The sequence below is a fragment of the Haliotis rufescens genome, unplaced genomic scaffold, assembly GCF_023055435.1.
Source record: "Haliotis rufescens isolate VD_foot unplaced genomic scaffold, xgHalRufe1.0.p SCAF_9, whole genome shotgun sequence".
NCBI classification, from domain to species: Eukaryota; Metazoa; Mollusca; class Gastropoda; order Lepetellida; family Haliotidae; genus Haliotis; species Haliotis rufescens.
The window spans coordinates 8,854,958-9,143,315 of record NW_025964383.1 but is presented as its reverse complement, the minus strand read 5'-3'; the positions used below and the strand labels follow the sequence as shown (position 1 = coordinate 9,143,315).

At 39.9% G+C, this 288,358-nt stretch overlaps 2 protein-coding genes across 4 annotated transcripts; both read left to right on the top strand.

Annotated features, from left to right (window-relative positions):
• Nucleotides 1-44,165: 44,165 nt before the first annotated feature.
• LOC125377487 (prisilkin-39-like) lies at nucleotides 44,166-46,408 on the top strand. Its single transcript, XM_048391072.1, has 2 exons — nucleotides 44,166-44,188; nucleotides 44,929-46,408. The coding sequence occupies exons 1-2, from the start codon at nucleotides 44,166-44,168 to the stop codon at nucleotides 46,406-46,408; spliced, it is 1,503 nt and encodes a 500-aa protein (XP_048247029.1).
• Nucleotides 46,409-134,662: 88,254 nt separating this feature from the next.
• Nucleotides 134,663-274,125, top strand: LOC124148577 (neuroligin-4, X-linked-like). Of its 3 annotated transcripts, none has more exons than XM_046519729.2 (6): nucleotides 134,663-135,504; nucleotides 234,515-234,664; nucleotides 239,672-239,857; nucleotides 244,884-245,685; nucleotides 265,932-266,047; nucleotides 268,668-274,125. In XM_046519729.2, the coding sequence occupies exons 1-6, from the start codon at nucleotides 135,060-135,062 to the stop codon at nucleotides 269,618-269,620; spliced, it is 2,652 nt and encodes an 883-aa protein (XP_046375685.1). In that variant the 5' UTR covers nucleotides 134,663-135,059; the 3' UTR covers nucleotides 269,621-274,125. The 3 variants fall into 3 exon arrangements, with proteins under 3 accessions (XP_046375685.1, XP_046375684.1, XP_048246692.1); XM_046519728.2 differs by having other exon boundaries at nucleotides 265,932-266,080; XM_048390735.1 differs by lacking the exon at nucleotides 134,663-135,504 and adding an exon at nucleotides 142,091-142,833 and having other exon boundaries at nucleotides 265,932-266,080.
• The last annotated feature ends 14,233 nt before the right edge of the window (nucleotides 274,126-288,358 follow it).

Genomic DNA, 288,358 nt, shown 5'->3' with positions numbered 1-288,358 from the left:
CTTCCGAAGAAGCCTACCAAGACATCGACGTTTTGCCAAACATGAGATGCTTCGCCAAACAATTAAAGGTACAGAATCCACTAGAAACACCCACGCAAATTAAAAAGCTATCTGTTCTTATGAAGTATTCTATCTATCTCCATGCAATTCATAAGCCATTAACAAATAGCAAAATCGCTCTTCGAGTCCAATTGAAAGACAATATCCGGAAGCCAACAGTAATCAAATTACCTCCTTTCATCATGAACACATAATTATTACAAGCTATTACAAGAATAAACACTCAAGTTTTTAAAGAAATAGAAACAACTCAAGGGCGAATGATTACACCGACCCATCCCGGAAGCATTAATTCCTTAACCCTAGGGAAAACAGCCGATTTGCATAAAGTGCCTGTGATAAACATCTGATGTTGTGCAGTCACGTCTTTGAAAGTCTTCAACAGCATGCTGCTTACAGACCAAAGGCAACATGCAGCGTCAAACATGTCAACGTTGTGCTATCACGTGACATGTTACCCAATTCTGCCACTAGCAGGCCCTAATTTTCCAAAAAAGAGATAGTGGGTGTAGAAGTGGTTTTTGATGGGCCAGCATTGATGTGGGATATTTGTAGGAGATCAGGTAATGTGTATAGTACTGACCTACCTTGGACCGAATGAGAAAGGAGTATCCTGTAATTCAACGTTGCAAAAAAAATACCTAGGTTGTATTGGGTGGCGTTTGATTACAATATTCGGAACTGATGATTCGACCATAGACTTTGGCCATACACCAGTGCCACCTGGCTATAAAGTGCACATCTTTCTCCGAGATCGATAACAAGAAAAACTGAGATGTATATTCTAAGCTTATGTTCGTAAACACAACATCACTGGTTAGAAGCATCTGCATTCAAGAGAAACGTCCAGCTTATCAAGCTCAGCTCAGGAGGACTGTCCACTTGATCCTTGCAAAGCGATGTTTAAAATCCTAAGTAAATATACCTAACAATAACAATTAGTTTCTTCCCCTAAAAAACATAGCTAAAATATTTAGATGTCATGTTTTATACACCACGGGCGCCCTTTGTCAAATACCATGTCCTGTTTTCAGTGTGTTGTAAATATTAACAGACTTAATACCAGTGGTAAAATATATATTTCCATTACAAAATACAGTATCTACTGCTATTTTACTAATTTTTCATTTGATATGCTTCGATCTTCTTATATTGTGAATTATATACTTTGACAATGTGTACTCTACTGTGAAGATTGAGATACGTTATGCAAATTAAAAGATATAATATATAAAAAAATTATAACATATTTTTGTGGTAATAATGTTACAGGTGCCCTTGTGGATATACTGTGTGGGTATGCAGTCTGTGGAACATAATGTAGATGTGCTGTCTAGACGTCGCTCTCATCAGGGAGAAGCTTGTTGACACATCAACGTCTGTCCTCTTCGGCTGCATCAGCACTCGCCCTGGCCTCCATGAGTCTCTCTCAACAAATACAATATGGCGGCATACGTGTTCGTTGACACTAGTGGTCCCGTAGGAGATGGTGAACAAGTACACCAGTATTATACGCGAACATGCTCTAAATCCTTGAATTAATTCTGTGCTTTATGAATATAACGCCGGCGGTTCCAAACGAAATTTCAGGGCATTGAATACTCCAAAACAAATTCCCGCAAATTTGAAAACACATTATACAGTTGTTCCTTCAGAAACCATCTTGAAGAAGGTCTTTCCAGAGAAATTTGGTTATGCTATCAAAGCCGTCATCTACCAAAATTTCATTCAAACACATCTATGAAATATCCAATTAAACATTTTATAGAAAACACTTCAAAGACATTTTAGAAACAAAAGATACATGATATATTCGTTTGTTTATTCTTGACTGTGAGTCAGCAATGATTTTCAAATTTATCATGCATTTGAAGATCGTGTAAAACAAACAATTCAAATAAACCACCAATACGATTAATTTACAGGACAAGTTAATGTAAACCAATACAACTTGTGAGATTATTTGATAATATCTATATGAAGTAAAGTGATGTCAGTAAGGTTACGCAACGAACGTTAAGTGTATTGATTCAACTTGCCACAATCAAAAGAAAATCAAGTAAAAATTTGTTACATTTATTTGTACTGCCTAAACCCTCCACCTTTGATAAATTTGAGGACGAAAAAGATAAATCTACGCCAAATATACAAACCGTAACGTTTGAGAAAATTATTGATCAAACACATTGCAGTTATTTCTTTAGCAACTACAGAACATTTTTGAAAGAGAAAGAGACAATTGTTACGTGGAAATGGAAATGGAAATGATTCAGCGTTGGGCATTTATTTTTGTAGAGCAAACTTCACTGACCTACCCAAACAATTTCGTCATTCATATATGAACATATATTGAGCTACAGAAATCCAGTATAGATTCTATTTCGACTTACCCAAGCTGACTGGTTAGCAAAATAACGTAAACTATAAAACTGAAAAAGCGGGACTTACATGTTAGAGCAACACCTGGCACCCTATGTCAGGCATATAGATTTGTTTTTTTCTCTCTCTTACAGCTGGAACAATGTAGCTTCTCTGGGTATTTTGGAATGTTGATTTGCTTATGATGCACATGTTGACAATTAAATAGCCCCTCAGAGCCTTTGCCGGGTGAAGGGTTACAAAAGTAAAAACATGGCTTAATTGTCCTGTGGCAGTTGTGTTTTTCATTGGCTGTCTTGGTGTCTTAGGTGCTGAAGCTGCACAGTCCCACAACAAACCACACAGATTATAAAGTGTGACTCTGCAAGAAATTAAACATAATTTGAACACGTGAAAAGTGAAAGTAAATTGGAAAGCAAATTTCTTGTCTTCCATATGATCATTGAGGGACCTGAAAATAAGAATTAATTATAATAGTCAATGATCACGTACGTATACACTGACTAACGTAATTGTACATTTTTAGATGCATGTGCTTAAATAATTTGAATTATTTCAGCATATAACACATGTCAAATAAACAGGAAAATCCATTTATTCATTCAATACATGCTCTTTCTGGGAATGAGATTCCTCGAACTTGACTTGAAAGTGGACGGAAGTCATCACCACTGTCACTGCCTTCATCAGCCGTGTAAGGAACATCAATCGTGTTGTCAGCCTAACTTGGTGCCTCTTTACAAATGTCACTAGTTTACAATCTACTCATAGTATTTGTTGTAAAGGTAGATATATTATTCACATGGTCACATGTTTCTGGTATACAATGGACAACGACTGTACTCTGTGAAGTACTTGGGCTCTTCGAGCAACCTTTTGACCCGACTAAAAGGATCAGGCTGCTATGACCTGCTTCAACACTATACATTTCAAAAAAGCAATAGTAACAATTTCGTCACTTACATCATTCACTGAAACACACAAAAAATCATTACATTATCAACTAAATATACAAATGAATTGCATGTTATGAACTGCGTCAAACATGAACTATAAGAATAGTCAGGTTAATCGTCAATGAGTCTACAAAGAATAGTAGTCGTTGTCAATGCAAAAGCGTCATGTATTCACGAGCAAAAATTTATTACCGAAGTGAGATGGTTTGTGTCAGAGTCCACTTCCCCTGTCATGCTACCTGTAGCTGGACGTGTGTGTGTAATGTGTGAGCTTCATAGTTCTGTTTCTAGGACGGGCCCACCCCACACTGACGGCCAACGGGCATTGAAGGGTAGCGATACTCGTTGGTATTCTTCCCATTGTAAATAAAACAAACCAATGAAATTATTAACTTGAAAATTACTTACTACACAATTTTCTCCATCAAAATTACAAAAAGGAACAGTACTCTAAAATGATCAGCTCATCACATTCGATATAACCAGGAAGTGAACAGGTGAACGAATCAAACACACATGTCGTGCTGATAGTTATTATCATCTAGGGAAACTGTGAACAAATATGACCTCGCTCCTAGTAAAACACATATAATTAACAGAGACGTCATCTGATTATCGAAAGGGGTGTTGTCGCCTTTATTTATATTGTACTAGATTTTATCTGTTGATTAATATAAATCAAACGTACCTGAGTCACTTCAATGTTAGTACGTTTGTTTACAAAAAACAGTCAAGTCAGAGTCTTGATGAGAGTTCTGTCCCTTTAGCACTTTTCCACATAAGGATGTTAGAGCAATCGGACGTAGTTGTTTCAAATCAGTTGTACAGCTATTATAATAATAACATTAATGACGGTACAGAAATGAGTGTCCACCAAGCGAAGTGTCACATCAGAGCGGCCCAGATAGGAAAGGCTATCTGAAAGACCACTGCATCGAGTCAGTGTGCAGTGTGTTTAGAAGTCAAGCAAAGCAGCAGAGTTGTTCGCTTGGATAAAGTCGACTTGACTGAAATGTGAAACAGATGGCTTTCCTTTTGCTGCTCAGGTCCAGTCATATCCCACTCGAAACCGTCAATGTGTGATTTTGTATCAAAATGGAAATATGAACTGTAGATTATGAAATGTGTCTAATGAGATTGTCCAACACATTGTCACTGGATGCCCAACTTCAGCACAAAGACAGACTCGATCCTTTTATTACCCTCTTCGCCATGCTTGTGGTTTTGACACAGAGGTCAATCCATTGTTCGATCCAGAATATGTAGAGGGCGTCATGGAAAATGATAAACACAAAATTCTTTGGAACAGGCCTGTATACAGTCTTAGACGGATCAAGGGCAACAAACCTGATCTTGTCCTTTTTGATAAATCCAAGGAAATCATTTATATTATTGAATGTTTTGTCCCCTTTGGCATTAATCTGATTGACAAGATTGAGGAAAAAACATGGCAAACATGCGGACCACGTTTTAGAAATGTCACGCTTACATCCCCAGTACCAAGTTGTCCGACTCCCCATTGTTCTTGATGCCTTAGGTTTGGTACCTCCCAATCTGTTGACTGATATTGGGTGAGCACACAGGTTTGCTACCAGGGACACAGCCCTTCTTACAATCTGGTTAATGCATAAGGCTGCAGTGTTGGGGAGCCTTCGCTGTCTGGTGCGTATAGAGGGGGGGGGGGGGGGGGGGGGGGGCTTGAGCCGATGATGAGCTTAACCAGCCTGACTCTGCCCGGGTCACCCAAACCCTCTTTGCTGCATTTATCTGTATATAATAAATAATGATAATATTTTAGTTTCGAGCCAGCTGAACATCACTATAGCACGTGAAGGTATCGCTAAGTCATTCCGTAGCACTTCCTATCTGGTCCCTTTACACACAATATATTTCAGAGAAAAGCATGGTATGTTCACCATGAAGACCCATGTAACATGCAGATGATATAAAGCTGAACTGAACATGAAACATGACACGCTCCATATTGAGAAGTCAGTACGTTTATGTCCTTTCTACCATGGGAACACCAAGCACCTCTTTGGTACTACGAAGATAATGAGTAATCAAGTACTGGCTGAGGACTATCATGAGAATGTTGCCCAATATAAATACGGAAACACTGATACTTGCCTTTAAACAAGGTATGCTGCTGTATTTATCAAATAAAAAGCAACAAAACTTTTTCCAAAAGCTCTTCTAATTAGGAAACATGAATGCTAGTGAATAACCAATCTCGATTATCCGACGAAACAGATTCCATTTGTCATTAAAGGCAAAATAGCAATGAAAATTATCTGAACATTTCTATTGTACGATTTCGAGTATATCATAAGCAGGTCACACCTTAGATTGATACACTTTACAATAACATTATGTAATGTAAGAAATGTATTGAAAGTCTGCAGCACAGCTACTTCGTAAGAAAGTGCACTTCCTTTAAGGAAATAAGGCAAACCGTGCACATTGTATTCTAAACTGCACCACCGCGTCCTTCGAACGCCCTGTAACATTGTAATATACGCTCTCGTTGATTTCCATCATGATTCCCGCCATTAATCCGTACACAAAATACGAATATTAGATGGAACAAAAACAACCACAAGTAGTTAATATCACTGAAAGTACCTTCCGGTCAAGATGATATTTTCCAACTAAACAAAAGCTGCCGCAGTGAATGTTACAATGAGTGGTGATTTGAAATCTCTGACTTACAACTAAGAATGGAATACATACCACATTCATGGTGGACATTTACTCGGTTCTTCCAATCCACTTGATATATCACTACAATGCAATACATAGAAAGTTGTAATATGAGTGCAATGATACCATATCTCAAAATTGTGGTTATTAATAACTACAATTTTTTCTCGAAAATCATTTATCCTTATCTAATAGACAATGGACAACGGAATTCTGAATTAAATAATTAACTGACACAAATAAAGTCACGAACGAATTATGGAAATATAAATAAAATATACACTCAATTCACCATCGATAAACTGGGCATTTAGTGGGTTTCATGAGCTAATTAATACATAGATGCGTAGATATGTGATCATTTTCAAACTTTTAACCAAAATATTTATGGAATTAATTCACACATACAAGATACAAATGGAATAGATTCATACTATTACGTCAACAATCACTATACACATTCAAATGCTTAACATCAACGTTCATTCGCAAGCTGATATCATTATTGGGTTTATTTGCGACCGTCGTAGACCTATGCAGACGAGGGGGCGGTCGGGTAGCCTAGTGGTTAAAGCGTTCGCTCGTAACGCCGAAGACCCGGGTTCGATTCCCGACATGGGTACAATGTGTGAAGCTCATTTCTGGTGTCCCCCGCCGTGATATTGCTGGAATAGTGCTAAAAGCGGCGTAAAACCAAACTCACTCACTCACTCACTATGCAGACGAGAACTATGCTGTTCCTCCCAAAATATATTAGTTGACACTCGGCTAGATCCATTTACATACCTCTGCCTCCGTAGAATTCTCCTTATTTACCACCTTTAAACAGACAGATACATCTTCATATCACCGGATATGTTCGGGCACCTGCTACAGAAAAGTAACATCAATGCCACCGAGGGCCATATATTAAGTGAAACTATTCAATTACTAGGTGGATGATGCATTGTAAATCCTGAAGTAGAATGCTTGAATTAATGGCATTCCGTATCTTATCTAAAGAATAATTGAATTTGATGGATCCAACAGCTGTTGAGTATACCGCCGCTTGTATGTTTGTGAAACATCATACAATACACCGGTATGTGTACAGATGAAACCTTCACAATTATCCGTTTCACAAAGGTAGGCATTGGTTGTAGGCGCAAATATTGATGAATATGCCATTAGGCAAATACGTGATGTCTCGTTTAATATGTAGAATATGTTTGAAAATATATAGGTGACAATTTGAATAATTAATAGATAGCGATGAAAGAGCCAGAGACCCATCGTATCGTGTTTTTATGACTTTGTAACTTACCTCCGAAACTTATCATTGGGCAATGTCACCAGTGGTTTTAATATCTACTACTAAACTGTGTGGCATTTCCTTCTTTACTTCTTGTCATGATTTGATACAAAATACAAATTAGTTTACACGTGCGGTTAGCAGTTTTTAAAACGAATAACACTGCCTCAGTGGTCAATTCATGTCCGTTTGTAATTACTTAATTTATATATGTGCATACAACATGTTTCGTCAAGTTCAAGCAAGATTTTGAGATTTGTGTTTTCACATGTCAATATTTATTTATAAAATAAAAGACAAAATGACCTTTCGTTACGGATGCTTCACAACAATGTTATACAAACATCTTGAAGAATGTAACACATTTGAGTGCATTGAAAGTGTTTCTGTACTGAATGTAATTTATAGGTATTACGACTTGTAGAAGCATTATTTGTGCTTAGTATATGCTATGCTGTGTAACTATTAATATATATTTGCTTATGGTTTATGACACTGTGATGCAAAAGGAAATTAAGCTGATGTAAATAGTTCAACTAATTGACTTTATATTGATATGGTCAGTCAACGTAGTTTGGAAATGCCTGCAGTCCTCGAAATCTTTCATAAGTTATTGTGACTCAAAGTGTTAAACCATGTCGCGAAAGGATATATATTTTCCAATATGACATAGATACACATCTTAATTTATAGTCTGAAAACAGGAGGAGAACAGCTGAAACATAACGCAAGGCAGCCTGTATTATGTTGATATGTTTGTTGTTAAATTCCACACGAGGATGGTCTCAAAGAGAACATTTGACAACAACAACAAAAAATACTGTGAGTGTACGTTTTGAAGAAACGTGAGGAGGACACATATTGGCATAAAAATGAAAATATGATACAAGCTTTCCCGTCTTCTATGATATTTAGGTTGAAGGTTGTATTGTCTAAAATTATTGTTGCTATTCCTGTACATATAATCAGGCGAACTCGTGATATAAGACTCTGAAGGAGTTATGGCTCAGATGTGCAACAATTAATGAGATATAAACAACAAAAAAGCGTTGTTATTTACAGTGATACCATCCCCCTGGCAGATGTTTCCGGTCATTTTTCTCCCGTAGGTGTAAACTACCAAAACAGTTTTGTTTAACGTTTGTCATAATCTGCACAGCGAATTGCTGGGTATTTATACATTCGGGCAATCGTATCTCACAGAGCAATGGAAATACACTGAAACGCCAACTATCCTTATGCCATTAAAATGAGTGCATCGAGAAACAGTGTGGGGCGTCGTTATGCACTTTATTATTTTTAATTTACACTTAGAAAAGTAAATAAATACATGCATCTCTGCATAATGTTTTGCAAATTTCTTTTTTAATGCAATATTCTATTCACATCGATAATTGTATAGATAATAAACCTTTTAACGTACGAATTATAAATTCATTATGCATGATACAAGTATGATGACAAAATAAATGCTTATTCATCGCATCGACAGAACAATTAGGCCTACATGTTTGTATGGACATTATGACTTTGCGATGTTACGTAGCCTTTGACTTAACACAGTATCCTCTGCTACACGCATGGCAGTCACGCAGCCATCCCCTCTGTATCCAAAAATGGAAACTAAAACGCTCTTGGGGTCACTTCCAATAGAATAACAAGATTCGAATTACACCAGTAATCCAATTACCGCTTAGTTTTAACGCACAAACTTTTCAGGCCACCGAGAATCTCCGACGAAAGTTTTAAAACGAAATCGAAACACCTAAAGGAAGAATAATTATACCGACACTTCACCGAAGCATTAATTCCTTAACCCCAGGTAAAACAGCCTATTTGATTAGCTGCACAAAGTGCCTATTATGTAAAGCCTGGATTCAGCCCATCAATGTTGATGCTGTGTTGCAGCCCTCCAGTCTTTGAAACTCTTCAACAGCAAAAATAGGGATGCCGGTTACAGGCCAACGGCAACCTGTAGTCTCACTTACGTTTTTATCTATCACATGACAGGTCCGGGTATCGAATTACTCAAAGAGGGACACCTTTTGCTATTGAATTAACTTTTCAGCTGAAAGAAATATTGGGTGTAAACGTAAGCTTTGATGGGATGCCATTGATGTGAAGCACGTTGTAGAGGGTCACGTTTCCTTTGACATGCAAGAATGTAAACCAAAATGCACCTATCTGCATAAATGTTATTTGTGCAACCAAATGCACTTTGGGAAATAATAACGCCTTTTGAGATCAAATATTGGGATCTGCGGAGTCAATCTATATGATTAAGAAGTAAAGTTTGATCCTCCCCCACGTGAAGTGCAATACAGTGTAGTAAATGATAGTTCAGGGGAAAACTATGCTTTATTACACTACACACGGTGGTAAACTTTATATTTGTAAGATGACGAATTTATTACTAACCTGTGTTTAATTAGAGATGGGTTTAAAGAGAAAGCTATAATAAGTGGTGCTTAGAATTGAAAAAAACCTCGAACAGGGCTAACAGATTGGCTGTTGAATACCCGTTGTACCGAGTTTGTTGCACTATACACATGATGCCGTGATCGAAGGCCTGTGGCGTGACATTGCGTCGACGTAAGACGAACATGGTGGCGAAAGAGCAAAAGGGTTCGTTTTGTTTGACTGCAGTCTGTTGTTTAATACCCTACACTAGGCAAGAGGTGTACACGTGGTTATGAAGTCTCTTCAAGGATTGCTCAAGCCTGTCTCAAGAGACAGCCATAGTTCCTAGAGCACCAACTCTCGCCTTGGACAACTTTGTGACTGCTGGGACATTCATTCAAACATTCAAATATTCGACAAGTTTAAAGAAACAACTCTACCGATCAATAATTGATGTGGAGGCGCCATCTTGCTTGAAAGTCATGAAAGAATGATGTTTCCAAGTTGACGGGGAGATACTTTGAACCGCATGCAATTTCCAATACAGAACCTGTTATACATTTCAAACAGAACTATCGATGTTATAAACTATCAACACCAGGGTCACGTTAAAACATACGAAAACAACAGTAATGTTGTGGGATAAAGGTGTAAGGCACCAACCTAGACCAGTTGCATAATTTCTGTCGCATATCTTTACCATGCATTTCAGTGCCCAATCAATGTAATTTCGTACTAAAGGACAGAAAACATACTAAAGTGACAATTGGTTCTGGCCTGTCCAACGTCAAAAATACACCACTCGACACACTAACAGAACATACAACACATATTACTTTGTGTATATAACTTTATGTATTGCATTAAAACAGATTTGCTACTTCAGTTGACACTGAGTCAAAGGGGTGTCCTGACATACCTGTGCGTGTTCTGCTGGAATGATAACACTATACCATCCTCTGTGTTCCGTGAGCATATACTATAACAGTACAGTAAAGTATATACGTGAAAACATTCGCCGTAAGTACAGAATCTATACTTTAAGAACAGTCCCGTGACATTGTAATAAAACATACTGGACTACACACACCAGATAATGCAATGACGTGTGTGTAGCTGCTTGAACTATTCTGAACTAATGCCGATTTTATAATCTTTGCCCACTGAGACACCATCCCGCAGTTGAACATGAATACCCCACTCAGACACAGTTTTTTGACACCGAGCCGACCAGTCCTTTAAGCCCGTGAATACAGAGCGCAAGGCATGGTAACATCAAGTACCATCTTTAAGCGTCTTTTGGTATGACGCGACAGGGGATCAAATCCCCGACGTCGACCTTCCACTCTCCGAGCAGACGCTCTATCCACTAGACCATGGAAGCGTTCCCTTGGTTTGTAAATGTGCATCATTATTGTATGTATTAATGACATGTACATGTGTTCAAACGAAATTTGACAATACTTAATCTATAATCAATGGACGGCGATGATGGATGTATCCCCAAAGTGTTTCAAGACCGAGGCCGATAGTATGATGGACCGTCGTTATCGCCTGTAATTAAGCACATGTATTATGTATATTTGTTTCGTAGTTTATGACATATATGTACAAAATGTGACTTGATTATCCATTTAGTATGCTACCACTAACATGTTTTGATTGTCTTTCTGATTGATTAACAAAATTACGGATCCTTGAAAATACGAATTTGTGTAAACTTGCCTTAAACCGCAATGAACCCATTAAATTCCCTTGTCTATCGAATCAATATTTTTGTGTGATTCTAGTTTTGTTGCTAATAAATCAAACACGATTTGGGGATATGTATAACATGTAGAAATCCTTAAGACAAAATTCATTTTCATTATAATTACCGACACTTCACAACGAACATTTACACAACATGTATAGTTTCGCGTGTATCATATTTGAGAGTGTTGAAAGTTTTGTTACACTTAATATAACCTATTGATATCAGGGGGCACGGGTGGCCCAGTTGTCTAAGGCGCCGCGATTCGCTGTGCAGAGTTGCGTCCTTTGGGCACGCCAGACAACCTATGATAGTGGATTCGAATCCCGATTCGCCCCAATTATGTTTCTAAATTTGTCAGCACCATGCCCGTGCTCGTTGGTTTTACCGAAGTGGTAAACGTCTGAGACCTGCATCACTTCGGGCTTTCCTCCCACATTAAGCTGACACGCCGTGATGTAACTGGAATACCTCTTAAAAGCGGCGTTAAACCCAACTCACTCTCTATTTGTATCAAGAGGGAAAATGCTTCGAGCCTAAAAAGTCTCATTTATTTGTGAAACTATACATGTGTAAAAGTCGCGTAAGACATCGTCATGAAGGATAGAAAATATCTCTGAATGCGCCCATGAATAATATATCTTGAATGTTTCATTTCGTTTAATTATGTATCATATTCACTGAACGTAATTTTTCATTCAACGTTTGTACGTTTTGTCTTGAGTTACACTTTTAAGTATATCAGTTTGTTTAAAACCGATGTTATGTTTCATAACCATTTACATAATCCTAATATTATCCTAAGGTTATAACATGGGATTACAAAAGAGCAACGATATCACATTATCGAAGTTAAACATTTACTTGCTTGTTTGTTGTTAACGCCCTGCGAGTCTGGGCCAGATATTCCAGTGACTGACATCATGAGCATCGTGCTACACAACTGTGATACGATGACATGCAATCAACCAAGTCGCCGAGCCTTCCGCCTCGACCCATTGCGTTGCCTCTTGCGACAAGCATACTTTTCTGGGGACTTACATGCACATTCTTACCCTGAATCCCAACGAGTGAATTAAACAATCAAAACTGACCGTTTCATTTAAATAAATGCTGAATTAGAGGCGGTATCTAGAAACATGACATCTGTCTTTCATTTCATGGTGACCCTCCGTCTCCTGCAAACCATCTCCCCGTCTCCATTTTCAGTCTGATGTTAACATACCCGCGAATTTCTCTTTCTCGTCCTAATTTAAAAATATATTTTGAAATTAGTTTAAATCATCTGTTCTTGCACATTATACATCTGGATAGATGTGGGGAGTTTAAATTGATTCATCAGCCTCAGATTTGTAGACAATTAAACCTACAACAATAAAGTGACATTTTTTCACCCCACTGGGCAATTGTTCAATCAGCACAACATGATTTGGGAATTTCCAGTGCAGTAATGTAATTTACTAATACAATTTTCTGTGACTCAGCAAAGGAAAAGAAATTGTTTGTGTGCAGTGTGTGCGTTTCTTAATTAATTAACCTCACTGAACAGCAGAGTTAACACATTATTGAAATTTTATTCAAGTTCAAAATACAATGCGATTTCAACATATTCGTAGTGACTACCACATACATATTAATGGTGACATAGTTATCGTTATGACAATTATCTTGTACCAGTGATATATAGAAAAGAAGACATATGCTGTTTTTTGAAGATCGAGAAGCAGCATTAGCCTGCCTAGCTTTATATTCGTATTGGAAAAGAATCTACGTCAGAAATTCGATTCCTTCACATGCATTCTTCATTGAAACTTATTACCAGTAGAAGTGGATTTAATATACTTCGTTTGTTATATGAATTGTCTGATTACACAGAATTAACTGTATTTGTATGGAGGCTCACGTTTATTTGTGTTCATAACTCAACCTTGTACCGTTCATAAAAGTGGAAACCCAGTTAAGTAGAATGTGTGTTAGATACAATTGAAGAAATCGCATGCTCAGATCTTTATATTCCTCAAACCAATTACTGAATTCTTTGTAGTTACGACCTGATTTTTATACAGTCAAACACCATTGAGAAGAACTTTAATGTGTCGAACTGACGGTCATCTCAATTTATAAAGTTGGTCTTGCATATTCCTTCTCTATTCATCATTTTCGGTTGTGCCGAACAGAGGATAACTCGAATTATTTACGTAGGTCCCTTCAACTTTGACACAACGGTATGACTGTTGTTTGAATTTATGTACATATGGACATTGTACAATATTAGGAGTGTCTTAGATTGTGATTGGTTGTATTCTCAAAGAGGGTTGAAGTAGCCTAAAATGATTGTGAGTATTGTGAGACTACATCAATCAACGTACCCGTATTTCCTCTATTGGAGGTTCATCTTCTAACAGAGAAAACCCTCCAGTGTGCAGTGGTAGGAGTATATTTTATGACATCAGGACATAAATTGTCACAGCGGAGTGGAAAAATTGAGATAAGAATTTGTATCATTTCACGTCGAAATGAAAAGTCCGGACTGACGGAAGATGGGACACATAGAAACTAATACCGAGAGCTTTAGAATTGTTGTGAATCAGTTAACGTCACTATATCCCCTCAATGTCGAGGACAACAACAAGTAGCATTTTTAGCGCCTTTAGAAATGCGAACAGGGATTAGAACGATCGCCCACCCGCTCTCCAGGCAGATATAAGACTCATAAGGCCATTACAAGAAAGATATGGCTTATCACAGCAAAAAAAATGCAGTTTCCGGTATCCGGATACCTGCCGGATACCACCGGACACTTACCCAAAACGCGTCCGGGTATCCGGTGGCAGATACCTTGCCGGATACCAGATCCGTGGTATCCGGCATGGACACCTCACCTGAAAGTATGCCACCTGGAATCCGGGTATCCGGCACCGGATACCTCACCGGATACCTCAATCTGGGTGTCCAAGGATCCGCACCGGATACCAAGAATCCGGCACCGGATACCTCATCCTGAGTTTCCAAAAACATGTCACAATTTGGGGGTGCATTTTGTTCAATTAAGTGTGAAACACCTAAATATATATTGGAAACTAACCATGAAAATTGAACATTGCTGAAGGTATCCGGCAGGTATCCGGCAGGTATCCGGATGCAATTTTTCGAGATGTCTTATTTCTGGTAAATAATGTTAGCCTGGGCATATCAGATAGCTGTAGTAATATTCTGTGTCATTTTAGTTGTAAATATCCCCTTAAAGTTGAGATCTATGGGCATGTACTTTTGGAGAAGACAATTTTTTTCAATTTCATCTATGATTCTTTTTAGATGTTAAGCTGTTTAATGAACAAACATCAGTTCTAATACATGTATGATGATATCCTTAAATTTCATGTTCAGACTTCCAGATTATTCTGAGTGAAAGTATAAACTCATCGACTGTGTGCTCACTTGGGCCTTTGGTCCTAGTGAGATGATAATATGATTATCTGTAAAGGTACAAGTACTTGTTATGAGCATACCAGCTTCATTTAAGTTTGAAACACAATATGCCTCACTCTGAGGGTGACATGTACCAGATTTCATCACACTACAGAGAGCTGTTCCTCAGTTACTGTGAACATTTTTACTGAAAGACATTGAAAGCTAATTTGACCTTCAATATCAGTTGCGACTATTTCAAAAACAATTGTAAAGTGCTTCATTCAGTGTAATATTGACAAACATATGACAATGATATACAACTATGTGTATAAGAGTTATTTAGACTTCTGCGGGAAAAGGCACATTAGAGAACAAGAGTCATCAGAAAGATGACATATCCCCCCGGCAGCTGTCTGTAAAGTAACCACTAGTGCATTTCTGTATGTAATGAGTCAACAGTTGAATGTTCTTTAAGAAGCATACATTGTTTACCCACAAAAGATCCACCATGGTCGCATCCATATGAATGCCAAGTTTCGATCAAATACATTGAATGTTTTTCGAATTCTGCCCCAGAAATGAACCTCATCCCCAATTGAGTCTATGTCCAACTTGATTCCATTAAAAAAAGATAAAATAAAAATTAGAAAAATCCCAAAATTTGAAAGGCACCACTTCAGTATGTGCATGATAGCTTTGCCAAGTTTCGATCAAATACACTGAATGGTTTTCGAATTCTGCCCCGGAAACGAACACAATCCCCAATTGAGTCTATGTCCAACGTCATTCCATAAAAATTTAAAAAAATAAAAATTAGAAAAATCCCAAAATATCAAAAGGCACCACTTCAGTATGTGCCTGATAAGAGTTGCCAAGTTTCGATCAAATACACTGAATGGTTTTCGAATTCTGCCCCGGAAACGAACCCCATCCCCAATTGAGTCCATGTCCAACTTCATTCCATAAAAATTTTAAAAAATAAAAATTAGAAAAATCCCAAAATATCAAAAGGCACCACTTCAGTATGTGCCTGATAAGAGTTGCCAAGTTTCGATCAAATACACTGAATGGTTTGGGAATCCTGCCCCGGAAAAGGAAATGATTACGGACGGACAGACGGACAGACAGGCTGATCACTATATCCCCCGTATTATATGCCGGGGGATAAAAAGTAAGTGTATGACCTGTTGCCAACTTCTATCCCTGCCCTAAGGAAGAGTTTGGCCATTAACAATTTTTTTGTCTGGCTGTGACATTGACCTTTGACATAGCAGATCAATGTGTTATTCCAAAGATGTCCAAGCAATGCATGGTTTTATACGATAACTGTGGCTATCAAACTGAGGCAAAATATTGGAAAATCCCCATTTACACAGCGGGCTAAAGAAACAAACAACAAACAAATTATCAATTTCTTTTATTTATATGCATATATCACACATTGAACAGTGTTCATGTAATGGTTCCTGATGCAGTATGCACTTTCCTCCTATTCTTCAATACTCATAACAGAGCGGGATAACTGTTCGCTTGAAAGCATCAGCAGACCATGCTCACCAGTTCAGAGTTACTTGCCCTCAAACATCCTTTTCCTTCTATATTGCCATGGAAAAACAGGAACCAGGATGAGGGGAGGCCAGATGGGCTCTATCCCTGTTGCATTGTGTTAGTAGAATTGTGAACATTCTATTTGGTGTTTGGGTCCACATTTATAGACAAGTAGTCGCAAACATCATTCCTTTCAAGTGATTACCACATGGCCTTGAAGGATCCCACTCTGACTTGGCATTGGTTGGTCTTCTCACATTTGCCTGACCACCCTTTGTGAGTGTGTCCCAGTGTCAATTGGCATATAACTTCTCGGTAGGCTCCCATTGAAATAACAGGACTCTCCTCATCGCTGTCTGCCAATCACTTCGGATATCTGGAAGGGTCCTTCCAGACCGTCAACCTGTCATCCGGGTATCTCAAGCTGGACTTCAGTTTCTGCAAAATTATGTATAAAGATTGTAGCAAAAGAAAAGAATTGTTGCAACATGTACTTACAGATAAAAGGCAGCAAAATCACTTAATTTATCATCTTTGAGTTTTGTTATATACCAAACATTTGAGATATATATTGTTCCATGCTGATGAGTTGAAACAATCATTAACTGACATCTCTTAAAAATGTTCCTAGCAACCTATGCTTGCCATACAAGCCAAAGTAATAGATGAGGTAGCAAGTGGGCTCATTGAAAGCTCGTAATCGTACCCAATAACATGGGATGTTGTCCATAACAGTCATCATCGGTGCGTCTGGATCGAGCTCATAACATTAATCTCTGGTTTGTCTAGTTGAGATTTGAGATTTGATTAATTTATAATCCTTGTCATTTAGCCGAACTATTGCTGGATGTGGTGTTAAATGAGTGAATTGGGTTTAACGCCTCTTTGAACAGTTTTCCAGTTATATCACGGCATGTAAGCTTGATGTGGGAAGAAAGCCCGAAGTGATGCAGGTCTTACATGTTTACCACTTTGATGAAACCCACAAGCAAGTGTATGATGCTACCCTCGATTCAAACCCACGACCATCGGTTTCTGTCAAGCCCAAGAGATGAAACTATGCACAGCAAGTTGTAGTGCCTTTGATAATTAGGCCATCCATGCCAACAGGTGATAAAGAACAAGCAAACTGAAGAAATATTTGCAGAATAGCTACATGAACATGATGAACCAAACAGAATAATTTCAAATATTTACCACTCACTGCTACTCTTCTCTTGTTCCTCATTGCTTCCCTTTTTCCATTGATGCTGTGCAGATGACTGACTCATTCATTCATCCAGACATTCTGCAAACATAAGTAGCATTCACATTAGAGAAATGTCCAAACTGTACATGCTGTACATTGAATTCAATTGAAAAGGCCCCAGTTGAGTTTCCAACTTAGAACTGTCCTTATTAAAATATTTCATCCCAAACATTCAGAGATAAAACATAACCCCATATTTAACAACTGTCAAACAATTATTTGACAACAAAGCCAGGGTCATTCAACATACACTTTACATAAGGAATCACTTGTTGCAAAAAAGATCCTCGCCAAGGTCAGAGTCATTCCATGAAATATTGAATGATTAAGTTATGAAGCTTATACAAAACAAGGACATAACAGTGTAATTATAACAATATCCTAAGCGTAAAAAATATAAAGTCTTTGGTGGCCATTATTGTAAATCATAATCTGTATTAGCATCCCACGAAAGTTAAGAGTTAATAATCGTTCCTAGATTTTGGTACTTTCTTCATTATCTATAAAAAAGCGGATCTAATTTGGATCATCTTGTTTTGACCACAAATCCATTACGCCTCTTATGCTAACAAACAGTTGACCATAATACTAAAAAAAGGATCCTTGGCGTTTACGGTAAAGTATGTAGAGCAGGAAAATATCTACATCAATCCGTTCCATAAGATCTCTGCACAGAAATCATAAGGCCTCGAAGCCCTGCTACGTACCTGGCAATGCCAATCGCCTTTCCAAATACTGTTGACTTCCGCGTTGTGGATGGCTGAGAGGAACTTCGGCCGGCATTTCCGTGGTGGAGGTGAATGAGAACAATGTATCGATACACGAGGTAAGCTTATCGTAATCAAGAATCACAGTGTATATCGAGACACGAGGTTTGTTTACATCCATGTTCTAAAATGGCGCCCTGGACCGTAGGGGAATATGGGTAAAATGGCTTGTTCCGGGTTAACACTAAGCTGGGCCCCGTCTCTAACATCACATTATTGTTTGGCGCAAGTTGACGACGCGCATAGGGAGCCGGGAACCAGGTTAACACGATATAAGCTGGTTCCCGGCTCTCTATGCGCGTCGTCAACTTGCGCCAAGTTATATTAGAGACGAGGCCCAGCTTATACACTGAACACGATCGGTCATTTCGTCAAAACTGGCCAAATATTGAGATTGCAGCTGAGGTCATGCTGGCAGCTGAAGTGACACATTAAGGTAAGGAATATGTGAATATTACAATGATCACGTATTAAAGTAATTTACCACATGTAAGCCTGTCACATGTGACACATTAACTTTTATAGCCAACATGTAAGTAAATGTATAATTATATTTTTATATGACAAGTAGCCTGTCTATCATATGTTAGTATTTGCTTATGTATATAATGTAGAAATATGTTTACTTTAACTGGATTATTTGTATGCTAATGTGACTCAATGTCTTATTTCATATACTCCCTGTACTCTGTGAGAATGATTAATAGCCTCAACTTATTTTTCCAGATGTGAAGAATCAAGAACAGCTTTAATAACAGGGAAGTTTTGCATCAGAGATCATCGTGAAGTGGAAGAAAAGACATTTTAAGGGTATGAACATTTTCACTTGAACTAGTTGAACAATAACCATGATGACAACTTTATCATGGGGGAATTTTTGGTGGTGGGGTAGCCTAGCGGTTGAAGCATTCACTCTTCGTGCTGAAGACCCAGGTTTGATTCCTGCCACATAGCTGCGATATTGCTGAGTGTGGCGTTAAACATCAAACAGAGCTAACAGCCGCATACTTACTCACGTGGGGATTCCAGGTTGAAGTTAGTCCCCATCAACATGATCAACCTATGCTAGTTGTGAGAGATAACTTAATGGATCGGGTGATCAGGCTCCCTGACTTGGTTGATCCATGTCATTGTATCCCAATTGTGTGGATCGATGCTCATGATGTCAATCACTGGATAGACTGGTCCAGACTTGATTATTTACAGACCGCCGTCATATAGCTGGAATATGGCTGAGTGCAGAGTTAAACAACAAACACCAACATGATTCTACAACCTGCTCTTGTGGATACCATTTTGAAGATCCTACACATAACTTCTTTTCGGGTCTTAACTATTGCAATATGTTCTACTACATGTGTTTTAAACATATATTTTTTTTATAGTGAACTGGATTTGCAAACAAGCCGATGGCTTATCTAAATGATGCTGAAATACAAAATAAGTATTAATAAAATACTAATTCTTTACTATTGCAAACTATCAGTTGAGCAATAATGTAATCATCTGATTATAAGTAGATAATGAAGGAGAAGTCCATATTGATTAAATCTACCAGATTCTGAGATAAATGCACGTATTGATTGATTTATTTCAATGTTTTCCTGTACATAATTTTCAACAATTCCATATAAAGCTTTCTTATATCATATCCATGCTGTATAATAATACCTATTATTTCTAATAATAGCATAATTTGGACACACAAATAAGTAATGAATGGTATTTTTATAACAGGTCCCACACATGCGGGATAGGTCATTTGACATGAATCAGTTTTATGTGAATTTAAATCACTGCAAGCTGATCTGAGTCATGAAAGGATATGCCTTCGATTCTGGGAAAATGGAAATGCTAAAACATCTCCCAATATTAACCATGCTATTACAGAATCTGTTCACTTGTTTTTGTATGTAAAATATTTTTGAAGGATTACATCCATCTAATGATTGTTTGTATGTGTGATATGCCAGTAGAGGTATATGTGTACAAGCATGTGCATACACATAAAAAAAATTATGTTTGTTTGGCTAGGTACCAGTATATGAATAGGTTGTTTAATGCGACTTGTATATTAGCATCATCATAGTTTCAACAGACAGTTTATGTATATCAAATGTTAAATGTCTTTGTAGGGAGAATTGCATATCAAAACTGTCATTATTTTATTACTTATGAGTAGAACTTTTTAAGTATCTGGCATGATACATTTCCTTGGTCCACAGACACATGTTACCAGTAAACTGACTTAATAAGTAGCATAACAGTCAGTGTGGTTGGAAACTAATTAAGCCGTCACTACTCAATTAAGTAATTAACAGACAATTGCAAGTGATAATACCCACCTGACACTAATTGCCCTGTTAATCCCTAATCCACCATGAGTTGACATTGAGCTCATCTTGCTAATGAGCTGTTGTGAGCGTAATGAGATGATAAACATCAAAGGTGGGGCAGGCTTTGATCAAGTGTTCTGTTGAAGAGATTATGTCACTTGTTTAATGTTTATTTAGGATTAGCTACATCCCTTGATGCGACCAAGACCATACTTGAGGTTATCAGACAGTTTGTCTGGATACAGCCTGATGTCTCAACTGTACTTATTGGATTCTGCCTTGTAGCAAACTATGTGTGTGACAAGGACTTTGACCACTCTGTGCAGATGCATAACAATGCATAATGAACTTGGGGTATGATTCAATTATGTCACACAAGTCAAAGATAGGTTCCACTGTATTTAGAAACAGACGATAGATGCAATACTGTGTAACTTTATAACAATCAAATGATTTACAATTACCCTTGAAAAGTTCCAAAACCAAATAGAACTACTTAAATTATGATTACACTTGACCAATATATTTGGCAGTTTTTGCCGTTATTGTTAATCTGAATTAAAGATAGGATAAATGATAAAAATATGATAATGCATATCACACACAAGTGTGTATTATACGCAAATAAATAAGTCTTGTATACATTGATTAATTGGAAAGGGTCCTAATTGGGATTGTTCACTAGCCAATATATTAGCAAATATTCCCATGGGCGCTTATTAGAGCGAGGCGCTTATTACGTCAAATACTTTAGTTCTGTCTTTATGTATAAGAACCTATTTTATGCAAGTTGCATTGCCTTGTTTACCTTTCCTTATGTTTTGATGTAATGCAAACATTTGAGAAAAATTCAGGTGAGCCTGCCTTATGGCACTACAGGAATTGTTTTCAGAAGATCAATTACAATTTTGTATTTTCTGTAAATTTACTGTTTGCTATGGCTTTTTTACATTGGTTAACATGGTTTGGTTAACAGTTGCTTGATAAATTGTCATTACCTTACTCATTGAGAAACCAAATTTTTACCCTTTGTCAATATATGTGTGTTTCTTATATTTTTAATAACAAGCTTTTAAAGATGTTATAAATTGTTTCAGGCACCTGGATTTCACAATGACACCAGATCAGACAAGTCATACAAAGGACTCTCCGGATGATGAATAATCCTCCCCAGAACAACTAACAGGTTCACCTCAGAAAGTGATGATTCTGAATGAATAATGCCACATCAGTGTGATTCTGTAGGTTGTTTTATTACGACATTAATCAAGTCTAAAGGAATCAATACCACAGCAGTGAGACTGTTTATGTGGTGTACACTGACGCTGACTATACAAATCTGAATGACTTTTGTGGTTTACTGCACAAACATAATTGACTTTAGATATTCTTCTACCTTGAAATTCTTCTGAGATTTGACTAATTTGTTTATTTAGAAAATGGCATTGAAGCATCTGTTTCTGTTTTTGAATGTTCTTGCAAACACCTCTGGTTACTGAACCAATGAAATGTCATAAAATCAATAAATATGATTTTTTATCTTAACAATTTTTTTGTTTTGCTTCTTTAAAGAAATATGATATTGATCATTCATAACATAGGTGCTAACATATATCAAATATACTAATGCCCTGAATGTTTTCCTACAATTAATACAGCTCACTGATCGAAGTTTTTAGTTCCATGTCAGTAGAAAAGTTACATTGATATTTTTATGTACCAGTACTTTATTAGGTGTTTTCTGTGGATGCCATTAGTCTTATGCACCCATTTGGGTTAATGATATTCTGTTTCGAACTTCAATGAAACTCGTCTGTCAAGATGTAACAAGTATTGATACAGTTCCAAAATAAACTTTTAATCTCACCAGGAACAAAGGCCCAAGTGAGCACATAGCCAATGACTTTCATTTTTTTGTCAGAGTGAGTATGGTGTTATGCCACTTTATGAGCAAAATTCAAACAATATTATGATGGGTGACACCAAGCAATGTCCTGATGTGGTGAATCGAATGCCTCAACCACTAGGCTAAAACAAACTGGGAATATGAAGATGATATGTAAGGATACCATCATACCAGGACAATGCTTTTCATTTAATACGCTGAACATCTAAATTGAAATATATATGAACTTGAAAAATGTTTTCACCAAAAGTACATGCCCATAGATCTCAACTTCAAGGGGATATTTACAACTAAAATAGCACAGAATATTACTACAGCTATCTGCTATGCCCAGGCTAACATTATTTACTAGGAGAAAGACATCTCGAAAAATTGCATCCGGATACCTGCCGGATACCTGCCGGATACCTTCAGCAATGTTCAATTTTCATGGTTAGTTTCCAATATATTTTTAGGTGTTTCACACTTAATTGAACAAAATGCACCCCCCAAATTGTGACATGTTTTTGGAAACTCAGAATGAGGTATCCGGTGCCGGATCCCTGGACACCCAGATTGAGGTATCTGGTGAGGTATCCGGTGCCGGATACCCGGATTCCAGGTGACATACTTTCCGGTGAGGTGTCCATGCCGGATACCACAGATCTGGTATCCGGCAAGGTATCTGCCACCGGATACCCGGACGCGTTTTGGGTAAGTGTCCGGTGGTATCCGGCAGGTATCCGGATACCGGAAACTGCATTTTTTTTGCTGTGTATATATGCCAAATATACACCTTTACGAACATCGGCTCTGTTGTTTACTATGGTAACAATATTCTAGCAGATGCTTCAGGTTCATTTTTCTAATAGAGGTGAACAAAATTACCTCGGATATGAAAGGTTTAGTGCATTATATGAGCCGTTGAACAGCTTGTCCGGTCATGCCATCTTACCCGAACGAGCAAATTGCACGTAACGCTTAAACGATAGCTGGAACTACAAACTAACGTATCGTTGAACAACGAGATAAGTAAGTCGAAGCAGCCTGGCGGTTGAATTACACTTGAATTTGAATTTTCTACAACAAATCTATGCAAACTGAAACACTGTAAATGCATATTTCTTTTTAATTCTTTACGTCTCAGAACAAACCAAACGCGCTTTTATACAGTAAAGAAACAAAAAGGTCGCGGTTTGCCTTTACACATGTATACTGATATCATGACAATATCCGCATTGGTATCAGGAATAGTATAGGCATTTTGATTTGACGACAGTACAAATGGTGAAATAGTCAAGTCAATTATTCCCTTCCACCGATTTACCCACATCAACGAGAAATAAAGACACCGCATCTGTTTACATTTAGATCTCTGTATGACGATTCACGGTGACCATCAAGACTGTATGACAAGAGGGATGACGTCAACTTTCCAAAAGTTAACCAAACATGTCGAACAAATATTCCAGCAGGACCAGCGTTTGGTGTTCGATCGATGGGACAGGATACGAACACATATTTCGCGATTCATAAACCTATGCTTATAATACATATGCCTATTGATTTCTTAGGATTATGGCAATGATTTTGACTCTTTTTTTATGTAGTCAACACAAATTTAGTGAGTGAGTGAGTATGGTTTTACGCCACTTTTAGAAATATTCTAGCAATATCCCGGCGGGGGAAATCAGCCTCACACAAATCAGCTTTACACAATTAATCTATGTGGGGAATCGAACCCTGGTCCTCGGCGTGACGATCGAACGCTTTAACCACTAGGCTATCCCACTACCCTCAACACACAATAATATCTACATATACATATTTTAGTCACGAAGCTATCCGTTTGTCGTTCCAAAATGCAAAATAGCCCTTCGATCGTGTGACTGCAAATAGATTAACAAGATCTGAATGCCACCGGTAATCCAATTACCGCTTCGCTTCATGTGCATACACTGCAAGCCACCGAGAAACCACAACGAAAGTTTTTAAATGAATAGAAACGTTCAAGGACGAATAATTATACCGACACTTCACCGAAGCATCAATTCCTTAACCCCAGGTATATCAGCCTATTTGATTAGCTGCACAAAGTGCCTATTATGTAAAGCTTGGATTCAGCCCATCAATGTTGATGTTGTGCTGCAGCCCTCCAGTCTTTGAAACTCTTCAACAGCAAAAGTAGGTATGCTGGTTACAGGCCAACGGCAACGTGTGTCTCACTAACGTCCACGTTTTTTTTTATCACGTGACAGGTCCGGGTATCGAATTACCCAAATCTGCTGCAAGAAAGTCTCATTTTTCTATTGAATTGATTTTTCAGCTGAAAGAAATACTATGTCTTGAAGTGAATTTTTGTTGGGATGGCACTGACGTGAGAAACATTGTAGAGGATCATGTTTCCTTTGACATGTAATGTGTATGGAGTAGAACAAATGAGACGGAGTCTTCTGTAATTAGTGTAGTTCTTCAAGACCTTGCCTGCCGTGTTGTATGTGAGAAATTATCCAAAATAGTCCAATACGCACTTATCTACATAAATGTCATTTCGGAAACCAAATGTACATTGGAAAATGCTTAGGTGTACAGAGATCAAAGGTGTAGATTTGGGAAGTCGTTCTCGATAACGTATATTATAATGACACAGTAGCGTGCAGATAACGATCACCTCTACTTGTTACCCATTTATAACCACGTCATAGAGGATGGTACTTTAGATGTGAAATGTACTTGGCATAACTTTTTGATAGTGAGTTTCCAGGACATTTGATGTATTAACACAATTTTGTAATTCCATGGAAACGGGTGACTTTGGATTGATAATATTGGGACAGGTGCAATGTAATAGTAAAACTAGTAATAGTTCGTTTTGCAATACGTGTAATTGTTTTTAAACTAGTGGGAACAGCGCTAGGATCCTGACATCAGTGGTAATTGATGTTAAGCAAGGCAGACATCTCGTCTATGTGGCACGTTCTGATGCAGGAACTACCGAAATAAACCCCCTAATTGATACGATAAATAGGTCCGCATCCATGAGAAGACACGAAACACTGGCATCCATGCTGTGAGTCGGAATGATGTATCCTTGTTGAATAGTACGTTACACTTACATGCAGTTTAAGATGCAATGATGTAAGTTATCTCTGGTTAACGTGGACAGAGAGGGTATAACATTTCTCACCTATATAGACTCGGCCATACATGGAGGATAAGGGTGTATCAAACCAATAGACTAAGTACGAGTACAATAATGTATTGTAACAGTCAGCATTTTAAACGGACAAATCATAAATCTATTGCCGAAGGAGATCTCACTTGTGATAATCATTTTTAGGTGGCAACAACTAGACTAAAAACAGTTGACACATGGTCTCCGGTATAACGACCACACGAGTTCTTGTTCTCGGCTATCCCCGCCTCAGTTCTTCTTGACATGCTCACCTGCCTCGACAGTCTAAGAAGATATCGGAATAGACAAACCAACCTATCGTTTATAATGGCCTTACGTCTTTAATTCAATCTCATGATCAAGATACCCCGGCGTCTAGAGTCCGTCTGCTTTACAGAAGCCAGCCATCTTCCAGCGTCTGGTGCAGAACCAGCTTTTTAATTACATTACCAGCACCACCAAACGCAGGGATTATTCGCTGGATATTAACTATCTAAATAAGCCTTGGTATCGAATTCGTGGTCCAGAAACATGGAACGTCACGAATAAAACACGTCGACAAGATATATATTGTACACTCACGAAACTCGCTGGTTTGCTAGGAAGGCCCACAAATCTCCTGACTGGCGTTCTAATCGCATGTTTTGTGGGGAGAAGGCATGGCGCGTGGACGCCTCTGTAATGGGATGAAACATTAAGATGGATGGATTTTAGCATTGGGGTTATAAGATATCTAACAGATTCGACAATTGGGAATATTGTTTTTAACAAGTTCCCCTACACCAGACATCTTGGCCGTGTTATGAGGTGAATGAATTGGCTGAATCAACTCATAGGGAACATAAATACATTCATTCTGATGAAATGTCTTGTCATAACGAGCTGGAGGCCTATGCTTGCAACTATATATCTTACAGTCCGACAATTTAAACTTATAACGTTTACAAAGAAGAGGATTTTAGTCTTCACTGGAGACGGAGATTCTTGGTAATTCAGCTTGAATTTGTTTGGTTCGAAATTGAAATGATCAGAAATATGGCAGGTTGAACTGGTTCCGCGTCAGGTCGGGTATTTTATGATATTGACTTGAGGTAACAAAACAAGCAAAGGTGTCACCTGAACTGGGATTCTCTCGTCCACGGCACATCATACTTATCACATCATTAAACCACAAGGCCTTTCAAGGTGATAGGGTGATTTGTCTGTTTCAAGTCGTTCGATTTATTCATATCTTCTGAAAACATAATGAACATCTCGTCTCCAGATTAAGTTAATATGGTTCTCGTATATTTTGTTTATACATAAAGTTGGTGTTTGAGGTTACTTTGCAATTGTGACTCTACATGAAGTTGCTTCAAGGCCACAGCAAAACTTTCAAAAAGTTTTAGAATCGACATGTGGGGGAGATTTCGAAATATGACGTCAAAATGATGTCAAAAGTAATTCCCGATTTTGTTTTGTACCATATGTTTCCGTGTCAGAACCATGTCAGAAATGTGTTTGTGACGGGTGTCATCGGTGGGCGTGAATATTGATAGTGATAGTGACTTCAGAAGTTAAGGGTCTATCGCAGTAACAGATATATTTTCATTGTCAGCTTTTTCTTGTATTAGGGAAAGACTAAGAGTCACACAGCAACAGCACGTTTATGAACAAAACACTTTTTAAACCTCGTCGGGAAAAGAACCTGCGACCTCTTCCTTCATTCGCGCTACCATCTGTGCTACGGATACTGTTATCGTCACAAGTGTCAATTTCTCTGGTCGCCATTAACCTAGCTTGGTTTATATGTGCATATTTCTGTTGATATTGTACCAAGTTCGTTGCATGTCCTGGTGGTACGAGTGTTATGCAAGTGCCTGTGAATCTGATTTGCACATCAAATTTATATCATACATCTTATCCACAACTGACTTTTATCCTTATCATATGCACTTAGTGTTTACACGTGCATAAATTATAACAAACTTAAACGTGTTTAATTACAACTTTAACCATTTTAAAATGCTGAACATGAAACGTGATGAGATTCTAAACATGTTTACATCTTTATAAATTCTAAACATATCTAAGCGTGTTTGAATTACATGTTATATGTTTAGACTTTGGGGATGTGGTGTTTAGGTGGTGATGAAGCTGTGAGAAGATAACTCAAATCAGGTGTTTAGACCCAAAACGTGTCCAGATAGAACACATCAAATGTGTATTCCGTCTAGGATTGAAACACGTTCCTAAACATGTCTTGTATGTGTTCACATTCTAAACACATGTTTTCAGTGTGGTTATTCTCTGGCTTTATATTAACAAAACTATGAAAATTAGTCGTTCTGTAGGAAAAGAAATGGTATCGTGCCTTCAGTGCTATTTACTCAAGTGTATCATTCTAGTTCAATCTATCAATAACATGTTTACTAATTACAGCGGCTTGACCTTGACTTAAAGCGGGCGCCAAGTCGTGGAGCGTAGCTTCACTTCAGCGCCGGAAACCCGTTAATCCAGCTCAATTTGATGTGAAGCGTCGGGATTAACGAGGCACCACTTTGTCATGTTTATCAACTTATCGTTTATTGCGGCTGCTCTCGGCTACTTTCCCTCTGACATTGATGAGTCGTGTCACTGCAGACAAATCACTCTGCTATCCCCGTCAAGGGAAAACGTTTCATCTTCGATCATGAATAAGATCGTTCGCCTGTATCCTCCTAAGGGAGTTCAGAATGTCTAAGGGGATTAAACGTGTCGTATTACAGGAGAAATGATGTTATAAAACCATGACTGAAATTCCGAAATGGATCTTGAAAAATGTACGTGACAACAAAGGTATGGTTTTACTTGCTTCCATAGCTGTGCAGGTTCACCCAACCAAAATGTAAATATTTCAAAATGTAAGAGGTTCATGTTTATCTTGCCAGTACAATTGATGCAGGTTTACCTTACTTAGTGGTTTAGGCCTTTATCTCGCTCACTGGTGAATGGTTACATATGAGTGGGGCTGAGATTATTAAGTAAACGGGTGCAAAGAGACATTGCGAGTAGCTTCATATGTGCTTTGAAACGGTGTAGGTTGACAACTCTAGCTTCGAGTCCCAGGTTGGGCTTGATGTTGTTTCCAGAGATGTATGTGACAGCACCAAACATGTTCTTGGATTTCTCCAAAGATGTATATACCAAAACCTTCATGATTTCTTTAAGCCGATACTGTCACAGCGGCGACTCAATCACTAAGATAACTAACAGGTACAGGTTCATCCAGACAACAGGTTACCCTGTCTGGCGCTCGGCATTAAGGGGTTAAAGCAAGGACTGGTCGGCTCGGAGTCAGTATACTGTGTCTGAGTGGACTATTCATGTGAAACTGCGGCATGGTATCTCAGTGGGCTAGCACTATAAATCGGCATCAGTCCGGTCTAGTACAAGCAGCCATACATACACATACACGTGCATGCACGTAGCTATATAAGTGCAATAATCTTGGACGCGACGTTAAACCCAATTTCACCTCACCTCACCTCCAGATAACAGGTCAATATTTATCAGCAAGCGGACGAAGGTATACATAGCAGTCAGGCATAGATTTAACCAGCAAGATTGTTCAACAGGTCTACATTACAAGTATTCTTAAATCGTCTCTATGTGATAACACATCTAAGCACTTCTCCAGTACTCTTAACACTCCCTAGAAGGTGGTAGTATAAAAGGTTTGCCCAACACAAACAATGCCCTTCCTTCACACTTTATTCAGATTGTATTAGGTTCGTTAAGAGTTGATGTCCGTATAATTGGGAACAATATTATTATCAGGAATATAATACCTTTGTCTCATAGAAATACGTTTGATAGCTTATCTCCTTACATTTATTTTTATATTTATGCAAATATTGCTATGTTGACAGATAAGACCAGAAGGACAAGGGGTTCACGTTAGAAGCGATGTGACACTGGACATTCGAGATGGCTGGATGAGACAGAGCGAATCTCGCTTCTAATAAACAAAGTCTGTCTGGCAATTCCCAGAACAATCCAAGCTTGATTCCACATCTTCCAGTGGTTGCCTGGATTAACATATTGAGAGCAGGGTCCGTGATTCGCTCTCGATTTCGGAAGTAAGAGCAAACATTCTTCGATCCGTCGTTAGTTTAAAAGAACAACGGTACGCATACGGAAATTGTCCCTCGAGTTGATTACAAAGACCATCCACGGAAGAACGACCAGATGAGCACTGACTGACAATGTGTCGTGTTCTATGCATTAAGAGAGGGATCCCTGTCGGTGAATATTACAGGCTACAAATTGAGGGCTCCGTCTCTCGGAAGAACGTCCGTAGTCTCGTTACGGGAATTGACTTTTATTATCGGCCGGGAAAGGCGACGTATTGGGACGATGGTGGTCACGTGACAAGCGGGGAGGAGGCGAGGAATGGTTTAAATGATTACATGATTCTAAATGGAATTTGAATGTCGAGTACGGTTATACATTTTATTTTAGTGTTCTTGAGGAATCGTACACATTTTCCCTTTTCAACGCCTGTGTGCGTTAAGACGCATCTATTAGTTGGGGAATTAAAGAGACATTCCAGCCAAATTTCTTCTGCTGCTTGGAAACGTAAAAAACGATAATGATTGAAGACAGTGATCACAATGAATGTCTCAGGAAAAAAAACACAGTGGTCTCTCCACATTATCTATGTCAAATGAAAATAGGCTTTTAAGCAAATGATTTTTCAATTATAAAGCATGATAAGTTAAGTTAAAGGGTTTCCTATTAGTCGAATTTATGTTATGGGGAGGAAGGGGTGATGATTACATACTTATTAAATTAAGACGACAATATATTTGTTGTTTATTTTATTTCAATTCTTATTTTATTTATATTTATATATTTTTTTTATTTGAGGGGTGGGGCGGCGGGATGTAAATTATTCCAGCACAGTTACCTCAGATAAAATGTGGACATAGAAATCGTGTTAAGGCTCAGTGAAACGAGACCCAAAGCAAGGTTGTTTACAACAACTAAAGTTTAAAATGGTTTGACTTGGATTGATGTAGCTTGATGGGAGATATCAGGAGTACATGAGAAAGGGAATATTTATTTCGCCACTTTTAGCAACGTTCATGCAACATTGCGTCGAGAAACAAAGAACAGATTCACATTCTACCCATGTCAGGAATAGAACCAGGTTTTCGGCATTACGAGAAAACACATTAACTTCTTGGCAACACATGTACTCCATCCACGTTTAGGAACTAGGGGAGGATACATGTTAGACTTGGCGAAGAGTGTCATCATTTCCCTTTGAAAACAAAATTAGAGTGATGTCCCCTCTTCGGATTCACATCCTCCGAGTCAACCTTCAAAAATGGCGGCACATAACGATACTGACGTTGATGACGAATTCCATCAAATGCATGTTAAAGAATTTCGTTATTATCCTCTTGAACGAAATAAAAAGGTGAATTGGGTTAGAACACAACTTTTGGCGCGAGCTGGAGGGGCGAATACACTTCGTTTGGATGCAGCTACCTCAGTCAAACCCAGTAATGACACGGAAACTCATCACACCCAGCGGATATCGTATGCCAGGCCAAACTACATTAACGTTTGGCTGGAACGATTCTGTTGAAACCTTACCAGAATACTCAGAAAAAGAATTCTACAGTTACATGGTACTTAGCAAACATAGGACTTCAGACACGAAACCCATGATGGCAAAACGACGGCAGTGGTATTTTATCAAGATAGACATGTTCACAGCGTAGCCGTACACACCATCGACGATGACTGTGGCCATATGTTTTTGCGACACCGTGTCATATCATCGCTACCAACAGCGGACCCGAGAAAAGCCCTGATCACAAAGTTTTGACATGTTTCACAAAAGTAACAGGTCGTGTTCAAATTGCACTTGTACAGCTGGGTAGGTAGACTTTGCACATATACAAGTAAAGCCGTGCCATCTATGTCTAGATCACGTTTTTTTCACAAACGAAACGTTGATAACGATTTCAAAGACAATACATTCCAAATATTAAGCTTGATCACAACACCATTGTTTATTCCGCTAAGAAAATAAACCAAAAGAAACCAGCAAAACAATGTATTTTATTTAAAACTCTCTCTCTCTCTCTCTCTCTTTGAAGGACCTCTCATTCAGTATTTTAAATTTAACTAAATATACAAATTATTGATATTTTGCGTCTTCATTGATTGGCGACATCTTTTTCACAAATCAATTTAGCTGTCAGCTTACATTAACAAATTGAAATTTGTGTGCGTGTGTGCGTGCGTGCGTGCGTGTGTGTGTGTGTGTGTGCGTGTGTGTGTGTAATAAAGGACAAATGGCTGTGCCAATGTGCCGGGTGGCCTGACAATCATACATCACATCAGAAGAAAATGGTTGGTTTGCTTTCAGGTTCATCAGTTGAGTACACGTGGAAAAGTCCCAGAAAATGAAAGTTGGATCCAATGAATTTAACCTGATGTCAAGTGGCAGGAAGAGTCAACAAAAAAGTACAACTACACAAGGTACAGCTGGAATACAGAAAAGGAACAATCAACAATAGATCAATGTGTCCCAACAGCAAAATGCAACACACAACAATTACTCTCACTGAATTTAATAATAAGTTAATCACTCATGAAACAAAAAGTTAATGTGGATAATTATGTTGACAACACAACTTCTGTTATTCAAGCTCCTGAGTCTATCCCAGAACTTCCAAATCTACCACGACGTGTTCGTTGTTTTCCTGACCATGTTGATATTAAACGCCAACCTGCTAAACTACCATCATAAGTATATTGATTCAATGAACGTATCAGAACAGGATGCGTGGTCAATAGAGAGAATGACAAGGGGACGACATAAACAACGTTTTGGAAGGAAGCCAGATTTGAAAGGATCACAGTTTGGTAAAGTATTTACCAGACAGGCTTCTTCGGCCACAGATAGACTTGAATGTGACCTAATGGGTTATCGGGGTGAAACAGACATACCAGATGGTGACTTTCACATGAATTGGCAGCAAGGAGGCAGTGTATCAACAAAATGGCAGGTCTTCATCCACAGTTGAAAGTGTCTGAGTGAGGAGTAGTTGTGACTACAGACTACCCTTCCCTTGCAACTAGCCATGGTGGACGTGTGCCGTGTACGGATTGTGGTACGTGTTATAATCAACATGGCTTAGTAGAGATTAATTTTCCATTTGTTTTCAGAGACCTGACACCAGAAGGGGCTGCATCACATGACCCTTAATGAAAATCATTCCTACTTCTTTCAAGTACAAGGGCAGATGGGTTTGACCCAAAGAACGTGGTGTGATTTAGTGGTGTGGACTCTTTAAGGGATATCTGTTGAAAGGATTACAATTGACGAGAACGTGTGGCTTTAGATGGTTACGAAACTTCACATTTTCTATCAGTCGGCATCTTAACAGTTGTTGTACCCTGTCATCTGACCCAGTCAGATCAGTGTTTCACTCAATACCATTCATATCTTTCTTCCATAGTTATCGACAATTATCATTCAGTGAGTGAGTGAGAGAGTGGCTTCCTTGTATATGTCTTAAGCGTAGACATAGAACATCTGCTTCTCCTCGAACCTTCTTAAACGTTCTATATAGGCCATAGCATATCATGACATAGTTTCTGTTCATATTCTTGAAATGACAAAATGAATATCGAAAATCATAAACCCTTTATTTATTTGCCAACAAATTATTATTATAGGACTTTGATCCTGTTGGCACAACTAAAACATGAAGTTGTTTGTTCATTTACTTCAAGTGAAACGATTTGTCTATATTACTTCTTAGATACAATAAATACAGAATTGGACTAGTGGTCATGTCAATAATCATATTGTTTAAAGTACAACTTTTTAAAAGACATATGTTGGCTTAGTATAGACATGATAGAGAGGTTCTTTAGACTTTTAAGATAAAAAAATTAAAATGATTTTTTTTTTTGACATTTAAAGTTTTAATCCTTACATGTTTTCATAATCACAAATGATAAAACACATGAAATACACCATCAATATAGCAAAAATCCTATACGCATCAACATAACTCACTGTGCAAGTATTGAAGTTTATTCTTGGGAAATATCCACGGAACTTCATGGCCTGTGCCTGAATCGTTGCCACTCCCGAAATATGCTGAGTGTGTCGAAAGTCCTTTTCTCACTTAGCGAAGTCTCCTTATCCACGCTTGTTGGAGGGACGTGCTTACTGGGGTGACGTGCAGGATACTACCCTTCCCTTAAATATGTGGGGGCACGGGTGGCCCTGTCGTCTTAGGCGCCGCGATTCGCTGTGCAGAGTTGCGTCCCTTGGGCACGCCAGACACCTATGATTGTGGGTTCGAATCCCGGTTCGCCCCAATTATGTTTCTAGGTTTGTCAGCACCATACCCGTGCTCGTGGGTTTCACCGAAGTGGTAAACGTCTGAGACCTGCATCACTTCGGGCTTTCCTCCCACATTAAGCTGACACGCCGTGATATAACTGGAATACTGTTAAAAGCGGCGTTAAACCCAACTCACTCACTCACTCCTTAACTATGTTACCAATACAGGAGCATTGCTCCCATCTTCGAAGCGGTGCGTTGTTTTCGGCCGGAGGTTCTTCCTCCCAGTTGAAGAGTTCCAACTCAAGACGGATAACTCTAATTGAACCCAGAAGTCGAATAGAATTATGATCATAATGATTGGGCCAAATGACAAACTGTTTGAATGACCTAAGTAACTGCACACAACATCGAAGCTACACATATTCAGGTTACATTTAAAAGTACAAAAACATAAAAAATGATGCTTTGAGGATCACAGAAGGTATTATAAAAAAGGATTAGTTTCGAAGATACGAGATAAATATTAAAAGAACAAAACACAAGAAAAAATATCTCGTAACATTGCTAAAATGGTACATCTGTGTCTACCCAAGTAGATGCCGCATGAGCACATTGAGCTTTTATCACCGAGGATGTCAGCTTGTAACTGGCTTTTGTCCCTTGTGTCTGAAAAGAGGAAGAATTTCAGGAAAAAGGGAAGCATCGATTCCGTGAAAGTAATGGATTTGTTGTCGCATCAATTGTATTTTTGTTGAATTAACTGCACAAACATGTTTAGCAACGACTATTCCGACACGGGAACTATTACGGTAGACAAAAAACTACATCAGTGAACAGACATATGGAACATATTATCAATTTTTTTTCTTGATAAAATATGTACATATATGAAAACACCCAACGTTTTACATATTAAGTTGTGAAATATTATTCATATCTATTTTAGGGGGATGTAGCTGTGCAAACGCTTCTTGAAACACTTTTTACAGTTACATCAGGCATATTTTGGAGGGAATCGACTGTCACACGTTTACGGCTAGAGTGATCGCGGGTTATACTCAGAACCAAAATGAGATTAGATTCCACTCCGGAGCACATTGCATTTCATTACTTGCCTAATCGCCGCACCTCTTCCAATATCGGTGGTTTGACGATTTGGTCAACCATCCCCTCATTTATTATAGGGAAGAGTTATTATTAAACGCGTGTCGTACATAGCTCGGTTGCTCTTATAAATGCAAGGTGCATTTTGTTGACTGAAAATATACCTTTAGCATAGGTCTAGATTCATTTGATTTGCTAATACTCAGTTTTATAAATCACACAAGTTAGTCATCCAGACCTCAGCAAGTCAGGTCTTTTGGATTCTATTGTACACTTATTTTTAGCCGGGTACCCAGTTACCTCTGGACTATAAGGACAATCATTATAGACGTTACAGGAACACGTGTTTAGTCAGGACCCTGTTAGCCACAAATGACATTTGCTGGCTCATTTCACATATACAGGGGGGACGAGTGTCCCAGTTGTCTGAGGCGACGCAATGTGCTGTGCATGTTCTAAATCTATGATCGTGGGTATGAATTCCGGTTCGCCCCGATTTTGATTCTGGGTTACTCAGCACTCTATCCGTGCACCAGGGTTTCAACAAATTTGGTAATTTTGATAAATGTGAGACATGTATCACTTCGGGCTTTCCTCCCATATTAAGCTAACACGCCGTGTTATAACTGTACTTCATGCTTCATTAATCCAGCCAAATGTACAGCATGCAGTTTCACTTGTAACGCAACCGACCGGATAAACGGGGATTTTCATATTATTTTAAAGAAATGACTTTGATAAAATCTATAAACAACAGCAACCTTTTGCTTTGGAGGCTGCTAATGCCAAATTGTAGTGCATCAATATCAATATCAATATCAATATCAATTCTCGCAGAAAAGTTGAAATATCATATCGGAATATAAATTCACTTCATGCGTGATATTGTCACCTTTAAAACACAGCAAACAAGATTACATCGATCCTAATGGCACAACGGTGTACCTTGTTTAGCCAACAAAAACATCGCCTGATTACGGTGCCTCATAGCAAAGCGCTTATCGCCGCTATACGTCTGCAGCTATCGTTAATGTCAGAGATTAGAAGTCAAATATCAGAGAAATTTATCACACATTTCACAAAAATGACAAGGAGCTCGCACGAACCCACTCGAGATCCAGTATAAGTGTTCAGGCCATCTATCTTTCAAATCACCCAACAGAGGGCGCTATCGGAATTGACCTGTGCTCCGTGGGGGTCACGCCATCAGAACGAGATTCACATTCAGACATCGGCTTTGCATGTTCAATCGCGTTTATTGTAGCTTTAGTTTTAGAAGCTTTCGTGAGTAGAGTGGATTTCCATATAGCGTTTTGTGTATAACTCACAGTTATTGGTTCGTGATGTACCTAGATATTCTTTTTGTCGGCATTATGTGTTAATTCTCCCCATGTTTTTGCGTTCAGGGGGGCATTATTGGTACTTTGTGATTTCTTTTGTATCGCACTATTGTCCCTGTAGTTTCCTTGTATTGATTTCTCCACGCCGACAAAACCACTGAAGCATTTCAAATACAAATATTGCCGAGAAGGAAATGTGACGGTAAAGGCTGTAATAGTTCTTGTTTTCTATTCATCCACCGTGATAATCTATAGCTTGTCTGATTGAAGGATTGCTATTGGTTGCCATCTCTCCAGACTAGGAAAAGTAAGTTCAGCGGAAATAAAAATGAATTGTGACTTCGTGTTTCAAAGTATTTGGATCGAATGTATCCATCAACCGCAAAGTTATCAGATAAAATATTTTAAAAAAAATAGCTAAGATAACCGATTAAATCAGTTAGAGAATCGTAATACACGTATTCCGCGTATGATGAAATTGATTGAAGTACCAGTCCTAAACCATACGCAGGAATAGAAACGAGACGGCGATATACAGCCTGGCTGACAGTTGGGAGACAGACGCTATGAGACTGCATGAAAGGGCTAATGCTTCAACGTGTCCTATGCCACGTTAGTCGCCGTTACCATCGATTGCATTGGCGGAGACTTTGGTTTTCCGAGACGTAATCTGACAACCTGATTGTCGTACATCTTGGTTTTCTGAGTCCCGAACATACACATAAATCACATGATAAACACAGACGCGCGCAGATGTACACAGGTTGAGGGTTACGTTAATTTAACAAAGACAACCACAGATGATGGGTATGTCCGGTCCGGTGTGGGCATGGTTAGGGTGAGGTGTGTAGATGAACGTGTGGAGGTTAGGGTGAGGTGTGTAGATGAACGTGTGGAGGTTAGGGTGAGGTGTGTAGATGAACGTGTGGAGGTTGGGATGAGGTGTGTAGATGAACGTGTGGAGGTTAGGGTGAGGTGTGTAGATGAACGTGTGGAGGTTAGGGTGAGGTGTGTAGATGAACGTGTGGAGGTTAGGGTGAGGTGTGTAGATGAACGTGTGGAGGTTGGGGTGAGGTGTGTAGATGAACGTGTGGAGGTTAGGGTGAGGTGTGTAGATGAACGTGTGGAGGTTGGGATGAGGTGTGTAGATGAACGTGTGGAGGTTGGGGTGAGGTGTGTAGATGAACGTGTGGAGGTTGGGGTGAGGTGTGTAGATGAACGTGTGGAGGTTGGGGTGAGGTGTGTAGATGAAAGTGTGGAGGTTAGGGTGAGGTGTGTAGATGAACGTGTGGAGGTTAGGGTGAGGTGTGTAGATGAACGTGTGGAGGTTAGGGTGAGGCGTGTAGATGAACGTGTGGAGGTTAGGGTGAGGTGTGTAGATGAACGTGTGGAGGTTAGGGTGAGGTGTGTAGATGAACGTGTGGAGGTTGGGATGAGGTGTGTAGATGAACGTGTGGAGGTTGGGGTGAGGTGTGTAGATGAACGTGTGGAGGTTAGGGTGAGGTGTGTAGATGCACGTGTGGAGGTTGGGGTGAGGTGTGTAGATGAACGAGTGGAGGTTGGGGTGGGGTGTGTAGATGAACGTGTGGAGGTTGGGGTAAGGTGTGTAGATGAACGAGTGGAGGTTGGGGTGAGGTGTGTAGATGAACGTGTGGAGGTTGGGGTGAGGTGTGTAGATGAAAGTGTGGAGGTTGGGGTGAGGTGTGTAGATGAACGTGTGGAGGTTGGGATGAGGTGTGTAGATGAACGTGTTGAGGTTGGGGTGAGGTGTGTAGATGAACGTGTGGAGGTTGGGGTGAGGTGTGTAGATGAACGAGTGGAGGTTGGGGTGAGGTGTGTAGATGAAAGTGTGGAGGTTGGGGTGAGGTGTGTAGATGAACGTGTGGAGGTTGGGGTGAGGTTTGTAGATGAACGTGTGGAGGTTGGGGTGAGGTGTGTAGATGAACGTGTGGAGGTTGGGGTGAGGTGTGTAGATGAACGAGTGAAGGTTGGGGTGAGGTTTGTAGATGAACGTGTGGAGGTAGGGGTGAGGTGTGTAGATGAAAGTGTGAAGGTTGGGGTGAGGTGTGTAGATGAAAGTGTGAAGGTAGGGGTGAGGTGTGTAGATAAACGTGTGGAGGTTGGGGTGAGGTGTGTAGATGAACGTGTGAAGGTAGGGGTGAGGTGTGTAGATGAACGTGTGGAGGTAGGGGTGAGGTGTGTAGATGAAAGTGTGAAGGTTGGGGTGAGGTGTGTAGATGAAAGTGTGAAGGTAGGGGTGAGGTGTGTAGATAAACGTGTGGAGGTTGGGGTGAGGTGTGTAGATGAACGTGTGAAGGTAGGGGTGAGGTGTGTAGATGAACGTGTGGAGGTTGGAGGTGTCGATGTGAATGTGGTGCTGGTTGTGTAGATGAACGTGTGGTGGTTGGGGTGTGGATGGGGGTGTGGTGCTGGTTGTGTAGATGAACGTGTGGTGGTTGAGGTGTGGATATGAATGTGGTGCTGGTTGTGTAGATGAACGTGTGGTGGTTGAGGTGTGGATATGAATGTGGTGCAGGTTGTGTAGATGAACGTGTGGTGGTTGAGGTGTGGATATGAATGTGGTGCTGGTTGTGTTGATGAACGTGTGGTGGTTGGGGTGTGGATGTGAGTGTGGTGCTGGTTGTGTAGATGAACGTGTGGTGGTTGAGGTGTGGATATGAATGTGGTGCTGGTTGTGTAGATGAACGTGTGGTGGTTGGGGTGTGGATGGGGGTGTGGTGCTGGTTTTCCAGATGAACGTGTAGTAGTTGGGGTGTGGATGCGAGTGTGTTGCTGGTGTGATTAGAGGCTATATAGCTCAACGTGAGGTGCTTGGCTGTGCGGGTGTGAGTCTGATGAATAGTTTTGTAGATGGACGTGTCGAGCTTGTCTGTGTGGATGAGGGCGTTATGGATTGTTGTATAGATGGATGCCTGTGGCTGGGCTGTGTGGATGTGAGTGTGGTGGATAGCTGTGTAGTTGGACATGTGGGTTTGTGAGTGTGGGTTCGGGGTTTGGATGTAAGTGTGATTAGTGGTTGTTTAGTTGGACGTGTGGGGCTTGGCTGTTTGGATGTTAGTGTATTGGTTGTGTGCGTGTGTGTGTGTGCGTGTGCGTGTGTGTGTGTGTGTGTGTGTGTGCGTGTGTGTGTGTGTGTGTGTGTGTGTGTGTGTGTGTGTGTGTGTGTGTGTGTGTGTGTGTGTGTGTGTGTGTGTGTGTGTGTGTGTGTGTGTGTGTGTGAGTGTGTTTTTGGTTGTGGGTGCTGTTGCTGTATATACGTGGGTATAGACTGGGATGGGGACGAAGACGTGAGTGTTGACGACGACATGGATGTGGATGTATTTTTGGATATGTGTGTGTGTTGATGTGTACGACTGTGTGCGTGTGGCTTTGGGCGTGTGCTTGGATGTAAACAGGTTGAGGGTTACGTTAATTTAACAAAGACAACCACAGATGTTGGGTATGTCCGGTCCGGTAGTTAGGGTGAGGTGTGTAGATGAACGTGTGTAGGTTGGGGTGAGGTGTGTAGATGAACGTGTGGAGGTTAGGGTGAGGTGTGTAGATGAACGAGTGGAGGTTGGGGTTGGGTGTGTAGATGAACGAGTGGAGGTTGGGGTTGGGTGTGTAGATGAACGTGTGGAGGTTGGGGTGAGGTGTGTAGATGAACGTGTGGAGGTTGGGGTGAGGTGTGTAGATGAACGATTGGAGGTTGGGGTGAGGTGTATAGATGAACGGGTGGAGGTTGGGGTGAGGTGTGTAGATGAACGTGTGGAGGTAGGGGTAAGGTGTGTAGATGAACGATTGGAGGTTGGGGTGAGGTGTATAGATGAACGGGTGGAGGTTGGGGTGAGGTGTGTAGATGAACGTGTGGAGGTAGGGATGAGGTTTGTAGATGAAAGTGTGAAGGTTGGGGTGAGGTGTGTAGATGAACGTGTGGAGGTAGGGGTGAGGTGTGTAGATGAACGTGTGGTGGTTGGGGTGTGGATGAGTGTGATTAGAGGTTATTTAGCTGGACGTGTGGTGCTGGTTGTACACTTGTACAGGTGTAAGTGTGTGAATGTGGTGCTGGTTGTGTAGATGAACGTGTGGTGGTTTGGGTGTGGATGTGAATGTGGTGCTGGTTGTGTAGATGAACGTGTGGTTGTTGGGTAGTGGATATGAGTGTGGTGCTGGTTGTGTAGATGAACATGTGGTGGTTTGGGTGTGGATGAGTATGATTAGAGGTTATTTAGCTGGACGTGTGGTGCTGGTTGTACAGATGAAAGTGTGGTTGTTGGGGTGTGGATGTGAGTGTGGTGCAGGTTGTGTTGATGAACGTGTGGTGGTTTGGGTGTGGATGTGAGTGTGGTGCTGTTTGTGTAGATGAACGTGTGGTGGTTTGGGTGTGGATGTGAGTGTGGTGCTGGTTGTGTAGATGAACGTGTGGTGGTTTGGCAGTGGATATGAGTGTGGTGCTGGTTGTGTTGATGAACGTGTGGTGGTTGGGGTGTGGATGTGAGTGTGGTGCAGGTTGTGTTGATGAACGTGTGGTGGTTTTAGTGTGGATGTGAATGTGGTGCTGGATGTGTAGATGAACGTGTGGTGGTTGGGGTGTGGATGTGAGTGTGGTGCTGGTTGTGTAGATGCAAGTGTGGTGCTTGGGTTGTGGATATGAATGTGGTGCTGGTTGTGTAGATGAACATGTGGTGGTTGAGGTGTGGATGAGTGTGATTAGAGGTTATTTAGCTGGACGTGTGGTGCTGGTTGTACAGATGAAAGTGTGGTGGTTGGGGTGTGGATGTGAGTGTGTTGCTGGTTGTGTAGATGGACGTGTGGTGGTTGAGGTGTGGATATGAATGTGGTGCAGGGTGTGTAGATGCACGTGTGGTGGTTGAGGTGTGGATATGAATGTGGTGCTGGTTGTGTAGATGAACGTGTGGTGGTTGAGGTGTGGATATGAATGTGGTGCTGGTTGTGTAGATGAACGTGTGGTGGTTGGGGTGTGGATGGGGGTGTGGTGCTGGTTGTCTAGATGAACGTGTAGTAGTTGGGGTGTGGATGTGAATGTGTTGCTGGTGTGATTAGAGGTTATATAGCTGGACGTGAGGTGCTTGGCTGTGCGGGTGTGAGTCGGATGAATAGTTTTGTAGATGGACGTGTCGAGCTTGTCTGTGTTGATGAGAGCGTTATGGATTGTTGCATAGATGGATGCCTGTGGCTGGGCTGTGTGGATGTGAGTGTGGTGGATAGCTGTGTAGTTGGACATGTGGGTTTGTGAGTGTGGGTTCGGGGTGTGGATGTAAGTGTGATTAGTGGTTGTTTAGTTGGACGTGTGGGTTTGTGAGTGTGGGTTCGGGGTGTGGATGTAAGTGTGATTAGTGGTTGTTTAGTTGGACGTGTGGGGCTTGGCTGTTTGGATGTGAGTGTATTGTTTGTGTGCGTGTGTGGATGTGTACGGCTGTGTGCGTGTGTGGATGTGTACGGCTGTGTGCGTGTGTGGATGTGTACGGCTGTGTGCGTGTGTGGATGTGTACGGCTGTGTGCGTGTGTGGATGTGTACGGCTGTGTGCGTGTGTGGATGTGTACGACTGTGTGCGTGAGTGGATGTGTACGGCTGTGTGCGTGTGTGGATGTGTACGGCTGTGTGCGTGAGTGGATGTGTACGGCTGTGTGCGTGAGTGGATGTGTACGGCTGTGTGCGTGTGTGGATGTGTACGGCTGTGTGCGTGTGTGGATGTGTACGACTGTGTGTGTGTGTGTGTGTGCGTGTGTGGATGTGTACGGCTGTGTGCCTGTGTGGATGTGTACGGCTGTGTGTGTGTGTGTGTGCGTGTGTGGATGTGTACGGCTGTGTGCGTGTGTGGATGTGTACGGCTGTGTGCATGTGTGGATGTGTACGACTGTGTGCGTGTGTGGATGTGTACGGCCGTGTGCGTGTGTGGATGTGTACGGCTGTGTGCGTGTGTGGATGTGTACGACTGTGTGCGTGTGTGGATGTGTACGACTGTGTGCGTGTGTGGATGTGTACGGCTGTGTGCGTGTGTGGATGTGTACGGCTGTGTGCGTGTGTGGATGTGTACGACTGTGTGCGTGTGTGGATGTGTACGACTGTGTGCGTGTGTGGATGTGTACGGCTGTGTGCGTGTGTGGATGTGTACGGCTGTGTGCGTGTGTGGATGTGTACGACTGTGTGCGTGTGTGGATGTGTACGGCTGTGTGCGTGTGGCTTTGGGCGTGTGTGGATGTGTACGACTGTGTGCGTGTGTGGATGTGTACGACTGTGTTCGTGTGTGGATGTGAACGACTGTGTGCGTGTGTGGATGTGTACGACTGTGTGCGTGTGTGGATGTGTACGGCTGTGTGCGTGTGGCTTTGGGCGTGTGCTCGGATGCGAGAGAGGGTGCAACTCTGGAGCAGGTGTGGGTGCAGACTCTGATACGGGGGTGCTGATGTTTATTGATAGATATCTACGTATTCAGACCGCAGACATCTTTGTGAAAACTACCGATGGTGTTGCTTACTTTTTAAGCATCCATTAGGAATGAAGCGCAAGGAAAAAGGAAAATATATACATGTAATCAATCTTGAGCGCATATTTTTTTTTTCTTCTTCATATTCACCTTTATGCATGCTTGTCCTCGTCGCGTATTTGGAAGTACGTTACAAAACCTCTACACGCATATCACATCAAGTATGGAACCCACATATCCAATATGAAACAACATTAGTTTTCAGTTGCGGAACGTCTGAAGGACAGGAAAAAACAAGAACCTTTAGCATATTTATGAAACAGCAGGATGTCACTTAACAAACAATGACACTTACAACAGAATGTTTACCAACCAAAACATAGCTTGCTTTCCCACAAAAAAAACCTCCACTCATCTGTCAAACACGTCTCCGACCTATTCAGCTGTGACATTCTCTGTTTTATGTGATCTCCCGGGAGTGTCAGGCAATCGCTTGCACATTGTGTACTCCTCATACACATACATATTTGATCTGCTTCAGGTTTCAATCAAACTTTTTATAGCGTCAGGATAATACAACTATAGTGTGTAGGGGGAATGAGGGAAATGATATTTCCCTTGTGATCAACTCGAAACATCGCTGCAGTTTTATTTAATAATAAAACATGTCTTTGTATATCTTTAGAGGTGCACACAACACATCTCTGGTTAACGCAGGCTGAGTTCTGTGTGTCCACATTGTTCAACGTATTGGTGGGTGTTGCTGTGATTCACATTGCTTCACGGTTGAACGAAGAATCGTATGAACGTTCACAGAAGAACTTTATTGATTTTTGTTATCGATTGGATAGACATTTACTCGTCATGACGAAGCTCCGGTTTCAGTTCCTTATAAATGTGTGAGGTAGTATGCCTAAAGTCCATTTCAGGTGTCCCCCACCGAGATATTATCTGGAATATTGCAAAAAGCGGCGAAAAACCAACTCACTCACTCACTCATGATTACGTTGAAGCTATGGGCAGACTTGGCTGCAAAAGGTCAGATAGAACCTGAAAATATAGTCTTTGGCCTGAAGGTGACCGGTTCTAGCATAATGCATATACTCTTCCGTGAAATTACGAAAGAACCCACTGACGACATAAACGGTCACCAATACATCAGTTGAAAAATTGATGAATTTCCTAAGACAACATTTTGTGTTTTTGCTTTACGTGGCAATGCGTAGTATCAAATTGGACATAAGGATTCTCTCGCTCGTTCATAACGTGGTCGAGCACTACGTCATTTATTCGTTTCTGAAAATACAATACTCAAAGTCAGCAGCAGAAGAAACAACAGCAACATCATACACTGGTTACACTAACAACACTGGTTACACTAACAACACTGGTTACACTAACTACACTGGTTACACTAACTACACTGGTTACACTAACTACACTGGCTACACAACCTGCACTGGTTACACTAATTACACTGGCTACACAACCTGCACAAGTTACACTAACTACACTGGTTACACGAACAACACTGGTTACACTAACTACACTGGCTACAAAACCTGCACTGGTTTCACTAACTACACTGGCTACACAACCTGCACAGGTTACACTAACTACACTGGCTAAACAACCTGCACTGGTTACACTAACAACACTGGTTACACTAACTCCTCTGGCTACACTAACTACACTGGCTACACCAACTACACTGGTTACACTAACTACACTTGTTACACTAACTACACTGGTTACACCAACTACACTGGTTACACCAGTTACACTGGTTACACCAACTACACTGGTTACACCACCTACACTGGTCACACCACCTACACTAGCTACATCAACTACACTGGTTACACCAACTACACTGGTTACACTAACAACACTCGCTACACCAACTACACTGCTTACGCCAACTACACTGGTTACACTAACTTCACTGGTTACACCACCTACACTCGTCGCACCACCTACACTCGCTACACCAACTACACTGCTTACACCTACTACACTGCTTACACTAACTACACTAACTACACTGGTTACTCCAACTACACTGGTTACACCACCTACACTGGTCACACCACCTACACTGGCTACACCAACTACACTGGTTACACCAACTGCACTGGTTACACTAACTACTCTGGTTACACTACCAACACTGGTTACACCAACTACACTGGCTACACCAACTACACTGGCTACACCAACCACACTGGCTACACCAACTACACTGGCTACACAACCTGCACTGGTTACACTAACTACACTTGTTACACTAACTACTCTGGTTACACTACCAACACTGGTTACACCAACTACACTGGCTACACCAACTACACTGGTTACACCAACCACACTGGCTACACTAACTCCTCTGGCTACACTAACTACACTGGCTACACCAACTACACTGGTTACACTAACTACACTTGTTACACCAACTACACTGGCTACACAACCTGCACTGGTTACACTAACTACACTTGTTACACTAACAACACCTGCTACACCAACTACACTGGTTACACTAAATATTCTGGTTACACTAACTACACTGGCTACACCAACTACACTGGTTTTACTAACTACACTGGCTACACAACCTGCACTGGTTACACCATCTACACTGGTTACACTAACTACACTGGCTACACCAACTACACTGGTTACACTAAATATTCTGGTTACACTAACTACACTGGCTTCACCAACTACACTGGTTATACTAACTACACTGGCTACACAACCTGCACTGGTTACACCAACTACACTGGTTACACTAACTCCTCTGGCTACACTAACTCCTCTGGATACACCAGCTACACTGGTTACACTAACTACACTGGCTACACCAACTACACTGGCTACACCAACTACACTGACTACACCAACTATACTGGTTACACCAACTACACTGGTTACACTTACTACACTGTTTACACTAACTACACTGGCTACACAACCTGCACTGGTTACACCATCTACACTGGTTACACTAACTACACTGGCTACACCAACTACACAGGTTACACTAAATATTCTGGTTACACTAACTACACTGGCTTCACCAACTACACTGGTTATACTAACTACAATGGCTACACAACCTGCACTGGTTACACCAACTACACTGGCTACACCAACTACATTGGTTACACCAACTACACTGGTTACACTAACTCCTCTGGATACACCAGCTACACTGGTTACACTCACTACACTGGCTACACCAACTACACAGGTTAAACCAACTACACTGGCTACACCAACTACACTCGCTGCACCAACTACACTGGCTACACGAACTAAACTGGCTACACCAACTACACTGGTTACACCAACTACACTGGTTACACTTACTACACTGGTTACACCAACAACACTGGCTAGACCAACTTCACTGGTTACACCACCTACACTGGCTACACCAACTACACTGGTTACACCAAATACACTGGTTACACCAACTACACTGGTTACACTAACTACACTGGTTACACTAACTACACTGGTTACACCAACTAAATTGGCTACACCAACTCCACTGGTTACACCAACTACACTGGTTACACTAACTCCAATGGTTACACTAACTACACTGGTTACACTAACTCCAATGGTTCCACTAACTACACTGGTTACACCAACTACATTGGCTACACCAACTACACAGGTTACACCAACTACACTGGCTACACCAACTACACTGGCTACACCAACTACACTGGCTACACCAACTACACTGGTTACACCAACTACACTGACTACACCAACTACACTGGTTACACTAACTACAATGGTTACACCAACTACGCTGACTACACTAACTACACTGGTTCACCAACTACACTGGTTACACCACCTACACTGGCTACACCGACAACACTGGCTACACCAACTACACTGGCTACACCAACTACACTGGCTACACAACCTGCACTGGTTACACTAACTACACTGGATACACCAACTACACTGGTTACAATAACTCCTCTGGCTACTCTAACTACACTGGTTACACTAACTACATTGGTTACAGTAACTCCTCTGGCTACACTTACTACACTGGTTACACTAACAACACTGGTTACACCAACTACACTGGTTACACCAACTACACTGGCTACACCAACTACACTGGTTACACCAACCACACTGGCTTCACCAACTACACTGGTTACACCAACTACACTCGTTACACCAACTACACTCGTTACACCAACTACACTGGTTACACCAACTACACTGGCTACACCAACTACACTGGTTACACTAACTACACTTACTACGCTGGTTACTAATTTTTTCACTGGTTACACTAACTAAACTGGTTACACTAACTACACTGGCTACACCAACTTCACTGGCTACACCAACTACACTGGTTACACTATCTACACTGGTTACACCAACTACACTGGTTACACTAACTACACTGGCTACACAACCTGCACTGGTTACACTACCTACAACCGCCAACCGTCAAACCGCCAATACGATCGTCATTGTCTACATTGCCTTCGTGGTTTGAAGGGCCATCGTTACACATGCTACAAACACTGCCTACAAACACTCTTACTATTTTTAACTATTTAACTTATGCAGCGTCATGAGCAGCTTAACCTAATTGTTCACCTTATCCAGGAATGGGAATCTTTCCAGCACGGTCTGAATATCAATCAATACCCCTCTCAGTGGCCATGTACACACATATATCATTTTCGGAGCTGATGTTCCACTATGTTGATAACCTTGCTGACTTGCTTGAACTTAGCGTTGGTTCTTTACTGACCGACTTACGCTTTATCCACGCTGTATCTGTAGTTTTGTTAGAGATCTGAATACGAATATTTTCTTCCACTTATTTATTCAAATTCAAGTTCATTAATCCCATACGGGATCAAAAACACATTAATGTGGCTCTTGTTTAAGATATGTATTTATTTTTACATATGTACTTAGACGTACGGTCAAAGGGTCAAGTGCATAAAAAATCACTTTCTTCATTTTTAGCATGAACGAATATGGCTTGAGGGCTACCATTCACAGTTCGAAAGAAGAATAAAACCAATCACCTGGAAGGAACCGTTTATGTACTAGTGTACAGTGGGACAGCAACTATACCGTTTTCCAACACTCACAACCGCGTTCCTTAGGAACCGATTCCGGGGTAGCAACCCATTCTTGCTGTAAAAGGTGACTATGCTTGTCGTAAAAGGCGACTAACGGGATCGGGTGGTCAAGCTCGCTGACTTGGTTAATGCATGTCATCGATCCCAATTGCGTGGATCGATGCTCATGATATTAATCACTGGATTGCCTGTCCAGACTCGATTATTTACAGACCGCCGTCATATAGCTGGAATATTGCTGAGTGCGGCGTTAAACAACAAACCAACCAAACAAACCTTAGGAACTCACTAGCACAAAGGGTACCTGCGGACAGATGAGGTATACAAGTTATAGAAAATCTTGGATTTGAACCCAGGACTAGCGAGGCCTTGTTGGTTGCTATGGTTTACAACTCTAATATGTGAACGTCGACAAAGGCGCCACAGTGTCCTGAAAACGTTGTTTTTTATCTTTGAAACTTCGATTTTAGCAAAAAGACAATTGACAATTTACTCGACAAAACTTTACATTCTACAGCATCTCTATTCATGGTGAATTAAAGTTGTATGCAGCTGCTATCTATTCATAAAGCTGACGTTGTAAATACGGTTTTAAAACCAATTGCCTAAAAGACATTATTCCAGCGTCAGATAAAAACTTTGTCAAACTACAATCAGCTACGTCTGTTATGCTTCCTTGAAAAAACATATGCCCCCAAAGACCGGATTATTGTATATGACGGGAACCTCGCACAGACAGCAAAAATATGCTCGGATACGGGAAGAATCATTATAGCAAAATTATCTGAAAATGATAGTTTTTAGGAGAATATCATTTTTCATGCCCTTCCGCAGGGCAGGGAATGTTGGATGTGAGTTTTATATGACACTCGGGGGGAATTCAGAATTTCCGCTAGAGCTTTTTGCTGATTTTTATGGGTGATCACTCATCGATGCGAGTTAACTCCCTTGGGGCATGAATAAATGCAATGCTATGCTATTTTTGTTTCACTAGATTAAGCATGTACAATTTCGTTTTGATTTTTGTGATTATCTCATCCCCAGATAAGAACCGCTTGTTTCAGGAAGCGCTTGCAAGATTATCCTGTTGTCACAGTTTTTCGGCTGTCTCCGTTGCTATTAATTCATTAATTAAATAAAAATTAAACCAGAATTAACGCGTTACGTCATAATCGACTACGGATAACCTGATCGTGCTAATGGTAACTTTTTGACAAAATGAACTTTCTCTAAGTAATTCAAATTATTATTTGTAATTTCGGACTTAAAATACCTCTCGCGGATCGCGTCGATTGATTGACGTCAAGACTGCGTTTTCCTAACATTAATCATTAAGATTGGAGATCAACGCGAAACATCCATTGGCTGGATGCAATAACCAACTCTATAAAATTTACTCTTGTGAACGTAAAGGATGAAAAGAATCTAGTTCTGTTAATGTTTTACGTCACATACTATTAATATACAACGTCATTTTTGTTAAGACGTCAGCGGCGTCCTTAGAGTATATCGAGTTGGTACAACACCGACAGGGATAACTCAAGAACATGCAGGAGCATCACTTGAATTAGTGACTGGCAGTCAAACGTGAACTTTGAAGTAATTTTCTTTGATGATTTACAGCGCAGATGTAATGCAATGATATTCCCCTCAATTCCCATCTCGATAATAAATATGTATTCGTATACCAGTTGGCAAATTGGGTTTAGATTCTGATCTGCCAAAACTCCATAGAACCGCAAACAATTGATGGATTAATTTCGCCAATAAACTTTCATTCATCGTGCCTTGCCTAACATTATCTCAGCAAGACACAAATACGATACCTTTTAGATAAATGAGGTAGCGGCTGTTCAACAATCTCTCCTGGCCCGTGTCCGCAATATATAGATGATCTTATGTGTTGTCTACACTGCAATGATGACCTACATACCAACGTAAGTCCATATTAAATACGATGTCACATTAACTTGACCAGGAACATCGACCTTTAGAAATGTGTTGCATCTGGCTGGTGTGTTCCTTGGCACTCGCTTGTTATCAGAATTAATATCTACCATCCACGTGGTTACATAGGCAAATAGCAGAACAGATGAACATAACTTAATTTGCGTTCAGGCTTCATATATTTCATGTTGAAAGTATGCTTCACATGACATCAACACGGGTTTTATTTTAATTAAAAGCTAATCATTATTGTACATGGGAGCTGGTTGTCTTATCAATATTAAAATTATGATGTGATGTGTGAAAACAGATGAGTCAACGATGGCTGTACGGCTGGTGTATTCATAAAGCCTCTTGCATAGCTTGAAACCAAGCATGTGTAATACACCTTGATTCCTTGAACTATCCTTGGTCATGATTATAAGTATTATCAGAAACTGTATATATTTTTTTATTTATAAACATATACCGCAGGTATCCAGGTACTAGTATCTGCTCAGTTGCGGTTTTTATTTGTTTCCCGACCAGTGGATTCGTTCGCTTTCCAATTATCATTCTCAACTCCCTGGGGAATATACAACCCAAGCTGCCTGGGGACGCTAGGAGGTTTTTACATCCACCTCACTCATAAACGTGTCGCCCTAACAAAAAACACTCTCTTAACTGACGTGAGAGGTCACGGGTACTTGTGCGTTCGACTGGAACTTGTAACGTTAGTTTGCGTCTGTGTCTGTTTATTTATTCTTTTACGCTATATCTATCAATATTTACGCCTTATTACGTTAACCTGTAAACAGAAGAGGCTAGACAAGACACATCAATGTGTGGGCAACCATCCACACCATCGGGGTTATACTTGATCTCCATCAACCAATACAGCATTACACATTCAGCCATGAGCTCACATGTCAAAATGTACCGCTACTATCACATTGAAATGACAACAATTCGCCTTGCAAACTGTTACATTATTATTTCAAATCATTGTAGATGATTGTATTCTGCTAAAGGTTAAGAACGGATCCGTAATAACAGTGGCATGTCATTTAAGTACTCAATGATAGGGTGGCCCAGTCGTGTCAGGCGCCTCAATTGGCAAAGTTGCGTCCCGTGGGTATGGTAGAAACCTATGATCCTGGGTTCGAATCCAGTTTCGCCCTGATTATGTCTCTAAGTGCTCGTGTGTTTGACGAATGTGATAAAAGTTTGGGACTTGCATTACTTCGGGCTTTCCTCCCACATTTAGCTGACACGCTGTGATAAAACTGGGACACTGTCCGGCGCGGCGTTAAAACCAACTCTCTCACGTAAAGAAGGTTGGAATGTATTGTTAATATGTCATTACGACGTAAAGTCATTGACTCGTACAACTATTATAAATATGTTTCATTCGCTTGAGTTTACACACTGAATGTACCACTAAATACTATTCGCTATAAATACCGGAAGTTCTTTATTGTATGTTATATTCATTGTTTTATGTGCCAGTCTGTCTGTCTGTAGTTCACGTACCTACCGGTATAACCACAATAACTCGCTGATGTTTCTGTGTGATCATCACGCTATTTCCTTGGAGAACAAACTGGCCTTATTACAGACACACAGTGTTGATATTGACGTTACAGTCGTGAACGACTAGCAACACCTCCTAAAAACTTTAATTTAAGTTATTGATTATCAGTTGAAATTGTTAACTCTATGTAATTATGGAAAACATTTCATTCATAAGCTAGTAAATATAGTAAATTCTTATTTTTGTACATTCAGATGTTAACACAGATTATGACATATCAACATCACGTGATTGGTCTGCTAGTTTGATTTTTTAAATGTTGACAGTGACGTGTGAATCACCCTTGGTTCTCGATGCAACAAGATTTTTTTACATGTCACAATCACATGCTCTTTTATATATACAGGAATACAACATCAAACTGACTTAAAGTTCTTTTTTGAAAGTACAGTTACAGTCAGATTGTCATGTTTATAGGTGCACAAGTAAATACGTACACATATGCATCGAGATACAAGCACACAGAGCATGACTATAAAATGCACTTTAAAATGATTAGTTCAAAGGCTACATGTTATCGTCAACCATTAAATTTCGCCATATATTATTTTGCCTGGTAATATATCAATCATGTTTCAAATAGAACTGTGGTTGAATTTCAGCAGTACTGAATTATAATCCAGATCTATAAAATGTGTTACAGTGTACGATCAACAGGGAACATAATACTTTTCATAAAATTGCCATTAAGATGCCGACAGAAAACAACACGTTGATAATAATTCTAATGTATCAGTAATTCATCAATTGAGCATTTTATATTTATTTATCATAGTTTTCCACAAATTTGAAGAAAAATAAATGTTTTTTTCCACATCGATAACCAGCATAATGTGAACATAATGTGAACAATGAATGAACATGAACTTGTGACGAGCTGCCTGTTTCTACGTCATAACCCCATCAAGCCGTAACAGAGACGTGCAAACATAAAACACAGATGTGACAAGACCTAACATATTTGCGCGACAGGAACATCTCGAGGAAGGCGTTACAGTGATGTCACATGACCCAGCATTGCATCGAAAGATAATACTAAAATACAACACATAACGCTGACGCTTTGTTTAGTTATATTAAGATGGCAATTCGTAACAATGACGTGGCAATACGTAACACTGAATTGCCCAAACGTATAACTACCGTGACAGGACATGTCCTGAATCAGATGTGCGGAACGCAGATCTGACAATATGTCAATTTGAAGGTCCAATTTGAAACGTTGACTTGACAATACCAAAGTGTGGAATGCCGATACGTAACCCTGACGTGCAAATACATAAACATTAAACGCCGAGACGTAGTGCTTGCCTGACAATACGTCAGTTGAATGTCGAGACGTCACATAATAGCGTCTATACGCAACACTGGGGTCTAATACGTAGAAGGACGAATGATACGTCAAGATGGGCAAATATGACGTGTCAGGAGGTACCACAGACGTAACATGACTTTCACTTACATGTAACAAAAATCCTACTGACACATCACATAGTGCCCTTGTAATATGCGTCGATATTGGCACGAGATATTACCAGTACGACGTTTTAGTCACTCACGCACTCTTTTCGTCATAGAATAATCTGATCAATCGCTTAGCACGAAATTCCAATAATGACTATATTCTACAAGGTAGTCAATAAGGCATCCAAGCATATAGTTCCACCCATTACTACATCCCGATACTCTACTCTCCCACCTAGAATTCAAAGCACCAAGAAACCTTCAGTGATTTCCAATGACTGCCCTTTCTATGATTGGAAAACACCACCATTAAATGAATTTCAACAGTCGGTTAATTTAACTCCCAGCAATCGGCACTCCTATATGAAATGGATACGCTACTTCTTTCACAAAACATTAATGATTACCAATACATTCATCTATTTCAATCAGCTATTACGAACTACCGGATAAATCTTGGAAAGAATTTATTTGAAAGTTGTTGGTTTGTCTTTATGCCTGATTACATGAAGGGTTCTCCCAACCTGCCCGTCGTTAAATCCATATCTCAGTTGTTTAAGAAAATGTGTCAACTGGTTTCCCTGATCAATGACTTGAGGGCTCCAATGTGTAGTTGCTGTTCATTCTTGTGCATCAAAATTGATTTTTTCTTTATCCATTATCGAAAAAGATGAAGAAACATTTTCTTAGGGAACTCTTTTGCGCCGCAGAACGCGACTGTTTAAAAAGCATGTCATTGAATTTTCATTTGAAAGTAGAATTTTAAAGTTGTAGGGAAAAGTAAATTTCCGCGGCAAATATTGCATTGAGTTAAGCAGCGAAATTCATGAAACTGGGAATCATATTTGTCTCATAAAGATTGTGATATATTGAAGTAGACTTCAAACATGTCAAACACAGGATTGGGATTTTGAAAAAAACATATCGAATTGTAAAAACAATTTGTTTCATATCGAAAGTAAAGAAATTTCATATTCTATTGCACAAATTGTGCCATAAGCGCAGCTACTCAAACTATCAGATTTGCAATAATTGATTTCTCAAACATGGTAGTACATTTTAAAGAGCATTCGGCGAATTGGATTGCAGAGCATTTCAAAAGAAAAATTCACAATTGTTATGATTTGTCCTGATATTTTGCAGTTAACCCATTAGTAAAATTATTTTAGAAATGAGGCTGACACAAATATGTTACATGTATGTTATTATTGTTCGTAAGGGGCGGTCGGGTAGCCTAGTGGTTAAAGCGTTCTCTTCTCACGCCGAAGACCCGGGTTCGATTCCCGACATGGGTACAATGTGTGAAGCCCATTTCTGGTGCCCCCCCCGCCTTGAAATTGCTGGATATTGCTAAAAGTGGCGTAAAACTACACTCACTCACTCACTGTTATTGTTCGTGGTTAGTTACTTTTCTCCTTGACATTAGAAAATTTCAAATACAAAAATATGTATACTGAGCAAAATAAGTTAGGGATCATGATGATTTATGGGATATGATATTGTTTGCTCAGTCTTCAATACAAAATTATAGCCACAAAAATATTCAGATCCCTAACTTTTTTGTTCAGTTTATATGTAACTTTAGTTCATGAGATTGATATGCACGTGGGGAAAGCAAGTAGTGTTATGATGTGTATCGTGCTGGATAAGGGGTAGCCCTGTGTTCGGAGTCCCCCCCCCCCAACCCCCCCCCCCCCCCCCATCTCCCCCCCCCACACACACACACCCCACCCCCCCCACCCCCACCCCGTCGTGTTGGAGCAGCAGGAGCAGCATGTGCCAAGCCCATTGTTGGTGTGATCCGCAGGGTGTACACAAATGATGCAAACATAGGTTGATTGGTTGGTTGGTTGTTTAACGCGGCACTCAGCAATATTCCAGCTATATGACGGCGGTCTGTAAATAATCGAGTCTGGACCACACAATCCAGATACTGGTATCATGAGCATCAATCCACGCCCTTGGGATCGATGACATGTATCAACCAAGTCAGCGAGCCTGACCACCCGATCCCGTTAGTCGCCTTTTACGACAAGCGTAGTCGCCTTTTACAGCAAGCATGGGTTGCTGAAGACCTATTCTACCCCGGATCTTCATGTAGGATTATACACGTTCACTCACCAGTTTGCACAACTATCATTGCATCCGTCATGCACGATGCATTAAGTCCGATTTATTACCCACGTGGGGAAGATACAGGCCGTAAGATACTAAATCCGTACGTCACACGTGTGTCGTACAAGGTTGACCTCGCTTTATTCGTTTTGATTGTATAACCGTGACCTCTGTCACACCGGAAGTAGTTTTTTCAGTCATCAAAAAAATCACGAGACGTCATTCACTTTTACAACTACAAGGCAGAACTGAAGGAATCTCATGGAAACGAGAGACATTTACACACTCTTTATTAAACTAAACAAGATCGTCACACGCATCAAATTCGATTTGCATTCTATATTAGCTATGCATAGAGCTACTACAGACATTATATAATCGAGGTGTATCCATGTGCATTGACATGTAGGATGCGACTTTCAAGTTGATTTAACGTGAAAGGGTAAGTGTTGTGAAATGAAGTCAGTTTAAACTATCTTGACAGATATCTAGACTTACGTTGGATGCTCCGGTTAGGCCATTAGTGTCCCCATTCGAAGCAGATTCTCTGACATTGCTTTGTTCATGAATAAACATACAATACTGCACGACCAGATCACTCAAAGTGAACAGTTTCGATACAAATCATTCGAAATCTCCGTAGAAGTGTGCCTGACTGTTTGTTGTGGCCCCAAACATCCCAAGTGTGACCAATAACATTCCCTATTGATCTCTAGCGTAAAACAGTGAGTAGATCACGGTTGTCCCTTCTTATTTCGATGGCGACCTTGTCGTTCGTTCAAAGCTGTCACTGACAGATTTGAACCGGTTTCAGTTTGGTTTGTTAACGAAAGAAATTTGTTTTCTATTTACACTTAAATACATATTTAATGTGTGTAATAAATAAAATACCACACTCATTCTCGTTAGATACCATTTGTACGAAACTCCTGAACTTTCTGTGGTATCTAACGAGAATGAGTGTAGTATTCTCTATATATCGTATGCAGATATTGTTTAAATCCATTCACAAATAATAATTTCTTTACATGATACAATATGTATCGCAGTCCCACCTTATTGTTTTATAAATACAGATACATAGGTGCAGATAAGTCTACCATTACACTCAAAACAATGTCTGATTCTGATTGGTCAACATAAGATTAATTCAGTACCTCATTTCATGAGATACATCTATAGAGCTATATTGATGCATATAAATAATGGCTGCCGATACCGATTAGAAAAGTATATGTTCGGTATCGGAACAACTACTTATCAAATATCATGAACTATGTTTCAGGACACGCATAAGTCAGTTAAACACAGGCCAACCATCGTGGTAGGGCCACACGATCGCCGGTCACAAAGATAAGCAGTCTCTCGTGTGATACATTGCCAATTACAGCTACAAACGGCGGTATTCAGCTATACTTCATGATCAGGCTGGTGCTGTTGGCAATTAGGTTGTCCGAGCAGGTTCATGCCCCTGTTAAATCATTGATGCTGATCATGCGTGTAGTTCCGGGTTGTCCTCATCGTGTAATTTGTAAATAGCGCTATTACCTCGAACAGCTATTTTGGAAATATATAAAAAGTAACTCATAGAGTCAGTTATTCTTAATATGTACTGATATTTAATACTTGTTTTCACAAAAAATAGTTCAGCGGTTTTTGCCACTGTTTCTATAGCGTGCCCTAGATATGCAATAGATGCACAAGGTCCTTTATCTCAGGAAGGTTATTTGACAACTTCTTTTTTTTATAAACTATGGTTTTAAACCATTTTCTTTAAACAGTCCAGAATATATGTAAATATGTTTTTAATTTGAAGTAAAAAAATATTTATAAAAAAAACCCACAACAGTCACCAACAACACGAAATCATCAATCCTCAACACTCATCATAAATAATAATCCAATTCACCTCCAGAAATACAAAGGTTATATTCAAACAAACCTATTTTTTAACACATTCTATTCATCTCCACCATGTCATCACAGTTACAACTCCTTCGACTTCCAGATCTTAGTACCACATGCTTTTCCTAAGATACACTTATGATATGGATGACTTATAATCATCGTGCTGCTAACATATATCATTACCCTTGATGGAAAACACTTAATCGCTCCCAACACCTGATATCCAAAGCATTACCAATATGTAATTATGTAACCCATCACATTGATGTACATTGTAAGCAGACGTATTTTGGCGTTGTTGTGTATGAATTGAAATCAGAAACATGTAATTCAATGAGCACGAACAGTAAGTGTTTTGTTTAAACATTGGCTGTACTAGCATATGTATATGAATGAGCATGCATAGTTTTGCAAGGAGGGGGACAACTATCATTTAATAGTTTATCAAGTTTGTCTGTCTTAAAATAACTTCTTGCTATAAATGATAATGTTGTGTATTGACAATCCGCAATGATGTCAATCGAAGGGACATTTTATTCTAAATAGTGGATAAGTCTGATAAATAATCTCATCAGGACACTTTATTAAGGGCAGGGGTGACCAGATTATCGCCATTCGCTGTACAGAGCTGTGCCCCTTTTGTCTTGGCAGGGTCAGCTGTTCAAAATGTTAAATCCCAGATTGTCCCTCGATCCCTCGGCACCATACCCTAGGTCATGATCGGATGGTGTTGTGGCGAAACAATGCACACAATTCGTTTTCTTGTCTCCAAGACAGAACAATGGGGAAACATTTTCACAGTCTGTCATTGTGATAGTTTTGTCACATACCTTCAATATCTGCAAGCACACATGAGAATGCACACATGAGAATATACAGCCGATGCAAATACGTACATGGCATGAATGTTGTTTCAGTAGAGAAGATGGGCAAGACAAACATGATGGTGGTTAATCCTACCTCATCTTTGTTTATCTTCGTATAACCAAACAGATTTTTCGCCAAGTAAACGCGAATGTTAAACACAACGTGTGCAGACCTTAACAATAAAAGAAAAGACTTCGGAAACTTCATCGTCATGGCTCAGCCTTTCTTCCACAAACATTGGTAGTTTTCAATGTTGATACCTTGAGTACAAACAGGCAGTGTGTTGCCAAACGTAAAAGAAGAAGGTGTTGATTGTAGTTAAAGTTGACTCGGTGTCCAATACTATTATTCTTGGAAAGCCTATGGTTTTATAATGTGAAGATGCATCTGTTTTGTAACTTGATAGACATGTATGCTGGGATCTGATACGTGTATGTTTGCAACAGGACCAATACGAGTTCGTCATGATGACTGGTTGAGATTTGCATGCTCTATTTCTAAACATACAGAAGTCTTTTCCTGTGTCAGTTTTTTGTAGAACGGGACTTTTAACAACTGTTGCAACTCTATCCATCTCTCTGGTTCAGTAACCCAAATAGCCAACATATTTCAGACGTGATGTTTCTATTCCAGTACAAAGATTGTAATTTAGTGGCTGTTGGCTGCTGTGTGCGGCTGACCATGAGACGACACCGTCCTAATTTCAGAAAATTAGCTCCTGGGCGAAGTTCCCCGAATGAAGGACAACATGGATATCATTGGCTTAAGTGTGGTTTAAGTGTCGCACTGTGACAAGAGCAAGTATCAACGGTCTCTCAGTTTTATCTGCTTTAAATTCCAATGGTTTATATAAGCCACCTGAAAAAAATGAATACATAATTCTAAGTGTAAGCTAAATATACCATTTTTCTACAACACTCTTACTTCCACATGTTTAGTTCAGGGTCTAATTTCATCAGGAAGGTATATAAAGTAAGCTTTATACTGACATTGAAAATGTCATAACGTCTACCGTTGATGTGATCTTCTTATAAAGATGTACACAGGGGGAATGTGTCCCTTAGGCTGCTTGATTGGTGTGTATAAAATGTAAGTTTTCCCCTGACATGGAAATTTCATAAAGTCTGGCGTTTATGATATCTTGTTATAAAGATGTACACAAGGGGAATAACCCCAAGGCTGCATGATTGGTATCAGCGTCGCCTACATGCCCCAAGAGGTAAACAGATATTGAGACATTAGGTGAATGCTTCAGGTCTGAGATCTAATATGCCTTCCTTATACATAACTCTGTATCAACAGAACGTGGACGCTTGTAGTAAGGTCGATCCAAGCTAACCTGAAATACCCGAAGCAGCTGTAAATTATGTTTTCGAAAGAAATGATCTGTACATACAGGCGGGTTTTTAAGAACAAAAACCTTCCGCTTTGACCTTTATCGTCCAATGGCGCGAGTGAGTGAGTGGGTGGGTATTTCAGTTTTATTATGTTGTGACCACTCTGAGGAATACCCAAAGGGTTTCAAGTAGCAGACGTTAAACGAATTTGGTGAAAACCACGAAACATAATCAGTGTGTATCCGGGATTCGAATCCCGCAATCACGAAAAAACAGCATCTCTTGGCAGCAAATTGCTCCGTTTTATTTCCCGGAGCTGATTCGAGCTGAAACAGAAATGTGTTGATTTGGACAGTTAGTAAGGCTAACATAATTTCATAAAATCAATGTATATATCGCACGAAACCTTGCTCCGTATGGACCATTGCAGGCTTAAAATACCATTTGCCCTAAACGCTCACATTCGTAAATAAGGAACACTCCAAGAAACTGTACATGTAGTTGGGAAGATATCTCTATTCGTATGCAAAAAACTATCATTGAAATCAAACAAAAGAGACAAGTATTCGGGAGGGCGGGAATTGTTTTTCTTCCGAGTGACCTTATGTAGAATGTCATAGTATGTTTTTCTTTTGCAATTTCCAAATGTAGTCTTATAAGTCCGCCCATGTTTTATCTACAAAAATACTAAGGGTTCCAATTCTTGACATTTGCCGAGACACAATCCCTCTCTAATGATTACATCGCAACTGAGTTTGCTCTCCCAAGTCGATGAAGTGTATTTACCACGTTACGGTGTAAGAAAGAAAAACAGCTCGACAATATTTGATTAAAATAGATATTTACAGGAGTGTAAAGATAACATCTGACATTTAAAGGTAAACAATTTCAACTTTTTACTTTGTATAGGTTTATATGAAACAGTGTCTGCATGCTTAGAGTATGTACGTACAGTGTTTTTAATGAACCGTTTTATGTAAATAATCTCATGTTTGAATTTGACAAATTAGAATTATTGCCCCTAAAAACCAATAGAAACTTCGTTTAACACTTTTGGACGATTGTTTTCTGCAGTTAATATGGATACAGTGTCCGTTCTGTTAAATACTGTAGCTTAATACTAAAGTGATATTGATGAGGTCGACATGAATTGTAATGATCGCGACGACACATGTGCTTAAACGGACATATTTCGTGGACAGGAATTCCATGACTTCGACACTGTATTGTCACTGCTGACCGCATGACTCATACTACCAATAATTGAATCATTTCAATAGTCACGATGGCTTCGAGTTTACCCGTATATATACCAATTCCGAATATACACATTCATTGAAGTCATTTCATGTCAATGGACAGTAAAATCTGTTCGGTCTATGTATCTATATGGAGAGACATACATTAACATGTTTGCAGGAGGCTACGGTAAACATGTCTTTCAGGTTATTGACAACTGGATGAGATTATTTACCCTACGTGTACGTCAGGATATTAACACGTAAAAGCAAACACACGCTGAGAGATTTAAATGATCTCAATAGTACGTGACTACCGAGTGCTGTATATTTTAACAATTTGAGCAACCTTCTCAAACTGAGCCATTATTCCAGGTTATTGTACCTACTTTGTCCGAGCAAACTTCAGACGTTGTCATTACTCTACACTAAATTGAACTTTCTTAAACATATTTACATTATGAAAATTTGGTTAACATATCCGACACATCAAATCAGCGATTATCGATAAAGAATGTACACAGTTCAAGACAAAATACACATTCTGACGGTGTCAGAAAACCTTACATACCACTTGTTCTGAAACAGCAAATATAGTGTGTAAATATACCACCGACAAAAAATATTGGCTTTAACGATCTGAATGTAGGTATCGTGGAGGTGAACATTAACAGTACAGTGGCATTGCATCTGAACACCACATCTAATCACAACGAAATTTCGCATCGTGCATAAATATCGCACGATGCACGTGCATACAGAAGCCAAAGCGTGTGTGCCCTTAGAGGAATCCACAATCACTAAAGCAATTGAGTTGACTACGCGCTAAAACCTCCGAGACAGTATCTCAATGAACAGACAAAATTGCGAAATGTGGGTACGATAGAGGGTGTGGTAGAGGGACGTCAATATCTCAAGTTTCTGAAACGTCTGGCAAATCAAACAGTGTATTTTCCCGACTGTGGGACAAGTACCGTCAAACCGGTTGGAATGCAGTAGGACCTGGGCGTGGCAGGCCTACACAAACGACGCAAATTGTCTCATTGCATCAACTCAAATCGGCTCCTGTGATCAATAGTGAATTCCGTACAATAACAGGAAGGTGACTTTCAACACCTACCGTTACAATTCGGCTGAAAGCAGGGCGCCCTGTGAAGTGTGACCCTAACAGCCTACCATAGGCGGCAAATACTAGGCTGATTTAGGCAACACCAGGTGCGGTTACACTATGTTTACAGACGAATCAAGGTTTGGCATCCCATTCACAGATGGCAGAAAACGGTTTTGGCGACGTAGCTGAAAGGCGGGCAATAACAGGCCAGGGGCAACCATACCCAAGTTAATCAACAGTATGCCCTCAAGGTGTTGTGCATGTATCGTCCAACATGGTTGGCATACCAGATATTGATCTAAACTGACGGCCAAAAGAAACGTTACCAGCGATATTTCTAGGATAAAATATGACCAACACAATTTGAAGCAGCAATAACAATTGTATTGTAGAAATTCATCATTCAGAACAGTAAAATGCGAATTTACTAATTCAACAACAAAGTCATTGACCTCCAACAGGGACATTTCTTGACAAAGGGTCATTCGTCCAGCATTCGATCAACAGCATTGGTTACAACTTTAAGGTGACGACGGCCCAGATCGTTCAATACGTGATATGACCTCCATGAGCGGCAATGCATCTTCGAATGCGGCGTCGAACTGAGTAGACATGCGTCCTCACATCGACTGCAGGCATCCGATTCCATTCCTCACGTAGGGCAACGATCAACGCTTGTCTCGTGAAGGGAGGATGTTGACGTTTCCGAAGACGACGCCCCAGCTGGTCCCAGAGATGTTCTATGGATGACAGATCTGATGATCGAGCTGGCCACGACAGGACAGTCACGTTGTTGGCGTTGAGGACGTTTCTAGTAATACGGGCTTCATGGGGTGTGGCGTTATCTTGTTGGAACACCGTCCGTTGTTGACGGTGGGTGAAAGGAAGAACCACTGGCCGTAAGATATTGTCAATGTAGCGTTGTGCTGTCAGATTGCCTTCGATGATGACAAGTTACGTCTTCTCGTCCCCGCAAATGCCGCCCCGGAACATCACACTTCCGCCCCCGTAAGGTTCCACCTCCTGGACACAACAAGGAGCCGTACGTTCACCACGTCGTCGATAAACTCGCATCCGCCCATCAGGTTTGAAGAGTTCGAACCTGCTCTCGTCACTAAACAGCACTCGCCGCCATTCCCTTTGTCGTCATTCTGGCACGTCGATGTTGACGGGTCAAGGTCATGCCATTGCAAGGGCGATAAGCCCGGAGACCATAATGTCGTAGTCGCCTGGTCACTGTTTGACTGCTGACCGGATGTCCTAAGCTGTTGGCAGCTGATGACCTCACAGTACGAAATCTGTTCCTCAGATGAAGTACCCGTAAAAAGCGGTCTTCCTGCGGGGTCGTGACCTTTGGTCTGCCACTCCGTGGTCTGTCTGCGGTTCTGCCAGTCTGTCGGAGACGTGCGACCAGTCTGGTAATGGTCATCTTGGAGCAGTTCATGTTAATGGCAACCGCTCTCTGTGTCGCTCCCATCTGCAGCATACCTATGGCTCTCTCCCTCTGGACAGCGGTCAGTCTTGGCATGTTCGTTGGTGTTAATCATCGCAACCAATGATAGGGAACAGATCCGTGCGTAATTTATTCCCGGAAATTGCACGATAATTTGGGAAAGAATGTTTCCAAAAATTGCTGAAAAACACCAATATCTCCCAAAATCCGCAAAGCAAGTGCAAAGAACGACAGAGAACATGAAGGCTGTATTCGTGAGATGTGTTCTTTACTGTTTTTGAACAGGTTGGCATCTTTGTTTCAAAGTGGCAATTCAGTTAATGTTGGTAACGTTTCTTTTGGCCCTCAGTTTACATTCCCGAAATAAATTTTACAGACATTTACCGTCATTACGCCTTCGCTATCATTTTAATCTGTTCCCTTATGTTTAGTCGGTGGTAAAAAGCACATCTATCAACTAATAGAACTAGATTCGGGAGGTCATCAATCGTGCACCATGATAGTATTACCATAAATTATGGTAGTATCAATTTATATTTTAATATATGCACATTGACAGTATATATGCATCTGGCTGTGGGTGCACCACTTGTACATGTAGTTGTTTATGGTTATATACCATGCATTCTGACATTCAATCATAACAAACAAGTCATAAATGTATGTTTTAATCCGACAAATGTTCTTTGTGAAAGTGTTCTTCAAAACTAAGTGAAAATGTAGCATATATACTTATGCTTACACTGATAGAAATATAGGCGATGTTTGTCAAAACTCGATACATCGTTTACGACGGTACTGCTCTGTGGTTAAAGCAGAATCATATCCGTATAATATACACATGCACAAAAGTTAAGCGCCACCATATTCATAGTCTCTTGATTTCACGTATGGGAATCAGAAATACTAAATATGATGATGTATGACTCAATTAGGCTTCCATAGTTTCATGAACCCAAATTGGTCCAGATATCACAAGGAAAGCGTGCTTTACGTGTTGCTGCAGTTCTCCTACCCTATAAATAGTGAAATTCAAGTTTCAGACACGTGGTTGCAGATATCTAGGTTAGTGAGTGAGTGAGTTGGGTTTAACGCCGCTTCTAACAATATTCCAGTTATATCGCGGCGTGTCAGCTTAACGTGGGAGGAAAGCCCGACGTGATGCAGGTCACAGACGTTTACTACTTCGGTGAAACCCACGAGCACGGGTATGGTGATGACAAACCTAGAAACATAAAATGGGCGAACCGGGATTCGAACTCATCTCGGATAGAAGAAAATGTAACGTGGAACAAAAGTATTCCATACTCCATGAAATATCACAAAACATTGCAACAACGACCAGCAGAAACACATGAAACACAGCACAAATCAATAAACACGAGATTATCTTGAATTCGAGCGGTCTTGGTATAACTTGCAGGAACCAAATTATCATAAAACAGAAGTTTGAAAGTCAATCTTTGTCTTAATAATAATAATAATAATAATAATAATAATAATTGATTTGTAAAGCGCCTAATATCCATCGACAGTTGCCCACTGGCGCTGTGACAAAGTTAAAATGTAATGTCTATGTACATATGCCAACAATCAGGAGATCTATTGAAAAGCTGAGGTGAAGAAGTGGGTTTTGAGGAGAGACTTAAACGTTTCCTTAGAAGGAGACTTTCTCAGATTCATAGGCAAAGAGTTCCATAACTGTGGACTGCAAAAGGAGGAGGCACGGTCAGACATAGCAGAAGTGGACAGAGGCTGATACAGTAGAGTTCCACCAGAGGATCGGAGAGCACGCTCTGGAGAGTACAGGGATATAAGATCTTTGAGATAGTCTGGATAGTCGCTATTGTTGAGGCAGGCTTCAGTCCCTTTCCCGTCTCTGTTATAAGCGTCCTCGAGGACAGATAGACATATACCAGTATGTTAACCACAGGTCGTGTTAAACACCGTGCCACTTGATAGTGTTACTGACAACTTGACTGTCTCCATTCTCAGGAAGCCGGGAGCACTAAGATGAGAACAGGCGCTCAGTTGCCAGGCAGGTATGCCGGAATACTAGAATGATTTAAATAGAGACATGATGGTTACATGGCTCTCAAAGTCTCACTTTACATGTCAGTTTCCATATACACTCTTCAAAAAAAGAAACGCACAGGTAGATTTTTAGTAAGTTTATTGTAACTTATGAAGACGAAATATTTTATTTAATATCATAGATACAAATATGAAATTTTGGAGCTCGATAGTCACATGTTGTCGTTGTACAAAGGTATTGAAAACTGTTCACTGTCATGTCACGTAAGGCCACAAGGTTCCGCTGAACTTAGTATCACGTGTGACCGCCCCGGACAGCAATCACGGCTCTGCATCTCCTCGGCACTGACTGGCCATGGGTAAGTACGAATTCTGTCCTGTGGAATTCTGCGCCATTCTGCTTGTAACGCGCTGGCCAGTTTAGGGAGTGTCTGCGGCGTGTTCTGACGTTGACGTACACGTCGATCGAATTCATCCCAGAGGTGTTCTATTGGGTTGAGATCTGAGTATCTCGACGGCCAAGTCCTTGATGTTGGCATTATGAAGGTAGTCTACCGTGACACGAGCTGTGTGCGTTGGAGCGTTGTCTGCTGAAACAGCTCCCTCTGGCGGTCAATGATTGGAAGAAGGTAAGGTTGAAGACTTAGATTCGCTGTCAAGTTTCCCTGAACCACAATCAAGTCAAATCTCGTGATGAAGGATAACGAGGACATGCGCGAGGAAGTATTCACGCTGTTTATCATTACATTGATATTACCTTTTTTCATGTTGAGTTTAGTTGCTGATGATTAAGAAGGGAAAACAGTCCGAATCCATCCATTTATGTATTTATGTATGTTGTATGGAGTCACATGCTGCCTTTTCTCTGATTAAAAATCAATTGTTATGGCTAAATTCACGAAGCACTAACGTTGTAGACATGCTTGTCAGAAAAGTGTATATGTATTGTTTTTAAGGACTTGTATTTATCTATTGGACTAAAATTCGAAGATCCCTGCCGAAAATAATTAACATCCCAATTGTTATGATTTTACAATGAGCCAGAATATAATAGCACGAGGATCTGGAATAATGCACCAGGATTACTATATCCCGGAATAAATGCATGGAATCACGAAGCTAACGGTATCAAACGTTTTAACCCGTTCACTTACTCTAACTGACTCTGATTAACAAAGTTACTCTAAGTCAACACGTATAATTCGTAACTGACAGTATTATAACTTCTTTTTTATATAAATATTTCATGCAAGAAAAAATGAAATAAAATCTAAAAAGGTGAGATTTAGCATTGAAACTCTGATCTCACCAAATGTCATAACAATCCCGCTTATCGGATTAGTTAAAGGAAGGACGACTGTTATCCTATGATGTAGAACATCCTCTGATACGTGCATCATTTTGTTGCAAGCTGACATTTCCTGACAAAGAAAGATAAGACAGCCTACATTGAAAATGATATTACAGCTGGGGTCAACATCCATCCTTGCTCTTTTCGCACTGGTTAGGTTAAACTGAAATATCTAAATGTGAGGTTGTAGGTACAATACTTACATGCACAATCACCTGATAGAGTGACGTATCTATTTGAAGATACTCAGATATGTAAAGGTACATGTATATGTCAGTCACATGTATGATACCAGATATTGATAAAAGAATGGTAAAAATTGGATTGTATTTGACAGTCATGATGAGGGGTATAATTCTACTAGTCTGGTTACACATGTAATATATCTCCATCGAATCCCTATAGTGCGTCACTGCACTTTGGTATTTCAATATTAAGGCGTTCATTGAGTATTCTTGGCACTCACTCCAATTCCAACGTGGAACTACATTTGAGAAAGGGATGAAAATGAACTCAATAAGAATGTTAAAGGTTGAACAGTATTTGACAGTCTTCTGTTTTTGATATGATGTGGGTTATAATTCAGACTGACTTTTACGCCATAAAATCAATGCCTATATCACACTAAGACGTTGTTCAGTATGGATCATTGCACGTTTATAATATCGTTTACCCTAAATCGCTCACATTTGTAATTAAAGTACACATTTGGAAACTGCGATTGAAATGATTTGTTTAGTCGAGTGCAAAACTCAGCATTGGAAACGAACAAATGAGACAAGAATTCGCAGGGCATGAATTAGTTTTCTTCTGAGTCAGTTCGAACTGAATGTGATAGTGTATTTTAATGCAGTCTCATAATTCAACCCACGTTTTTCCTTAAAAGAGCAACCTCTCTTGACATTCAACCAGACACAATTCCTTCCCAATGATTACAACGCATTGTTTGCTCGGACAAAGTTGGTAGTGTGGATATCAGAAAATAATTATAAGATGTGAAAACAGCTTTATTAGACTTTTATTGGATTAACTGTTAACTTGCATGGCTTAGATTATCCAGCGTGAGCTCTTAACACTGGAAGAATAGTGTATGGCAGTGGTATAGAAAGGATTAATTCACGAAACCACAACAAAATCTGAGACATGTTCATTATTTGAGATAAATAACATAAATCGTTAGTAATACTTTTTATGTGATATACTTAAGTTTTGTAAGTTACAGTATTTGATTAATAACATGCCTTGTCCTGTCAACAACTGGTCCCTTTTGCTAATGTTCCCATGTGTACGTCTATGTATTTGCATTAATGTTCACAAAACTATACACCTTATTGATACGAAGAAATAATGATTCATGAATTGGGATATTTGTTTGTTCTATTACGCCCCAGTCGGCAATATTCCTCATATATATTAACCTGTAAATAATCTGTCCTGATTATAACCTTTGATAAACATTATGTTGCCGTTAATAGGCACACAATCAACAAAGGCACCGAGCCTTATATCTCGAGTAGATTTCGCACGACACGGAACAAAGTGGTGGGGACGCATTATAACGCAAGTCATCATATATGAGTGAGTTTGGTTTAACACCGCTTTTAACAGTATTCCAGTTATATCACGGCGTGTCAACTTAATGATGGAGGAAAGCCCGTGATGCAGGGCTCAGATGCTTACCACTGTGGTTAAACCAAAGATCATGGATATGGTGCTGACAAACCTAGAAACATAATCGGTGACCGTGATTCGAACCTACGAGCATAGATTCTGGCGTGCCCAAGGGACGCTACTCTAAACAGCTACTAGAGGCGCCTTATCGACTGTGCCATCCATGCCCCGATGTCCTCATGGGAGATAATCAGACACGTATACAGCATATTATCTGAAAGCTCACTGATTTTTTATGTACTCATTGTTTCGAAAATATGTTATACAGAGCCTTTCAGTTGTTACGTTCAACAACAAGAGTTGACTATAGCAATAAGAAAAAAGAGTAAAATATCAACAACGTCGCCATGTTTCGATTCTGGATTCTCGTCTTCTTGAGCATCGGTATGTTCCATTGTTGTATGTTTGAAATATTTTAGAACAAGCAGGTTCATACCTGTACGTGCATGTGTATGTGTGTTAATAATAACGTAGACTAATGTTATTCTTTGGAAAGACTGTTGTTATGAAATACTCAGCCACTTTTTAGCAAACATGAGCCTTAAGCTATATGTACGAATCTTACTTTCTTTTTCTCAGCTGAGATCTGTAAATATATTCAAGTTTCACACAGACAGGCCACCGTTCAATGAACATGCTTGTCAAGATGAATCTTCATTGAGAATACATCTACCTATATGTTATGATCTGTGTATTTACTGTGACATGATGCGGCAATGTGGCAATTGGAACAGGCCAATTGACCCGTGTATTCTCAGAATACACTGTCAAGATCATATTGTATGTATGTTTTATAAGTTGATTTGACTGTTTGTATTAGTGTGTTGTTGGACTGTATGAAAGCTGTGAGCTCTTAGTGAGTGAGTTTGGTTTAACGCCGCTTTTAACAGTATTCCAGTGATGCAGGTCTCAGACGTTAACTACTTCGGTGAAACCCACGAGCACGGGTATGGTGCTGACAAACCTAGAAACATAATTGGGGCGAACCGGGATTCGAACCCACAATCATAGGTTTCTGGCGTGCCCAAGGGACGCAACTCTGCACAGCGAATCGCGGCGCCTTAGACGACTGGGCCACCCGTGCACCCTGTGAGCTCTTAAGATGTTATGTCAGATTTCTTGGATCTAGAGTGGACGTGTTTTGTTGCACATGTGTGTATCTCGTGGCGTATGTTGCATTTCATTTTAATATTGTTTTTATTAGAACATTAGACCATGTGAGTATAATCTGTATAGTTATGTGTATATTTGTTTAGTAATAGACTAGTATACGGATGTAGAAATGTATGTGTTTTAGTGTATATTCACGGTGAATGAAGTTATGTCAATCTTGAATGTCTCACACAAACAATGTGACAGTCCTCGTTGTATTTAAAACAACCACCATCATACCATTATGCACACCTACTTTTGATACTGAAATCGGTTATTCAAATAAGTACTTGCTTAATGTTCTTTGAATAGCTGTTTGCTTAAATAGTTATTCTGAGTATAGTATATTCTTAATATATGTTGAATAACCTTGTGTTGTGATTCTGAGCATGTTTCCAAGGTCATCTGCATGTTGGATAACTAAAAGTGTGCAGATCTGAGTATAAAATGTCCGATGTAAGCTGAATGTTTACTGGTATTTGTTAGATAGTATCACTGGACCCAGAGGTACAAAATAGATGTTATAAAGCCCAAGCCCAGGACGAAAGTAAACAGTGTACAGTGATGGATAGAGACATTGTATAGTGAAAGTGACTTGGTGTACATAACATTGTGTATATGTGAGAAACATACATCATAATGTGTATTTGATGTATTGATGTATTCATGTTTTGATGTTTAGATGTGTTGATGCATTGACGTATTAATGTCATAGTAGTAGGTTCTTGTAATAAGAGTATCACTATAGTATTTATGCATTAGACAGTACCTTAAGTATTTTTGATTGTTTGTTTGTTGTTTAACGCCGCACCCAGCAATATTCCAGCTATTTGACGGCGGTCTGTAAATAATCGAGTCTGGACCAGACAATCCAGTGATTGACACCACGCTATTGGGATCGATGACATGCATAAACCAAGTCAGCGAGCCTGACCACCCGATCCCGTGAGTCGCCTCTTACGACAATCATAGTGGCATTTTACGGCAAGCATGGGTTGCTGAAGAGCTATTCTGCTCCGGCTCTTCACGGGTCTTAAGTATTTTTAAAAGTGTATATTAGAGTGACAGAGTAAGTGTGAAGTGTGATTGTGGGCGCAAGTGGAATGAGTGTATGCTAGCTGTTAAGTTATTTATTAGTATTTATTTATATTTCACAGCTTTATCTTTTCAATAAATTCTTAATCCATATTTGGGTTGTGTTATTACTCTTTGTTGTAACACCACACATTCTGACATTGACTGCTTATCACAAAAGACCATGTTTAATGCAATCAAATTATGGTCTACCAATAATGCAAGTCTCCAGTCCTATGAGATATGTTAAAAGAAAAAACACAAATTGACGTTTCAAAATAAGTCTTCTAAGTGGAATATAACCAGTACTGAAATTGAAAGTCGCATGATCTCATGCGATTTAATCCTTTAATTCCATAAAACATGCATGAGAAGTACTTTAGCGACGTTATCAATCACTATGACATATGAAGCCTAAGTCAATGTTGTCTCGCCAAACAAGAATCAATCTTCCCTGTGCTGCGTTTGTTGGCAAAGGCCTTTGAACTGAACGGTCTGTGCTGTAACACTTCACTTGGGACTGCTCGCTTTTTGGGGTATTCCGCACAATTAATGTTATTATTGAACCAAGATTTACGTCTTGACAATCGAAACGATCTTATTTTAAATTAAATCCAGCTAAGTTCGTCTCAGAGTCCGCAAATAGAAACCTGCAGCATGTGCCATATCAAAACTGGTTTTGCGAGGCAATGTATTTTCTGAATTTAACAAAGCTTCTCTTTCAACTTTTTCTTTACACACATTTACAAATTCTAATTTGAGCCCTCATCTTTTTGACACAAAGATTGACGGTTGGATGTACTTTGAAAACAGACATGGTTTGCTTTCATCTACGACTACAAATTTGTTACTGTTGGTTTATGTTTCAAAACTAAATTCAAACATTAGTTTTCAGATACTACTGGCGGTGTTGGTGCTAAAGTAATTGTGCTGCAGTGTAGAAATACATATGCATATAAAGTGTGTTTTGTTGTAGGATGCTGCAGTCAGAATTATTCCAGCAATATCAAGGTGGCGTTGGAATTATCGAGTTTGGGCCATGCAAACCCAGTGGTTGATTAATATGAGCGTGTCCCACGCAGACTATAATGACACAATATTTGCCACGTTTGTCGATATTATGACAAGTGTGAGGTGTTGAGGAATGTTCTGACCCGGGATCCTTAAAGGATCCATTGACAGTAGTTCACACATTATTTGAATAATCGGAGGAGAGTATCAGAACTGGTATTGCCAGAAATACAGACATAGTCAAACAAAGATTGCTAACAGTTTGGTAACCTAGTGTCTACATGGTTCAATTAGTTCTCTATCCTTCATAGTGCAATACATGAATACATGAAGCCCTTTCTTTACTCTCTCTGTGATATTACAAAAATGTAGTAGAGGGGGCAAGGGCACTGAGCTGATGATAAGCCTAACCAGTCTGACTGTGCCAGGATCACCCAAACTCTTTGCTGCATTTTTTATTGAATCTGTACATAATACACTGCGCTTTAGACGACTGGGCGACCCATGTCCCAGCAGTTAATTCAGGCTGAAATTGAAATGTGTATGGTCTGTCAGTCTAACTCTTTAATTCCATGAAACATGCATGAGAAACACCTTAGTGGCATTATCCGTCAGAGTGACACATGAAGCCTAAGTCAGTGCCGAAAAACAATCCATTCTCCCTGTGCAACGCTGAACGACCTGTGATGCAACCAAGGGACAGGGCACGTTTTAGATGTACGTCTTAAGAAATCGAACAAGATATCCTTTGAAGGAATTCCCTTCGTAACCGATAGCATGTGTCATATCACATTGCTTCTGTAGAGCAATGCATTCGTTGTAAATGAGTAGAATGTTCTATCAAATATTTTAATATGAGCTAACAAAATTAATATGCCATTTATCTTTGAACTATTGCTCCTTAAAATGGCAAAAGTAATAACCAAAGACAAAGTCAATACAGTAGGTCAGTTTCACATTTTGGCATGCATCTACAACAACAGGTCCCGGATTTCCGTTTGGTATTATCGTTTGACACATTAGTTTCAGGACTGCCATGGGGTTTTATTGCATTAAAATATGAAATATATGCTGAACTAAATGATGCAGGAAGAACGTTTTAAGATGTTTTAAGTCATGTCATCTGGATGTACGTCTTAACAATCGCGCAAGACATTCTTGGGCTGAACTCGCTTCTCAACCGATAGCATGTGTCATATGATAATGCATTTGCTGAAAATGAGTGGACTTCTCTCGCTAACAAATAGTTCTAAAATGAAATCAAATGTGCCTTTTATCTTTGATTTATTGTTCTTAATAATCGTGAAATGCTTTAAGGGGATATAGTTTTTCATTTTCACTTGCATCTACAACAACTGTTCGTGGATTCACGCTTTATACATTGTATTGCGTTTTTTGTTATACATTAGTTTTGAGGACTGTTATCGGGGTTTATTGCAGCAATATATCAAACATATGCTACACTAATGACACACTGGGATCAGAACAACTTCATTCTTTACATTCTCCCACAATACTGTGTAAATAAATGTACCATAGAGGATTATTCAGCGGCATGGTTTCTCATCAGGTCCATAAAAAAGGTAGGAGTATTAATCACGAAAACGTTGTCTTCTGGTGTGATTTCCTTTACAAATTGGTTAAGAAAGTGACAAACTTTACAAACAACATTACTTTACTCCCACGCTGATTTTATCAAGTATCAGTTGGATAGGTTTTCATCTACATATATCTGAATTTACTACGGTCATATAGCCATTGTTTGAAGTTGATTTGGTTTTGGTCGATCTTTAGCATGACGCAATGTTGAGATGACATTAGTGTCTCAAAACTAAGTAATACATAACTGAAGTCACTTTCACATCGATCTGCTAGCATTCAACGTTTCGGAATCATGAAGAAAAATTGTAGAGCTCAGTTATTCTTCGTTTTGAAGAGAAGGTTCAACACAACGAGAAAATCAGAGCTGAGACGTAAGGGAAAGCCTCTTTATGTTCAATTCGAATTTAACTTGACTATGTGACATATATTTTTCAATAACTAGGGTATATATATAAAATAACTGATATCGAGCTATCTAAACAAAAAGGACATTAGTTTTGTTTGTCGGTAGTAGGAAAACAAAACTGATAGCGGGGAATGCCGGGGTTTGACGACCCGATTGGTGCATATACTACTGATTTTAAAGCCTTCATTTGTCTACATATATGGAGCTTTCTTCTCCTTACTCACACGTTGTCCTAACTTAGGCCCTATCACGGGGTGGCCCCAGTCAGAAACCTACTATCGTGGGATCGAATCCCAGAATCACAATATTTTTTTATTCTAGGTTGTCAGACCTAAAATCAATTCGGGCATTCATTCCACATGAAGTTGATACGCCGTCATATACCTGAAGTATAGTACAAAGCCGAGTTAATGTTTATACATGTATCAAACTATTTATGTAGAAGTATACTCTTTGGAAAATATTTAATAATTGAACATGATGTGGATTGTAACAGTGGCTGACATTATGTAATAAAATCGATGAATTTATCACTTGAGAAGCTTGTTCAGTGTGAACCATTGCATGCTTAAAATATCGTTTCCACCAAAACGTTCACATTCGTAATTAAAGTAAAGAAACTGCATTTTGGGTGATGTGTTTATTCGATCATTGAAAGCAAACAAAAAAGACAAGTATTCGTGGGGCATGGATTGGTTTTCTTCTGAGTGACGTCTTGCTGAATGTGATAGCATGTTGTTTTGCAACTTCTAAATGTAATCTTAGAATTCAGCCAACTTTGTTAAAATTACCAAGAGTTTCAACTTTTGACATTTGCACAGACGTATTTTTTTCCAATGATTTCACCGCAATAGGATTTACTCTCAACAAGCCGCCCGAGTGTATCTCAGAACAGTGAAAACCAGCTCGACAATATTACAGTTTGTAGTGTATTTACATGCAGCGAGGACAAATTTATAGTGTAACAGCTAAACAAGTTTTCTGTTCAACAGATTTATGATAGATTTCTCTTTTCTCTGTTTGCATACATAGAATAGTTACATACAACAGTTTGTTATAAATAGTTGGATGTTACGTAAGGTAAATGGCTGGGCAAATGAAAGAACACATCCATGTTTAGGGTTTACTATAAAGAAAACAAAGAAAAAATGGTTATACCCTAGTCATGTATCATATCAATGAGTATCGCACAACAGGCATTTCAAGGAGCACGGAGGTCGCAGTTTCACAGTACACAGTAACAAGTGCAACAGGTATTGTCATATCTGTGTTATTAGCGAATGTGACCACAACGAGCACCAGTACACGTCCAGACTCGCTGTCATCGTCCGCTCGATGATGTCATTGGGGATGACTCCCTTAGTTCGGTTTCCCGGTGTTTTGTGGTGGATGAGGACACCTCCTGGCGATCCAGATGATCGCACAAGTGTTCAGTAGGGTTTAAGTCTGTTTAGGGAGCTGGCCAAGCAATAGCGTCGACGTTGTGTGCTGCCAAGAGAATTCCCTGTTGCTGTTAGACAAGAAATGGTAACACCATGGGTTGACGAATGTCATCCCTATTGGCCTTGCCACAAATTCCTACCCAAACCATCACCCCACCGTCACAATAAACTCGGGCAATACCATCATAATGGATTAGGCAGAAAATGTTTTCTTCAGTGAAAAGCACGCTCTGTCAGTCTCGGGTCTGCTCGCATTGTTCTGTCTTTGCCCAGTGCCATCTTCGACGTTGATCTTCATAGGACAATGGAAAAGTAGGTTTGAATACCTGCGACGTGGAGACATCGTAGTACAGGGCGTCGGCTTTTGCGGCGTCATGATGCTGTTGCTGCCGTTTCCGTCGCTGTGATGACCCTGTTGCGCAAAGACAAAGTACCGTTCCTGTGTACTGCCAGTCAGTTTGCAACGTTAAGACAGTCTGACGATGATTGCACGTGTACTAGTTAAATGTTCTTGTAATATGAGTTGGCACCGATTTGCCTCACTCTCTCTCTGTTGTAAAGTTAAACATGACACATATTCTGTGCTTGTATTCTTTCCTTTCCGGTGGATTTTGTGGCAACGATCCATTGCATTTTGTATTATTTTTGCACATTAACATTTACGAATTGCTGAAGATGGTGTTTACCGCGCATCTTCCAAACTAACGGGTTGTTTCATCAACCTAAAGTTTGTATTGTTTCGAGGGCTGATTTCATCCTTGAAACGTTTGTAATTTTTTTTATCTAATCTTATGTTCAAGTGTATACTTTCTTTTGCCCGGCAGTTTATATGTAGATTTAAATGAAATAGTGTAATAACTCATAAAGTCAAAGTATTATAGTGTTCACGACGATATGTTTGCATTAATGAAAACTTTCGGTAATACGAACTGTCCCAAATATCTGATGTGCCACTACTTTCCTGCAAATATCGAGTGGTTTCGATGGCTATATAACAATTCCGATTATACATATTCAGTGAACAGGTAGAGTTGTGATTTGGCATGTTTTCACCACTTAACTCATTTGCAGACATTTCGATGGACAGTACAAACTTACTCGGTCTATGTATCTTTATGAAGGACATGCATTAACATGTTTACAGGAGGGTAAGGTAAACATGTCTTTTTATATAAGTGATAACTTTATGAGATTATTTACCCTACATGTATGTCAGAATATTAACTTAAAGCAAATGTGACGGAAAGATTCAATTGTGCCTAAGTCAATAGTGCCTGACGACCAAGTGCTGTATGTTTTAACAATTTGAGTACCCATCTCAAACTGAGCCATCTGACACGTCAGACGTTGCCATGACTCCACTCTTAGATGAACTTTGTTAAACATATTTACATTATGTTTTTGCTTGGTAAATGATTCGGTTAACAAATCCGACACCTTAAATCACTGATTTTCGATTGACAATGTTCATTGTTCGGGATCGGGTGGTCAGGCTCGCTGACTTGGTTGATGCATGTCATCGATCCCAATTGCGTGGATCGATGCTCATGATGTGAATCACTGGATTGTCTGGTCCAGACTCGATTATTTCACAGACCGCCGTCATATAGCTGGAATATGCCTGAGTGCGGCGTAAAACAACAAATCAACCAACCAACCAATTGTTCAAGACAGTATAAGCAGATTCTCGTACTTTTGGGGTTGAGTCCCGTCCCGGTTAGATCGCTGCCTTTGTGTGCTGGCGATTAGGTGCCTCACTCTGGCAGTATGGGTTCGAATCCCGGACGGGACTCAACCCCAAAAAGTACGAGAATCTGTACTTTACTAAGAAAGTGTTTTCCCAAATATAACATTTGTTACATTTGACCACTTTCTAAATGGCATTGTGTGTTCATAGCTTTCGGCCGAAAGTATTTTAAATTCGCGTAGTCCTGTTATATCCTTTCAGCAGCCTAATAAATATAAGACAAAAAATCTGAACTTCAACCGATGTCTTGAGTCCTCTCCCTGTCTCCCATAACATTGGTGGGTTACTAAGTGTCTTTGAGAACAAACAGACATATACGTTAAACATTATTGTGTTTACCATCGTGCAACTTAACTTGGTTAGTGACAACTAGACTGCCTCCATTCTTCAGAAGCTGGTATCAGTAAAATGGGAACAGGCTTCGTTTGTCATGTTGACAGACCAGTTTGTAGGTGTAGTGGAATGTTTGTAATAGATACATTAAGTGAACGTGTCTGTCGAAGCAGTCTCTCTCTATATATTTTAACGTTTATATCACATATTTCATCTTATGTCAAAGGCTGCCATGGGTGTGAAATCGATGCTGCTGTGAGGCCCATGTCCTTGAAACACTTGCGTATGAATTGATGTGTTCATTTGAAAAGTGTAGTGTATTGTTTCTCTGTTGATCCCAAATGGACTGACATTTTAATCGGCTATTTCACGAAAAAATATGTTTTAAAGACGCGCAACAATCAGGACCATATATGTAAAATAGAAATTGCTTGTTTCAGACTGAATTGGCTCTAGTTCGGAGGAAAGGTCTAGATCTGTGAGGTGAAGGTGAGGTCAAATTGGGATTAACGTCGCGTCCAAGATTATTGCACTTATATAGCGACGTGCATGCACGTGTGTGTGTGGATGCTTGTACTAGTCCGGACTCATGCCGATTTATAGTGCTAGCCCTCTGAGATACCATGCCGCAGTTTAACATAAATACCTCACTCAGACACAGTATACTGACTCCGAGCCGACTAGTCCTTGTTTTAGCCCCTTAATGCCGAGCACCAGACAGGGAACAACAAGTACCATCTTTTAACGTCTGTTGGTATGACGCGGCCGGGGATCGAACCCCGGACCTTTCGCTCTCCGGGCGGAGTCTAGATCTGTATGGTACGAATAAAGCTGTAAACATCTGTTTTCGCTCTTGTTATCCCCCAGGCAAAATGCATGGAATATGGTCCTAGCGGTATCAAACATTTTCGCCCAGGCACTCGCAAATTTGTTATTGTTGATACTATGTAAATGAAACTATTACAGTTATGTTTTTTGAATAATCAATACAATCGTAAAAGAATGTATCCATTAAAGATTGGTGCTTGTACTCTTCTATGTTGTAGAACATCCTTCATTACATGAAATGAACTGAGGGCAAAGGAAAATACACCGAGTTTTATTCATGTAATTGAAAACTGAAAGAACTGTTTTTAGATGGTCTATTTAACCATAACTCATTCCTGCAACAGTTTGAAAAAGGTAATCTGTGGCTTGGTTATTTCGCGTCAAAATAAATTGATTCAAAGAAGACTGGTTTAAAAAGATGTCTAGAATCAACAGTTGTTTTTGTTCAATTTAAGCAGCTTGATATGAAATTATATTTTAAAAAATTAAAAACTATATAGACGTTTTCTCTGAATGTTGAACGAGATACACTAGAGTTCACGTTTTTGGATGTCTTATATCGCTTAAGATATTTTCAGTTGAAACTCAAACATATGAACTTATAAAATAATCTGAGGGTATAGTTTCGTTTGCCCCTCAGTCTAGTTTCAACAACTGGCTTTTCCTGACCAAGAAAGGGACGACAGACTGCACTAAAATCGAAATTAGCAGTGTCAGCATTTTAATTTCAATATAATTTATTGGTTATTGGCTATCGTTAAGTCTGAGATTGAAGGAACAATATATACAGGTAGAATCAACTGATCTAAAGGCATATTCACTTGTATATCCTCACAGTATGTAGTCATACATATGTCAATTACATGTTAGGCATCGTCATCAAATCAACATTGTGCGCCACTGTACTTTGGCAAATATCATCAGGGAGTTTATTGGATAATCTTGGCACTCACACCAATCCCAACTCCAACGTGGAATTACATTTGAGAAAAGGATGGAAATGAACTGTTAAAGATTGAATTGTATTTGAAAGACTTCTGTTTTTGTAATTATAATTCTGGCTCACATTTACGGCATAAAGTCAACGGATATATCGCACTAGGACGTTGCTCAGTATGGATCATTGCAGGCTCATAATATCGTTTGCCCTAAAACGCTCACATTTGTAATTAAAGTCCACGTTGAAACACTGCCTTTGAGATGATTTGTTTAGTCGAGTGCAAAAATCGTCATTGGAAACAAACAAATGAGACAAGTATTCGCAGGGCATGAATTAGTTTTCCTCTGCGTCAATTCGAACTGAATGTGATAGTGTATTTTTTATGTTCTAAATGCAGTTTCATAATTCAGCCAACGTTTTTTTTTCTAAAAAGAGCAACTTCTCTTGACATTGAACCAGACGCAATTTCTTCTCAATGATTAAGCTGCAAGTCTGTTTTCTCTGACAAAGTTGGTTGTGTGGATATCGAAAAAAGATGCAAAAAAACAGCTTAGTCAAATGTCAAAGTTTGTGCTTATGAACAGGAAACAAATGAATTGCATATACTTAAGAATACAGTTTTTGGATAGCTTTGATGGCCTTTTCACAATTTGGATTTATCAATGCATCTTTGAAAGTAAAAACAATAATTATCTATTTTTTCCAAGTTAAATTCGCGTATTAAATAAATGTTTCAATTAACTCAATCTCCGAGGAGCATACGCTTATCACAGTGAACCGAAAAGTAGGTAATTAATGTTTCGTAGACACTTTGTTTCTTGATGTTTCGTACAATGTGCATTATACCCTCCATCAAGGTTTTAGCTTCGATGAAGGAGAAGTATAATCTATTCTTTGTGGTCTAAAACCATGCACCTGACAAACAGGTGAAAAAAACAATCTCCATTCCAATTTTCCATTAATCTAGATTTGTTTACTGATAAAAACTAAGACAAAACGTTTTCACCATATTTTGTGTTTATCTAATGCATGTCCATTTTCGTGTGGAGTTAATAAATCTGTGAATCCTTATGCTGGCAAAAAGAGGCCACACAAAGTTTAGTTCAACCAGTGAAGGTGAATGCCCCCAATGAAATTCACGGGTTGATGTATAAGCATTTAGGCATGATTACTAATTGTAGTTGAAATCATTATGCACCGACCGATCACAGAGAGAATCATTGATTGCCTTAAACGCCCGTTTAATCTTCATGAAATCATCAGCAATAAATCCGTTTTGATACCCCTTACCTACACGGAAGACATCGTCACAATTGATTCATGTATCTGTCCTCAGATGACCACACGTCCTGCCATTGACTGCTGATCACAAACCACCATGTTTCATATGATCTTTGTTTTCAAATTATGGCCAATCAACAATGCAAGTTTCCAGTCTCATGAGGTGTATTTAAATAAAAGGAAACACAATGGCGTTTTCAAAATAAGAACCAAATACCCCTTCCACCACGTCAGTCATCTAAGTGGAAAATAACTCGATCTAAAATTGAAATTCATATGATCTCAGCCGATTTAGATTCAATACCTTAATTCCATAAAACATGCATGAGAAGTACTTCAGCGACGTTATCAATCACTATGACATATAAAGCCTTAGTCAATGTTGTCTCGCCAAACAAGAATCAATCTTCCCTGTGCAGCGTTTTGTTGGCAAAGGCCTTTGAACTGAACGGTCTGTTCTGTAAACTTTCGCATGCGACTGCTCGCCTTTTAGGTTATATCGCATCGTATATGTTATTATTGAACCAAGATATGCGTCTTGAAAATGAAAAAGATCTTATTTTAAATTAAATCCACCTCCGTCTGAGGGTTCGTAAATAGAAAAATAAAACATGTGCCATATCAAGCCTGATTTTGTGAGGCAGTGTGTTTTCAGACAAAGTTTCACTCCTACTTTTACTTTACAAATATTATGATCCTTTTTCTCTTGGACCCCCAAAATCGTAGTTGGATGTACAGTAAACTACGTTTATAACGAACATGCTTATAACGAACCGACAGATATAACGATCTTATCTTAATCCCGGTCATTTGCTGTATATAAGCTTATAACGAACTACGGTAATATATAGAGGATATTTCATGTGTCGAGTGAAATATCATGTTTCTCTCACCGAGTGACGGGGGGGGGGGGAGATATTTTCACGAGTGAAAATATCTCCTTTCCCCCCGTCACGAGATGAGAGAAACATGATATTTCACTCGACACATGAAATATCCTATTTATTATATACTTTTGGTGTAGTTGTCTGCAGGAAGATTAAATTATTTCATTACAAATGTAAAACCTTCAAGCGTAAATTCTCCCTACATAACCCCTGTAAGTACGACTAAAAATGTAGTTCCGTCTTTGATAAATCTTAAAATATATAAACAAAAGTAACCAAAAATATTTGATGTCACTAAAATTCTTTAGTATACATTTGGATATGATTATATACAAAATCAACTTCATCAAAAAATAAATTTCAAATCAATGAGACAGTTGTTCGAAGCGAAAGAATACACGCAATTCAAGTAACAAAATGGCGCTTTGCGAAACGTAAAGTATCGACTGACAAATCAGAAGAGAAATTCACAGTTTAATACAAAACATTTTCAACAAAATAACAAACGGTAAGAATCGGTATTAACTACATAAATGACCATCTGTCATTATATAACTTGTCAACGTTGAACTGACGTAAATCAACAGTTTGTGTACGAAATAGTTCCGTCAACGTGTTATGTTCACTGCAGTGAAATATCAGGTGTTATGTTCACTGCAGTGAAATATCAAGTGTAATGTTCACTGCAATGAAAATATCACTTTTCTCAACTTCAGAAAAGTCAGTCTTTCAAACTGAAGTATTTAATAAAAACTAAAATTAGTTCGTTATAACCGTAGTTAACTGTACTTTACAGACATTGTTTGCATTCTTTTCCATCTACGCATTTTCTTAAACATTTTTTTGCTGTTATAAGTTTCAATACTCAGCACAAACATTAGTGTTCAGATACTACCGACAGTAATGGTACCATTGTATTTGGACTACAAATGCGCGCATATAAAATGTGTTTGTTGTTGGAAGCTGCAGTCAGAATTATTCCAATTATATCAAGTTGGGAATTCCCACATTTGGCCTGTTGCTGTCAGACAACATTTGGTCCTTCGTCCGCGCACATCACTTCCCTTTGGGGCGACGATGAGTTTGAAGATATGTGTGTGACAGTTGTGCTGAACGCATCATGTTTCCGGATGTGAAGAGTTGCCTCCCCTGGACACTATATAATGGCGAAACATCTGTGCAAACGACAGTGTGAGAGAAGCTTGCCAAGGGGAGTCACACACAGTGCGATAGGGGTCAACAGGCCCATTTGTAGGGACCTGAAAGAAAACCACGATGTCAGTCAGTCTTACTGGAGCTATTTTCTATTTCTAATTGTAGATCAAATTTAGAAGATGTCTTGTAGTTTGACTTTGTTTTTGTCATGTTCCGGGTCCACGTCATTTTCACCAAGGCCATGACATGTTAAACATATCGGAATGCATCCGTGCTAATTGGAAAGGTTATTCATTTTCTGTCCATGAAATCTAAATGCTATAAGGTGGAGTTGCTCTGGCCAAAGCCTTTGTGAAAAACATACCTACGACATACAAGTGTACGTTTTTGATTATGGAAATGGATCAATAACTGTTGTGTGATCACTTTCGTGTTCATTTACTCCGGTGTAGAAGATGCGAGTTCAGAACAGTTTGGACCCTGATAACATTATTTTGAGTTCGAAAATTGAACAGGTAGAAAGACGGTTCTCTATGTCAAATTTAAGCACAATTTCATAACGTGGCGTACTGACCCAGTAATTAAGTGGCTTTATGATTATTAAACGTAAGACAGAATAGCAAAACTGCAAGAATGGGATGTCAGAATGACATGCACTATCATATTACTATTCTTGGTAATAACGTTTTTAATTCCATGGTAAAACGAAGAGAAAATAATGAAAATGAACCCTAAATTGAATCTCTCTTGACAGTCTCCTGCTTTTGACACGGTGCGAGTCATAATTCTGGCTCAATGTTATGTTATTAAATCAATTGGAATATTGTCGCACTAGGATGTAGACGTAGTGTATAGATCATGCGTTAAACCTAGCCTGTTTTGTGCAAAATGTAAATGTAATCTGATTCTACTCATTGTTTTGTTGACGATTTCTAATACAAGTTTTGACCTTTGTTGCCCAGAGACAATTCACGTTTAATTACCACTTAACTGGGGGAGTGTGGCTCTAAAGAACAGAAACAAAGACATTACCTTACAGCCTTGAAATATGCTGACTGTTTTGTTTCAGCCGAGCATTATCTATCTCCAACAACTGACAGCCATACAAGTATAATTCACAAAAGTTCTATTTCTATCTTAACCACCTGCTTTATCAGAAAGATAATGAAGACGTTAAGATCATCTATTTCACATTTTCCTTGATTAGAAAATATTATTTACATCATTCGATAATGTTACCTATAATAATAATAATAATAATAATAATAATAATAATAATAATTAACCAGCCTGACTGTGCCAGGATCACCCAAACCATCTTTGCATCATTTTTAATAATAATAATAATAATAATAATAATAATAATAATAATAATGCGTCAATTGCCGACGGCCTATAGGACCTAACATTACATTTTATGTACTTTGTTATGCAAATCAGGAAATCCTTATCACATGTGTTGTGACGAGTATTCCTTAAAAAAAAATGGGGGCACGTGTGGCCCGGACGTCTAAGGCGCCGCGATTCGCTGTGCAGAGTTGCGTCCTTGGACACGCCAGAAACCTATGATTGTGGGTTCGAATCCCGGTTCGCCCCGATTATGTTTCTAGGTTTGTCAGCACCATACCCGTGCTCGTGGGTTTTACTAAAGTGGTAAAGACCTAAGACCTGTATCACTTTCCTCCCGCATTAAGCTGACACGCCGTGATATAACCGGAATACTGTTTAAAGCGGTGTTAAACCTAGCTCACTCGCTCACCCTTAAAAATATTAAATACAAATTTAGATACATATTCAGTTGGACATCTGGTATTCATAACATTTGCAAAACATTTCAGGGATGTTTATTATACAATCGATGGTGAATAAATCTTTTCCATATTTTTTTTCTTAAATGACATTAAAGACATACACACGTACAAGTAGGAAAACTTATTATTTTTTGTTTGTTCAGGAGTAAAATGCCATTTCCACAGGAAACATAGTTTATTAGTATATCATGGATGCCAAACAGATTCTAAAATTCTAAATTAATTCAAGTCTTACGAAAACCACTATCCGTTCTTCTAATACTAGTATATTAATAGATGTAACCTAATTGTGTGCTGGTTAAGCACACATAGGCTATATCCTAACGTCATCAAAAACACTTTTGTAATAGCCGGGCACGGCGAAACCTCGTTAATACGTACGGTATCGGACCAAATGGAATCGTTCTGTGCATTTGTGGTGGCAACATCGGATTTGCCGATATAACGAGACTGCAGTGTGTATGTACATGAAATCGTGTGGTTGTTGTTTTAACCATGGTTATGTTAAATAACAGTACATGTACATTCATACCATCGCATCGGGCATCTTCCTCCACACCATTACGGAAGTAAACATGGCTGCGATCATTCCACTCAAAAACTGTTTGCAGTCTCATGTAACTGACCAATTAGACGAACATGACGTCCATAATCACTCACGGTCCATAAAGGCTTGCTACTTATCATTCAATATATGTGCGTTTGCTTATACAACGCTTTTGTCAACATTCAGGTTATATCACTAACAGGGGACACCATTCATGGACTTCACACATAGTACCTATGTTAGGAATTGAACCCTGGTCTTTGGCGTGAAGGATCGGTCATTGATTTGCATCATCATCATCTCATATCATGTCGCTAATATTCGAAAATGCATTAAAATCCTTAACCCATCCTTAGTAATCCAACTATAAAATGTGTCGCGTTGATGCTATCTCGTACTTGGCATAAGTTATAACTTCCAACTAGTCAGTGTTATTGACCGTTATTGACGAATACTGTACAATCTCTATTGATATTATCACGAAGGCTTTTGGGAAGGCAAATATATGGAGTTATTGTAATACACGTTTTATTTACCCTGCCTTGGCAAGCAAAATACATTGTGTTTATTCCCAATGGAGAACATTTACCATACCAAAACACACAAACGTGACAACATCTTTATCATATAGTGCCATTCGTAAATCTACCGTCGAAAAATTGTTCTCCTCTCTAACAAACGGTACCTAAGCTATTATTTTGATACGGACAACAAATTCATGGTCTGACGTAACAATATGTTTCAATGAACGTTTGAATTACACATACTAATTGAACAAATTTTAAGGTTTGTATGGGTCAATATTTCTGTACGTGAGCAGTCTATCACGGAGCCATTGTGGACGGAGTATTGGCAACTGCATCTACACAGAGCCGTTCCAATTAATGGAAGCGACACAAACCTTTACATGTTCAGTGGAAAGATTCGATTGGACGATTCCTACATTATCAAATAGTGATGATAACGGCTGTCGCAAAAAGGTGAGCGGATCCTGCCCCGCTTTAAAATCTTGCTAGAAAGAGCGTTCTCGATTGTATCTCAAAAGTTGTGAAATGTACCCCTTAAGGCTGTAGCTGCTGAAATATTGCTCAGTATGAAGGGAAAGTTGACTATTGGAAAGTTGAAGTCATCACTCTTATCGTACAGTCACGTGGAGAGTGTTTTGTCACTTTTAATTTTTATGCATGGATCCAAATGAAATATATGAGGCTGTCTCTCTGGTCTCCTTTATTTTTAGTTCAGGTGGGTAAATCAGTGGAAGGGAATTGGTTAATTGATGGTTATGGAACGATATCATATCATCGCTATGCCTGAAGCTTAATTTAAACTTCTTGGCCAAATTACCTTGTTTCGACTTTGTCAATCTGAGCAGAAATTCCGATTCATATGCAAAACAGTTCCGCAAGAAGGGGAGCACAATTGGTGTCCTTGGGGAAGCCTGCTTCTTGCCTAAATGTCTTACACCCCCATTTTACGTAGATGTTATCAATGAGGAAATCCAGCATTTACCATATTCTTTTCTGAGTAAACTTTAGATGGCATTTGCTTTCATTTTTAACATATTGTCCTGAACCTCTGAATGTAGATACGTAACTGTATCACTGTGTGGTCACCACGTCCTGTAACAAAAGCCCCATGGATCATGGAATGACTTTTCCCCCTGAAGTTTGTCATGTAGGATAGTGGTGTACAAAGTTGTAGAATCAAATGTTTTGATAGAATGGAAATTGATTCTGTTCTGAGATTGCAAAAGGTAAGGCAATCCTTTGAGTTATTGCGAATCCACATGGTATTAATTCCATATAGCTCTCATTGTACGGATTTTTAAGGAAATTTGGAATGCAGTATAAAATATAAATGGACATGACTTCAGGTTTTAGAGTCCAAAGTTGATAGTACTTATGCATGGTTTGGGCGGATTTCTTCCTCAGTTTACACACTTGCCATATATGTGGCAATATTTGATGTGTCATTTATACCAAAGTCTTTGATCAAACAATTAATGTAGTGATGCTTATATATTATGGTTATGTTATCTGAGGTCTTGTCAATGGGAACAACTTCACACTTTTCATGTTGAGCAGCCATCCTGAATGGGTTTACTCCAATTCATTTTTCCTCTTTTTAAATTTTGCATTCTACCAATGAAAACACCACGCACTGACTCAACCCAATCTGAAAGACATTCAACAGGTTCCTCTCCTCTTTTGGTCCATTTCTTGGCACATAATTCGACAGCATCCATAATGATTTTAAAATTGTCATCCCAATTGGAAGAAGGTTGCTCAAGATATACTGGTCCATATATGAGTTAGTGACGAAGATTGTTATTGCCAACAACAGAGAAGTCACCTGTGATTATATGACCTACGGGTTGATAGGAGTATGATGAATCTTGGCAGCCTCAAGTTGTGGAATTTACATCATGAGCTGTCAAGTCCACGTTCTCCAACACGTTCCAATAAGTGAACAATTTTGATGAAATGGTATAGGAAAATGAAATTGTTGGTGATTCCTGAAATTTGAAATATTGCGGAACACATTGGAAACATATTTCTATCTGAGAATGTTACTGAAACTTACGGCATCAATTCACTTGTTTGCAAATTTTAAATCAAGAACATGCGAACTTTGATTTAGTGGAGTATGTTTCTGGTTTGGCCAACAGTTTCAAAGGGACTTCAAGAACTACATGTATACTCTCTGGTCGATACTGTAGACTCTAACTTTTTGTTGACCGAAGCATCAGCAAGCGTTGCTGGAGTTGTTTCATTTCTTTCAAGGACACAGAATATGGTCTTGTTCTTACTTTGTGCAGTCCATGTAGTTCACGAAGGAGAGGCAACAACTCTTCCATGTGAATGGTATTATTTGGCCTTCGTCCTTTCTTTCATGTGACCATGGCTGCGTTGACGTCTTTGGGTTGCCAGAAACATTCCCTTTGATCTGAACCAAGAATGACTTATGAATTTATTTGTGATGTATGATCCCAGTAATTTGTCCAGGTCTTGAATGGTCAATTCTGACTTGATCGCCTATAGACAAGGGCGACGCTATGGTTATTTGTAAACAGTGAATGTAGTACGTACCTGAGCTTTTGTACTTCATATTTATCCGTACATGACTCCATTTAAAACTCCAAAATTGATTTTAATCATGTATCCGTTGGATAGGTTTCCATAAACATACAAGGAATTAACAACGGTCATATTACCAAAGTTGATTGGCCAAAGGCAATCTGTGGTATAACTTAATGTCGAGATGACATTTGTATCTAAAACAAATGATAACACAAGCCGTTAGTCTCCTAGCTTTAATTGTTTGGTAAATAATGGCAGTGCTTTAGGGTGCACTTGGCGTCCTTTTAAAGAGATAATCAGGAAAACAGAATTTAGCTGAGGGAGGAGCATCTTCATGTTAAATTGAATTCCCCTTGACTAAGTGACTAATATTTTAGATGACTGGAGTATGTATATAACTCCTATCGGTCGTGCGATCTGAAGAAAGCAGATATAAGTTTTGTTGACTCTCACAATATATAGACGATAGTAGGAAAGCAAAAATGATGAACAGTGATGTCAGCTTTTGCAGTCCCTATTGTTATCTAATATACTATTGGTATTAATTATACCCTTAATTTGTCTGTACATATATTGAATAACATTCTTATCATTGATGTCAGAAACCTATTATCATGAAAACAAATCTCAGAATTCCGCTGATTATGTTTCCAGGTTGTCAGACCTTCATAATGGCCTTCATCCAGCGGGAAGCTCATACGCCGTGATATATATGAAACACTGTTCAAAGTTTAAAAACTCACTCACGCACTCACTTACTCTAAAATAATGTATAATCATTCCCGTCTTTAATGTGACAATACGTATCAAACTGATACGATTAGAGTACACTCTTTGAAAAAAATGCACACATTTTATATTGAACATGATGTGAATTGTAACTGTGGCTGGCATTATGACATAAAATCGATGAATCTATTGCTCGAGGAGCTTGTTCAGCGTGGGCCACTGCATGCTTAAAATGTCGTTAAAACCCAAACGTTCACATTCGTAAATGAAGAAAAGAAAGGTGATTTGTTTATTCAGACACAAAAAAAATCATTCGGAGACAAGTATTCGGGGGTATGGATTGAGTTTTTTCAGAGTGACTTCTTTGCAAAATGTCATAGCGTGTTGTTTTGCAACTTGTAAATGTAATCAGCCAATTTTGTTTATTATAATTTACCAAGAGTTTCAACTTTAGACATTTGCCTAGAGGCAATTGCTCACCAATGATTACACCGCAATAGGATTTACTGTTAAAAGGTCGATCGAGTGTGTTTAAGACAGTACAGTGGAAAGAACAAAACCACCTCGATAATATTACAGTTTTCTTGTGTGTTCTTTACATGAAGGCAAAATTATTATTGTAGTGTAACAGCAAAATAATTTCGATTTTTTTCAGTTCAACTGATTTAGGATAAATTTCATTTGATATACTTAGAATATCTACTTGCAGTAAGTTGTTATAAGTAGTCTGATGTTTGGGTGAGACGATTGTTTTCTTTAGTATACGACCAGGCAAATAAAAATACACATCCATGTTTGATTGTGGTTAAAATGGAAACAAACCAAAAATAATTATAAGGTGGTGATGTATCTGATAATGTATCATAGGCGACATTACATGCATCGCATCAGTGAGTATCTCACAACAGGTGACGTGTATATGAACACGGAAAGTCCCAGTTTCACAGTAAACTGTCATGAGTGAAGCAGGTATGGTCTTGTGGAAGACTGTGGCATGGTATCTCAGTGGGCTAGCACTATAAAATCTGGAACTACTAGCCCGGACTAGTACATTCAGCAAACACACACACACACACACACACACACACACACACAAACACACACACACACACACACACACACACACACACACACACACACACACACATTTGAATTGTTTGCCAGATATCAGACATTATCAATAGTGAATATGAGATGATGCCTTTTGGAATGTGTTGCCACTCGCCCTTTAGTGTGGCTTCCAGGTTTTGACAGTTCTGTTGTGGATGAGGATCCCTCCTGATCTGACGATCCAGATGAATCCACACGTGATCAAAGTTTAAGTCTGGTGATCGAGATGGCAAAAGAAGAATGGAGACGTTGTACCTAGCTGAGAAATCCTGGACGATCCGTGCAGTTTGTGCGGCCCTAGCTTGGTCGAGTTGTAAGAGTGTTCCCTTTCTTTGTGGTGTTGTAAGACTGTTCCCTAGCTTGTTGGTGTTGTAAGACTGTTCCCTAGCTTTGTGTTGTTGTAAGACTGTTCCCTAGCTTTTTTGTGTTGTAAGACTGTTCCCTAGCTTTGTGGTGTTGTAAGACTGTTCCCTAACTTTTTGATGTTGTAAGACTGTTCCCTAGCTTTGTGGTGTTGTAAGACTGTTCCCTAGCTTTTTGATGTTGTAAGACTGTTCTAGCTTTGTGGTGTTGTAAGACTGTTCCCTAGCTTTTTGGTGTTGTAAGACTGTTCTCTAGCTTTGTGGTGTTGTAAGACTGTTCCCAAGCTTTGAGGTGTTGAAAGAGTGTTCCCCAGCTTTGTAGTGTTGTAAGAGTGTTCCTTATGTTGTAGATTGAGGTTCCCATGGATGATGACACATCACGTCCGTTTCTTGCTTGACATAAATTTCTCCAGAAACTGTTACCCCACCGCCACTATACGGATGCAGTTCCAAAATGTAGCCTGGTGTCAATCGTTACCCCCTGCGACGATTGAAACGAGCACGACCATCATTATGGAATAAGCAGACTCTACTTTCTGCAGTCACGGGTCTCCTCGCGATGTACTGTCCTTGCCCATGTGCCGTCGTCGACGTTGATATTCATAGGTCAAGGCCATTCTATGAAAGAGTCGGAAGGATTGAATACCTGCTACGCGGAGCCGTAGCACAGTGCGTCGACTTATGCGGCGTCCTAACGCTTTTGCTGCCGTTTCCGTCGCGGTGACGAAACATGTTGTTATGATACGTGGTCTGTCTGATCTTTCCATTCCCTGAGCATTGTTCAAACAGTCTGACGATAGATGCACGTGTACAGTTAATGTTTCATGCAATATAGGTGTCCATGGCACCCTTTTGCCTCATTCCGTATGACTTTAATTTATGAAGTTAAACGTGGCATATAGTTTGAGCGTTTGCCCTACACGTGGATGATTTGGCAACGATCCTTTGCATTTGGTACTTACTATTCATAACAATTCTCAATATGCATATTCAGCAAATATGCATTATGATACATTTATTTGCGATTGGGCATGTACGATAGAGAGTTTACACCACAAATTTGCAGGCATTTCATGTCTGTGGACAGTACAAACCGACTCAATATCTTGTATCTATATGAACCCACGTACATGTATGCATGAGGATACGGTTAATTTCTACAACGCCGCATTGAACGCTATTTATCATGGTCTGTCGGCCCGAATGGGGATATGGGGGAAAAACCTGAAATGATGTCTGTCTTAGATGTTTTTATTGACAATTCGACAAGTATGTTTAACATACGTAATTTTCTTAAACCTTAAATGCACATAAACGCCGAGAGATCCATTGATGTCCATAATGCATGACTACCGAGTGATGTATGTTTAGACAATTTGCCTTCAAGAAACCTTCTCAGACTGAGCAATTATTCCGGGTTATTGTACCTACAGTGTTTCAACTCTTCAGACGCCGTCATTACTCAACACTAACATGAACTTTCTTAAACGTATATACATTATGATTTTGCTTGTCAAGTGATTTGGTTTACAGGTCAGACACATTAAATCGCCGATTATCGATAAAGAATATACTCTGTTCAAGACAATATAGACACCAGAACACTGCCAGAGAACCTTTCACACTACTTGTTCTAAATGAGCAAATGCATTGTGTAAATAGTACAATATCTATCAACTAATGTAAATAGGTTTTGGATTGTGTACCATGATTATATTACCATTTGGAAATATGACTTAATATGTTCATGTATTTGGGCGTCTAATACAAAATGGGAAGAGTGTCGATGGTTTGTTATGATTCGTTAATGGCACATACATATTAACGGGACTATACTGATCGTTGTTTGGTTGTCTAAGGAAAACCTTTTAGCAGATAATCATTACAAAACATGCATCTTATATATAGTCTTTATTCATTATGTATTGTAGGCCACAGGCCCGTTATACATTACAGAGTATACAGTGAGAGAGAAACATTATAATACCATATTTTAGGTGATTTACACAAGACGTAGTTTCATTGCTTTGTAAATGAATACGGATAGATTTTGAATGATTATTACATTTTTTGATGCCATTAAGATATTAAACGTAGGTATGGAGGGGTACAGGTAAAACTTGTTGGGTATATATTTTCGTCTAAGATGTACATATCGATTACAAATTATTATAAATTGAAATTCATCTTCAATTTGATTTTGATTGCAAGCAAGACACAACCTTTCGGATTTTAACTCTTTTTTATACCTCCTAGTCTCAATTCGGAGCTGGTGAGAACAGCATCTAAATTGCGCAAGGGCAAGCCTATATTTGATAATTGATAATTCTTTTAAATATGTCTCTGAGCCGAAATTTGTTTTAAATAAACTGTTAAGAGTTTATTTTGAGCTTGATGAAAGAGCTGCGTGCCAATTTTGTTCATAAAATAATTTCAGACGGAGTATAAATTCCGACAGAAAGCTGAAGATATTACTTATAAATTGTAACCAAAACCAGTAGAAAATAGGATGCATCTTGACATCATTCATGATGACATAATTACTTTGTGTATTTCGACAAACGATCTTTATCAAAACAACTAAAATGTTTAGCTTTGAAATGTAGTTCATACCACAGGGGTTACTAATGCCTTCTATGAAGGAAGTAAACGGGAACCTCGTTAACTCGATACATTGTTTAAGACGATGCTGGTGTCAACAGAACCCCATCCATATGTAACACCTCCGTGCACTTAGAACGACAAGCCGTGGTGGTGGCAAAGAATAGTTTCTTTATTAACACAGTAGAACTACAGAACCAGGCGATCAGTAGTTACAGAGTCGAACATAGGAAGACGACGAAGTCACGTTGACACTTGGGCAGCTGAGGGCTGGACTGGCTGGTCAGTGCTCGTCTCTCCTTGTCCCTGGTTTTCCTCTCTGCTACTGTGACTGCGCTCCTGCGATGGTTTGCAGGTTCTCCCTTGTTAACACAACCTGCCTGCTTTTAAAGGCAGCTGACCGATCATTATTCTGCAGAGCTAGTCAGTTCGGATTAGCTTGACAGTCGCAATGTCAGCAATTATGCTGTTTACATAAGTTCTTGACATTTAGTGTGTCAGCAATTAGGCGGCTTATATAAATACGTCAGCTGACCAATTACTTTTCGGTTTAGTTGGTCAATTATACAGTGCAGTTGCACGACCATACAGTGCAGTTGTTAGGGCCCACATGCCCATGGCAAATAGTGTTACACATATTATACCGGCACACCGCTCGTCACGGGCGTAGTGGTGCAGCCGGTGGTTAATGCGTTCGCCCGTCATGCCGAACGCCCGATTTCGATTCCCAACATGTGTACAAAGTGTGAAGCCCATTTCTGCTGATATTGCTGGATTGTTTCTAAAAGCGGCGTAATACCGTACTCACATATAAGGAATGAAGAGCAGCACTTCTCGGTCTGCAAATCGAACACGTTCTTATGTATCCTAATTCAGTTACTTGGATGTGAACGTCCTGTACATGTGACTTGTCATTTATGAAAGGATAGCAAACAGCAGTATTTAGTGGTACGGCAGAAAAAAGCAACTCACTCACTAAGCGATCTTGATATGCACACAAAAATGCGATTGTCCTCATGGAGGATTGACTTCATATAATCATTTTCTCTCAAAATAAATAAGAATGGCAACTGTTGACATAACACCAGGTGCATGTATATGTGTATGTCCATGTCAGTACACATCATTCACAAACTGTATGCCATCATTGAAAGTCGAACATTTATTAACTATTAGCACGTCTTAAACTTTACGATATATCATCAAGGGGAAACATGACATGTCGTCTTGAGTAGGTCAGGGTCATCCCGTATAGAAGAAAGTGTGACAAGGGCCAGAAGTACTACATACTACATGACATACGACAAAACATTACAAGAACGACCAGCAGAAAATATGACACAATCAAGTCCTCAAGAGAATTCAGTAAACGAAATTATTTTAAATTCTTACATTCAAGATATTTCCTTGCAGAAGCTACATTGTAATAAAACAGTTGAAATTCAAACCGAAAGTGATGCACAAAGACGATAAGAAAGAAATTGGGACAAGGTATTACTACCAGACCAGAACATGACAACGATGACAAACACAAGGCACCACTCAATATCATGACGACCAGAACATCCCATCCGTGACAAGCAGGAAACGCGACACAAAGCAGCAACCAAGAACACAAAAGTTATAACCAAAGAAAGTATGTTAAATTCGTGTGGTCTTGGTATATCCTTGCAGCAGCCAAATTTTATAAGACAGATATTTGAAATCCAGCCCATGTCTCTAGGGCCCTTCTCGTCTTCTAAGTGTCCTTGAGAACAAAGAGACCTACGTTACACCAGATTGTGTGACCACTGCGTGACACTTTATAGAATAACTGACAACGAGACGAGAAGCAGGTAGCACTAGGATATGAACAGGCTTCATTTTTCACGTTGATAGACAGGTTTTGCAGGAAAATTAAAGTGTCTTTGGAAAAGAAACATGTTCGCGATATGTCTTTCAAAACCTCGCTTTACGTGACAGTTTCCACATATATCTTTCGTCTGTTCGTGTTGATCGGGAATCTAGGCTTCTGAAATGATTCTAATATTATGCCGCAGTTCCGTGAATGCTTTCGTTTCATACCTGATTAAAATATTGTTTGATTTGGAGTATTTCCAATATAAACGTGTCTTATAACATTTGATAGTTCATATTAAACCATTAGTCTTTACATGCACATAATGTATGGAGTTGTAGTTGCAAGTTTGTCAGCGTGAGATAAATGTAACTATTTTTGAGCGGTTTATGTGCACTGACATTTTGTTTCTTAAGTCACACACGGGCTATCATGATGTACACGGGCATTACGAAGACATGAACCAGGAAGTATTCACACCATCATCATAAACCACATATTTCATGTTGACATTTGATGCTGATAGTTAACAGGATAAACTTGTCCGATCAGATTCATTTATATATTTGAATGTTTATGTAATATATTTCGTGTTGCCAAATATAACGTGCTTGTTGCCGACCAGACAGGTTTAGCTTTTAGGGGAGAATCTTGATCTTGATCGTATGCCTCATTTTGTGTCCCGATGCATCACGGTGGTCTGGAATAATGCTTACATTAACATAATCATTTTGATAATTAGACACAATGATATATAACACTGAACATTTCAAGAAATGCACTGATAACATATCACTTTCATCTCGTTAATATAGCCAAACTACACAGACTTGTACCACTTCTTCCAGAGTAGTGGTGTACCGACCTCAAACCACTTCGTCGCCAATACCGCCGCCCTCCTTGCCAAGAGTCTCTACCAGAAGTTCCGCCTTTAGTTTAGAACATCCTTTAATATATATGTCTGTTACAGGGAATATGTCAAATCATGGAATATGTATGAAATTCAGGGATTACATGTTGTGTCTGATTCATCCATGAAAGTTTCAGGTATTATACAGCTTCCCTCATTTACAAAGTTTTTCAAACATATTCCCTGAAACCGCTTCCATCATGATTTCTAGAAGAGTTATTCTCTCTAGCGTCAATATCGAAAAGCGAAAGAGTTTATTTATAAGACACGATTTATTTGACAAATTATAACATATATGAGGCAATTTCACGAAGAGTAAATGCTAAATAGAAACAAGAGTCAAACCAACTACTGGTAACTGTTTGGACACATTCAGTAACAGTATGGACATTGAACATTTACTTAAGGTAATATGATCAGATGGAATTACTAAATTACTGTTAAACGTATTGTAACTGCAAATGCTACACAGGCTTAACACAACTATGTTAAATGTTTGTATTCCCAGTAATCAAGATGTTGGTTCGATGGCTGACACACTTGACTCTTCAGTCGTAGTAGGCAGGGCCAGCGCCGCCAGAAGGTCATCTTTTTTCTGAAGCTGAGTGATAACCTCGTGTGGGCAGATTTGATGATGTCAAACCAATTTTCCTCTTATTTCCTAAAACTGCAGCAAAGGAGAAACAAATGTCAGTTCCACGGTCCGTTCACTAGTCTTGTTATTCCCCAACCATGCAACTAACGTGTCCTTGGTGTCACAGTTTGCTCTATAGACAGGACCCTGGATCTGTGGATCTCTAGGCTTGTCGTGTTTATGATTACTTTAGCTGTGATATGCACAGTATATACAAGTTGATTCGAGGCATATCGTCGTGTATCTCCTCACAGTATGTGGTCATATATATGTCAATAACGTGTAAAGGCATCGCCGTTGGGTCAACATTGTGCGTCAATGTATTTTGGCATATTCATCTACTTAAGTTCATTGAATATTCTTGGCACTCACTGAAATTCTATCTCCTTCGGGGATCTACATTTGAGAAAAAGATGAAAATGAACTCAGTAAGAATGTTAAAAATTGAATTGTATTTGACAGTCTTCTGTTTTTGATATGATGTGGGTTATAATTCTGACTGAATTTTACGCCATAAAATCGATGCTTATATCGCACATTGCTTAGTATGGATCATTGGATGCTTAAGATATCGTCTGCGCTAAAACGCGCACATTCGTAATTGAAGTGCACGTTTTGAAACTCCGTTGGAGATGATTTGTTTAGTCGAGTGCAAAAATCGCCATTAGAAACAAACAAATGAGACAAGTATTCGCAGGGCATGAATTTGGTTTCTTCTGAGTAAATTCAAACTGAATGTGATAGTGTGTTTTTTATGTTCTAAATGCAGTCTCATAATGCAACCCACGTCTTTTTCCTTAAAAGAGCAACATCTCTTGACATTGAACCAGACGCAATTCCTTCCCAATGATTAAGCTGCAAGTCTGTTGTGGATATCAGAAAATAGGATGCAAAAACAATTCACCAAACTGTCACAATGTGTGATCATTAACAGGAAGCAAACACGAAATATGATTGTTTCGATGATCTCAAGAATGCATTTGAAGCATTCTTACAATTTGGAGTTATCGCATTAATGCATCGTGGAAAGTTTTCAATTTTGAAAGGTTCTAATTTTCAAGTTAGATTCGGTTAAGTCTCTGTGTCGTGGTGTTTCGTTACATATGCACCATACTTCTTCTTAATCAAAGCTCAAGAATGGTGCTTGAGCTTTCTATGTAGGTTCTTAGATTAACTGTGTGACAGTTGCTTGGTTTGTGCCACAAAGGAATGGGTTCTTGAAACAGTTTACAATGAAACAGGGATGGAAGAATGATCATCACACGTGACACTGTCATAGAACAAACGCATGCTGGTGATACAACGACTCTTTTTTCGATAACCTTCCAATTGTGAAGAGGACCTTCTGTTACCGACAACATTAGATACCTGTTCATTCATTCAAATGATAACATAAACCTTTCTTAACCACATTTACATTATGATAAAACTAGGCAATGCGTTTGATTAACATGCACATGAAGCGATATATATCCAATATGGATACAAATACCACTATCGCAAGTCTTTGTAGCGTTAATGTTAACCCTACTTTAAATCTCATCATGATATGAAGAATACAAAATAAAAATGTTAGTTTATTTGTTTGTTCCATTACGCCTCAATCATCAATATCACGGCAGCCTCTAAATAATCAAACCTAGTGCGGAAGATACAGTAATTGACATAAGGAGCAACGTCGGATCCCGTTCAGATAACATGTCACACAATCAACACGAGACACCTAGCCTGACCACTCGATTACATTTTGCCGCCTCTTTCAGTGTAGATAAGGAATAGAGTGCTTGGAGGCTATTCAACCGAGGCTTCTGTGAACAATAATAAAGTTGCTTGGTTGGTTTGTTGTTTAACGCCGCACTCAGCAATATTACAGCTATATGACGGCGGGCGGTTAATAATCGAGTGTGGACAAGACAACCCAGTGATTAATATCATGAGCCACTCAATATCCACTCACATGGGATCGATGATATGCATCAACCAAGTCAGCGAGCCTGACCACCCGATCCCGTTAGTCGCCTTTCACGGCAAGCATGGATTCCTAAAGACCTTTTTTACCCCGGATCTTCACGGTTCGAACAATAATAAAGACAACGCCAGGCATGGATCCAGTATAATTACGTATTTTGTTTACATATTGTTTACATTTGCTACGTATGGTCCCCAAGACAGTATAGAGCAAAGTTGTACCAAGGAAAACCTCATTGATTGTCCTACGCTCTTTGCTTCCTTCATGTATTAAGTCGTACATAACTTTTTATTCTGTTCCTTGCAGCATCAGTGATAAAAAATGACATTGAGAGAGAAGACTAATAACTTCATATCTCGACTCTGGATTCCTAAACATCAATATATTCCGGGTTCTTTTTGTATAATTGAGAACAAACAGGTATGTATGTTTCCGTAAAGAGCAAAGCTGGTGTTGACAACCCACCACTTGATATCGTTAATGAAAAAGAAACACTGCTGTTGTAACATATGCACATACATTTCATGGTAATGTATACACTTTGGACATTTTACTATATATTCTAAATATGACCCTTTCTGTGTGGAATATTTCTATTTAAAGCTACATGTACGAATCTTACTTATAATTATATTTTCTCATTCGAGGTCCCGTAAATATACCAAGAACAAAACCCTTCCTTTCATAGCAGTAAAATCTTGCAACCTTCATTGGGAAGAGATAACCAGGTTTTCACTGAAATAGGCTGCGGGCGGTTACGAATATTGAGTAATTGGTTGATTATCCCGTTACGTGTCGACTTCCAAATTGAAACAATAAGTAAACCTAGAAATCTATATGCAAAAGAATTCTGTGTAAATAACAAAGCAATTATATACAAGAACTGTATTACAAAATTAACCAGTCTAAGAATCAAAATATAATACTGCCAAGCAGTTACAATGGGAGTACATGATAGAGTTGCAGTACAATTACGTGGGAGTACATGATAAAGTTGCAGTACAATTACAATGGCAGTACATGATAGAGTTGCAGTACAATTACGTGGGAGTACATGATAAAGTTGCAGTACAATTACAATGGCAGTAGATAATAGAGTTGCAGTACAATTACAATGGCAGTACATGATAGAGTTGCAGTACAATTACAATGGCAGTACATGATAGAGTTGCAGTACAATTACAATGGCAGTAGATAATAGAGTTGCAGTACAATTACGTGGGAGTACATGATAGAGTTGCAGTACAATTACAATGGCAGTACATGATAGAGTTGCAGTATAATTTCAATGGCAGTACATGATAGAGTTGCAGTACAATTACAATGGCAGTACATGATAGAGTTGCAGTACAATTACAATGGCAGTACATGATAGAGTTGCAGTACAATTACAATGGCAGTAGATAATAGAGTTGCAGTACAATTACAATGGCAGTACATGATAGAGTTGCAGTACAATTACAATGGCAGTACATGATAGAGTTGCAGTACAATTACAATGGCAGTACATGATAGAGTTGCAGTACAATTACAATGGCAGTACATGATAGAGTTGCAGTACAATTACAATGGCAGTATAAAATACAATAGCAGTGGTGAAAGTAAAAATTCTGTGATATCCAGGGTGAAAAGTTGTCATCGCACAACTGCCAGACATGATATCATATGACGAGAGAGAGGCACATCCTTTCCCCCTTATTCCTTCTGGAAGGTTCTATACAGTGCTGGATTAGTCTAGCCGTCCTGGAAGATTCTAGATTACACTTGATTCCAAATGCATATACATAAGGTAACTTCCACACCACTCCCTACTTTAGATGGTATTACATTCCGGACAACAAACCATTGTCAAAACACAATTCTATTAACTTCTGCTGAATTTTCACAAACAATGTTATACAATTACAACATTGTTAAACAACAAATTACAATGCCATTATACAATCGAGTCTACGTTTCTGTTATTATCAGTTTATATTAATGTGGCATTACTAAATATGACTAAAGATATAGGACGATGGCAAAATAGAACTTTGTTATAAGATGTGTACTTATTTATATGTTTAAATATGATTACTTTGTTCATATAAGAATAGCATTACTCACATCTTATAACGCAGTAAAGCCTACTGTGACTTATTCTCCACACAAAAACTTGGAATACTTTCACCATTTGCTGTACATTATGTCCCTGATTGTTGAGGTGCATGACTATTGTTGAGGTGCATGACTATTGTTGAGGTGCATGACTATTGTTGAGGTGCATGACTATTTGTGAGGTGCATGACTATTGTAGAGGTACATGACTATTGTTGAGGTGCATGACTATTTGTGAGGTGCATGACTATTGTTGAGGTGCATGACTATTGTTGAGGTGCATGACTATTTGTGAGGTGCATGACTATTGTTGAGGTGCATGACTATTGTAGAGGTACATGACTATTGTTGAGGTGCATGACTATTGTAGAGGTGCATGACTATTGTTAAAGTGCATGACTATTGTAGAGGTGCATGACTATTGTTGAGTAAATATTCATTTAATTTGAACCTCTTATGCTGCGTATAGAGGCCACGAAAAGTTCAGTCCAACCACGAGATCTTAGGTAAATGTCCCAAATCCAATTCACTGATTGATCTTCATATGTATAGGAATGGTAACTATTTGCAGTTGTAATCATTCAAGTAGTTGCAGTAATGCTGTCTGTGCAACGAACGATCAAAGAGTGAATCATTGATCATCCTAAAACGCTACTTTATTCTTCATTTACAACTTTGGCAATAAATCCATTTGATCCCCTTTCCCTACACGGAATACATCGTCACAATTGACCCCTGTATCCTCAGATCACCAAACGTTCTGACATTGACTACTGATCACAAAACAACATGTTCAATTTAATCTTTAATCAAATAGTGGTCTATCAACAATGCAAGTCTCCAGACCGATGAGGTATGTTAAAAGAAATAAATTCAAACTTGCGTTTTCAAAATAAGAAGCGAATACCCATACCACTATTTCAATCTTCTAATTGGAAGATAACCCGTTCTAAAATTGAAATGCGAATGATCTTAGTCGATTTAAGACTTTAATTCCATAAAACATGCATGAGAATTACCTTAGCGACGTTATCAATCACTATGACATAAGTCAATGTTGTCTCGCCAAATAGGAATCAATCTTCCCTGTGCTGCGTTTTGTTAGCAAAGGCCTTTGAACTGAACAGTCTGTGCTGTAACCCTGCGCATGGGACTGCTCGCCTTTTGGGTTATATCGTACAATTAATGTTATTATTGAACCAAGATGTGCGTCTTGAAAGTCGAAAAGATCTTATTTGAAATTAAATCCACCTCTGTCTAAGAGTCCGCAAATAGGAACCTGTAGCATGTGCCATATGAAAACTGGTTTTGTGAGGCAATGCATTTTCAGAATTTGACAAAGCTTCTCTTTCAACTTTTTCTTCACAAACATTTACAAATTCTAATTTGAGCCTTCTGTTAGACCCAAAGAATCACAGTTGGATGTACTTTGAAAACAGACATTGTTTACTTTGCTTCCATCTACGACGACGCATTTTCGTTAATATTTCTCACTCCTGGTATAAGTTTCAGTACTAAATACAAGCATGAGACTGGTCTGTCTCGGGAACCCTTGAGGTGCATAAGGTAGGACAAGCATCATTTGAATATAGGAGTAGAGTATCAGAATAGGTATTGTTTGAAAAAACAAACACACACAAACCAAGATTAGAGCCCAGTGTCCACAGCGTTCAATCGCCACACTGTACACCTAGTTTCCATTACCCTAATGAGAGCAGGTGCTAAAACAAGGACTGATCGGCTCGGAGTCAGTATACTGTGTCTGAGTGGGGTATTCATGTTAAACTGCGGCATGGTATCTCAGTGGGCTTGCACTATAAATCGGCATCAGGCCGGGCTAGTACAAGCACACACACACACACACACACACACACACACACACACACACACACACACACACACACACACACACACACACACACACACACACGTATAAGTATATATAAGTGCATACTGTCGTATGACAGAATAGGTCTGTTCAGAACACTTAACATCATGATAACAGTTGTATAAATTGAATGATTCTTCTCTGATACAGTTTCCTGACACCATATGAGTAGTAATCCTTCTGTTAGTTATGATATCAAGCGCATACTGTCGTATGACAGAATAGGTCTGTTCAGAACACTTAACATCATGATAACAGTTGTATAAATTGAATGATTCTTCTCTGATACAGTTTCCTGACACCATATGAGTAGTAATCCTTCTGTTAGTTATGATATCAAGCGCATACTGTCGTATGACAGAATAGGTCTGTTCAGAACACTTAACATCATGATAACAGTTGTATAAATTGAATGATTCTTCTCTGATACAGTTTCCTGACACCATATGAGTAGTAATCCTTCTGTTAGTTATGATATCAAGCGCATACTGTCGTATGACAGAATAGGTCTGTTCAGAACACTTAACATCATGATAACAGTTGTATAAATTGAATGATTCTTCTCTGATACAGTTTCCTGACACCATATGAGTAGTAATCCTTCTGTTAGTTATGATATCAAGCGCATACTGTCGTATGACAGAATAGGTCTGTTCAGAACACTTAACATCATGATAACAGTTGTATAAATTGAATGATTCTTCTCTGATACAGTTTCCTGACACCATATGAGTAGTAATCCTTCTGTTAGTTATGATATCAAGCGCATACTGTCGTATGACAGAATAGGTCTGTTCAGAACACTTAACATCATGATAACAGTTGTATAAATTGAATGATTCTTCTCTGATACAGTTTCCTGACACCATATGAGTAGTAATCCTTCTGTTAGTTATGATATCAAGCGCATACTGTCGTATGACAGAATAGGTCTGTTCAGAACACTTAACATCATGATAACAGTTGTATAAATTGAATGATTCTTCTCTGATACAGTTTCCTGACACCATATGAGTAGTAATCCTTCTGTTAGTTATGATATCAAGCGCATACTGTCGTATGACAGAATAGGTCTGTTCAGAACACTTAACATCATGATAACAGTTGTATAAATTGAATGATTCTTCTCTGATACAGTTTCCTGACACCATATGAGTAGTAATCCTTCTGTTAGTTATGATATCAAGCGCATACTGTCGTATGACAGAATAGGTCTGTTCAGAACACTTAACATCATGATAACAGTTGTATAAATTGAATGATTCTTCTCTGATACAGTTTCCTGACACCATATGAGTAGTAATCCTTCTGTTAGTTATGATATCAAGCGCATACTGTCGTATGACAGAATAGGTCTGTTCAGAACACTTAACATCATGATAACAGTTGTATAAATTGAATGATTCTTCTCTGATACAGTTTCCTGACACCATATGAGTAGTAATCCTTCTGTTAGTTATGATATCAAGCGCATACTGTCGTATGACAGAATAGGTCTGTTCAGAACACTTAACATCATGATAACAGTTGTATAAATTGAATGATTCTTCTCTGATACAGTTTCCTGACACCATATGAGTAGTAATCCTTCTGTTAGTTATGATATCAAGCGCATACTGTCGTATGACAGAATAGGTCTGTTCAGAACACTTAACATCATGATAACAGTTGTATAAATTGAATGATTCTTCTCTGATACAGTTTCCTGACACCATATGAGTAGTAATCCTTCTGTTAGTTATGATATCAAGCGCATACTGTCGTATGACAGAATAGGTCTGTTCAGAACACTTAACATCATGATAACAGTTGTATAAATTGAATGATTCTTCTCTGATACAGTTTCCTGACACCATATGAGTAGTAATCCTTCTGTTAGTTATGATATCAAGCGCATACTGTCGTATGACAGAATAGGTCTGTTCAGAACACTTAACATCATGATAACAGTTGTATAAATTGAATGATTCTTCTCTGATACAGTTTCCTGACACCATATGAGTAGTAATCCTTCTGTTAGTTATGATATCAAGCGCATACTGTCGTATGACAGAATAGGTCTGTTCAGAACACTTAACATCATGATAACAGTTGTATAAATTGAATGATTCTTCTCTGATACAGTTTCCTGACACCATATGAGTAGTAATCCTTCTGTTAGTTATGATATCAAGCGCATACTGTCGTATGACAGAATAGGTCTGTTCAGAACACTTAACATCATGATAACAGTTGTATAAATTGAATGATTCTTCTCTGATACAGTTTCCTGACACCATATGAGTAGTAATCCTTCTGTTAGTTATGATATCAAGCGCATACTGTCGTATGACAGAATAGGTCTGTTCAGAACACTTAACATCATGATAACAGTTGTATAAATTGAATGATTCTTCTCTGATACAGTTTCCTGACACCATATGAGTAGTAATCCTTCTGTTAGTTATGATATCAAGCGCATACTGTCGTATGACAGAATAGGTCTGTTCAGAACACTTAACATCATGATAACAGTTGTATAAATTGAATGATTCTTCTCTGATACAGTTTCCTGACACCATATGAGTAGTAATCCTTCTGTTAGTTATGATATCAAGCGCATACTGTCGTATGACAGAATAGGTCTGTTCAGAACACTTAACATCATGATAACAGTTGTATAAATTGAATGATTCTTCTCTGATACAGTTTCCTGACACCATATGAGTAGTAATCCTTCTGTTAGTTATGATATCAAGCGCATACTGTCGTATGACAGAATAGGTCTGTTCAGAACACTTAACATCATGATAACAGTTGTATAAATTGAATGATTCTTCTCTGATACAGTTTCCTGACACCATATGAGTAGTAATCCTTCTGTTAGTTATGATATCAAGCGCATACTGTCGTATGACAGAATAGGTCTGTTCAGAACACTTAACATCATGATAACAGTTGTATAAATTGAATGATTCTTCTCTGATACAGTTTCCTGACACCATATGAGTAGTAATCCTTCTGTTAGTTATGATATCAAGCGCATACTGTCGTATGACAGAATAGGTCTGTTCAGAACACTTAACATCATGATAACAGTTGTATAAATTGAATGATTCTTCTCTGATACAGTTTCCTGACACCATATGAGTAGTAATCCTTCTGTTAGTTATGATATCAAGCGCATACTGTCGTATGACAGAATAGGTCTGTTCAGAACACTTAACATCATGATAACAGTTGTATAAATTGAATGATTCTTCTCTGATACAGTTTCCTGACACCATATGAGTAGTAATCCTTCTGATAGTTATGATATCAAGCGCATACTGTCGTATGACAGAATAGGTCTGTTCAGAACACTTAACATCATGATAACAGTTGTATAAATTGAATGATTCTTCTCTGATACAGTTTCCTGACACCATATGAGTAGTAATCCTTCTGATAGTTATGATATCAAGCGCATACTGTCGTATGACAGAATAGGTCTGTTCAGAACACTTAACATCATGATAACAGTTGTATAAATTGAATGATTCTTCTCTGATACAGTTTCCTGACACCATATGAGTAGTAATCCTTCTGTTAGTTATGATATCAAGCGCATACTGTCGTATGACAGAATAGGTCTGTTCAGAACACTTAACATCATGATAACAGTTGTATAAATTGAATGATTCTTCTCTGATACAGTTTCCTGACACCATATGAGTAGTAATCCTTCTGTTAGTTATGATATCAAGCGCATACTGTCGTATGACAGAATAGGTCTGTTCAGAACACTTAACATCATGATAACAGTTGTATAAATTGAATGATTCTTCTCTGATACAGTTTCCTGACACCATATGAGTAGTAATCCTTCTGTTAGTTATGATATCAAGCGCATACTGTCGTATGACAGAATAGGTCTGTTCAGAACACTTAACATCATGATAACAGTTGTATAAATTGAATGATTCTTCTCTGATACAGTTTCCTGACACCATATGAGTAGTAATCCTTCTGTTAGTTATGATATCAAGCGCATACTGTCGTATGACAGAATAGGTCTGTTCAGAACACTTAACATCATGATAACAGTTGTATAAATTGAATGATTCTTCTCTGATACAGTTTCCTGACACCATATGAGTTGTAATCCTTCTGTTAGTTATGATATCAAGCGCATACTGTCGTATGACAGAATAGGTCTGTTCAGAACACTAAACATCATGATAACAGTTGTATAAATTGAATGATTCTTCTCTGATACAGTTTCCTGACACCATATGAGTAGTAATCCTTCTGTTAGTTATGATATCAAGCGCATACTGTCGTATGACAGAATAGGTCTGTTCAGAACACTTAACATCATGATAACAGTTGTATAAATTGAATGATTCTTCTCTGATACAGTTTCCTGACACCATATGAGTAGTAATCCTTCTGTTAGTTATGATATCAAGCGCATACTGTCGTATGACAGAATAGGTCTGTTCAGAACACTTAACATCATGATAACAGTTGTATAAATTGAATGATTCTTCTCTGATACAGTTTCCTGACACCATATGAGTAGTAATCCTTCTGTTAGTTATGATATCAAGCGCATACTGTCGTATGACAGAATAGGTCTGTTCAGAACACTTAACATCATGATAACAGTTGTATAAATTGAATGATTCTTCTCTGATACAGTTTCCTGACACCATATGAGTAGTAATCCTTCTGTTAGTTATGATATCAAGCGCATACTGTCGTATGACAGAATAGGTCTGTTCAGAACACTTAACATCATGATAACAGTTGTATAAATTGAATGATTCTTCTCTGATACAGTTTCCTGACACCATATGAGTAGTAATCCTTCTGTTAGTTATGATATCAAGCGCATACTGTCGTATGACAGAATAGGTCTGTTCAGAACACTTAACATCATGATAACAGTTGTATAAATTGAATGATTCTTCTCTGATACAGTTTCCTGACACCATATGAGTAGTAATCCTTCTGTTAGTTATGATATCAAGCGCATACTGTCGTATGACAGAATAGGTCTGTTCAGAACACTTAACATCATGATAACAGTTGTATAAATTGAATGATTCTTCTCTGATACAGTTTCCTGACACCATATGAGTAGTAATCCTTCTGTTAGTTATGATATCAAGCGCATACTGTCGTATGACAGAATAGGTCTGTTCAGAACACTTAACATCATGATAACAGTTGTATAAATTGAATGATTCTTCTCTGATACAGTTTCCTGACACCATATGAGTAGTAATCCTTCTGTTAGTTATGATATCAAGCGCATACTGTCGTATGACAGAATAGGTCTGTTCAGAACACTTAACATCATGATAACAGTTGTATAAATTGAATGATTCTTCTCTGATACAGTTTCCTGACACCATATGAGTAGTAATCCTTCTGTTAGTTATGATATCAAGCGCATACTGTCGTATGACAGAATAGGTCTGTTCAGAACACTTAACATCATGATAACAGTTGTATAAATTGAATGATTCTTCTCTGATACAGTTTCCTGACACCATATGAGTAGTAATCCTTCTGTTAGTTATGATATCAAGCGCATACTGTCGTATGACAGAATAGGTCTGTTCAGAACACTTAACATCATGATAACAGTTGTATAAATTGAATGATTCTTCTCTGATACAGTTTCCTGACACCATATGAGTAGTAATCCTTCTGTTAGTTATGATATCAAGCGCATACTGTCGTATGACAGAATAGGTCTGTTCAGAACACTTAACATCATGATAACAGTTGTATAAATTGAATGATTCTTCTCTGATACAGTTTCCTGACACCATATGAGTAGTAATCCTTCTGTTAGTTATGATATCAAGCGCATACTGTCGTATGACAGAATAGGTCTGTTCAGAACACTTAACATCATGATAACAGTTGTATAAATTGAATGATTCTTCTCTGATACAGTTTCCTGACACCATATGAGTAGTAATCCTTCTGTTAGTTATGATATCAAGCGCATACTGTCGTATGACAGAATAGGTCTGTTCAGAACACTTAACATCATGATAACAGTTGTATAAATTGAATGATTCTTCTCTGATACAGTTTCCTGACACCATATGAGTAGTAATCCTTCTGTTAGTTATGATATCAAGCGCATACTGTCGTATGACAGAATAGGTCTGTTCAGAACACTTAACATCATGATAACAGTTGTATAAATTGAATGATTCTTCTCTGATACAGTTTCCTGACACCATATGAGTAGTAATCCTTCTGTTAGTTATGATATCAAGCGCATACTGTCGTATGACAGAATAGGTCTGTTCAGAACACTTAACATCATGATAACAGTTGTATAAATTGAATGATTCTTCTCTGATACAGTTTCCTGACACCATATGAGTAGTAATCCTTCTGTTAGTTATGATATCAAGCGCATACTGTCGTATGACAGAATAGGTCTGTTCAGAACACTTAACATCATGATAACAGTTGTATAAATTGAATGATTCTTCTCTGATACAGTTTCCTGACACCATATGAGTAGTAATCCTTCTGTTAGTTATGATATCAAGCGCATACTGTCGTATGACAGAATAGGTCTGTTCAGAACACTTAACATCATGATAACAGTTGTATAAATTGAATGATTCTTCTCTGATACAGTTTCCTGACACCATATGAGTAGTAATCCTTCTGTTAGTTATGATATCAAGCGCATACTGTCGTATGACAGAATAGGTCTGTTCAGAACACTTAACATCATGATAACAGTTGTATAAATTGAATGATTCTTCTCTGATACAGTTTCCTGACACCATATGAGGAGTAATCCTTCTGTTAGTTATGATATCAAGCGCATACTGTCGTATGACAGAATAGGTCTGTTCAGAACACTTAACATCATGATAACAGTTGTATAAATTGAATGATTCTTCTCTGATACAGTTTCCTGACACCATATGAGTAGTAATCCTTCTGTTAGTTATGATATCAAGCGCATACTGTCGTATGACAGAATAGGTCTGTTCAGAACACTTAACATCATGATAACAGTTGTATAAATTGAATGATTCTTCTCTGATACAGTTTCCTGACACCATATGAGTAATAATCCTTCTGTTAGTTATGATATCAAGCGCATACTGTCGTATGACAGAATAGGTCTGTTCAGAACACTTAACATCATGATAACAGTTGTATAAATTGAATGATTCTTCTCTGATACAGTTTCCTGACACCATATGAGTAGTAATCCTTCTGTTAGTTATGATATCAAGCGCATACTGTCGTATGACAGAATAGGTCTGTTCAGAACACTTAACATCATGATAACAGTTGTATAAATTGAATGATTCTTCTCTGATACAGTTTCCTGACACCATATGAGTAGTAATCCTTCTGTTAGTTATGATATCAAGCCAGACAGAGCATCTGAGAGAAGAGTGAACGTACCGAGGAGATCATTTTAATTCCTTTCTTTTTACATTTCACGGTTACAAAACTGCACTTTGTCGGATTTATTTAATCGAATGGAAACGGTTATTGCAAACAAACAAAAGATACAAGAGGCATATATTATTTTCATTTTTCTGAACAACTTTTTGCGTTTTGCGTTTTGTCAACTTGTAAATGTAATACGATAATGCTGCCAATTTTTTGCTGAAGATGTGCCCAAAAATCAAACTCCTTTGCATTTACTCCGCAGTAGGGGAGTGTTGTGCTGAAATATTTAAAAAAAAACAGAAACAATTGCATTCCGACCAACATTGCAATATAAATCACAGGAAGACTCACACTAGATCTGATTAAGTCCTTTCTTTGAACCGAGCATAAGCTGTCCGTCACAAGTGACATCAATGCACCTTAGATTTAAATCATATATATTTCGAAGATATGCCTAAAAATCTTACTATATTTCACTGAATTCCGTGGATAATGACTTCATTAGCTCCAATTCGAGATTTACGTGCATCATGATCACAAGACTAATGAGGGTTTTAAAAACAGCTTACAATATTCATCAAAGCAGATATTCGCCTAAAACGAACAGTCACGCGCTTATCGGCAGTACATTAGACACACACACACACACACACGCACACACACACACACACACACATACACACACACGCGTACTCAGCGTCATTATTGGGGGTCCCGCATATAAAAAAAAGAGTACAAATGTCGTATTTCCAACGTACAAGAGTGCAGTTCAGTTGCATCTGGAATGAAGAAAATCATTGTTCGTGCTTGGCTTAACCACTGGTAGCGATTGTTGTGGGTAGCTTCTTTATGCCACCCCAATCCATCTTGCGCTTCTCATTGTTTCATAAAGTCGTTGTCCATTTTCATAAAGTGTGAGTGAGATGGGTTTAACGCCGCTTTTAACAGTATTCCAGTCATATCGCGGCGTGTCAGCTTAATGTGGGAGGAAAGCCCGAAGTGATGCAGGTCTCAGACATTTACCACTTCGGTGAAACCCACGAGCACGGGTATGGTGCTGACAAACCTAGAAACATAATTGGGGCGAACCGGGATTCGAACCCACAATCATAGGTTTCTGGCGTGCCCAAGGGACGCAACTCTGCACAGCGAATCGCGGCGCCTTAGACGACTGGGCCACCCGTGCCCCCATTTTCATAAAGCATCCATTCAGTGTGACATAAACAAAAGTTCTGCATCTGTTAATCACATTGTCAACATACTCAGAAACCTACTGATGCTTGTTTGCATATGTTCATGTTTGACTCCATACCTTGGTGACCCTCCATTAATGACGCTGACTATGTATTGGACTCTCACTATTCTACATACATGTATAATATTACACAGACGGAATTTCCTCGACATCATTTCCAGTGTTAAACATCACAAATATTGATGTAATCACACAGGTGTTACATACATATGTAATACCACTTTAAATGATCATTCAGATGGTTTCAAAAACAAATTACAAAAGTAGGGTGATTTGTCGATTTTCCAATAGGCGTACGTCAAATTGAAATGATGTACGTACGTCTTAAATTCAACGTTGTTGTGACGTCAGTATCACAACCATGGCTCAACGTTTAAGATTTAACGTTGATACAACGTTGCATTTTGGTTGATCAACGTCACAACCTAAACGCAACCAATTCTAAACCTTGGTCCAACGTTGCATGCCTGCTGGGTACGCTGTTACATGTAATTCACCTGGCAATAAACTTGCAGTAAGTAAGTGAGTAAGTGAGGGTTACGTTGCTACAAGTATTACTTAAATACATGCCACTTTTTATGGATAGCAAAGTCCATGTATTCATGTTCTTCCAACTCCTGAATGCCTATCAAAGACTTCAAATAATAATTAGGTGTTTTACGGCGTGTTAACTGAATGTTGAAAGTTATGCAAGTTGCAAACATTAACCTTTTGTTGAAACCAAAACACGGGTATGCTGCTGACAGTCCAATAATCATTAATTATTTTTAGTTTGTTTGTTTGCTGATTGCCAAAACCTGCAGTTTCCTTGTATCCATCTCCACTGAAATCCATTGAAATATATTGAGAGTATCAAGGGTTAATAGAAAACGATGCTGCGAGAGCAATATTCTTCTTTCATTATTCTGCAACAATTATCGTTCAAATTGCAAACTTCAAAAACATAATTACAAAATGTCATGTTTTTGGTTAAATTCCACCTGCAGTAGCGATCGGGTTCGAAGGAATTAGTTCTCGTTCACCATTTCTTCGTCTTGATGTTCTCTGCGAAACTTTATCATTAGCAGCTTAAAGCCCTCGGCAAACGATCAGTGTTTGAACACCTTTTTATTGATTTTCAAAATCAAGGAAAAATTTGCCACTGCATGCGTTGCTTACAACTATCGATGATTGCCAGCGATGAGACAAATACGGCCTCGTGCTATGAAATATCACACCACCACAACTGTATAAACTTGTCGTGGAAATTTACACCGTTTTTCTCACGAGTGCAGCTGAGCGAAGGTTGTCGATTTCTCCAATAATGCGTGCCTGATTCGATGAGACAGGTGGCAATATTTGATCACGCGAAATATTGTAGAGATGAAAAGTCGCATTTCCTGGTCCAGTCCGGACACGAGAATTCACAAGACTTAAAACACACCGCCCAAATGTAAGAGATTTAAAGATTGCATGGTTTAGTCCGATGCATTCAGAAATTTCTGTGTCAAAAACGTCCTCTAGCGCTCGAAAAGGAACTATCAGACCTGTATATACATGTATGTGATGAGATAAGTACTGCAGTGACACTTAGAAATGTGTGTATGTGTGTTTCTCTCTCTCTCTCTCTCTCTCTCTCTCTCTCTCTCTCTCTCGCTCTCTCTCTCTCTCTCTCTCTCTCTCTCTCTCATGACCATGACCATTGATGACCATTGCCATACGTTTGTGGCTAAATGCAGAAACATTAGCTATTCAGGTTTGCGTCCCTTTGTTGCATCCCGGATTCTGTTCCCATATCAACCCTGACTATGAACGTCCCTTATCAGAATCTGTGCTCGGTGGTTTTACCAAAGGTAACATCCAAGGCCTCCGTCCTGTGGGGTTTAGCTTAAGTCGCGTATTCAACAGAATGAAGAACGACTCACTCACACATACAGCTACATACAAGGACAGAAAGACTAACTGGCGCTACCCATTTACCAATGGGAAAATAATATCATCCTCTGTTTAAAAAGCCCGTTTGATTCACATCCATACTACTATGGTAATACAGTTGTTTACGATCTCTATCTTGACGTAGATTTCATTATAAATGACAGCGAATACAATCAACGTTTGCCAAAAACAACAACACATATCTCAGTTACAAGGCAATAATTGATTTTCGCAATTGCACTGAACGACGCAACCGTATTACGATGAAACAAGTTCGTCATGATAGTTTTTTTGTATGGTAACGACACTGGAGTAGGCGTTGATGCGACTTCGAGCTCAAAGAAACCGAGGATTTCAAGCCATTTCTTTTGAGGATTTATACCATACAAAATCCAGACAAGTGGACTTTATCGACTAGGGCAGTTGCTGGAGTGAGCGATAAGTATGATACACTGCTTTTGGTACAGTCAAGCTTGGTGGGTGTCACCCGTCAGGACAGTGTACACATGTATGGGATGAGCGTTCTTGAATATTCTAGGTATAATCCAGTTTGTTCAAATATGATCACAATATCTCGGACTTGAATAAAGCTCTCGACATATTGACAGTTATGTATGAATGTATCTTTATTGGTTGTGTCAAATATTGACATGGAACCGTGTGTATTTATTTCATGTTTTCAGTGTACTGAGTAACAACATGTCCGTGACTTATCTATTCATTCCTTTCTGAAAGTCAACAATTCGGCACAGTCTGACACTAGATCCAAAACGTCTACACCAGAGACGTCATCTGCCCAAACAGATTCCATTGGGCGCAAAAGGCTAAATATCGATGCAACTCACATGAATGAATCACAGAACTTAATGGTGACACCAGGTGTGAACGAAAAGGGTAAGCGTGTCTTGCTCTTCCGATAGCCCCGGCCACTCTCACGACTTGCGTAACAAAACAAAGTACCGTCTTTTACCCAACGCCACATCCAGCAATACTCCTGTCACACCACGGCGGCCATCAAACAACAAGATAGCGCCTTCACTTATTTTGTAAAAACTAAAAACGAATGATGTTAACGTTGATGCTTCTCCTGCTTCATTAAGAAATGTGTTCGTTTTGCAATTCACATGGGAACAGTTTTAATATCTCGGTCCAGAATCATTTTTGATTCCAGCTGACTCATCATAACTTACAAATGCTACTGACCGTAACTATATGATGTGATATAGAATATAATATCTTTCCCTGTGAACAAGCGTTCATACCTATAGCTCTACAAACCAATCTGGGAATCGAACCGTAGGATGTCCTTCACGACGTACGGGCACATCTCTAATAGCAGGGGCAGGCCAGGAATCATGTCGATCAACAAATTTAGAGCGAACATGGGATTCAACAGATGAACGTTTTCGATGATCGATGAACAGATATCCTGGAACCCCCAAAGGATGCAACACTGTGGAGCGAATTGCGGAAATGTAGACAACTGTGCAAACCAAGCCAATATTGAAATGTGCTGCTTACCTAACACTGCACACAAACGCTCCTCCAAGTCGAGTCGCGACATTGTATTCGCCCCGTGGGGATTCCGGATTAGAATTGGTCCACTGCAACCTTGTCGTAAGAGACGATGTAAAATGATTAGGTGGTCAGGTTCGGCGACGTGGTTAATAGCGTGCCATCGTGCACCAACGGCGTGGATCGTTCTTCATGATATCAATCCCTGGGTAGATCTGGGTTAGAATGAGTCTTCAGCAACCCATGCTTGTCAAAAGAGGCGACTATGTTTGTATGAGGCGACTAACGGGACTGGTTGGTCAGGCTCGCGGAGTTAGTTGATGCTTGTCATCGTATCCCAAAGGCGTAGATCGATGCTCATAATATCAATCACTGGATTGTCTGGTCCAGACTCGATTATTTACAGACTTCCTTCATATGGCTAGAATATTGCTGCTTCCGGCGTTAAGCAACAAACAAACTAACAAAATCCCTAGGTTGTCAGGTCCCTACTCGAGTATTCAGAGGCCGCCGCCATATATCTGGAATATTGCGGCGTTAAAAATACACATCATGTGCCATCGTGCCGTTGATAATCACTGCCCTTGCCACGTTATAGACGATGATGTCTTATTTAATAATATCCATCTTGTTGTAAGGTATAATTCCACGCTGCTATTTTTTCCTGAATCCCGAATGTCACCCTTTGAGTTCAGGAATCCCTTCTGACATTGCCTCGGGCGCCAGTATTAGTTAATACTAAGCGTCTAAACCACAGACTTGCAATAATATATGGTTACGTGTTGTCGAACGCATTTAATCTGTTCACATAATACACATAATTCTAGTTGCTACTCAGCCCGAGGGAAAGATATGTCCTTTAACATTTTAAAAATGAGGTGAAGAGAGTTTGGTAAGATACGGTTTTTTTTTGTTTGCCTCCGTTCATATTTGAATTATCTCCCTTGAATTCTCAAGGACTGATGTCCAATTTCATTTCCGCTTTAAGCTGGCGCCAGACCAATTTTGCGTTTTTGACCGGATTTATGTCGGAAATTCATCTAACTGTTCTCTTACTATTAATATCTCCTACTCAAGCGTAAACAAGATTCTGTCGAGATCAGATGATGTTCGGTGATATGAACCAAAAGCGTGAATAGAACTGACAAAGAACCCCATCTTAACCCTGAAGGCCTGTGCTGTTGATGGCGTTGATCATGAATGCTCAAGATGAACCTCCAACCTCTGCAACCCAGTTCCACTCCCATCATAACCCAGTCGACAACATATCCTTCAGCATTGTCATGAAATATTTACCCATTTGGGAAAACCCAAGCAGTTTAATTGTTATCAATACTCCCTCTAAATCACATCAAAGGAACAGCGGGGTTCTAGAGACAATCAAGATGGGTTATTTTTAACGTGTAGGTTTAATGTCTAATGTAATGACTGATGAAATACACAACAGTTTCTGACAGCCACTCCTTTGATCAAATAACTAATCCATGTTGACATCAACTACCATCAGTTCATTGCCTGCATGGACCGTGTGATGACGCTCCAACAAAATATTCACGACTGTGCAATGGCCTCTGCATCCAATCCCACCATCCCACTGCGCAATATTTGCAGACACAGCAGGACTCACAGAGAGAGTAGGCCGGTCGGTCTCCTTAACGGAGAATACACGTTTTGTTACTCTACCACTTGAAACGTCCAGCGTTCAATACCAGGGTCGCTTCATACTGTTAAAAGCATAAACCCGGTGTCTAACACAATATGTTCGCACATTTGTATTTAATCCGTTACAAATATCAATAACGTGCCATTTGCCGTACCACCATCCATCTTGTTTTGTTAATAATCTACAAAAACAGCCGCAATCGAGTACTTCTCATGTTCAATTAATTCTTCGTTAAATCACCCGCTGGTGGTAGAACTTTGCCCGCAATTCGATACTGATTTTAGAGCAGAAGATTTGAGGAGAATATCGGACAAATCAAACTACGGGGATTTTTTTTTGTCCCGTTGTCCAAATCAGCGAAAGCATCATGGGAGATTTGCGAAACCACTGAGCGCGTACTGCGCACGCGTGAAGCAATTGCTCGCTAGGCTAGGAGGTAAATTAAGTTTTCAGGTGAGGAGTTTTATCCGATTTATCTAATGGCGTGCGGCCCTCAAAGCATTGTTGTGGCATAGCGGGTAGCCACTGTAAGCACGTGAATATTTGTTGGGAAATTGCAACTCAGTGACCGTGAATAAATGATCTAGATGATAGCGCATCGACAACGCAGTTGTAGTCACGAACATATTGTTCACTATTTCAGGGAAAGTCATTCAATCGATTTAAGACGTGTATGTGGCAAAGAGCTGGGCGTGATATCATTCCAGTAGTTTCAAATATTCGCGTTGGGTTAGAATACATGTCCAAGCATAGCACCACTTACGAACTATACAACTCGGACGACAAATAACCAGCCTCGATTATCCGACGAAACCGATTTCATTGGGCGTAAAAGGCAAACTAGCGGTGAAAAGTATGGATGACGGAAAGTCAGTGATGACACCAGATATTCGCGAAAAGGGTTGGCACGGCCTGACCTACCGGTCACTGGGGGTTTACAGTAGGGAGTCTCTTTAATTCAGTGCGGACACGTTTCAAGGATAAAACAGTGAGCCATACCCTGCATACATAGTTCAGGGTCAGGGCTCGATTGAAGGAATATGATTTAACTTTCACAAGTTTTTTTTTTGTTTTTTTTTAAACGTTTTTATTGTTCCCAGAGTTGTAGATTTTAGTTATTTACATTTATATTTACAAGTTAATATGAAAACCAAATTGCTATGCGTATGTGTAGGTGGGGAAGAGGTTTTGAGAATTTGTATCAAGATTAGATATTTTTTCAGCTTTAGCTTTTAAACCAGATATGTTTTTCTGCAGAACTATGAGCCAGAATTCTTTTTTAAGATAATCACTTGGAACAATGTCGTTTTTGTGGCAGGCAATGTCCTTTTTCAAAGGTCTGAAGCACACTTATTTTTATAGGAACTTTCAAGGCAATTTTTTTTTCGCTAAAAACCCAGACCCCCGTCCAAAATCCCCCACTTCCACCCCCCGAATATCAAATGGTCGGCTCCTTGGAGGTATTGAGTGTGTGAGTATTAAGACTGATTGTGTGTCTGCACATGCACTTAGTACATGCAGGCATAACTATTAGGTTGCATTTTTCAATAAAAGGCTGCACTAGACCATCTTCTATACAGCTAAATCGAACCCTGACAGTGTCTTGAGGAACCCGATGCGCTGACATCTGGGTACAGCGAGCCGTAATAGCACCTGTGCTTGTCGCAAAAGTCAACTTGAATTAGGAAAGCTTTAGACTAAGGTGAAAAGGTGACAATTACTAGTGCACTCAAGCCTACCTTATCTCGATATAAGCCGTTGACAATTGGGCTGTCTGATAATTGGGAGGTAACCACTGTCTGACTAGATCCGATTTATTCGATCGTTTATATAAAGCTGTAATGATACTGACTGTGGTACACAACATCGACTGCCTCACTCACTCAAGATGTACGAACATCACGCGGCTTTGTGACATGCCAACTATCTGTTTTGCTATTGAAAGTGACGTTTATTAAGATTTATCTCACTTAAACCTCCACACAAAGAACACACCAGCAAAAACGACTCTTGCCGTCGACTGATCTGCACCCATTATGTGCCACACAAAGGGGTTACAGCCACGCTGCGTGATATTTAGCAGGTCGACAATGTGGGTAGTAGCGCTGATGAAATTGTAAACCTGCAAGAACTAGAAGGCAGAATCATGTTATATTGTATGACATAAATGCTACGTCTTGGTGCCTGTTACGTTGTCAAAGGGACTTTGATGTATATGTCGACTTGTCCACTTATTTTAATGTCTTGCAACAAAGGTCTAAACCATCCGAGATAATTCAAACTAATTCTCAGACATTACAGACACGATTCCCAAGATAAGGAGTGTTAGTTGGAATTCAATAAATAACCGAAACGTTAAAAATAAAGTAAGATAACATATCCCCCTGTCATCCTGTCACACGGAAGCCTACAGCAAAGTGACCTTCAATGTCATTGTGCTCTTTATCAGCCTTGAATCTTACAGAGCGCGTTCCCGTACATTATTCTGACATCTTACAAAGCTTATCCCATGGTTCAATGTTGGACCTTACAGGGCCTATTACCATGCTTCAATGTGGGGTCTTACATAGCTTTGTTACCATGGTTCAATCTGGAATCTTTCAGAAGTTTGTTACCATGCTTCAATCTGGGATCTTACAGAGCGTGTTACCATGCTTCAATCTGGCATCTTACAGAGCGTGTTACCATGCTTAAATCTAGGGTCGTGAAGAGCTTTGTTACCATGGTTCGATCTGGGGTCTTACAGAGCGTGTTACGATGCTTCAATCTGTCATCTTACAGAGCTTTGTTACCATGCTTCAATCTGTCATCTTACAGAGCGTGTTACCATGCTTAAATCTGGGGTCGTGAAGAGCTTTGTTACCATGGTTCGATCTGGGGTCTTACAGAGCGTGTTACGATGCTTCAATCTGTCATCTTACAGAGCTTTGTTACCATGCTTCAATCTGGCGTCTTACAAAGCTTTGTTACCATGGTTCAATCTGATATCTTCAAGAGCTTTGTTACCATGCTTTAATCTGGGATCTTGCATAGCTATGTTACCATGCTTCAATCTGGGATCTTGCCGAGCCTTGTTACCATGGTTCAATCTGTGATCTTGCAGAGCTTTGTTACAATGCTTCAATCTGGGGTCTTCCATAGCTATGTTACCATGGATCAATCTGGGATCTTGCATTGCTTTGTTACCATGCTTCAATCTGCGATCTTGCAGAGCGTGCTACCATGCTTCAATCTGGGATCTTGCAGAGCTTTGTTACCATGGTTCGATCTCGGGTCTTACAGAGCATGATACCATGCTTCAAGCTGGGATCTTACAGAGCGTGTTACCATGCTTAAATCTGTCACCTTACAGAGCTTTGTTACCATGCTTCAATCTGGCGTCTTACAAAGCTTTGTTACCATGGTTCAATCTGATATCTTCAAGAGCTTTGTTACCATGCTTTAATCTGGGATCTTGCATAGCTATGTTACCATGCTTCAATCTGGGATCTTGCCGAGCCTTGTTACCATGGTTCAATCTGTGATCTTGCAGAGCTTTGTTACAATGCTTCAATCTGGGGTCTTCCATAGCTATGTTACCATGGATCAATCTGGGATCTTGCATTGCTTTGTTACCATGCTTCAATCTGCGATCTTACAGAGCGTGCTAACATGCTTCAATCTGGGATCTTGCAGAGCTTTGTTACCATGGTTCGATCTCGGGTCTTACAGAGCATGATACCATGCTTCAAGCTGGGATCTTACAGAGCGTGTTACCATGCTTAAATCTGCGATCTTGCATAGCTTTGTTACCACGCTTCAATCTGGGACCTTTCAGAAGCTTGTTACCATGCTTCAATCTGGGATCTTACAGAGCGTGTTGCAATGCTTCAATCTGGGATCTCATAGAGCGTGTTGCCAAGCTTCAATCGGGGATCTCATAGAGCGGGTTGCCATGCTTCAATCGGGGATCTCATAGAGCGTGTTACCATGCTTCAATCGGGGATCTCATAGAGCGTGTTACCATGCTTCAATCGGGGATCTCATAGAGCGTGTAACCCTGTTTTACTGTCCCTGGTACATATCCCCAGTACCCGATACTGTCTCTGTTACATGTACCCCAGTACCCTACACGAACGCTGTTAGCACGTAAAAGAGTATCTGGTAACAGGCTCTGTCTGGTTACAAGCTCTGTAAGATCCCAGATCCCAATGAGACCCGCGTCACATTTCAGCAACTTTTCCTATGTGCACTGATGACGTTTGCGTGAACACCATACGTTAATTAGTTTTCTAACCATGCTACACTAGGACAGTGCTGTTTTTCGTCGGACTCTTCAACTTTGCATTGACATCTTGATGGCACGACATCTACTTAGAACAAAGGCCATCGCTAGTAATAACCAGAAAGGCTTTTACATTTGAAAGTGTTTGACATTTATAGTAGGTCTAGGGACGTTTGACGACATTATTGCGCTCCCATGGGACTGGGTTGTACGACATGCGTGCACAGAATCGACTAATAAATAACCTCCAAATATAAATATTTATATAATGTTAGTTACCAAGATCTTCTTTCTATTACCTTAAATATATTTATTTGTTGACGATTCGCGTGAATAGTACATATTTGTACAATGGGGTATATCAACAAAAGCAGAAAGTTCATGTTTTCCGATTCATTAGGCAATGTGACACCTTCCTCATATTCTCCCGCACATGCCTAAAAGATTCTCTGCATCGTTTAACTCAAACAAAAATTGCCATTGTCGTTCCAGAAAGTATTTGCGTTGAGCGCGACAACATCCGGGTTTGTGGACACTAGAAATTGCAGGCTGATGATTGGTCAATATTACAGCGCAGTGGGCATAGCTTGCATTGATTATGAAAACAGTTTTTGCCACTTACGAGTAGTGGGTCTATATACAGGAGGGCTGTATACACTTCATAACGCTGAAAGTACATGATGTGTCACGCTTGTAAATTTGTTGTTTCAAAATGGATAAATATTACCATGATTAATCGATACTAACATTAATATATAATATAAGTGCGCATTGCCATTCCTGGTCACTTGTTTGGCTATCTGCAGTTGACACGGTAATGAATTAAAATAGTTCCGAAAGCTTCCATGTTTTATTTTACTTTTATTTAGATATTTCTATCGCCATATGATATTATGTTTTTATCACATTACCTTTGTCGGTATCCACAAAAGATGTATCGAAGTTGGAGAAATTGAATGTATGTATGGAGAAATCAATTAATAAATAGATAAGTATATAAATACAGGTCATTGCCCGGTGCATCGCATATCTGTACCGCGCTTAGGAAAATTGAATTACGTGTCAATACCTAAAAGTATACAATATTTGGTCTCATTTTGATCTCTTTTGTCAATAGCAGCACACGTTTCAGTTCATTGACTGAAGATGGGTCATCTCGGAAACATGGTCTGTGTACTCGCTTGAGATGATTCATGTCGAAGATGACAGAACGTCCATTCTGGGCCAAGGAGTGTGTAGCTAAACGAATTGTGTGTTGGTGTTTGGGAACGCTTCACCCATTGCATTATGGGCTGCAAGTACGAAGTCCAACTGCAACACAGCAGGGTTGACGTAACCTCCAAGGTTTTGTGCAGCTAATATGATATATTCAAACAATTCTGTATGTATCTGTTCGGTTGTTGAAAGTAGACGAGAGGAAAGATTGGACCTTGCAGATCGCCATGGATGGTATAAATCTGATCAAAGAGGACAGGATATGTATAGAATGTATCATCCGCATACAGTAGATTCGCACAGCAGCTCAAGGTTCCTATCGGTGATGAGTAGTCTATCACCGTCGGAGACGTCGTGAATGAAAACGTGGTCAGCTTCAGTTCAAGACCAGTCACCTTAAAGGTCGCCCCACCTATTTTCTCACATGTTAAAGCCTCAGCTTACTGAAGTTTATTAACTTAACCTTGTGCTTTACTTTCCCGATTTAGTCTGTAGTTACTTCTAATATTATATTCTCAGTTAACTCACAAATTTGGTAGCAGTTTACTGCCAACATATATCAACAATGAAACTTGTAAGCTCTTGGGTACTATGTGTGAAGCCCATTTCTGGTGTCCCCCGCCGTGATATTGCTGGAATATTGCTAAAAGCGGCGTAAAACCAAACTCACTCACTCTTTCGGGTGAATATATATCAAAATGAAACAACACAACCATATTCACTAACCTATTTTTTTTACATTTATCTTTGTGTTGAAAATGCCTGCCTTTACAATGAGTTTGCGCATGGATAACAGACGGTGAGGCCTTCATTATAAAGTTTCAGCTGCCAAGCCATGAATAATTTACACTTCGTATTGTAACATGTACTTTCTTTCTGAAACATCACGAACTAAAATGTACAATTGGCCTTGTTGCTGTTATATCCACGCACTTCAAGATGATAGTTTATATGCGTAAAAAAAAACTTTGCAAAAATGAACGAACATTTCAAATTCGAAGAATTTGTCAAAGATTTCTGAAGGTGTTTTATGGTAAAAGTTAGGACGAGAACAGACTTTAAGTATGACTTGTGTATAAAATACTCTCCTGGTTTGTGATTTACACAACCCTTCTTGTGATGAGGACAGTCATGAATATTGTGACGTTACGATTAATAGTATCTTGTTTTCTCATTTCTTCCCGCGTTATTTTAAATCATAGTCGACATGAGAGAAGTCCCATTTGCTGTCTGGACTGCGTGTAGAGGGGGCAAGGGCCCTGAGCTGATGATGAGCCTAACCAGCCCGACTGTGCCAGGATCACCCAGACCCCCTTTGCTGCATTTATCTATTTTATAATAACAATGCCTTGTCCATGCACACACGATGAATTTTAGTCGTCTTTAGTCGTCAGGCAGTGGGGTGCCGAGGACCGTTTCTAACCCAAATCTCCCGAGAAATCTTAGATACATATTGCTATGAAATTTCCACATGACACAGTGCACAATAATCCGGACGATATCGTACTTTGTGAAACATATTTCAGGAGGAACGAATTCTAATCTCTGATCTGGAACAATAATCCTGTGCTAACGGGATTCTGCGGAAGGCCGGGTTTCTGGACTCACGGGGTCCGCATTAAAGAGGTTCCACTGTATAATGTGGCGACGTAGAATATTTGAGCACCTTGGTCCATTACATTTATGTGTCAAACTGCCACTACAGTAAAGGGAGAGGACACGTCGTCTAAGGCGCCGCAGTTCTCTATGCATAGTTGCGTCCCTTGGTAGTTCCCTGAAAAATATGGCCGTGGGGTCGAATCCAGGATTCGAACTGATTGTTTCTTTTTCTAAAACTAACCTGTCCTCGTGGGTTTCCACAAAGTGATAAACGTTTGAGACTTGCTTCGCATCAAGCTTTCCTTCAACACAATCCCGGCAAGCCGAGACATTAAAGAGGTGGTGAAGTTCATAATCCTGCCAAGACGTGACATAAAAGGGGTGGTAAGTTCATAATCCTGCCAAGTCGAGATATTAAAGGGGTGGTGAAGTTCATAATCCTGTCAAGCCGAGACATTAAAGGGGTGGTAAGTTCATAATCCTGCCAAGCCGAGACATTAAAGGGGTGGTGAAGTTCATAATCCTGCCAAGACGTGACATTAAAGGGGTGGTAAGTTCATAATCCTGCCAAGCCGAGACATTAAAGGGGTGGTGAAGTTCATAACCCTGCCAAGTCGAGATATTAAAGGGGTGGTAAGTTCATAATCCTGCCAAGTCGAGACATTAAAGGGGTGGTGAAATTCACAATCCTGCCAAGACGTGACATTAAAGGGGTGATGAAGTTCATAATCCTGCCAAGACGAGACATTACAGGGGAGGCGAAGTTCATAATCCTGCCAAGCTGTGACATTGAAGGTATGGCGAAGTTCATAATCCCGCAAAGCCGTGACATAACAGGGGTGGTAAGTTCATAATCCTGCCAAATCGTGACATTAAAGGGGTGATGAAATTCATAATCCTGCCAAGTCGAAGCGTTAAAGGGGTGGCGAAATTCATAATCTTGCCAGGTCGAGATATTAAAGGGGTGGTAAAGTTCATAATCCTGCCAAGCCGAGACATTAAAGGGGTGGTGAAGTTCATAATCTTGCTAAGTAGAGGCGTTAAAGGGGTGGTGAAATTCATAATCCTGCCAAAACGTGACAAAAGGGGTGGTTAGTTCATAATAAATCCTGCCAAATCGTGACATTAAAGAGGTGGTGAAATTCATAATCCTGCCAAGCTGTGATATTGAAGGGATGGCGAAGTTCATAATCTTGCCAAGTCGAGAAGTTAAAGGGGTGGTGAAGTTCATAATCCTGTCAAGCCGAGACATTAAAGGGGTGGTGAAGTTCATAATCCTGTCAAGACGTGACATTAAAGGGGTGGTAAGTTCATAATCCTGCCAAGCCGAGACATTAAAGGGGTGGTGAAGTTCATAATCCTGCCAAGTCGAGACATTAAAGGGTGGGTGAAGTTCATAACCCTGCCAAGTCGAGATATTAAAGGGGTGGTAAGTTCATAATCCTGCCAAGTCGAGACATTAAAGGGGTGGTGAAGTTCATAATCTTGCCAAGCCGTGACATTAAAGGGGTTGTGAAATTCACAATCCTGCCAAGACGTGACATTAAAGGGGTGATGAAGTTTATAATCCTGCCAAGCCGTGACATTAAAGGGGTGGTGAAGTTCATAATCCTGCCAAGCCGTGACATTAAAGGGGTGGTGAAATTCACAATCTTGCCAAGTCGAGATATTAAAGGGGTGGTGAAGTTCATAATCCTGCCAAGCCGAGACATTAAAGGGGTGGTGAAGTTCATAATCTTGCTAAGTAGAGGCGTTAAAGGGGTGGTGAAATTCATAATCCTGCCAAGACGTGACATTAAAGGGGTGGTTAGTTCATAATAAATCCTGCCAAATCGTGACATTAAAGGGGTGGTGAAATTCATAATCCTGCCAAGCTGTGATATTGAAGGGATGGCGAAGTTCATAATCTTGCCAAGCCGTGACATTGAAGGGATGGCGAGGTTCATATTCCTGCCAAGCCGTGACATTAAAGGGGTGGTGAAATTCATTAAAAAACCGTGAAAGATTTAAGACAAGTTCTGGACAAACGTATCCAGTAGCGTCCTACAAGCAAAAGGATGACCACAAATTGGTTTCTACGTGTACACTCATTGACAACCTTCACGAGGCTCTGGACAGTAAGCTGATTACTTAAGTCATTACGTATGTCGCCTGATGCCACAAAAAAACTGAGGGCTCAAATGCCATGAACGTCATGTACAAATGTGTTGTGCAAGCCAAGTATTTGTGACATATCCGTGGGGATTCCTGGTCTGAGTAGGTCCCCACTACCTGTCGGAGGTGCCTACTAATGAGGGTCGAGTGGTTATTGTATGTGCCAAGGCTAACTGAGTGTCGTACCCTGATGGCGTTGAAAGTTGCCCATATTTTCAGTCACTGGTCTGTCTGCCCACAAGAAGTAAATGTACTTTGTTATATTTATATTGTTAGTATGCAAATCAGCACCTCCATCGCGTTTAACTCGTGTACTTATGTTCAGATTGGGGGTGAGACTGGGTACCCAGTAGATCCTACTTATCGTCAACGTACCTGGGTTCAGGAAGTCTGACTATGTTACTTAACCTCATCGTATCCTGGTTGTGTGGAGCGTTACTCATGTTTTCAGTCACTGGTTTGCCAGATCAAGACTCGAATACTTTCAGGCCGCCTTGATAGAGCTGGAATGTGACTGCCTACGAGGCTAAACAACATCTACTCGCATTCCCAGAGACTCACGCATGTGTGTATAATACGTTACAAGTCCGAATCAAGAAGATATGTTCAAGTGTTTCCCAGCTTCATGTACACTCTTCAAAAAAAGAAACGCAAAGGTGTTTTGAGAATTCCAATCGTCATAAAGACAATTCTTAAGTTTGATTCCCGTTAATCATGTCATGTTTGTTGTGCATTGCGCGCAAACACATCTCAAAATGTTTTTTGTAAACGTTTAACAGCAAAACTGCAAAGGATGCACGGAAATTGCTTTCAGAAAAAGTTTTCAGCAAAATTCACGAGCAAAATGTTGGAAACAAGAGTAGAGACAATGAGTATAAAAGACCGTAGAAAATTCATTCTGACGTGAACGGAGATCGAAAAATGCCAAGATTAACTGCAGCTGACCGAAATATCGCCATTGGACGTTTGGAAGCAGGGGAATCCCAGTTTGCCGTTGCAAGACACTTCAACGTTCACCAAAGCATCAATCTCGACTATGGGATCGATATACCCGCACTAATTCGAATCAAGATCATCCCAGAAGTGGAAGACCAAGAGTGACCACCCCTGCTCAGGATCGGTACATCCGGTTGCATCACCTTCGAAATCCATTTGTTACAGCAACGGACACTGCAGGACAAGTGCCTGGAAGCGAAGAATTTCCGACCAAACCATCGGAAATCGTCTGAGGGAAGTGGGAATTCGAGCGAGACGACCAAAAGTTGGACCTGTCTTGCGACGTCTACACCGTCAACGACGTGTCCGGTGGTGCAACAGAGTACAGACATGGGATCTCAGGAACTGGCGACGCGTTTGGTTCAACGATGAGTCACGTTTTCTTCTTCAACGACGGGATGGAAGACAACGTGTATACCGACGTCGACATGAACGTTTTGCGCCGAACTGCGTTCGACAGGTGGACCGATTTGGTGGAGGGAGTGTCATGGTGTGGGGAGCCATATACTACACGGGTACATCACAATTAATGGATGTCCAGGGCAATCTTACAGCAAACCGATACATAGACCAAATTCTGCGTCCTCACCTCCTCCCACTTTTGGACCGCCAGAGGGAGCTGTTCCAACATGACGACGCTCGGCCCCACACAGCACGTGCAACAGTTAATTTCCTTGTTAATGAGAAAATCAATGTCCTTCTATGGCCGTCAAAATCGCCTGATCTCAACCCGATTGAACATTTGTGGGACGAACTTGATCGACGCGTCCGTCAACGTCACCGACGTCCCCACACACTGGCACAACTCGCCAACGTCTTACAGGAGGAATGGCGAAGAATTCCCCACGAAAATATCCGACGACTTGTGCAATCTGTGCCAAGGAGGTGTCGAGCAGTGACGGCTGCAAGAGGTGGTGTGACCAGGTACTGACCATGACGCCCCCTTGCGGCTACACATGTGCAATGACTGAACTGAATGTGGACAATGACGACACTGTTCACGAACATTCTGTGCAGATTCTTTTACATCCGCTTAATAAATATCCTTATTTTTTAACTATGTGTTTCTTTTTTGAAGAGTGTATGTATGAAGAGTGTAGTAATGGCAGGCCAGTAAACAGTACTATAATAATTCCAAAACTTGTTTTTAATCAAATGTGCAAATTTCAAACTGACATTTGAAATATAAATAAGTAATATTGTATATTCAGAAAGAAAAAAAATTAGGTTGTCCCCACAAGACAGCAACAGAATCTAATCCCCGTTAAGATTCGGTTTACAATAGGTCTTCAGCACCTATGCGTGCCGTAAGAGGCAGCTATGCTTGTCGTTAGAGGCGACTAACGGGATCGTGTGGTCAGGCTCGCTGACTGGGTTGATGCATATCAATTAAATCCCAAATGAATAGATCGATGCTTATGATGTCAACCACTGGATTATCTGGTCCAGACTCGATTATCTACAGACCGCCGTCAAATAGCTGGAATATTGCTGAGTGCGGCTTTAAACAACATACAAGCAAACAAAATTCAACACTCCATGCTTTGTTCCACGATCTACATGTATTACGGAAGCAGTAAGAACATCGAGTATCGTATTACACAGTCGGTCCAAGTGACTCGTATCAGCCTTATCTTATAGCCTAGCTATTAACATCAGCTCAATCAGAGCTGTCAGCTCAATGTTAAAGGAAAGTACGTGTCACAGACGTATTATAGTAGGAATATAATTCGGGCTAATCCAGAATTCGAACCATAATCACTTGATCCTGACACCGCTGAGGGCCGTAACTCTGTATAATAAATTGCACGACCTTACGCCGCTGATGCAGCGTGTTCCTAGGACACAGAGTGACTCGGTTGTAAACCTCATCTTATAGCCTAGCTATTAACATCATCTCAATGTTAAAGGAAAGTACGTGTCACAGACGTATTATAGTGGGAATATAATTCGGGCTAATCCAGAATTCGAACCATAATCACTGGATCCTGACACCGCTAAGGGCCGTAACTCTGTATAATAAATTGCACGACCTTACGCCACTGATGCAGCGTGTTCCAAGGACACAGAGTGACTCGGTTGTAACTCATTTTAGACACTGTATCACGTTGCATATCGTCACATCCAAAGTGACGAAAATCCCCGCTGGTGGTGACTTAGAAAACACATAGCGTAGAGGCCGAGAAGCAGTGGGATTCGCTTCCAGGATCACTGCCTCTTGAAACTAAGGGGCACAATTCTTCACCGCTAATTGCGGTGTCAATAAATCTTCATTTCACATTCTTAAAGGTCACAGGCCTATAGTACATTACATATTGTCCAATTGTGAGTGTCTTGCATTACAAACACACATTTATCCAACCGATTTTATAACAACCATAGCGGAAATACATACATTCATAAGTTTAGTATAATATTTTCTGTTGACGTGAGTACACTTTGAGTAAAGTTTAATAGAGAAGTAGAATTGCTAAACTTATTGATATACAGTAAACTACGGTTATAACGAACACGCTTATAACAAACTCACGGATATAACGAACTAAAATAAGTAGTCCCTTTGAGTTCGTTATAACCGTAGTTTACTGTACGTACGTCGTAGCCCCGAATATGCAGGTCAAACAAAAACCATATGGTATTCGTCTTCTACTTTGTTTAGCAACACTGATAAATTCTGTTTTCATGTGGAATACCTGTATATCTTCCAGTTTCAATAAATAATGTGAGCTTCAACGCAATCCCTCAAGTTGTACTCTGAATTTACTAACGTTTACATTTAATAAATCATTTACAGTAACAAAACGCGTCTTAAACAAAGAATAGCACCTTCATTTACCAGACAATGAAAGAGACGCATGGCAATTCTGAATGTACATGTCCTTCAAAGTTTGCGAAGAACAATAAATAAAGTTTAGTGATATGCAATTATGCTGATTTAACCATATGTTTCCAAAGCCACAATAGTTAAGACGGTTTCTAACGTTAGTTACCCAATTATAACAACCCTGGGTGTCACAAAGTAGCATCAAATAACAATTCTTAGGGTAACATTCAAATGGCATATGTATTAATTTTCGCCAACACTTAATTACACTAATCTTTGCAAAAATATGTCAGGGATATTGTCCACTTTCTCCATACACCTTTAAACATGGGGCGGTAGGTTTGACACCAAGGAATCGCTTACATGCATAGAGATGTAGTTTATCCACTGAATCATATAATTCCATACCCTAAATTTCGGCTCCTTATAGCAAAATTGTTCTTATTTTTGTATCGAATATTTAAAAAGATCAGGTGTACGAAACATCCCCAAGTGTTTTAATATTTTGAAAAATTCCAGTTAGAATCGTTTTTGCGTGCGTTGCAGCAGGATTTGCATGCAAAGTCCAAGACAGCCTGTTTGTAAAATACACAGTCACCAAGATACTCATATGATGATATTACACATTCCACAGCCTTGGTTATACGATTTTTCTCTCTTAGATAAAGTGCCACCTTTCTTGAAAACTCTAGTTTGGTTTTATTGCGGTTTACCGACAAACCCCATTTTTGACAATAATTTTCCAGTCCATTAATTTGTTTTTGTAGACCAAGTATTCTGCTTGAAAATATTACTGTATCATCGGCAAATAGAAGGAGTAATATATCTTTACTGTTTCGGGGTGAAGCTGGGTGCCATTATTACAATGTATTTGTATGTGTTGTGCTTATTCAGTAATAAAGAATGAAAATAGAAAAGGACTCAATATGCATCCTTGTTTCACGCCATTACTTTCGAACGTATCAGATATAGTACTGTTAGTTCGTACACAAACGTTTATATCTTGATACAGATTGCACAGCAACTTACCAATTTTACTACTAAGACCATGCGATTTGAAAAGATACCATTATTTGTTCCTGTTAACAGAGTCAAAAGCCTTCAAGGGGTCGACAAAATGTACATGGTATTTACATAATTATAGAATTACGGAGTACCGGATGGACGACTACCAACAGTAGTGCACAGCTTGACCATTGCTGAAAAACAAACACTATTTATTCTTCTAATTATCAATACTGTTCCGTAACAATGGTTCATGTTTAAAGAAGTACCCTATAGACTTAGAGGACCTATCAATACCCATGCGTTCGCAGTCTGGCATTCAACAAACGATTCATCCATCATGCGCGTATAATGCAGCTTGTTTGTCCTGGAACGGATCATGCAAACATAAATTTTCAATTACCAAGTGTGCTGAATGTTTTATTTTTCTTACAGTTAGGAAACGCAGCGTAATAATATATGGCCCCGGTGGGCATTACCTGGTCGCTTACATGACAAGTGTATGGAAATACTTCTTACATATTTGACGGGCTAAGGGTATAGAGTTTGTGTCCTGTCATGCATTGTAACACGGTTTAACGCTTAGATTCTTTCAATAATAACACACGAGTCCGCGAACGCTGTAAACTATTCATGGGGCATTCTGTTTATAAAAAAAACATGCAAATAAATAATGTGAAAAGGAAGCTAATTTTCGAACGCATTTTATAAGAAAACATATCACAGTTAATTTTTCACGTACAGGGTATTTTTCTACCTTTTGAATAGTTTTATACACTGTGATAAATCAGCCCCAGTTCGGCTAGAGGTACGTTTCTAACTATTGATCTACACCAGTAATTTCGGTACGATGCTACACTAAGACGGCCAGCTTTTTAGAATCGTCATCTAACGTGGTTACTTCAATGACTATCTGTTTGCCCGAAGAGAGGACGTTCAGTGGTTTGATACCCACTCGCGTTTTACTTAAAGACGCTATACTATGGTACTTGCTGTTGCCTTGCCTGACGCTCGATATTAAGGGGATAAAACAAGGACTGGCGGGCTCGGAGTCAGTATAATGTGTCTGAGTGGGTTAGCACTATACAATTGATAATAATTAGTCCTGTTTTTTTTACAATGTACAAGCCGCCACACACACACTCATGTGCATGCGTGTTGTAGTTTAAGTGCAATAATTAGCCACTAAGACACTTCACTCTGAGTTTGTCATTTTTTTTAAAGCCGAACTCAGTAATATTCCACCTTTACAAAGTATTCCAGGGACGAGCTGCGAGCAACAGGGAAACAACCACATTGCCCACCGCCTTCACGGACACGAAACTATTTGTCGTGTGCCTTGGAAACATACGCATCCTTCATCTTCCCCGTAAGGCTTTGTGTGTGTGCCATTCTACTAATTTAAACGTTGATGACTTCACACACAATCTGAACTTTTCATTACTATATATTAAGTAATACAGTAAACTACGGTTATAACGAACTCAAAGGGATCACTAAATTTAGTTTGTTATAACCGAATTCGTTATAAGCATATATACAGCATATATACAACAAATGACCGGGACAAAAAAATAAGTTTGTTATATCGGTCAATTCGTTATAAGCGTGTTCGTTATAAACGTAGATTACTTTAGTATGAAACGGGTGAGGTGTGGGTTCATCGAGCATGAATAGGGACATAAATTGAAAGACACAATCTTTTCAGATTTTTTAGACTCCACCTAAACATCTTCACTATCTCTGTTGCATGTTAGCGTGTCATCATGAAAACCTGGACACTCATATTTCTTACAGTGTTGCCCGCCTACTTGTCTCACAATCCTCTCAACGTGTATACACACATTCACCTAGACTAACATTTAGTCTATGAAATCTTGTATTACACAATACCCTTCTTGACTCGATCAATAAAAAAAATAATTCCATATGCCGATTTCATAGCTAGCTTGACTTGCTTTTGTATGTGTTTCTAGATTATTTTCTTTTCATAAAATAAATATATTCCACAGTCATGGTGCAGGACTAACATTCACCCTGAACCGCCTGGTCCAGGCTAGACTTTGTATATGCGTCGTCCAGACTAACGCTGAAAGTACATTATTTTGATGGAAACAAGCAACTACATTCGAATTAAAAAGGAGCCCCAGTGATATGGGAGTTTCAGAACCTGCAGAAAATCTAGACTTGCTTAATGTAGAGTTATAGGATTTAAGAAGGACTGAGCGTAGGGGAACATTTTGACAAACGCTTAGTCTCTAAAAATGTTAAGTTTGATAGAAACAAATAGTTCCATTTAAATTGAAAAGGAGTCCCGTTGAGAAGGGACATTCGGAGGAAAATGCAGACTTGCTTCATTCAGGGCTTTTGCATACAGAAGGGGCTGGGCAGAAGTGACAATAATATGGTTCAGGGACTGTGAGACAGTCTAGCAGCTACGAGTGGCGTAAAAACTCACTCACTCACTCAGTTGGATTTACTGCGGACTTTATGAAATCAAAACATCATTGCTGTAGATTAAGCATTACCCATACATATCCCGGTAATGAGACTACAATGAGATATCCATGCTCAATCAGGGCTCCCTGATTGAACACGACAGCCCTTACTGAGCGCCTGTGACATAAAATATTTGACAGGTGTCATTCTACCTTTGACAGCTGACAAAGAACATGGTTAATAAACAAGGTTGTTAATTGAAAGAGTCGTCAGTAATGAGATTAACAGAAAACCCAAGCCATTTACACTTCAACATTGAAACATAATTTTCTGTTGTGAGCCCGTCTTTCCAATCTTTGGAGATTCGGTGAAAGTTCACAATATATGAAATAAAATTATTAACACGTCAAGTAACGTGTCACACCTGACATGGTGTCATAGAGTGCACAAGCGGTTCGCAGTTGCTATAGAAATCGGCCCCTGAAGACGACACGCTTCCAGACATCCCTTTGCTCGCTGCATCATTCGATAGAGAGCGGCGCGCCACCGCACTGAGTTACCTCCCTTGAACCGGGAATCGCTTGCTCTTTCACCCCTATCTTTGTGATTGACACAGCAGTTAATAAGTAAATTTACTTACCAATGTACAAGTATTGTGCAGTGTCACACATACCTAGCCGTGCAGTTAGGACGTGACTGTTTTGTGTATGCAAATACCGTGTCGCATCCCGGAAGTATGATAGTGCAAATAAACTAGTGGCCAACGTTTTGTCTGGGAGAGCAATGCAAATATTGATTCAGTGAAATCGGTAATGGGTTAATGAGTACGTACACGTATGGGAATGTCGTTAGTGGTATATTAAAAGGCATTTGGGGTCCCGATAATGAAAACAGTTTTGATAATGATCTTGACCACTGACCCGATGGGAAAGTGATGAGAGTGAGAGAGAAGAGAATTTACAGGAGAAGAAGGAAATGAAGTGAAAACGCGTATTTAGCGAGAAAGAAAGAATTATGCAATAGAACAAAGAAAAACAGAATGGTGGAAGGCGGAGAAGTATATCAAGAATACAATGAAGACGAAAAGTAACATCAATTAGGAAGTAAGAGAAAGGAGTGAGTGAGTTGGGTTTAACGCCGCTTTTAACAGTATTCCAGTTATATCACGGCGTGTCAGCTTAATGTCGGAGGGAAGCCCGAAGTGATGGAGGTCTAAGGCGTTTACCACTTCGGTGAAACCCACGAGCACGGGAATGGTGCTGACAAACCTAGAAACATAATCGGGGCGAACCGGGCTTCGAACCCACAACCATAGGTTTCTGGCCTGCCCAAGGGACGCACAGCGAATCGTGGCGCCTTAGACGACTGGGCCACCAGTGCCCCCTAGAGAGAGGTGGGGTGAAATGGGGTTTAACGTCGCGTCCAAGATTATTGCACTTATATAGCGACGTGCATGTACGTGTGTGTGTTTGTGTGGCTGCTTGTACTAGTCAGGACTGATGCCGATTTATAATGCTAGCTCACTGTGATACCATGCCGCAGTTTAACATGAATACCCCACTCAGACACATTATACTGACTCTGACCAGTCCTTTTTTAGCCCCTTAATGCCGAGCGCCAGACAGGGTAACAACAAGTACCATCTTTTAACGTCTTTTGGTATGACGCGAGAAGGGAAAGGGGAGCAGAGATAAATAGAGAAAGAACGGAAAGACGATAGAAGAGAAGGGACAGACAAACGTTCTGCAGATAAAGGAGAAAAAACAGGTAAGAAAAGAGATAGAAAGTCTGGAGAGAGAAGTACAGTTATAAAGTTACAAGTGGAGATGGAGAGAGAGAGAGAGAGAGAGAGAGAGAGAGAGAGAGAGAGAGATGTCTCTCGCGGTGATAGATAAACAAACACGTGATAGATGTACATCTTTTTTCAGCAAGTGCATGTATGTCGCTACATATTAACGTTCGGGCGTACTTTTTTCCGACTTTAAAACTAATTACAACTGACGAGTCCCAATGCATATTTGTCATTTCCATGTCACTCACAAAAACCGCAAAGGACCTAGAGTCGACGAGTGGGGATTCGTCATGTCATTACACAGTTATCTCATCTCGTCCCCTGAGATAGCACAAAGGTTTATTGCCAACCGAAACCTGCAGATTTAGCAGTTTTAATAAAAACTTTTTTATCCAAATGGGACATTCCCGAGCGGGAGATTCGCCTTGAGCCCTCCTAACCAAGCAGAAGAAATGACTAGATATCGAGCCTTGCCTTCAAATGCCGCGCAAACCCGATGTTCCGATAAAGTAAAAGACAATCAGAAATCAGACTCCCCTCATTACCCATGGAACGACCCGTTGAAAGTGTGACGAAAAGAGCATAAGGCATCTTCGATCGAGTGGAAATAAAATTCATTGAGTCCAACGGTCAAATAAATACGTTCCTAATCTTGGGAGTTGAAAAGCAGAGGCGATATTTCCTATGCAATCGACGCCTTCTTCCCACGTGAATACAACCTTGAGATATCTCCCTGTGCAGTAGGTTTGTACGTTTGCCCGCCGGTGTCGAGGTGTGGGAATATTCACGGCTTTACACTTCTAAACCAGCTCTAATTCATCATCTTCCACACTGAAACACAGTACTTCCCCGGTCTCATTCAGCCGTGAGACGGACTCCCACTTCTGCGCATGCGCTCTTTATTGGGGCACACGTCTGCCTCCACGGCACACGAACTCACCAGTTAAATTTGACACCCGCGGAAGATCCGAAGTGATGTTTTCAAACAAGCCAGAATCGCCAGCCGCTCGAATCCGACTATGCTTCGCTGTTCCTCGCGCTGAGGCTGAAAATTGCGATCTCTTTATAAAGTGGGTAGCGACGAAGCTGAGCATCGATACAGCTATACACATGGATACATTGTCTGGTGGCAGTAGCGCGGGCGGCTCCAACAGTTCGTGTCATGAAAAGCATTGATAAAGTTGTCAGTGTGTTATCTAAGTTTTCGTTACTATGGGCGTCTTGGGGGTAGAGTGCATCGCCATCCTGGTCCTCGTGTTTGTGTTCAGTTTGCACCTTGAGCAGAGCGGGGGCCGAGTGATTATGAAACAGCTGAGTTCACGTGTAATTAACACCAGGTATGGAAAAGTTCGAGGAATTCTTGTCGAGTTTCCTAACCGGTATCTTCGGCCGGTCGAGGCATATTTGGGCCTCCGTTATGCTGATCTTGACCAAGGAAATATGCGATTTATGCCTCCAAAAAACCCTGTTGAAAAGTGGACTGGAATACGAGTTGCTGTTAAAAACCAACCCGTCTGTCCACAAGTCACACACCACGAACGGGATTTAAGTCTGAGCTTGCCCGAGGGACGGGTGGCCCACCTAAGAAACATCACCCCGTTCTTAAGCGAACAGGGGGAGGATTGTCTTACGTTGAATCTATACGTTCCCACCAAGGGTAAGTGATATTTTCTTTTGCCATATATCAATCCATTTTGCAATTCCATATTTTTACACAAATGACATGTATATATATGTGCATGTTTTCTTTTTACGGCAAACACCATGGAATATTATGTCCATTTATGAAAATGGATATTCACTGGCTGTGGGAGTTAGTGATGTTTGGGAGATGGGATGGGGAATGCGAAGACGCATCACACTTCTTCAGACACCTACGTGTCATTCCAGTTTCAATCACGTGTACACTTCGTGCCTTGATTAGTGCGAACCTTTTTTTAACATAGAGTTCCACCTCTGAATAGTGAACGATATACACCCTTCCTACAAACAGCAAGTATAAGGCAGTAGTAATGACAATATCGGTAGTTAACGGTATGCAAGTAATTAATTAGATCCAACGTTAGGGAATATTGAAACTTTGGACTCGTTGTCTCCCGATCGAGAGAGACACACAGCAGCAACTGGGCTTAATCTATCAAGATTGTGTGTCGTTTAAAGCTAGATGCTTCCACTGTGAGTGTCGGGTTAGTAAGACTGAGTGCGATACCATGTCTGATAGTTACTGCAGCATGACCGCCAGTGTCGCAGCACGGGGATCGCCAAGTATGTCTCTCCCGTTAGCTGTATGCAATCACACGATAGGAAAGAGCAAGTTCTCGAGAAAAATAAGCGGGAATTTATTCCATCGAGAACGGAATCAATAGAATTTGCCGACTTTTTGTTTAGCCTCGTGAATTTTCCCATTTTCGGTATTCACAGAGGGTTTGAATCATGGCTTTTTCAGTGACGATCATATCCTTTTACGGAAATTTACTATTTTCTGATTAAAGTCAAAGATTGCTGGGTATGTTTCTTTTAATGACATATTTTGACACACTGACACCCGATTTAGTGTGCTTCTGCAGGTTGCTACAAATGATGCTACCAGATTTTACCACGTCCTGGCATTCCATTTTACAAGCTCGTGTTAGTAATACGAAGTTGATTGAGCTTGCATTTCTGCTCGTCAGATGTGATAATAAAAGTTCGTTGGTAAACACTATTGACAAGCTGACGGTCCCCCGTGTTTTCGAAGATTGTTTTCAGTAGAAAACATAACAAGTTATTTCCACGGCGGTGACAGCCCATGACATGAAGCACGTGCACATACCAAGCTGATACATTGCAGATGTATATTTCTTGTTTACACACGCCATGTATACGTATCACCCGTGCCAATCATATACAGCTGATTAACTGTTACAAACAGCAGTAAATTACACCAGAACCAGAGTAGCGCATTCCATAGAAATTGAACTACATTATTTAATTATGGCCTGATGTTAATGGCTGTTCACATTGCGAGGTGCTTTATCTAAACAAATCGATATGCATTTTTTCGACATCGTATGTTGCATTTGAGTACGTGTTGGTCCTTGAAAGTAATACTCCATAAAGTGATTAATTTGTACAAAGCAACGAGTTGCTTTTTTATCCCTGTTACATTGCACAGTAATTCCCGCGAATACAGACACTTGATTGTGTACTTCAAACATCTTTTTTGTGATCGCATCAAGCAAATGTCTGGGTATATGTTTCATCAGGGTGTCAGTTTTAGCAGGACATGATGCAAACTGATACTCACCTGTTAATATTTCATCGTCGAATACAATTGGGATTCCTAGTATTATACAGAGCAAGTTCTCTATTGATCTGGGTAGGAATTCACGCTCTTAGATCTGTATGCTAACAAAACTATGAAAGAGATCAACTAGCCCTGATCGGACATGCTTATCGACGGTATGCCTTGCGACATGAATCCGTGTCGATTTCAAAGTTTGGGTCGAAGTCCCAATGAAACGATCTGCGGGTAAATGAGGTATTCTTGTCTGACTATAATACCAGTAGATTTCCAACATCAATGGCACTGATGAATTGTGTTTGTATGTTGTACATTTCATGTGCATTAGTCTGATTTCATCTTGTCAGTCTCCTGATGGGGTAATGAGTCCACGAGTGACATAACAACGCTTGCTTTCACATCTTGTATATTTCATATTCATAGCATTTCATTGCTTTCTTTGACATCGTGTGTATTGGATGTACATTGCATATTCCCGTATGTCTAAATATACACATGACCCGTGAAGATTCCAGGGTAGAATTGGTCTTTTGAACAGCAACCCATGCTTGCCGTAAAAGGTGACTATGCTTGTCGTAAAAGGCGACTAACGGGATCGGGTGGTCAGGTTCGCTTGACTTGGTTGATGCATGTCATCGATCCAACTTGCGTGGATCGATGCTCATGATATCAATCACTGGATTGTCTGGTCCAGACTCGATTATTTACAGACCGCCGTCATATAGCTGGAACATTGCTGAGTGCGGCGTTAAACAACAAATAAACCAAAACATATACAAATTTATCCTGTTTAATGTACGTGTCAATTACATAGGTCAAATATTCCATGTGACTTTAGTCGTGTCAATGATTCATTGATAACATATGACTAAACTTCACAGAGACCCATGAACGTAACTGATTATATCCAAAAGAGGTACTTAGGACGAAAGCTTGCACCACCTAACCGTGGGCAATGTTTTTTTGTGCAAAATGTACTTTTAAGAAGTATATGTACATGGTTTATCTATGTACTGTGTAATACATGTCATACATTTATGTATATCTGACAATCGCGAGATTGTTGAACAGAAAGTAATATGAGATGTTTCTTAACTTGATAGAATTATAAGACACACTTGTTACAGCCGCAGTTTGGTAGATATGATGTAATGAAAAGTGAGATAGCTAGAGTTTTTTCCTTTTCTGCCCGAAGTCAGTGCCATTGGCATCTTTTTATAACACCCTTCTTTATACCGTGCTTCATGGTTCGAATGAAAGTCGGCAAGTAGTCACTTGTTTCCAAGTTGCAGAGGTCGAATGATACACATAAATATCTGAGTTACCATTATTTCATCTCGAAAATGATGGGATAGTGAGTGAGTGAGTTGGGTTTCCAGTCATGTCACGGCGTGTCAGCTTAATGTGGGAGGAAATCCCGAAATGAGGCAGGTCTCAGACGTTTATCACCTCCGTGAAACCCACATGCACCGTTACTGTGCTGTCAAAACTAGAAACATAATCGGGGCGAACCGCGTTCGAACCAAGGGACCCAACTCTGCACAGAGTGATGGGATAATTTATGAAATTAAGGATGTATATATAAAGGGATACTATTGTCTTCAAGGCCGTAGTTAATTTTTATTGACAGGGGTGGGGCACATATGTTTGTACAAGTCTCACTTGTCCCAACTTGTATTTTCACGATTCAAGTAAAGCTCAAATAAAGCTGTTTTCTATAACAAAAAATGGGGGGGGGGGGGGGGGGGGGGGTGGGGGGGGGGGGTGGGGGGGACTGCAACCCCCCTACCCCCGGCTGGCTACGGCGCACTGGTCTTTGTTATTTTAAAAGTTAAATGTGTTGCAAACTTCAAGTCCAGATGCTACCAGTCATATTTGATTACGTGCTAGCATGTTAGGTCCAACTTGCCCTAACTATGATCTACGAGGTCGTATGTGCAGTTCTACTTTCTCAACAGGGTTCACATAAGACCAGTTTACTTTTTATCATGCGTACTTGTACAAGCGTTGTTTTTCGACCGTTGCCATGGTGAAATGGTGATTAGAAGCATGTATATCCATATGATCACGTTAAAGTCGCTGTGAGGTAGATGTATTGAAATAACACCTTCCAAAGTCAGGTCCACACAACAGTCACCTCGCACTGGACGTTGGCAGCGTTTTTTAGTTGTGTCAGGATCCGCGGATCGTAGGCGCGAATCGCAGCTGATTGTGATCCTTGGGTTTTCAGTGCCAGTCCCGTAAGTTTCAAAACAAGTGGTACACGTCTGTGGCATGCTTCACTTAAGCTGACGCGCCATGGTGATATTGCTAGAATATTGCTGGAAGCGGCGTAAAACCATACTCGCTCACTCCAAGCTCAAGCTGACACTCCGTAATATAACTAAAATACTTTGGAAAGCGGTAAATCCAAACTTCCCCACTCGCTGATAGGTTCTTTGGATGTGGTCGTGTGGTTGAGGATATCTGATTAACGTAATAACAAACACGCCTCTCTAAGTGTAATGATTTCTACATTGATACAGACACGTAGTTGATTAATATGTAATATCTTCTCGTCAATGTCGCTGGCGTAACTCTATACAGTTCCCTTTTTTTAAACTCAATCCCTTAACAATTACCTACGGAAAAGCGTATTGACTCACGACGACTGCGAATTAATCGTATGTAATCATAGGACGTGTCAAGACCCATTTGCTGGTGGATATTAATTAAGGGGGTGTCAAATACCTTGTTTGATGAGAGACAGATTCAATTCAGTTGTCTCCGCAAACACAGGGAATGCATTTAACTGTTTTGCTTGTTTGAAATGCAAATTGCCCGCTTGGACGGATAGCTGCTTTCAACCTGTCATCAACGTAAATCACTCAAGGAGTTAAAGGATTTTGTGTTTGAGCGTTGTAATTCTACACGTAAGCACCTTTTTGTCTCGTCCAAACAACGAATGTGTTTGACGGGATACGATCATATCTTGCTGGCATAGAGCGTTGTCGCGTTGTCACGCTGTACTGCTGTTCGTACAACCAAATAAAGTTACTGCAACATTTTTGACGTTGTTTGTGAGAAGGTTTTGCCTTCAAGAAAAGGTGCGAGATGATGATGTCATCTTGTCTTCGTTAATGACACAAGCGTGACGTCATTTGAAATTGAGTATAGTTTTGCGCCGCTTTTTGTACGATTACAGCGAGTTGCACCAGGCATGGGTTTGTGGCATTGTTCCCATGTGGGAAATCAAACCCAACGTGACGAGCAAACGTTTTAACCACTAGGCTACCTCAGCGGCCGACGTGTGACGTCCTTAAGTACAAAGTGTGTTTCCTTGCACATGACAGGATATTGACAACATTTTCGTGTATAATTTGTTACTGTAATTGACGGGGTTATAGATGCATTAGTAGATGAGTGGGTGAAATAAAGAATCAATTTTTCAGCCACCTAGCAGCGAGAACACGTCAGGGATTAAACACAACTTACAAATCACTATGGCAGGAGTACTGCTGTTGCGAAGCGAGGCAACAAACAAACGCTTCTTTTTTTATGCGAACGGTATGAGTGGCGCCTGCTTCCGGTAAAGTTAGGCCTGCTCATAATTACTTTTTCTCGAACACCTGGTATCATCACTGATTTGCAGTGATCAATTCATATCATTTTCATTTTCATATAATTTAACGCCCAATGATCTGTTTCGGCACATCATCACGACTGACCCGTGCCATCATTAGAACAGGTCATGGTATGACCGTATATTAAACCCCTGAAGATCCGGGTTGGAATAGGTCTTCAGCAACCCATGCTTCCCCTAACAGGCGACTATGCTTGTCGAAGCGATTAACGGGATCGGGTACCCAGGCTCGCTGACTTGATTGATGCATGTAATCGTATCCCAATTGTGCAGATTTGTGCTCATGATGTAAATTACTGGTTTGTCTGGTCAAGACTTGATAATTTACAGACACCCGTCATACAGCTGGAATGTTGCTGAGTGAGGCGTTAAACAACAAACAAACAACACGGCGTATTATTGCTGTCATTACACATACAACCATTAATACTTTTAACAAGCAAACGTTGATGGAAGACATCCAGTCAACGTCAAGGTCTACGTTGCATTTAGAAAACAAATGAAGAAGTGATGTTTTGAAACTCTGACCGAAAACCCTGGAAAGCGCATGCTGTGCTTGCTGTGAGACACCTGAGAAGACCGAACTTTGTGACACGTGACCATGTAAGCCGGATGCACGCTTTCCTCGGGTACGCAGGTCTTTTAACCAAATGCATACATTCACTTAGGCAACGATGGACTTTTCGCAAAGGTATTAGAAATATATACTTTGATGCCACCGAAACAACACATCACTGCCGAATGTGTTTCAGAAATATATGAAGACGCCATGAATGAAAATTTGTAAATATGATTATGAAATTCCAACAAACAGATACATTTATCATTTACTGGTTCGTTATCAAAGTAGAGAAAGATAATTATCGATTCATATTTTTTCAATCCTTTAAAAAATGAAACCACAGAGAATTTTCTTACGAAAATAGCATCTAAAAAAGTTTCAAACGCGCGTTCTTTATTCTCTTCACGGGCGAGTACACGGGGAGTCCTGTAGTTCTTCCAGTAAAATTCCTCACATAATCGTCGTTGATGAAAACGTACATCCTGAATACACTCAGCCTCTTTGATGTTAATATCAATCAATCAATCCGTTGCATGACGAGTCAGATGTTGCTAACCCCAAAAATTAGCTTTTGACATTCAGTCTGTCGAATCATCCCTCACCTAACTACCGACACACGCACCTCTCATCCCGAGGGAAGAATGGTATCTCAGGCTCCGATTCACCCAAATGCGTTATGGAAATCCCTTATGTTCCCATTTCACCTTTGACCCCGGCACCAGCTCACTCCTATCCCACCAACACATGTGTTCCCATTCAGTGAGGAGCAGCAGAGGCGCGAGCATATCTACACAACATAGTTGAAACATTAAAGTATTCCTTGTTAGAGGAGGTGATGCCTCAAATACGTGTTTCTTGCAAGCAGGGGAACGGAGCAGCTAGTTACGTAACAAGCCAACGTTTGCCAACGCCGCTACCTGGGAATGTTCGCTGTTCTTCTCGCTGAGGCTGAAAATTGCGATCTCTTTATAAAGTGGGTAGCAAGCACGGGGGATGCAGGGATATTTGCCTTGTGTCAGATGTGGCTAGGATCTCTACAGCTCATGACATGAAACACGTTGACAAGGAACAACCTACGTTTCCATCACCATGGGTGCCGTGATGTTAGAGTGTTTAATCCACGTCCTGTTGTTTCTGATGGGTCTTCTTGACCACAGTAGCGGAGTCGTTTATAAGAAGCAGCTGAGCTCCAGTGTAATTAACACAAGGTACGGAAAAGTTCGGGGAATGCTTGTTGAGTTTCCCAACGACCTTCGCCCCACCATTGCTTATCTCGGGCTTCGCTATGCAGATCTCGACCAGGGTAGTATGAGGTTCATGCCACCGAAAAGTCCGATGGAACGTTGGTCAGGCACTGCCTCGGCAGTGGGGAACCAGACAGCTTGTCCTCAACCAAAGCCATTGGACAGGGATTTAGGAGTACCTGAGGAGAGAGCGGCGCGTCTGAGAAACATTTCACCTTTCTTGCACAACCAAGTAGAGGACTGTCTTACTCTTAACATATACGTCCCAACGAAAGGCAAGTATTATTCACTACATAGTAAACTTCGTTACATGTTCATCATTTACAGGATTTTAGTATTCGACAAGTCCTTAATGGATTGTTAGCAATGTGGTATTTTGACTTAACACACACGTGCATTTTAGTAATCTGATACTGATCTGTAACCATTTTTTGTTTTTGTGTTTTGACGTCTCAGTTATTACAAGATGGTCGAACTTTCTTATGAAGTCCAAAGAAACCGACTGCCTCAGTACTTTATATGACTCCTATTTTGTCCGCATTTTCACTAGGTCTCTTGACCAGTATATGCCAATATGGCCTTTAGCGCCCATCACGACCGAGTTGATTGTAATTTAGTTCTTGATTAGCTTTTATAGTCAACGTTTGTATCTCGTGTACTCAACTGCAGAGACCTAATAATCGGACTTGGCAATGGCTCGGAAGGGTCAATTACAAAACGACGGGGTCATGCAGCAAGGTCGTGACGTTCTTTTCGAAATCGATCTGACGTGTAAGGAGTCAGTGAATGAATGAGACAGTCAAATTTCACGGCGGTCTTATATCATGGAGTCTCGTCCAGGAAAACAAGTGCATGATAGCATGAGCAACAATTCATACCATTGTGGCAAGTAATCAGATACGTCGTAGAGCTTAACCAGCTCCCATTTAGTTGGCTCTCACAGGGCACTTGAAGTTGCATCTGACCCGGAATTACCACAGGGACTCGAGTCAAATGCAGAGTGTGAATGTTTTGAAAATGATCTCCTTGGCTGTGGTCTTTAATAATATTAGCAGTTGCTAGAGATCCAACATATTTTCGGCCCTTGTTAAGACGATATTGTTGTTTTTCACAAAACAAACTTGTCAGGATATACACCATGTCTCGCAAACAATTATTTTTCTTTTTTTAAACCTGAGGCAAATTTCTTTTCTTTAATTTTCTGGAAGAAATTCTTTAACAAAACACATCCTAGTTTGCTGAACAAAGAAGGGAACTGTTATTCATTACGCTATGGTCCGTAACTCGAACACATTCAGTCTTTGAAGGATATATTTAAAGGATGCAGTGGATGGTGTGTTATTCAAACAGAAATATAAGGAATATCACACGCATGTTGTAATTGAATTAAGCGCCGACAATACCATACCTGGCAAGAGGAAGCAGCTGTGATAGTATCAGGTTCTTGTGGCGTGACATTCCTGTCACTGTGTGCCAAGCTGTTCTTCAAAACCAGCATAGAATCTGGAGAATCTTCGCTCAGATGAAACCGATATACACATATTTTCTTGGTAAGTTATACACCTGACACAGATAGGATCAATAATATGTTCTTTCTTGAACGAATAGTGTACATGGTTACTGAATTGTGCTTTTTTAATTTGTTATGTACATAGATGTTCCATATATAGCTGCATTGTGCCATAATTCCACACGTTTATGACAGACTCCAAGTTGAATTTGACAAATCGAAATTGACAATATTATTGATGGTTTCAAACATGTAGAAATCGGTGATTCATGGTAATGAGTCTAACTGCGTGCGGCCCTTCTATTTCCAAACACTTTAACCTTCATATCATCCTCTTATTGAGCTGCTTTTGGTGGGTGGTCACACCGAGTGAGTATCGTTTTATGCCGCTTTTAGCAATATTCAAGCAATATCACGGAGGAGGACATCGGAGAATGGGGTTCACACATTGTACCCCTTTGGAATCGAACCCAGGTTTTCGGCTTGAATAGCCAACGCTTTAACTACTATGTTATCCCACCGCCCCCGGTGACACTGAGCACTGTGCCAAAAGAATACACCACTAACTGTGATATGAAATCTCACAAAGCGACCTCGGTACGACGATTATCGTAATAAGCGCTGAGATCATCACTTGTCTTTAAGTGTGAGTGCGGGTTAAAGCGTTAGCTCTTCATGCCAAAGGTCCAGGTTCGAGCCTCTATGTGGGCTCAATAAGTGAGGCTCAATGGTGGTGCTGCCCCCGAAGTATTTCTGGAGTACTACTAAAAGCAGGGGGAAACCATGATCGTTTCGCAACGACCGCATTTGGCATTACCAGTGTTGCTACGCATGTGGGAGGCACGAGTGGCCCAGTCGTCTAAGGCGCCGCGATTCAGAAACCTATGATTGTGTGTTCGAATCCCGGTTCGCCCCGATTATGTTTCTAGGTTTGTCAGCACCATACCCGTGCTCATGGGTTTCACCGAAGTGGTTAACATCTAAGACCTTAATCACTTCAAACTTTTCTCCCATATTAAGCTGACAGGCCATGATATAACTGGAATGCTGTTAAAAGCGGCGTTAAACCCAACTCACTCACTCACTCACTATTACATATGTTTGCTTTGTTTTACACCAGTCAGCAACATCCCCCTCTATCCGTGTGGCCTCTGAATAATTGAATCTGGCCAGGACAAATCGTTTGTGGTTAGGAGCAACGTCCAATGCCATCTAATACGAGGACACGTATTTGGCAGAGCATAACCCCAAAATCCAATTTAGTCTGCCCGTACGACAAGCAGTAGAGTGCTTGGGACCTATCCTAACCTGTGTCCCCGTGGGAGCCCCATTTATGTGATTATAATCCCTTATTCAGCTTTTATAGTGCTTATCCAATCACTCTACAACTGTTACTCCTGTTGATGCAGGAGATAATTTGCATCATGGCGGTGTCCTTAAAACTCCCTCCTCGTGCCTGCTCCTCCAAGCTAATTCACAGCACCACACTATAGCAGCATCTGTCGCTGGCTCGGCGTCTGACAATTGCCACGACCCAGTGGTCAATTCAAGAAGGTAGACAACAATCTACTGTATGACAATCCATGATGTGACAACAGACCAATGGGATCCAATTGCAATTGTCCACGGAGGGTTTTATCCTGGCAACTGATGTCATGAAAGATGACAACCAGCATAGAATGTCCATCCTATACTCTAACGTTATTGTCCGCAAGCACCATAATCAAATATATCATATGTGCGTCAGTTCAATAATATAACAACATGTCAATTGTAGCAGACATGTCATTTAATCCTGAACGCATCTCATCCCAGGCGCCTCAACCTGATCACGCATGCACAGAATAAGATTAGCATAATACACAGTGTAACTCATATTCTTTAAACATAGAAAACAGTTGCAGCATTGAGACTCCGTTGTACATTCGGGACCAGGTATCATTTTAACCCATATGAGTTTACACATCAGTTGTTCACAACTCCTTGTATTATAATACCATTTACATAGATATAGTGGCACCGTTAAAGGTGGTCCATGTATCTGAAGTGCATACTCCGACATATCTGTTTTACACAATATTCTGGTTAACGATTCCAGTGATAAATGTACTTTTGAACAGGTAAGCTGGACAAACACATGACAACTTAAAACCCTAACTGCCCAAGATAATTCACAAAATGTGCCTGTGATTGAACATGGAACTTTCAACAGCCATGACAAGAAAAAGGGACAACTTTGTAAATAAACTCAATTATATATAGTGTGTAGGTTAAACTGAGAGTATGTCGTTTCTAGTGTTGCCCATTTAAATCTTCTCACGATTATCTCTGGTTGTGATAACCCAAACTCGCATATTGCGACATCACTTGGAACCTTTAACATACAGCCAACCATTTGATCACATGTCTGCATACGATAGCACAACCAGTCAGGTAGTCTTTCCAGGTGGCCAAGCATTGAAGAAACAGTTCGAGTGCCATGTTGACCATCCAGTGCCCATTTATTTGTCTCTTAGCACAAACATGAGCTACTGGGGACCAATTGAGCCCTGGCTTCTCAGCATGAGATGTCTACCACTAGCTTACAATATATATATACACGCCAAGGATGCTTCCCTATCTAATTGACCAAAAGTAATCTGTCGTTATAACGTAATATCGTCTGTAGTTAGATATATTTTAAAGGTGACTATCGTTAGGAAAACCCATTTACAAATGATTACCCCCCCCCCCCCCCCCCCCCCCCCTCTCCCTGTTTATTCCAGTCATGTGGACATTTAAAGGTAGGAATCAGCGACGATCGATCATTTATTCCATCATGGCCATCTCGTTGTCAACTAAATGGCTACATCATTTCAATGATGAAGCTCATTATTGGCATAGTTCCGAGTATGCCCGACTATTGACGTCGTTGTTTCTGCAAAATGTATTGTCAGTTCAATGAAGTCTGTTGACATGATTTTAATACATGAATTCTACTTGAACGCTGACGATTCTTCCTCAGAACAAAGTCTCCCCGAGTGTTTACCTAACCTGCATGGTCCCCGCCACCGTTTCCTTAATATAGATTGTAAAGATCCTATCAAAGTAGATGACCTTTCTTGTAATGACTTTAGGCTTGAAACCGATGCTCCAGATAGGTTTGTCCCAACCGTTCCATTCCATCCTTGCTTATAACTGACTGCCATCGCGTTCTTCAACCTAAGCTCTGTGTGCAAATTGTCGATTTTTCTATGAGTTTAGTACTGACCACGATGAAATGTATGCCTTTATGACCATGCTACCACCATCAACTGTGCTCCCTCGTTTGTGTTTATGTACCAAGACAACAGAGCGATGAAACGTACCAATCATTTGGGATAGTATTTTCGTGGCAAGTGTTGATAATCGATGAGTTGGGGGAAGGCAGTCCCCCCGATTGCCCATGATAGTCAAGCTAGGTTTCTCTTACTTACTTGGCAATCGCACTACGTACCAAAGTTAGGACGTAGCTTCCTGTAGAAATACCAGGGGAATGCACAGTATAGGACCACTATATCCTGGAATGTGTGTGGCAGCCTTTGTAAAAACACGTCGGTTACCGAGTTGTTATTCTGTATAGTTTGTTACATTGTTTGTCGCGTTACATTTCAATGAAGCTGAAGGTAAACATACACGTTAGTGTGCCTGTGGTTGTATTATTATCATTATTATTATTATTATTATTATTATTATTGGAGTGGGTGGGTAGATTATATAGAAACAATGTTGTAATACGGAATTATTATTGGTCAGAACGATGAGCGCATCACTGTGATGTAGCGAACCGGCATGTGACTGATATTATGATTATTATTATTATTGGAGTGGGTGAATAGATTATAAGAAACAAAGCTGTAATAATGCATCAATACCTTTGTGTAGAACAACAATACGCGCCACTGCGATGAAGCGAACCGGATGTTGTGCGATCCGGGCAGCTGTTGTTGGTGTCACAACATTATGGTGTAAGTTGTGTCATTTATTTGCCGCATCGAGAGTAAACTACCCTTTGTTTACTGATGATTACAAAGCAGTGATTACAGAGTGTTTACGTAGTCTGTTATCGATAGTCTTGATCGGGGCAGTATTGCAACAGGCTTATCGCGCAGGTTAAGAAACGCAGAAGCGAGGGTTCCGTGAAACTAGACTCCCATAAACAACACCCTGTTGTACGTGAATAACTAGGTCAAACAGATCCATCTGCATACACACTGCAGACACTCACAACACCAGTGATAGTCGACACACCATACGTTATATGTTCCTCTAAAAAGGACATAACGTATAAACATCAGTCGATGACGTGCGTACACCACGTCTCTTAAAGGTCCGGGTTAGAATCGGGCTCAGAAACCCACGCTTGCCGTAGAAGGCGACGCTGCTTGTCGTAAGATGCGACTAACGGGATCGTGTGGTCAGGCTCGCTGACTTGGTTGATGAATGTCATCGTATCCCAACTGCGCGGATCGATGCTCATGATATCAATCACTGGATTGTCTGGTCCAGACCATTATTTACAGACCACCGTCAGATAGCTGGAATATTGCTGAGCGCGGCGTTAAACAACAAACAAACAAAGAAAACGCGTCGCTCCCGAGCAAATGATGTTATAAAAACATTGCGATAATGAACAGCGGCCATATCACGGCGGTGCGGAAGGAATGGAGTTTCCACCATAGGATTGGATGAACACAGGAATCATCTGTCTCTCTGGCATACGATGTCATAATCAAACACTTTCTAAAAATGTGATCGTTCTTTCGTCCGTCCCCGCGACCAGAAAGGGTAGCGGGTAATAATCTACCCCGGTATCTCCACATCACATCAAGAAAGTAATTACCGTTTAAGAGAAAGGGGTAATCATGACACTGTGAGATTACATTTTGCGATGTGTGACCCATATTCTTGTCATGCAACATGTGGAAGAAACGTTTGTTTCCGGGTCAGCTACAGAAGCCATATATGACATCAATGTATGACGTCATTATTTACGATTGGCGTCACGTTGCTAAGGGCTGTTGCTAGGGCCATTATGCAAAAATCCCAAAGCGAACAAATGGCATACAGGAAAAGAAATACTCCGCTGTGTTTGGTACCTTATTAAAACGTTCATGAGTAATACAGAATAAATACAGATCTCGTGCATGGACCACACATAACCTGAATACCATGAAAAAGTCACATTATTGATATTACATGTCCGACACTTCCTAAACCTATTTAACAGATCAACTAAATAAGACGGAGATATTCAGCATTCCAGATACACTGTACACTCCACGCCTCTCTAAGCATTTACTTCAACGTAAGGTACCCACGGAGTAATAGCATCTAAATCAAATCATCCCGTCATCTGTATCATTACCCTAATTACCAGTTTCCTTCCCAAACCAATCAAGTCTGATGGGTGCCAATGTCGCCAGGTAATTGTTGGATGAGGTCTCAGAGTTGCAGAAGCCTGTGTCGGAGACGACCTTACCGTGAGTTACATGAACTCGACACCACATGATACTATAGTCCTGTGGTAAATGTGTTTACTGGTGCTGCGCGATGTTACCATTTTCTGCCTGCACTTGGCATCCGCTGCCAGACCATCATCTATCATCACTTAGGCTATCGAGGCAGTGTAATTACTTACCTGTAACACGTTACTTTATACTAAAGATATGCCATGACGTGAGGTAGCTGTTGTTGAACTTGCATGCACTGTTGCTCCGTTAGGGCAGTAGTATCTTAGAGAACAATTAAGGGTTTCACATGAAGCAGAAATGTGCGTCAGAGAGCGCATATATATGGTGTGGATAAAGGAGGCAAGAATATCTGGACCCTGTTTTTTTATATTTAATACTTACACACCTGATGAAATGTTTATAAAGAAAAAGGTATATATAAATATGTGATGAATGCACGCAGATAAAATAAATAGTTCGTCCCAAGTGACGCAAAATGATATTCATTGTACGTAATTCTTGCCAAGAAATATGAAGGTCATAAAATAATTATCAAATATTTCTGTACAGTACGTTGCACCATTTCATTACTTTACGGGACCCTCATATTTACCTTGATGTTAGGTATCGGGGTCCCCGGGACCCCCCGATTTGTAAGTGAAGGTAATGCCACGAACAAAGGGTGCAGCGCATTTCTGGTGTCCCACGTCGACGTGTAACAGTAATATGGCGACATGTGGCGTAAAAGTTCACTCATCTAACTGGCAAAACTGTGATTAGCCATAAATTAAGGATCGTTGAGAAGGGTTCATGTTTTGTGTTAAGGAAACATAGCTAATATTGAATTACTCCCAACAACTTTCAGCGACGGTAGCCTTGCCGATTAACATTTTTCAAAGGTTACACAAATTATCTGATCAAGCATACCATTGTCGGACTTCTGTTTTTGTGGAAGCCTCGGTGGCGATGTTGGTTAGATCGCTGACTTTGTGTGCTGGCGACCTCACTCTGAGAATGTGGGTTCGAATCCCGGATGGGACTCCACCCTAAAGAGTACTCGAAAGTGTAACCCCAAATACTACATATCACTAAATGACACCTGTCTTTAAATAATCGAACACCGACAAATCTGACTAGTGGTTGATAGAATGAACAGAAACTCATGCTTCCAGTGTATAATGATTCTTAGTCAGCTAGGTCAGATCTGATGTTATGTCCGATCTCTAAAGTCAACACCTACCCATGGCATAGATTGTATTAACTTGTTTAACTGTTGTGTCACAGCAATCATATCAGATTCATAAACGTATGATAATTTTACTGACTGCATATGATTAATACATTCAAATTGCCTTTATTGATTTTGACCAATATTCCAAGAGTTTATTTTATCGAAATAATTTCATTATTCCAACTGGGATCCCATTTGTATAAGAGATTTATATTGCGGCTGACTCGCTCACGTTTGAAAGGAATGTACGTTAGCCAGCCTTCCTTGAAAGGTCTCTTCAAGGGACTATCTGAGACGTTCGCTCTATACGTGAAAGATCATCAAAACTTGGAACCAATACTCTAAGAATATCCCCTCGCATTAACGTCACCGGCATGACCTTCTCCTAATGTACCTGACCTTGGGCTTTTTCAGGATCGTAACATATTAATCATATTGATGATATTTCTTTAACAGCTTCTCACTATAGATTTCACGATGAAATTCAAATCAGTTTGTTTTCGCTCTCCACCCTTCGAACCCATGTATTCAGCCATTCTATTACAAGACCAAATAAGCTTGCACAAATAAATTTTACCATTAGAAGGAAACGGAGATGGTTTGAAAGCTTAACCAAACTTTTGAAAATTAGTCGAAAACAAATCAATAAGTCCGCATATAACCCTTAACGTGCATCTTCACCTTGGTCGAACTCCACATATACCGTTACAAACTTTATAATTCCAGTAAGTGTAAACTGACAAAGACATCTCCGCTTTGAGTATTGATAAAGTATTTAGTTACGATCCTCTGTTGGTCGATAGCTCTCCTCGCAACAGCTAAACCATACACTTGGCATCGGCTCAATAAGATATGGGGCGATATGGGGAATCGATTGCTGCACAGAATGAGGGAAATCCCACAGAGGGTCTCTGGAACGGGGCCATCTTCACCTATTTGCTTTTGCACTGTTGTTATGATTAGAAAGTCTTCAATTGCTTTCTGCTTCTGCTGTGGTGTTGGGAGAACACACTAATCACAACTTGTTTTCCGTGTTGGTCGGGGTATCTAATCACGGCAGTACTAGAATTGACAACCTCGGTCTTCGGTGGTCGGAATTAAGACGAACTTTGGTTGGAAGATTGCTTGGATGCTGCGAGTGTCATTGATGTCGTGGATGAAATGAACTTTTCGCTTATTGTCACGAATGCTTGATTGAAGAGAACATCCACGCCCGTGCTGCTACTACAGGTCCATTTTAAGTATGAACATGCAGATTACTTTAAATAAATTCAGATTTGCCTGTGAATTTAAACATGTAGGATACAGTGTAAAATCTCAACCTCAGTGAATTCCCGACATGGGTACAATGTGTGAAGCCCATTTCTGGTCTTCCCCGCCGTGATATTGCTGGAGTATTGCTAAAAGCGGCGTAAAACCATACTCATTCACTCACTCACTCAACTTCAGTGAACCTAAGGAAGGTGTTTGTTTCTTTATTTTGTTTATATATTTGTTGTTTAACGCCGCACTCAGCAACATTCCAGCTATGGTTCGTCGGACCAGGGATTGACATCATGAGCATCCATCTACGCAATTGGGATACGATCACATGTCTCAACCAAATCAGCGAGCCTGACCACCCGACCCCGTCTGTCGCCTCTCACATGACGAGCAGGGGTTGCTGGAGACACATTCCAATCTTCACTGGACTGATGAAAGTGACATGCATGATGAGCGGATGTCGTGCCGAAGGCAACCAGATCATTGCAGATGACATTGAAATCTTGCATAATTCATTTGTGTGGACCCGTGAAGATCCGGGGAAGAATAGGTCTTCAGCAACCCATGCTTGCCGTAAAAGGCGACTATCCTTGTCGTAAGAGGCGACTAACGGGATCGGGTGGACATGCTCGCTGACTTGGTTGATGCATGTCATCGTGTCCCAAATTGCGTAGATCGATGCTCATGACCTCAATCACTGGATTGTCTTGTCCTTACAGACCGGCGTTATATAGCTGGAATATTGCTGAGTGCGGCGTTAAACAACAAACAAACTAACTAAAATCATAAATCACAGCTGTGTGAGTTATACAACTGAAATATGTGAATACAGTTTCATAATAATGCTTCACACTTATTCTGTTGTGGGATAGGTTCGATTTTTCTGGAAACTCTGAGACGCACATTTTTCTGACATAGTCTGATGATTAGATTCTTCTGTCAAATCCAGATGCGCGTATGTTTGCAAGGCAGAGCCTTTAATGAAACGTCCCCGTGAGATATGTCTCGCCTTGGACGCATCTGTGCGACACAGCGAGAGACGCCCAGCACTGGAAATTTAATATAGCATATGCACACATCGGTGGAACCACCACCCCCACTTGCCGTCGCCTTACGTGTTTATCTGTGTCAGTCCTATCCTTTGTTTGTTCACTTGACATTTTTTCAAATCCTTGATAAATTTCATTGTATTTTATAATTGGACGTATGGATGCTTTTTCGGTTGATGTAGCGCAGAAACGAACAGTATCAAATGAATGATTTGTTGTTTTGTTTGTTTTAGCCGCACTTAGCTATATGACGGCGGGCCGCACTTAATCGAGTCTGGATCCGACAATCCAATGAGTGACATCGTGAGCATTTCTCTACGCAATTAGGATACGATGACATGCATTAACCAGGTCCGTTAGTCACCTCTCGCGACAAGCATGGGTTGTAGCAGATCATTTTTAACCGAGATTGTCAGGGTTTCCAACGAATGAAGATTGTGTGTTTATATAGTGTCATTGGGTGTTTAACACCGTAGCTAACTCGTTGCTCGCGATACTAACCCCCCGTCTGTCTGATTAAGGGTATTTAGGGGCCGGCCATTTGATACCCTGATAGGGAGGGGGTTAGGGGAAGGGGGTTAGGGGAAGGGGGTAAGGCGGAGGGGGTAGGGGGCCTGGGACACGTGACGTGACATGTTTTCAGCTGCAACTGCAAAACAAGACATTTTTTGTACTTTTGAACAATTAGTCAAAATATTTAATACCTTTCATCAATGTATTTTAATATCCTTTTCATCAACGGTCTGAAGCATAATTAATTGCGTTTTATTCAAAACAGTTTTCACCCCCCCAAAAAACAACAAAAAACAAAACAAAACAAACAACAACAAACAAACAAAACAAACCCAAAAAACAACAACAACAACAACAAAACAAAAACAAACAAAAAAACAAAAACAAAAACAGAATATCAGTTGGACGATCCCTTACAGACTACCGTGAATGCTGACAGTGGACAAGAACAACATTCATTCACTCACTCACTCATCCTAAATTTCGGATTCGCCAGGGTTAACTTTGCAAAGGCAGCTTCAGGTGGTGAGCCACACGTACTTCCGAAAGACACGGAATTGTGTCAAAAGTTTCAATTCTTTGAAATCATTGTTTATTTCAATTAACTCTCCACTCTCTGGTAACTTCACAGTCTGAACTCCCGTTAAACAAGTGTGGCTTTCTTTAAGAACTGATGTACGACCAATTTGATTTTTGCCTGATACATGATCGATTAAACATGTATTCTTTACATGCGATGTTATCAGAGGCAACGTTGAAAACACGTAACAAAGTACTTATCGCACACAAGGCAAGGAAATAGAAACTTTACGTGTTCAATTTCACGAATAATCTATCCAGTTTCTTTTCCTCGGGGCTCTTGACAGATACACGATAACAAGGTCACGATAAGTACACCGAGAATTATAAGCCAGTTCGCGCTTGTCGCTGGAGACAGGAACGAAAAACATGTGCGGTCTGAAGTAGCATGATTACTATGCGGGCACGTGCTCCACGAGAAGCACGAGCTCTGCCCGAGCTTTCGCCGAGGTCAACGGTAGCAGGAAGCTGTGATTGTTTTCACTCATAACAAACATCTGGATTTTGTAAGTGGCTTGTTGTGGAAAGAACTGGCTACTCGCTAGCTTTCTGGGAAAAGTTTTGGAGGTTCATTATCCGATAACCGTGGTTTCAAGGAAGAGAGCTATATTTTGACGAGATTGTAGACAGCTATTTACAAGGCCGTTTTCGCTTTGGTCGACAGAGATAGGTACAAATTTTTAAGATCGTTTTTATTCTGACATACATGTTCCCCCGTTCATTTTATTCAATATCCCAGATGTTCATAAAAACTAATTTTGTAAACATACAAATGGTGTTTACATTTTCTATTTTTGGAATACACTGAAAATGGATACGAAGATCATTTTATGATTTTAAGGCTGATTTCTTTCGTGAGTAGAGATTGAACAGCGTTCTGAAAACGGCATCACAAGGTTGCAATTTGAAACCTTGGCGCCTTGGGCGGTATTCAGTATTATTCTCCGTCTAATATACTTTCGATAGAATTACATCTTTCCCGTGTTGGCCGCTCCTCTAGGGTACGAAACTGACACACGCTTCCAGAAAGTAGAACACGGCCTCGTGTATAGACGAGATAGAATTAAGCAAACAGTGTTACAGTGTTCTGCGAGAAGCCAGAGCGCCAAGCCATGGATTTCGATCAGCGCTATTGGATTTGATTCCATTGTCTTGGAGACAAAGTGATATCGTTAGCCCAAGCTGTAATCCCCCCATTTTGCCTTACCAAGGCCAGGGGATGTTTGTGGTCGCTCTGGGCACCGTCGCATCACCACCGGACGAGCGCCAATCCAGTTCTACCTCACACAGTCCGATCTGTATATTTGATTTGCATTTTCTGCAGTTTAAAGGTTCATTGACACAATGTTTGTAAACCACTTGTTGCAAGTGGTGTAATGAACACCGCCTCAAATCCAGGTATTAGATGCTGCAGCGGTTGGAAGCAATTATGCACACTAGTCTTTCAACGGACGAGACAGCTACCGTGTAACTCGGGCGGGTCTTTATAACCGATGTGGTAATTGAAACAACAGTCGGCTAAATCAACACTGCATTACATTCAGGTTACTAAGGCCTTTGTTCTCGTAATGCCTAGATTTGAGCTTCTTACAGAGAAAGGGTTTATCAAAGACCGCGTCGATTAGTTTGATCAGACCTGCTATTACCGCAACTCAATCAATGTTATTCACTAATGCGTCTAGTGGCGATATTGCAAGATGCGTCAGGGGAACTATGAAGACTAGTTTACAAGATTCGGTATGGTGCCTCAGCCTTTCCAACCCCTTGGAGATTCCGAGTGGCAGTACCAAAACAATAAGACCGGCCTTGACAGCGAGTAATAATATTATATGGGACTGATACGCATTTTTCCAATAATGAACACAAACATTGTCCATTTGTTTTCGAAACACTATGTTTATGGGTATTAGATAGGATTATGTTATGGATTCTAGCTTAAGCTCTTGTTCAACCTGTACTGATTGAACCTCGCCGATCATAAAGAGGCGTTGGAAAGCCGACCACAGTATTGTGTTTTTTTGCCTCGAACCCATGTCGGCCGGCTTTTCATGGAGGAAGTATGGCAAGGTAAATATATTGTCAGAGGCAGGCATCCTGTGATTCAGTTTGGCTATCCTTATGTTTGTATTTTATTTGTTTTTTTTGGGTTTTTTTGTGTGTATGTGCACATTTCCTTACCGACTTTAGATGTCATTCTCCGGCCGATTCCGTGGGGGTTCCTTGATAATATACATAAACACATTGTTCGTATGGGTTGAACACTCCCCAGAGCTGAGAATGCAAATTGAATGTCCGTTTACCGCGGTAATAAGTGTACGCGGTTTTAGCAACTGGCGCCATACACATGTGAATAATAATAATAATAATAATAATAATAATAATGCCATTTAGAAATTAATCAAATGTAACAAATATATGTTTGGGATCACACTTTCTTAGTGAAGTACAGATTCAAGGACGTTTTTGGATTGAGTCTCATCCGAGATTGGAGGCACCTAGTCGCCAGCACACAAAGTCAGCGATCTAACGCACTCAGTCACCGAGGCTTCCACAAAATGAAAGTCCGACAACTGGTAGATCTAGATCACGTATTTTGTGCACCCCTCTGACAAGTGTAAATTGGCACGGCTCCCATGGCCGAAACCTAGGAACACAATGCCAATTAGAAAGTGGTCAGATGTGCCAAATGTTATATATGGGATAATAGTAATAATAATATTAATAATTAAAAAATATATAATAATAATAATAATAATAACTTAGATAATAATAATGACTGAACAACCGAATTCGGCTAACACATCGAAGTAGTAGTGTAGGCTGTTAAATAGTTGAAATAATAATAATAATAATAAAAATAACAATGCTCATCTGTTTGTCACTAAATACTTCAAGTTTTTGCTTAGCAAAGAGGACGGTTATCATCCTGGACCTCAGCACAAATCCCAAACACCCCTAACCCACTCATTTGGACTCGACAAATGCAGCATTCTTTAACGTGGCAAGGTAGAAGAGGGAGTTTGTTTTGACACAGAGATCCATCCAGGGTTCCATCCAGAATATGTAGAATACATCATGGAAAATGATAAATGCAAAATTCTTTGGAATAGGCCCGTGTAGCCTCAAATCTATCAAGGCTAACAAACGTGATCTTGTCCTTTTTCATAAATGTTTTATATCATTGAATTTTCGTTCCCTTTTGATACAAAAGTGATTAAAAAGATTCAGGATGAAAATGGCAAATATGTGGACCCCGCTTTCGAAATGTCACGCTTGCATCCCAAGTACCAAGTTGTCCGACTCCCAATTGTTCTCGGTGCCTTAGGTTGGTACCTCCCAATCTGTTGACTGACATCGCCAGAGATCGCTTGGCCTTTAGGATTTATAAAACTTGGACAATCAATAGGTCCGACCCACTGTTGTGACCTGTTCTAAGTCATCCTTACCCTATGACACGGGTCGTTTCCTCACACCATCGACTACTCGTTTGTCTGACTCGGACTTCCAATCGATGATTTTATGTAGACTGCTGTGATAAAGGTATTGCCGTCTACTGCATAAAATATCCACCCCCTCAGACATTAAAGGACGTTTACAACGTTAGCAGAACATCAGCATATATGTAAAAGTCTATAGGTATTTTGGATCGGAGTCAGTTCACTGACGCATATAAACCAACTTGTAGTTACTTTTTGAATTCTTCTAAAACAATATAAAAATGTGCAAATGCAGAAAACGCCTTTCTCATTGACTGCCTCTCTATCAGCACCACGGCCCTTCTCTGTGGTCACTGACTGCCACAATACAAGCACCTAGTCCATCTCTGATGTCATTGCGTGCCTCTCAAATAAGCACCAAGACCCTTCTCTGAGGTCCATGACTGTCACAATATGAGAAACTATACCCTTCTCTGAGGTCACTGACTGTCACAATATGAGAAACTATACCCTTCTCTGAGGTCACTGACTGTCACAATATGAGGAACTATACCCTTCTCTGAGGTCACTGACTGTCACAATATGAGAAACTATACCCTTCTCTGAGGTCACTGACAGCCACCCTTTGAGCACCAACGGAGGCTCAACCCAACATTAGCTCAGTCATTAGGTTATCAGACAAGAATTGAGATGGGGAGGTCAGGCTTTTTTACTTTGCCAATGATGTATCATCGTACCCTGACGACGTGAGTGTCTCCTCCCCCTGTCAACCACTTGTATGGCTGGCTCAGACTCGCCTACCACATGTCGACGCGAGTAAGCTCAAACCTTGCTGACCAATGCGTAAGAGGTTGAAACGACTTACATTCGCTAACTCATTATTGACTTTTTTACTCCAGTCTCAGCGAGTGATGCACCGAACTTAAACACGATACATGCTCAGACCTAGGATGTTACGGGTTGTCCATCAGGATTCTCCATCCTGTTCTTTCAAGATAATCACCCATTGTGTTTTTGTCTCCTAGTCTTCTGATCTGTCTGTCTGGTCCCCTTCCCGTTCATCTGTCAGTGGACAGGCTAAAAAGGTTATAGTGTTGATAGCCCGAGAGATACAAGAAACATGGTCGGCTTCTGTTGCCCGTGATGAGGCTTCAAACGAGGATGGAAACGAGCGCTGTGGACATGTTGCTGTCTGCGACTTGAAATAAAGTCTTGTTCTGACCCCATGACATCCCACGAGGAACAGACGCGTTCAGATCTATTGAGTCTTGTTCATTTTGTTTTATGATGTATCGTAAAGCACGGTCGTCCATTAAACACGAGACCTTGACGTGATCTGAAGACATTGTGCTTGGTAGATATACAGCATGACTAAGGCGTCGTGTGTTGATCACAGCTGTAACGGTAACGGTCATTCTTTGATCGGGGATGCACCGTTATGACATGTATGTGTTGTCTACAGACAATCTTCCGCTATTACCGCAACCTTGTTTGTAGTAATGGAAGTTTACGGGACTATGTTCTTGTGAAAGTTCTATGCCGTCGTACTTTTATTGAAGTTTTTTTATGAAGTTATTTGATTCTTTGAATTTGAAGAGCAAGGAACTATCCCTTTAATTACAAAGTACAAAGTACAAAGTGTGAGTGAGTGTGGTTTTAAGCTACTTTTAGCATGAATAGTTTTCATGCCGACTCTTTCACGCACTATATCGCTCGGTCAACTAATCGCCAACTCACCATGAAGGACTGGCTTTCATGCACTCGCTCTCTCACTCACTCACTCATTCAATCTGGTGTGATAAGAGGCACAAAAGTTATATCGTGTTAATTATCAGACACGGTGACTCGATTGACTGTGTGTCATGGTTTGTGTGTTTTGTTTGATTCTTGTTTAACGCCACACTCAGTATTATTCGAGGTATATGACGGCGGTCTGCAACAGACAATCCAGTGATTGATATCATGAGCATCGATCCACACAATTGTGTTACGATGACCTATATCAATCAAGTCAGCGAGCTTAACCACCCGATCCCGTTAGTCGCCCACCCAGTTGGGACGTTTCGCTTAATATCAATCACCGGTTTGTCCGGTCGCGGCTCGATCATTTCCAGGCTGCTGAGATACATCTGGAATCTTTCTGACTGTGGTGTAATAAGAAGCACTCACTCATTCACCGCCTAGCTCCTTTACTCCCCACCATCAACTCGCCCACTCACTATGCAAACTGTCGCCGCCTCGCTCCATGCATCACTCACTCACTCACTCACTCACTCACTCACCGTCTTACTTCATCAGCTCATCTACTCACTGTTCAAACTGTCGTCATATCTCACTCACATTACAAACTGACTCACTCATTCAGCGTCTTTCTCCACCAACTCCCCCTCTCTCTCTCTCTCTCTATCTCTCTCTCCCCGTCTCTCTCTAGGGGGCACGGGTGGCCTAGTCGTCTAAGGCGCCGCGATTCGATGTGCAGAGTTGCGTCCCTTGAGCACGCCAGAAACCTATGATTGTTCGAATCCCCTTTCGCCCCGATTATGTTTCTAGGTTTGTCAGCACCATACCCGTGCTCGTGGGTTTCACCGAAGTGGTAAACGTCTGAGGCCTGCATCACTTCGGGCTTTCCTCCCACATTAAGCTGACACGCCGTGATATAACTGGAATACTGTTAAAAGCGGCGTAAAACCCAACTCACTCACTCTCTCTCGTTTTTCCTTTATTCTTTCTCGGTTTCATCTGCTTTGTTTTATTCTAGGACTGTAATATATCTTACTGTTTTACTGTCCTTTATGGACAGATGTTTTATTATGCATACCTTGCTCTCATCGCTATATGGCTGCAGTATTGCCGGTGCGATGTAAAAACTCACTTTGTCGTTTTACTTATTTTTCGTCTTTCTATCAATATTCTCTCGCTTTCGTTCAGTCAATCATCTTCGTTTTTTATACTTAGTCTCCTACTGTCTTTCCTTTCTTTCTCATTGTTGTGTCGCTGCTCCTCCTTCTTTTCTAACTTCCCATTTGGTCTCCCCCCTCTCTCTCTCTCTCTCTCTCTCTCTCCAATTTTCCCCAAGTACGCAACCTCAAGGGAACAGTTACATAATCTGAAAAAACGAGCATTGTGTAGTCCATCAATGTTCGCCTTAATCGATAATTGTTCATTCTTAGTGTCGAGTCACCTTCCATGCACCCCGTGCCTTGGGGACAGGAGGAATCAATTATTGTTTGTCATATAGACAATGCCACCATACTGCCTGTAACCACCACGTCCGACACCATTAACGTCTTTTTCTAGCTGGTGTATATGTACCTGCTATTGAGTGCAATTTACACACCTGTCAACTGCATTAAACGCCGAGTTCGGAATATATGTCCACTGTTGACTGTAATCAAAGGTCGTGGCATAAGAAGACTTTGGAACAACTAATTACCTGAAAAGTTACTTGGATGGTTAATCTTAACATGTGAGTGACTGAGTATGGTTTTATGCCGCTTTTTGCAATATTCCAGCAATATCACGGCGGGGGACTCCAGAAAAAGGCTTTACACATTATACCCGTGTCGGGAATCGAACCTTGGTGTACGGCGTGACGAGCGAACGCTTTAACCACTAGGCTACCCGACCGCCCCTCTTAACATGCAATGAAACTAACTTCGGGTGTCAGTCATGAAGTTTGAATACTTTTGTTTTCTCTCGATTTTTGGGGAAACCTTACACTGACTTCGTTAACTCAATTTCATTTAAAACGAATAATTTTCAAACACGGCCTTATCGCCACGACATTAAGATCTCGAACATTTGTCTGGAGCATCGGGTAACTGGATCAACTGCCGATGTCCCACGGAACTTCGAGATAATGTGGTTTAACTACATCCAATAGGTATTCAGCCACAGCAGCAAATTTGTGTTACTTGATCCCAAAAGGTGAAAACATAAGCTATGTGCTTATTAACTGTCTACGTCTAAAACCTGCAATACTTCGTGTGCTCCTCTCCATCAAGTTAACAAGCCGTGATATAACTTAATCTGTTTGTTGTTAAACGCCGAACTCAGCAATAGTCAAACTATATGAAAAATCGAGTCTGGACCAGACAATCCGGTGATTGATGTCATAAGCGTCAATCCACGCGCGTAATTGGGATACGATGACTTGCATCAACCAAGTCAGTGAGTCTAACCACCCCATCCCGTTAGTCGCCTCATACGACCAGCATAGTCGCCTTTTAGAGCAAGCGTGGGTTGCTGAAGACCTATTTTACCCCGGATCTTCACGGGTTCGTGACAGAACTGAATCAATGCGTCACATAAAACCCATCTCAGAAGTATGCACATTGTCAAACGATATGTTATGCATGTGTAGATGCTTTCATTAAAGCAACGTCATCAGTGAGCTATGTACGTGCATGTGTCTTTTTTTAACTTTTTGCATATGTGAACTTACTTGCATCTGAAATGTTCTGTTTAGATTCAGAGTGATAAGAATACCTCAATTCAACAGCTGGAATGCCAACTTCTTTGACACAGTTTGAAAATCACGTTTGAGAAATCTATTGCACTGCCATTGCAATATAGTGCGATAAACACAACGTTACCCAAACATACGTAAGCCAAATGATTGCTGTGGGGCGAAAGTAGAGTATTGTTTCATCGTATAACCTATAACTCTCCGTGCCTATTGTCCGACTCTGCGTCTAGCGTATTCACATGTTGGTGGGGAACTTCAAGGAAGATCACGTCGGGTCAAACCGACAGTTAGGCCAATCAATATCCCAGAAATTTGCAAGCCAACTTAAACGCAGTCATCTCCGGGAGATGTTTTTTTAAAAAAGAGTTAACGATTGAAAAGAAATAATTTCGGCCTTAAGATTTTTAACCCCATGTCGTTTCCACGTTGCGTTGTTATGCGGGGAAAAAAGACATCAGTTGATGATAGTATCCAGATTGTTTAGGAAAACTACATCCTCCACAAGGAAATGGGATGAGGTGACCTCTCTCTCACGTTCACCGTCAGTAGTTTATGGTATGTTTGGTCACGAATTCCACAAGCAGAACCAGAGAGGCCTTCCCTTCATGTAATTGAATTTGCTCGTATTCCATGTAGCCCTCTTGCCGGCTCCGGTAATCCATTGAGATGATTCCGTCTGGTCTCCTTTAACGTTGCGGATTTCTCTGTCCGATTTGGAATCTTGCTTTTGGTAGGTTCCGATTGAAACCCGTGTTTCGAGGCTTACAGAACTTCAAATCAATTTGAACTATAGATGGGACGTGATTGAAAGCAGTGTAAACGGCACGGGTGAATGGCGCGGTCCTTCCATCGCCTACAGTTCTGTTGTACAACCTCTGATATTGAGACCCAACCCCCTGGGAAACATTGCACGGGCGCCAGAGGTCCTAGCAGTCGATGATATCTTCTCGAGAATATGCCACAATCATAAACCAAGCTATATGTTACTGCACATAAGCATCCCTACTGAGGATGATGTTTCGCTGTGATAGACCCAGAAACCACATTGGCAATGATTAACTCATCCTTTTGTAGAAACCCGACGTAATGAATGAGTTTTAAAAGGAATTGGTTAGAATCAGAGGACATTCAAATATTTGAAATAAATATCACATATCCATCATTGGTTTTTGTATTTTCGCATATTAATTGATATTATTTGTTCTTTTCCTGTCCTCATTTATCAAACTGACATGGAAATAACACGCATTGTTTTGCAAAGACACCCAAATCGCTCATCGATGTAAAGTCTTGGGAGATGTTTTATGGCCATTGCCGAATGGAAATTCAATGAATTCGGATGAGCCGATAAATAGTTATCAAGAATGTATGAGGCTTCCCGACAAGGCAGCCTCTTCTAAATCTCTGGAGTGTCTTTGAAAACAAATGGCAACACCAACCGCATGACAATGGCGACCTACGCTTCGTCTCGACTTGACCGAGTCCTCTGAGCACAATGGCCTCGGTTCCGAATGTTTATAAACGAGGCCCTTTCATCTTTCTTTCAATTGGTGAAATTCCTTTTTTAGCTCAATGTAATTCCATCCTGTGTAGATTATGTTTGATTTTCCTGCGAATCAGAGAATCAGATATGTTTAATCAGGTCTTAAACAGTATCCGGTTTGAATTAATTACTGTTTGATATTAGATGTAAGCTCTCCTGGTATCATTATAAACTCAAGATGCTTCAAACTTATTTATCTTCATCACAGAAAAGCCTAGACATCAAATTATGATTGTTTGTGTTAGTATACTTGTAATTCAATATTAACCTTTTTCCATCCTGAAATGGCCTTAAACCTTTATTTGATAATGATCTCGGGCGCGGTGGTGATGCGTTGCGCAGCATTGCATCCCCTTGTTGTGCAAGGATCCGCCAATCGTGCGTTCGATGACCTGGCTTGTCCTCATTGTCAGCACCCTACCCGTGGGTTTCATTGATGTGGATCGTCTACGATCTGCATCATTTTGGTTTTCCTCTTGTTTTAAGTTGACAATTGAATAGTCCCTTCGTTCCACAGGTCTTTGTGCGAATGCAGGATCAGCTCTGATGATGACGACCCGTAAAGGTCCGGGTTAGAATAGGCCAGCAACCCATGCTGGTCATACGAGCGACTAATGAGATCGGGTGGTCAGGCGAACTGACTGTGTTGATACATGTCCTCGCATCCCAATTGTTTTGATCGATGCTCATGGTGTGAATGGCTGGATTGTCTGGTCCAGACTCGATCACTAACAGACCGCCTTCCTATAGCTGGAATATTGCTGAGCGCGGCGTCAAACTTCACGATATAACTGTCACAGTTCCAAACGTTGTTAAACCTATCTCGCACAGTCAACCACACAGATATTACGCTGGGCTGTGTAACCTCTTTTCCCCATGCAATCGCTTTTATGAGCCTTACATTTAAATATATGCAAACCTCCTTTCAAACGATGCTTCAAAAACAAGACCAGCGTGTCACATCAACGTCAGGTGTCTCTGTAATGAAGACAACGTTTTGCCCGAACACTCACAACGGTGGACGAAAAACGCTTTCGTGAGAATTCAGTGACATTATTTCCACGGAGATATGCCTTTCGGTGACTGGGAAACGTAGTTAGCCATCCATGTGTTATATCACCTGGATAATTATCTGTCCTTCACTAGAACAAAAAGGTCATATGTTCCACAGTTTGATGGAGCCAACTGAAATGAATTGTTTCTTTCTCGCGTGGTCCTAACATCATTGGCTGAAATTAGGTACAGACAAAGGGAGAACCAACATGTTGCAGGAAAAAGTATGGAAGAAGTTAACAATGTTCTGGCAACTTTTACGGAACTTTGCCTGCGTGGAGTATCAGAACTCGGAGTTAAAGTGTTCCCTTGTAAATACGCAGCTTGCCGTTGTACATCTTGTTGCACATGTGCTTGTACATAATATTAATGTTGTACATGTGCTTGATGTACATATTGTACATGTACATCTTGTAAATATTCTTGTACATATTGTTGTACATGTGCTTCTTGTACATGTGTTTGCTGTATATCTTGTGCATGTGCTTGTTGTACATCTTGTACATGTGCTTGCTGTACATCTTGTACATGTACTTGCTGTATATCTTGTACATGTGCTTGCTGTACATCTTGTACGTGTGGTTGTTGTATATCTTGTACATGTGCTTGATGTACATCTTGTAAATGTTCTTGTACGTATTGTTGTACATGGGCTTCTTGTACAGGTGCTTGTACATATTGATGTGAGGTGAGGTGAAATTGGGTTTAACGTCGCGTCCAAGATTATTGCACTTTTATAGCGACGTGCATGTACGTGTGTGTGTTTGGGTGGCTGCTTGTACTAGTCCGGACTGATGCCGATTTATAGTGCTAGCTCACTGAGATACCATGCCGCAGTTTAACATGAATACCCCACTCAGACACAGTATACTGACTCCGAGCCGACCAGTCCTTGTTTTTAGCCCCTTAATGCCGAGCGCCAGACAGGGTAACAACAAGTACCATCTTTTAACGTCTTTTGGTATGACGCGGCCGGGGATCGAACCTCGGACCTTCCGCTCTCCGGGCGGACGCTCTACCACTAGACCACGGAGGCGGTCACATATTGATGTACATGTGCTAGTTGTACGTCTTGCTGTGCATGTGCTTGCTGTATATTTCTTTCCTAAAGGAATGCATGGTCGTTTACTGAACAACAATGTTTCCCTAGTTAATTTTTTTTATTATTTGCCTGATGCAGTTAGCTATTAGGGTCCGACACTGATTTTTAAAAAAACCACATATTTTATGCGGCATATCAAATAGTTGGTCCCTTGCATTTATATATAGAAAGAAGGTAATAATAATCAGTGTTCATGAGTCGATTATTGACAGGCAGTCGTCATCATTCTACGGATGCCTTATAAGGCCAATTGTTTGTTTCTTCTTTTCTTGAAATATCAAGATGTTATGTTCAAATTTCAAGGTACCAAGTTAAAATTTCAAAACGCTTTATTAGCATGTAGTATATGTATCATATATGGGGGAAATATACGTGAATCATTACACAACAACTTGACAATACGTTTAGCTACCAGTCGCAAAAACAGCCATGAGACGGGCACCATTCGGACCGGTCGCTATTCGGATTCTCCCGGAATACCACCAGTTGGTCTCGAGCGCGTCGTCATACAGCTGGAATATTGCTAATGTGGCGTTCAAAAACAAAGCAAAAGAAAATATCCAAGACATAGAAATATAATCAGGACTAACCCCGACATCCATCAGACAGCTCTAACCTCATCCCACCGGGTGAACCAGAAGCATCTTTCAGTAAGGCTCCAGGTTGATTCTGGGCACGCTGTTGTCATTAAACGGGTCAAATTAAAGGTCAATTATTGCAATCGATCGAGACGTGTTGTCCTGATTGTGACGGTGTTGGCGATGGAGCTGATGAGAGCGGACAGATGAACGTCAGGGAACCCTCCGTGTGGGATTTGTGCCCGTCTCCATAACTAATACAATAGCCTCGTGGCGTTTTCAAATATTATTTCATATTTGGATAACTCAGATGTCATTTAGCGGAAATTGATACCCCTGGGTCAGCATTTTCCACAAAGCCTTCATTATAAGCATAAGTATGAAGCGAGGCTTAGGGCACAATCCTATGAGGGCTTGGTTGTGAAACAAAATTTGAGGGTCAATCTATGTTACTGGATTTCGTGTGGTCATTGCATTACCAACGGGTTCAACTCGAGTCAGTGTGAACGGCTTATACATGGCCATGAGTCCGTCTGTCCCGAATACATTAAAAATTGGACGTTTTGTTGTGTCCCGAAAATCTAGTTGCGGTATATGTACTTTAAACAAGACGGAAATGAAATGTTCTGTAAAGCACCAAGTGTCTGCCATGCTGTTAATATCAGGTCTGTAAGAGCCTTCACCGCGACCTTGCTTCTCTAGATGCGTGATTGAGAGAGCTGTAAAGCCAATTATATCACTGCGTGACAACCATGTGTGGGAGGGAAACACAAAGGATAATTATCGATAGCAACATTTTTGTTACGTATACACAACGTTTCAGGGCTTCTTCTTGCCTCTGGGGGCACGGGTGGCCCAGTCGTCTAAGGCGCCGCGATTCGCTGTGCAGAGTTGCGTCCCTTGGACATGCCAGAAACCTATGATTGTGGGTTCGAATCCCGGTTCGCCCCGATTATGTTTCTAGGTTTGTCAGCACCATACCCGTGCTCGTGGGTTTCACCGAAGTGGTAAACGTCTTGAGACCTGCATCACTTCGGGTTTTCCTCCCACATAAAGCTGACACGCCTCGATATAACTGGAATACTGTTAAAAGCGACGTTAAACCCAACTCACTCACTCACTCTTCTTGCCTCTTTATCAGGCGAATAACAGAGTAGCGGCACATGTTATACTGAGACTGAATCTGGGAACTCACAGTTATCGGATTCTGGTTCCACAAAGGGACACAACTAAGCACAGTGTTTCTACAGAAGCTCTTTAGCTCGATGTTTCAGTACCAACTATGGATTTTCCCAATAGTTCGATACATGCAGGCTGCGCTAATGGACCATAATGTACCGATGCTATTTCTGTTGGATCCCAACTGCTTGACATACAGTCAACTACGGTTATAACGAACTAGAGATCACTAATTTTAATTCGTTATAACCGTCGTTCATTTTAAGCATATATAAACACGTCAAGCAAGTGGAATGGACCCAAGTTCGTTATATCCGACAGTTCGTTATAAGGGTGTTCGTAATAAACGTGATTTACTGTATGTCATAAGGGAGCACCAGTGGCCACTCCCATTGCCGTTTGGACTATACAATGTGTTTAAACTCGCCATGACGCCTAGTTAATCGAAATGTTCAAACTATGTATGTCCCAGTCCCTGGTTAGTTTCGTGAACAAAAATGTTGTTTATATTTTTTCTATTAGAGACTTTCTAGAGCTTTACACTTTGTCAGAGGTCATACACTAAACATAAGGTTCAGATGTATTGAACTCATTAAAAAACCTGCACATGTACATGAACATTCAAAGAACATATCAGTATTCTCTTGCCGTGTTCAGGAGCACGGTTTTCACTCGCTCCTGCCAAGTTTACGTACTATTCTGGCACTCCAAGACTCGTTTCCAGGAATACGCCATCATGTGTTACATTCGCCCTCCGCATGTTGTTTCCAAGCGGCATCCTCACAGCGACACCTAGTTTCCCCTAGCACCGAGCTATCGAAATTCCATCTGCTCAGCGCTGGCAAATTTCTGGCGAAAACCCATTAGCTTTTCATTTACGTATCTGTTCGTACCATCTAACTGGGCAGCACAGATTACGATCTGAACAAAACTCCATACACATCGACTGGTCCGTAGACCAATGCTTCTCCATACCGATAATCGGTTTGTACAAATAATCGATTTTATTTTTTATAAATTACCCTGTGGTTCCTACGTTTCGGCGACCTTTCGTTTCCTATTTTCCCTCGACATTTTTTTTATTAGCAGACCCTTTACTAATGGACGTAGGTTGTTGGTAATGATTGCCCTCTGCAATCCATCAACCACGTTTTCCAAAGTCGATTAACCCTTTAAATGTTGCGAAGAGGTATACGCAGGATGAGATTGCTTCCAGCTCCACAGACACACACATAACGGTTTCTGTGTAAGTTATAGATTTGTGAGAGTGGCAAAAGTGTTTTCTACTCGTATAGAGAATCAGTCTGTATAATTTCAGTTTGTGTTTTTTAAGAGATCTGAATGAATCCCTCTGAGTGTTCAACCCCAGTTGCCTGGCTGATTTTCGCAATTCAAAATCACACAATTGATCGGTTTGTGCGTGACAACAGTGCAGCTGCAGAGACCTAGGCCTAAGACCCCCTACCGAAAGGTGACGCCAAAGATCATTGGTTTGCTATGATTATTATATTGATAGTTTCTTTATGGAAATCGATTACACAGCGAAGAGAATATTTATCAAAATCAAAAGGAAATTGGCGATAGGAAATTATCATATTGGTTTGAAAAAAAAGTTCTATTTCTTCCAAAAGAATAATAAAACCATCTTCGGAGAATTAATAAAGCCGGTTTATGCACCTAAGATTCTCCGTACTCATCTGTAAACCGAATTCCTTTTCTGTTATTTAGTACAGAATGAACGGTGTGCACTTAATTCAGGTATGTGGACTTCCTATACAATGGACATATGTGAACTCGTGCCCTGTGTTTACAGAGGACTCGGACATACGTCCAAATGCCTGCACTCAATCAGATGGGTAAAATAGGATCAACGATGTTTTATCATCAGGATGACCTTTCTCTGTGCCCTAGTCGTGATTTACTGACACCATGTTATCGTTGTTTATGGTTGTTTGAACACATTTGACCTAGAAATGCTTCCAACCACAATGGCCACAAGAAACCAAGATCATTACCCTGCTTGGTGTGCTAAGTCTGTGGGATCAATTCATTTGCTGTGCACTTGACAGTGCGCCACCGACACCACATTAGACGGAAGCACCAAGGCAATACTGAGACACTGCACGATCAGCACAAAGAGTAAAATCTAGTTATAGTCGCTACTAATTTTGAAAAAAAGTCGGATTGTTTTCGTAATGTTTTCTAAATAACACATTTGTGACCGTTCACGTGCTCCAATCTGTAGGTATGACCTCTCGGGATTGTTTGTTGGATATTTCTGAGGACTTTTTTTAGGGTTTTTTCTAAGGTTTGTTCACAAGACAAGCACGAACTATGTCGTGTTTCCGGACATGACTGTATTGATTATTTGTTTGAAATGTCTGAACTGATGCCAGAAGAATGTTTATATGTTTGACTTGTCAACGAGATATGTGTCGATGCAGTGCTGAAAGAATTGCTGATGCAATGTTGAGCGGGTGAATATAGTTTTACGCCGCTTTAAGCAGTACTCCCGCAATATGACTGCGAGGATAACTGACTTGGTCTTCACACATTTACCCGTGTGGGGAATCGAATCCAGGCCTTCGGGGTAACGAACGAACGCCCCAATGCAATTTTGAAATGATCAATTGGCCTACACTGCCAGACGTGTTAGGATTTTAAAAAATTCATATCGAGGTATTTTGGTCGCGCGGGTGGACTAACGGATCAGGATCCGCTTGTATGTTTCAATCTTAAGAGAGTATGTGTTTTGGCCTTATTTCGTGTTTTTTTCGAATTGCACGGGGATTAAAATCATTGATCTTGAAATGTTTTGACATCACCAAACTCTCCGAAAATAACATTACGATAATTTAGCTGAAATGTGTTGATTACAAGATATACCCTCCCACTTCTTTTGGTTCTTTGTTTGATTGTTGTTTAACGACGAAGTAGGCAATCACCCTCCTGTAAACAATCGAGTTTGGGACGGATGAATCGGTGCTTGATGGCGTGGACAACGATCAGCACCGTCGGGTACATGTGTTATGATTGTTCCATCCTCTTTAAAGTCGGCTCATGATAGCAAGCATTTGAAGATGAATACATTTTGTCTCAACATCTCCACGTTGGTTCATATACATATATATATGCGTATTCTCAACTAACAATTTGGATCTCGGGCAAGACCATCTTCCCGAGGCAAGAGAGTTGACTGACTTTAAAAGTCCAGTTTCCACCCTTGCCGAACTAGGCTGGAATTACTGGGCTCGATCGTAGCGCCACCAGTGGCTACTACCAGTTATGTCTCCTCTAAGCCTCTCCCATGGACCGGGGGCACGGGTGGCCCAGTCGTCTAAGGCGCCGCGATTCGCTGTGCAGAGTTGCGTCCCTTGGGCACGCCAGAAACCTATGATTGTGGGTTCGAATCCCGGTTCGCCCCGATTATGTTTCTAGGTTTGTCAGCACCATACCCGTGCTCATGGGTTTCACCGAAGTGGTAAACGTCTGAGACCTGCATCACTTCGGGCTTTCCTCCCACACTAAGCTGACACGCCGCGATATAACTGGAATATTGTTAAAAGCGGCGTTAAACCCAACTCACTCACTCACTCACTCTCCCATGGACCAATGAGATTCCACCTCTAGTATCACTTGCGTTTGCTTCACACAAAATGGTGGCGCCCAGTCGGGACGATCTGATCGATAATCAAGATCTATATTGTGATCTTACATCGCGAAATGCATCAATTCACGTGAGCACCTTGATTAAAAACATGAACAGATTTGGAAAATATCTGCTGACAACGAGTTGGCGGTGCACATGCTTTTCAAATCCTGCAATCGACCGAAATCTGCATGACAGTTTACGAACCGGATTTCGATTTCGGTGCGCGATTTTGATTGGACTATGCATAGACTTGTTAGTCCAGCGAAACTGTAACTCCATAATAACAGCCTAGTTCGGCAAGGGTGGAAACTGGACTTTTATAGTCAGTTAACTCACTTGCCTCGGGAAGATGAGGCAAGACCAGCTGACACAATGATGTAAGGTCCGACTATCAATGGGTGGGGTAGTTACAAGGGCGGTGTCGCTGGTTGTGTCGCCGTACCCTGTTGGCACGAGTAGTTGCTCATTCTTGTCATCCTCGGGTAGATATATTCTGTAAACAACTCTATTCGACCACATCCTCTTTCTCTTTTCGAGGGGGCGGTAGCCTAGTGGTTAAAGCGTTCGCTCGTCAGGCCGAAGACCCGGGTTCGATTCCCGACATGGGTACAATGTGTGATGCCCATTTCTGGTGTCCCCGGCCGTGATATTGCTGGAATATTGCTAAAAGCGGCGTAAAACCATACTCACTCACTCTCTTTTCGAACTTAACCACTGTTATGAATGAGTGAGTGAGTTCAAATTATACGTCACATCGGCATTATTTCATCAATATCGTCACGGCGAGTGAGGAAAGCAGTTATTTCGTTATTCGAGTAGATTATGTAATACGATGTAATCTTCAACATATTGTTATCATCCTCCATCAAAGACACGGATGTCAATTTAATGGAAGAAAAGAATAATATTACCTGATGGTTTTACTTAACGAGCCAAATTCGGCATTACAGTTGTCCAGTCTGTCATATTACATAGGCCCCGAGATCCGGGTTAGAATTGATATTCAGCAACCCATGCTTGTCGTAAAAGGAGACTATGCTTGTCGTAAGAGGCGACTAACGGATCGGTTGGTAGGCTCGCTGACTTGGTTGATGCATGTCATCGTAACCAAAGGGCGAAGATCGATATGCAGGATGACTCGATTATGTACAGACCGCCGTCATATAGCTGGAATATAGCTTACTGCGGCGTTGAACAACAAACAAACAAACAAACCACGAGCCTTGTTATATGTGATGACACGACAGTGTGACGTGGTATGTCTTACGTGTCAACGTACGTGAGTTTAAGTTCTCGACCAATGCCGAGCGATGTTTAGTATATCGTATTACATGATCACAAAAACCGTAATTGGAAGGGCAATCAGAAAACAATCACGTTTGACCGCAGAATAAAAGGTTCCAAGAACACTCCATCTTGCATCTTGTTAATCATATGTGATGGTGATGAAGCTAATCATGTTCCTTTCCATGACTTGTGGCGATGCAACAAACATTGTTGTCAGTGGAATGTTGAAATTTAAAGGCAACGAAGTAAACGCTGATATTGTTGTGGCGGAGGTTTTGCCTTGAACAAAGTAAGGCTACGAAAAAAGAGAAAAATATTGTTCTCATCAGTGGTCTATTTTCTAACACGCTGCATCAGTGGTCAGAGGACCCGTGAAGATCCGGGGTAGAATAGGTCTTCAGCAATCCATGTTTGCCGTAAAAGGCGACTATGCTTGTCGTAATAGGCGACAAACGGGATCGGGTGGTCAGGCTTTGTTGATGCATGTCATCGTATCCTAATTGCGATCGATGTTCATGATATAAGTCACTGGATTTTCTGGTCAAGACACGATTATTTTACAGACCACCGTCGTATAGCTGGAATATTGCTGAGTGAGGCGTTAAACAACAAACAAACAGGAGTCAGAGAACCAATACAAACTCATTAGCGCCCCGTGAAGATCCGGGTTGGATTAGGTTAGAAGAGGCGAGTATTCTTGTCGTGCGAGGTGACTATCGGGATCGGGTGGTCTGGCTCGCTGACTAGGTTGATGCATGTCATCTATTCCAAATTGCGTAGATCGATGCTCATGATTTCAAGCACTGGATTGCCTGGTCCAAACTTGTTTATATACAGACCGACGTCATATAGCTGTAATATTGCTGAGTGCGGCATTAAACAACAAACAAACTCATGATGTTTATAGTTTATGCCAGGTTCGATACCTATCCGGGACAATCTTGCAGATCATAAACCAAATATGGAGAATTATACCCATGCCAAAGTCGTAACGAGCAAACACTTTTACCACAATCCTACCTGTCGCTTAAGGCAAACAATGTCCGAAGAACAGATATAATATTGTTTCCCAATGCTTAGAGACCGCCTCCGTGGTCTAGTGGTAGAGCGTCCGCCCGGAGAGCGGAAGGTCCGGGGTTCGATCCCCGGCCGCGTCATACCAAAAGACGTTAAAAGATGGTACTTGTTGTTACCCTGTCTGGCGCTCGGCATTAAGGGGCTAAAGCAAGGACTGGTCGGCTCGGAGTCAGTATACTGTGTCTGAGTGGGGTATTCATGTTAAACTGCGGCATGGTATCTCAGTGGGCTAGCACTATAAATCGGCATCAGTCCGTTCTAGTACAAACAGCCACACACACACACACACGTGCATGCACGTCGCTATATAAGTGCAATAATCTCTGACGCGACGTTAAACCCAATTTCAACACCTCACCTCACCCAATGCTTAGAAAACGGCATGAAATAAGATGCAGTTCTAAATATGAGCAATTTCAAAAACATGTTATTCAGCACCAGACGAATATTCTGATAAACGTTAACTGTCTTTTCATGTGTGCGTCTACTTTAGACCATACTTCTTTCTGGTTGGATGTGATTTGAAGGTTAAGTATTAAATCACCACTTCTAAGCTCACGTTTGAACATAAAACACAATGAGGGTTTACAATATAATTCAGTCGCGATTACGCGTTTATTTACTGCCTTTGACCGTGACCTTTCTTCTCGCTACCACTCACCAACAAGTTATTTCATAAATGGACGCCGGCGGAACTAAATGAGAGACACATTTCAAAACCCATCTCCTAATTCATTGCCGAATAGTGCCCAATCAGAAAAAAAGTTATCTGTCTGAAACGAAACAGCGTATGGATTATACTATTTAGGAGAGACGCTTCTAACAAAAGCCCTAGCGCGAGCTTTGTGTTCAGTCAACCTTCAAGATCAAATGGGATTCCGCTATTATTCAGACGTTTATTAAGTAAGTAGAAACGTGGCCGCTGGTTGGGATTCCCTATAGAACCAAATGCCTCCAGATAAGGGCCCTGGGCGGACAACCATTCACATATAGCCAAATGTGGCTCGGTTGGCAATCTCAGAACGCTTATGATGCCATTTGTCAAAAATAGTTTCTATTTTCACGGGTTGCTGTTATTAATAGAAGCAAGAAATGGTATGAAGTATCTCTTCTCCACACTGAAATGCCCTTATAATGTAGTAATAATGCACTATTTCTATTCATACATGTAAACGAAAGACAATTTGAACATCTTCTGACCATAAAACATTTTGGATATGCCTGATGCCTATAGACTTGTCAGATAATTCTTTGATGTGAATGTTTTATAGAACAGATGAACTGTGTTTCTCCTCTTGCTAGCATCTGTAGCTAGCATCTACAGCTGCAGCTTAAATACTGTGTGTTGTTTCCCAAGGATAACAACGAGAAGCGGTAATAATACTTACTAGATATACTGAAGTCTCTTCAGAGACGAGAGTCGCAATTGCCCTTTTCAAAACTGCCATTTCCACAGAAGTAGTTGATTAACAGACTTTGTGGCATACTTACCGCTGCTTGTCAGTTTGGTTTCAGACAGGGTTTCAACACGTGTCCTCTAAAGGAGGTGCTACAACCGTCTTGTTAAGGGGGCCTTGTTTTGCATGTCACCCAAAGAATGCATACATTTGGCGTCAGTCGTTCTGGAGTTCTTATTACGAGGATCGTGTCATGGATATTTCGATCCATCGCAGTGGTGGGAAATGTCATCTTAACGCTTTCTATTACAAAGTAACTGTAAAACACTCCTGTCGGAACTGACTCTGTAAAACGCCATTGCTTGGAAGACCACGACTGAGGTATGAATATCATTAACGAACACCGCCCATTGGTCTCGCGTTGGAATTGTATTGCGGTTCTTTTTTCGTTTCATCTGAAATTAACATGTACACAACATTTCACCTTCTCTTTAACTGGTTTCTTGGTGCATGTTCTTTTCACATCATGCTATCTAAGCTAATTGGTTCGTTGGAAATGAACAATTCCATATACGGAATATATGACTGTGCAGTCCCTTGTCCGAATAAAGCCCGTCAATTACCGGTGCAATGGAATATTCTGAATCTGACAAAATTCAATAAGCATCATATCCATGCAGTGGTTTATTGGAGGGCTAGTTATGTACGTCAGAGTGGTATTAGCAATTTGCCGAGACATGTCAGTCATCTGTCAGCATCTACCGATGTAGCTGTCTTCTTAATGAAATGATATTTACCAGGCGTTAATGCCTTGTTTACGGCAGATGTGCTCTTGTGATAGCCACTGAGAGACGCCAGATGCGGTCATACTTTGGAGATGAAGTTTAACGTCACTCAAATGTTCGTTCTGGACAGGTATGAGTCCTTTCAAATCAGTTCCTACCTGTGGTGGCTCGTCAATTCCTCCATACCACACTTCATATTGCAGCAAGCAGATTGGATTCTTCTCAACGTGAGTTGTTTTATGCAATTTCAAGCAATGCCGCAGCATGTAAGAAAACGAGTTAAAACCAGGCAAACCTGTGGTTGATAGCATGAGCAGCGACGCAGCACGTCGGTGTAGGTCGGTGACACATATTGAGACCTACCGATGATCTGGCTTTATCGACAACCATGGGTTTCTTGTGGCCTACTCTGCTTTGGAACCCTGGCCTAATTAATTCGTGAGATTTTTCCCAACTGCACGGGGAATTAAAATCATTGATCTTGTTTTTCCATCACCAAACTCGCCAAGAATAACTTTACAATAATTAGAGTGGAAAGGTATTGATTACAAGACTTTCTCACCACTTTTGTTTCTTTGTTTGTTTGTTGTTTAACGCCGCACTCGTCAACATTCCAGCTATATGACGGCGGTCGAGTGTGGACTAATCCGGTGATTGACATCATGAGCGTCAGTCTGCGCAACTTGGATACGATGACATGCATCAACCAAGTCGGCGAGCCTGACCACCCGATCCATAGTCGCCTTTTACGGCAAGCATGGTTTGCTAAGACCTATTCTACCCCGGATCATCACGGGTTATCCCATTTCTACTCAACATGGCACTAAAGTAGTATGACAGAATCAATTACCAGTCCATGATACGATGCTAACCATCCAATTGTCTTCCTGAACATAATAACAGTGTTGATTTTGTAGGTCTGAACATTAAACTTCCAGACGCCTTTAAGGAGTAAATATTTACAAGCGTAGTCTCGTGAGTCAAAGAACTGCGTACAAGCACCCAAAAATACAGACAAAACATACAAAAACGGTTTATCTGAGAATCGCTCGCAGGTAACCTGGTGAGAGTCTGTGTATGCTATTAGCGCTATACTTATCTCGTTCTACTGCTACGCTTTCGTCCGTAGAGGCTCGGCAATGCTTTCAGTACCTGATAGTCTAAGGCACAATGCTTTGGTATTTATCAACACATATTTTCCACTCATCTCGAAGTCAATGGGACTCTCGAAGATTAAAACAATCGGGTTATGTTTAGTTCAAGGCAAGGAGGGTCTAATACTCAAAATGCAATTGATTTTTGATTGAACAACGTATTTTGAGGGAATATTATGAAAACCTCACTTATAGATGTATCGATTTATCCAACTTTGACTTAAACACCGTTGTATGCCTGTTTAAAAGGATACATTGCCTCAAAAAGCCTTGTAAGAAGTTGAATGGATAACTGACATGTATATCGTTATGTTTTCATCTCAAACATTATTTTTTTTATCAAATAATTATACTGATACTTATACTGCAACCATTGTGCCCATTGCTATTCCGGGTGAAGTTACAAAAATATGGTTCAAAGAAATATTCTTTTCTGTTCCTTAATTTTATTCAGTTAATATGACAGGAAATAACAAACGAAATCGAAAGGTAACAGTTGGGGGTTCTAAAGATAATGTCTACGTGTTCATTTTTCGGATATTCCTAAATTTCGCCTTACAAACATTGGGACCGAGCTACAGTACTTTGGACAGGAATTTGTGCTGACGATATACGCAAGTACAGGGCATAATACACTGACAGATGCTAGAAATGTCAGCAGGAATTGTTTTCTGTCTTAATGACACAAACAGCTGAAAATGTGTGTTTATCTCAGTCCGCCTGCCATCCCGTAGGCTTCTAGTCACTACGAGAGACATTCACGCCGCCATTGGTGGCAACCAAAGCAGAAATTGCTTTGTGGTTGTCGTAAAACGTCGATAAATTAAATCTTAGTGTTTCGAAGTGTTTCTTAGCGCATCTTTCTGGTCTGGGTACGAATTGATTAAAGAACGAACAGTATGGTAAAAACATCGGCTGTATACAGACAGATCCTATACATATCTTTGCAAATCATTCAAGCAGTGAGTGCTTCCCTAATGCTCGACTGTCTTTGGTAGATGTGCGCCGAATTCCCCACTGACCTTGGGCGTTTTATATGGATGTGTTATCGGCGGGGATTTATTTTCTTAACCATTGCTGCTCAAACGAGGTTTTTTATGACTATTATTGGGTTTTGCTTTAATACACGAGAAATGCCCTTGGGTAAATGCATTTGTAGTGATTAGTGTCTTTTTTCGCAATTCCAATTAAATACAAACTGCGTACTTCAGAAAAAAAAATCATGGCATCGGGAGAATTATAAAGTTGGCTTAGGAAACATCTTAACAGAAATTAATGAAAATGCACATTCGAAAACAAACGGATGCTGACATTAGACACGGCGAAAACAAATCAGGCTTACCATGTTAAAATACCCACAACTCGATAACCGAATCACTCCTCAAATTAAGAAAAAAGAATGCCTTTCTCGAAACATCCGTCTTTACCCGAAGCAGTTATACCCTGTATCCGTAAGGCTTCCTTTGAAAAAGGACACGGTGCATGCAGCTAATTTCTTCCCCAGGTAACAAAACAGGAACGTCTGTGTCCGCATCAGCTACTACCGGTGACACTCAAACAGGGAATTACCGTTACAAAGGCAATGCCTTTCCTCTGCACAGCTAGCGAATTCAGCTGACAATTTCATCGACAGCTCGTTAGTGATAACTGGAAGTCATGTTAATTCTCGTGACTACTTGAAGTGGGGAATGGACGCAGCTCCCGATCAATAGGTTTAGCTTGATGATCTTATCAAAAGTGATATTTGCTCAAATAATGCAACAATCGCCAGCAATCAATGGCGTTTTCATCCCATGCGTGAAACATGTTTGTGAAGCACGTCTGTGGTTCCGAAGCTGGGCTGTTGCTTAATTAGATTTGCCCATAATTACTCCCGTGGCTTACGACAGGACTGTTGCCTTTACTCCAATTCGCCACACGGTAACTGTATTTGGGACCGCCAACTCGATCCTGTTTCACTCCCGCACTGCGGTGATGAAATATGTAACTGGCATATGATTATCTCGTAGAATTAGTTTTCACGTATTATCAACACATAATTACTTATTTTCTCTTTAACGTATATGAAAGGTTGTTGGGGGTGGATTGATGGTGGTCCCGGTCGATATGTGTTTTGCAGTCTATTCATAAAATACACTATCGATTAGTCGAGGATGTTTCAAACTGATTGACGCCAGTGTTTATGTCCCTTTCTTGAACCTCTATTCAGTGTAACAGGTTCAGTGTTTGTCACATATCAAACAGATACAAACATATATTGTTCATTTCTATATTATTGAAATGTTGGTCAATGACACTTGATAAGAAATATATTTGCCAATGCAAGATGATGATGGTTCATTAGTGGAACGCTTAGGTCAACCTAACACGGTAAAACAGACATCCCCGATCGTCCAGGGTATGTTTCCGTACCATTAGGATAAATACCCTGGACCGAAAGCGCCTAAATTCCGTTTTGGAAGTCACGTCACTATTTCAATCTCGTACAGCTAAGGGACCAACAGTTTCATATATATTTATTGGATGGTGTGTGTGTTGAGGGGATGGGGGCCGCTGGAATTTTATCAAAGAAAAACAATTGTCTGAAAATTCTTGTTAAAAATATTTATGCTTCAGACCTTTGAAAAAAATGAAATTGCCCGCCACAAAAAATACATTGTTGCAAGGTGCTTTTATTGAAATATCAGACTCATAGCTTTAAATAAAAAAAAATATGTCTGGCTTGAACAAATATGAAAAACATTTCGTTATAAAATCCCAGCCCCCCAGAATATCATTTGGTCGGCCCCTAACTGAGTACAGATTGTATATTTATCTCGCTTCTCGGCGTCATGTCATTTGAATCCGACTTGAAACGAAATCCTCGAAGCGTATGGGACCAGGATAGTTATTGTAATAGAAGGGCGATATAATACCCTGGATAATCCAGGATGGTTCAAACGTCGATAAATACGTAACCTGATTTTGGAGTTTTCCATTCGCGATCGATCTGACTTTGATGGTGTACTCACTGTCCTTTCAATGAGTAACCAACTGTGGAATAGCCAGAGGAAGACCCCGGGTCACCATGACCTATCTAAAGCTGGCAGTATGCGCTGTAGTGAAGAGCTGGAATACAATACAATACAATTTTGATTGTATCGAAAAATAATCGAACAAGGAGCGAACTTAGTAGGCATGTGGGCATTTTATATTTTGACCAGGCACCCTCATGGAGAATCCAAGGACAAGTAGTCCCACAGTACTTCGTACTCGTCATGCGAATTGGGTATCTGATGGTTAAAATGTCTGTTGATTTGTGTTATCATTCTCGACGCCATGCATCGCTGCTCGCAAATTTGAAACACCGATTTGCATAAAACATTATTCACTCAATAACGGGAGTGTGCTTACCTCGGTTATCTAAGATTGGCAAGACGGACACAGGGAACAGATACATGCAAGGAAAGTAATGTTACTGTTAACTTCACCGTGTATCAATATTTCAGAACTTAAGTACGAAATGAAACTTTCTTAATGGATACAATATTGTGAGATCTTTGAGCTATCGATCAATAAACACTTTGTTCTCACTGGAGGGGATATTGTGCAGGGATTTAATACATCCATGCTGTTAAATTGCGCTTCTATAAATGCCACCATGGGAAGCATAACGAGCCAGCTGGGGCAATTCTCAAGCTGACAAATTGATATTGCACATACTGAACCTCTAGCATTGGTGCAGAGAAAGTGCACCTCGGCAACCACACTGGAATATATGGCATGTGTGATCAAACCTTATTATTGTCTGTACGATATACAGTCAATCACCGTTGTCTCGAACTTTTATGTGTCGAACTTAAGGTTGTCTCGAGGTAAAACATGACGTTCGTTCTTTATTCACCATTTTCGGTTGTGTCGAACCTCGGATAACACGAAATATGTGTATGTCCTCGTGTGTCCTATATGTATGAATGTGTGAAAATTGGCAATGTGTGAACAGCGAAGACAGATATGATCACGTCCATCTTGTAATCCGTTTCAACGTTCATTAATCACCAGTGCTGCTGACAAGGTAGATCCAACGTCAGCAATCATTCAAAGCTGAGTAACTGAAGTACTGGAGTCCTCACGTATCACCAATAGGCGTTTGAAGGCGTTTATACATGTATTACTTTAACCATATAACATAGTTAAGTCATTAGTCATGGCGGCGCCTTGGCCATGTGGTGCTGATAATTCCTTCCCGGTCATATGTAATGTTTGTATAATGCTCCTAACTGTGAATTATTATATGTAAAGGAATAAGTTCTCTACACTTCTTTACGAAATATGTAATCCATCTTTCTACTTCTGACAGTGGCATTTATTATTATGATCCGTGATAAAATAACGTGTAGTGGTAAGGATGGCAGTTTTGATTGATTGAAATGCGTTTGTATTTTTTTTATATTTCTTTCAATGATATTGAAACAGCGATTATTCGATAAAATGTTAAGCCACTGAATATTTCGATTTATTGTTTAAATCCTTCATACAGTAACGTGGTGGCCAACTCGTCCCAGACACGCAATTTATTGTGCAGAGTTGCGTTCCTTAAGCGTGCTAGAAACCTGTGATTTAGGTTCAAATACATGTTCGCCCTGGTTATGTTGAAGATTTGTCAGCATCATGTTCCTCCAAAGTGTAATCTTCTAAGACCTACATCACTTCGGGCTTTCCTCCCACACGCTGACACGCCGAGATATGCTGTTCAAAGCTCGCCCACTAATCGTTACTGCCATCACAGTATGGTTCCTAAATGCACTGTGTAATTGAGACATTCGGTATATACAGCCGTTCCTAAACAATCGCGTTCTGGTAATACAGCTGTACAGTGTTGTGCTGTTTTATTCTTATATAGATTTATTTCAATAGCAATCATTTAAAAAGCAATGCTTTTAACACAAAATACAATCATCACATCCATGTAATGGCTTTCGGTCTAGACAATTTTTTTGGGTCTCATTTCGAAAAAGGTGACATTTTGTACTTGTAATTCCGGTAGTGTGCACTTAAGATCCTTCTCGACAGGATGCAATAAGCGCAGTCGGATTTCATCACAAGAGCGTTAAGAGGTGTATCGGCTAGTAGAGAGATCTAGAGCAACACATGTCTGTCTGAAAAAGTCCTTATCTATAATGACTTATTCGATCTCCAGGGGTAGAATCTGTTATAACTTGAATCACAATCGCCCCTTCGTAGGAAGAAGTGAGATACATACAGTTTGAAATCGGCTTCGCCATCCATCAAAGTCGAGACAGGTGATCGAGAAGTCAGTTTCCTCAACGTCTGATATTCATTCACACCCTAGTATTTCTATTCAAGGCATTGAGGCCCAACAGACGTTGATGGTGGAAACCGACGCGGCTGGAATAGCTGGTGCTACACTTTCTGAATAATGCAGACGCATGTCAGGAACCGTTATTCCAGTGCTGCTGGTCAGTCTGCTTTGGGCACTGAGACCAGAATATGGTCAGCTTGGTTGATTTATTAGTCAACCCGCGCGCCATAAATAGAACGATTGTACACATGGCTGTGTGTTAATAAATCAATTCTTCATAAAATTGCAGAAAAAACCACTCATTTATATATAATTATCTGCCGAATATATTCATATATTTTAGATTTCCTTTATACTCTTGCCAAAATTAGCTGGCATCGTTTCGTGGTGGCGGTGTTTAGTCGTGGATCCAGGTTGGTGTTTACAAGATTTAATTAATGACCCACAGAGATATAGGTCAATAAATGTGTGTAGGTCAGTCACGAACGGGCGTACAAGTGTATTCCCTTGCGTCATATATCATTTACATATGATATCATAATAGGTCTTCAGCAACCTACGTTAGAGGCAACTAACGGAATCAGGTGGTCAGGCTCGCTGACTTGGTTGATGCATGTCATCGTATCGGAATTGCGTGGATCGATGCTCATTTCATTCACTTGATTGTCTGGTCCAGACGCGGTGTATTTTCAGACCACTGTCATACAGCTGTAATATTGCTGAGTGCCGCGTTAAACAATAAACAAACAAAACATAATCCAGTGTGTTTGGAGCCGTGAGAAGTTCAGTGTAGATTTGGTCCCAACTAGCATATGCTTGTCGACTATATGAATCAGGTGGTCTTCGTCGACCGCGCAGGTTCTTGTTTCGCATATGACGAAAACCAACAGGGATCAAACACCGGACCTTCCGCTCTCGCTCTTCCACTAGACCACGGAGGTGGTCGTTAATATGAGCTCATCCCCACAACCATGATGATTAGGAATAATAATGATACTCATGATGAACGTATATCAGTTATGAAAAATGTGCATATGATTTCTACGATAGCAACGCAATCTTTTGGATTTTATTTTACCTATTTTGGCATAGGGAAGAGAGACGATTTTTTAAGCCACCCTTGCGGGTACCAACTGTTTAAGAAAGGCATAGGAATCCATTATAAGTGACTTTATAACGAAACGCCAAACTGAATGTTAAAATAGCAGCCCCACTATTACAAATAATATCATATGTGATGCTCTTTTGTTTCTTTATTCATATTTCCGATGAATTGTGTATGATATTGATTTTTGTCTGATGTTGGCTCGTCAGCCCAAGAGGTTCAAGAAAACTGTTAGATGCGTGATGCACAGTAATGGCTACACTGTTCATGATAAGACGACCGCCTCCGTGGTCTAGTGGTAGAGTTTCCACCCGGAGAGCGGAAGGTCAGGGGTTCTATACCCGGCCGCGTCATACCAAAAGACGTCCAAAGAGGTCACCCTCTCTGGCGCTCGGCAGTAAGGGGTTAAAACAAGGATTGTCGGCTCTATGTCAGTATACTGTGTCTGAGTGGGGTATTCATGATGAACTGCGGCATGGTATCTCAGTGGGCTAGCACTATAAACTTGTCATTAGTCCGCTATATAAGTGCAATAATCTTGGACGTTAAACACTATATGTCGTCACCCCAACTCGTATTTACAGTATAATGTAAGCCGGTTAAGTCGATTTACGTAAACGTACAATAACGCCAACATAATCATAATCCGGAAGCTCGAAACGGTTGCGTACAACCTGTGCCTATCTGGACGTGAACAAGAAAGTTGTGAGTACACGTTACAGGGAGTGTCATTTTTCGAAGGTGAAGGTCCCGAATGTTGCGATCCTGGCCTGCTGTGATGAAGCGGGGCCGCCTTTAAGTTAGTAGAACTTTCGTGGTGCCATGTTGCCAATGTCGTGGCCAAAGTGTTCTGTGTAACGCTGAATGGCCTTGTCATGTATTCCTGTCATTAACCAACTTCAAGTCTACCTATAGCGTTTTTTTCACGCATTAACATTGATTCGTGGCATTACTATTTACCAAAATCAATTTGCTAACTGAATGATTTGTGAAATCGACAAAAACTAGCCCAGGAAACTTGTGACAATTTCCGCGACTTGCTCGTAAAGCTGCTTTTCAGTTTCCTAGAAATCCTACATATTTCACAGTTCATCGATATTAACCCTGTCGAAGACAACAAGACCATTTTGTAACTCTTTATCGGTCACAAAGAACAGGTTGACTTTATTTTCATACAGAAGTGCATCATGGAAAACTTTCCATCCGCGACATGTACGTTTGAAAATATGAAATACTGTTACCAAGTGCACCTTTCTATTTGGGTGAGTATATATCGCAGTAAGTAAAAAGGTTTCATGGAAATGAAGACATATTTTATATATGATACAATGATATGGTAATTTGTACACAGCAAATGGGACTAACACATACTTTGGATATTTATGTATTGTAATAAGTGAAATTGTATGGAAATGGGCACTTATTTGGGGATGATGTATAGTCAGGTTAGGTCCTTAAGAAAACTGTAACTGGTGTAAACTATGTCGTAAATCTTGTACTTGTTTAATATGTGAAGCATTATTTGGTCCAAACACGTTACAAACATACTTAACATTCAATACCTGTCAAAGCAACGACCTTCAGACAACAAATATTCAAACCCTTTACGCCTGGGAGTGAAAACGTCGGACCAACAGGAGAGGTATTGGAACAATTCATCACCTAAGTATTTTTGGAAATACAAGAATGGTCCCTAGTCTCGAGACCTGTCTGCCGTATTCTTTCCAAGTGCATCATGGGATTCACCTAACTATGGCGTCGATGATGTCCTCTCCCTTGTGATGTTTGCTTGTCCAATCAGATTAAAGTTTATTGATCATAGAAACATACTAACTTCTCATATCATCCAATGGAATAATCTGTTCTACGTCATCTGTATTGATCAGAGGATTGGGATTTCAATGGTTTCTTTCATTTGGGTTATAGTTGATACTTGCGATGGGGGACGTCGCTCCTGCTTCAAGTGACTCCTTTGATGTTGTTTTCCTTTGCCTTAGAGCAATATTGCTTATTAGAAAGCGTCTATTCATTATGGCCTTTTTTCAGGCTAGAGTGAGAAACTGCATTATGTTGCAAGACGCTGGTAGAATAGTAATACCGATCTGATCGAGTTAGGTATTGTGCAACAACGACAGTCATGTTATTGAAACTGTAAGTTGAATGGACATCACTTGCTGTGTTGACATTTTTGCTACCAGAATTGCCTTCAGTCGTTTTGGTTACTGAAACGCGCTTTTCATTTGTGTGTGTGCTCTACGAGTTGGAAGGGTTGGTTGGTGTATTTACGAGGTGCGTGTTGTTTTTGATGGGGTACATTAATGTCCTCACATGTTCTAACGCGTGGATCTGTTACAGTTCATTACGTACATACGTGCTAGTGCCCTACGATGCTGGTAATAATCTACAACCTTAGGTGACGCTGTAAGCAGTGTTTTATCTGAAGTAACAACCTATTAAATGCTCATTTCGTGCATGAATGACACAGCTGCTTAATGCATGCTGTTTGTGGTTAAACGCCGCACTCAGAAGTGTATGTGCATTGATAGATGATAAGTTTGTTCTTATGACAATGGTGAGGTGATGTGAAATGGGGTTAAACGTGGCGTTGCACTTCTGTAATGCCGATTTTATAGTACTAGCCCACTGAGATACCATGCCTCAGTTTAACAATAAATACTCAGACATAGTATACTGACTGTGAGCTGACCTGTCCTTGTTTTAGCCCCTTAATGCCAAACGTCAGGCAGGGTGTCAGTAACTCCAATCGTTTAATGTCTATCGGTTTAACGTGGCCTGGGATCGAACTCCTGACCTTCCTCCCTCCGATTCAAAGTCTGAAGTCAGGAGGTGTCGTTATTATTTACGAATGTTTCCAGAATATACTACTTCCCTAACACAAAAATGCATCAATGCAAATAAATAATGTGCCAGACATCCACAGAGGACAAACCCAAATTGTCTGATTGTGACTTTTTTCTCCAAGCCTATAAATCCTTGTTTTACACCCTTAAAGTCCAGCGCCAGGTATGGTAACAGCAAACACCATCTCTTAACGTCTTTTTTGTATGACGCGGCCAGGAATCGAATCTCCGACCTTCCGCTCTCCAGGCGGACGCCCTACATTCTAGACCACGGAGGCGGTGTCATTACGGCGTAGCATCGGTGGTTTAGCCCAGTGGGACGAGCGTTCGCTCATCAAGCCGAATAGCCATTGTTTGAAGCCGATTTCTGGTGTTCCCTGTCGTGATATTTCTCCAATATTGCTAAAAGCGGCGTAAAACCATACCCACTCACTATGATAATAGAACTGTATAAAACAGTGAACTAAATGCAAGAATGTGAGTGTGGGTCTCTCTGTATGTTATGATCCGTGAAGATCCGGGTTAGAATAGGCCTTCAGCAACCAGTGCTTGTCGTACATGTGAGACGCGACTAACGGGATCGGGCGGTCAAGATCGCTGACCTGATTGATTCATGTCATCGTATCCAAGTTGCATGGACCGATGCTCATGATATCAATCACTGGATTGTCTGGAACAGACGCTATTATTTACATACGCCGTCATATAGCTGGAGTATTCCAGAATGCAGAGTTAAATAACAAACAAACAAGTACTGAATGTTGTATCTACCCTGAATTACCTAAAACTCCCTACTGGGGTGAAAGGTCGCGTCATCAATATCAGCCATATTGCGACGAGAACACTCGATTAAGCACATGTAACTATCGCATAATATTTTGAATACGTAATATCCGACGGATGTATGTATTTAATGGGATGTTATAGTTTCATGCTGCTATCGGTATTATTAATTTTAAATTTCAATCCGATAACTGCATGGGATGAATAGGTAGCTCTGGTTTGCTATATGGCTGACATATTGACGATGCAACGATAGGTTTTAACTATAATTGGGTGTTAAGGTCCTGCATGTACCGTTATTCGTAGTTTAATCAAGTTTACTCAAAGTCACAACAGTTTGCAATGTAATCAAATATTCTGAAACGATAGATCATTTTAAAATCATGAGGACGGGGCTTTTGGAGACAACTGCCAACTACGAGTTATAAAAATGTCAGCACAAAATAGTGCTAAAAATGATGGACTTAACGACCCCTTAGTTCCTCACGGGATAATTAGTAATTATTGTAGTGTTGGATTACTATCAAAACCTTTCTTTGCAATCAGCAATTGGGAACAGTGACATTTTCTTCTACCAATACAGATGCCAACGTTTATATATATTCAATCAATCTACAAGTGACGAAGCCGACCTTGAAGGCACTTTCAGACTCAGCTTTTTCCCTGCAGTTACACTGGACGAGACGGGAGACAGACTGGCCTACTCTCTGACATAGAGGCCGACCACATTAACGTCAGAGCGCATTAGGAGATGACAAAAAGTTTGAAAGACAATATTTTTTCTCATAGAAACGATTTTTTGTTCAATTTAAGTGACTTTTAAAGTCCCTTATCAGTGATCATTAGGTTTCTTTTTTCGTTTGAGTAGCCGTTGATCGTGTTGGTTTATGTCCGGGGACATAGGAGATCAGCTGATGCCAGGACATTTTAGTATCAACCCTGTACTTGATTCTTAGTTTTGCAAACAGTAGTCGACCTCTCTATTGGTAGTGCTACCTTAGCAGCGTCTATAAACTATAACAATATTATTTCAGAATACTCAAAACAAATTTACACAGGTGAGGACCCGGCATACATACTACCATATCATTGACCGTTCCGTGGTCTTGTAAATAGAGCATCTGTCCGATACTAATTAATATACGTCATAGCACAAGACGTTAAAATATGGTACTTAAATATGGTTTCCTTACCTGGAACTCGGCATTAAAGGGGAAAACAAAGACTGGTCGGTTCCACTGGGGATAGCACTATAATAGATGGATTCCGAACTAGTACAAGCATACACACACACACACACACACACACACACACACACACTGACACACACACACACACACACACACACGCATGCACGTTCGTAAAAATGTAAACCACACCTCACCTTACCTGACCCCGCCTCGTCTTGCCACATGTTTTATACCTGGTGTTATACACATGACATTGTTGACATGGTAGGGACATTGGTTCCGACTAAATACATTAGTATGTTGGACATTGAGCGTGCATCTGATCTGTATAATTTCTTGTAGTACGAGGGGCAGCTCTAACTTGATTACCAAACTCTTCTGCGTCTGATACAACCCTTGTTACATGACCTGAATGTTGAGTCAGCCGGGTGATAGAAATGAGCTCGACCGAGGTACATGACATGGTTCGTTAAGGAACTTCTGCTTGCTGGCATGAATTCAAATTGGATCAGGTTATTGCAAAGATGACGAAATTACCCGATCTGATGGTATCGTATCAGCTGTGGGCTTTGATAAATACCATCACCGCTGTCCGTACACGTGTGTGTGTTTGACATATCTTACAACATGGTGCCATAGGAGTCGGCAAAATACGCGATACGTTTTGTTTAGCGACAGTTCAAGAAATGTGTCTCGTGCTTAATTGTTAGGCGTCTTCGACATATTTGTGATGGTGAAGATCGCCAGGGACTATTCTGAAGTCAGGGTAGCAATGATAAGTGTGAGTGAGTGAGCTCACTATTTTTTGGTAGGCGTCTTCGAAATTTACTCGTGCGTAATTGTTAGGCGTCTTCGAAATTTATGTGATGGTGAAGATCGCCAGGGACTATTCTGAAGTCAGGGTTGCAATGATCAGAGTGAGTGAGTAACTCGGCGGTTACGTTTTCAACTGTATTCCAGCAATGTCAAGGGATACTTATACTATCATACGTAGCTTTACACGAGGCGCACTGACACACATTCTCTCTTTCATTTGAATACAATCTCATTCTCAAACAAGAAGAAAATATCTCATTTAAATATTTTGTCACAAATAAAACTGTTTTCAGTCGGTAAAGTTTTGCCTCTCAAGTATTTAAACTGAATAAAGTTACGAAGACCACATTATCAGTTGTATTGATAAATGTACCTAAAATCAATGTACGTTTCACTAGCCATCAGAATCATCAATGTAAGAGATACATGTCATTAATGTCAGATGACAGTTCCAAAGGTTTACCAATAGCATTTCTGGGCAACAAGTGATCACAGCACGGTCCTAAGGGACATGTGAACCGCGACTGACGCCTTGTCAGTTCAACCCAGGCCTTCTTGAAACCCTGTGTTGTAAAAATAGTTTATAGGATAAACTCTCCGGGGATTTGAGTTCCGGGGTCCTTATCTTGTCTCCTTCGTTACAGGCTCCCTCTGTTAATTGGGAAGGGAGCTGTTACAGTCTTTACGCTCAGTTTACGCTAATGGCGCGCTAATTTCCAAGAAGCAAAACCGTCATAATTGCATTTTGCAAATTCGAATTTTTTAAATAAAACTTTAACGAGTGACACGAGAGAGACATCATTTGGATCATTGCATCAACAGTCAGAGTAAGTGTCAATTAGGGATCAATAACTATCAAGATCGTAAAGGATGGAATTCGGAGGACGCTAACGGTTACTAAGCGGTGACACTCAAGTGCCTGTTCTCCGTCACAGAGGCGATGCTGGTAATGCATTTTGAGATGTGATGCATGCTCATTCGCCATTAAAATTTCAATGGCACAGTCGTAGCAGGGTCACAAATACGCGGAGAAGATGTTTTGACCTTCATCATTTATACGACTTCCCGTTCATCTATACGGTTTTCAATACTTCACCAACATATATTACTCCAGTGAGAATTCCTTGTTAGAATAGGCCAAAGAAAACGATGTTTGTCTTAAGAGGTGACTGAATGGATCGGTGGTCAGGTTCGGTGACCTTCTTGATTGCGTGTCATACTACCCTTACGGCAGGGGATGTTGGTCATGATATTAACAACTGGTTTGTCTTGTCCAGAAGCGCGTATTTACAGTTAGCAATGACATAGCTGTGATATTGGTAAGGGCGGCAACGGACAGAGATGATCCTCTCCACAAATCCAAAGAAATCTTAGCGCTAAGACAATCGTAACTCCCACACTTAGACTTATGACAGTCGTAGCGCTAAGATCGCTATGTGGAACGGCGCCCGGATATATAAAAATAACGTGTTATGACGAGGCGTACATGTATTGATTGATAGAGTCCGTTATCAAAAGAACGTATTGCGGTATTAAAAAAGTAGAGCATCAGATAAAGAAACGCATGGGCTGTTCAACTATGTGCATCTTTGGTACGTCGTGTTTGGCCCAATCTTCAATAACGGGTTCACCTTTGTTGGGAAAGAATCACAAAAGGTTAAAATTCCTAGCACATGTTTAACCTTCTCTGCAGGCATGTATGTTTTGCTACGATGCAATTTATTGAGAAAACATCCTTTAATTATTCAAAGATAAAAGCACTAGTTTAGCCCTGATACAAAGGTGATTGATGTGTTGCAATGCCATTGTTTGATAACAGGCTTCCTCTTCAAATATCTAATACTACGTTCTCTGCCTGAAAGAGATATTTCAAAGAGGAGAGACCCTTCCTTCAGCTGTCGCTATTCGTGTTACCCCGATAAAAACCCTTTACAAAATAAGAACAATTCTTGAAAACCAAAGTGCCTGAATTTGGCATGGCGAGTAGGCAATGTATTGATTTAGTTCTTCTCCATTGCTTCCATCGCTTAAAGGCAACAGAATCAAACAGGCTTCTTTGTTTTTTACACTTTAAGTAATCATTACAGAGCGCACGAAGGAGTTCTTTCAGGATCTTTTACAGTCTGACTGGCTGTAGGTTTGTCATGCATTTTGATGCAATCTGAAACGCCTTTTGAATCTTGGTGTGAAGTTGATGTTTGGATAATTCACGGCGGATATTGGAGAAAGGAGTTCGTTTGATTGACTTCCAAGATATTTGAAACAACTCTGCTCTTTCGTGATCATGTTTCGTGGTTTAAGTGGTCGCATGTGTTGTACTTAGACGTTTGAAAGCAGCAGTTAAAGTGACTATTTGTTATGATTGTCTGCAAGAAATAGAGGAACAATTTTACAGAGAAGCATTCACGTCTGTTGTTTAGTTTTTGATTGAGCAAATGGTTTGCCAATACAGTACATTGTATCTACTTAGCAGTTACTCTAGACCTCTTCATGTTGTTCTTTGTGGTAACAGTTGAACCTTCGACGATGGCGTTTAGATGCGGTTACCAGTGACATAGGAGTACATGTTTGTGTACAACGAATACTCATTAGTCCGGAAACATCGCCTTTCGGACGTCTGTTGGGAACATCTGCATATAGTTGCAGCAACTTAACCCAAACTCTTTAATCCGGAAAATAATTATTCCGGATGTTTTCATTAGGAATGGTAGTGTCCAGATTATCGATGTTTTCCTGTATATGAGAACGAAACAGCAGTTCATGATCCATTTTTCCATAACTGTAGAAAACATCAATATGTGTGTAATTTTTTAATAAAAAATGAGAATTATCGCATATAATCTTGAACGTCTTCATGGGTAATGACGGTAATTACATGTTAAGATATTAACCATTCATTGCCGACTTATGGATGACTCGGACTTGAAAGAGATGGATTCTGGTGAATGTGAGTTATTGTATTACTTTGTCATCCTTTCCTTGATTGTCACTGTGAACCCAACGAGTACTCCCATAGAACATGCCAGCGCTGGACAATCTCCCACAGCCATAGCCCATGCAAATGTGATATTTACCAATGTGCCGAATATCATCTCTGGGCCAGCATTCTATCTCCAGCACTGCGCAGCAATCCTGTTTAATCGCTCCTTAGGGCCTTTCCGTCTCCTTATTTGGTGATCAATCTCAGGTCTTGTTGTATCTGTCTCACTATTTAGACTTTAAATCGCAATTTCGTGTCGTGCACGTGTGATGGATCGGTAAGGCACGGGTTAGTAACACTGATACGTCTTGTCCAACGAAAGTGGCGATTTGGCGATACTTGTCACATGTCTCCCTGCTGTTTGATGCTGTTGGCTACCCCAATGATGGACCTGATCCAACACGGGGTATTGAAAACTAATGATGTTTTATTGAGTTTGAAAGGGAGTTGACTGTCCAAAGTCACGACGAAAACACAGATTAACACTTTTTAGGGGAATGATAACACGCTGTCAGTCAATTCTTGGCGTTATTGAACTCTCCAAAATGCGTTTGTTTCTATTTGCTTCCATTGTCATTCTTTGTCTACAAGGTATGAACCCTTTCCCTGGGCAACGGCGGGAAGGATCTATAGACACATGTTGTGGCGTATGTTTCATTTGCACATCGGGGTCCGAATGGCCCCACAATTCGCCGTCCCGGATCCGCTGATCACAGATTCAAACCGTGCTTCCTGGTTTGGTTGTGGTGAACATGGAAGACATGTGCTGTCTGCACAAATGAAGCTGACATGTCATTATATATCTAAAATACTATTCAAAACATAACAAACTGCGTTTCAACTTTCGGTCCTCATTAAAAGATCTTGTGTATACATCTTTTTGCATGTAATCACTGGCATATTATGACTCAAGTCAAAAAGAGATCACAGTGTTTTTTGTATAATTTTAAATTTCAGACAAACAGCTTAACTGTGTTCCAGTTTTATTATAAAATCATTACATGCAACCCATGCTTGCCGTAAACTGCGACTATGCTTGTCGTAAGAGGCGACTAACGGGATCGGGTGGTCAGGCTTTGTTGATGCATGTCATCGTAACCTAATTGCGATCGATGTTCATGATATAAATCACTGGATTTTCTGGTCAAGACACGATTATTTACCGATCGCCGTAATTAAGCTGACGCCGTGATATCACTGGAATGCCGTTCAAAGCGGCGTTAATACCAACTCACTCACTCACTCACTATCGATCACTGGATTGTCTGGTCACTTCCCCTCACACTGCCATGACACAGCTCTGATACTGATGACTATGTTAAACTCAATTGATTCACCTACCTCTCTGGGGCGTTGACAGTTAGGGAGTAGAAGGAGTACATCTATTTGTACGCCGCATTGAGCATTGCTGTATCTATATACCAATGATTTAAACAGTCGTGTGCGGGCCAGGCATACCAAAGATATGCACCATGTCGTATGGATATGATGATGCACCTTGAGCCAGACCACACAGGTAAACAGCCAACAACCGGTTCTATATTTGACTTCAGACAAGAATGGTAATGTGAGTTTTAACCCGACATTGCTGAAATAATGCCGATGTGGCGTTTAATTGGAACTCATTCACTCATTCACTCACTCACTCACTCACCCATTCATAACAGTGGTTAAGTTAGCAAAGAGAGTGAGTGAGTATGGTTTTACGCCGCTTTTAGCAATATTCCAGCAATATCACGGAGGGGGACACCAGAAATGGGCTTCACACATTGTACCCATGTCGGGAATCGAACCCGGGTCTTCAGCATGACGAGCGAACGCTTTAACCACTAGGCTACCCGACCGCCCTAAAATCTTTGAGGGCAATTCATGCCAATTCATGGCTTCGGTTACAACGATTTCAAGAGAAACATGAAAAAAAAAGTTAATTCGGGCATTTATGTGAGACTTTACGGTGAAGCAAACACACGCGTATGCCAGTTAAGCGTCAAGCGGTTTCGAAAGTCACAGATAATAATGACATATAGTTTTCCCGAACTCAATGTACAATTAAGACGTTTTTCCAGCACAAAGATCGACTTGTCTTTCTCAAGACCTTTGACATGTATGTCAGACAATGCCACTTTGATAATACCAGACTGAAAACTAACTGTAAATTGATCAAAGATTGGGGCAATATAGCAGACAGATTTCAAGCCCCTCAATGCCCTTATCCCACCGTAATAGCATCAATCACTGCTCTCAAATAATTGTTAGCGTCGGATCCCAACTCTGAATATGCCCTCAATTAACTTTTCGTCTTGATAACAAGTTGCTAATAAAAGAAGATTAAACCATACAATTTGTCAAATCTGAAAAAGTCACAACACCCGCAGATATTCTCCAGATTCTGACATCAAACGAATGTTTTGTTTGAAATAAAAAAACCTTGGTATTTTGATAAATGATTTACCAATTGCACGCCTCGTAACCACGGTTATATATCGATTTTACAGTTTGTATTTGTTCTGACAAGTACTCGTGGTAAATTAATACATTACGATGCAATTATTTAACAATTTAAACTCACGGGTATTTCAATAACATGATAGGATTGGCGATGTTGTTTATACAAAAATTGTCCCTATTTTCCAAATGCAATATCATGCCTCGCCAATTATTTTGTACATCAGTACTCAAAATACCATTTTATTCCCCTGACTGTCTACATCAATTGTCCTTTTTGACCTCTCGGCTCGTTACACTCGGTTCAAAATGCTTGGTTTGTTTCCATACACAATACTGCCGCTCATGCGTGTGGATGTATACACTGCCACACTATTAGGTAATGGAATAACAACTGTATTGCGCTTCTGATCCTGTTTAATCGCTTTACCGTTTTAGAGACGTATTGGTGTGATGATGTGTATTGCACAGACACCACTTTGCAATTTAGAGTGTTATCTTAAGAGACAAACATGTGAATGGGTAGTCTTGTGGTTAATGCGTCCCCTCGTCACACGAAGGGCATGCTTCGATTACAAACATGTACAAAATGTGTGAAGCCCATTTTGTGACCCCCACGTGATATGGCTTAAAACACTCGGAACAGAACACTCACTCACTTGAAGGTTTTGTTTTGCTATCCTTCTTACCTGCAGAGTTTGCGCTACATATTAGTATTCTAACTTGGGGCGATAAATAAATTGCAACTGCTTGCGATTTCATTGGCAAACCAAGCCTTTCTTTTGGCGTTTATGTTGCCATAGACCGAAAAAGGACCACGCATACTAACGGACTACTGTTTCCTGATTGGCTGATAATAGAATGGGCGGGGCTTGTGTTGGATTATTGCGCTGAACGATGTCAGTGATTTCGTGTTGTTGTCTACAGTTTTTATTTTAAAAATTGACTTCAATATGTTTTTGGAGGTATGTTTAGGTTGACAAATGATTGTGATAACCAGGTGGTGTGGATTTACATGCAGATTTCACAAACTAGAGTTGGAGTCCCCACCTGAGAGGGATATGTAAAGCCAATATTCCTAATTCGGTCTTCCTTTAGTATACCATTGCCAAAAGCGGCGAAAACATTCACTCAACCATTCTATGAATACCGTCAAATTACATTTCATTGACAGTGGCGCCTACAGTTGTACAGCCGTACAGTACTAGGTGTCATATACCGTCAAATTTTCTTATAGCCCCACTTACTTCAAAACATACTGTTACATTCCATTGACAATGGCGCCTATAGTTATACAGCCGTAAAGTACTAGGTGTCATATACCGTCAAATTTTCATACAGCTCGACATACTTCAAAACATACTGTAACATTCCATTGACAGTGGCGCCTAAACCATCCTGTAACATTTCATTGACAGTGGCGCCTAATATTATCTTTCTATAAAGTACTAGGAGTCAAATGGTCATACAGCTCCACATACTTCAAAACATACTGTAACATTTCATTGACAGTGGCGCCTACAGTTATACAGCCGTAATGTTATCCTGCTATAAAGTACTAGGTGTCAAATGGTCATAAAGCTTCACTTACATCAAACCATACTGTAACATTTCATTGACAATGGCCCCTAAACCATACTGTAACATTTCATTGACAATGGAGCCTAAACCATACTGTAACTTTTCATTGACAGTGGCGCCTACAGTTATACAGCCGTAAAGTACTAGGTGTCATATACCGTCAAATTTTCATATAGCTCCACTTACTTCAAAACATACTGTAACATTTCATTGACAGTGGCGCCTACAGTTATACAGCCGTAATGTTATCCTGCTATAAAGTACTAGGTGTCAAATGGTCATAAAGCTTCACTTACATCAAACCATACTGTAACATTTCATTGACAATGGCCCCTAAACCATACTGTAACATTTCATTGACAATGGAGCCTAAACCATACTGTAACTTTTCATTGACAGTGGCGCCTACAGTTATACAGCCGTAAAGTACTAGGTGTCATATACCGTCTAATTTTCATATAGCTCCACATGCTTCAAAACATACTGTAACATTTCATTGACAGTGGCGCTTACAGTTATACAAACGTAAAGTACTAGGTGTCATATACCGTCAAATGGTCATATACTCCACTTACTTCAAAAAGGATTTCATTGACAGATAGCCTACTTTTACATACCGCCGTAAAGTACTAGATGCCATGTACCGTCATGCACGGATATGTCATGTAGACTCCAAACAGAAATGTCTAAGACATGACCACCAACACGCAGCTAACACTATTGGGTATGCACCGTACAAGATACTGTACTCACAATCCTCGTCTCTCAGAATGCTCAAACATACTGTCAGAGTGTCTCATCTCCTTATGTCAAGAAAGCAAACGCCAAACAGAAATTGACTTTGTCTGCCTGGTTCTTCCAGTATCGCTGGCTCTTCCAACAAGGTAACGATTTTTACGTTATTTGCAGCGACAATTAATCTTCGTTATCAGAGCAATGGGACCAAGCTCTTTTTTGCATTTATCGAACTTTGGTGGTAGAGTGAGACAAAATTATATAATGATCGATTAGTTGTGCCTGGTTTGTATCAAGTCTAACGTTGACAGTCTTCGATTAGTACTAAAAAGTCCGACAAGCGATCGCATAGTAATGGCCTATGGCGTCAAAATTGTTGTTCCTTGCGGTAGCTGAATGGAACAGTCTGCTTTCCTATTATTCAGTGTTGGTTCCCCGATGACTCTGGCTGGATATACCGTGGGAGAATCTATAGCTGACGTCACGTCAAACGTTGTTCAGCTTTGTAGCCGACGGATCATTGCAGCCATAATAGCCGAGTGCATGTTTCACCCACGGCATGCAACTGATAACTCTAGGAGAGAAAATTTGCTTCAAAAGAAAACTATTAGATAAGATCTAAGCTCAGAAGGTTTAGATGAAGTCATCTCTGAGGCTCTTTTGATAACAATATCAGATCAGAATGACCCTTGAAGCCTTTGATATTTTTTTTTAGGTTTTCATTTCAACATTTGTTGTGAATATGGCTCGAATCTTTTACATGATAAATGGTAATACAGATAAAGACCGTATGTTTTCTAGAATTTCTCAATGTGTTTTTACAAAGTCTAATATGTGCTTATATCTAGATATTGGAGAGTGGCGAATTGTCTAACGCCTAACGTAATGAGCCTCGCGCATACTGCAATACAGGTGAAGCTATTCGTGGCAGTCATCACTGCCCAAGTAACGATGCTTCCTTTTTAGGAGATTACGTTTGTCACAGTTGGATCTGAATACTACTGGCAATAACCTGTTTATCAGATGGAACTGGTGTACACATTTGCAACAAATAGAAATCCGTCGTTCAAATATTCTCTTGTGAGCAAGCAACTGATATATCGTCATGTATACGAAACACATTTGCGTCAACTTGTTCTTTTTATCCTTTGGAAAGAACAAACAGTCTCGGTCACTACTAAATCATTTATATGTTACGACAAAACAAACATGCTGCTATTAAATATTAATCCTAATATTGAATATGTTTTCCGTATGAAACAAAAGATATGACTAATTGACATACAACCAATGAAGCCATACTCGCTGTGCAACCGATATTCCCTGCGGGCCAGATGACTTGATGTTGTTGCCAGAGTTTGATCAATATGAAAGACGATTATATTTCATCTGGAATAATGCTCTGATGATCACACTGTCAAGAGCTCCTCTTCACCCTCACGGATGCCTATATGTATTCATCCTACTTCTAAGTGTACGAACTAATCACATACTTATTGAAATAGGTTCTGCATGGAGATATGTTCAATGTGGATTATAGCTCTTTATTTCAGCTTTTGAATATTGTAGATTTCATGATAGGTGTGTATTTCAGAGAACTTATTTACTTCCGACGATAACATAATAATGCACTTAGAAATTGACAAAATTTAATTTAAACAAAAAATCAAACCATTCCTTGATGCAATTCGAGCAATTTACATGCAATCGAAATAATACTTTTTCTATCCTTTAATTTCGCACTTTTTCAACTGTTTGCGGAAGTTATTCATTATTTAGACTATTGTAGCAATTTTTCAAATTGGATTGTTCATTGGATCTTCATAGTTTGTAAACACATTCCTTAAGGCAATATTGTAAAAACAACGAGAAGATCCCAACTCGTCTTGCTCTTCCTTATGGAGGCGAGTCCAATCCCATTGGCTTGTTATACGACTGGCTAATTTTGAAAGGATTATTCAATATTATGTGGTTATGTTCGATCTCCCGGAATGCCAGAACGGCTTCTGACTGGTGGTAATCAAATATCTAATTTCCGTGAAAACGGTGATATGAATAGAACTGAGATCTATGAAGACACAGCGAGACATAGGACTTCAACATCCGTTGCTAACACCGTAACAGTGTTAGAGCACGCCCCAGTAAGTTTATTGCATATGGTGCAAAGACCTTTTGTTCGTTTTGTTCTTACGGAGAACGGAAGATTTTTTTATTAACTCTTGTTTGATGTTGGAGTCCATTTTCGATTTGTCCATTGATTATTTTGCGAATTTTAAGTTTGATATAAACTTCCCTGGGGGTATATCCTTTCGGATGTACCACCTCCGAGATCAGTTGATGTTTTTATGTGTCATGAGGTAGAAATTCGATTATAAGATATCTGATGTTTGAAAATTGACTTTTTTATTGGTTCGGATCTTGTAGCTCTGTTGTCTGTCACAAATTTGGTTGTAAGGGATATATCATGTGCCTTGTGCTTGTATAACGACGGAGAAAATGGTGTTTGTTTGTTATATATAAGCAATACTGGAGAGGAACTGAACATAATCTCGTCTGGACAAGACTCATCACTGGTTCAATCAGAGAGCAACGAACTGGGGTACGATTACGTGAGTGAGTGAGTGAGTTGTGTCTAACGCCGCTTTGAAACATATTTCAGTTATATCAAGGCGTGTCGGCTTGGCGTAATTTGAAAGATGTTTACCACATTGGTAACACCAACAAGGTCGGGCGAGGGAAAAACTAGAATGATTATCCTAGAATTAAATTTCGAATCCTCGCTCGCCTGCTTACAGTGAATAGAAGGGACAGAGTTGCCAGAGTCACGTATTGTAACTGCGACTTGTCCGTTCATTACCTGTGTTAGAATCATACAGTGAATCGCGACATCAGTTATGCATCACTGAATATAAAGGTCGGTTTAATGATATAACAAAATAATTCATATCTAATTGGCATAAGTGTTATACGACTTAACACTCTCAATACAGACGCATTCATCCATTTACAAGATATTCAAATAATTGGGTATTAATTAATATTGAATTATAAATAAATTGTCACTATACGAATCTTTTGGAAAAAAATCTCCTTGAAGTGGAAGAAGGCTCCGGTGTTGATAAAGTCAGTATCCAAATCCGAATCATGGCTACAATCTACAAACTATTTGTTAATACTTACAAAAAAACGTTAATGCCGTGACTGAAACTAAACAAATACTTAAAACTTTTTTATAACCCAAGCCCGTAGCAAGAGGAATGTAATCAAGTTAACCGAGTGTCATGAACATCAGAAAAAATGCGGAAAATGCAGCTAACCCCGATGTAATTTATATCAGTCGCCTAATGGGATCGTTAATCGGTAAAGTCATGAAAACATATCGTCCGAGAAACTCATTTTCTACGACGTGAAGAGCCTGATACCATGGACTACACTCTTACTTAAGCACGTACACGATATATAATCTACTGTCTGTGTCACCGGTCCTGTTCAATGCTCCTAGCACAAGCAATCGACGTTCCTATAGCACCAGACATAACTAGGTTTTACCTTACGCCGATGCATTCCAGGTTTGATCCGGATTGTTTGTATACTAGGCACGTTCCAGAGCCCTGATGCTATCATCTGGAAGACGCGCTCGCATCTTATCGGAGATGCAATCCACTCCTTCTTGACGGATCTTTTTCTCCGCGGATGCAGTTGGCAGACATCTTGAATTTGACGGCAGATGGTTGATCCGGTGCAATACCTGTTGAAATCTTTTTCAGTTTTCTTTGTAAATGTAAACATCCTTTCACAACATCGAGTATCACACTAAACATATTATGTCTCTTTGATTTTATCGCTTAAGATCCTTTTTTTTCATTTTGCAAAGATTACGACGAATGTTGTATGTTACTCGTTGCATTTACTCGCAATCTGTGTATTTCCAAAGACTCGTATTAAGTCCATATAACAGAAAACGACATTTGTAAAAGGTCACAATTATGGCTGTTAAATGCCCGAGACACGTTTCAATTACGATTATTTAGATTATGTGCGCCATATGTTCACATGGAAGTGATGGGCATTATGCTACTGTCGATTATGCTGAGTGTGCAAACAGCGATTATGACCAACATCAAGACGTGTAACTTGTTGTTACGGAAGGCACCCTCCAAAGTGGAACGTCTTTGAACCAAGAGACCTTTCAACATTGACGCTAATTCTTCCAGCTTCGCTAGTAAAATATGATATGTGGACCCGACCATTTCCTATGTGTACCACAAACATAGATAAACGCTGTGCAACGTTTTATATCATCTTAACAACATAATATGCACCCTATCTAATACGGCATTTACTGACAGCGACAGATGTCCCCCCAAATGCTGTTTACCTCAAAGAAACCGAAATCTTGTGCGTGCAGTCTTTGAAGCAATACCGCTTCTGCTATCTATGATATCTACTGCACGCTCACCGTAGTTTATGTTGCGAGGGGGATGCACGTCCCCTCGTAAAATGACGCTCAGTATCGTCTAGGGAGAACCATTAGTGAGACTTGAAAAAACAACTGTTACCCCTCGGTGGCCTGTTCGCGAGGGAACACACGCGTCGTGCGGAAACCTAGCAATATGTCGGAACGTCTTTGTATTTCAAGAAGATAACGAAAAATGCTATGTGTGATGTTTTGTGAAGATGAGCAAGAAACTGTACTTCACCATTGTGCATGTACTGAATGTTTCCACTAAATTATGGTTCTTTGTGGTTTATTGTATTATTTCATGTCGTTGTAATGTTCAACATAATGTTCAATATGTTCGGAAATGCATATTGTAATGCGTAACACATGTAGGAATGGGTGAGATATTCTTTGAAAACTGTAACCAATGTGGAACGAAAACAACAGACATCGGGGAAAGGAAGATGGATGTTTTTATTTAAGCTCTTTGTTGAATCCCCTCGACAGACCGCACATATAAACCTTTATCACGTGTGAAGCACAGCAGTTTATTTACGTACACATATATTCCATTCTACAGAGTTAAGACTTGCTATTACAGATGCTCTGTCTTTCACAGCATAGGGGAAACATGCGATGTTCTTCTCCAGCTGCGGGGGAAATAACTCCTCAGCAAAGGGAATCATTAGTGCTTATGTTTGAAGATACTTAAACAGATGGTCTGTATTTTGTATCTGTCAAAACTATAATAGAAAGGGGGAAATGCGAGGGGGAATTGTAAACACGGCTTGGTTGAAGGTTAATAAGTGTCTTGCATGTGTTTTTGATAATGTAGTCCTACGAGGCTCGCAGTTAACGTTGGCATTGAGGTTTTAACGTAATGCCATTGATGAGCAGGTGCGATTATTGTTACGGTTGGGTTCTTTGTGAACGCGCATTGCATTTTAGTTTCTGAGTGTAATGTGTTCGTAAACGGTCCATGTTGTATTCTTATGTTGAGGTGAGAATCATCTTCTGAGTCACCGAGACGTCATTCAGAAATACTATGTGACGGCGTCAAACCGCTGAGAAAATCCGTAAACAACTGATTCCAGTGTCTTTCTGTACCATCGCGTCTCGAATAACTTCATATGATCATAATACATGTCTATCTCCAAATTAGCGATATCTCGAATTGTTCATGAATTATGCATGCCTGTCTCTTATGCGAGTTAGTGAGTTAAAGGCTAACGTTGCCTCGGCATTACAGTAAATATAAACTACGGTTATAACGAACACGCTTTTAACGAACTGACGGATATAACGAACTTACTTTTTGGTCCCGACTATTTGCTGTTGTTATACTGTATATATGCTTATAACGAACTACGGTTATAACGAACTAAAATTAATAGTCCCTTTGAGTTCGTTATAACCGTACTTTACTGTATTTCAGTCAAAAAACGACTTTCTCTTATAGAGCATGTAGTGACTTTCTATTACTTAGGGAAAGCTCGAAATAACACTATATTTACATGGAACGAGATATTCTATCCAATTATAAAAGTTTATAACAAAAGAATGACTCCCAGTTGAAATCTACGAAACATGTCTATACCGTCGTATTTTCCCACAGATTATATTACTGGGCTATAAAATGTGAAATGTATTCATGGGCTAACGCGTTATCAATAATAATAAAGTCTTTTCGAAATACAGCAACAGTTTAAAGAGCAGATATTGATTACCAAGTTTCGTTTCTCTCCAGGCACCGTTAAACTTCGAAGTCACAGGCATAGCCAAATAACGTTCGACATCTCCCCTCCTCTAAAAGTTATTGGAATTTGAAATATTTCTTAGACGACCGCCTTCTTCTCAGATAAGAGCCATAGCCTGAACAGATATTCGACTACTTATCTGAGCAACAAGTGTTTCAGTTAAAAGTTAACCCCTAGCTCTTAAATATCGTCATCTTTCAAAACCTAAGACACGTATTAATGGTTTATTTGCTCCAATCTTAAACCGTGTTATAAAACACATCTAGTATTTCACCATTTGATCCTAAAATGTTTCATTTCCTTTGCGTTTGAATCTAAATATTGTCCATCACGTCAGCTGTCATTTGCCGCATTCATGCTCGCAAAATCAAGGACCTTGTTGAACCCAGTGGGTCTCAATCAAGCTCCCTACCTTTCAACTTGGTCAATAATCTTTAATCATCTCTCAAAAGCTGTAAATTCTTTAGAGTCTGCCTTGAACGTTTAACGTCGCTGAAACGTTAGTGACGGGCGTATTTACAAGTTTGTCAATAGTCCTAGACTGACACAAGTAGTACGGGGAAGCCATTGAGCACTGGACAGAAGAGGGGACAGCCGTGATGCCATCCAACCTCAACAGGATTCCTCTCAGAATTCGAGGCTCATTATTGCTATAGATTTGCCAGGCATCAATTGCCAAGTCACACGTCGATTCACTCGGATGTTTGCCAACAGTTACAATATCATACATTCATATTGACTGCCGTGTTCAAGCCAGCATCGATTCCTGCATAGATATTCGATATTACTCATTGAAACCCATGTCACTACATCCTCAGACCAATTTACAGCGAAACACTACACCGTGGACCATTGGGATTATCAATAAATCTTTGTTTAGGTAGAAACACAATAATGTCCACGCGGCACCAACAATTTAAGCAGTTTGGTCAGGGTGTTTCAACATTCCTTACCGGCAGTTGTACAATAGTAATTCCCAACAGCTGTTTGCACGCCGATCCTCAGAGACAAGAGGTATCTTTAGTGAATTGATTGGGGAACATGCTCTATTGGTTGTTCCCTATCTTTACACAAATGATATACGACGAGTGTTTGGACATCATTACACTAACTACCTTGGGCTATCATACCGCCATTAAATTCAATTGAAGACATTTCTTTCAAAAAGAGCTATTGAATATTCATTTCCCGGGGGGTTTCTTGACAGCAACTTCAGTGATCGACCGTTTTAATTTCTACATAACTGTTCGGGGAGTGTTTATTTCATCGGTGATATATGTTGGTCTCGAGAGTTCAAACGCTTGTTAAAATGATCATTGCTGAACGTAAGAATTGAAATTTGATAATGTATTTTTACAAGCCACTTCTTGTCAAACATTTGCAACACAAATATGATGCAATTTAATAGGTGGAGGGCGGGCTGACATTTTTGTAAGACAACCTATTTTACAGTCAGTATTTCAAAACACATTCATTTTTTCAGACAGTCCAATTTGTCGAGGGTACAATTATGTTTTGTGTCTTAAACATGAGGAGACAATAATTTTCTCAACCGTTTTCTTTAACTGATTATAGATTTCAAAATATTATAAAATGGTCTGAGCGATTGAATGCAAACCAATTTGCATATTAAGTAAGGTATGGCAGGCATCTGAACGTCATAGGTTTAATTGCACTCAAGACCTTGGACCCATCTGCGGTATATAGGTAACCACACATCGGACAAGGAGTATATATATATATGCATAACCATGACAACGTATACACACGGCCGCACACTATGAATTCCACTAGTTAGAAATAATCGCTCTTGGGAACCACCCGTAACATGAAATATGCACACAGCAACCGTTGAAAGATTTCAATATTTAAAAGGAAACTTCTTCTTTGTCTGGTTATTTTGTACGTGTCACCCACAACATTTACATGGATGGTGATTGTACTGCTTGGGGCATATTTCTAGATGTCTGAGCAAAGAAAGCGTACACGACAGGAAGAACTGTCACTATGAATTATACATATTGTCGTATTGACGGCGCATGTTGACGTGAAGCAGGACACAAGAGACCGAGTTTCAGTGAACACCGATGCAGCGATGCTAAGGTGTATGCTCAAAATGGCGGCAATTCTCGTCTGCTTCACGGCTGAAAACCTACTAACAAGACGGCTGACCTGAGATCTCAAATGATGTGTTTGTAAGGTCATTAGGGGTGAAAACATGTTATTTTCGGAACTGCAAAGACAGACTTCAGTGGAAGGAATGTTATTTTCGATCCAATGGAAACAGACAAGTACCGAAGGACTGTGATCCGTTTTCACTACCTTGACATGTAACTGGTTTCGGGTTGCGCGTTAGTGGTTCAACACGCACGCGCAATGGAGAACAGGTGCCTCGAGGGCTGACTACATGTCTACCTCTCTCGAGGCGGATTTTCACGCCTCAGTAATACCAGAAAGCAGGTTTCGCGTCGGTTGGGATTAATACATGCCAAACGTTCCTTCATGTAGCTGTGTCTTCGACCAATTCTATAACCCAGAATATGTGATAACGTCTGTGTGGTATAGATTACATTTAGGCATTCACGGATGCTGAACAGAGAAAACTAAACATATGTATACACATTTAAAGCTTCAATTAATTCTTTATTAATAAAGCTGATTCGGCAATATGGTAATATTGACTGATATTACATGCTAAATGGAGGTTAGATTACTGTTACTGCTAATTGGCATTATGAAAAATGTATGGATTTCAAATATTTCTCATCTTAGCCGTAGAATAACGTTCTGATAAATTACTTCTTTTCTAGAATAGAAACAAGCTGGATTATATATCATGATGCATTACATGTACGTAGACATTTCACAACCTCGTCCACATTAAAGAAAGGTCAAATGTGGCTTCTGTATTGTGTATTAATATCAACAAAGAATGTTTTGTGCAATCTCTATTCTTATTAAATCATTATGTATTCGCACTTGCCAACCTATTGGTCCTATGTCTATGAGTGAGAAGAAATCCCCAAAGTTCATATGTACAATTTCATGTAATTAGAAATGTTCATAAAGAGTATTTATCGTTCTTGTATAAACTTCAAAATTGCAATGAGAGAAATGTTCCTGAATTTCCCGACATATACTACCATGGTTTAATGTGAAATAAGACATTCGACCAACACTCAAATTATCATTTTTACTGCCAAGTTGTATATTTGAAGTAATTGTATTGTGCGATAAACAGGAATATCATTTGTTTTCATTATGCCAATTTGTATTTGCGACCTATCATGTCGTTCCTTCTCAATGTATACTTACCCGGATTACCATTAACCTAACAGGACCATCACGTCAAAGCGGACATCTATGTAACACCGACATATTCTCTTTTTATATGATGGCATAATTGAGAAACACTTACTTCATGAATACTCTCGCACAAGATAGACGATGGTTCTGACGGCAAGGTAAGGTTAGGTGAAATTAGGTTTAACGACGTGCATGCACGTGTGTGTGTGTGTGTGTGTGTGTGTGTGTGTGGCTGCTTGAACTAGTCCGGACTGATGCCGATTTATGGTGCTAGCTCACTGAAATACCATACTGCAGTTTAACATGAATACCCCACTCAGACAAAGAATACTGACTCCGAGCCGACCATTCCTTGTTTAGCCCCTTAATGCCGAGCGCCAGACAGGGTAACAATAAGTACCATCTTGTAACGTCTTTTGGTATGACGCGGCCGGGGATCGAACCCCGGACCTACCGCTCTCCGGGCGGACGCTCTACTACTAGACCACTGAGGCGGTCCCGTTCTGAAGACCTTTTATCACAATATATAAACCTATATACAGCTGTGTGGTTATCATATCACAAGGGGTATCACTATAAGGTCTGACTGTCCACTTCATGTATAGTGGCATTATATAGAGTTACTTGCAAATATCACTTCCCCGGTAGGCTAATATGATCACAATAGCATATTGGAACACACTATGACACCAACGTTCGCACTTAACAAATGTTGGAAACTTCTATTACACGATATGATTAACATGTCAACAATGTTACTAATATATGACACAAGATCCACTGGATATTGGGTGGTATTATGGAGAGACATTGATATGGTCACGATGCCAATCTTCAGATCACAATGTTAGTATCGCGTTTGTAGATTTATATTTATTATATGTACGTCCATTGGTGATCATTCACACCAAGACGTCCACAACACACACCATCATACATATTAGATACATTATCACAGTCATCAATCGAGTCCTTGTGTCCACCTGTGGGTCATTTTACCTATAAGGCCCTCCTCTGTAGATACTGATGTGGAAACCAGTATATTATCATCGTGTTCGGGACTTAATTCTTCAGCCCTTCAGTTCAGCTCATTGTTAGTGATGACAGCAAGGCCGGAGCTACATGAAGACGACACAAGAAGGCAAATGACCTTGGGATATGATTCTATCACTCTACCATTGGTGGTCGGTCCGCGATGATAATGGACATGGCAGGAATGGAGAAGATATGTTTGGATGTCCAATTTGGGTGATTTAGAACGTCTAGCTTCGATTTAAAACAATTTATACAGGATTGAATCTTTGCCCTAAGTCTCAACTCAGCGTATACATAGTCGCTGCTAATGGTGCTTGTCACCTCGGCTGCTGTCTTGATTGGAGAGGGCTTGGCTAATAAATCATCACCTATGATCAATTTTGGGACAAATTTATTCATTGTGTGGACTTGTAGCTTGTTCCTTTCTCGCTTCTTCTGTTCTGTAATTGCAGGAAGCGCGTAATTCCAGAATGGTATTGTCTTGAAATTACGAGCCGTTGGAAGCATCGGCGGTGAATTGTTTCCAGAATGTGTGAACCATGTCTCGTGCCTCAAAGAGTGTATTACAGTGTCTTATATTCCCACAACAGTGATTAATGCATATTTCTGCCCAAACAGAATTAGGTATTGATTTTGGTCCATATTACTGAGATTCCTAGACTGGGGCTGCCCAACTCCGAGCGTCGATGATCACTAGAGGTGACCCTTTCTGCTTCAGCCGGCAGATGAAGTGAGATAAGCAATCTTTCTTTTATGACATATCATGCTACGTAGACATTATTGACATTCATATTCTAGCTTCACTTAAGAGGTTCTGTAACAGTGTATTATCACATAAGGTGGGCAAGAACAACGTCAACCGAACTAACGTTTACTGATACACCTTATGAAGTTAGTTGACGTGATTATGAAATAGGATTTTGCCTGTAGGGTCTTGATAACAACATTTCACTACAGACACAAGTACACTTGAGACAATAGACATTTTACAAAGTAGCCTACTATACTTGAAAAGGAAGTTTATATGGTATTTGAACACGATTAAAATGGTGCAACAGGGCAGTTTGGTTGTGGCATAACGATTTCAGAAGAACTGATAACCTTGTGTAGAATCCAGTGTCAAAATATGTCCCCAGCACCTTGTAAGAGCTGACTTAAAAGCGGAATCGGGTCATGTGACCTGGTTGTTTATGGCACGTGTTGCCGAGATCCCATCACGGACCATAGATGGTTCTGTCAAACTCTTGTATGGCTGGCCAAAACTCCATTATTCGCAATTCGGTTTGTTTATCATTTTAACAAAAATTTAATGTTGAATTCAGCGTGAGACACATTTACTGTACATATCATATGCTCTAATACATGATACGCATATATCTTCAATTATATGTAATGAAAATACATGCCTATATATTACATGCTAGTTTCAAACCCATATGCTACTGTTATGAAGAGGCTCTCGACACCCATATTAACACCACAGTAGAGATAGATGAATATCTTTACTCATTCACGACGAAATATCAATAACCACAGTTCAGCTATCGGTACGTCTATTTCATATGCATTCTTTGCATTGTTACAGTTCAAAACTATCTTTTCACGTTTAGTTGACATTTTAAGTTCGTCGTTGTACTTAGTTGTAACATTTCAGAGAGTTCTGCAGTGAAACGAGGATTTCTAGACACATGAAGATTGAATGTATATTGATGGCAAATTGGCATATAATATCAGTTATGTCTTCAGAACGATTGCATCTTTTGCTTTTTGTTTCGAAAGAACCTCCCCCCCCTCTGTTGTTTTGAATCATCGAAACTAGTTTAGGTTTAGTTTCATCTGGACATGCTTTGACATGTTAGTTAAGAGCAATCAAAAATGCCACAGTCATAACGTAGGACTAGGCATCACTCTGCAAACGAGTTCAACATCAGTTGTCTTGGGTTAATGTTAGCAACAACACATTTATGTCACGGAATGAATTTTATAAAGAGTACGAAATAAGGAATATACTTTTAATATTTGATATATGAGTGTATGCAAGCTGTTAGTACATGTTTATGTTTTCAGCACGTAGTTTCAAAACTACTTTGAGCATGATTCATGGCCTTAAACATGTGATGTGGTATCAGAGTTACTTTTAAGAATTATTGAAGCATGGAAGAGCAGCGACTTAACCGTTTTGTTGCTGAAGCACATGAACATATTCCTTTACTTCCAAACATTATCAGCATTGTAGTGAATGTTTTTTTGCGCCGTTATCAGTAATATGATAGTCGTATCAGGATGACCTATAAATACTCGACTCGGGACCTAGCCATCCAAGAGTTGACTGAATGAGGAAGGCCCGCGCAGTAGAGGCAAGCTGGCGAACGATTAGGCACTTAGTAGTGAGTGTGTTTATTACGGTATAGTAATCAACCGTTTATTATTTGAGCCGGCTTTTACCCGGGGACACGGGGACCTTCTCGAGACCTGGAATACCTATGGGTAAACTATACTAATATACGTGGATCGGTGATGCTAGCAGTACTAACGTATTTCCGTTATGATACCTACATTCCCAATCTGGAGAATATTAGTGCCACAAGAAATCGAATACTGCATTGGCCATTTCCCTTCTCCCCCAGGAGCGCTGTCATTATTGTTGGAGATAAGCTAATTTAGGATAGTCCCCCTGCGAAATATATTTATTCCTAGACAAACATCCTCTTGGTGGCAGCAGAACATAAATTGAAATCAACACCTTGGCAACGAGTGCGTTGTAGAAGAAGATAGCATGAATATTTGTATGTGCTCAAACGCATTACTTCCTTGACACAACCAGGCAAATTGGCATTGACAGTTAATGATTGGGGCTGTGAAGATGGCAAGGAACTAATCCCTGTTTCCTAATGCCACTGTTAGAACTGTTGACTTAACCATAATGTGTATAATGAGAAGACTAATGCAAGAAACATCATTTGTAATTTCGTTTTTTGTTGACACCTACATCTGAATCCGAATATATTTGAGTATTTTTTTATATAACTGATTTAACACCTGTTGTAAAAAGTTATGAAGTAACACTTCAATTGAAATGCGTCTACGGCGGACCACAGAAAGAAAACGTATTCGGGACCATTGCATTGGTGCCTATTTGCACCCCTTTTTTCTGAACCTAACACTTCAAACAAAATTTCAAACAAGTATCACCTTTTCTCATTTCTCATCCAGAAATTAGAATGTGCATGATAAAAGGTCCAAGACAATAATGTCAGAAGCCATCACTGTAATTGAAGACCCAAATATTACTTTTTTATCCCAAAGTAGAAAATTTGACAATTTGATACAACCATGTTATCTGGTTCAGTTACATTCATTTTGGCAACCACCTCAGCGAATATAGATAAAACGAAAGGGGATATGTTCTGGGTGCCACTGTACAGCTCCATTAATTTTAAAGATGAAAGTTAAAAAGGCTCAATCTCGCAGATTAGGGCTTTAAACTTGAGTCCGAGCGGAATTGGTAATTATTAGCCAAACGGTACGTTAGCTTCAAGTAGTCCTCGCAGATTTCCACGTAATTTTTTTTTCTACCCTAATCTTTTTGTGGCTACCTTTTCTTAATCTGTTCTTTGTAAACCATCATACGCCAGCACAATATAATCCCGAATACATCAATGTCAGCTATTTTCAAAGTCAAAACATAACCTCGGAGCCACCTTACCTAACATCTGTGGAGGGTTTTCCAATCATTTTAAACCGAGCTGTAACAGCTCTTGTGGTAGTGAAACAGCTCTGCTCGCAAGACAACACGCGCCCACCAGCTATTAGTTCTGATTTGGCGCCATCAGTCAGCGGAAGATCCCTCTCTTTGAAAGGCTTCAAGTTCGACTCTTCTTTCAAGATTATTGTGTACACATGGACGCCACATTTAGCGAAGCTTCTGGCACCTTAAGTGTCAGAAGCATCTCTAAAGATGAAGATGTTTACTAGGATGTGCTCTTGTGAAATACGTAAATTGGGCACATAAAGGGAGTGTGTCTGGATAGCTGCTAAGTGGGGAACTTACCTCCATGTGCTTACATTCCCCAGAAATGATATCCACTCAAATACTATTTATTGCCTTTTTAGTACTGGTCTTTAGGTAGCTGGCGAAATTGATTGGTGAAGGTTTCAATGATCCCCTTAATAAACTTGAAGCTATTGAAACAGATCAAAGGGCATTGCAAACATTCACTCCAGTCTAGCAGCAGCTACTCGAGAGAGAGAGAGAGAGAGAGAGAGAGAGAGAGGGGGGGGGGGGGGGAGAGAGAGGGGGGGAGAGAGAGAGAGGGGGGGGGGGGGGGGCAAAACATGCCCTGTTTGCTCATTGCACTGTTTGTCCAACACATCAGGACAACTTTAACGCATTTAGAAATATCTGACTACAGCACCTGGCATTCCCAGCCAAATAATCATTCCCCATATTATAAGGTGATAGGATTGTTCTCGTTGCTTCAACTTAATCTGTTCATCATAATCCGAAATAATCGCTTATGGTTGACCTTAGGGCTTGATGAATCGCACAGAAATCCTATTTCTCTACACATGACATTTATAAGACCACCTGCGTTAACTCATAATCTATACATCTCACAAAAAGAGATTTAGTCCACAATTGCGCCTCATTGTCCAGCTCCAATAGCAAAGCTGCATCGGAAATGCTAACATTTAGCAACGAACAAAGTCAGGAAGTCAATAAGATTACCGTGTCGGTCAAACCGTTGGTATTACCTATTCCCATTTCGTCCTGTGTTAATTATTATAGGTTTGTTCAGTGTGCTTTTGCTAATATACCCTGTCGGCTACGTGTGCTTTGATCTATTCCTCCAGCCGAAACATTTACGTTTCTGTTGAGAATCTATTTCAACAGCAAATATTTGGCTTCAGCTATCACTCTGTCCCATAGGGCAATTGTCCAAGCTTTGTTTCTCTTGGGCTGGCTATCTTTCTATTGATAGTTGGTGACTGCAGAGGGTTCTCCAACAAATTGGATTCGAGAGCTAACCTAGCAGTCGTAGATTGGGCTTGACAGAGTTTGAGGATTGGGGTAGAATTTCTCGCTAATGTTCCAGGATTTATTCCATTTAGCTTGTAAAGAAAGTTGAGACCATTAGGGAAACATGCCTTTATTGACTCATTCCCTTCTCGATATTTGGTACTCTCCACAGACGTCTGGAGTGATATGGAGAGGGACATGTTTACAATTGGGTTGAAGTTTCAACCTTTGTCCTTCGATAGACTTGACGATATGCTTCACCTCCTCTTCCGAAGATGCCTCCACGGCAACCAGAATGGCGACCGTCTCAGCACGACTAATCGTGTTTGTTGTTAGAGACGGATTAAATGGACCACATCCTATCTAAGAGAAGGATTGTCACGAAAGGTGTTGTTGACCTCTAAAAGCCACATATACACGTTTTAGAAATTACTTGTCATATCATCCACTTTCACTGACTAGAGGGTATGTGAACACAAGTAACAGCTGATGAACTGGTGTCGTAGAATGTTCATCCCGATCAATTTGTCAAACGAATAATGTGGCATACATTCTAAAATTATCCAATTTATGATCAGAGGTTTCAAATCACAGTAACAACGGTCGCATTACCGGCCGAAGCTTATGTTTGTAGTAAAGTCCTCTCTTCTCAGCTATTGTCGTTAAGCAGTTTATGATAATGAGCTGTACGATTAGGTACATTTCCTGTATCACCCGTGACGATCCGGGTTAGAATTGGTTTTCAGCAACCCATGCTTGTCGTATGAGCCGACTAACGGGACCCGGTGGTCAGACTTACTGACTTGGCTGATGCATGTCAATCACTGGATTGTCTGGTTCAGACTCGATTATTTACAGATCGCCGTCACATAGCTGGACTATTGCTGAGTCCAGCGTTAAAGAACAAACACACATTATGCTGTCATACACTATTCCAAGTATGTGTGGTAATATATTTTGAGCCGAAATCACGATTGAAATCGACTATAGACAGTGTACATGTATCTCAGGTTATAGGTACATCATATATTTTACACACGAATAAGCTGTGTAACGTCATATTTGATACGTGTTGTATAGAACAAAGCATTGTATGCATTTCTAATGATCAGGGTTGTCCACTTCATTTTGGCTCATGACGTAGCGTCTGTCATGAATGAGGGCAACGTAGAATGGTTGAAAAAAGTTTAAGTTTGAACATATACAGAAACATCAGTTTAAACATCATATTATTGGTGTTCCTGGATTCAGATCGACAACCTAATCATATCCTTGGACTTCGCGCAATGTCTTCGCTAATACCAAAGAGTTTACGATGGGAAAATGGGAAAAAAAATTACTCTATCTCTGACAAGGTGTGCGTTCGGTACACAATTTCAATTTAGCGCTGGTAAATATGCGGGTAAGCCAGCTCTCCATTGAAAACTCAGTTTGGTTATCTTCTTACGAAAACAGATTCAAGGGTTGCATTGCCTCACAAACTATCACACCACACATCGTGATCGAAATTCACGCCATTCTACCAAATTGAAGGAAAGCTGTTTGGGGCTTGTATCAAACCTCAAAAGAATATTGCTGGTAATCTCAAGCATCTAGCGTTACCAAGCGTGAGATACATGCAGTGAAATTTGTTCCAAAACGTGCCATGTTTAACCAAAACTTCACACTACACAGAGTCTTTATTTTCCCATTTCACTATTGATTATTCTGCATATCTTGATATGAATTCAGATTATAACTGTTTAAAGCTTACTCCTTCCCAAGATGTTGTTATATTATCAAATTTATGAGACACCAGTCTTATTTTCGGTTTATTGAAAGCCATCTGGTTTGTACTTGAGCTGCTTTCAAAACCCACATGGCCTTTCAAAGTCCTTCTGCCAATAAACGTCATCTTCTATGCGTCCTAAATTAAACCATTACTCAAACTCATGTATTTTCCGAACACACTTTTACATCACCGAGCTTTTAATGAATAGTTTGATTCTGCCTGATTATTGGACTCCCACACCGGCTTTTCATGGAATCAATAATAACGATTGAAGTCATGTTCCATACAAATCATTGGCGTCTGTTGTTGGGATCGATTGTGCCGTTGAATGATCCTGTTTTGAAATACAAAGCATTTGAAATGAACTTTGCTATTCAGGTCATAAACGAACAAGTTTAGGAATATTGTACACGTGTATGATGCCAGTCATCCCACATAGAATTAAAGGATGTGTTTAGCCATAATGGAGATGCAGTGTTCACAAATTTGTGGACACATTAGTCTGGACTTAGGGGAGTCCAATCCTATGTTCAAGGCTATGTTTGAGTCTCCGTGTATGTCATTTACATGTCAATATGATGCATAATTCGCACTATCCGTTTTCATCCAACTGGCAGATGGTTTTGATTTGAACTTTACGTGTAACGCAAACCAAGACAAAGGACACACATACACCTATTATAGATTTAAAGTATTTCAGAGGATCAGTCACTGAAAGTTCAAACATGACAGTACACTTTCTACTACTTATCAAACTCAATGGGAACAATGATGGCCACTATGAATTTCAGCTTACCAAACAGCTTATGAAAAAAGACATACGTTTCCTTTTCACAAAGCTTCTCGAGGTTATACATCCACTGAAATCTTTCTCGCAGTGAGCCTGTTGCATGCTTCATGTGCACCTAGAGCTAGACTGAATTGTCAAATCAATAAAGGATGTCTAGAGGTCTTTAGACCATCGGCCTCTTAAAGAGAAAAAATCCTAAATTGAATGTCGTTATCTACGCCACGGAAATTAAAGATCAGCGGCTAAATTTGCTCCTAGTCATGGCTTTTCATTAACAATCTTTGGCGCCACAAGAAACTGTGTTTACTTCTGTGATGTCAGCAAATCCACAGCCAGTCAATATGGATTATACCGCTCGGAAGCACTTGCGTGCTGAATCCTGTCTTTGCATTGATTGGATGAAATTCCTTGATATCTTCATCAGGTCCTGTTCACCTACAAGGAAAGAGTCGATTACTCTTGCTTGAACCGTTAAACATTTTTGCAGAGGTTATGGCAACAGCAATTTGGAGTTCTCGTACCTAGGGGTACAAGTTTGTCCTGTAAATCGCAGTATAATTGATGTCCCGTGTGAGCGCCATGAGCTCAGATAGCTTCATTTCCAGGGATTATCCCACTTCCAACCCTTTACATGAGAATATTTCAGTTACAAGTTTTCAGCAAATTTAATTTGAGAATGGAACTCAGTAAAAGCTCATCTGTCATCACATTTTTATTTTCCCAGCACAGCAGAGTGATTCGTAATTCTCCACGGATCCAATTGTCTTCAATCACCATCTCTCATTTCAGCATGAATCCTACATGCAACTTGAGTAATTGCAAAATATCTGGCATTTCTACAAATCAACATGTTACTGTTTCATAACGCATGTAATTCAATGAGTGTCTGTTGACAACTTTGTATGATAACGGCCGTTTGGTGCAAGCATGACGTATATCGCATAACTAGTTTGCCAATATCAACATTATGTAAATGTGAATAAAGATTTGTTTTCACAGGAGACAGGTGTAAATTGCTCATATTATTTCTGTTTAATAATTCTTATCACTCCTTTGACAGCTACACGATATATTTGTTATGTTCAGGGTGTTCCTTGTCCCATTTTCTTGCAGTTACAAAACTGTTTCCTTCCCTTGGGAGTTGCCAATAGTTCCCGCAGTAAAGGCAATGCCGGTGAAGCTTTCTCAATTCCCGATTAAATTATAGCCAGCAGAACCGTCATTTATGATTCCCCAGCGTCAATAAGTTCGTAGAGATGTTGATAATGACTGCTCCCCCTCTCAACCCACCTGCGTCCTCCAATCAGAGGGCAAAGTTTATTGTTTTGCAACGTGCATTTTGACTCCATGACAGACGAGGTCTATTCAGGGAGCATCTGTCTCCATCTTAGTTCATGTCTGATTGTCTGACCATGTAATACTCACTAGGTATAAGTCAAATGTAATTTAGGGCTTGGTGTAAGCGGGTATTTATAGACTTTAAATGTCAATTATCTACATAACAGATGTCTCGTAGGAGTGTTTGTTCCACACATCAGATGCAAAGACAGGGAATGCAGAAATGCTGGTGTAGGTTTAATCTCCTAAACACATTACGAGTTCCTAAAGGGCATTTTAGTACACTCTGCTCCAACATTGCACAACACACACATCCCCCCCCCCCCCCCCATTTGTGTTCATTTCAACACGTATGGTTACTATCAAGCAAATATCTGACGTTTTATATGCTAAGCAGTATCTTGGAGTTGCGATATTTTATCATAAGGATAACAGAGGCTATTCACAAACACGCTTCACATGCTGAAGGGTTGAATTACGACATCATCGAGTTCACAAGCATCCATAACTCACTGCATCTAACCCTCAGTACCATCATATTCCAATCAATCACAGGCGCTTACGCTTTGAAATAATAGACTCCTGTCGTATCGTGGGTTTGTTGCCTCTGGCTCGTCGGCTTTCCAGGTAAAGGATGATTAACCGTTAGTATCGTTTTGTAATGTCAATAAGATAAAATAGGGTACAGTTGCTTTTGATGAATCAATACGAACAGCTGAGACATTCTTGGAAACGAACACATGCCATTTGTCATAGGGGAAATGGATTTCCATTACCGAACGCAGCTGGCGTCTGTGACTCAATGGCGTCGTTGCATTTACAAAATGTTATTAAACACCAAAGGTGTTTGAACTTCCAACGTCGAGATTCCTGCTCTAGTTGTCCTCAACTAAGAATATGGTGTAATGGAGTGAACTTCGTTTGACAGACATACAAAGAAATGAAGCAAGGCAAGACATCGCGTCTTATTGTAGCTTACATGATTCCAATATTTGTAACAATGGGTGAAGGTCTTGTGGACACGTAGAAGTCATTTTGGTGTGATGGTCGTTTCTGTTAGGCAAATAACAGAAAAGTCAAACAAGGAAGTTAATACACTTTGCAGCTAAAGCTTATGGCTACACAGACACGAGTTCAGCCAGTAAGAGGAAACACTGATGCGATGAGTGTTCTCTTCTGTATCCTCAAGACATAGAACAGTGAGGATCTGGACAGAAATTTAGAAGTTTATCCTTAATCCAGTACCACATTGCTATGCAAATTCGATAAGGTCTGATCATGAAGCTGCTGAAATCTTGTTTTACCCTACCAAACACACTTATGTAAATATCTGACGTTGTTTGAACCATAGTGTTACAGCGTTTGCATTCATTAATTCTTTCAGCAAGACAGCAACCGTAGTTCAACACATTCAGGCGTCTGAGACCTCAATGATGGTCTCCATCAACACGCGACAGTTCCTCATTTCTAATGGCAGTTCCCAACGCAATGCCATTAGAGAGGAGGTATTTGAATAAGAATTACCTTTTAGCCCACATTCCTTCTGAGGTAGTTATTCCGTGTGGAGAAGAACTTCTCTGCGCTGAAAGTTGTTGATGCAAAGGCAATGTGGCAACATCAGATTCAGAGCTAAATACAACGAGAGGTTTGCAATTCAGTGGCTTGAGTTTAGGTAATTGTCATCTGTCATCTGCTTATACGGTCTGTATCATCTGAATGTATAATGCACTGGATTGATGTAGCATGCATACCAGATGAAGAAACAGGTAGACATTTCCCACTGTGTGGAAGAAGTACAACATAGAAGGAAACACTTTCATACCAACGAAGCTCAACATATTTGTAATGCTAATTTTTCATTATGATAACTCGAAGTTTGCATTGTTATTGAACTGTAATATGTGCCTTGATGTAGTGGACCTGAGCACTATTCAATTAAACAGCATTACATCCACCTATTTTGAAATCTATTGAAGCTTGAGGCAAATGCTGTAGGGTAATCGAGGTTCTACATGCATCACTTTAGGTATGCTGATACGAAAACCGTGTTTATTTTGGTTATCTTATTTCCTTTTAGAATGTAATCAGACATTGGAAGACACTCACATAGACATGTCATTAAAGCCGTGTTTCCAGTAGACCGTGTTGGTTCAATATGGTTAGACTACGGCTCCCATGCTAGACGCGTCTACGTGGCTTGTCAAATGGTCAGATTAATGTGCCATATAAATGGAAACTTTGACAGATGGGCAGTCTGATCACAGATAAATATGTCGATGCCTCTAACATAGGCATCACCCGTGAATTCTCTCATCCATTTTACTCAGAATGACCACTCGAGAGCATGGCTTTACTGGTGCTTGAGGAGGAATATGATATGAGTGATCATCAGATTTAGAGCTGTATACAACGAGAGGCGACTTAAGAAGCACTGGTTGCATTTCAGTGGCACTCTGCTGGGACAATCTTTTGTATATTTGAAAGGTGATCCTGATGTGAAGAAGGGGGAAGATAATACGCACGTGATATTAATTGGAAACAAAATAAAGTTATTAAACGGTTGAGAAGCCAAGAAGACATACCAAGTGATATGAATCACAATAACTTTTCATATATATTATTTTCATATTTCGTTTCGGTGATAAGATGATTAAGAATGTGTGAAATGTAATATGATAGAGTTGTACGATAAGAATATTTCTGTATTCTACACACACGTATGAAAAATAAACTTAGTAAATAGCGTTCTGAAGAATTAAAATGAACGTAACTATTGTTTCTAATGACAGGTTGGCCTGTCGCCCGTGATGTCAGAGGTACAGTATTAGGTTTAAGTTACCCTGGTGAGTAACATCAGGTACACACCGAGAGCGATTTTACAGTAGCGTGACTACGAGAGAATACTATGTTCCAGGAACATTGAAGTTTACTTTCTATCAATAATAAATGAAAACTTTATTACACCAACCATGTCACTGGTGACAAAATGGTTCGATGGAGAAAAATAATATTTTGCAGGCATTGTACCAACATAAGGATCCAAATTTTATTCAACACTTCAGATTGACAAACAAATGCCTTTGCCACTTGTGGTTCCCATTCCAAATGTAATCACAGTGGGTCATGTATCAAGGTAGGACACCATCAAGACTCAAATTGCCATGTCTTAAATGGTCGACATGAAGTACTGTCAACGGGGATCTTTGGGAGCGATATATGTACATGCATTAACACACCAGATAAGGAGAACTGAGCAATGTTTCCCACTTATCCTATGATCGATATTTAATGCGTGCTTTTATTGGGACAGTGTGACAAACTACGTTGTAGGCACACATACAGTGATCTGTATATGCGAAAGTAAACTGATCGAAGTTTATTAGCCTTGCTTATAACTGCAGTTACCTGATCCATTAGCGTCAAAGGTAGGATTCCTCATGGATTTAGCATTTGGTCAAGCTATTGCATCAAAAGGCCATTTGGGCTTATTCTCAGGGTGATTCGCGAGTTTGGGAATTGTTATCGTGAAAAATAATATTTCAGATTTCATATAAAGAAAAACTTAACACTAACATTATAATAAGCTGCTAAGATGAAGCAACCTTCTTGAAACATCAATTATGTTTGACGGAGAGGATTTGAATTTGAGAGTTTTCAAACATATTGTGTCAAAAATTGTGTTTCTTGAAATCCCATCTGCACTCCCGTTTTACATAAGCACTGTCACATGCTCTCAATTATATACTTACCCATAATGAATCCATTAAAGTGTAATAAATACATCATAACTAATTGCAATCGGGACATATTTACAACATAAATAACGATTTAACAAAGGGGAGGTGCTCCCTCTTAGACACCTATTTCCTGAATGATTAACAAAAAACATCTGCCCAATTCAATTTCTCCGAAAACCCGAGGCTCTGCACTATGAACATAGAATAAGATTAAAATTACTACCGTCGAATGTAATGTCTTCCTCTGTACCACACGTGTTGTTCATTTCAACAACAAACTATCTTAATCATTAACATATGCTCCATCCCTTTAGCGTGAATCCAGCATGATTTGCAGCGCTTATCAGAGCCTTTAATTCACTTTTGTTAAAGGGACATGATTTTTTTTAATAAGATGGCATTAATGAGTATCTTCGGTACATTTTATTGTTATTTTAAAGTTCTTACGCCTCCAAATCATCCCATGTTTCTTAATAATTGGCATTTATTGCACGAAATGTCATGTTTTCGCCTTCCCATTAAAACACGAGGTTGATAAACGCGCGAGATGAGCTCCACAACAAATTGGAATAATTGTCGGTGAAAATCAAATGAGCCGTCCTAGCCTTTAATGATGTACGTTGTTCCTGGCTTTATTTGAGAATTCGATTTGATTTGTGGTTTCAAGATCATATATATCTTCCGGCAAGGAAGTTTTCTGACTCCAATAACAGCAAATAAGCTTCATTTTCTATATTTTTGTATAACCATCAACATCGTCTTTTCAAAAGGCGGATAACATATTAAATGCACATTGGTCTCCACTTTTGTAATAATGTCTCTATAACGGTGCGTCCTGTTGCATGTAAACGTCGTATCCAACTACCTAGTATATACATTAAATTACGCCAGCACATCTATCTGTTAGGTTATCGTATGATAGCCTTCCTTATGTTGCTAATATGATTCACATCCGACAAGCCTACTTTCACAGCTGGGGTTCAACGCCAAAGACCTACAATCTGTTAAGCCGTGTGCTTTTGTGTGAGGGGTGTCAGTAGGATGCAGGCTCCTATCAGAGGTTCATGGTAATCTGAAAGTATTAAACAAGCTATCTGACTCTTTGAAATTCCGTTCATGGAACGAGTAGTAATGGTATCCATAACACATACTGTTGGGTTACCGTCCCTACAACGCCATGACATCAAAGCTTGTGTCTCGACCTATAATAGATTGGTCGTATGTTGATGATCCTTTTGTTCATCCTACTCCAAAATAAATTCACAATTGTACAAAATGAACATAACGCTATTAACAAATGATGAGTCATTTGTTTATTAATAAGGCATTCTTCAAGGCATTTAGATAAGCAAAAACTGTCTCGTACCAGATTTTTCTCAAAGCAACAGGGCTGTACAAGTGCGATAATTGGCATCGCGACGTAACACGATTTCACCTCACCATATTTTGTCCGGAACCCCAATCCTGTTTAGGGTTTGGCCGGGCCGATTCAGGAGGTGGTGAGAAGAAAACATATTTAATGTAGATTGCAGATACGCAGGCAAACCTTAATTAGAAATGGTTGAAATGAATAAGCTGCTGTGAAATTCAAAAGTTCGTTTTAATGTCAGCATGATTTCTTTATGCAACAACAAGTGACCTGTTCATTGGAACCATGTTTTAACCAAAATATGTTATGAATGAACGAGTGATAACATTTCTGGTCGCAGATACTGACAGGATTTGTTATTTCTCATTATTTATGTTAATATCTAATAACCTGAAGAAATTTCAGTATTTGATAATTTATTCATTCATGTTCTTATTTGTGTTGGAGTCTCTACTTCAGTTGAATGAAAGCCATGCTCCAAAGCCTGCGCCCATATCACGCCTAGGTCCAGTTTTGTGGGAGGATTGGAATCAAATGTGCAAGGACGAACATTTTGCAGGGCCATATTTCCCACCAAGCCTGAGAAACACCTCCATTTTACCCCACTGTACGGTGTAGCTGCGTAACAAATAACACTTGTAAAATCTAGTGATTGTAGTGTTCTTGACTAGCTCCATACACTGGACTGGAAATTCAATTAACAGTAAAGTAATATATAGAAAAGGTTGATGACATTCCATTTTTATGATATATTTTTTGTTAACGATTCGATAACCTCTTGGCCTACAATGTATTCGAAAAATTAGGAAATTAGGAAAACGATAACATCGGTCATACAGCAGATTTAGACGCTTTGAAGGAAAAGAAGCGTTTTACTTTCCATCTAAAAGATCCAGGTCAGATGTTTTGTCAATATTGCACAGAGATGTAATATGAATTGAAAGCGATTTTTCGACAATAACTATACCTATCCATGGAAGATATCAGAGATGAAATACCTTTGTGATTCTAATAATTATCTGCCTACCCAGTCGGAAATAAGTGTTGGTCGATATAAGGCCATCTCAGACAAACGGATGCAAAAAGTATATCTTGGGAAATCGCAATTGTTATCTTGAAGACGTTATGAACATTGATGTCAGCACATTATCGTATAACCTGCTAATTGGCATTCCGATAATGTACTAGGAAACTCTAAGATGGATTAGCTCTTCACTCTGCAATTGGAAACCAGCGTGTCGTTTCCAATCAGATACTCAAAAATTTGCTCAAGTAATTTATTTCATATTTCTTAGGAAGCCGATTGATCAGGGAAAGATTACATTTCTCTTTCTCGTTTATCTATTTCCCCTTACGGTCTTTTTTGTAATGGGTCGTCTTGCTCCTGTGTTCTATATCTTAGTTGAAATTTCTGCCTTAAACCTAAAATCCCTCAGTGAAATATGCTGCCAAATGTATGGAAGGCGATTTCAGCAAGGGATGACATATCGACCAATATCCATTTGGAGTGTTAAGGATCGATTGTGTGGTTATCGTATGATCCCCTATCGTATACGACATTGATAGGCAGATAATATGTCCAAAAGGCCTTCTCATGGGGTTTCACTCCGAGACCAATGAATTAGTTATAAGATTTTAACCAATTTCCTGTTACTTTGCTTGAAATTAACTTGGTTCTCCAAGGATACGCGGAGAAGAAAATATGTGTTTGCAAAGGCGAATGTGGTTGAAGTGAGGTGGCTTGAGTTCGGTTTATATGTTATATTGCAGTATTCGTTGTATTGTAGGGTACGTTGTTTTGCTGGCTATGTTGTATTGCTGGATATGTTGTTTAGCTGAGTACTTTGTATTGCTGGGTTCGTTATATTATAGGGTACGTTGTATTGCGGTTTACGTTGTATTACAGATAACGTTGCTTTTTTGAGTTCGTTATATTCCAGCGTACGTTGTTTTGATTGGTGGTTTCTATTGCTGGGTACTTGTATAACAACGTACGTTGTACTGACGGGCACATCTGGTGAAACGTTCTGATCACTAACCTGTTTTTCAGGTGCAATATAAGGATCCAGTTTACCATAATTATGCAAAATGAAGTCAATTAAGGTTAATGTGTACTGTTTGCCAAAAATGCTTATTATACATTGAGTTCAATACTCTATTGTAGATTCCAGCAAACACACAACAACTCTCAAACAACATTATTAACACTGAGCAGTTTTAAGGCGATATCTAATCATCCAGTTTGCCACAGACTTTACTTTGTCATTAGCCAAATAGGAAACGTCGACAAGGGCCTTTCAACATTTTTTTACACAGGGTCACGAAAACGTGAATCAAAGTTTAAGGACGGGTCTTCGCCTTATACTAAAATACTATAAAGGGGATTTTTCAATGCAATGGATTAACACGTGACAACTCAGGGCTTTACTTTAATTTCACCTTTTAAGTAAATGCCCCTTGTGTGCCTCTGCCCTGTTCCATCGTAACACAAAGCCTTCAAATCAATGAATCAAACATTTAAATATTACGGTCCGTGCCTTGCTGTTGTCTAGCCCAATAGCAAACTTCCTCCACTCTAATCCCATCAATTTGTTTTTTGCTTCCTCAAAGCAAGATGATGAACTGTCCCTAGCTACGGTGGAGGTAAAAGATTGTCTTTGTCATTTAGTGAATCAGTTTATCAACGCTGCTACAAACAAACTCGGAAGTCCATCTCCGTGACGTCGAGGGAACGCCTGGTGAAATATCATCATCGATTTGAAGGGAATGGACTGAGTAAAAACAGACAGAAGCTGCAAGGTGACCTGGTGGAACTATCGTTATGAGAGTGTAGACCCCAATTGGCTTCAATTAGCAGTAATTGACAGTGTTAAAGAATCCCATAGGCTTGGATCTCTTTTCCAGTCACACACTGTGTCTTTATACGGGTTTTATGGTGGGATGTATGTGTGAACATAAAACGTCTATTTTATTGACTGAAGTATTATTATTCGCAAGACAAAGGACGCACGTCACGTTTACGCCGCTTTTAGCAATGTTGCATCACCAGAACGAACGTTTGGGCTTCACAGATTGTATTCTGATTGTTGATTAACGCCGCACTTATTCTGGACGAGACAATCGAGTGATTGATATAATTTGCAACTACTCACGCCTACGGGTACAACGACACGTAATCAATAAAGTCACCGAACCCGTATTACAATTTTGGGAACGATCTCGTATTTTCTTAGAACGATCGAACACCTTAACAACCTGCCTATCGTTTTCCCTTACTTAGCATCTTTGTCCATGATTTTCAATAGAAAGGATTCCGGTACAGTGATATGGAGATATGGCTTAAGCTCATGTCATTTGGAACAAGTATGTCAAATCTTCTTCTTTTTTTCTGTGACGACGAGAAATAGAGCTCTCCAGATGAATATGACCAAAAAGGAGGAACGCATGATGCTCAGGGTAAAACGGGTGTTCCTTGAAGCATCGAATGTCCTTCACGAACGTATCAAGGCTTAATGTGTCGGCCACGAGGGACCTAGAAGTCGATTTTAACAACATATAGTCTGATCGTTCAGTGTGGATATATGCTATTTAGTCTGATGGGAGAAAACAATCTTGGAACTTGCGACAGTATGGGCAAGCGTCCAAGAATAAAGTAATCTTTGCAGGAAATGTCCCGCAATTTTTTCCGTTTATCATCTCCATAGTATTGATTTGGGCACAACTAAAAATCCTTGTATGGTCCGATATGTGGGGTTTGGCTGTCTGTGGCGACTTAACTATATTGAAATTTACGAGATATGCTCTTGCAGTTGTGAACTGCAAAATATTTCAATCAATATTCACTTTGCTATACAAAACACTATGGCTTTTGAGATAGCATCTGACAGTCACTCAGTCAAGCGTCGAGTCGAGATTTTCACTCATAGATCCCCCTCGTTCAGATTCTCTGTGTTTAATGGGCAGTGCCATGATTTTGCGCTTGACGCGATCTCGGAGCTCTCTGTGGCTAGAAGCTACATTGAAAAAGTCAATATCTTTGAACGGGGCTTTTACGACTGTTTGGAGTGAGATGTGAGAATTTTGTCCAGCGTCCAATAGAGGACATTGAATACTGCTTCTTGCTTGAGCACTTGCTCAAGGTTTGGGCGTCCACCATCAATAATATGATTAAGTGGTCCAAAAGTAGTTGATACAACGATAAACGTGCCTCGAACTGGTCCTAGAAAAGGAATTGAACAGACATATTTCATCTTTATCTTTCAAGCTTACGGATGACTGGTATCTAATTTATTAATTGCTCTTTATTTGACCTTCTCAACATTTATTTCTCACGTAGGAGATTCCTTAACACGGTGTATCGATTCTTAAAGTAGATTTTGATGCAAGAAGTGAAGGAGAAAAAATAGCGCATCTCACGATTTAATCTTGTCTGTGATCGGATCAGGCAGGCTCTTCTTTAAGCAGGGATGTTTGGTCGCTGTAGGGAGCTTTACTTAACGTTTGCCCTTGGTGAGATGGTGCGAGACTCTGCGAGACTTAAGATAATCAATGTCGGAACTTCGGCCAAGGGATTGCCCTCTATTTCATCATTGCTGCAGATTGAAATGTCATACTTGCAGCTATTTATGATGTTATGTTCGTCGTCAAGTGTTTACATCGATCAGAGGAAATATTTACTTTTCTGGTAAACAGCTGACCGGCGCAACTTGTGGTCTCGCACGTGACCTACTTAACATGCGAGATCTCGTCTACGGATGTAACTCAGACGTGATTACGTCAAGACCGTGGTGGTTCAGAACGGTTTACTTCGTTGTGAAATCCTGTTCACTCTTGACATGCTTAAGCCCTATTCATCAACTGGATAGAGCAATAAGAAACCCCTCTCTGATACTTATGATATAATTTGTGAGAGTAGGTCTCAGACAAGGTGTAAAAACGTTCCATTATATTGACTACGCGAACAAGGGGCATCTTTATTAGTTGTATATGTGTGCTTATATCTACAACACAATGATTTAGGCTACCCAGACAACGCGTTAATTCCACTGTGGCCTGCTATTCAGATTTTGTATGAATATATATATTCCTGAACGCCCTTCTGTTAAGACCTCCATGGAGTGAACTTAACCAATCAAAAGCATGTAAGCATTTCTACATGTAACCTTTTTTATGTAATTTGTGTATATGTCATGTATTGTAAGAATTTGGGTGTTTCCGATGGCACAAGTAGCTGGCAACCCATGTTATGATTGACACTAACCTTTTGCTACGCTAGATGTTGTTTGATAACAGATTAGTGAAATTAATCAACTTGTGACCATCCTTGAGATAAAGGACCTTATGGGTGAAAAACACCGCTTGATTTCATAATATATTTTTAAGAAACTACAATATCTTAGGGCCACAAGACTACATATTTCATTTTTACAATTCATATTTAATATTGGGATGCATGGCATCAAACATTTGGAACCATTCTATGCAAATAGAAAATGTGTGTACAGTCTGCATACCTTATCAATTTTTAAGGAAGTAACTTGACGTCATAGTTTTTTCTTGGTGACGTCACAGCACAATTATATCGTAGCACACATACACTCCATTTTCTCCTGGTCGGTCACACATAGCGAAATAAATATACAAGATCTTTACTCTCATTAGTAAACGTATCGTATCATGTTCCTTTCAATAAAAAGATATTTTAGAAGCACTAAAAAAGTTCACATGTGATTATTGTATATTGATAATGTTGATGCATTGTATTTTGCGAGGCCTGTTAGGCAGATAACAGTTATAAAAAATATAATCTGAACGTTAGGCGTTTAATTAATACACTAGCATAATACACTGAGCATTCATCGTACTAAATCACAAATCAAGTCAAGTGAGTCCTTGCATGGATCACCGCGTTTCGGCAGTTTGCCTCCTGAGAGTGTCTAGACTTCGGTCTAGACTTTGAAGTTACTTTGTTCGAAATGTGCCTCTGTTCACCCAGCAGTAAAAGGGTACCCGGTAGGGTGAGGTGTTAATCTTCTAGCGCCTAACAGGTAGCTTGGGTTGTACACACCCCAGGGAGCTGAGAATAATTGTTGAGTGCACACTGATCATGTGACCGGAGTAATGATAGCGCTTTGAGCATGCCCCTGTTTGGTGTGGAAATATGCGAAATATATATGGACTATTGTTATTATAAACAGGAAATGTCCATATTGATCAGTTATATCAATTATGTACCCTAGGTTTATAACACAATTTAATACAAACATTTGCTTGGTATCAGACGCTACAGTAACATTTCATGTCTATATTTTCAACACAAATGTACAGGCAGGGTAACAACAAGAACCATATCTTAACGTCGTTTGGTCTTAATCATCCTACAAAGTCTTGTTCAGAAATCCATTGACCGACAGATTCATTGCTCTTGAGCGCTGAAAGTCGGTTTGTTGTTCGTAAGTACAGAGATATGATCATACATATATACTTCATCGTCGCCAAGCTGCATGAAACCGTCCGTTCGAAAATATCTTGTATACCTACGTGATGAAAGAGTTTAATATTTCCCCTTCAAATCGCTGCTTGTTTCATATATCTAGACAGTGCACGTCAGGCCTCTCTATAGTTCACTCTACCGCTGTGGTGATGGCGCCCACTGTACATATAGGATTTCCACGTTACGTCGATGTTCAAACGTTTACATTGATGTCTCTGATATTAATAATATACACATAATATAAAACCCGTCGGTATTTATGTTCAGAAGAGACATCGTGAGTATTATGATAGCGACGTGATTGCATGCCATCATACCCCGAGGGTAGGAGAGGTTGATCATGATTCAATAACTGTTTTAGACACCGAGACTTGATTATACGTAGGCTGCATTACTAGTGAGAGATTAGGCGGCCAAAGATTCATATACACGATCACTCAATTTATGTTTGACATTTAAAATTTCTCATTGAATGCATAACGTTACACTATATCGACATTTACATTTCAAAATATGAACGTATCCTCGAAATCAACATTGCATCTGCATAAATGTCCCGCGACTAGCCATGATTAGAAAGGGCTTGACCTTCAAAGATCATTAGCACACGGCTTGTTCAATAAGACGTTGGACGCACTAGTAGCACTGATTTTACTCGATTAAGTTTCAAACGCGGAACCTTTGAGTGAAATTGAGCAAGGAGATTTTTTATTAGACGTGTCAGATTTCATCAACGTGAAATATACATCGTATTACTTGTCTCTCACTCTGTTTGAAAAATTAATAGGAAGCAATCATAGCATAAAATAGAAATCTATGTTTAGAGAGAACTAGCCGATCACTGAAGGGTTTATTACAAGGTTGTCAGAACTGAAATGTTGATATTGATGAGTTTGTTACTCATTCATAACTTCATGGTAGATAGCATGCATGCTATTGGCATGGGGTTTTGGTTCTTGTACATTTCACTATACAACTGAACACGGGAGATTATTCGAATATCAATATTTTAATAGAACACAAATTTCACAAGTAATTTAACAACATGATTCACGTTTTTTTAATGATCATGGATGACCATTCTTCTGGAGTGTTCATTTATTTATCAAAAGCGAGCAACGCATCGAATCTTGACGTGTATGAGAATTATTTTCCTGAGAAAAATATTTTTAGTTGATCGTTGACTTGGTTTGGAGCAATACTTTGAAAGCCAAACATCCAACAAGTGTATTTTTACAAGAAGTTGTCATATTAATTGCCAATGTTTCATTCTCGAGGAAACGAAAAATTCATGTTTCATTATGATTATACCAGTACAATATTCAATAAACTGTACATTAATCTGAAGGATAGTGCTTTGAGCGATGTACGTGTATTGATCCGCTGATTCCAACTCTGAGAAAAGCGTTTAAATAAATATCATATCAAGACAAGGCTTACTCATTCAGAAAACCTAAATCCCTTTCTCGCGTGACTCTGACTTTCAAACGCATGACGCTCTGACAATTGATGGACACAGGTTGTTTATCCTGACCCGAAATGCGTTAAGTTCTCTGTTTTTATGTTGTTGGAACGGTTTCACTGTTACCGTTAGATAAAAGTGATGACATAAGGGCTCTTGCGTGTCTCGATTTCCATTCTTTATATCGTCATATGACTTGTTTTCATTCCTTTGCTGAAGTGGTATGTCTATTTTGACAGCAGGAGGCTTACAACATAATATATTGGACAGGACGAGTTAAGGGGAAGTTGCAAAGGGTAGAACACAGTCTTGTAGATATTTTTCACGATCATACATGTCATCACCAAGCAACGTTCCCCCCATATTACGGAGCAAGGTAGAGCAGTAGTTAATAGAAAGAGCAAGGACCCACACGGTCGGGGTAAAATGGCGCGAGGCTGTCATGACACACGTTTACCACAACCACATATTTGTTGGCTATTACGTCAAGCATATGTATCTAGCATATCTTGGAATCCCAAGGGTTTGGAACACAAAATATTGTATCAGTGCGAGGGTACTAGAATACTCGTACATGTAAGTACGTGGATCGATGATCATGATATCAATCACTGGACTGTCTGGTCCAGACTCGATTTTTTACAGACCCCCGTCATATAGCTGGAATAGTGCTGAGTGCGGCGTTAAACAACAAACAAATCTTGCTTAAGGCATTGAATGCTTAGCCTCCGCAACCATGTGTAAATTCCATGCATGTCGGATCGGGTGCTCAAAATTTCAAATGAGTTTGAATAGACTTTGAAGACAAGCAAGAACTGCAACCATAGTACGTGTGGTTTTGGGTACACTAGTTTGTCTTCCATCATTGAATAATATACATATCGAATCAATGAATGGCTTCTATTTCTGAATGTGCCCAATTAGAAGAAAAACATGCATAGCACCCCATAATCGGTTATGTTTTGGACATTCAAGATTCACAACAATCTTCTTTGTCACACACCTGTGGTCAGAAACCCATTTGAGATAACTGGTATCAAACATGTGTGAGATCGAATTCCAGGCCCGTGGTTGTGGACTGAATGGTGATGACCTGAGGTCAGATCATGACGGACTACGTTCCTGGTCGATAATCATTGATAATTTACTCGTGCTTCTGTCGAATTATTATCTACGTGTGGTAAACATTATGTTTTGAGAGTATTAACCCCGGATGCCACATATATGTCCCTCCTCATCAACCTTTACTTCGAAGTCGAATAAAGTTCAAAATACATCAGGCACACTAATATACTTCACAGTTTGGAATTCTGAGGGAAATTCACTTTTCTGTGATATCATCCACTGTCACATCAGGCAAATCACAATTACTGAAAGTGACCTCTGAAAATCTGTGACTCTGATACATCGTAAATCTCGTCATTTTTTTATACATTACTAAATCACCATTCACGGCGTTAATTGTTTACTGCTTGTTTAGAAATCTAAAGAAAAGATCGGATATTTACTCGAAGAATCGAATATAAATAATAGCATATCAGTGATCGCGGTTAGATATCTATCTTTTTTTCATGAAATACACCAATCATACTCTGAAACGTCGCCGATAAGCCTAGAATATACATTACAATGACCAGGTAAATTCAACAGAAATCGTAAAAGTTTCCGTCCTGTGTGACGCAACGAACAACGCACAATCACGCACAACGACACGGTATTTTCTCAAAATTGATCTTGCTTACATTGAAAAACATAAATAAAAATAACAGTACGCAGATTGTCTGATTGTTTCTGATTATTTACATGACATATTTATATGCTAGTATATGCGACCCCTTAATCAACGTAAATCCTCAGAAAATCCCGCGTACTGTTGTCAGTGAACGCGCCATTTTGTCAAGGTCTTGTCACCGGTAGTGATGTCATATTAAAAAACAAACATTCTGGTACATATTTGGAAATTTCTTTGAGGTGAACATTATTAACTCGGCATCCAGCGTGTTCTTTGATCTTATCTAGCTTCCAATATCATCATCGCGTTGCTAAGATATGGCGGAAACTTTTTTTTTGTGGTCAAATTATTTATGAGCAGTAAGCAGTACGTCGGATGATGTCACTCATGACGGTTGTGTTGTGTATTAATGCGCCACTGCGATCATGAGAATAGATAAAATGCATCGATTCGATGCTCAAAAGGTGAGATTTTAGGGTGTTTAAGAAACAGATTTCTGTACTCGTACCTATCAGATACCATTGATCTCACAGCTCTTTGTTTCAAAGCTTATCTACATTTTGAAACAACTCGTAAAATAAATGGTATTCAACAGACATTTGTGCAATAATCACTATTTATGTTCGCTAAATGACTGAAATATTGTTCAATCTCTAGCAAAAATGTAATCGTGTAAATTAAGCCCTTCCCAACACATTACTCGATACATTATGACATTGACTACATTCAGATAAAGAAGAGGGATTCTAACGTCATTTGAATTTGTAACGAGGCTTGACCAATTCGTCACCACTCGCCCCTTTCCGTAAACTGCAAGAAGACTCGTCCCCCTATCGATGAATGTTATCTATGAAAATACGACAAAACAATCAGAATGCTCGTATGATTTCAAGTTGTTCGTCAAAGAATCCCTAGAAATTATTTTTGATTTTACATGTTTTTTATCTAAAAATATACCCAAGACACAGTTAAATGTGTTCAATCATACTGTATACTTCCGCATGTCCCGATGTGCTTTAATTTGCATCTGAAATATATAAAATAGGTGGGGAAATATATGTGAACCATTACGCAACGAGTTGACAATTGTTTTGGGTATGCCCGTTTTGCTCTAAGAAGGAACCTGGTCGCATAAATGGACACGAGAGGGGCACGATCGCTATTCGGCTTGTCCCGGAATAACACGAGTTGGTCACGAATGAGCTTGACCCTCAACCTGTAGCCTAGTGGTTGAAGCGTCCGCTCGTCACGCCGAAGACCCGGGTTCGATTCCCCTCATGAGTACAATGTGTGAAGCCCATTTCTGGTGTCACCTGTTGTGATATTGCTTGAATATTGACAAAGCGGCGTAAAACCAAACTCACTCGCTCACTTAGTGAATACAGACGTAATCGCCTCATTCCCCTTGTCCGTGAATGTCAAATGTCAACGTCTTTGTTTTTAAAACATATTTATTCACAAGGAGTGAACGGGATTGGGGGACAAGTTCTTCCAACTTAGAATGCCCTCTCCCTGGTATTTAAAAAATATTCACAATTTCAAATTCAATATATATGCATAAAACGTAAAACACTATAGATGAGAGAGAGAGAGAGAGAGAGCGAGAGAGAGAGAGAGAGAGAGAGAGAGAGAGAGAGAGAGAGACATTGTTGAATGAACAGTTCTTTACACGAATCTTTTAGTTGTACATATATAATGTTGTACTGCCTTAAATATAGCTTCATTTTCTGTAACAACGTGATCTGCATTGCCGTGTAACAGTAAGTGTACATCAATAGGTATGTTATGAACAATATTTTTAAGGCTGTTTAACATAATTTCACGCTGATGACTAAACAATGGACATTCCATGAGATAATGATATGCATTTTTCACATGTATTCGAACATGTACAGTTCGGGTGATCTTTTATACCAATTCTATATAAATCATAATTCAACTGACTGCACATGTATCTCAGTTTTGTGTGTAAGATATTATATTTTCTTTTTTCCATAAGCGAAGTACGCAGGTGACGTGGGGTGGTGCTTTTGTAGCGAATTTTTAAAACAAGAAATCGTAGAATTTCGATCTGATAACGGAATAGAGTTCCACAATCGGATAGACGATGGGTAAAAGGATTCACATGAATGTCTTAGCCTTGTGAGAGGAACACTGATGTTTTCAGAGTTTCTGACGCATATTTGTTACGTCTTTGTTACGTTTGTGTGACACAATTGTACAATGTTAACCCTTTTGTTCTCATTGTCCATTTCAGACGTTGAAAATAGTTATCAAGCCAAGACATCAACAAATTCTTATCACCATAACAAGATATTATTCATAATACTTTCAAACTAATCATATCTGTTCATGTTATAGATTTCATTTTGATTGAGACATCAAACAGTTTCTAGCACGCTAGTTACAAATCAATTATATGAACTCATTTATTTTGTCTTTTAACATTTAAAGGGCTCAAACGAATTAGGAAATGTGGGCTTCAATAAAAGGAGAAAACGTAACATTGGCATCATCCTGTCAGAGGAGTATCACGTGGCTTCTGTTTGACTGCCACGCGACCATATATCACGAAGGCGGGGGACGTGAAAAGTGACTTTTCTCGTAAATAATATATTTTGGTTTGTAACTTTGAAACCCAATTAGTAGAGAACAATAGCAGTGTAAGTTGTGGTGGGTTTGATGTTCTGTTAGTGCTGCTGCGGTATTATCACAGCTGTGGTCACCACGAATAGGCTACACATACCCCATACGGTATGTTTGGGAATCGAACCTGGTGGATAACGTCACGGGCGAACGCGTGCACTACTTGGCTAACTAATCGACACTCAAAGTGCCATTTGGCTGTCGATTAATGAGATTTGTTTGATATACCGTGTTGACTCGGAACACTTAAAACATTCGTTCTTCAAGTTGATGGTGAATAAAGGAAACTCTGGGACATTGGTATACCCTTTATGGTGAAGTGTTTGCTCCTGAGGATGATGTCTAAGGTGTGGATGCACCATATGGTTGCAATTTGTAGACACCCGTTCTCGTTCACATTAGAGGCACAATACTATAGGCGAAAGAATCACTGGTAAATTCACGCAGGTGTAACACATTTCACTCTGACCACGTCAGATGGAGCTCACTTTGGTGCATTCCCACAATATATGAATTACATCAATTTATGTTCTATAGCGCAACCTAGCGATAAACCTAACGCAGATCAAAGCCCGTGCATTTTTTTAATAGCCTTGTTATGAAAGCGTTTTTTGCTCTCCAGGATGAGGACCAAGGTTTCCATGCACCATATGGTTCAATTTGTTGAAAGCTGTCCCTGTGGTCCCCGGTCGTGTTAGTGGTGCAATACTGTAGGCGAAAGTCACACACGAAATGTAACACGTTTCACACACACCACACAGACCACAGCAAACCGTTGACGGTTACAAGAAGGATTTTGTTTATTTGTCCTTCATGTACATCCTTTTTGTTGTTGTTCGATGTCATTGCGGTAAACCTGATGCAGATCTCTTGATGTGAATTATGATTCTGAAGCAAAACCCGTGAATTTATTGAAATATCTTTTATGTTCAGAATGGAACGACACAGACCCCATGCCAGTGATGGTGTTCGTCCATGGAGAGTCATATGAAACCGGAACCGGAAATGCGTACGACGGAAGTGTTTTATCAAGTTATGGTGACGTCATAGTCGTCACCCTCAATTACAGACTGGGCGTTCTTGGTAAGTGATTTCTTATCTTGGTTTGTTATCTTGAGATATCTGTTTTGTACATGCAACAGTTGAGTGAGGTACTTTCCATAGCTAAGTTCCTACCTCCATATATATTTTGTCGTTTGAAGACACCGGGGAATATGTTACACGCCCAGAGGGAATTACAGCAATAGAGGATATTTGATTCTTTTATTAATGGAGACATATGGTGTTTGGTCTTAAATATGGATTATTAGTTCGCTTTCGTCCTGTAAATATCATATATCAGGAACATAAAATGGTGAGCATTAATACATGTTTTCTTTGTTCTTGAGTTTGTTGTGTATGGCACGGACATACGGATATACACGAGCCTAAAATAAATCTTTATCATACATGTTATTTTAAAGTTAATAACGCGGGTTTCAATCTTTAGCAGAAACATTTAATGACCATTTTGTCAGCAGAAAAAAACACGCGTACATATCACAACGTGCAGGAGCTATTAATAAAACATTTTTTGGAACGTCACTAAAAGGCATTCGTTTATTGAGCAACTTGGCATTGCAGTGTTGTAGTGAGCTATTTCAAAGTATTTTTTGCTCGGTGATCTCATTTGTATTTTTGTCGGATCGGTTTATGACATCAATAATGCTGTCCGTTATATGATAAAAATAGGGTATCAAGGTCACGATGACCTTTCAGGGTAAATATAGTCGTGTTGCCTACATAATTCAGGACTTGCAAATGCTCTCTTTACCATGGAGGGTAGCGTAGTGGATCGAGCGTCTGTCCGAAGAGGAAGGACAGGTCGGCTCGGAGTGTGAGTTTACTGTCTGAGTGGGGTATTCATGATACACTGCAGCAGGGCGTCTCAGTGGACCGACACTGTAAACACTGACTAGCACACACACACACGCACGCACGCACGCACACGCACACACACACACACACACACACACACACACACACACACAGATATGCGTTATGTGTATCATGTCCACGCCCTCATTGTGGAGTGAGTGAGTTGGGTTTAACGCCGCTTTTAACAGTATTCCAGTTATATCGCGGCGTGTCAGCTTAATGTTGTAGGAAAGCCCGAAGTGATGCAGGTCTCAGACGTTTACCACTTCGGTGAAACCCACGAGCACGGGTATGGTGCTGACAAACCTAGAAACATAATCGGGCGAACCGGGATTCGAACCCACGATCATAGGTATCTGGCGTGCCCAAGGGACGCAACTCTGCACAGCGAATCGCGGCGCCTTAGACGTCTGGGCCATCCGTGCTAACCGTGCTAAGTAGCTAACCGCTGCCCTTGACGAAGACATTTCTACCCACACCTATGAAACATAAGCATCCTGTTGTTTTCAATGCAGACTTGGGTTACTTAAGATATGATGCCGTTATTTGACCCTACAGTGACCAGCACAATTTGTAGTGTGTGAATGCCTTAAGTGAAGGGGGGGGGGGGGGGGGGGGGGGGGGGGGGTTGGGATGTCATGGTCATGGTGTGGATTATAAAGAACTGTTTCCAATAGGATCTAGGAATTCGTAATTTCCTGAAATGAAGGAACAGGTGATGATAGCTGACGGATAGGTTTGCAATGTTATATTGATACGTGTTCACCTAGAAAAGATTTTGGAGGCTTCATGCGTCCCAATTGCGTGGATCGATGCTCATGATGTCAATCATTGGATTGTCTCGTCCAGACTCTATTATTTACAGACCGCCGTCATATAGCCGGAATATTGCTGAGTGCGGCGTTAAACAACAAACAAACAAGCTACCTTCGTCACGTCGGATACATTAATCTGTCAAGACCCCCTCGGTGTAAGGAGACTGTATCCTCTTGTAACTGAAAAAAATACCTACTTGTCTTTCTTCAGCAGGGACAGGCTGCGGAGAACAAATTGTGTTTCAACAAATGATTCAGATAAAGAACACTGCCTAAAGCGCTAATCAGCATGTTGATTTAAGCTCTGCTTTTCATCATGTAATGCGAATGAATTTATCATTTGCATATCGTGCCTCAGGCTCTTCCTGTTTTGCCCTGACACAAGAGTGATTTGATCTTGGCATGCCACTTAGGCAATTTCACCAGCATTGCTGGAGCAGTGTTTGTACAATATGCCGAAATAATGTTTACGTAAATGGTTATAACGATTTACTTGGAATAATAGCCAATGTCAGAACCAAGAGAAATACGACTACAGTTCAAATGGGCTGGGTTAGCCAATTTCTATGAGAGCCCTTTGGCGCAGTCGGTCATAATTGATAAAGTTTAGCGTTGTGAGCAGTTCGTGAATTCGAGCGGTAGAAAAATATCCGCTCAGAATTATCCTTGTGCTTTCTTTGCAACCGAACTGAGACCAACCGTCTTCATGAGACAATTGCCAGGAATATCTTCATAATTCCGCCTTGGGAACAAAGGTCCGAGCCAGAAAACTATCGATGGGACTCGACGAATATAAAAACACTTCCCTCGGGCCGAAGACGTCGGGATAAGAAGGGAAATAGTATTAAAGATAGGTTGGAAAGATGTTGCCAAACAATTGAGCACGTTCCTGGGACCGTTTGCAAGTTCCAAGTCAAGAAATGAAAAGGCCAAACGCGCACTGCGAACAAGAGTCCATAGCCGAAGGCTCTTAGACCCGCAGATGCAATTTTATTCATAGATTCCAGGACTCGCGTAGGTTCGAGTTTTATTGGGGGAAAAGTAGAGGTGATAGCTGTACCTCTGAGCGAAAACATTAAAGTGCGTTTCCGATACTGTGTGTTGAATGTCTGACCTCGACGTATGGGCAGCTCCGGAAAGGAAATGTATTGAGTCTTTGACCCTTTGGGTGATATCAAGAATCGAGGGTTTTTTGGGCGGATTTTTTTGCTTTTGATGAAGATGCAAGTATTGCGCATGTATGTTTTCTTTCGCTTCTTCCCCGTATCACAGGCCAACTTAATATTGTGCAAATACAGGGGGTTAATATATTCATATGCAGTGGAATCGCGTTAATGACTTCGTCGTTACAGTCTTACATTGTCATTGCGGATAACTCGAAGTCGTTTTGTATTGTCACTACGGGTACCTCAATGTGTTCGAGTTAATGGGGTTCAACTGTATTCGTAATACCGGTAATTGACTGAATACTGATGCAACAAATAAAGATACCTTGTAAGAATTTATGACATGGATAATTATGTGTATTACAAAATATCCTGATATGACGAACAACGACGTCCTGTTCTGTCGTTAGGTCAGATCGATATATCCAAAGCTCGTTATTCAGCTTGGAAATAACGTTATTTTTCCGCTATTAAGGCTGCAAATGTAATTTGTTATAACCGAGTATTCGTTACATGCGACATCAGTATATCCGGACGAGTTACAAAACGAAAGCACATATCACTGATAGCGTAACCTTGTAGAGACCACATGACGTCGTCATTACATCCACGTTCCCCCGTGTTAATGTTCTCGTCCTGGCACACTACCAAGGTAGAACTTACAAAAACAGGTTTATTGCCCCCACGTGACAAATTGTGAAAGAAAACCTCAATTAGATATGCAGTAAGAAACCAGCATTGGCATTAATTAGGTGGTAAATAATTTTTATGTTTGGATGCCATATTTTGCTCATATTTCTGTTGCTTAGCAGTGTTGTGTAATGTCCTTAACGACTCCCAGGAGGACGAGTGATTCATTTACTCTCCTTATGTACGGGTGGTTCATAACAACAACGCGTGTTCTTTATTTATAATGGGACATGTACGAGTGTATGTGAAATGTGTGTGTCAGTTTCGGATTGTATATGCTAATAGACACACTTAGCTGATGATATCATTATTTTTCATATTGTGGTATTTAAGAAGCTGATAATAATACTTATCGTCCTAATAATACTCCCCTCATCCATGATAGTGAGTGAGTTGGGTTATACAGTATCCGTTCGGTTCGAACAGTATACCAGTTCAATCACGGCGGGACGAAAGTGACGCAGGTCTTAGACGTTTACTACGTTGGTGAAAGCCACGAGCACTGGAAACTGGAAACATAATCATTGTGAACCGGCTTTCGAATCGACGATCATGTTACAGGCAGGCCTAACCCCGCGTATCAAGGATATTGTTTTACTATGCATAGTGTCGTGTTGTTTCAAGTATTTGTATTATCATACATCTTCCATGTAGCATCCGGTATGAACCAGATATACCGTTCTTTACTTTACATCAGTAATCATGCCAACAGTGCTCTCACTAGTTGTCCCACAAATGTCAACCCTTCATATTTCAGGTTTCTTTTTACTTGACATCAGTAAACATGCCAACAGTGCTCTCACTAGTTGTCCCACAAATGTCAACTCTTCATATTTCAGGTTTCTTTTTACTTGACATCAGTAAATATGTCCACAGCGCTCTCACTAGTTGTCCAATAAATGTCAACCCTTCATATTTCAGGTTTCTTTTCACTTGACATCAGTAAATATGTCCACAGCGCTCTCACTAGTTGTCCAATAAATGTCAACCCTTCATATTTCAGGTTTCTTTTCACTTGACATCAGTAAATATGTCCACAGTGCTCTGAGCTAGTTGTCCCACAAATGTCAACCCTTCATATTTCAGGTTTCTTTTCACTTGACGTCAGTAAACATGTCCACAGCGCTCTCACTATAGTTGTCCCACAAATGTCAACTCTTCATATTTCAGGTTTCTCTTCACTTGACATCAGTAAACATATCCACAGTGCTCTCACTAGTTGTCCCACAAATGTCAACCCTTCATATTTCAGGTTTCTCTTCACTTGACATCAGTAAACATATCCACAGTGCTCTCACTAGTTGTCCCACAAATGTCAACCCTTCATATTTCAGGTTTCTCTTCACTTGACATCAGTAAACATATCCACAGTGCTCTCACTAGTTGTCCCACAAATGTCAACTCTTCATATTTCAGGTTTCTCTTCACTTGACGTCAGTAAACATGTCCACAGTGCTCTGAGCTAGTTGTCCCACAAATGTCAACCCTTCATTTCATTTCAGGTTTCTTGACGACAGGAAACCAGGCTGCAATGGGGAACTACGCCCTTCTGGACATCACACAGGCTTTGCACTGGCTTCGGGAAAACATCGCCAGTTTTACTGGTGATCCTCAGCGGGTGACATTGTTTGGTCACGGCCATGGGGCCGCTCTCGTCAACCTGCTGATGTTGTCGCCATTTGCGTCAGGTGGGATACGGTTTGACGGCTTCAGCTTTTACGGTTGTTTAGTATGCACGCACACATATAAACCACATACAGATGTATGCCTCTGTATGCCTCTGTATGCCTCTGTAAGCCTCAGATGAATGTCTTCCACAGTTATACTATAGCAATCACTCTCCACTCACAATGTATGTACTCAATACCGTGGCATGGCAGATGACAATCACATGGGAAATCGACTACGGTCTTCTTGTTTATATTTAATTACCATTGTCTAAAAACGCAAGCATATAAGACTATAAGCAACGGCATGTTTTTTATTGACCTTCCATGTTGGTTTGGATAAAATACCAGACGTCTTCACGCATTTCGCCATATAAGCATGTCATCGTGATAGAGTTGTGAAATATTTATATATAGATATTCATTGTATGATCTTCGGTTGTACTAACTGGAAATACAATACGGTAATGAATACAATCGGTTTATAATTCCATATGAAACTATATATTTTGCGGAAATATCAAACGGGTTGGATATATCGAGACGGAATGTTTTCGGTCAAATCTTCAAAATGTTCGATTTTACATTCTTTAACCGAGGGAGCCGAACAGTAATTTTTCACAGCACATCCATCATGTCCGGCGATCAAAATAATGTTGTAGGGTAAAGTCTGGGGACAAATTAGTTTTTGTCATTTTCTTCTGGAATAAATTATTCATGACACTATTTTATGGATTGTAACTTCTTTCATTCTTTGTCACGACGTTTCAGAGCTACTTCTTGCTCTTTCATCACGTGAATGCTCTGAAACGTCGTGACAAAGAATAAAAAGAAGATGCTATCCATAAAAAGTGTGATGTATTCATGTTCTCCCAATTTCCATGTCAAAGACAACAACTTATTCTTGTTTATGTAGATTACTTAACTGAAACGCGGTATTGATGACTCTTCTTCTTTACTCTTCAGAGGCAAATGATTTGTGTATTGTGCGTGTTGGTAACGTAACCCTAGATTCTCAATAACTCTAGACACAATAGCAACATGACACCTATCGCTGCGTTACTACCAGTAGCAGATGCCTAAAGAAATTAACATATGCAGATCATTATATTTTCATTGTGAAGTTATCGATGCCACACAGAACAACATGAAACGTTAGTGACATTTACAAATCGTAATCCTACTGGGTTACCTATAACGATCATCATGAAGATTGGGGTTAGCTGCTCAAATCTTATCAATAATCTTATCAAGTTTATAATTTGTTTACTTTGGTAAAATTGTTTATGTTAATATTTATATTGATATCAATAACGAAAGTGATTTTTTTTACACAGATACACAACCCATGCTTTTCGAAAGAACACTTGAGCATTAATCTTCAGTTACCTAGCTGTGTTTGTCTTATGGGCGACTAAGGGGATCGGGTGGTCAGGCTCCCTAACTTTTTGGATGCATGGAATCGTATTCCTTTTGCGTAGATAGATGTTCATGGTATGAATCATTGGATTATCTGGTTCAGACTCTATTGTATACAGACTGCCGTCATATAGCTGGAAGATTGCTGAGTGCGGTGGTACAACAGCAAACGAACAAACGTACAATGAAATGAAGGATAAACTATTCAGTTTCTGTACTTGTGAACATCAAAATCAAAAAGTGAAATCTATATTAGGATACATGTAAGAAAATACAGCAGTGATACAGATAAACATATGTAACTCATCACATTCAATTAGCGTTACAAAATGTGTATGTTTTATTTTGTTTAGGCCCATTTGAACTTTAACACACATCAGAATCAGTGAATTAATACAGTGAAACCATAGGCTACGGGTTTCGGCCATGTTTAATCTACATCAATCCATACAATGCTTCTTGCAACATCGTTCATCTATTGACGTCCTCCTAAATTAGCAAAGTGCGTGGCCTTCCGAGCTGAAGAAGTGATGAGAGTAACACATGATGACAAACTGTCAGAATTCATAGACTCCAGAGTCTCCCACAATTTGTTTCGGATTCCTGACTACTGTAACGTATCCATCGGAGGTCCAACATATTTTCACTGAGTGTTGCCTTAGCTTTCTATTGAACTTGCGATTGTTTTAACATTTTTTAAATCCAAGTGGTCAGATTTAATCTTGTTAGAATCCCAAAGGGCCAGATCGTACACCCCCAGAACATTTGCATGTACAACGTTCTTAATGTGAATTAGTGTGATACCCAAAACAATGTATCCTGGAAATTAGGATGATTTTTTGACGTGTCCGTCATCATCGCAGAATATGCCGAATCCAGTTCGTCTCAGGGGTTAATCAAATGCAATTTGTTCGAATTAACGTCAACTACTTGGTACCTTCTTGATCAAATATTTAAAATCAGGACACGCGTATGGGAATGTATCTGTTATCTTCTATATACATTTGGGGAGGTGGAGTAGCCTCGTGGTTTAAGCGTCACGCTGAAGACTCGGGTTCGATTCCCCACATGAGAACAAAGTGTCCCCCGCCGTGACATTGCTGAAAGATTGCTAAAAGCGGCGCAAAATCATACTCACTCAATATACATTTCTCTGAAATAAAAAGAATTGAAGTCAAAATAGCTACTTTAATTTGACAATAATTTACATAATGGTTCTGAAATATATAACCCTTTTTGCTTCGATTATAAACTTCTGAACATCCGATTGACGACACATATACCTTATCCCACAACGACAGACGTTAGCAATCCCACCCAAGCCATAAGCATTCCTACATCTGTTAAGAAAAGGATAACATTTGCTTTGTCAATGCTGCAACTTACTTCAATCAAAATACTGATGGGAAACGCACCACACACTTACACCTTACAATATACATGTTGTTCTATTCACGTTGTAAGGGAACAATGTATATGTTGTACGACATTTTATCCAAATCGATACATGACAGTCTGGATATTGAGCTTGTCTATAGAAATGTATTATGCTGAAGGCTGTTATTGTGAATGTTATTTTCTCGTCTATATATGCTCAATATGTATCTGTATGAACATGTAATTCGCTCTCGAGAGACATGATATCCTTAAGAGAATTATGATTCGCGTGTATGATCTAACATGAGCATGCTTAAGAGGTTTAACTGATATTTTAGTATATCTAACGTGGCATATTCTGGCATTAAGTCGTGATGAATACATTGTCCACTTTGTAACATCATGTTATTTGCTAATATCACATTATGATCAATCACAATCAAATTAAATATACAGTTTATATTTGATGGAACCAGCGTCCTGACATCCTCACGCTTACATCAATGACAATGCCACGACTCTGGTGTATACCCATTATCCAAAGTCCGTTTCCGTTACGGAGTAAATGAACACTTTCAGTATCTCATCTATTTCTCTGTCACTTTCAAACGTCTGGCCTGTTCGTCATTACACACAATGAGGAAAATAACACCATTAGACGGATGCATTTACGTCAAACCTGTTTTAATACCTGACCATGATTCTCAAAAAAGTTCGTCAATATATTCGCAGGTGTTGAGTCGCATAGTTGCCTCTAGATGTGTCCGTATGGCTTTTGCCACAGCTGGACGACATCACATAGCAACATATTTTAATTCCATAACATGATCTCGTAGCAAAATCATATTGTTTGTAATCTGAATGTCATTTGATATTGAACAGTGAAGCCTTGTATTTTTCTTTTTCCACTGACACAGCTAATAGACACGGAGTATGGCTTTGGAATGATGCTGGCATAAAACCGTAGTGTGTTATTAAACTGGACAGGTGATAGTGTTGCCAACGTAACAGGGTGTTTCAGCCATTATCGTTTCTGTCTTATGTACATTTTAGACGAAACACTTCAGACTGCTTTCTCAAACCTGCTTTAACTAATTTATCCCTGTAAGTAGGTATTTCCACTGTCTGCAGAGTATCTGTAACAGAAATGTCCCAGAGCATATGTAACAAAAGTATGTCACAGACCATATGTAACAGAAGTGTCACATGGCATATGCAACAGCAGTGTCCCATAGCATATGTAACAGCAGTGTCCCATAGCATATGTAACAGCCGTGTACCAGAGCATATGTAACACAAGTATGTCACAGACCATATGTAACAGCAGTGTCACAGAGCATATGTGACAGCAGTGTCCCAGAGCATATGTAACAGAAGTGCCACAGAGCATATGTAATAGCAGTGTCCAAGAGCGTATGTAACAACAGTGTCACGGAGCATATGTAACAGAAGTGTCACAGAGCATATTTAACAGCAGTGTCCAAGAGCATATGTAACAGAAGTGTCACAGAGCATATGTAACAGCAGTGTCCCAGAGCATATGTAACAGCAGTGTCCCAGAGCATATGTAACAGCAGCGTCCCAGAGCATATGTAACAGAATTGTCACAGAGGATATGTAACAGCAGTGTCCAAGAGCGTATGTAATAAAAGTATGTCATAGACCATATGTAACAGAAGTGCCACAGAGCATATGTAACGGAAGGTTGCCCATGTTCTCGAAATCATAATGTTTTTCATAATACTTCACATTATACAAATTATGCTGGTGTGTACCTTACATTCGTACGCTAAATCCAAGTCCAAAAGCGCAGATCCTCCAGCAAAAATGACCCATACTCTAACATTACCTTGTGATAATAATTTGAGCGGTACATGCTGCTACAGCTCACACAATTTGTAATACGTGTTCTGAAAAGATTCCTAGGTTAAAAGATTACTCGTTGACATTTCCTATCACAGAGTACAACTTTTGCTTTCCTAACCAAACGCCTTCCTACATCTTAGGCCAGACCTGCTTCATGTTAGCGTTCGAAGACTACGAAGTAATGCTTATGTCCTCAAACTAACATGTTCCTTCTGTCAGACGACGAATCATTGGCATTACCTTCAAAGAACGCATGTCCCAAAAATTATTTGTTCCCCCAAATTAGATTAGATTAGACTTAACCCCTCACCGAGTGTGCATGCATACATGCCCCGTTACGCCATTCCATGGAACTATCAGTCTACCTGCAGCATTTCTATTCCAGAGGGTCGTGGTCCGTTCTTCCAAAGAGCCATCATTCAAAGTGGCTCTGCATTGAGCACCTGGGCCGTGTCCTACGACCCTGTTTGGTGCACCCAAAAACTTGCCATCAATGTCAACTGTAGTCGGTTCATCGGCGATTCTCAAAAGCTCATCAAATGCCTAAGGGAACGTACGTACGAGGAACTTGTAAATGCTGTTCCCAAGGCACCGAAGTATTATTCGTGTTTTGCTCCATCTGTGGATGGGTGGTCGGTGCTTCCAAAGAAGGTGATGGAGATGATTAATGAGAAGAAGATGAAATTCGCTTCAGCCAAGGTGATGTTTGGCATTACCAAGAACGAAGCGTACTCCTACCTAAAACAACAAGAGATCAAAAAGGGGATATCCGAATTCCGAAAAACGCAAATAATCAGGACTTATGTCCAAAATGTGTTCCGATACCACAGACAGAAAATATTTGAGATTCTCGATCACCATTATACAGACTGGAACCGGATATCAGACAAACTCTCCAAGAGAAACAATATTATGGATCTGCTAAGTGACGGGCAATATGTTGCACCATTGATGGAAACGGCTCAGAAACATGCCGAAACAGCAGACACTTATCTATATGCATTTACGTACTCTACCCAGTCAGAGAATTCGCAGGATGTACATGGTATCCATGGTGATGAACTGCCATATGTTTTTGGTGCTCCTATTGTTGATGGATTGTCTCCCTTTCCCTCCACTTACACCAGCGCAGAGAAGATGCTGAGTGAGGCTGTTATGACGTATTGGACGAATTTTGCCAAAACAGGGTGAGTGTAATTAATAGTTGACTCTTCTGTTTACAGGAGGACCTTGGATTGTTGTTCCAGTAAACGTATTAATCCGGCATTTTTTCAGACGATCACTAGTATTTAGCTCATGTGGACGCTAGCTTATGCCCGTCATGTAAACTTTATCAGCGAAGTAACTAACGAAATAAAACTCAGATTTGTTCATTGTATGTTTATCTCAATATTAGATGTTTTAATGTCTTATAATAAGCCAAACCTTCCAATTGTGAAATCTGTTTATGAATGTTCTAAGAAACTAAAACTGTGATTGTTTCTAAAATCTATTATGAAAATATTATTAGGAGCAACCCGATACAGAAAGAGAAAAAACTTTTTATAGTTGTTATACAGAATATTAATCCCATCGCACAAGAAGACAAGAATACCCTGGCAGTGTTTGAATGGATATAAGACAATATTGATGTAGCAGTGTTTGAATGGATATAAGACAATATTGATGTAGCTGAAGATAAATGTTGTTTGTCCTTGTTCAGTTTCCACAGAATGCCATTTTACATGTACTTTAAAAGGAGAAATTATTTTGCTGTATTGCCAAGCAACTGAAGACAGATGGATTAGAACCCTTGAATGTAAAAAGGTGCAGATGTGTCGCAAAACAATTTGTACGCGCATTTATTTACTATCGATTGGCGAACATTCCAAATGTGAATCTCTTGTCTAAATAATTTTGTTCACAATGTTCAATTTTTTTATCACTTTTATCGCCAACATTACCCAAAGGGAACTACTGATCTGATTTGATTAATTAATAGAGACGGATGTGATAGAAACAAATTCTGTAGAATTATTTACAGATGATTTGGTAGACCGATGCAACGATCTGAGTCAATATGTAACATGATATAATTAATACAGTGGAAACAATTAGTTAATTGTTTAATTAAGTTCTGACTTGATATATGTACTCATTGACAATACAAAGATAACGATTCCACACTTATCAATGCAGAGATCTAATCTATTTTTTCACCTAAAGTTACCCTTGCTATAACACACACACCCCTTCCCCCTGAATAATCTACCTACTCGAGATTCTCCTCTGACACTATAACACAGAAACAAAGATAAAATAAACCGATAAGATGTCTGTAATTTCAGGAATAAAAATTACAATTCCATAATCATCTTATCTTTCGGGTTATAACACTCGAGTTGTTCTGCAAGCACATTATCAGTTGTCTGTTGGGAATGATTTCAATTTCCAATGTCGGTATGAATTGATTTTCTTGATGTGAATTGCGCGTTAAGATAATTCGACCTCTAACTTTAGTCAAGAGAAAAATAAATGGAATATTCGCCTTGTGTCGGGAATATCGACAAACAGAGTCGGATACAGACAGCATGTGCATTAAGAGAGACGATGCATGAACCCTCAGCCATAATATTTAGAATAGATAAGTGAACACGAGTCTCCTACTGGTAAAAAAGGTATGTAAATTATGTCTTTATCTGCACTCTCGTGTCATCACAATAGAAACGCTCTGCGGTTTGGTCATAGGTCAAGGGCAACGTGAAATACAATAATGCTCAACAATTGTGGGTTAGGTTGTGTAATTACAAAGACGGCAGGTGGCATGTGCAACTCACGTGCACCTTATAATGATCATAACGATAAGAATGATCAGAATGTGTACATTTCCATAACGCCACGAACACAAAGCATGCATACAGCATGTAAATTGCTCACCCCGATTAACGGATCAGTGTACATTCTCAACTTCCTTAGGAGAATACAAGCCATGCTGCCTGATTTATAAAATGACATTTTAGTCAAACAAAAATTTGCATGGAAATATGTTGTTTGATTGATGTTTAACGCCGTATTCAACAATATTCCAGCTATATGCAAATAATCGAGTCTGGACCGGATAATCCAGTGATTGACATCATGAGCATCGATCCACGCAATTGGGATACGATGACATGTATAAACCGAGTGGGCGAACATGGAAATATGTACCAAGACATATACTTTGAAACAATTATGTTACCCAACTTATGATAGGGATATCTGTATCATATATCTTATTATAATAGAGAAGAATATTTACAATATATTGTATTGAAAATTGAGTTGACGTTGTTTTAAGCCACCTCTTGTCTCTGTGTATCCTGTTTGTTTCTATTTCACTTTCAATCACTATTTACGTGAATCCATTCTAATCTGGGAAGCTAAATGTGATCGTCGATAAACCTTTTAAATTGTTGTTACCAAATGGGTAATTTCGATCCACAGAAGAATTCTACTCTTCGTATGTTAATTGAATATCACACAGGTCAAGAGCATTGAAATAGGATATCGATCTGTGAGTCTCAGACACATTGGTGGTCAGTACATGTAAACAACAGTCCAGACCGTCGAGGAAATAATGACATATACTGTAACTAGGTCACATATGAATGATGATTTTGCCACAAACCAGATGATGTTCCTCCAAAACAGTCATAATGGCCATCTGATCCTCATAAAATGGCTTCGTTACGCCAACATTGGATCCTGGAGCGTATTTGTAGACTTGGAGCGTAATTTAGAATGTGGTGATTCATGGCGTATCTGCTCAAGAAACAAAAATGATATCGTTTGAAAAGAATCCAAATCGAAAATTACCGTTTTGTCATATCGGACTCAGTTGTAGGCATTTGAAGACTGGGCAAATTTCAAATTAGTCAAATTCAAGTGCACACTGAACCATTGACCGGGGTGATAATAACAGCGCGATGTTCATGCATTACAAATGTCTATTATTAATATTGTTGTTGTTGTTGTTGTTGTTGTTGTACCATAGAAACGTGAATGGCAAATGAAAGGAAGCACGTTTATGCTAGGCGAAAGATGTGATCGTTACTCTTCCAGGTACAGCTGTTCGTTTCAAAATCGGATACACAGTGCTGACGAAGCATTTTTTCATGTTAAACAGATGTTCAGTGAAACGCAAGTGCTAACGCTCGCTTTGGCTGGATATTTAAATGCCAACGGGAATTACAAGGAGATACCGACTGTACATGTTTTTCTACAACTTATGTTTTTTTACAGTTAATGAAATATCGCCCTGTTAGGAATTTCATGTCATAGTCTAATGCTTGTCGGAAAAAAACAGCTAAAATGTCATCTCTTGAATCGCTCTGTGGCCTAGCTGATGTGTGTCATCGAGAATCGATGGCGGCTGTCGGTGCTCATTATTTCGGTCACTGGTTGCTGTGTCATTACTTGATTATTTACAGGCCGGAATATCCGTGAGTGTGGCGTTAGAGAAAATCCACACTAACACTAATTGTACGTCTATCAAAACGCCCGGAACACGACATCCTTGTCATCATACGAAATGATTGCTTTGCTCAGATCTCTGTTCCAGTGCTCATAAGCTGATAGCAGCTTAAGGAATTTCATTGGTATTAGATATGCCTAACTGGACCGTTACAAAGGCTGTCATTCGAGATGCGCCTTAGCAAGTAAATATGCGGCATTCATATCCATGCAAGTTCTTCATTGACTCAAGAATTGTAACTGTTACCAAGTTGCTTTAATACTGAATCGAATAAAACTGTCAACTTTATGTCCTGAATAAATATCATATTTTCAATAATTGAATCGTAACTGATGTTTAACAACACATGAACTTTATGCAGTATTCGGTTGTCATGGAAACTGATGCACGGCTGGCGTCAAGTGTTTCTTTTCAAACATAAGGGATAATTTGATTGTGACGAAAAAAACTGATTGGTGCTCCAATCATGGGCCTTTTGGAAAAAAATATTTGCGCAAAGAGCCTAAAGAGGATTATTACTTTAGGAAAATTAGCAATCGGATTGGGAACAATTGTAATGGCCTCAGAATTGAAATAATGGCGTAAAGCGCAAATACAGAAGAGTTTGTGAAAATGTTGTCATCAATGTAAATGATGTAGAACCGAAACTACTTTAGTTAATAACTTTTCACTCCGTTACATTTCATCCTCTAAATGTGATTGGTACCCATTTTAAAGGTAGAAGGTCATGTTTGGAGAGATGATTTTCTCTCTCTCTCTGTCTCACTTTCTGTGTGTGTGTGTAGGTGTGTTTGTGTGTGTGTGTGTGTGTGTGTGTATATATATATATATATATATATTTATAGATATAGATTATATTCATATATATATATATATATATATATATATATATATAATGTGTGAGAGAGAGAGTGAGAGAGAGAGAGAGTTGGTATACTAATGTATATCTCACATCGATTCTCAGTGATGGTAAAATTGTAAAACCACATTTCGCTCAGGTTCCCCCTTCTGGACCCCGCGCGTGTTTCTTAAACTTTACATACACCACAGTCATGTGAGTTCTTCCCCGGCAAGCTTCATTTCTGTATGAGGTTTATTGCAGTGGTACAGCCGACAACAGCGTAAAAGCTCTTTACCTCATCCCATTTGAGTACATGTTATACATACTTCATTCATTTAAAACCATGCACTCTCAAAATGAAATACGTGGACCCGGCAGTTCCGATTAACAGCCAAACTCCGTTACCCCTTTGCCATAAATATTGAGATGAGGAAAACCATTTAACGTCCCTGTTGCAAAAAGCAGGCATCCGGAAAGCAGTTGCTGGTTTAAAAGGTTCTTTGGGTTGCCCAGTTCCGTCCACGGTATGATGCCCGATCTGACTGTGAATTCATGCCAGTGTGTGTATGATGTTCAACCCTGCATACCCCGGTCACCACGTCCACAAGGCATTGAGGAGCAGAGTCATTTGAGTCAGGCTTTTGTTTACGGAAAGTCGTTATGAAGTCAATCATCGAGGAATAATCCACAAATGACCAGTGTCACGAAAGCAGAACGTTCCTCCTAATCTCTGCAACTTGAGACGGTGCTTGTCGCTTATTAGTTCTTATTGACAAAACGAAAAAAACACAATAGCTCACATCAGTTTCAATTTGATTTTAGCCCGTGATTTAGAAAGCCACTTAACGATTCAATTACCATTATTAGGATCTTAATTTATGGCACACTTGGAGGCGGACTTGTCTGTGCCAAGGCGCGAGAACATTAGGCAATGTCGTAAATCATTACGTCTACTTAGATGCGACCCGTTTCCAAGCAGTATGGCGTACGGCGCAGGCCAATTTAATCTCCGCCTGACGAGGTGGCACTCAAGAAATGATTGCAGTTTGTCGAAACGTTTGACCATCTCGGAACTAGGCGCCTCAACAACGCTGTTTCCATGCATTGATTGTAAGCAGTTACTCTAATCTTCTGAAGGATCTTTGTCGAAGACATGGTCAATTATTGGCTACCTATAAAGCTATGCTCAGTCAATGAGATGTTGGCTCTGTTTAGAAAGAGACATTTATTAGGGCTTGTTCCAACAGATTTAATACTCTCTTCACGGCAATGCTAATATTATTTTGGTAATCAAACTAGTTTTCCGAGCGGGGTATTGCTACCAGACTTAAAATAACAGAAGATCGATAGTTTTCGTTATTTGAGGACTACAGTGTGGGGTAGTACGCGGCGCCCATGACGCTAACTCGGTTACGGAGACTATGGCGGCGTGGGGCGATCGAGAGTCTGCTACAGTCGCTATCTTCTGTATACGGGGCAGGGCAACTAGACCGAGCTTCATGTTGAAGACGTCCCGATATAGCCCCATGAATTACATTATGTGATGCACCTGTTATGACCCTCTGTTTTTGTGTGTTTTGTGCATCAGACTAATTAACGAAGCGATTGTAGATGCGTCCGTCTTTAGTGCTGGGCAAATATATAAATTTTGACACGATATTACTAAAACCGAGCATCATTGACACACGAGGGTGACACTTCCTTCAGTGTGGATATGTTATAATTGGTCCACAGAACAGGCGGGTCATTTTCCAATGTTTCTATTAGAAAAAAATCCATTACACATGCGCATGTGTTTAGACAAGACTGAACATTATGGAAGGGACATTGATGCGGTTTTATGAATACGCTGCAAAGAAGGTTCCTGTTTATGTTTGAACCTTAGTTTCAAATGTTTATCATACATTTAACAGTTCTTTGAAAATGTCGTATTGCTATTGGCGTCATCATTATGTTTCCTGCTATGTTTCATTATTGATGATTGGTGTGTTTCTGCTGTAATCACGGCAGTCCCTTGGGCACGCCAGAAACCTATGATTGTGGGTTCGAATCCCGGTTCGCCCCGATTATGTTTCTAGGTTTGTCAGCACCATACCCGTGCTCGTTGGTTTCACCGAAACGGTAAACGTCTGAGACATGCATCACTTCGGGCTTTCCTCCAACATCAAGCTGACACGCCGCGATATAACTGGAATACTGTTAAAAGCGGTGTTAAACCCAACTCACTCACTCACTCATCAACAGTTGCCGCCAGGCATGTAAAATCATTATACTGTATGTGCTATATATAGTCTTATTTAATTCTGTTCATTTGGAACATTATGGAAATCCGTTTAGATTTGTGTGTGCACGGGTGGACCAGAAGTCTAATGCGTCGCATGTCGCTTTGCAGAGTTGCGTCCTTTGGGAACGCCAGAAACCTATCATCCTGGGTTCTAATTCAGTTTCGCTCCGTGTATGTTTCTAGGTCAGCACCATATCCGTGCTCGTGGGTTTCATGAAATTGGTAAACGTCTAAGACCTGCATCAATTTGGGCCTTCCTTCTACATTACGCCGAAATGCACTGATGTAACTGCTACTGTTCAAAGCGGCGTTAAACTTAACCCACTCACTCATTCGAAATGCTTGAAATAATAGCAGTTTAGCTCGTCTAATGCGCCGCAATTCGCAGTGCAGAGTTGCGTCCCTTGGGTACTTGGGTTCGAATCCCGATTCGCCCCGATTATGTTTCCTGTTTGTTTGTTTATGTTTGTCAGCACCACACCCGTGCTCGTGGGTTTCCCTCAAAGTGGTAAACGTCTGAGACATGCATCCATTTTGGGCTTTCCTACCACTTAAATCTTACCTGATATAACTGGAATACTGCTAAAGGCGGCGTTAAACCCAACTCACTCACTCTGTAGAGATTTGTGGCATGTGGGTTTCTGTGAGTGAGTTTGGTTAAACGCCGTTTGGAACAGTATTACGTTGGATGTGATACCCAGGCCTGCGATTGACGTCACTCGTGTTGTGCTGACAGACCCTGGGTGATTATTAAGACGGTCGTAGATTCGAATGCACCATCATAACACCCAAGGGACGCAACTCTGCAACAACAGTGGTGTGCCCTCAATTTATTCGTGCATAACGTAATATACACTAGCTGTAACGCAACCGAGCAGAGTTATCGTTACTGCTCATGTGAAGACGGTCATGACGAACTGATTGCATGTGTCCTAAGATATCGGAAAATAATATATGAAGTATGTTGAACAAGAATTGTCATGGTCGACTCGAAAACATCCATTACTTCATAAAGAACGGTTTTTTCCTCGAAGCTTTAGACCCTGTAGGTATTCGATAGCTGGATTTAGTCTACGAATTAGAGCTTTCTATATAATTCTTGGGAGAAGACAGGACAGGGGTTAAAAAAAAAAAAAAGTGCATTATTACCAAAAAACAGCAGAAAGCCTCTTATTGACCACGATAAGTGCATTAAAACAACCCTTTACCGACATTCTCCAGACATTAGATGATTATAGATAAAGAAAAACGAAATGGATGACTAGGCCAACATATAACTCCCTGTTTCAGACGCACCGTCTGTGCATGCTGTAGAGGTGCCTGTATTTCATGTGAAAACGTATCTCCAACACAAAACCAAGAAATATGGGATGGGATAAGTTCATGATACTGTGTTTGATGGTACTGTCTGGAAATCGATGAGGTACGCCTTGAGGGTGATGGGGGTGCACAAACAACTGACTATTTGTTCAAGGTGTTTGGGGTACCGGCTTTGTCTTAGCTCACCTGGCCTGTGATGGCTTCCTGTCTGGCGTTCATTTACACCACCGCTCTGATATGTTTTCTTTGACTGGGTTAGATGTCTTTATGTGGATGGAATCGGTTGTTAAATACCATGTGACTTTGTGAAATGCCGATTTATAAAACATTTCAGTTATAACTCGGTGTGGTATGTTCATGTTGCACGAATGCCAGTGGTGAAGGTCTGGGAGATTTACAGCTTCGGTGAAAACCAAGAGCAGAGACTGTGCTGATAAACCCAGAAACCTAATCCGGAAGAGTCGTGTCGTGTCGTGTCGTGGAACCAAAGGTCATGTTATTCTAAAGGGCTCTTACAAACGTAAAATAACCAACTTATGTAGAACTATATCAAAACTCAAATCTCAAGTTATACAACTTACAGTAATCACGACATTAAGATGAAAACATAATCCAAGACCTCGTTCATCTTCCTTTAGCCTATAAAACATGTTAACACGAAGTGCTGTTTACGCATCACAATTACTGAAGACATGATCTGTCACCTCACATTACGAACAAACTACGAAAGCTAATAAGTGTCAAATGTAGCAGTGACAGTTGAAACGGACGATGTCTTCTGCTACTTGATCAGTTTCATGTACGTGGTTGTCTATACATACACTGTATCAGTTGTATTTCCTGGCATTTGAGTTGATACAAGGGACCAGTTCAAAAGTTAGATGTCGATAAAAAGCTGAATTCCTTTTTGAAACATCCCCCTACCCCCAAAACAATTTTTAGTGGCCTCTGTTGTCAAATATTCTCGTGATTTGTCGTGTTTTTGTTTTCCCGGAACGTTTATAGAATAAAGTTTATTCACGAGTTGTTGACAATCATTTGTAGGGTTTTGAAGATCAAACATGTCATCGTGTAATACGCACTGCACTAGAAGGTGTATTGCCGGCGATGATAAAACCCTACATTATGTAGGCGACTAACGGGATCTGGTGATCAGGCTCTCTGACTTGGTTGATGCATGTCATCGTATCCTATTTGCGTCGATCGATGCTCCTAATATCAATCACAGCATTATGTGGTCCAGACTCGATTATTTACAGACCGCCGTCATGTAGCTGGAATATTGCTGAGTGCGGCCTTAAACAACAAACAAACAAACAAAACCATTGTCCTACATTCTTACGAAACATGCTCAACTGAAACTGCTTAACCCCAGTTTTAAAAAGAAAGTTGCGCTCGGAAACATGCGAGTTAATGGTTGTTGTTTTTTCGTTAATAACTTACCTTTCATGTTGATTTTTTGGGGAGGAACACTTCTCAGACCTAAGGTTTATTCGTTTTTACCAGAACCATTTGCTCCGCCAACATCCAACGTATTGGTAAGAGAATTATTGACCACATGCAAGGTGGTGACGTCAAGCACAGTATATACGAGGGGGCGTCTAGGGGCCCCTGGTGTGTATAAAGTGTTGCAATTAAAGCGACGAAAGGTACCCACAAGACGGAGACCACGCAACGTGATATGCTTAAACATGCACAAGGGATGGACGTTTATGCATATTCATTGGTGGTTTCCATTCTGCCAGGAAGTAAGATATGATATTGGTCCTATATTTGATGCCGCGAAACATCACTTAACGTACTTAACTCTTTATTTGTCATACTTATTTGATATTCGTCTCTATGTAGACGCTCTGTTTATTGACTCGCGTGAAGCTCTCCATCATGATATAGTTATTAGACGATGGAGAATACAGAGAGGCTGTAAGTATTCATACGCTTCTGATCCAGTGTTCATCCTTTCTTTATATAAGAGATAAGTAATTCGATTGACTTTTCTACATACTTTCACTTATGGAGATTGCCATTACGAGACTCCTGTCTACACCATGTTGCTGAATTGACCTTATTGATCAACTAGATGTGTCCTTCAGGTCATAGTATTGATTACGTTATTTCGAACCGGTTTCCTGGGTCAAATAGATATGGATTATGTGTAACGATGCCTGCCTTCCATCGTTAGACGGCGACACCCGGTCATCGAGCTGCACCTTAAAAGTCATCGTATTCCATTTTATGTTTGAAGAAGTTGTTTATGTACTGTATATGTATTCCGCGTGATACTGGCGTTAAACCCGTGACGATCCGCGTTAGAATTTATTTTCAGCAACCCATGCTTGCCGTAAAAGGCGACTATGCTTGACGTAAGAGGCGACGAACGGGATCGGGTGGTCAGGCTCGCTGACTTGGTTGATGCATCGTATGCCAGTTGCGTAGATCGACCCTCATGATATCAATCACTGGATTGTCTGTCCAGACTCTATTATATAAAGACCGCCGTCATATATCTGGAATATTGCTGAGTGCGGCGTTAAACAACAAACAAACAAACGAACAGAGTACATCGAAAGTAAAATGGTGAATGACCATTTGATATATTGAATTAACGCTTCAAACCATACTTTTGTCTGTGAAAGGAACTACTGGTTGTTTGTTTAATGCCGCACACAATATTCCAGTTATATGACGATGGTCTGTAACTAATCGAATCTGGACCAGACAATCCAGTGATTAACATCATGAGCATCGATCCACTCAGTTGGAATACGATCCCATTAGTCGCCTCTTTCGACAAGCAGAGTCGCCTTTAAGGGCAAGCGTGGGTTGCTGAAGACCTGTTCTACCTCGGATCTGCAAGAGGTTAAAGGGAGCTACTGAAAACCCTGGAGTGAGTGAGTGAGTTGGATCTAACGCCGCTTTTAACAGCATATCTCACCATGTATCAGCTTGATGTGGGAGGAAAGCCCCAAGTGATGCAGCTCATTTTGTTGAAACCCGCGAGAACGGTTATGGTCCTGACGTCAGGAGACACAATCAGGGTGAACCGGGATTCGAACTTACTATCATAGGTTTCTGTCACGCCTGTGGTTCGAAACAAAAGTCAGCGAATTTTGGTGGCTTTAATGACGAGGCAAGTATTGACCCTCTCCCCCTCAAAGGATAGTGTAGTGGGTACATGTTCCTATCAATTCCCACTCCAAATTAGTTAACAGTCTGCATTGTTGTTCGTTCTAGAGAAGAGGTTATGACTACCCCTACACTGGTGAGGTTTTGATTTACATATATAGTAGTTATCTTCAGTAAAAACATTCCTCTTGATACACTGGGGGATCGAACCCGGTATTTGTGCGCGACGAGGATGTAATTTATCAATTTGTTGAAGGAAATGCCATCAGAAGAAATTATACATACATATACAAAGTCCTGAAATATTGAGTAAATTATATGTACCTAGAATAATAGAATCAGATCTAAAACAAGCACGCTGAGCGTATATTGGAGCAATAAAGTACGTCTTCTGGTAATACCACTTGGCGGTAACCCGACAAAACTCATTACATCTCTGAAACACATTTCCTATAGATGGGCCACTTGCCATTCGATTTCATCAATTCTGACAATGTTCAAACCATAATTCATACAAGCGCTACAAATAGCGCTTAAGTCTACCTACTACTGTGTATATTGTGCCAGGCATTGAGTACTAACTGACAATATTTGACATTTCCCTTATCGCATCAACGTAATAACTTAGCTCCTATCAGCTCCTATCAGCTCATCCCATGCTGTGCACTGCAATCTTATTCTACGCTGGTGATTTTTCTGATTTAACCAAGGCCCAAACATGGCGCCAGCATATATCGATATTTATTCGTTTTGCTAAAAGCGCAGTCTTCATATGAAAATAAGTTAATATTTGAATTAGATTGCTCACGGAAAACCTTCGATAAAAAATGCATTCATGCTTATCCTTAACCTCGCTTCCGAGGACATTTCTTTTACATTAGTGAGTGAGTGAGTGAGTTGGGTTTAACGCCGCTTTTAACAATATCCCAGTTATATCGCGGCGTGTCAGCTTAATGCGGGAGGAAAGCCCGAAGTGATGCAGGTCTCAGACGTTTACCACTTCGGTAAAACCCACGAGCACGGGTATGGTGCTGACAAACCTAGAAACATAATCGGGGCGAACCGGGATTCGAACCCACAATCATAGGTTTCTGGCGTGCCCAAGGGACGCAACTCTGCACAGCGAATCGCGGCGCCTTGGACGACTGGGCCACCCTCGCCCCCTCTTTTACATTAAGGAGGATGAACACGTGAAACGTACAGCAACGGTAGGTTGATGATGTTGTCTTCCTCAGTCGCGATGCCGGGGGTGAACACATACCTTATTACTGCATCATTACGTCACATGGAGGTTTAACGTCTTTGAAGCCATACAATATTAGGTAAATATACTCACCGTCAAAAGAAACGTGAAAACCATAAATATTGGTTAATATATGAAGACTTACTCATATTCAAGAGGTATGGACGCATGAACGCATCACATATGACGTCATAGATCCATGACACGACATGCACCATTTGTCTCGTGCATGATTAGCTTGTTAAGTTGGAAATCACGTGCAGCACACTGTGATAAGAATAAGCTACTCTGTGGTAACACTTGACTGATTGTTTGTATTGTCAGTAATTGGTACACATTGGAAACATCTCTTCTTAACGTACATACTTGTCTATGTATCTCTATTATAGTTCGCGTTTCTTTTGGGGGGTGGGTATATATGCGTTAAGTGTTATTGTATTCTGTGTTCAACAACAAAATGTGTCCAATACACCTTTTCGTTGTTTTCTGTGCGAGCTAAACGAGGCAAAGCATTTGCCAAGAACGTGTCTTTTTTATAAAATCGGCTACACTTGTAGTGTTCGGTTTGGGGGAAATTGTGACATTAACTTGACAAACTACGTACAAGTTCAACCCTGAAATCGTTGTCATTACACACGTATTGATTTTATAGTGAGATATTACCAAAAACAGTTGCCAAATTCTCATTTTTTTCCTCTTGTGTAAACAGAAGAAACGGTTGTAACGGCACCCGAGGCGACAAGTTGGATGTATTGGGACATGATTAATAGCTTATGATGACTTTGAACCTATTCGGAACATCAATCGAACTGAAACATCTGACATTTGTAAACACAACTTTCCTGCGACCACTCTCATGAAAAAGAAAAGTGGCACTGTAAGAAGCCCATTAGTCTGTATTAGTCTGTTAATGAACGGATACGAGTTTAATATGGTAGATGTACATTACATGGCGCCTCGTCTACTTAGCACATTGTATTATAAGATTATCAGGAATATTTAACAAAATGCTTCCAAAGCCTTGACAAGAACACACTACTTTCCGTGTTGAGACAACACTAGCAAGAAGTAGATATATTTTTGGTTTGTATAACTATTATCTGTTACAAATGCAAAGACATACATTGAGATGCACTGATACAGATCAACTGCACCTTTTGTAATTGCAGGTGAAAATGGTCAATATAATACACAGACTCCATTCGCCTTTCGCATAATAAACCAGAGAGTCAAACTTTCATTGACTAAACATTATGCTTTCTCATCAGCATGGTACAATGATACGTGTAAGGCGACTGTGCTTGTCGTAAGAGGCGACTAACGGGATCAGGTGCATGGTCAGGCTCGCTGACTTGGTTGATGCATGCCATCGTATCCCAATTGCGTGGATCGATGCTCATGATGTCAATCACTGGAGTGTGTGGTCCAGACTCGGTTATTTACAGACCTCCGTCATATAGCTGGAATACTGCTGAGTGCGACGTTAAACAACAAACAAAGAAACGTGAAAACCGTGGTCGACATGTAGAGCGTCCGCTCGGAGAGCGGAAGGTCCGGGGTTCGATCCGCGCTGTACCAAAATAAGACGTTAAAATGTGAAAGCGTTGTTACCCTCCCTGGCGTTAGGCATTGTGGGGCTAAAACAAGGACTGGTCAGCGTAGTGAGTGGGGTATTTGAGTTATACATGCTATCGCAGTGGGCTAGCACTATAACATTGGCATTGGTCCGAACTAGTACAAGCAGCCACACACACATACACGTGCATGTACGTCGCTATATAAGTGCAATGATCTTGGACGCGACGTTAAACCCGATTTCACCTCACCCTCATGGTGCATAATGTATAAAACCTACTTTATGTCTTGCATAGTGAGATGACACGCCGTGACAGAACTGTAACACGGGTCAAGTGGCATGTGACACATCTCCCCCAGTGTATGGGTACACTGATCAGGTGTCTATTAGCACCGGGTGTCTTGATATTTTCGATAAATACGTCCTTTTATGGTGACAATCGATAGAATTTCATTCCCCACGGACAACAGAAGCCACGGGGAAATGGTTATAGAAAACGTTGTATTTGGCCTTCTCAAAGCTTTCCTACTATAAACATTCAATTGAAACCAAACTGAAAGCGTGCCCACCACAATTACAAACTTGAAGCGAAATGGAAAAAAATGAGAATTAATGTTATTAAGATCTTTCCAAAATGTGGATGTAGCATGTAAATCGTGTACCGTGTTTATATTCATCACGATAAGAAAAGATCAAACCGGTTGAAGCCAGTGTAAAAGTCCAACACCCTTGTTATCAATTTCTCCACGATCGCTTCCTAGCTACTGAAACATCTCACTGAATAATAATTTCAAAATATTGTGAAAAGAGCAGAATTTCAAGCCGACTTCTGGAAGGAATTGATCTTCGTTCCGCTGTCCATGTTAATTTCAGTTCCATTTCAGTTCATAGATTTCGGCGTTGTAGATTACTGTTCCTAAATATCCATTGGATAGAAATGGAGAAGAATTAAAAGGAAATTGTTGTTTTTGTTGGCCCACTTCAAATGCCTTCAAAGAAGGCGCTCGAAAAACGTGATCAATTTTAATAGCTTCGCTATTCCACACTTTCTCAAAAGAGTCTTAAATGCCATTTTCTGAGTGTTTTTATTTCTTCTTCTCTCCCAAGCGCATTTCTTCATTTCTAGTTAATGGTCTTTGTCCCCGTGTGATAATCGCTTTGATTGGGCTTAGATGTAAAAATGTTACTGTAGACGTGAGATGCGTTGAAACATACTTGGCACCATCGATATGAATCTTTCCCCACTGCGTATCATAATCCATAAAAGATGTTTACGAGGCACACTCTATGTTCTTTTCGCGCATTTTCCGCTTTTCGAAGAACAGGATAGAGATAAAATGAGGACGGCGTGGATGAATAACAATTAAAGACGTGAGAAAGAGCGTCTTCATAAGATAACGTCTTCAGGAGTAATGGTTCCGATCAGCGTTTTACTGGCTTACTGTCCGGAATAACTGGTGTCTGTTCCATTATATACAATTTTACATATCAAATGCAAAACATTAGAACGTTTGGGATGAATATTTCACACTGCTCTTCGCCATAAGAAATATGCATTCCATAAAATCATTTTCAATCTGAAACTTAGGCATTTTTTCGAAACTAAAACGAATATATTTATAGATACAAATATCATGTGTGTATGAATGAATGTGCAAAAGAAATGTCTTTGAAACATGCATACATGCATGCACATAGGGACGGTTATATATGTGATTAATCACGGAAAAGCGAAACAGGAAGCAAATTGCGTCTTACGAAAGTAACTATCTACAAGACGGCGTGGAGGTCTAATGTTAATCAGTTGATATTGTGACTTTAGTTCGATGGCACCACAAATTTCATCAGGATTCTACAGCCGGCATCGACCAAACGACCTCTAGCGGTGACCCTGCAATCAATTTTCTTCCGGGTCAACACCTTCTGCCCGAGGAACATGGCGTATTGCCACGCGTAAAAAGAAATACCAGCCACTACAGTGGTGTAATAAAATCGTGTGCGGCTGATGGCACTTTTGATCGGTTTTTATTCGTCCGTTATCTATGTATTGATACAGCGTTGCCACGGAAACAGACACGAACACTGTTTATCATGTTTACGGAATCTCACTTTTTACCTCTTTGTTGCCATCTTAGCAAGTCTGACATGTTTATTTGCATATTTGCAACAAATGCAAATAGTATCAAATGACGCTTAATGTTTTGGATGTCTGTAAATGACATACAACAAACAAGAATACACATTCCAGTTGATGCCACGGCGCAATAGATGGGTGATACGGGAGAAATGTATGACACTAAATGTCTTACACGGAATTAACATTGCATGGCTTGAGAGACTGTATCGATATGTTGACATATAATCTGTTTTTTTATCAAAAAACAATTGTGATGTCCTAAGGTGATAAAAGATGGTTCGAAAGATAATAATGTAGATTCTGCATCCACGCTAATTTTGCAACCCAAAGGAAACAGGATACATTTTTAGTAAAAATGTTATTTATAAAACGTTATTATCCTCTTCGATGGCGATATGAATTATGTAACTCATTTACCAATACCCAAAAGACCCATATGAATTTGAGGGGGGTTGTTAAGTCTTTCAGACATGTATGTGGCAATAGTTTGATTGTTACCAGACTGAGAGTGTATCATCGTACACGGATGAAGTTGGGAGTCCTTACGGGCTGATAACCGTCGCTGTAGTGTATGCAGATAATATTTATTTTACGTTGGTTAAGATTTACATTTAATCCCTCCAAAGCTAAAATGAAACTCGACATTATTACTTTTAACTGGATAATAGCAATAGGAAAAACCTTTAAGCAAACAGTATAATATTTGGAAATTAAATCAGTAAGTATTCATTCTGTTGATAGGAACACCTAGATTTTATCAACATCACTTATTTAAAGAATGGCATTGCATTTTCTGACTTGAGAATGAATTGTTGTAACGCTTGCCTATGTGTCATGTTGTTGAGATAGACTCTTTTCTCCAACTAGAGTCCTGTGGGGAGAATATGTCCCATCACCGCATACATGTGGTAAACGGTTAAACTGGGCATAGTGTGACAGGCTCTGTGAATTGGTTGACTGACTTGAATCATTTGCCAATGCCTTCAACCACTAGGTTGCGAGGGTCAGACTCTATCATTCACATGCCTGAAGTGTTGATGACAGTAGCGTTGAGCATCAGTTACTCCTCCGCCGAATTCATTCATTCATGGAGCACATGTGGACTGGGTGCAAATGTTCATCCCAGAATCGAACCTGGATGTTTGCTATGACCATGTTTTAGTTCAATCTGATCGGTAGCACTGTTTGCTTTACGACACAGTCGTCCAGATTAGCAGATGTCCGTATTAAGAGACCGCCTTCGTGGTCTGCTGGTAGAGCGTCCCCCCGGAGAGCCGAAAATCGTCGGTTCGATCCCCGGGCGCTTCATAATACCATAATACGTCAAAAGATGGTACTTATCTTGTTACCCTTCGTGGCGCTCGGCATTTTAGGGGGGAAAATGAGTGGTCGGTTCGGAGTCAGAGTGGGGTATTCATGTTGAACTGCGGCTTGGTATCTTAGTTGGTCTGCACTATAACCTCGGGATTAGTCCGGACAAGTACAAGCAGCCACACACGCACGCACGCGTGCATGCACATCGCTATATAAGTGAAATAATCTGGAACGCTACGTTAATACCCAAGTCACCTCACCTCACATATCCTCACGGTATTAAGAAATCGAATGCTACAGCACAGATTGCTAGAACCTCCATCATCTGAGAGATGCCTATCGACGAACACTACATTTAGCAATGTAAGGAGCTTAAATTTGCAGATTTTGACTTTTTCATCATATGAAGCACTGTCACGTGAGAGGGATCCATGCGTGGATACCTATAGAAGGCTTAAAAGCGTCACGTGCATGTATCCTACAAAGCAAATGTTGTTCATCATGGTAATAACTGCCAACATATGTATTAAAAGAATTGCAAACTGCCAGGTCTTTGCTTTATCAGCCAGACCATTATAAATGGTTACTTGTCCTCGATTATATGAGTATTTCTATGTTGACAATCGCGTTTAATTGAATGTATGTGGGATATCAGATAAAAGCATTCTTTAGTATTTCAGTTCCAGATGCTCATTCTTTGCCATTATCAGTGATAATCAATACAGATTATAACGGCATCTTCCTGTGAGATATGTTGACTACTGGTATCGATTACCGAGAAGACTTTGTGTTGCAAGTCTCCTAAGTTGCAAGTTGCTTTATTCTTATAGATACACAGCTACAGCGTTAAGTGACTACAAACTGCACTGACTATAATCGTCCTTGTAGATGGTTGTTAGCCGGTGATTTCACTCCCCGATGGAACTAGGTTAGCTGTCGTTCAGGATTTAAGAGATCTATTTTATCTCCCAGTCTCTGATTGTGTTGAGATGCAGTTGCTAGAATGAATGGTTTTCTGTATGTACACCGCCACCTTCAGAAATAACGTTTGACCTTAATTCTGATTATCTGAATATTTAGTTTGTTTTGTAGTCTGCCATACAGACCCTGAAACAAATATATAAAGAAAGCCCATACAAGTCTAAACACTGCCTTCTGGGCTCATTTTTATGATATTTTATTAAGAAAATTTAACAGCTGTTTTTTTCTGTAAGATATGTTCATTTCAAAGACCAGATGTTGGTCTATTTGTTTTGTTCAAACCTGGTTAGCTGATAAGCCCATACAGTATATACTTTTTATAAAACCTATGATAAAACGTACAGACGATCAAACCAATGCATTCTTATTATTTTAAAACAATGAAGTACCATTGTATGTCATATCTGTCCTGTTTATTAGGTATTTCATACTACTCAAAACAAGTTAAAGAACACCGCAATTGCAAGGCTGCAATATCAACCAGCCGTAACAAAAGTTAACTGTAGTCATAAGACAAAACGGGTGTTCTTGTGAGGAGTATATGTACATGCAAGTTGGTTCGTCCATGGAAGGGTCTTAAGCGAATATTGTCTTCGGTGTCCTGTCGTCTATGGTTTGACCTTCCACATTTGATATCACACACGCATGAACATTAAACTCCTTGCGCCTGATTGATGGGCTGTGGTAACGCTTGTGGTGATGTGCCTAACCTGGTCATGCCAAAGGTTCCTGAACCGACTAGTGTGGCTTATTAATGTTGTAAACGTAATATTGATGACAAATAGGCAACCTCCTGGCCTAACTTGATGATGTCCATATCGTATCGTTCAGCCGGCCATTCGGTTACAGATAATAGTTAATGTACACTAACAATTGGATTTATGTCATTTTTTTGTCCTGTGTTCAGTACCATTATTATGTGTTCGACAGTCCTCTCTGGTCGGGAAATGAAGCTGTGGAATTCCTCGCCAGTTTTCAACTAAATTAGATTTATGTTCTCTCGTGTCCGGGGAGGTCGAAACCTTTCCAACGTTTCCAGTTCGTTCTCCCTACATGTTTGTGAAGCATATTTAGTTGTGCGTTGTTCTTTATAGTGAGTATTTGAGTATTATACTTGTCTGTCATTATAGGATAGGTTGTTTTTTATTTATGACTTCAAACACTCACTGTTGACAACTGTTTCTCCTGTCCTGGACCGCCTCCGTGGACTAGTGGTAGAGCGTCCGCCCAGAGAACGGAAGGTCCGGGGTTCGATCCTCGGCCGCGTCATACAAAAAGACGTTAAGAGATGGTACTTGTTGTTACCCTGTCTGGCGCTCGGCATTAAGGGACTAACACAAGGACTTGTCGGCTCGGAGTCAGTATACTGTGTCTGAGTGGGGTAGTCTCATCACCTCGCCTCCCCCTGCCGAGATAGTTTAGTTGTGTATCCATTCTCAACAGAGTTCCCTAGTACACTCACAAATTGTACTACGCACTCCTCCGTTAGTGATATTTATGAATGAATGTGATTTACAGAAATATGACGTATCATTAATATTGAGCCACAAAAACATACTTTAACAATACTCATAGTATACTGACCTGTAGACGCCAGCTTATATGTATAGTGTTTTGTTTACCTGTGTGCTTGTCATGTACAGTTAGTTTTGAAATGATTATAGAAATTAAATCAACTACTCATGTAATACACATTGACACCTACTCCGGTATAGACATAAAAACCAAGAATGTCCCTTGTGAATTTTGCTAACACGTCAAAGGTCATAAAGTGTAGCACTTTGCGTGCCTCCATGTGATAGGCTGTCATTTCCCTACTCTTGTCACGACTCAGGAACTTTGGTGCAGGTGTGTACAAATAGGAATAAATGGTTCGGACATATGACATATAACATAAGAACTTATGGATAACCACGGTAGTATAAAGAACTTGTTATCCATATTTTTTGTCTAAAGTAGGAATACTTAAGTCACCTTAAATTGGCCAATGTAGCATTTCTTGATGAATCATCAGAGTTTTGATGAAACGTTTCCTTTCCGTATCCAGCACATGTACATGTAACTAGTTAATATACACAAAATGACTCATGAATAATTCTTTTCTTTTCTTTTTCAGCAATCCAAATGAGCCACGCAACCAGACATCCGTTCACGGCGGTCGTGTACGTAACCGTTTCGTAAACATCGATTGGCCAAAATTTGAGCTTGGTGATCAAAATTACCTCCAAATAGGTGGGTTCGACATTAACGAAGGAAGCGACCCGGGTTAGCATAATTAAAGTCTATTTTGATTGATCTTAACATGGTATTGAACCCAGTTGTACTAATCGATTACGCATGGGTTTCCCCTTCGCATAGGCCCTGTTTTGCATGGGGAATATTTGTCTTGTGTGGACAGTTCATTAAGACCAGTTTCTCTGTCATTATGACTTCCATCATATCTCTTTAAATGGTTGAAACGTTTCCACAACTGTACCACCTGCTCACGTAAGTACGACTGTGTCCCCGTCTGGGAAGATTCCTTTCCGGATAAGACATCAGAAATCAATCTAGGTATTTTTAATACTCACGGATTCTGGAATGTGATTATTGGGGGTTTTCCTTCATGAAAACAAGAGTAAATCACCCCGAGTTTGACTAGTTTGTATGGTTTCATTTAAACTATCTCCAGTGTTACAATAACTGGAGAGAAAACATTCACGATACATTGTCGTGAAGCGTTCCACATGCACATGAAATGGTATAGTTTAGCCCTTTGACATTTGCAGGTTCTTACTTTCTCCAGCTTTGTCTTTTCTGTTGGTAACATGAATTGCTTCGTGTCCGATGGCTATTAGTAACTTAGTAACAGTACACGACATACATGTATATATATAAAGTAATCTACACATATCATCTTCATAATTGTGTGTTCTTTGACATTAACAATCTATCGTTTCATAAAAGTTCATGTACATAAACAAGATCAATTTAATCAGGAGATACGATTCCTGAGAGAGACTTATATTTCTTATGTTGTACTTCGTCTGTTTTTATCAAATCAAAATTCATTATAATATCAGCAATGAATTCTTCAATACCTATTTGTTTTAGTCCTGTCAAAGGGCAAAGCAAATGTTATGAATAACATAATTCAAGCAATACCACTAGAATGTTAAGTGGACTCGATACACCCTCAAAATAACTGACGATGTGGTCATTAAACCATACAATATACATGATATCCTATATCCTAACATATATCATGGCAATTAGATATTTTTTATATACAATTCAGATGACAGACAACTGATTAAATATTTTTTTTATCTCTATTTCAGTCTATTTAAAGTATGTAGATTGCAATATTTGTATCCGATGAGTATTTTTCTGTGCAAGAACTGGAAGTATGATTTTGTCCTTCTGCTATTCTCGTCTATGTGTGGGCACAGTATTTTACACTCAAGGTATTATTATTATTATTATTATTATTATTATTATTATTATTGTGATGATGACGGTGAATCACATTAATAAGATGATGACATGCACATGATATTAACAAGCAAGCTACTTTCCTTTAACTACACCTCACGCATCATAGAAAATGTTTCTCGGGTAAATCGTGTGATGTTTTGTTTACAATGATAATCATACGATCCAAATGTAAGCCTAATTTCCCGAGGTACATTTTCTGTTTTAACCGTCGATTGTTTCAACCTTATTTGGCATTTCTGAGTTTGAGAATGTAGTTCAATAGCTAACAATAACATTAACAATCACATATACTCTGACAACTTAGTGTTTGTGAAAGTAGATACGAAACTCGAAAAATACATCTAGTCCCTTAAATACAGTAATGTATAACGTCAAATAGGAATCATTCACATGGGCACCCACGACAATAAACCCACAAATCTTTCACGATCAAGGGTTGAAATTGGGTTGTTGACAGGCTGCTGGAGCTGAGACGGGATGAGAGTAGAATGGGTTTGAATGTTCCATAAATATGTTCTGGGGTATGTTAGAGAGACTGATACGATATAAACTGTATACATCACCATTAAGTTGGGACATGATAAGTCAGGACTCGGAATTGTCATGATGGAACTATGGAAACAACTGCCCTTTACGTTGGTTGCTGATTTGGATCGGTTGCATTACTCCAGAAATATACCACATGGAACTGAAATGTATTCCATATATTTGGGGAAACTACAAAGGCAATGGCAACGTGAAAACAGTACGACCCATTCTGAAATGCATAGTTGGCTAAAGTGGGATAAGAACAGCCAACTGACCAATGTTTTACTTGCCCAAAGGATGCTGAATTGTTTGACATCAAAGACTAAATGTTGAAGTAACGAAACGACCATCACACGAAAACTGTAGTCTGCCATTTCCCCCATATTGATAATAAGTATATAAGTATCAGTAGTGGTACACTTAAGAAATGTTTGACCTGGCTGGTCATGATCGAGTGTTTATGAGAGCATTCCTCACGATGAGTATTGATTGCTCGTCGTCGGCAACTCTAAAGTACTGTCATGATAGAGTTAACGTTCAAAGTTTATACCAATAGTCTTGTTTCATCATATCTCTCTTCCATTTTAGGGATGATGTTTGCCGTTTGTTTTCCTAGTTTTGCTTATGGATATTGTTCCAAAGATTACTCTTCTGCCATTGTTCGAGGATGACAAAGTTATGCATTCAGTAGTGCTAGAATACCACACACCTGATTAGCAGTGGTTTTGACTGAATAGCGTTGGTTGGAGTGATGTAGAAGGTAGTTGAAAATCTAGTTCCCTAACATGCGTGATTCTAGAACCATGCTTGCATTGTATTCCCCTTGACTGTATGCCATTTGTTCCAGCGCGTCGCCCCACAGTTCGGCATCATTATCGAGCTCAGAAGTTAGCTCTGTGGCTTGATCTAATACCGAAGATCAACAAACCAACAAAGACCGGCACAGATCCAACTCAACACCTTCTGAAGGACTCCAACAACATGTCTACTTTTGACGAATTTCCGCGATTGGTCCCACCATTTAATAAGGTGTTCCCCTCTCCACCACCAATGCCGCCAATCTCGCCAACATGGGGACCGCCCAACGATGGCACATGGTCTACTACTAGTTATTACAATGGATACACAGATGAGGATCCAGATAACATTCACACAAGAGTACGACATGGTTCCACTGAGTCTGTCACAGTGCTTCACAGCACTCCTGATGGCGTTACTGCTGTTCCTGCCTCAGCTGGGCAGCCAGATCCTTCTCACAGCTCCGTCCCTTTGAGCATAACCGTTGCGGTTGGGTGTTCACTTTTGTTTCTTAACATTCTGATATTCGCTGGAGTGTTTTATCAGAGAGAGCGAATAAAAAAATTAAAAAGGAAGCAAGAGGAGGAAGAGGAGGAACAGGAGGATGTTAAGCTGGCCCGAAAATTAGAAAAGACTGTGCGAAATGCCACAGGTCCTGAGACTGTAAGTCTCATGTCAAATCCTTCTAATCATCAATCTCCTGCCAAAAATGCTCATCCACAACCGAGCCCACAAAATAACCAGAAACCAGCAATAGCAACAAAGCCACCACAGCCCCCAGGATCGGGCTACACCTACACAGCCATACCCACACAGTCGACATCACCTATGCACCGCAATGCCATGCCGCACGGCCACCCTATACCAATGAACACCTTCGGCAAAGGAAAGACTCCAGACCACCTGCAACGGTCTGAAAATGATGGCCACATTTATAAAAAGATAAATAAACCAAATTCGAGGGATATGAATGATTCAAACAATGCCATTACTATAGTTTAGTGATCGTGTAGATAGAGAAATATGAAGCAATTGACTGGACAGGTGTCAAGAAACACAGGCTTATGGCTGGCCTGAAGTGTGACTGACAAGAATGAATGGGCATCGTATGTGTCAGCCAGTGGAATTGTTTTCAGATTATGCGTCAAGGACAATGCCTGTACAGTGTGTGGCTGGTCCGATGGTTTGTAGGAACAGGTGCTAATTTCAATAACGAGGCGAGATCATGCAAATTCGTGTGACAATCACAAAAAAAGAACAAGACATCATTAATTTCATTATGACCCGAAAAACCCAAACCGTTCCCCATCCTACAGCATCAGGCATTTATACGAAACATCATGGAGGGCAACCTATAATATTTACTCGAGTACACAGGTTCCCGATAGTTTTACGTGCCATGGGGGGTTTGGTTTTCATCCAATCGTTGTGCTACCGATTCCTTACCATTACCTACAAACCATCAGAATTATCAATATACAAGCTATCACGTTCTGTTCAGATTCGTTTGACTTTGCATTCCCATAGGCACAAAATATCGTGGTAATTGGTATTCACACAGTAAAATATGATAATTGGTATTTACACAGTAAAATATGATAATTGGTCTTTTCACTGTAAAATATCATGATAATTGGTATTTACACAGTAAACTATGATGATAATTGGTATTTACACAGTAAAATGTCAGGATAATTGGTATATACACAGTAAAATAAGATAACTGGTATTTACACAGTAAAATATCATGATCATTGGTATTTACACTGTAAAATATGATCATTGGTATTTACACAATAAAATGTCAGCATAATTGGTCTATACACTGTCAAATATCACGATAATTGGTATTTACACAGTAAAATATGAAACTTGGTATTTACACAGTAAAATATGATAATTGGTATATACACTGTCAAATATCATGATAATTGGTATTTACACTGTCAAATGTCATGATAATTGGTATTTACACTGTAAAATATGATAATTGGTATTTACACTGTAAAAATCATGATAATTGGTATTTACGCAGTAAAATATGATAATTGGTATTTACACAGTAACGTATCATGATAATTGTATTTACACAGTAAAATATCGTGATCCAATAGGTATTAACACTGTAAAAATCATGATAATTGGTTATTACGCAGTAAAATATCATGATATTTGGTATTTACACTGTAAAAATCATGGTAATTTGTATTCACGCAGTAAATGCCATGATAATTGGTATTTACACAGTAAAATATCATGATACTTGGTATTTACACTCTAAAAATCATGATAATTGGTATTTACACTGTAAAAATCATGATAATTGGTATTTACGCAGTAAAATATCATGGTAATTGGTATTTACACAGTAAAATATCATGATAATTGGTATTTACACAGTAACATATCATGATAATTGGTATTTACACAGTAAAATATCAAATGAAGGTTGCAATAATTACATCAACCAACATATTTCAACACGGATAAACATTTTGGAACGTGCTGCTTGTTACATATTTGTATACATTTCTATTCCTGTTTTATTATGAATAAGAATGCGAAACGTTATCGCCAGAACATATCGCAGCAATGCTTTTAAATTATCTTTCGATAGCATTAATTTCTTCCACGCCATGGTGTAGATATAACTATATTCTATTATTAATATTGTATAGCTTTCAATGTATCAAAACAGAGATATTTGGTTCATGAAATCATGACACCACATTGCTTACTTAATAAATGAGACGATGATAATGTGATATTTGTAAAGCCGTTTTACGATTTCGTTTTATGTTTGATGAAGTATTTTACTGCCACCCAACAATGGAAAGCAATATTGACCGTTGATGTCCACTTGGTTTGATTCAGTACACAACCTTTACTTTGTGTTTGGGATGTATAGTATAATAGAAGTAGCATTACCAAAACTTGTCAAACAAATTATCGACCTGCATTCAGTGATAATGAGAGTTTGTGCACAAGCGATTCACAAAGGTTCATTTGACAAGACACACATTATCAAATGTACAGGTTAATGAACCCATGTGAGTATTGTGATCGATAAAGACAATATAGTGGAAATAGTTCATTCCATTCCCACAACTAATGTATCATATCTAATGCATTAGAAACCCGGGTGTATTTCAAATAATGTATTTTGCAGGGATCGTTGCTTGTCCACGGGATTGATAATGCACATGGTGACTTATTCAAATGGATCTTTAGTGGTTTTTAGAACTAGTCATTATCATTAAATTTCAGTACCTATGATTAATGTCTTCCCATTTTTGTGAAATATATTTTAATGTTAAGCGAATAAGTGTGGTACATTTGTCATGAGCAAGAGCGGTTGATCAGTGTGAGTGACTGTGCTCAGTAAATCTGCTACGTGTGCAGCGACATTTTTTATGTTGATATCTCCTTGAAGCTGTGAAGACGAACAAAACAGTCCCTAGGCATATGGATATAATGCGATTTCTTACATATCGATCACTGATGACGTAATGCCGAGACTGTTCTATACAGGAAGAACATGGACTAGAGAGACGAAATTGACCAGATGTCTAGATGTCAACTTGTGATATTGACAACTGCTAAAGTGTGCATTGCTCAGGATGAGTGTTATCAAAAGGGCTGATATTGACAATGAATGAGACCAGAGGATGATCCAAACTTGTGCCTTCATGTACAAAACACATTGAGAAGTATCATCGTTACTCTTTAAGAACTTATATAGTGTGAGATGACTCCTCTTGCCACAGCACGACCTCGTATATCGTATATGTTCACAATGAAATTGAAAGGTGATACATTTGTCATATTCTATTTCACGTGTAAAATAGCATCAATTGTTTGATATCCCCATCTATTTCAAAATGAAATTAAGAAATTATTTCGATTAACATCGAACATGTCGAAAAGGTGTTTTCGTGTGCGATAGACACACACGGTACCTACCATTCATGTTCATGTACTGTATTCCGAATGATTATGACATGTGGATCTCGTACGGACTTTAATGAAACATTCTTTTTATATCTCACACATGTTCTCTGTCAAACATTAACATACCACAGCATAGCTCAGACCTCCCTTCTCCAGTTTTGTTAGGCATTTCTACCAAGTACTGCAAAGGCTTTCCAGTTTATGTGTGCTACCATAGCAAGTAACGTTGCCCCATATATTCATTGACCATTTAATGTCAGACTTTTTTTTATTAAGCACTTCTTTGAAAACTTTGAATTCATGTTCGCGTTGTCATACAATGTTACATTACAAAATGTTCAAAACGGATGGCAACTTGACGTATTCTGTTTGATATTGATCACACTGAAATGAAATGTACAAAATCAGGGAGGTTGTTGCATGTATTGTTACGCGTGTTTGTTATTGTTGATATGTACATAGACTGTGGTGTTAGCATTCACGTTTCTCCCTCGTTTACCTGCTCAAATGTATATTAAGCCATTTTTCCTCACCTACATATTATGTTTCGTCTATATGAAGTCGGTACGAGGAAGGGAAGATATATGCTTCTCTACATTTCTATACATTGTGTGGTTCTCTCTTCACTGTTTTAGATGAATTTTATCAATGTTTCGCTTAGTCGTTTTTTAGATATATAATTCCCGCATGTCATTCTTAATATATTTTTTTTATTTATTTATTTATTTGTTTATTGAGTAAATATTATTTATCACCCGTAACGCACAATTTTTTGGGATAATATTTATTATCATATGGTATTCTTCTTTTATGTTTACATTTCATTTTGTCGCTTGTTTTATAAATATTTTGTTTTAGTGAGTGGCGTCGTTTTGTTATTGGCAAAAGTAATATATTGCAGGTGCTCAATATTAATGTTCCTTTTTTTGGCAAGTATGTCTTGTATTTATTTGTATTAACCAAACATTTCATTTAATTCCTTTTCCATTTTGCTGATAAAATATTCGATGAAATAATGTTAGAAAAATCACCGATGGGTTATGTAAACGTCAGTATCTCCGGATGTGGTTCTCAAGATGTTTTATTAATTTTTGTGATTGCCCATCGACTATGGAAATGCTACAAGGATACTGAATTTGTAAAGACTGTGGTTTCCGTTTTCATATCATCATTTGCTATGGGTGGGTAGTTGATGTAGAGTTTATGACTGAAGATTTACGACTATGATTCAGTGAAGCATTTCTTATAAATCCTTGTCACCCCAGTAAATAAAATGGCATATTGGATATAGTTCAATGACTATGAGAATGAAGTAGTGTTTTTTTCCGCCAAGTGGTTTGGCATTAGAAAAAAGCTAATATTCTGTATATTTTGTATGATTTGAATTTCCATGAGTGTGTCTGTTCGCTGTTTTCATAGTGCGTGAACGTCACTAGAACTACTTTGAAAATGTACTTAGCATGTCCGACATTAGAAATCCACCACCGATGTAAATATTGACTGTAAAATATCATTAAGTAATATAATGGAAATAAAAAGAAAATTATAGATTTCGAGTTCGCGTTCAAATTCGTTTCATTTGTCTGGATGTAATTGGCGGCAGTCATACATGTTTATTTTACCTTTTCGCTTACGTAAATTATTCAACATGCTGTTGAAAATGTTGACGCCATATTCCGTGAACCGACGCATCATTGAAAGGAAGGTAGGTTCATCTCGCAGGGTCTGGGTCTCATTAAAGACACACCATTAATATTATTGGGGAAGCTGGATTTTTTTGTCAGGTGAATAATGTTTTCTTTCACTGCTTCAAGGCATACTAAGTTTTCTTTCACTGCTTCAAGACATACATTTTTTTCTTTTAATGCTTCAACCCATAAGCAGTTTTTTTAACTGCTTTAAGACGTTAAGTATTGTTTCATTACTACAAGACATGAAAGTTTTTTAACGACTTCAATACATACAATGGTGTTTGTTCAACGATTCGTCCTGAATCTGCAGGAGTTATGTAATGTTCTACACTTTCGCCACATTTATTTTGTAAAACACTTCGTAAGCCTAAATAGTGCTTCGATGACATTGTTCAGGAAAGAATTGTGCATTACTACACAGCACAAACTCTGATAAGGCGAAATCAACCAAATTGATAGTTTTTTTTTCTATTTTTGGTTCGGGAAAATGATAAAATAAATATTGTATACACGCATCGTCAGGGCATTCTACAGTTCCACGCTTTCTAAAACGTACTGGATTTAATCTAGCAATACAAAAGTGAACAGTGTAGTTGTTTGAGTTCAACACTTAAATGATGACACGGAGCAAAGGGAAGTCGACACATCCTTGTCAAGATTTTGATAAATACAGTGAATTCGCCGAGCATGCACGGGGAGTTCGACACATCCTTGTCAAGATTTTGATAAATACAGTGAATTCGCCGAGGATGCACGGGGAGTTCGACACAATTAGGCACATCTGATTTCGAGACAAACAAGGTTCGACTGTCACCATATTCACAAGGTGAAAACAAGGAAGTTATACTAATTGCTATTTTGACAAAAGAAAACTGTTCTTCATTTAATTTCGCCTTCCACTGTAACGGGGTATGGGTAAAGTGTGGTAATATAACCGTATAACCTTCAAGGGTATGCGTTCAACGAGCAGTATCAAGAGTAGACAAACGTATTAGCACATTATATACACTATGTTATTCACTCAAAAATGGCAAAGATAACTTTGGTCAGTTCATCTTTGGTACACAAACCACCAAGGAACATGCATACTTCCTGGACAGTGAGCGTAACAAAACGCTATAAAAGGTTGGAATTCCAGATTATAATTCTTGGTTTGTCCATACCATACCCATGCTCGTGAGGTCCATGAAATATGTCATAATACAAGACACGCATCATTTTGGACTGTCCTAAGTCATTAAGCTAAAACGCCGTGATATTGCGAAAAAAACTAACTGACCCCACACTTCTAAAAAAAACCTGGTTGCTCCCACTGAAGGAACAAGGGAAAAAGTCATTTTTTAAATGAGTGTTTTTCACATTACGAATTCAAGTCGTGGCGGAGCGGTTACTGGGTCACAACTACATCTTCTTTCCGTTTAATATGTGTTTTAGTGACGTGAATGTTCAATGACAAGAGATCCAGGCTTTGAAAGAAAGCCACGCTTTCTCCAGCAACATGGTAGGGATTTGGATACAAAGACAATCTGGCTGGGGGAGATGGGAGCAGCTGCACATTGCCGGAGTCATTACCAAGCTCCCAGACATGACTAATTGCTGAATCAAAAATAAAAACCGTCTCTAGAAAGTCAGGGCACGGGGATACTAATGGCCTGATCAAAATTCTGACAGGAACGACTTGGTTAAAGAAATGTTGCATATGAGGCTGCTTTCAGTGTTTCAAGAACCTGAATGTGTTTGACTTATAATATTATTATTGACTTATATAATACGAATGCACATTGCCTTTTATAACGTAGTCAGCTGTAACAATTGTTATATTTGAGAGTACACCTTAGTGCAATGCAAATTCTAGTACATTTTTTTGTGTTGAGTCCCTCCTGGATTCCAACTCACAATCTCGGAATTAGGCACAAATTCGCAAGCACACAAAGTCAACGCCAGGTCACGTGGCATTTGATCTTCCCAGATTGTCATTGAACATCAGTCAGGTCGGTTAACAGAAGTTATCACGACGCAATATATGCAACATACTGAACCAAATTAAAAACTTCACAATCCTCAAATTTTAACATTTTAACCAGTTATCATTATGGGCCCTTATTGTGTATTTAAACAGTAATGGCCACGTATTGTCTTCAGATAACACCCGTTTTTGTGCAGGTGAATCGATCAAAATCATGTGTACAACACTATAGTGGCAAAAGTGGTTTTTCACGTGAAACTGGTCACGTGGCCATAATACCGCACGTGTTTTCAGCCATACTTGTTAGCAGTCATTAACAAAAAAAGGAAAACAAACGAAAACAAAAGTCTTTACGGCCATTTGTCATGCCACGCCTTTCAAATGTGCAACGTGAACGTGCCATCGGCATGTTGCAGACGGGAACGTCCGTAGCTGAAGTCGCAAGGACGATGGGTTGTAGTCGACGGACTGTTTATGATTTACAGACGCGTCTACAGCAAACGGGTACCACCGCTGATCGCCCTCGGCCAGGTCGACCACGTGTGACGTCACATGCAGAGGATCGTCAGATTGTCTTACGTCACCTCCGTAACCGATTTTTGACGGCTACATCAACCAGAAATGAACTGTTTAGGGGTAGACTGAGTGCGCAAACTGTTCGAAACCGTCTGAGAACTGCTCACCTTCAAGCACGACGGCCATACTGCGGGCCGATTCTGACTCAATTACACAGACGTCAACGTCAATTGTGGGCACAGCGACACTTACGATGGACTCAGAGGAATTGGAATCAAGTCGTCTTCAGTGATGAATCCCGATTTAATCTTCGATTTACTGATGGTAGGGCGAGGTTGTGGAGGCGCCGTCATGAACGTTACGCCCAGTGTTGTGTACAGGAAATTGACAAGTGTCGGAAGTGTCATGGTGTGGGGTGCTTTCTGTGGCAATGCACGTTCCAGGCTTCTTGTCATCCGTGGCAACCTCAACGCTGCTGCTTACCGCGACCAGGTACTGGGACCAGAACTTCTGCCTTTTATGGCAGCACATGGACCCAGTTTGATCTTCCAACACGACAATGCCAGACCCCACACAGCAATTTTGACAAGGAATTTCCTTCAGAATGCGGGAGTCAACGTCATGGACTGGCCGTCAAGGTCTCCCGACCTCAATCCCATCGAACATGTCTGGGATGCTCTTGGCAGAGGTCTGGGCACTCTCCAGAACCAACCACAGAATTTGCAAGATCTTGGCACCATTTTGCAGCAACAATGGCGTCGTCTTCCCAATCATGTGTTCACAAGCATCGCAAGGTCCATGCGGAGGCGTTGTGTGGCAGTTGTCAACGCACATGGTGGCCATACACGCTACTGAACTTGTGTGCCATCAGATTCTCGTGCTTGGGACTTATGATTTAAACTGTTGATGTCATTACCGAATACCGTAGGTGCTTGGAACAAATTATGGTTACCACCGTTAATTAAAATCCTTCTTTGGACATTAATGATTAAAAATTACCTTCTCTGATGCATTTGTCCGTTGTATATCATATATGGGATAAGTTTTTAATTTGACTCAGTATATTTTCAAAATTTCTTAAACATCTTCCAATGTGTGGCAATCTATTCCTTTCGACTGTAAACATACTCATATGTTTTCCAGTGGTTCTATTTCTTATCGTTAGCATGAGCAACTATCAAACGCCATCATGAACCTGTCGAGAGACCTACTTGATGTTAGTACTTACTGTGCGTCACAGGTAACTGTTGCATCGAATGAGGGTACAAAAAGGTTATATTTGTGTCCCACTTCACACAATATTTCACTGACTATGATAAAACACGCAATAAAACATCGGTAAAACAATACATTAAAAATGTTCACCATGTTTATTGTACCAAGTTAGTCGTCTAAAAAACGGATGCTTCCTGGGTTTCTGGTATACGACAACTCTTGATATTTCTTTAACGCAAACTTCAACGTAAGTTAGTGTATTCGTTTTGTATTATATTGTGTTTTCCCTTTTTTACATCGTGTTTACGTCCTTGTTGAGTAAAGTCGCACATCAAGGCAGACGTATTCTCGTCCAATTCATTTCATGTCCATGTTGATTTCATCCCACGGCAATCGTGACATTTTGATAAATCCTTTTTCGTTGCAGCTGCTCGTAAAATAAATGTCTTAGGCGCTTGAACATTTTTTTCCACGTGTTTTTCCAGCATCATTTGGATATTGCCCTTGGGATTGGCACTTAAATAGATCGACTGTGTTTCCATTCGACGATCGAGTCAGTTGGATTTCAAGTATTTCGGTAGATTATATCGTGCTTGAGGAATGGCATTGCTAAATGATATGCGTACTGATAATCACACTCATGACAAAGGGGAACATTCAGGAATTGTGTATTGTAGTTACATGACCCTGCATCTGTCCCGTGAAATTTGAAACCTTTCATCTTATAGAAAATGATATCCACTGGAAGCTAAGAAAACGACTGGAGATCTATACGAGGATTTATGGATTGCCAGTTGCTTCTATCTTTACTGACGGGACGTGGGCCTAACCAATGCCAATACTAGCTTTGTTCCCTAGAGAGGACAATGCTCCTATGATGGCTGTAAAGGAACTGACTCAACAATCCTCCTCCTTTTGGGATTTGGGAAGAATAGTCGCAGGTATTCGAAGCTGTTTTAACTCAAGTCTGGTAGCATAGAATTTGGATTGGGAGTCAAAAGTCCTTTCGGGTGACCTGTTGAAAATGGCTATCCGGTTCTGTCCTGAGTATCCGAATGCATAGCATCTGTGTAAAGCTTTCCAAAATAACCCATCAACCAGTCCGACAAAAATCAAATTAACTCAACTAACTAGCATGTCATCGTATCCCATTTGCGTAGAACGATGTTCATGCTGTCAGTGACTTGATTCTTATCCGGGCCTGACACTTTACAGACCGCCACAATATAGCAGGAATATTGCTGTGTGAGGCTTTAAACAACAAAACTAGCAAAGATACAATGTAGGTCAATGACATAGTACTTATCTGAGGAAGCTTAAAAACACACGCCGGTTTAGCATTGCAGAGTGAAAATGATGACTTATTGGTAAGGCAATTTTAAAGATACGCTAAAACGAATATCTTGGGAAAACATGACAAGTCATACATCAAGAAAACACTTGTACACGAGAATCGGCGTTAATCGGCATATATTCGAAAATGTGGTACATGGCTTTAATCCTTATTAATACTATTTACGGTAATGAGAAACACATTTCTGAATATTCAGAGATTGAGGCTAAAACTTACTTATGTTTGCATTTCAATTTGAAAGTCAGTCTTCTGCTGTCAGATTGTAAGCGGACTATGTAAGAGGGGTGTTCATTAAAGATTTCCCCTGACCCACTTCCGATGGACCTAGTGGAATGAAACTTGGCATAAGTATTAGTCTTTCTCCACATAGGAACCACCAAGAGTTACACACTTCTCCCATCGTTTTATGCAACTATGGAGACCTCGCTTGTAAAAGCCCTCATTTTGCGTCTCAAACCAGGACTTGACTTCAGAAATCAGTGTTTTTACATCATCTGTGAAACGTTTTCCCTTCAAAAATGACTTCATGGTTGGAAAGAGGTGGAAGTCGGATGGTGCAGGGTCAGGAGAGTAAGGAGGATGTGGAAGGATTTCATAGCCACAGGACCGCGCTTCTGTCTGGGCAACATGAGAGTTGTGTACTGGAGCATTGTCTTGCAGGAGACGGACACCCTTGGTCAGCATGCCGCGCCTCTTAAGCTTGATAGCGTCCCGCAATTTCCGCAGCAGTGAAGCATAATAAGCTCCTGTAATTGTGGTACCCTTTGCCAAGAAATCCATCATCACTACTCCGTGCTGGTCCCAAAACACCGTGAGCATGACCTTGCCTGCAGAGGGTTGGACAGGTGCCTTCTTTGGGGGTGGTGACTCCACATGCTTCCATTGCATCGACTGAACTTTAGTCTCAGGATCATAGTGACGGACCCATGTTTCATCCAGTGTGATAAGTCTGTCAAAAAAGTTTGCCTGTTTTTTTTGGCACATGTCCAAAAGATCCTTTGAGCAATTGACTCGTTCCTGCTTTTGGAAAGGTGTGAGCAACCTTGGAATCCATCGTGCAGACACCTTATGCATGTTCAAATTGTCATGGATGATTTTTTCCACAGACCCTACACTGATCTTGACATCTTGTGCTAACTGGCGAACAGTTATACGTCGGTCTGCCAAAAAGGCGGCCTCCACTTGATGGATAATGTCCTCATCAATGGCTGAATGGGGGCGACCAGGAATGGCAGCTGTTTCCACAGATGTCCGACCACACTTGAACTGGCAATGCCAGTGTTTAACAACGTCATATGATGGGGCATCTTCCCCATAAGTTGCTTTCATTTCATCGAAAGTTTCTTTTGGTGTGCGACCTTTCAAATATAAAAACCTAATCACTGCTCGGTATTCTACTGGCTCCATTGTCACACCCTCCTCGATCATAACACCTGTAAAAGTGGTAAGAGTATTAGTTCGGTGCTGCAAATTCAGACATAACCCATAGATACATGTATCATTACACATGTGAAATTTCAACCAAATATGATAACCCTTAGTGGTATAGGGGAAATCTTTAATGAACACCCCTCGTATATATGTACAGTTCCCACCTGCTCTGTGGTTCATCAACAAGTGCCGACCTGGCATCGACAGGTCAGTCTTCTAAGGGGAAGTATTCCTAAATCCGAGGGGAGGGCGACAGGCGCATGTAATCTTAATGAATCAATGTCGACAAGGCAGTCGGCAGTTTAATCTTGCCGGTGCTGCCAAGATGTTTTTGTAAGCAAAAAACTTAAGAAATACTCGATAATCTTCTGACTGTTTGTGTCTTCTGTCACGAAGGTCTCCGTGTATTGATGGAGTATGTATTTTTCTCAAATATATCACAATTATCACTTTGCCTTACATTGAGTTGGAAATAATGTTACTATGAATTGGGCTAAAGTCGGAATTCTGGTTTATTGTGTTTTATGTAGATACATTGTGCTGGCTACTTTAAATAATACTAAATTCATTCTACGTCTTTCTCGTTTTAGGTTGGTATGTGTCCCCATTTTTGTCGAATGAGATAAATTATAATTAATTTGACGTGGTGCGTGTATGTAAAAAAAAATAGCTCATCCGAAGTTAAACAGTACATAAACTTTCATTTGATGTACAAGCTAAATATACTCCAAAAAGATAAACTGTTCTGACGTTTTGGTCATAACACCAAACATTCTCCAAAGCGAAGATGCAGCTCTATATTTCATCCTGACCTTACACGACTAGATATTGAACGCATTCATAGTCGCAGCATAAGGTTAAACGTCCACAACAGTTCAACATCTAAGGTTAAAATTTGAAACGTTCGGTTGCATATGTATTTTTGGGTCATGTATGGTTGGTGACCCAATCGCATGTGCCTGTTCATCAAATGATCTTTGTGCTCGAACATCATAAATCAACCTCCCATTTATTAAATGTGCAGATACAGTACCGGCGTTCTTAGCGCCATGTTGCCCACTACTGCTCGACCCTAGCGAATGTCACGAACCTTTGATGGGGTTAGCGATACCAAACGTCAAGAACGAACTGATGTCGTCATTTTAGCATTTGTTTGCACGGCTGTTTTGGAAGGTAATGATTGGAAACACGAATCAGTCTGACATCCCCAACATATTTTTAAAACACACATATGTATCATTCATACACAATATAATTCTGTCTCCATAGGACGTACATCTTTAGTCCCGACATGGACACCAGCAACATTTCAGAAACACGACACTACTTCTTGAGTGCTCCTATAGACCAGATAAGTGTTCATCACATTGACACTTCTGACGTTGATGGGGCGAACACTTCAGACAATGCATGTTATAATGACAGCTCCTTGTCTCTCCTTGCTTCCCTGTTTAGTGTAACGAGTTCATCAACTGTGCCTGGTGTGAGGTCCTTCCTGTTCTCAGATACGACTTCCTGCAGAAATACACTTCTCTACAGCACACGAATACACTCAATGCGTTATCAGAATTCACGGATCGTTTTCCCCTCGTCAGACAATAAGCCTCCTTAGCGTAACTCTAATGTCTACGGTAACGCCTGCTGTAGTCCATCAGATCTACTTTGGCCCCGAAGGACTAGCTATTGACGAAACAATATTGAGCTTTCAAAAAGAAGTACAATATAAACAAAAGGACACGTTGTATTGTTAATGAACGCACCCTCTTGATCCCAAAGAAGAAAAGTACGATTAAAAATCGAAATGACGACTTAAGAGAATCGAGTGGTGTTTGATCAGTACTTTCGCTACTGTGCCAGACTTTTTCGCATGGTCCTAGCGATGTATCAAGATAAATGTTCTCCGTGTTCCTATGAGACAGACGGGAAAAGACCGGCATTTACTCGCTCTAACATCAAAGATATCGTGTCCCTCATCTACTCCTTGATGGCAGTGGAAGGGGTAGGGCAAAAGAAAGGTAATTCGGTGTCATGGTTGTTTGACTTAGGTCAAAAGTGGCTAGATATTTATTTGACATTGGTTGATGTGCTGACTTGTTGTTTGTAGGTGTTGAAATGATGTATTACTTATTTTTTCTGCAAGATGAATGGATAAAGTAAGATGTTTGTTAGGTCGTGACAGACTTTGGGAGTGATTTATTTGAAGATATTAATACATTCTATCTCTTCGGCCACAAAGTTTTCTGTTGGCAAATATCCAACATGAGCGAAAATGAACACTCGGCCAAATAGTTGATTGTGTATAAACACATGTTTATGAAACGCTATCCTTTTACACATATCACAAACAAACGCAAATGCACTGTGAGCGTAAAAACAAGCTATTCAGCTACATTCCCACAATTACGAATTTCAAGTGTTCAACCAGATCAACCCCATATTGACAATTGCCCTGTTTGTATGAGTGAGTAGGGGAGTTTGTAGCCTCTTTTGGCAGCATACCAACCTTTTACACGGCGTATGGAACCAACACGCACGTCGTACACTTGTCGGGAATCGAACCTGGAATTCCGGCGTAAACATTTAACGCTTTTATCACTGGGGTAGCCTTCTCTTTTTAGTATGAGCAAATATCGTTTAATTAATTCAAAGGCACGATTATTTACTCGCATGTGTTCTAAACAGTATACAATTTGTCTCGAACACCACACAAGGTATTCTGTGGGAAGGTTGGTTGTACTGTCATACAGTGACGTTTACGTGTATACGTTTTCATAAGGTACATACATGCTAGTATTTACTTTATTTATAAGCATAAAGAAATATAACATAAGAAGTTAAATCATTGAAGTAATACTTTATCGTCTATCACAGTATACGCACTGACGTCACGCAATAAAAAGTACTAATAATAATTAAATGTCACACCCTGACCTGTCGGCCCTTTCTGACGGTGTTCGTCATTGTAATTAAGGATTGCTGACTGACGCCCCAAGCGACATACCAAGCTTCATAACAGATAGATAAGCACAAATGTCAATCAGGTAAATTTATCCAAGTCCATTCAAATGAAATTGTATAATAATCATTGCTTATATTTCCCGCATCAGAAGGTAGTACGCATTTCTGTAAATGCACCCACCATCATGTATAAAACTATATAATTGTGCTGGTATAAGAAACAGACACGGTCGGGGTGGCGGTCGACTCACGGGACTCGGGACCTACGACTCCTTAACCAACCCCCTGTCCCACTCTTGGTCGACGGCTACATCTGTCCATAATAAAGGTATCTACATACAATAAGACTTACATTGCATGTTCGATGCCATATGGTCAGTCTGTGACCTTGTTACGCCATAACTATTACAAAAATTACTTATAAAAATTATAAAATTACTTTGAGCAACAGCTACACGGATCTACTTCAAATAGATCAATCAGTGCAACTGTACTTGGTATGTGAATGCACGATGTACATGGAGCTACCTACATATACGAGGGCTGGCTGAAAGTTAACTGTGAAAGACCCGTACCAAGTCGATGGTTTTCATTTATTTCTTCACATAGTCCCCTTCCAGCTTTACACACATTTGCCAGCGATGCTGCAAGGCCTGAATGCCGGTCAAGAAGAAATTTTCTTCGGCCACCCTAAAAAAGTTATTCACAGCGGAAATGACGTCATCATTACTAGGAAAATGGCGACCGGCTAGTTCCTTTTTCATTTTGGGAAACAGGTGGAAGTCTGACGGGGCCAAATCGGGTGAATCAAGGGGGTGGTCAATGAGTTCGAAGCCACAATCATGGATCGCTGACATGGCAACCACCGATTTGTGAACAGGAGCATTGTCTTGGTGGAACATGACTCCTTTAGTGAGCATTCCCCGTCGCTTAGCTTTGATAGCGTCACGCAACTGTCTCAGTAGGTCAGCATAATATCTTCCATTGATGGTCTGGCCTTTTTGAAGATAGTCAATCAGCAGAATACCCTTGGAATCCCAAAAGACTGAAGCCATCACCTTTCCAGCAGAAGGAACCGACTTGGCTTTTGGGGGGGCTGGTGATTTCGGATGCATCCATTGTTTAGACTAAATTTTGGTTTCTTGTTGAAAGTGATGAATCCAGGTCTCATCCATGGTTACAAATCGGGCCAAAAAATCATCGGGATCTGCTTCAAAACGGCATAAATTGACCTATTGTAGGTGTATAGAGACAATTTTTATCCTATATCACGGCGGCCTGTAACTGTTCGAGTCTTAGCCCTGCAAACCTAGAAGCAAAGAGCGATCCCGACTGTGTACTTGTTTCTGAAACAATTTTTCCAAATGTTGTTGAACAATACAAAATTCAAATCTAACTTGGGTAAATGTATCCATTAAACTTTTGCAATAGTTTGCACCTGATATTTCTAGTTTAACATGTAATCGACAGTTTTGTCGATGCGAAAAACAATCCTTTAAAATTGTATGACAATTCGATAAATATGCAACTACTGATTAACTACGCCTATATGCTTGGACAGGGGTTCCTAATATATCACTGTGTTTCTGGAGAAAACATGGCTGCAAGTTCATTGGCACTCTCACATGTTTTAGCTCATTTGGGACAAACGAGGCAAAAGGAATACATACAGCTTATGTATTATAGTCTCTTCTACCGATGTACAGCATTATTGCATAGGCATTTCCGTATTGAATTATGAGATACTGTACAACCTATATGAACTTTTATTTTAAGATCAGTGATAAAACATGTTTGCTCGTTGTTGTAGAATATTAAAGCAGGTTTTGGCAAGATTTGTATACAGAATGTCACTGGACGTTATGAAGCATACCTGCAAACTTTGTTCAAATTATGAGTGAACTTTAAATAGCAAGCATTTTGCAAAAGGTTCAAACGAAACTCATCATACACAGGACAATTCATTAAAACATGGACTTCGTTTTCCTGTCACACTGTTATTACATGAAGGGCAGAAATGTTGATCGACAGGTACAGTGCGTTTGACTCCAAATGAATTCCAAATAACTCGAAATCCAGAAAAGTGTATGAAACATCAATACGGCACTTGACCATGAATACCCTGTACCCAACAAAATCTTCTTTTAAGTTTCTGAGGGGACATACCAAGAGCTTTTGAAGCTCGTTTCAAGAATTTATTAATTGCATAAAAAGGCTCTGCTCTTTCTGCTTCACTTCTAAAGAAATCATACACATTCAACATCAACTGTTTAACACTAAAAAATAATAACATGGTCAAGTACCGTATTGTTGTTTCATACACTTTTCTGGATTTCGAGTTATTTTGCAATTCATCGTTCTCATTTGGAGTCAAACGGACTGTAGGTTCTCATATCGCCCGGTTTCAATTCGAATGGAAGCAACACCGCACTTAAATGTAGCACGCAGATTGGTTAACGGAAGGATACTCAGAAGATATTCTGCATGTCATCTTACAGTGTACCGTGCTTTAGCAGTACTTGACTATTTAGATGCGGTCGTGATAAGACTGTAATATCTAGCTTGTAGCCTGTGTAAAGAAATATCCAACCACATAATCATCCTTCAAGTGCTCCATCATCTGAACAAATCACAGTGATCGGAAACTTCAAACTCCGACAAGTTGTGCTTCAATAACTTATCTGGCTGTAGCAATGATGTCACCTCTTACAAAGAAACACACCGCAGTTCACGTAGGACTTGTCGACCGTAAACTCTCTCTTCAAAAGAATCTATTTTAATGATCTCCTTTCCATTGAATTTGATGAGCTCGGAACTAACTACTAATACGGAGCGAGGGATGTATGCCATGTGTGTTTCCGCCTCAGGTGACATCAAACGATGGCCCTTCATTATAAACGGCATACTGTTTCATAAAATCACCATAACGTTACAATGCTATAAAACTTAATGATTTTGATTCATTTTTGTTCGAAATTCGAAAAGCTATATAACAATGAAATTATAGAACAAAAGAAGTTTCAGTCGGAGGTGGAATTAATATGAGCATCAAACGTCGTGGCTTGTCACAAATTGATGTTCTTCCATGGTTCTGCGTTTGTTAGCTAATGTGTGTTATTCCGGTAGTCTGAACAACAGAGTTTTATAATTGCGATTATTGAAGTGTGATGTGTATGTAATGTATGCAAATGGGTACTGGGGTGATGTAATGTATCTGCCACACTTGTATATGCAAACGTTATAGGACTAATTACACCTGTACATGCTGTACTCCAAAAGTTGATAAAGACGGTGAATAAGGTCGTTGATACTCGCCCCATACAAAGACATAACATGGAATCGAAATGGATTGTTTTTGGTAAATTAATACGATGACAGAGGTCAATGTAGAAACGAACCTTGAATAAAACATGTTGGTAACAGTTTTCATTCGACCCAGGTGATCATGGCAACATTTTTCAGCCGTTCTAATTATATGAATCGATTCACCACATTAGGCGTGCAGTTGTTAAAATACACAGAGAGCTAGTCAAATATAGTTGTTTCAACATGCGGTATCGTTAGGTTCATACCACCTTCAGGACATCACGAAGAATGTTCTAGCGAATAGTGGTTTCTAGACTCTATGTGACCAACCATGCGAAAAGGGGCCTTTTGGGTGCAAAATCAAATTTTGACTTCTTATTTTATTTTCAAACCACGGTATCCTAGGACCACAAAATACAACTCATTGGCTTAAATTCATATTTGTTACAGAGATGCATAGCACCAATCATTTTCAGACTTATAACTTTTTATGTAGTGTTTGCTTCTTTTATATATGTCTGCTTAACTGAAATTTTGTTAAAATGTATATATTACATTACGAAATAACGAGAACATATAATTTGGATGTACAGTCCGCACACATGCAATGTCTGAGGAAGTTGACGTCAAACATCTTTCTTTATGACGTCACAGCACAATTGCATCCAAACACCCATAAGGTCCCTTTTCTCCTGGAGGGTCTCATATGTGTGACATACACGTAGTGTGTTTCAGCACATCCGGATTAGAAAAGTGTCCCAATGTCATGACGCCCTGTGTTTTGTTGTGTTTTGCACTTGCAAGGTCCGGTTCATGTTCGTTTCGAATGACGTTGTAATTGCTGCTTTAGCAAACGAGTGGCCCATTCGTCTAAGGCGCCGCAATTCACTGTGCAGAGATGCGTTCTTTTGACATGCCAGGAACCTACGATTGTGGGTTCGAATCCCGGTTCGCCTCGATTATGGTTTTAGGTTTGTCAGCACCATACCCGTGCTCGTGGGTTTCACCAAAGTGGAAAACGTCTGAGACCTGCATCACTTCGGGCATTCGCCCAACATTTGGCTGACACTGACGTGATATAAATGGAATACTGTTTAAAGCGCAGTTAAAACCAACTCACTTACTCATTTTAAACCACTTACAGCCAAAGGTATCAATCCTCGCATAATTCTTAAATTGAACAAGAGTCATCAGAAAGATGACATATCCCCCCGGCAGCTGTCTGCAAAGTAACCACAAGTAAATGTGCAATTCTGTTTATGAGTCAAGAGTTGAATGTTCTTTAAGAAGCATACATTGTTTACCAACAAAAGATCCACCATGGTCGCATCCATATGAAATGGAAAGAAAAC

Excerpts from the sequence above, each read along its gene's own strand:
- LOC125377487 (XM_048391072.1), top strand. The coding sequence starts at position 44,166 with ATGGGCAGACTTGGCTGCAAAAG. Across the intron at positions 44,189-44,928 it reads GGCAGACTTGGCTGCAAAAG|TTACACTGGTTACACCAACT; the intron begins GTCAGATAGAAC and ends TGGTTACACCAG.
- LOC124148577 (XM_046519728.2), top strand. The coding sequence starts at position 135,060 with ATGGGCGTCTTGGGGGTAGAGTGCATCGCCATCCTGGTCCTCGTGTTT. Across the intron at positions 135,505-234,514 it reads TCTATACGTTCCCACCAAGG|AATGGAACGACACAGACCCC; the intron begins GTAAGTGATATT and ends TTTTATGTTCAG. Across the intron at positions 245,686-265,931 it reads ACGAATTTTGCCAAAACAGG|CAATCCAAATGAGCCACGCA; the intron begins GTGAGTGTAATT and ends TTTCTTTTTCAG.